The sequence below is a fragment of the Ammospiza caudacuta genome, chromosome 2, assembly GCF_027887145.1.
Source record: "Ammospiza caudacuta isolate bAmmCau1 chromosome 2, bAmmCau1.pri, whole genome shotgun sequence".
NCBI classification, from domain to species: Eukaryota; Metazoa; Chordata; class Aves; order Passeriformes; family Passerellidae; genus Ammospiza; species Ammospiza caudacuta.
The window spans coordinates 47454517-47742874 of record NC_080594.1 but is presented as its reverse complement, the minus strand read 5'-3'; the positions used below and the strand labels follow the sequence as shown (position 1 = coordinate 47742874).

Below are 288358 nucleotides of genomic sequence, written 5' to 3'. Positions count from 1 at the left end.
TGATACGCTTACAAAAGAGAAAAAATTGCATGTTTGCCTGGAGTAGGAGAGAACTCAACTAGAGGATCAAGATGTACTTTCCTCTATTATTGTTCTATAGTAGCACTAATTTGTCAAACTGTCTTTTACATGCCAAAAACCACACTCCACACTCCAAGTCATCCAGAGTCTGAGCTCAACAGACAGAAGAAAAAATTAAATAGGAACAAATGGAGGTTTCCTTCTATTTTAGCATTTCATGATTTTAAAAATGGTATTTCGTGCGATCTAATCGCTCTTGTGCTTTTGGTATATAATCATCATCACAATATCTGTCTCACAGCACAGTCAACAACTGCAGCTCCTCACCTGACGAGGTTTCTATATCTAGCACTGTGATCTCATCTCTAAGAGGAACTGCATTAAACCACTGCCACAAAACAAGGTGAGCCCAGTGTTTCAGATGAAAGACATGAAAATCTATGTCATTTTTCCTCTTAAGGAAAATGGAAGATAGGAACAAGGAAAGGCTCTAACTTCCCTACTTCACATACTGTGTATTACCACTCTGCTACGTGCCACTGTCTGCAGGTCCTCAGTATTGTGTGTTTATTCCTACTATTATTTATGACTGTTACTGCACTGGCTTCTACACATAAGCTATCCTGTTCAATTGCAAACCCAGCATGTTCAGCACTGCAGGAACACAAAATATCACATTGTCAACTTGTGGGGTTGAGTCATTGCAAAGCACTTTGAGAGCCTGTACCTACCTCCCAGAGGTTCTTTTGAATGTTTCTGTCATTAGTGTCACTGTAAAGCATAACCCACTGTACGACATGTGGGTTGCTTGAAAGGCTTGAGTGCTACAATGTGCAGGAATTGGATGCTTTGCTAGGCATCTTATTCAAAGCTAAGCTGAGATGGTGCCTCTTACTCCAGTTTTCTGTAGCATCTGGCATTTTACAAACACTGATCAACTATGCCTAACATTTCCCCTATATAGGGATGCGTTAGTAACCCCACAATGTGTGGGACAAAACTGAAATAGGCAGTGGTTGAAAAAAATATTTTACTGCCTGGAAGTCAACATCCATGAAGCTGATGGTGAGTCCTTGAAGATCAAGCTCTGGCTTGATAACTGGTTTGAGCTGACCTAAATCTGGGCTGTTATTTAAAGGGATAGCTCTACCTTCTGCTCTCTGGCCCCAGCCACATTTTCTCACTTGTGCCAACGCAAGATCTTGTGTGGATGCACAGAAGGTTGGTGCAGGTAATTTACCTAACTGAAAATACAGAAAAGAAATGACTGGGCAGATGGTTTAGTCACACCAAATGGACCATGGAACCGAACCCTCAGGTTCAATGCCCCTGCATTCTGCTTTGGAAGAGCTGCACCTGAGGTAGCTGGAGAAGAAAAAAAATGAAAGGACTCTTAGCTGTGCTGTGCCTGTTCAAAATGGGTTGGATGAGCAAAACCCTTTCTGTGCACAGAGGGCTTGGGCTATCCCTGCCAGAGTGGCCCAGAGCTCACACACAGTCCACACTGGAGAGTTCCCTTGGACACTCTCAGCAGGAGCACAGGCTCAAACTTGGCTAACAGCAGCAGTAAAGGGGGCGCTGGTTGCGTGTTGGAGTGGGGGAGAGTGGGGGTAAGTAGACCTCCATCTTGGCTGGAATGGCAAAGAGACCCTTTTGTTTGCTCTTCCTCCTGCTCTGTGAGATGGCGAAGTGCTCTCACTTCTGCTTCAGTCCATGAGCACTGAGGTGATACTCTGTCTTCTCTCCTCAAATAATCCATACTTCCTTTCACTCCCCACCTTCCTTTCTCTGGAACAAGTAATACAGGTGTTCACCTTTGCCACAAAGGTCCCCTAAGCTTCCACCACTTCACCCCTTCTTACCAAGGCCCCCAAGCTTCTGTGCTTGGGGATGCTCAGTCTCCAGCTCCAGATGGTTTTTTTGAACTGCCAAACTCAGCTAGGGCAAATCCAGAGCACCTTCCAAATCCTTCTATCTGTGTTGACTTGAATGTGCTCAAAATGCTTGCCAACATTTTGACTCAAACTCTAAATGGCCACCCAAGAATGGAAGGGCTTCAGCCCCCCCTCTAAGTCACAAAGGAAAGATGACAACTTGAATAAAACTTCTGTGAAAAAAATTGCTTTGCCCTATTAAAGCAGATTTCAAATAATTGGAAACAATACACTGCAGGGTTTTTAAAGTAGTTTAACCAAAATGTTCCCCTTTGGCTATGTTTATCATTGAAACACAGCCATTTTATGAAATAAAAAGACAGCACTTGCCCTGGTTTGCAGCCAATGTGCTGAAGGCTTCAGGAACAGTTTTATCCTCATTTAAATCAAATGGCAATACTGAACATTTTAAGAAAACAAATGGGAACTATCTAGGACCCTTTTGGTAGATGAGTCCTCTGACCAGTTCACAAGATTTTTTATGCCCAAGTGGATCTGAACTAGTTGGTTGTTTCCTTTATTCTCATACTACTAAGGAAGGACAACAACTTGAGGGGGGAAAAAAAGATGTCATCAATCTTCAATTTGTTTTTCTTTTACTTGTATAGAATGTCAATGAATATATTTCGTTTCTACCAGTCTTTTACACTCTATTGTGATAAGCATCTATTAGTTTTTGGAAGGGGTCATCTCTCTCTTCACAGTGCAGAGATGCAAAACATCCTTCTTAGGACAGAGGCCAGATTCACCTTTCCTAAATTGTAACATTTACTTAAATTGCCTCCCATCTCAGCCTGAATCATCCTTCTGATGGTTATCTCCTTCCATTAACTACAAAGAAAACACAGGTCAAAAGCACTCAAAACAGGCATTGCACTACAGCACTTCCTTAGGTAGGAGGCACCAATGTCTGAGGGTTCCCTCTTCAGGCTTTGTGCTCTTGTTTTTGTGTGCTTGTGTTAGGTAGACTAGACCTTGGAATTTGATGGCAAAATGTTAAAGTCTGAGTTGGGGAAATAATGAGAACCTAAGGGGTCTGGGAAATTATTTTCCAGTAGAAAAATGTTTTTTAAAATTTACTTGATGTTTATTCATCTTCAGAAGCCTTGGAAGGCATTCAGCATCACCTACACACTGGGAAAGGATCTTATTCTTTTATTCTCAGTTTTAGCACTGATCATTTGTGTGACCTTGGAGAGATAACTTCCCAATTCCATGTCCTGAGCCCCTGTTCACCTTTCTGTTCACCTTTTAACTCTTCTGTCTGTTTAGATTATGAAGTTTCTGCCACAAGGACTACAGTGTTATATGATAATGAAATGTGACAAGACAAATCTGTGTCATGAAAACCAGGGTTCTTCAGAGGATATGCCCTTTGCCAAGGCGCTTCCTCTAGAGAATGTAGACAGAGGGGGTTGGTTGGGATTGTTCTCAGCAGAAACAGAGCAACAATTAAAAGGCATTCAAGAGTGAAAGCTCTCTGTGGCCTGAATGTCACTTGGAGGCAAGGCAAGATTTGGGTGAAGGTACTGCAGAGGATTAGGGGCATGTATTGCACAACATCTCATGTAGTCCCAATGGAACCTATGCTACAGCACTGGGAAGCAATGCATACCCACTGATTTGCAGAGAAAAAGTCAGAAAATAAGGACTTGTGAAGAGTGGCTCCATGAAGCCTTCAGATTCAGTTAATGCTTTTAGAGCCTACCATGGGACACATTAAGAAACCACACATGCGCTCTGTGTGTCATGCACAGACTGAGGCAATACACCTGATCAGAGAAATTACATTTACATTAAGAGTCTCTACACCTGTAGCATTACCCATTAAAGCAACACAAATCTAACTTTCATTCCAGTCCCCTGAAATCTGAATAGTCTTTGTGTCAATGGTTTTGGAGACCTAAATGTCAGTCCCCACCCCTCATAATCTACAAAAGCGAGATGATGCCACCAGCTTTCCTTCCCCTTCCCCTCCAAAGCTGTGCAAAATCTATCACTTTTCTGGTGATCCAGACTTTGGAAATTCAGAAACTGAAATGAGAATTAATATTTAAACCCTTCCAGGCTGCCAGGAGCTGTACTGACCCCAGACTACAATAGGAAAGTCTTACAGCTGTGTTGACCAGCTCTGACAAGAGCCTGTAACACTTTACTCTGAAATTGGTTTCAGTTCCCCAGGGACAATTCCGTAAAAGCTGAGTGCCGCTTGCAAACACGGACTGTTGCATTGTCCTTGAAAAAGTCACATGGAAATACACCTCAAAACTTTATGAAGCACTACAGTTTGCTCACATTAATTTTTGAAAAATTTATGCATGGCATAAGAATGACCAAATGTGATGATATGTGATTGGTGATTAATGAACTGCTCACCAGTGAAAGACAGGTTCTTCATTCTGGTACAGCAGAAGTCAGGGACACAGGCTTGATGAGTTAATGATATTTCTTCCAGATCTGTTTTCTTTTACTGTTTGGTTATAATACTGTATCACATATGGAAAACTCATGCATACAGAAAAATTCCATGAGCATTCACCCTCATAACAGTTGTCCTTTTAAAACATTTTTTAAAGTGCCTGAACCAAGTTAACTTGTTTATCACTCAGATTTTAAATTTGGCAGTTAGTGTCATAATTTTACAGCTTGTCTACATGAATAAGTTAATGTCATGATCATCCAGAACAGTAGCTGCATTAACATTGCAGCACTGAAATTCAGCAACTTGAGTTCTTGTCTTTTAGATTAGGTTTCCTGTAAAAATGATCTAAAAATCTCCTTGAATATGTTTCCTCCATTAACTGCCCACAATTCAAAAAAGACAAGACAAAGTACTTGAATTTTAAACTGTCCAGTTAATTTAATAGAAAAGCATGCTATTTCCTATTAATATTCTACATGCCTACCTTCTCTAATAAGCAATCCAAAGCACTGCAGGGGCAGTTAGGAAGAAGAGGCCTCGATACAGTGGATCCTTTGAAATGAGCAGATTATTCTGACATGCTCAAATTTTACATGATGCACTTAAAAGCTTGTTTGTAAGAAGCTTTCGGCACAGTGCTCAGTGAAGCAGAAAAATTGTCATCAAAATTAGAGTAAAACAGTAGTATTTAGCATTACATAAGAAACCATTATTATTGCATCAGCTTCTGGTTTTAATTATAACATCTTTGCTAGAAGAAGCTTGTTGGCCATTTGCTCAACCTACCTGCATTTCTTCCAATCCCCATCTCTACTGTAAGCACCTTCACCTCTCTCCCTCCCTCTTCTTTCAGGCACAGGATTTCATGGTGGCACAGCTGCCACACGGCTAAAGCTTGCCCAAGTACTACAGCATGCAGCGATATGCAAGTCAAGGAGTGAACTTGAACTTTAACCTGTGAAAAGAGCAAGGTGTTCTCTGGAACTGTAATTATATAATTTTTTCCTAACATTGCTTGAATCACTAATTGCTGTGGATGACCAAATGAAGTAGCGAGGAACAAAGGAAACAGGATCAGGGTGAAAAAAATATGGCCCTGACACACTGGGTCCCATCTCTTCAATCCCTTATAACCACACAGTAATTATCCAGGTCAAAAGCAAGTATCAAACTCCTCTCCATGGCACAGGTCCCAGAGTACTCTCTACCACATAGTGAGCCTTAAACTGCAGTTACACAGAGGATCAAGTATGTCACCAGTGACATAGAATAATTGGGGGTGGGGGGGAAGGGGAAAGATTTGCTTGTGGCTAAATAGAACTGCTAGTCAGGCTTTAACAGCTGTGCTGAGTAGAACAAGGACAAAGAACTCTGACAATGTGATGGTCTCACCTAGAAAAAAATTCCTCTCTGACCCCAATCTGGTAATCATTTTATTCACAAGTGCAGGACACGGTATGCCGAAAGAATGCCACAGGAGATCAGTTCCCCTTGGACATAAATCCTGCTTATAGCTGTGATCAATGTCAAATGCATTAGAGAGAGACAAAAAGATTTTTTTAAAGCCCAAATATTCATCAAAGGAGAAACCTGGTGGTTCTTATGGAGTGCAGATAAGCGTTAGAAGTTCTAACCTGGATTGATACAGCAGAAATGTATCACAAACACAGAGCCCACCAGCTCAGTTTCAGATCCCTCAGATGTCTCCAGAACCACTGGATCAGTAGAATATCTCCAGCAACTTCTCACAAACCTGATAATGTCCCTCATGTTTTATTTCATACCTGCCTTATGGGAACTGTGTTAATAATTAACATCTCTGACTATGGTTACCAGCAGACATTTTGTAAGGGACACTCAATTCTTCGCTTCAGCCCAGGTAAATAAAGCCCCCCACATTCTACCTACCTAGCATAACCCATTATCTCTCAGAAGAAGTTGCACTGAAAGGAGAGCAGGACTCATGCAAACAATAAAATACTCTGCTTGGATTTACATTCCAGGTCAGAAAAGATGAAATTAATGCAAGCAAGATAAGGAACTATCAGTCAAAAAAAAGCTGATAAAAAACCATCCCAGCACAGCATTAGACACAATAGTCATTTTTCTGGCTGGAGGGTTAATATTACAATAGACTGGGGAAGAATTTAAACTCAGCTGTCCAACATCTGAGGATTCTTTTCCACTGTTCAAGGCTGATGAATCTCTTCCAACATCTGAGGAGAATCCCATGCTTGTGAGTCCCAGGCACCAAAAAGTCATCAAGTCCCTGAGGATTTCTGCTTAGGCTAAATAATTGATTTTACCTAGCTTTAAACTCGTCTTATTAACTGCAACTAAACAGCTTGGGAAATCTCACCCAGCCCAACAGCTCTTACAGCACCCATTCTCTTGCCTGTCACTGTTCTGCCAGGTGACCAATGCTAAAACAAGAGGCCAAATAGAGAAGTACCAGAGCTCAAGGACTCAGTGGTGCTAGAGCTCCACAGCTGATTCAAGACCAGGGCAACAGTGGGTGTAGAGGATTTGTTGGGAGGCGAATCTCAGAGATAAATGAGAAATCTGGAAACCCAAACTGGCCTTAAGCAGAATATCTGTACTTTTTCTTCACCCACACAAATGAGTCTCCTGGTACAGTACCAGATGTGCTGGCAGCTGGTTTCCAGCTAAAATATGCAGCAGCCAAAGTGAACTGACCAGAGACTTCAGTCCCCTGAGTTGTGAATGCACATCATCTGCATTCAGTTCACACTAAAATGTGCAGGTTTTTACATTTATTAGTGATTTACAGGCCAGTGTCACCATTACTCTGTGTCTTGGAGAACAACACATCATGTGTTTCTACATCCAAGTACAGAATAGTTTTGCCACTGCAGGTACCTCTGCAGCAGACATACAGCTTGTAAGCTGTGTCACTTGTGAGTAGTGACAAAATTGAGGTCACTCTCATTATAGAAAGGAATCTTTAAAAGAGCATATCACTGTCCCATGGATGATGACATTTACAAGTGTTTTGCTGTTTCTAGTGAGCAAAAATCATCACATATACTGGTAATATTGTAGTGGAAATACACTACTGCTGGAAAAGCAAAATCCGAGACAATACAACCTCTTCCATGAGGCTAACAGCAATATGTCATCACACATGATTTTCATGCCCAATAAATCCACTGGAAATTAAACACAGCTGACAGTATTTCAACAAGTGTTCTAATTCTCTCATAATCAAGCACATTAACAACACACCATATTCATTTTCAGTGGCTTCAGCTTCTCTGCCTTGCATATTAGAACAATTCAACACATCTGGGACTGAATTAATGTCACAAACAATTTCATACACTTAGAATGATCTTCTCACTTTGCCTTACATAGAAGACAGTTCTCAGAGCCAATGGTCAGTATCACAATAGCCAGGGGCTTGGCCACTTAGACCATGGGATTCACTTGGAGAAACCTGGTCCTGGGTGGGATCCATCTGTTGGAGAAGGGGAAGAGCCTCTTCAGTCATAGACTGGCCAAGTTGGTGAAGAAGGCTTTAAATTAAGGTTAGAGTTCCCTTGTAAACTAAGTTATTCTATGAATACTCTCTCCCTTGTTTCAGTCACCCTTAAAATTGAAAAGAGTTTTTATTAATTATAGGCATATCCTCTGTGTTTATACAGCATCATTTTTGTGCCTGCTATATGTGAACATAATCACTACTCCATGGAGCTGATAGTTTAAATTGTGCAGATAGCAGACCACATCTTCATAAAATTATTATAGATATTAATAGCAAAAAGGCAGAGCAAGACAAAACCATGGGGAATAAATACATCTGTTTTGCAATGGAATCCGGGATAGGATATGAGGCTATGCAAGGCTAGAACTGCTCTTTTAATAAATGTATCAGCTGTAATACAGAATTGGGCGGGGGTGGAGTCGGTTTAACTAGATCAGATTCTGTGGAGATATATATAAAGCTACTTCCAGTAAAAGATCTGGACACTGCAACTTTTGAGCCTTGCCCCCTAGTGCATTAGTTAGGCTTCATCCGACAAAGGATTTATGTGGGTAAAGCAGGAAATGTTTCCAAAGGCAGACCCAAATTCCCACACTGAGTTGCTGCTTAACCCTGGGCAAACTGAGGAATCAAGGCGATGCCTTATGTTTCCTAAGTACCCAGAGTTTGCTGCTCCTTCTTTCTTCCCATAGCCATGAGACACTATCAGTGGCTCAGAGTTTATCTGGAAAGCAAAGCCTGGAAGAAGTTTCCCCACCATTTTTGCTTCTATTGTTCATTTCAAAACTTCCTTCCTACTTATCACTACACAAAGGCTTTGACTGCACAAAGGCTTTGACTCTCAGTAACTTCTACCTTTCCTCCAAAATGCAAGTGCTTTAGCAGTTTGAACCTGACCTGCACCCCTCAGGAGTTAGGAAGCAATTTCTGCATCCATCCATGAGGTTACCTGAGAGAGCAGATATTGCAAGAGTACTTAATGCCTTTCTTCAGACTACTGAATTTCATTCCCATGAATTTATATATATTAACAAGTCACTTTTCTAGAGCAGGTGACCATTTTCCTCCAGTATGATGCTGGTTAATATATTTTTCTCTCTGTACAGCAAGCATGTAAATGAAGAATGCAGATTCCTTGTGTTCATACTATTGTCAGGACAATTGCATTTAAACTTCAGGCTGTACATGTACACATCCTGCTGCTCTGTGGCATTTCCAAGAGCACACAGAGAGTGCCACTAGAGGACTTTTTAGAACACTACTATCCTGTTTCTACCCAGTAATTTGTTAAGTTTGGTCTCTGATCTATTGAAATATTGTTTGTGAATCTCACAATATTTTTAGCTTATCACCAACCTTAATTGTAGTTTAAAACCCGGAGTTAATCCACTGATATTCTCTTTCCCGAAATTGCCTTCTTTGCACACTTCTTAACCTTTCAGCTGATCTCTTGAAATGAAGTATGCAGGTGAGGAGACTGAAGCACTTCTTGAGGCAGCCTGTGCCATTATGCAGCTAACAGCTCTTGTCAAGTGTATTGCAAGACTTCTGTCAGTCAAATGTGTGATGCAGTAGTGAAGGTGTGCTGTGAGAAAGCAAAGAGAAACCCTCACCTCTGGGTAATGCTAGGCTTGTAACAAAAGTATGGAAATTGTTTTCTTTCAGTTGTCAGTTTCTGTGCAATATGTGTGCAAAATAAATATTTTCCTTTATAAAAAATATATATTTCATGGTGAAAAATTTATTTTGCAGATCAATAGATTGAAGCCTAAAGGAAAGTGATAAAATCATCTTGTCCAATCTCCTGTAGAAATCCATCTCAGGAATGTCATTAACCAAAAATCTTTGCATCAACCTCATAACTTCTTTAAAAGTAATGACATTTCAGAGTAACAGCTTGAATTATAAGAATCTGCCACAGCTTAATTATCTCTGCTCTCCAATTTATACAGCATCAGCTGCAGCACTGTCACATCAGGATATTCTATTCAATTCTGACCAATTAGCTCCCATGAAAAACATCTTTTCCATGAAGGATTGTGCACAAATCACCTGTCAGATTTTTCTTGGGTAAACAGAACAGATTGAGTTTTTTAGGTTCTCACTAGAAGGCATATTGTGTGCACTATCCTGTGGCTGTTTTGTAAATTATTTATCAGCTGCAAAAAATATGCCAACTTGCTTCAGTATTTTGCCTTGTTACTATCTGCATAGCCTAGGAAGCCCTCATTGATAAGCATGAGTACTATTCTCTTTCTCTTAGGACAAATCAAAATGAAAATTCCTAATTCCTTCTGACATGAGGCTTCAATTGTTTTGGTGCCACTTCCTTATACTCTTATAAATATCCACAAGTTTCAATAACTGAGAATATTTTCTTTTTACTAACACAAATGAAGCAGTTAGGAAAGAACAAATAACCCCAAACTTTTATGAAAGCCTCATTAACTTGAAAGTTAAATGTTGGGCTTCAAGAAGAGTCATCAGACCAAAATCTGTATGAGAGAATTTCCATATGGATTATAAACATACATACACATACATCTATATCTAGCTATATCTTCATATAAGCACAAAAAAAGGAGACCATATTTGCCCTCTGTCTTTGTATGCAGCTCACTGAGGAGCTCTCTGATGGAGACATTTGAGCAGAGAAATATCTGGAGGCACAGCATAAGATTTTTTTGTTGTTGTTTTTTCTTAAAGATATATCGGAGTAAGGGAGAAATGGTGAAGGGAGGGAAGGATAATACTGTAAAAATAGAGTGGGGGACTTTTTGTGAGGCAAAATTCGATAGTGACTACCAACATCTCATTTATTTCAGCTGACACCTTATGAGTAGGTACATGGCTGCATATGTAACACTTCCTCATAGTTTTCCCTCAGGACACAGTTTTGTTTGCACTCCCAGTGCTGTGAATTTATAACTGAGGCATCATTTGGGTTATTGCATGTCATAGGAACTGTATTTTCACACATGGCTCACCTTCCTTGCCAGATGTCTGTTTTTTACAGTGTCCTAATAACTACTGCATATGCTAACTTCATTCTGTATATTAGAAAATATTGCCTTTAAGGCACAAATCTTGCATTTTTCAGCTATTTTTGTAATTAATGAAAGAACTTACAAAAGCATGAACTGGATTCAGCACATGCAAGCTGGAAATCAGCTGGCACTCCTGAAAAATGAATGCTTCTGAGCTACTGGACCAGAAGCAGTAGAGGAGGCAGGCAGGAGATGTGAATTACTGGATTAAAATCCTGTTTATGACAGACTGTAGATAATTTTGCAGGTATATGCCTCCAGATCGCATTTTAGGCTTAGAAATCTATGATTCACCTTCTGAACAACTTTCACACAAACATCACAATTATCAAACAAACCCTTAATTTACTGCTTCAAAAGATTACAGTCTGGAAAACCAAAGGAAACAGACAATGCCTGGGGGGCTGAAGAAAGAGCGTGTAAACAGCACAGATGGGCTTCAGAGATATTGTTGAGCAGCATTCAAAACTCTGAGTCAGGCACCAAAAAAGTCTTGAAATTCACTTACAATTCACGAGATGTGAAAAATAACTTCTTTCACTAACGCCTGCATTATAGTGCAGGCATGCTCCCTGTCCAAGCGCTGTCAGCTGTCCTCCCCCAGCAGTTTTTGGGTCCATTGGCTAATATCAGCTGTGCTTGAGGGAGAGGCAGGGAGCTGAATGTTGGTGGCTCCTTAGAATATAGGTGGGCTGGGGATCAAGGAGAGGAAGGCAAGGATAACTGGGCTTTGTTGGCACTGGCCACCTGTGCAGCTCAGTGCATCCCACCTGCAAGCCAGGCAGGTCAGGATGGGAGCTGTAGACCTTGCATGGAACTGGACATACAGAGGAACAAGGGGATATTTGGGGAAATATGAAGGGTCTCGTTCAAAAGGCAGAGGAAGGATGCAAGCCAATGCAGTTTTATACCACAGGGTATGAAGAAAGCTGAGGGCATTGTGGCAGTGAGGTGTGCCAGAGCCCGAGAGCCAGCTGGAGCTCCACAGCCACAGAAGGCTGTCAATATTTTAATCCCAGATGTCCATGACAGGGATCAAAGCACATGGTCTCATTAGCCCTTCCTCACACAACTGCTCTGAAAGGTTTAGTGCCCCTGCACCCTTTTCAGGCTGTTGGGAGCCTCCTCCACAGCACACCCAGGGGCTGTTACTGCCTTGTGGTTCACTAGCTCTTTTGCCACACATTCCTGCAGCTGCACCAAAACTTGCTTCAGAGTAGAACAAGTTAGTGAAGGTGAAGTGATCTGGAAGAGTGGTAGAAGAGGGCAGGGGACAGGGACGCAAATGGAAACCTCCTCATGCTGAGATGTTATTGAGCCAAGGTACCATGAAATAAATCCTGGCAATATTCCTTAACAAATCTAACCAGCAAATTCTAACCCAGAAAAATCTTTGTTTCTGAAACTTGCGTTTTCCCCATGCCTTCTGTGATGGGAGGTGAGTGTTTTCTCTTCATTTTCCCAGTGACACCTCATGCCATCACAAGTTCAGGAGCTCCATCAGCCTGAGGAAATCTGAATTCCTCCTCCTGGCCCCCCACTGCAACACTGGTGCACATCAGCAGAGAAGAAACACGGCTCTCTGGTAGTGAAGTCCCCAGGCTATGAGCACATAAAGATTTGTCAGCCTGGTGTCTTTCAGCAGCACACCTTTCTCACATGGATTACAGCATCCTGTTGCTTACTTTATTTTGACATACTTTGAGTTTCTGTTTTCCAGAGCATTCGAAACATTTTTTTTAAAAGACACAAAAGAGGCCTAATTGGAACATAGCAATCTCAAGAGCTTCTCTGGAAGCTGTAAAAAAATTTCACTTATAAAAGGCATGATGTACAGATCTGATACCAAGAGTTGTGTAATGCTATTATGTTTTCTCACTTGCAAGCATAGGGGCTGAGGAATCTGCCCTTAGACCTGCAGTATGGCTACAGCGCTATGCAAACAGTCCTACTAACACCCGTCTGTCACACATCACCCACCTTTTCCACTCCTACACCAGGCTCATCCTCGTCCCTTTATCTCAGGGAGAACTGACCTCAGAGAAGCTCTGTCAGATAGGTAATGGCTCATAGTCAGCTCAGCTCCAGCAGTAGTACATAAATCTGAAATAACTCGAGCTGAGATGTTTGCTTCATTGTAGACAGGTAAAAAGTCATGGCCATCTGAGGATTTAATAGGTATCTTGCCTTTAGTTTGCATGCAATCATGGTTTACAGATTTTTGCAGTGACCCCCTATGATCATCTGGACTGTTGTCCTCCTTTATACATCATGTTTATCAGATTGAACAAGCTCTGAGAAGTGTGCTGGATGTGAAGGCTCCCCTATGCTACTGCTGAGGCCTGTTCAAAGGATGATTTAATAGAAACTCTATTTCTGTAATGAAAACAAATAGAGTTTAAAGGGTTTAACTGGAGTTCATAAACAAGTACGGGCTCACTGACAGCAGCAAAGTAAAAGGATATATCTAAAAGCATTCAAGACCACATGTAATAGGATAGATTGTGATAATCTGATTTAGAAGAAGAAAATGTGGACTGAGTGGCTAGCCATTATTAGACATTCAGTTGATCTTGTCTGTCTCACAAGTTTTACATATGTTTGTATATTAATACTCATAATCATATCCTCTCCCTTATTTTGTCTCCTTTCTACAGTAACTGATGCTTTTCCTTACAGTAGTGTTCCTGTAAATGATAGAAAGATAGAAATTACAGATATAAAAGGATGATGATTTCTCAGCAGTTCCAGCCTGTGGTATTGGGTTGGCAGCTTAATCAGGAAATGTGATGCTGTTCCAATGCCAGTAGACTATGCTGGGAATTGTGCTGGTATTTCTCAGGCTATTTTGAAGTCTAGCACTTTCTCAAAAACTTGTGTCTTGCTGCAGAGTTGTTGGGCTGTGGGCAATCCAAATGTGTGACAAGCTGGACCAAGATGACAGCAAAGTCCTACAGCATCTTTGCAGAAATCAAACCAGCTGATGACTTACAGTGAGGAACTTCCTAATGTCAGACATAGGCTAAGATTACCCATTAGGAGGAAGGCACAAGCTGGCCAACATAGCCTATCCCTAGTGGAAAGGGCAGACAGACAGTCTCTCTTGTGGAAAGTCAGAGAGCAGGAGGCAACAAAAGCAAAAGAAAAGCGATCAAAAGCGTGTCACATGTAGGTAATCCCATGTGATCCTTCACTGTATGGATGGTGAGTGAAAAAACAGGAGAAATTCATGTGACCTACAAATACTAAGTCAAGAGTCTGATGACACTGGCAAGGGACAGCCAGCCAGCAGAGACTGAGATCTGGTATTTTCTTGGGTGTAGTTGAGGCCCCACTGTATTCAAGGAGGTTGTGCCATGAATTCCATTAGTGATGGGTTCACTCCCAAGAATTATCTTTTCCTATATTCCTGTTACCTTAGTCAGCACTCTGTTTAAAACCATTCAAGGCTGCTTTCTGCAGTGAGAAGTGCCATGTGTGATGAAATGGTAAAATAAACATTAGTTTTCTTGGCTCTCCTCCATAATACATATTCCACTTCAAATTAAAAATTAAATGGAGCCTCTCGGTGTGCCTGTTGGAGCATCTTGCCCAGCCATCCGTCCCCCAGCTGCGCAGCGTGCCACTTGCATCTCGCTGCCAAGTGTGAGCACTTGAACAATCCAAGCCAGGTGATTACAGCATAAAGACTCTTCTAATTTGTATTATGCTCTGAGTATTCTTTTATGTAGATGATGCTCAATTTTTTCATTTTGGGGCTGTGTATTTGCAGGCTCCAACTCTGTTTAATAGATTAGTTACATTATTATATAAAGAGCTTGGAAGCCGAGAACCTCACAATGTGGGTGACAGAGCCAGGAACAGAATTAAGGCACTCCTTTAGAATCCCAAATTCACCCCACAGCCCTTCTTGTTTTTACTGTATTATAAAGCTAATATTTTCACCTTAGAACCTACTATACTGGCTCCTTGTTTGCAGCACTCAAAATCCCCTGGGATACCGTTTGAAAAGTTTTAACCTGTACCTGGTCACTGAACTGTATAGTAAGGAAAGGTAAAACAATAAAACCAAAGCATGTGTTTTATGGAAGTTTTTTCTAAGATTTTAGATTAAAATTTTCCTTGATTGGAGGTGGTATGAGAAAGAGAGGTCAAAGAATTACTGTGAATCAACAACAAAAAGTCAACATGATTTCATTCTGCTATACAATGTCAAAATTCTTCCTGTTTATGTTATGTATTTTGCTGTATTTGCTTTAAAGTCTTTGTCCTCTTAGAAAAGTAAGATAATGAACAGATTATATTGCTCCATTTCAAGGAAGGAAACAACAAAGAAAAGCCAACTGGAACACCGGATTATATAAATAAAGGCAATCTTTACTGACAGGGTTCTGATCCAAATATTTATTTATTTCCTAACTCATACAAAATTGATGCTTGTAGAGGTATTAGGTTAAAAGGGTTGGAAAATTAATTCTTCTAATTATCCACAGAGAACATATAGTACTGATGAAGCAATGAAAACCTCTTTGACTTGAATAAGAAATACATTACACATAATTTACAGAAATAAGATCTAGTGTCATATAGAAAATGACATTTCAGAGCAACAGGATCAGCAAGGACATCAATACTTGTCTCTGCTGTGGCTGGAACAGGTCGCCCTTCACCCAGGTCCATCCAGTGGAAGGGGAGGCTTCCCTTCCACAATCCCGCACAGGAAAGCCAACTATTTCCATTGCCAGGCATTTCACCTGTTTGCTTGCCAGTCACCTCTCTCCTCAAGGCTCGTACACCATCCAGTTCTTGTAAGATCGTAACACATTTTCTACACTAATGAGTTCGGCTGGATTCAGGCCAGAGACCTAGATGTAAAAGACTAAAACCAGAAGGAGGCTCTGTTCTACTAGAAATTTATTTTGCAATCAGATGGAAAACTTGGCTTAGGGGAAAAAATGTTGGATACCTGAAAGAGATGAGTAAGTCAATCCTGGATAAAAGTAGTACTAACTTTTATAATAAATGAAAGTGCTATGAAAGGTTTGTATATGTGTCATGCCAAATTCTACAGAGATGAGAAATGTAATGAAACAGTATCTAAGTTATTATAAATTTTGCTATTTACACGAAAGAGGAAAAAGAATATTTCCTACATAATTTGTCATGGTTCCCTTCATATCTTGCATACTTATTAAAATGTAGGGTTTCAAGTACCCATAGAAAACATATGAACGTGCAGGGAGAATAACCACAAGAAAGGAAAAAAAGCAACCAAATTCTATAACTGGATTTAAAATAATTCAGTCCTGTATAAAGAGTCAAATCCTCTTCTTTTTTCCTCCCTATATTAAAGTTGCACTCATATTCATAACAACAGAAGAAAAAAAGCACAGTTGCTTCATAACACTGGACACGGCTTTCCAGAAACAAGATAGCAATTACTCAGAAATGCTATGGAAAACATTAATCACAGAGTAACTTGCTATTTACATTAAAGATGCAGCCTCTAAAATAAATTTTAAAATTAAAAAAAAGCGCTTTTTTTGTCATAGGACAGTTTTGTCAGTAACGTGAAGTCTCTGTTCTTTGCTTTCTGTCCAGCATTTCCTTTGAGATATATATCTATAAACTTACAGATATACATCTGAGAGAGATGTATCAAAAGTTAAAACATGTCTGGATGGAGAGCCCGGCAAATATTATCTGAAGCTACATTTGCAGTAGACAAACCCCCAAAGAAAGAAATGCCGGAATGATATATTTGAATGAAATGACATTCCCTGTCCGTGATCCACGTAGGAACCGAAGCGCCTCGGTCCACAGAAGCAGAGCTAACAGGAGCAGTGCAGGTTCCCCAGTGCCACCAGGCTGAAGCACCCAGCCCTCGAGGGAGGCAGTGGTTTCCATCCTGTGGAGACTGCTCAGGAGCAGAGCAGGGTCAGCAGTGGTGATGTGGAGAGCTGCCACCCTCCGTGTGGCTACAGATGGGATCCCAGTCCCTCGGCAGTCGGCACAAGCCACTCCTGCTGATGCCAGTGGGAGCTGGATGAATCCCCAGGCAGCAGCAGGCTCTGATGACAGGAGTGCAGCACGAGGCATCGCTGATGCTCCAATGCAGTCCCATCACGTTGCTCATCAGCTCTGTTCTCACGAGGCTCTACAAAAGGAGTCCCTGCTGTCGTGCTTCTTCCAGGGAACAACGGCTGAACTGGACAGGAACTATTGAGCCCCACAGCACTTCTTATTCTAACACATGCAGGATGCTAGTGGCCAACCAGCTCCAATTCAGAACCAGGAAAATCCAGCTGCAGGATTTGCCCTCTAACAGAGCAAAGACAGTCTGTGCTTCCATCAGTCAGCACTCAGCTGCCCAGTTGTCATTGTCACTCGTCGAAACCAGTGCAAATTCACAGGAAAAAGAACGTCCGCATTGAGAGGGTAAAAATCCTTCCTCACGTTCGAGAAAGGTACAAGCATTTACCCAGCATCTCTATCAAATATCGTAGAAAAGGTTACACAAAAATATTTAAATATATGGATACAGATACATAGATATTACACTTGCATAAAATATGTATATTCAAAACCCTTTGGGCAGTTTCACATTTAGCTGAAAATGTATGCTTTAGAAATATGAACAATTTTCTACTCTTTTCTAGTTTAAGTAGGAGGGGAAAGAAGCATCAGCCTTATTAATACTGAATGCTAAGTGCAGAAGTTTAGCTGTAGCTGTAGGGTTTTGAAGCAATTGATTTGACAGAACCTCCAAGCATAAACTCTGTTTTAAAAATCCACATCTATTCCCTAGATTGCTTATTGTTTCATGAAAATGAAAACCTACGTGTCCTGCTTGTATCAGCTAGATCTCCTGAGACCGTTCAATTAAACCTCATAAGCTTGCTATACCTCAAGATAGGGCTGTGTACTGGGAATATGCATGAACCTTATTGCAGTAATTTGGTGTGATAATAGGAATTTACAACTTCTCATATCTTGTCTAATTTAACTTTAGAAATAAAAAATCTTAGATGACACCACAAGAAGCTCACAGTTCTGCAAAAATTAAAGTCAGTATGAAATTTTACTAATAGACCATATAATTTACACAGATTTACATAAATACAGAGATATTAAAATATTAAATCAAAGCTAATTAACAAAGGATAGAGTTTTACATGATAATATTTTAACTCTAGTCACACTTTCGCAACTACTTTCAGTGGCATGAGATTATATAAATAATACATACACCTGTATATCCATAATATATATATATAAAGATATATATATCTATCTCTCCATCCTTCTTTTTTTCTTCAAAAATAGGGCAATTTTATAACTGCAATGAGATGTGACAAGCAGTACACTTCTGGGGAATTATTGCATGCCTTGAGTGCATAAGGCAGAAGGAAGAGTATCTGACTTCAGACACTAAAGAAGTGGAATCATCAACCAGAAACGCACTGGAGTGACTTGGAACATCTTATTGCTTTTATAAAACTCGAAATTATACACTGTTGGTTTGGGATGGGGCGGGGGGTGGTTTAAAGGCACAAAATAAAGGGGAAAGTAATAACTCTCTGTTTAGTGGAGATAACGGTCAGGAAGCTCCATCAGAGCTCACTGAACACTCCTCATTGTCCTAAATCTATTCCCTGTGGTGCAATACTGTGCCGCAGTTGCATAAGGAGGTTAAACACAAAAGTTCACGCATCCTTTATTAGGGGGAAACAAAACAAAGCCAATTTCCTTGCCCAGCAACAACGAAGTAGCCATTATCAGCAAGAGCCAGCCGCAAACACCCCTCGCTCAGCGGCACACACGGCAGCTCTCCACACCAACCTCAGCAGGTGGAGCGGCTCCTTGGGCTCCCTGGTACAGCTCTTCCCTACAGCGATGGAGGCACGGATCCAAACTTAACAGCAATTTCCCATCACACCAGGAAAGATCAGGAAGCGAGAAAACTGGGTGACAGAAATACTGCTGTAAAATCTCTGCATTTTGGGGGTATTACAGGAGTATGGAGGACTTTTGCCATTCTCTTTCCCAGTTTTAAACTGGTTAAGGACATTCACCCACAGATTACAGCTCCAGACCTCCTGGTCTACGTGTCTGGGATTTTTTCAGTCAGACACCCTGGCAGACAGAGCATGTCAGAGGAGAAATACAAAGAATACAGAATATTAAAAACTGTGGGCTATTACTATCTCCTCAAATCACTTTTAATGATGGAACAGAAAGAAAAAAAAGAACAAATCCCTTGGAATCACATTTTCTCTGCTGCAAGTTTTAGATGTTAGTATGCACAGTAGAGGGCTGCCTCTGCTACCATATCACACTATATGTTACAAAGTTTGGATCTGGCATGCTGTTAAGGCACCTCCAAGTAATGATCATTGATTTGATCACTAAGCAAAGACGCATTTTCTGTACACCACACTGCATCCTCCAACACACACAGCACCAGCAGCCACTCACACCCGCCAGCCAGAGACAACAAAACTCTCTATGCTTGCTAGGGATAAACTACACCACTTCACAGCAGCCACTTCAAAAATAAATATATGCCAGGGTCTGGGAGTGGATGTTTTCAACTGCATTATTTGTTTCCCAAGAGAGGACATACGATAAAATTAAGTGTTGTCTGTCGCTAATTGTCTACAAGATTAGGAGGGTTTAAAATAGACATCAGCCTAAAAAACTAGAAGCAAGATCTGTACTGCTGCAGGATTCCTTGCTGGGAGACAAAGCTGTAAACACAAGCATTCAGTGCAGGGTGCCTGGTGCAGAACTGGATTGTTTCAGGACCAACAGCAGGCACAAAGACAACCTCCCCCGGGAGGGCACAGGCAAGTTACTGCACCTTACCGCTCCCTCCCACACAGAACAGTACAGGGTTTGGGTTTCACGGGTCATGGCATGGGGAAGGGGATGCTTTTCAAGATGAAGGGAGCTGATGGGAGTGGAAAGCTCAGGCACCACTCTGTGGAGACATCTGACTCCATCCTCCAGATTGTGAGTGGGTCACTCAGTGCTGCAGCTGGGGGCACAGGGCCGTGGGGTCGGAGGGTGCTTGCAGTTAAGTCCAACTAGGGGTGGCCACTACATTAAGCAATATCCAGTTCTGGAAAGGAGTGAGAGGGGTGGGACAGGGGCAGAGATCCCAACACAAAAGGAGAGACCACAGTGTACCATCAGTCTGCTCTGACAGAAGGGTCCCAAAGGCACCCACCAGACCTGCCTCTCCCCCCACACCCCAACCCACACCATGTAACAATGGCACAGGGCGCAGTGGGAATCCCAAGCGCAGTGGGAAACCCAATTATCCCTGTACTTGGGGTAATAATGTCCAGAGAAAAGGGACCCCCTACCCCTGACCCTCGTGCAGGTGGATGACTTGATACTGAGTAGCTGTGTGCAGCTCCTTCTCCAGTAAAAAGATGCATCCTTTCCTCACACAGTCAATGAGAAATGCAATGTGATCTGTCATGCGCTTGGATCATGGGCTTGTTCATTCATCTGAATTAGCAATGCTTTCTTCTTCTTCAGGGACTAGAGTAATCGCTCAGATATTTACAAACATCAATCAGAGGTTCGCGAGGTCTCCCCCAAACCATCATGACAAAATCACCGTCTGCAGGAGCCCCACGCCAGCTGTGTCCAAACAAGCCTGTGCTTGCTGAGAGCTGGGGGCTGCCGAGGGAGAGGAGCGCTGGATCTCCGAGTCCTGGGGGGCTCTTCCCAGTCGGCTGTCTCTTCCTTGGGGCGCCTCTCCCTGCACCACTGTCCCAGGGTGCTGGCTGCTGCTACTGCTGCTGCGGGCACAGTGGTCCCGTTCATACTCCTCCTGAGCCTTTTGCATTTTCCGCTTCTTCATCTTCCTCTTGTGGATGTGGAAGGTGGTGAGGGAGAGGAGGATCAGGCAGAAGATGAGGGTGACCAGGACAATTAAAACCACGGTGGATGAGAAGGACTGAAAGAGTTGACCCACTTGCGTGATGCAGGTGCTGCTGGTATTTAAGGTGGCAGATGTCCTGTTCAGAAGACAAGGCGGCAGGGACAGCCTCAACTCTTTGGAGAGCTTGGCACTCATTGAGGAGGCTACGGAAGATGAGGATCTTCCTCCCCACTCCGAAGACGTCTAAATCTCAGTCGGTGTTGGGCTGCTGGCGGGCGCTTGCTGGAAATGCCCGGGATGCTGCCGGCTCAGCCTCTCGCTCGCTCTGAAGTGCCCGAGCAGCCTGCAAGGGGAGCCGGACACATCAGCGCCCCGAGGCACCCACCCTGCGCAGCTCCCCCGCCCCAAACCCGGCTGCGGCAGCCTCCGCCCCGCGCCCCGCTCCGAGCGGCCCCGGCTCTCAGCCGGGACGGGGCACCGCGCCGCCGCTCCGACCGCGCCGATCTTCGGCACCGCGGGCAGCTCCGCCCGGCCGCTCCCCCAACTAGTTGCGGCGGGAAGGCAGCGAGGGAGCGGCGGCCGGGTGCCAGAGCCCCGCGCCGGGGCTGCTGCCGGAACCGAGCGGGTGCTGCCCCGCCGTGCCGGAGCCGCCGCCCGCCCCGGAGCCCGCCTTACCTGCGCGGCGAGGGAGCCGCGGGCGCTGGGGGCTGCGGCAGCGCGGAGTGAGCGCAGGAGCGGAGGCACCGCCGCTTCGGGGAGCGCCGCCCGCAGCCGCAGCCGCCCCGGCCGCTGACGTCAGGGCCCGGCCCGCCGGCCGCCGCCCCGCACGGCCCCTCACGGCGGCGGCACCGCCCGCGGCCCCGGCCCGCCGCACCCCGCGGCCCCGGCCCGCCGCCGCCGCCGCACCCCGCGCCCCGCACCGCCCGCAGCGCCCGCGGCCGCGCAACCCCCGCCCTCGCTGCCCACTCCGCCGCCGCGCTGAGCGCGGCCCGCAGCCCCGTCCCCACAGCAGCCGGACTTACCGGTGCCAGCGGCACCGACTGCAGCCAGCCCCGCCGCCCCGGCCCCAGGCACGCAGACGCGCCGCGGCCAGAGCGCCCGCACCGAGGCACTCCCGGCGCCTTCAGCCCGCGGTGCCGTGTGCCCGGCCGCCAGCCACGCTCGCACCGCACCGCGCCCGGTGTCGAGACCCCGCCCGTACCAACACCCCGTCCCTCCGCACCAGTCCTTGCTCGGGGAGGCTGGTGTCAATCTCTGGGAGCGAAGCTGTGCCAGGGACTCCTGGTGGGAATGTGTGTGAAAACTTGCCTTACCAAGGCTAAGTGCATCGCAGGCGCTTAAGTCAAGAACAAACAGGTATGGGCTGCCCGTTAATGCAGTTAAGCCAAAAAACAGATGATTTCTAAACATAAGAAAATCTGTTATTTGAAAAGTTCTTTCAGAAGTGCTAACAGGGCAGAAAAAATAATTACCATTAGAATGGAGCTCTTCACATTTCCAAAAGGAATAAACTGATGTGGTAGTGTCTGGCAACATGGGACAAGATCTGATGGACAGGAGCTTCCATGTTGTGTGCTCTAGACTAATCCCATGTGCTGGAAGGAGAGCTGCTGTAAAGCTCTGGTGTAAGTTACAGCACTATAAGGAGAAACAGAAAATATCCATCCTTTCTAGTGGCTAAAAAGCCTGGAGGAAAATCTGTACAGGGTAAGCTGTGACATGAGTTGGAAAAATCTTCGGTGAAGAACAAAGATACGTTAGATCTGCTGACCCTGATAGCCAAGAACCTTTCACAAGGGTGGACAGAAGCTGACTAGCTGAGCATTTAAGCACTTTGCTGCTTCAAGGCAGATTTCTTTTGTACTGTCTTTTGTCTCTGATAAGTGAATGCACCACAGCTTGTGAAATTTGGGCAGGCCCAAATTAACTCTATTAACTCAGATTGATCTGGAGAAAGATTTACACCACACAGAATTACCTACATTGAAGACATACTCAGAAGAGCTACATTGGAATTATCCCAACCACTTCCAACTTAATGCTTCCTCTAAAACCAGAGGAATAGGGGTTTCCATTACTCCTTCCCCTCCCCAGAATAGTACAGCTTGCTGCTGGAGAGGTGCTGCACGGGGAGGAAAGACATTCAGTCCAGTACTGAGAGACAAGCCCTTGCGCACTGCTTGTCTCACTCAGCTCCCTCAGGTGCACAGCTGGTGCCATTGCTGAAACTCCCCTCCATGCAGTGGGGTTGGACTCAGTGAGTGTTAAAAGTCCATTCCAGCCCAGATTATTATATGATTCTATGATTCTCAGCCCAGCATTCCTTGCACTGATGTCCAACCCCTCTCTCACACACACACACACCAATACCCTCACTGGCTTTCTGCCTGTACTTTTTTTCTTCCTCCTTGCCTTCCTGCAATGTGCACATCTGAGGTCTGCATTGATCAGTGCTCTGTACTCGCTGCCTTAGAGGAGAAAACAACCACCACAGGCTGAAACAGCACATCAATCCTCAGGCTATTCCCTCTTTCTTCCCACTATTCTTTGCAAAGCTGCAGCCGAATGGGGGACTGCGGAACAGGGTGAGGGGCATGAGGACCACTCGTCATGGTCTGTGCCACTGGGGAACACTTCTGATCCCACACAGAAGCAACCAAAGTATAGAGCAGTAGTGCTGTGCTCCCTGACCAGGCTCCACTGAATCCTTTAGCCTAAACTGAAAGTGGGAAAAGGATAGCATTTAATCTCAAAAACATGTGCAAGTTTGTTAAGGTGCAGTAGTTCATCTGAGACTGCTGATTAGGAGTTGCTAGATGATAAGAAATAATTAATTTTTTAAAACCCAAACAACAGTATAAGAATGGCCTTTTGCTCAGAAAACAGTATTAGGAGATAGCATAAATGTATGAAGATACCTTAGAATGTTAGCCCTGTTTATGGCAGAAATAACCAAATTAGGGATTGGATAAAGTTCAAAACCAAGAATTTACTAACTTGAGATGTGTTTATTGCAAAAGTGAATACCTAGGACTACTTATTTATTGCACTAGAATATATGACTATGTCTTCAGGGTTTACATGTTGGGAGAGGCAACACAAAGCTACTGCAAGTTAAATTACCTTAAATAAATTAAAAATCCTTTGTGTATTCATTTTACTTGTTGTCCATTGCCTTCAATTATTCACATTTTACCTTGCTCCTAGGATTAGAAAATAGTGAAAATATGTCTTGTGTATTAGTATCATAATTATTCCAAGGTTTTTCCTAAACTGTAGAGAGTGAAAAATGGATTCAGGGAGGGGACAGTAGTATAGACCTCAGCAAATGTTTAACTCCTTCCCTACTGTCCCAGACCCTTCTCTGTGTGTTCATGTACAATTTTGCAATATTTCTGCTTTAGATAAAATGAATGAAAAGCAGAGATTGTTCTTGCTCTTTCTGGCAACTAATTTTACAATGTTTAACAAGAGAGTCAGAAGAGAAGCATTGTAAACTAAAAGGGAAATAACACATACCTTGGTATTCTGGTTCACATTGGCTGTGAGCCAACCAAATGGAATACCCATAAGCAGAATACAGAAAGTTTCAGAAATTAGGGGGGAAAAAATCTGTGTTGTTATTGTGCATTAGTCCTTTGCTCTGATTAACTATTATAATTATATTTAAATATATAAATAAAAAATATAGATGATGCAGTCATGAAAAACTTACTTTGTCTGGCATGAAAATAAAGGGCACAATATCTTCAAGAGTGCCCTCTTTCAAGAATAAATTGCTCGTTAGTTATAGTGAATGCAAGCATACCATATAAACAGTATGACATTTATGGGGATTAGGTTTCTGGCTCAAACAGGATTGGCCACCGTGTGATAGAGGACATTATATTAAGAGGATAGATTTTGAGTTTTACAACAAGGTTTGTACTCATTAGAATCTTGATAACTCCCAGTTTTCTCTTGATTCCCATTGTTCAGAAGCAGACAGCATACATACTTCTAAATCCCACAAATGGACTTTCATACATGAAATTTTTTTAGTCTATAATTAGAAAAGTTGTTCTTGCAGATGCTAATTCCTCAATCCCTGTATTACAAGGCCCTTTTTTCAGTAAGGCAGTTGCCTAATGAGATAACCTCTGTGAGCAGAGGCTGTTCATGTAAGTAAAGGTTTGATGGTTCAGGCCCTTGCCTATTAATGGCCCTTCTTGCAAAAAAATTTATTGTCCCACCAGTGTTTAAATTTAGCACTTGACTGCATGTAAAATAATGCATGATCCCCTTTTCACCAAGATTGATGTCATCATTTGCCTGCCAGACCGAGCACTCCATGAATGCCAATAACCCTGGCAATAATCTGCTATCTCCCCATGGGATTAAGCCCATCTGTGTGGAAGTCTTCCAGGACTTTACATACTCCCACTACAACAGGTGAAACCCAGTAATTTAAATATGGTTTGAAAACATAGGACTGTAGATAGAATGGATTTTACCACTGAAATAAAATGAATTTTTGTTTTATATGCACTGGTAGGTCAGTTAAGATCCTGCAAAGATACTAGAGGTGTCCTTCAGAGATTCTGAGCTGGAATAGTTTTACTGTGGCTGACAATTCTGCTTCCCAGGCTACCCGGCTCAGAAACAGATATTCTTTTTCTTTCTTTCCCCCACACCTCTTAGAAGAAAGTAGTCTGGGTGATATGGACTCACAATTTTTTCAGTTTCAGGAGATGATTCTTTATGAAGCTTAAGGAAAATTTTACATATTCATCTTCTATTCTTACTTTTGAAAAATATTCTTTTCTTGTTCTGGTAAAGAAGAAAACCTCCCACATGTGATGGTGAGAATTTAAAAAAGGGAAAAAAAAGAATGCATGTGATGCCGACCGAGGAAGGTTACTGGGCTTTTGCAGAATTCAACAGGGCGTTAAATGGTTCTAGGAGTAGAACATAGATCCAGACTATGAAGAAATTAGTAGACCTTGAGCTTGCCTGACCAAATGCACAGGTCTAATTATAACATCAGAATTCTAGAGCTGCATATGCGTACGTCTACTAATGTAAAGTGGATCTGAGTAAATTTATTGCAAAGGGAGGAAAGAAGGACAATATTTTAACTGTAACTATGCACTAAAAATTCACTAAAATTTACTTTATTCATTAGCCAATAATTTTAGAACAGCAGGGTCAGAGTAATGACCTTCCACATTTAATATTTTTGCTTTTCTTAATAGTTCACAGAGTTTTCAGGGAATTTGGAGGAGCAGACTTTGAGTATATTTTTAAATAGAGAGCATGGCTAGTGGTTGGTGAAACATCAACTAACTGTAGCAGGTCATCCCATGGGCCAAAGGCAGAGCAGTCCTCACCAATGTTCGTGTGATCCATCTGTAAATGTAGAGAGTGTGCAACAGCAACACCAAGAAAGGGACACTGAGGGTAACAGCCTGGCAGCTGCTGTCTGCAGACAGAAGGCTGGGAGTGAAGGGATTGAATTTGGGATTTTCAGCTCCAGGCAGCATGTCTCAGCCTGAGACAGGAGATTTTTCTTGTTCATTCCATGCACATAACAACCCTCCCTCTCCCCATAATATCCTGGCTTGGTTCCAGGGAGGAAATCTAAGAAAGCTGAGCCATTTACCTCTAGCTCTACTAGAAAAAAATCCATCCTCAGTCAACTCCAGCTCACTGTGCTCTTCATCAGCAACACACATAGCTCAAATTTTGCCCAGGGCCTTATATATATATATATAAATTTTTTTTTGGTCAACTACTGTGTGATGAAGGAAGTTAGCAGCACTCATTATTATTCTGTTCTGCTGTTATCATCTCCTGGGCCCTGAACATCCAAGGGATCTTGGTTTTATCCCCAATTTTCCACTATTGCAATAGTAAAAAAATCTTGATACCAGCTGCTGGAAATGCATTTTTCTTGCATTTTCTTGCGTTGTTGCACAGCTGAAAGTCTTTGTGGATAGCCTTATTCTTTCAATTTTTCTGTCACCTTACTTGTAGCCAGGATTTTAACCACTTCTCTAACAAAATTTTGAATTAAGTTTAGAAATTTTATTTAAAAATAAAATTAATTTTTACTAGCTTTGTAGCACTTCAGCTTTTTTTCTTCTGAGGCTGTAGTTTGAGGTGGGGAGTGAGAATATTAATTTTTTAATTAGAGTATCATCCCAAAACTTCACAAGCACAAAATTTCTTCATGTCCATACCTTCTAAACTAGGACCAGAAATGTGAAAGTCCTATTATATGAGGTGCTGTGCCCTGTAGTCAAATCCAGCCCAGGATACAAGCATCTGCTCATGGGAAGGGTAAAATTAAGTGTGTCATTAAGTGCCTGTTGGATTGGATGGAGCACCTTGCAGCAGCAGCCTCTCACAGGGGCTTCTTTCCCTCCTTCCCAAAAACCCGTGTGTCAAACGGAGCTGCCCAAGCTGCAAATGCCTCTCCCATGGCAGGAGCCCCCGTCTCTGAGCTGCGTGATCACCTTGTGAAACAGAAAAGGCTCTGACACACAGATGAGCTCAAGGTTTCCCCTCCATTGTTCCTGGCATTTACCTGCGGTCATGCACAATGTGCTTGTGAATAATCCTTTTGTACAAAAATAGCATTGTTTCAGAAGTGCTTATTTTACCAGTGGTAATCAGCAAGAAAGCAGTTGTTTACTGAGATTTCATTTTAAACTTGCTTCCTTCACCACTGTGTTTATTAGACTCTGCTGGAGAACCATGTAATCTTTTATTACTGGGCTCTTCGGTTTTCTCTCTGTAGCTTTCTGCTAAGTTTTATTATACTCTTTGCCATGTCAAGTCTGAAATTAGACTGGAAACACATTGGGAAAGCAACTGAATGATCTGATTTTAATCAAGAGGTGCTCTGAGAGAACATAAAACTCTCTCCAAAATAAAATAAAGCCAACTGGAGCATCTGGAAATAAGGAGAAAATATCAATGCAATAAACACTCAACAAAGTTGGCCAGTTTTTTTTAAAGCTCTACAGGAACATGTTTGGATGTAGTAATGTCCTTGCATGATAGCAGGAGGCTGATTAGCTGTTTTGTACTCCAAGAAAGTATTGAAACCATAACTTTTCTTTGTGTGCTTAGGTAAGACTATGCCAAGGAATCCTGTTTCCTACTTCTTCTGACCTTCACACTTCAGCAGTTAAAATTATGTCTCTAAATAATTGCTATGATACAAATATTTTTCCTTGCCTTGAGGAGCCCAGGACCAAAGCTTAGCTAATCTACCTCTCACCACCTTTGAGGGTCACACTGGAGAAGCATCAGTGTACAGAGGAAAAGCTTGGAAAGCAAAGGGAAAACTGAGTTGACAGATCAGGGAAGGCTGAATTTACAGGGTGGGCGAAATCTGGCAAAAATTAACGTTTTTATAGAAAAATGCATTTTGTAGAACTAAGAAGTGCAGGTGGAACATAGGAGGCACAGCATAGAAGTGACAATCATAAATAGCTATTATTTGAGGAGTAACGTATAAGTGAGAAGAGAGATTTCAAGAAATTGAAATTGCATAACTGAAAATTATACAACATAAAAATATAATTTGTCATTTCAGTCACAGGCCTATGCAGACATAGTGCTATATGTGGTTTCAGCTGCTCTAGTTAGAGAAATATGTAATAATTCTTATAAGAATACACATTTGAAAATCCCATAAACTGTGATAGCATGAAAAAACAGAGAAATGTTAGAGTATTTCTCAGCTAGTCAGGTATCATCTGCCACTATCAATCCTATGTCTGTCATATTTACTCCACAAGTTTGAGGAAGAGGATATTTGCCACAAAGTGTGTGTTAAAGGGCATAAACTCTCAGGAACAGGGACCAGGAGAATGGGATGTCCTCCTAATGAGGGGAAATGTCGAGACACAGCAGAGATGGGATAAAAAGCTGTATTATGTGAAGTCCTTAGGAAAAGAATAAAAGGAGAAGGGAAGGGAAGGGAAGGGAAGGGAAGGGAAGGGAAGGGAAGGGAAGGGAAGGGAAGGGAAGGGAAGGGAAGGGAAGGGATAGGCTGTAACTTGTCTAATAAAGTGATTGGGAGACATGGAGATCTGGTTTATGAGCAAATGAATAGGTCATTAAAGAAGAATTAATAAAAGATCAGAGTGTAAAGTGCCGACATAGTGCAGAACAAATGCAGGGAATTGTAACCCTGTTAGTACAGAAAACTATGAAACAAATTGCACAACTAGGTTCTCTTCTCTATGATTTTCAGTTGTATACAGACTGTGTACATGACTGCTGCATCCACAACACACAGCGTTCAAATCACCTTGAAAGAGATCTTGTTTGTTGAAACCAACAGCATTTTTTGTTCCATAACTGGGACAAGTAGAAGGGAGCAAAGTGGGCTTTGTACTTTTATTTGAGGGATCTATTCCCTTGGAAGGATATACCTTTAAGGCAGTATGTATTTCTATGATAATTCACCAAAACCAAGTTTTGCACCTGTAGGCAAGCAGACCACTGACAGAGGATAAGACTTTTACAGTGTAGTTAAAGGAATGACAAAGATAGCCTGTTATTTAAAAGAAGAGGGAGGAGAAAAAGGAGAAGAATAATGAACAAGGAAGAAAAAGGGCAATACACTATTTCTAAACAATCATGTTGTAATATTGAGGGTCTTACACTTCTCTTAAGGGAGGACCATGCTTTCACTTCTCAGAGCATCATCAGTTTCTCACAGGACTGCACCTTGTGGTCTTCTGAATAACCACTCATGAAAATATTTAATTTTTTATTCTCTTTCTTAAGACATTTTATTACAGTGAAACAAAGGAGTGGGGTGCTGTTAGTCGGATGTTTTGAAGCTAAGCTATTGTTTGAGCCAATGCAATGATTAGATTGCGTTTCCAGATTAAAACAGTTCTAGAAAAGGAGAAAATAAGGTTAACTGTCTAGTTTCAACTGAACACATTTGTGTATTTTATACCAACTAAAATGTTCCGACTAAAAAAAAAAATAGACAAGTGGCGTTAACTTAATTTAGTAATTGCATATGGTATTTTCACATTAGAAGAAAAGACTAATTAATAACAACTGTCATTTTAAACCCAGCCACTTTACAAAAGTACATTTCTCCACAGATTTCCATCATGGTTTTTACTATGACTAGGTTAGGACACAACATCAATACCTAAATACTTCATTGCTCAATAGACTATAAGCTTCATTTGAGCTGTTCCAGTCTATTATTCAAATTGTATAATATTAAAATTTATTGATAGGTATTTAATTGGAAGATGACAGCATCTCTTATTAGCTACTTAAACCGAGACCAACAGCTGAAAAATATCAGCATGAAAACCATACAAACAAAAATCTTTGCTGAGATCTTACACTGAACAAAATCACTTCAACCCACAAATTACAATCATGTTAGTGAGTAATTAAAGCAAGGGACAAAGTCAGGACTACAATATTCTATTCTCAATTCAGCTACTGACTCACAGTGTGATTTGGCTCATTTGGCTCACTACCTATAAAATGGAAGATGAGATAATGATAATGACAGGGATAATAATGCCTACATAAAAGAAGTGCTAGGAGTCTTAATGTTTGAAAAGTGTTTTGAGATAGGGCTGCTATATAAACAGAGATTATAATTAACAAGGGACTGCAAGCTTGCACGATTGGTACGTTCTTTGGGATTTCAGAAGCAAAGATAGGTGAACTCTGTATATCTGAGTCCTCTATTGTAGGAGCTTATTTGGGAAATTATGTTTCACAGCTGCCATTACACTGTATTGGAGCCAGGCTTTTAAGAGGTCCTAACTATTTGCCAGTCATTAACGCAAGAAACTTTAAAGGCAGTTCAAAATAATCTCATCACCGCGACTACTGGCTCCAGCTTGTCGTATTGTATTCTATTCTTAGTAGAGATGTGTTACAATGCATTTGTATGAAAGACAGGAGAACATGAGCAGATGAACCAGGAGAAAAGGTTCAGTGCCTTAGTGAATGCTGAGTGCCTGAGGCAGAGGTGAGCTTGGAGGTTTTCTTATACTATAAATCCGTGCCACCAAAGTCTCTGAAAATCCAAACACAACCCCAACAATCATTTTCCCGATCAGTTCAGACATCTGCTCTGAGCACAACAATATTCTTCTGTTGTTGAAAGCCTTTGAAAATAATGGGTTGCATTAGAACAGAAACCTCGTAAAAATATGAAAAAGAAACTTCGGAAAGGTGAAGTCTCGCTTGCTGAAAGACAAATCAAAAAATAGCTTTGGAAAGATAATATACTCAACAAAAGTTATAATAATAATGAGAAGCAGATGTATAGATTATAGAACTTTGTAGAGCACAGCACAGTATCACTCTGTAAAACAAGTCAAAGGCATCTGCAAAGGTACATTGGTCTCTTTTTATTATATAATCAATTAGATGCTTTTAACAAACTAAATCAGCTAAGAAAAAGAACAGTCTGTAAGTAATCTTTGTGTGCAAACTAATTATTAGTGCAGAGGAGCAGCAAAAACGTCTTTTAATAGCTTGTTTTGTAGAAAAAAAATTGTACAGGACTAGATTTGTGTCAGGCTGGCAGACTGCAGGAACATGAAGAGATAATAAAAGGGTATTGTAGGTATACATTTTTCTGAAAGATATTCCAATGCATAACATTACCAATCCATTTCTATTTCACACCAAAAAATGGAAATCTCTCAGACCTTCATGAAAAATCTTCTTAAAAATCTACTTTAAAATCTTCTAAGTAAAGGCTATAAGAAAATGGTTTGGTTCTTCTCAGCTAGTTATGTTTTATTATCAATAATTGGGTTGCAATGTTAGAAGTCCCCATTGAGTCAATGTCATGATACTGAGGCATTAAAGAGGGATCATACTTTATGAGACCACAATCCTATTAAAGGTAACAACAAGGTAAAGTGATTTAGCTAAGGCCACAGAAAGGGTCAGTGGCAGAAGAAGAGCAGTCCCTGGACTGCAACATTTGCCATGTACATATGGAGCATAAAGACAATGCTTTCAGCTTAAATTGGTAGGCTACTGCAAACCTGAAGAGCTTAAAAAGCCGTAAATATCTTTCATTTAATCTAGCTGCCCTGCCATGTTAGCTTTCATTGCCCCACTTATCGCTGTTTGGCCATGTCTCTAGTGCTGCATCATCCTTATTTCATATCTCCATTTTGTTATTTACCATTTCAGAGTTGAAGAACAGTTAGCTGGTGACAGGAATAACCACAGGGAAAACCCAAGAAAAGTTATGGGGAAGAAAGAACAGGATGGGCACAAAGCATGTCACTTAGTGTTGCAAGATTTCTTATTGCTGAAATAGTTCATTTTGCGACAAAAAGTCCAAAAAATGCTCACATTTCTGTGGAAGCAGAAAAACATAGAATGCTGCAGTTTTCCTCTTAAAAAAGATTGAATAAATGATCATGTGTCACTGAGTAAGAAAGATTGGGAGGAAATTCATGAAGATTCTCTTCTGTAGCTGCCTTTTAGTCTTTTCTGAACATCTATCTGAAACACTCAGCACCATTTTCAGCAATAGCCTAGATACTGCTTGTGTGAGGGTTGTTTTTCTGTCCTTAATTGAGCAGAAAGTATGGTGCATCTCTGATTTGTTAGTCACATTACTGGGGAGCAGGATATTGGGAGAGAATTCTGAGGACAGCAAGCGGGATAAACCCAAACAGAACTGACATAAAACATGACATGTCAAACACAAACTTCTGTGGATGGAAAAGAGCCATTTGTGCTGTTGTACTAAACACAATGTTTACCAGGATTTTTGCCCATGGAACACTGAGAGGACCTCAAATCTACATTGATAAAAGCTACAATTCCCTTATTTGTACCCTTATTTACAATGAGGGTTAACATCATTTGCCCCTCAGAACCCCTTTGAAGACTTTTGAAACACTTTTGTTTCTCTACATTAAAATAACTGATGGGCATTGCTTGCAATAAGAAGGAAATTGTTTCTTCTCTTTCAGAAATGTTCCAAAACCACAAAGAAAAGCTGCAATGAAGGTTTTAGAGACTGTGGTTAGGCTGTGTCCAATGCTTGTTTCATGCTGTATTGATCCTGGCACTGCTCTTAGCTTAGAAAATGGTAGATTTCCTATTTTTCAACCTCATTTTGCCATGACCCGCCTGAGGAAAGCTGAGTAGGAGGCACAGAAGTGTGTGTCAATGGAGAGTGTTCAGTTGTGAGGGTGGCTGGGCAGCATCCAAATGAGCAATATTTTATGATATTTTATATATTTTACTTTAGATATTTTATAATATTTTAATTAAAAATAGTCAATATTTTATTTTTAAAAGCCTTACAGAAGATTCACTGCCTCTTCTTTCTCTCCAGACTGGTGCTCTCCTTTTGCCTTACCACAGCTCAGTCATTAACACCTGTCTTGCTTTAAGCTTCATTCACTTTCTTCATATTTGTTTTCTTCAAGCTTCATTCACATTCTTTCTAGCATCCTCAGCAGGCAGCTGACCTGACTGCTTCCATTCTCTTTTTCAGTGTCAGTATCTCCAGGAGTTTCCAGGCCTTCTGTGATCCCAAGTCCCTGTAATGTGGATGGGAGAGCTTCTTTGTAGGCTGGATGTGTCATGTGTCCATCACTGGATATCACACACACTTCAGTGGTAATCTCTCCATTCTGGAAATTTCGTACCTGAAGCCTAGGACACACTTCTTCAGATTTGGGCTGTAGAGAAATAAGGTCTGTGGTTTCAAGACAGTGGAGTCAGAAGGTGGGAAACACCAATCATGTAAATGGCATATATGCACTCAAGAGAATTTCTACAGCTGAACAATGCATACATGGTATTTTATAAATGGTTTGGTGTAGGTGAAAGATGTCCTAAAGTTCAAGAAGAAGCACTGAAAGCATTGGGTACACAGTTTCAGATTCCCATGGTGACTGGCTGAAATACATTCTTGGCTGCTTGTTGGGTATCAATGCCAGCTGCCCAGGGGGCTGCTGAGCCTCCAGTGCTGCTCTTGCACTTTTAATTACCATTGCCACCACGGAAAAACTGTTTGGCATACTACTGCCTAAGTGACTAAGGACTCCAAGAATGTTCACACATTTATTCTTCAAATCTAGCAACTTTCTTTATTGTGTGAAAACTAAAGCATTTCTCCTATTTTTATCTCTTTGCAAATGTGTCCTGGGGATCTATTCTGGCCTGCGTTTCTTCCCTCAGTGACCCCCTCTGGCTTCTGAGTCATTGCCCTGCAACAATATCAAGATTTCAAATGAGCAAATGAGCACAGTTCTCACCACCATATTCTGGTTTCTCCATCTTTGGTTTGCACTGCCTGCTCATCCCTCATATCCTACACATAAGGCAGATTTCTCAGCATCTTCGACTTACTTCCTTTATGGATGGCATTTCTCAGGTTGTCAGTTCCACATCGTCTCCAAATCTGCACATCTTGTTCTACATTTCCTTCTGTAGGATAACCGCTACCTCCTATAAATAGCAGAAACGGAGCAGCTCAACATATTGCCACTTGTCACTCTTATCCCACTGTCTCTCTCTACCCCTCTGTCCCATTTGCCATCTCTGGTTTCTGTTAGCAAACCAACTGAGCATTTCATCACCACCAGTGTTCCTTTGTTAACCTTACAGATTACTCTCTCAGTGGGCACTGAAAGCTATCCAGAAGTCCTTGTGAAGGATGCCCACATATTCACCCTGTTTCATTCCCATTTCTTCATTTGGGCAAGATGAGCCAACATGGCCAAGTTTGAACTTCTTTTTTTCTGCCTATGCTGAAAGTCTCTAACTAAACTGTGCCTGTCCAAATGTTTGATATTTGCCCCTCACCAGCTTTGCTGTGTCTTAGAACAAAAGCCAGAAAAAGGTTGTGCAGTTACCATTTCTTTTCTTTTGATCTTTTTTTTTTTTTTAGAAGCCAACGTAGATATCTGTTCTCCAAGTGCAATAGGCTCAATTTTCAGCTGGCATCAGATCAATAGAGCTACACAGTTTTTAGCCCAGTAGAAGTTCTCTGTGTCTTCAGCTTCTAGTACACCTATCACTGCATAATCTGAGATCTGTGAGCAGTTCATGTCACTTTAACAGGTACCACTTGTTACTGAGCACACACATGCTCACGGCTGAGCTGAAATCCAACAGGCACCAGCTTCAGTTCTGTGAAGGTGGTTTAAGTTAACACATTTTTCCTCTTACAGCCAGGAAGGGCTAAGAGCATGCACCCACACACTTGGGAAGCCTCAGCATATGAATGGTTATTTATTAAGAGGCAGGACCCAATCACTTTCAGTTAGTGCCTATATATAAGAAGTAAACTATTCTGTCTCTTCTATTTCCATTGGGAAGTTTAAGTGTACCAAAGTGCCCTCTTGGAGGTTTCTTTGACTCTGGCTGTGTTTCTAATCCTTCAGACTCTTACTACCCCAGGCTCTTTGAAGCACACATAGCAGACAGCATAAATCTTCTGTTCTGCTTTGGTTTAAATATGCTCCTCTCATAGTGCTTTCTCAGTAAAACCTTCTATTTTTGCGTACTGGAAGATACAAATGAACACCTCTCTCTGAAGTGTCAATGTCTATGCTTGACTGTGTTGCCGAGGTGACAGGAACAGGACAGGTTTGTTTCCTTTTCTGTCTGCAAATGTCAGAGATTCCACAGACAATTGTCTATAGTGGAACTGCACAACACACCCACTGTGTGTCCATAAACACATCTACTTAGATTATGTGGTTTTGCTTATTGTAGGTGAGCACTTTCTCTGTCCCAGTAAGAGAGAACAGGACAGCACAGGAGCCCTCCCTCTCTGCACCTGCTCCCCCAGCAAGTCTGGAGGAAACTGCTTGGGAACCGCTATGAGTGAACACATTTTGGATGCCCAGAGAATGTACTGGAAACAGGATCCTCTCCATAATGGAGGGGCAAGTCAGACCATACCCCACAGTAGAGTGAGGCAGGGGGACACTTTTTTTGGCCTCTCCAAATCTGACCTTGCGGGAGACAAACTTGTTTTGATGCCTCTCACTGTGAGACCTGTCCACTCAGAGCAGAGCCTGGGCACCACCTCCAGATACAGCAGAGGGACAAATGCTTGAACAAGCAACAGCTCTGCTCAGCTCTGCATTTCCAGCAAGCTTAAGCTGTGGAGCACTTCATGTACACCCTGCTACAAGGATTTTCACCTTCCTTGTTCTGGTAGTAATGTTAACTCACCTGGTTAACTCTTGTCAATGTTCTGATAGTAATTTTACTAAAAACCTTTCATCCTTGTTCTAGTCACCAGCTAGAAAAAAATTCTCTATTAGATTTCAGAGGTTTTATGGGATTTACTAGGAAATACAATCATGTCAGGAGATCACGCTACCTTTCTTTCTCTAAAGATTTTTGGGATCTTCCCCTACACATGTACACATGACATCTCAGTTATTTACATTTAAAGCAACTTCTGGAGGCTCTGTATTAACTCACAGTCCTCTAGCTGTTTTCTTAATTGTTTGAATCAGTGTAGAGCCTGAAATATTTTTACCACTTTTGTTTTCACTTCTGAATACAATTTGGAAGTTATTTCCAAATGCTTGTTTTATAAACTGCTGTTATACACTCATCTTAAAACATATCCTGTTTTATGCACTGTTGTTTATAACCTCTTTGGAAGCTGAAACTTCAATATATGTGCTGTATGTATTTCTTTGTGATGGTAAAATACATATTGTTTTATGATGCTAGGATTACTGACATCTGTTGGGCTCTAAGAAACTTAGCAAGATCAAAGGAAGAATCAGATTCTTATTTGCACAACAGGCATAGCCAGGGCTGCAGCAGTACATTAGCAGTATCTTAAATGTCATGTCTTAAAACAATCTAGCTTTCAGAGATTAGAATGATATCAAAAGTGTGGGCCACATAATCTGCCCACTGATAGCATTGATATCTGAATCACACCTTCCCAGCTTTTGTGAGGATCCATCTAGTTTTCTCTCTGGAGAAAACAATACATGCAAAAACACAGAAGTAGTGTGAGCAACTTCTGCTCTGGTTGCATTTGGCCCTCTACTTTGCAGCACAACCCACTTAGCTGCAAGTGGACAAATAGGGGCCAGAAAAAACTCCCAAGCAGACTTTCAGACTGAGGTAGGGTCTGGGTATGACTCTGTATTTCACCTGTAAGATTATTTTGCAAGGGTGTCTGTGGTTAATATGCACTATGGTAGCAAAGAGAGTTTATTTCTGATTTGGAAGGAGCCCTTAGAACTGCCAATTGATAATGCAAAGGAAATGTTATAGCCAGTTAGTTAACTTCCTCCAACCTTCGTTTCAACGCAGGGGAACATATCCGTGTTTGATCAGCCAAAAATTGCACACCCTGAGCTCAGATTCTGCTTTGATCTTCCTTTGATCATACACTTCCCAGGAAAAGAGAACTTGCTTGCATTTAGGGTTTGACTTCAGAACAAGGAAGCAGACACAATGAACAGGAGGCAGACAACACATTGTATTGATTCCAATCAGTAAGTAGTTCAGTTCAGATAAATATAAATATATATATATATATATATATATATATGTGTATATATATATGTATATATATATATACACAGATTTATGTGTAAGTGGAGATAAACATATATAAGTGAAAGACCATGGACACAAAAAGGGATATTTTCTAATATTTTTGAAATCCAGTGTTCTACTGTGCTTTGGTTTACAGTCAGTGGTATATTTAGAGAATATTGTTGCAGTGTTTTCTTTCCTTAGTTGTGTACCTCATCTTTCCCACATGAGGCTACAACTGAGCAAGATGTAAATTCACTTGTGGATGATCAACCATTATAATGTGAAGTAAAGCCATCCCCTTCTCCTTCCTAAATGAAGCCACTGTTAAATGTGGCTTCTCAGCCTGGAGTTGTCAGAGAGCTCTGTAGTGGCCAACTGCATTTTTTGCAGTTATAGTTCTTATTTTATGGAGCACTCAAAAGAAAAAATAATTTAGGAATACAACAGTGTCTTCCTGGTTGGATGGTGAGGCAAATGAGAAGCCATGCTTCAGAGAACATCAGCCACGTCTAGAACCCAAACCAAAACACAATATATTCACAGGCACAGAGCCCCAGCAAAGCCCTTGTCCTTTCCCTGCTGCAGCTTGCACAGCTGTGGACACCAATGCAAAGCTCTGCTTAGCACTGTGGAGCAAGAGCAGCAACACAATAGATCTCCAAGTTACTTATGCTGCAAGTCAGTGAATTAGTTAAAAACCTAGTGTTTCAAAGTAAACCTTGATTTTTCAGGTGAATACCCAGATGAGTCCATAACATCTCACACTAGGATTCTAGGACATGTAGCTCTGGATGAACTAGCTCTCCAGGCCTTCTAATATTTATTTCTCTTAGGAGAGGAGAAAGGTGTACTTCTTCATGCAATGAAGTTCAAACCAGTCGAGGGAGTCAACTGTGCCCCTTCGACAACTTCACCTCCCTACCTCAAGGCAACCTAACTTTACTTTCTTAAATGTCTGGCTAATATCTTACACCAGAAATGAGATTATGTTTGCAGATACTTGGTAGTGGCCAAATGCACAGGACAGCCCAGGGATGGAACAATGTGAGAATTGCTCTTGTGGAAATAAAACTCAAAGCATAATGTACCTTTCAAACTTAGACCCAGCTGCAGAATTAGTCAAGAAGAGATTATGGGGCAATCCTAGCAGTGTTTAAATCATGTATACCCTGATCATCTTCTGATACAGGCACATAGACATAAGATAGTCACACTCTGGTAGCACATCCTTTGGGGACCTTTAATACTTCCTGACAAAAATCTATTGGCCATGTGAAACAGAAACAAAAAAAATAAAACCCTAAGAAAACAAACATATGATACAACTTATTCTTCCTGGATTCTCTTAAAGCTACTATAACATTCCTCATAAATTATTTTGCAAAATCTTGAGATTTAGAAGCAGCAGTGATGGCCACATTCCACCACATCTCCTGCACCATCAAGTGGTTAGAATCACACACCACAGGTGTGTGGAGGTGCTAAGAGGAGAAGGAGGCAGCTATGCCTTTATCTGTCCTCCTTCTGCCAATGCTGAACAGGAAAGCAAATGTGGCACTGTCTCAGCATTCATAAAAGAATGAAAAAAGTTCTTACCAATTACAATGATATACGTTTAGCTTCTAGTGCTGGAAAAAGACAAAAAAACAATAGAAAAAGTCTTCTTAAGAAATAGTCACTTCATTTGCAGAGAATAATGCAATGATGAGCAATAAGACGCAGGATTTATAAAGAATAGATCTTGCCTGACAAAGACAATCCTTTTTTAAGGAATTACCAAATCAATGGATGACTGGAAGACAATAAATGTAATACTCTCAGATTTAAGCCATTTTTTTAAACAAATGGTCTGATCATCCTCTGCCTCAAAACCAGGCAGCTACACTGACATAAAACAGGAGAGCATGAGAATTGAAGATTGCCTCCAATGATTCCCAAAATCATTCTTAAAAAGCTTGAGTGAACTTGTATGTGAAAAAAAAATCTGATTTGGTCTGAAGTCTGAAATGAAGGACCCAAACAAGGCTAACAGACAAAGAAAATAGCACCAGTTTATAGGGAGGGCATGTAAATATTTAAGGATCATGGTTTGGTTTTGCCTGGTGTAATACTTCCAGTAATCACAGAATTACAGAACAATCTGAGTTGGAATGAGGTAGAAAGAAGCATAAACAACATATTAATAATATTCATAGGTGTTATGCGAAACTGAGAAAAGACAAGAAAACCAGAGAGGCCAGCACCATGGGTCAGAGAGATTAATTAGTGACACAGGCCAAAATTAACAGAACGAGAATCACCTTGGAAAAATACCATAAAGGACTGGCACTAGAGAATGGAAAATTAGCTTGGAAGACGATTTCTATTAGAGGAAGGTTCTTTGATGACAGAAACATCATAAGGGCTAAGAGGATAAAACCCAGCAAGTTACTTTCAGGCGTCAGAGAAATACAGTAGTAGGAAAGGTCAGTGTAGCTTGTGCGTGTGTATGCAAAGATGCTGCAGCTGAGAGAAGCAAGAGTCATTCTCTGCAAGACTGAGGTGGAATGTGTGGGGAATATTGCTTCATTTCTAGGGAGATTTTCACAGGCTACAGGGCTGTTTAAAGAACCACAGCACAAATAAGAGCGTTGAGAGTAGCTGGTGCCCGAGGAGTGATTAAATTAGGAATGCATAGACTGAGCAGTGACCAGATATGTGACATTAACATTGAAAAGGTGCAATTAGCAAGCAAGAACAGAATAGAAATAGAGGCAGCAACAGGAACAAAAAGACAGCAAGAACAGGTTTGCAAGAGAGACCCAGAGGACTTTTCTCTCTTTACTGATTTTACGATAGGTGTAACAGACTTAACAGCTACACAGCCTGGGCTTGGCTAGAGATCCGTGCCAGGCTCAATGTGCTGAGTCTTCTTATTTCCCTCACTCTTTTAGCTGTACCTTGGGCTCAGTTCTCAGTGTCCTGCCTCTTGCTCTGATTGCCCTGGCCGTGTTCCCAATCAGGTCTCTCTTGGCATTGAACCAGATGTGCATATCCTTTGTTTGAGATACTATCCTATAACATGGAGGGCAGACACCTCACTCCCATCAGGACATATTTCCACAGGACCTGGTTCTTTCCTAGCAACATGGTACTTAGGATGGTTTCTGCATTGGTATTATTTTGAGATCTCAAGAGATTTGTCTGAATATTTCTCATGTAGTCCTAATTGAGATTCTCTCCAAGCCTATTCCCAGCACAAAAGAAGATGCAGAATTTGCAGGTAAAATTGTGTTCCTAATGAAATAAGGAATGAGAGTTTGGAGTGAAAAGAAAAGGGTGAAAGCAGAATTGTATTAAAATCTCTGAGAAGATGGTGGGGTAAAAGAGGAATTGTCCATAAGGAGGCTGCCTATGGAGTGTTTGACACAAGTCACTAAACATAAAGGCTGACACACTAGAGAACCTGACCAAAGCATCTAGATGGAGCCAAGATAAAGCAGACATAGAGAATTTTCCAAAGGGTTAGGTCTATCATTGGTAAGTCATGTAAAGAAAGATGAAGAAAATGCTTTCTGTTCATCCTAAAACACCCAAACATTGTCTTATCTTACTGCCTCTGTCTCAAGACACAGCCTTTATGGTCACAGTACACATGAAAGGTCAAAGATTTCTGCTGCAAAACCACAAGAAGCTTCTCTTAAACGCTTTTTCACTGGAAATAGCTCCCTACATCCACAATCCTCCTTTTATAGAATGAATTTTAATAGGTATCTTTTTTCTTTTGTTCCTCCTGACTGCTTCAGTTTTATTGTGGCTTTGCCTCTGTTTTCATTTTCATGCTCTTTCCCTTCTACTGCATTATGAATTCTCATTTTACTTGCTGAAAGTTAGAGCTACTGTACATATATTTAGAATACATGGGGGTGTATGTGGATACAGATATTAATAGATACATAAGCATTACATAGCTCTCATTACTGTTCCAATATTATCAATTTTATTCACCATATGTCATGCTATGCAGTTTTCACCTTCACTAACTTTGGCTGTTTGCACATGGTCCATTAAAAACACACACAAATATCCAGTATTTCAGTATTCAGGATACATTTTGGCTCATAGGCTTCTTGGCTCAAATGTGGTACAAAGAACCTGGTAATAAAAGAATATTAGACTAATGTGGCTGACATTTGCCCTGAAGAGGGATTTTTTTGATAACTAAAGCAGCATCAGCATAAAGCTGTTTTATCACATTTAAACAATGGGCAGAGACATCAGCATAGACAATCAGAAAACAGCTTACATCCTGTTCATCAAAGAGAATTCATGTTCATTTTCATTCCACAGCATTTGTCCTCATTTTTACATCATAAGGCCAAGGAAAAAAAACAGTCTAGTGCCATCCAGTACTTTATAAATCATAGCATTTGAATATTTTGTTCTATATGAATGGCTGATGTACCTAAAACTAGCACATCTTTTTGTATTTTAAAACTTCATTTTGCGTGAAGACACTGGACAGAACATGGCATACTGCCATAATAGGCAGGAACTGATGTTTTAAGAATTCAGCTCTGCAGGTAAAAGAAGTTAAAAAGCAGGAATAAATTCCCTTTTGATATAATTCAAAATCCCACAGCCAGATGCTGTGTTTCATTTTGATCTCTATACACTGCACTTTCAGCTCCATTTTCTAAGGCATTATAATCATTCAGCCATTAATATTTCTCATCCCTTTCTAAACCTCACACCAGATAGAATCAGCCCCTGGGGAACATCTCCAGAAAGGGAGATGCTGTGGCAGCACAGAGCAAAGAGGTTTCCCTGGAGCACCATGCATGGTCCTGAAAGGAGGGAGGAACCAGCAGTTCCTAACCCACATCTTCCAGCAGCTGCATCCACGTACCTTGCTCTGCAGGATACAATCACAGCCATGTATCACCCCCATTAGGATCCAGACTGCATCTCTCTGATTGTCATGGAGACTGTTTCAAAGTCTTGCCGTGCTCCAGCAGCAGCAGCGGCAGCAGCAGAGGACAATAGCACTTGGTCTTAAATGGCTGAAAAGAAAGCAACAAAGCACAGTATAAAAGGGAAGGACCTGTGGCTGAAATGGATAAGAGTACAGCAAGACACTCTTCTCACTGCTGCAGAGGGCTAGAGGTGTAGGTTAGGGCAACCTTCCAGGGGTGTATAGCTGTGCCTTCAAGATAAGCAGAGGAAGAGCATTCTCAAGGATAGCACATTTCTCCTCCTTCTTTCTCCCCTCAAGCTAAGTTGCTGGGGTGTTTTAGATTAAATGTGTTAATTAGGAAACTATTTAGTTTATGAGGTCTTCTGCTTTTTCATTCCCGTGGGCACTGTAAACACACTGAGTTTTGGAGTAAGTGATATACAGTGTCTTGGAACGAGAGGCAGGCAGAGGCATAGGCAAGTGCAAGGAATTAATAGAGTTGGTAGTTTACAAGACCTGAGGCAAAGAAGTGATATTCAGAAGAGTGAGGCAGCAGTTTTGTGCCAAATAGCAAATTTGCTAAGAATTGTAATTCATGACCATCCATAAGCTATTTTTAAGTCAGGTCAGTTCTCAGAAGAGATGGGAGTAAAAGGTACAACTGAGCAACATAAAATGCAAGCAAACATAAAATGCAAAATTCAAATGCAAAACCAACTGGGTTTAATCCCATCTCAGAAAAAAAATTTGTAAGACCAAACTGTCACTGTAAGTGTACTTAATAAAATAGAAGTATAAACCTCTGAAAAATTGTTTGGTGACATACCTGTTAAGATTTTCATATTACCAAAAAAAAGGTCACGGAATTTCTCCAAGGACTGAGCAAAAGCATTATGGATAATTCTAACATTTTGATCTGAGTCAGTTCTTTGAAAATGGGAAGGACACTAGGATTCACAAAAGGGGAGTAAAAGGTTACACTGGAATCAGAGGAATAGTAGAGCTAAAAATGCTTCCACAAGCTTCTTCCACTGCATTTAGAGCAGACTTGATGTAAGAAGCAGATCTGCTGTGGAACAAACCAATACAGTGGAAAATCATGCTCAGAGTAAAAATGAAGTATTTTCCTTTGGAAAATGAAAAAGATGAGTCTAATCAGCATGTATGCAATCTCATGGTAACAAGCAAAGCAGGCTTCAAATCTCCTGGGAATATCCTAGGCAAAATTCTGCACCATGAAAACTTCACTGCTTGCTCTTACAAGGGTACAATTCTTTGGTGTGAGAAAATTCCTGTGACAGATCCTTTCTCAAGGAGGACATGGAGGAACAGGAGCATGAGATAAAACAATTGCTAATGTCTGCCAAAAGAAAAAACCCGCAGAAATTATGAGAGTGACAACAGAGTGACATTTCTAAGAAAAATGTTCAGATCAAGGCACCCTGCACAAACCCAACAGCTTTTCCACCTTGCTTGGAAAAGCAGTTTACTGTGAGCAAAGTGAAAGGAAAAAAGCTGGAGAACATTAATTTAGGTGTTATTTAGGAGTCTGGGAGCCACATGGGTTTAGGAGCTGTTTGGGGCGCCGGAACAGCCTGCAAAGCAATCCCTTTGCTCCCAGGGGCCATCAGAACTGGCAGGACACCACCCACACCAGCACAAGCGTTAGGTGATGATGCTGTACTGTACCCGTGGAATGCTTAATTCAGCTGAGAGAGGGAATTCCCCCTAATGAACATACAGCTCGTGACTAAGGTCCACTGCCCTGAGCAGGAACACTCCAGCTGGTATCTGCAGACTTCTGCTGGTTGCAGGACTACTGTGTTTTATTTGCACACAGAGGAAGAGTGTGAAAATGTAGGTAAGAAGCAGTTCTGGGGTGCTGAATTTTGCTCTCTGCATTTTCCTTTCACTGTGCTAGGTCAAGCAGCTGAAAGTAGGTTGTCATGTTTGAAAATTCAAAAACTCACTTATTTACCACTCTGCTGTGCAGGTTTCCATCCCTAGGAGCAATGCCTGAGAGAGGACACTGCAGATCACAGTGTGTGATGGGCAGAAAAATACGCTATGTGAAAGGGTCAGATTTTCCATGTGAGATATTTCATATAATTCTCAGGTAGATTTCACCTTGTGAGCCTCTTCCTAAGAGATCATTTTATATGTATAGGAGAATATAAATTCCCCTAGTTTCTCTTGTATGTATGAGGTGCCCTGTAAAATAAATATCAGTTACACAGCAAATTGTCTTTACTATACTGGGCACAATCTTTTTTTAATCCAGTCAATTACCTGGCTTCATGTAGAGAAAATTAGCGATAGAATAATTTCCTCTGTCTCTCATGGACAGAATTATACTGTCATTTACATGTCAGACACTGTGGGGTGCCCAGGAATGCTGTGAAGCTTTCAATGCCTGTCTGCTCCCAAGCTTTTTGACCCAAGCACAGAGCTGCAGCCATTTTGTTCAGGAATAACACACCTCCCACATGGTCACAGCCTTCATTAATGTGTAATTTATAATGTTTCAATAAAAATTATTAATTTTATTCTCTCTATTCATAAAGCGTAACTGCTCAGACAGAAGGAGATTATGTCAATAAACATTTTGGCACCTCTTCTTGGGGAAAGGGTAAGAGAATTGGGATTGTTTAGCCTGGAGAAGAGAAGGCTTTGGGGTAGCTTGATTTGCCCTTCCAGTGCCTGAAGAGAGGCTGAAGAGGCTCTTCAGTGCCTGAAGAGAAGAAAGATGGAGAGAGACAATTTCCAAGGGCACCTAGTGACAGGACAAGGAGGGTAGGTTTAGATTGGATATTAGGAAGAAATTCTTTACTGTGAGGGTGAGGGTGAGGGTGGTGGGGCACTGGAACGGGTTGTCCAGAGAAGCTGTGGATGCTGGAACAGGTTGTCCAGAGAAGCTGTGGATGCCCCGTCCCTGGAATTATTCAATGCCAAGCTGGTTGGAGCTCTGAGCAATGTCAGCTAGTGGAAGGTGTTGCTGTCCATGGCAGCAAGGTTGGAACAAGGTGATCTTTAAGGTCCCTTCCAATGCAAGCTATGCTGTAATTCTATTAAATAAGAACTCTGAAGGGCAGCACAAGAGGGCTACTAGACATCAAACAAATCCATGTGAAGCAAATGTCATCAGCAAGATACTGAAAAAAACAATATAAGCCGATCAAAATGAGATTTGCAGATAAGCAGTGTGATAATGTGATCAGATGCACAAAATACTGAGGATTTTATGGGTTTTGCCTTGAATTTTTCTGAGAAAATCAGTCAGCAAGAAAATCAGTTTTCTTATGCATTAAAACCTGTATTTTTGCTGCCACCACCAAGTTCAAAACCCACTTAACTCTGAGATTTCCTCAGATGAGGATAATATATGTCACTCAGTCAAATTTCTAAGAAAAAAATCTTAGTTTTATCCCCAAAGTGAGCAGTTTAGAGCAAGTCCTCTCCAGGAGCTTACACATAGTGGAGGTGCCTCTGCAGCCTGAGCCAGGTCTGTGCAAGGGCTGCCTGCTCCTGGAGTTCTGGTGTGCTTACGGTGGCAAACACACACATTCCAGGAGAGGGCGATGGCTGAATCAAGTGACAGGGATGCAGAAGGAGGTGCATTAATCTCCAGTCCAGAGAGATTCACAGACCATTGTCTCCAGAAATGGAAGAGCTTTTAGAAGTTTTTCAGCACTGAAGGCAATGACAATTACATTCCTACCTCCAGCATGGCTTGGAAAGGGACTGATTCTCTGCTGTACTGCCTTGGGGTAATACAACAAGAGCAAATAAACTTGAAGAATTCTGGTTTTCCTTTTTAGCATGCACCACACACACTGGCTGCACAGGACTCATAGTGGAAGGTCTGCTGGCTGACTCAGGAATCAGTGTTTTGTCTCCATAAAATATCCATGGCAAGTAAATATCACTGTCCATGTGCAGCAGATGTGCAATGTGAAGGCTGGCATAGTCCCACTGTAGTCAGCAAGGCTGGAGAAGGAAAGCAGAAACCCTCTCGAGCCAGGCCAAGCTGGGCACTGCTGCCTGGTGCTGGGGACAGATGTTCCCTCCCACTGCAGCCAGGCTGTCCCCAGCCCTTTCCTTACCTGGCCACTGCTGTGGGGGTTGCACATTTCCACCTTGGCTCTGACAGATTGATGGCTGCTTACTTTGGCTGCTTGCTTTGGGTGAGCAGGTCTGGCAGAAGCAGACCTTAAGCAAAACTGAAGAGTTTGCAAAAGAGAAAAAGCAAACAGAAAAACTGCTTTGCAAATCACACACAATGACTTTCTTTCTTTCTTTCTTTCTTTCTTTCTTTCTTTCTTTCTTTCTTTCTTTCTTTCTTTCTTTCTTTCTTTCTTTCTTTCTTTCTTTCTTTCTTTCTTTCTTTCTTTCTTTCTTTCTTTCTTTCTTTCTTTCTTTCTTTCTTTCTTTCTTTCTTTCTTTCTTTCTTTCTTTCCTTTTTTTTTTTAAGTTCTTGGCACATTTCACCCCTGTTACCTTTAGTATTTTTAAAACCCAGAGCTTTTGCAATTTCGCTGCACACGCCAACTCTTCGCTTCTTCTCACAAATAAGCAGATTTATGATGAAACACAGCAGGTGTTAAAATGTTATGCACAATTAGTAATACTGGAAGCTTGTTTTCCACCATATTTCAAATCAATTGAGATACAGGGCAGGGCAGATTTCTAGGTTGTTAATAGCCTAGCTGCAGCACAAGGGGAAAAAATGTTATGATTGCTTCAGGTAGATTTTTTTTTTTTAATTTGGTTTTGTAGTCTGATCATCAGTGAAAATAAGATGTGTGCTCTATGGTCTCTGTAACCTAATGCCATTAAATAAAGCACTGGAGCATGTTTTCATTATAAACTACTTTCAACTCTGGTCAGCTCTAGCTTGGAAATCACACAGAAAGTGAACTGAATGACAGAAAAACAACAAAAGGATTAGAGTTAAGGAAAGGTTTTAGGACTTTTTAATTTCTCTTGGGGAGAGATTAATAGTATCAGGACCTTCTGGGCAGCACTTCTGCTAGAGGCAACACATGGGAAGAGGCACTGCTGGTAGGCAGCCCACAGGCCACTTAGGATTTATTGCATAGGTCAAACCAAACTGTAAACACCAGGAGACTAATAGGGACCAGCACTGGTGTCTCGGTGTTGATTGGATTAATTCCTAAGTATTTGGGCTGCTGTTTTGAACCAATTTTTTTCCTAAGGTGGAAACCTGAAGAAAAAATTTTGAACACAGGGAAAAGGCATATGTACCAAAGCAAAAGAGGTGGTCACAAGGTATAAGCAGAGCACAGATACAGAGGCTGCAGGCTCCCTGGATACTCATTCTATATAATCAGGCAAGGGACTGTGTCCCAGAGCTGGAGCACTGCTGACAACCGGCTGGATCCTTCTCCCCACCACACAGCTGCAGACATCCCCATCACACCTCCCGGGGACACAGCAAGCTGAGCCATGGCCTGGGCTAGGGAGCTCTAATGTACACACCTTGATGGGGGGTGGTGAACAGTTTAAAGCAAGAAAACAAAGTCCCTTGGTATAGTAGACATCCACCCAAAGTATGAAGCATTTTTTGGTAGTAAATATTTTCATGATGTTTGAACTGGTGCCGAAACTAGAAGGAACTGGCATTGCGTGAGGGTGCTTAGATATGGATGACAACTAGTAGGGGTTTCTGGGGTTTCTGCTAGCCAGGAAAAATCCCTGGAATCTCCATCATCAGCAGCATTTGGAGGTAGCCACCGGGGCACCACACTGCCACAAGGCCACGCTGTTTAGGAGCATCTCTCACAGTTTCCCATTTGTGTTTAACACCACAGCAAAGAGAATTGATAGAGATGTGAAACATCTGTACAGCTCCCCAGCCCAAATGCATCACCGCTTCACTGAGCAGCTGGGCTGGCCAGTGCCCAGGGAAGGGGCCAAATTCAGACAAAGCCAGATGCAAAGCTCTGATGGAACACCCAAACCTTGTACTTGAAAATATCAAATTAAAAGTTCAATCTTCTTTCTAAGCTTTCCTCCCAGTGCCTCTCTGGAAAAGCTCTCAGTCCATTGACAACTGTCATTTAATTTACTTCAGTGATTGCATTGATATTCATTTCCAGCATTTGCAGCTTCTTGTGGCCATTGTTTGCTGCTGGCTTCACAGATTATTTTTTTTTCTCCCATTCATCTTTTTCCCTAGTTCCACTTCACAGTCGCAGTCTGGCAGGATTTGTCTTTTCCAGACTCTGCCTTCACTCCCATCTTGTTCTTTATTATTTCACACCATCACAAATCCTGCATTTGCATCTTGCAGGCAATGAGATTGTTATGGATAACTGGCTTTGCTGCTCCACAGGCAGAACTTCATTTAACTCTCTTTTCTCCTTTTGTTCTGCCATGCAGATGAGGTGGTTTTTAAGACTGTCCTTCTAGACTTTATGACTCTGAATAAGAAAACTCAAGTTTGAGTTTAGGATTACCATGGTGATGGCTTTTTTACTAACCCATTTGGATTCAGGTTATCCTGGCAATTTTTGTCACATTTTAGTAAACCTATGCTGATGTTAATTCCTGTTTTGCTGGGATATGTTTGGAAGTACAGCATCCATGGGGAAATAAGGAAAATAACGTCCTTTTGTAGCAGCAAAAAATGCACACTGGGATCTAGTTTTTAACAAATATGTTGCAGGGTAATCGAGCCATGGAGGCAGAAGTTCTGAGCTGAGTTGTGACACAAATTGTATGGACAAGATTTTTCTCTTTATATCCTAAATATTGCACTTCAAATAGAGACGGTGCTGGCAGGATTATGATCTGGACTGTTAGCATTATCACACAGAAAACACCAGTATTATCACACTTCATATCACCTGATTTTTTCTTTACTGTGCCTCTCCTATATTCTGACAGCAGCAGGCCAAACATTTTAACATCCTCCTATTCAGTCAGCTGGGTTCATTTTACAAAAAGATTGGTTGATGCACTCTACAACTTCACACCAAAGATGTGTAGAAGCTCTAGCCACATGATGCCCAGCCTGAGGCCAGAAATAATTTGTCAGCTTTTTTATGCAGCACTTTTGTGGGTGCATGGAAATTCCCAGCTGATCCTCTGCTGTCTTATCCCTTATATCATCTGTACCCGTCCCATTCCCCCTTTGTCACACCCATCTCTGGAAAGCAATGGTCCAAAGAATGACAGTATCATCATACTGTCCATCAGATTTAATGTCCCCATACAGATGACTTACATTTGCATCTCATCACATTATCTGAAACTGGTTTCAGGTGCCTGTTTCCCCCTGGCTTGTGCACCTTCTCCTCTATCCACTGCTGATAAAGTCAGCAAGCTTCCCCTCCTTACGCTGTGCCAGATGCAGTCACAGTTTACAAGCCTGCATTTACTCCAGAACAAAAAGACACTGTGGAATATTTTGAATTAGACACAAATATGCCTTTCCCTGGATGTTATTATCACCCCGAATATATTTATCTTTGCCAATTACCTTTGTGTATTTTGCCCTTTGACTTAGGATGGTGGGGAAAAAAATCCTCTGGGGTGAAATGAAAATAAGTTGAAATAGTTTACAGATTTTCCTTTAACAGAATCTTAACAAGATCTTGCTTTACAAAATTTCTAAAGAGTCTTTCCATTATTTGATAATTGCAATTATAGTATGGGGATTGATTAGTTGTAGAAAAATAATTATACACCCAATTAAAGCAAATTGAAATAGACTCAAAATGTTGGCACCTATTCCTGCTGTCGCCAGTAGTAAGAATTAATTTGACCAGGATGGTTATATTACAAAAATGCTTGACTTTAGATTAAAAAACAATGTAATTCATTTTTTGGCATGGCAACAATTAATTTTCTTGAAAGATTTAATTGTGGGGCAGTGCTGACTGGGCAAAAAGCAATATATGATATCTGATTGCAAAAATCAATAGTTAAAAATAAAACAGAATTGATAAATCCTCAGAAAGATCATTTGGCCCATTTGCATAGCTCAAAGATCTGCTGCCTAAATCTAGCAAGCAAGGCTGGACCCCAGGATGAAGCACACTTCTCTTCAGACCCCTGGAACAGGAAATATTTAATAAAAGGCATTGGCCCCCTAACAGAGCAGTAGTTTTATGCAGGTGTGGCTCAGGGCTGGCACAAGAGATGTACAGTGCATTATAATTTGAACAGGAAATGAGTGGTCTGATCAAAGTGTGCGGAATTAAAGAGAAAGGCGCCAAAGAAATGTCATTCAGACCACACCCCCCCCAATTCCAGACTGCAGGAGTACAGTGTCTTAAATAGCAGCCCCTCTGACTGTGCCAAGGACCTTCTATCAGTTATGTGCCGGACCAAAGGACAGGAAAAGCACAAAGGTAAAATCCTTGACCCTCTTCCTTCTGGTTCTTGCCTTCAGCCATTATTAAGGGTGATTCAATCTCATTGATATTCCCCATTGCAGATCACACTGGTGCTGGGGAACAGAGCACTCTGGGCACAGCTTTCCCATCCTGCTGACACCCAGAAGCAGTGACAGGTGTCTCTGAGCTGCATGAGGTAAGTGACAAATACCCATTTTAGAGCTGGTATCTTTCAAAAGAAATCAGCATAAACCCCACCACTGTAGTGCAATCCAAAACAAGCTACATTCTGACTGCAAGGCAGAAACAGCTTAAAATAAAGCAGTGGAGTAATATGCAGAGCTTGCCTGATGCAAACACCAGCATTGGGCTTCACATGGAGAACATAAACCCCTTCTCTCCTACACAGAACCGTGTGGCAGCTGAAGCAGCTTTTTCCCCTTCCACCTTGCCACTGGCTACCAAACACCACTATTTGCTCCCAAATTAAGAATAAGATCCCAGCTGCTACTTGCCTTTCACACCTCCAACCCTCCTTCCAAATAAGTATACACACACTTGAATCAAGGTTCCCTTTCTGTTAAACACCTTGGCAGAACTTAAAATACCCTGTTAGGAATATTCCTCTGGTTTGCATTCTTCTCCTTCCATTATCAGATACAGAATCATGTAGCAGCTCTGCTACATGTTCCAGCTCAATAAATTTTAAAGGACTTTGAGAGTAATGGGTGATTTGGCTCCAGTGACTTAACTAAACTACAGATGCATAAACAACAGCACTGACCAAAGTACCAACAAAACAAGTGTATAATCACTACTTTCTACACTAAAACCAAATGTTATTTCAGTTCTGGTTTATCAGCAATTAAAATAAATTATTAGAGAAATTAAAGAAGTATTCAAAGCTCCAATGTGTTGGCAGACTGATTGAAATATTTTATTAGATCATCACAAGTGTGGCAAATAACACCTGCAAATTAGAGCTACTCTGGATTGCTAGGTGCCAGCAGAAAAAAAAATTGCAGAGATACATTAACTTATTAAAGTATGCTATTAAATGTCAAGGAGAATATAAAAAATGTTTAATTTGTTGAATAACTGTATTTGCTGAAGGGCATCAACATGATAACATTAGCACTTTACACAAAATTCGTCCTGCAATACAGTAGCTTTACCTCTAAAGCCTATTATAGCTCTATTCCCTAGGGCAGAGGCTGGAGAACTGCCATTTAATTGCCAGGGTTATAAATTAAAGGAGTGCTTGAGTCAGATGTCATCCAGAACTCACAGAGCGAGCAGAGTGGGCAGGAGATGCTGACAAGAAGCTTCCCAGTAGCTCTTCCAGCACTCTGAACATAATTAATTCTGCTGATCTTTTATGTGCATCTGCATTTGCATTGTATTTAAATTAAATACAGCTGTGTGCACTGAGCTGGACAAAGCCTGGATAGCTAGGAAGCTAAAAGCATGAAAGAAAAAGCAGCAATTCTTGTTTTTTGGCTACTGTTTAGCACATTACAGGGGAAATGTAAGTCTAACAGCTTACAGAGTGCTACTATTCCCCCAGGTGATAAGAATTATGTTACAACCCAAAGCAGGGAATAATTTCTAGGAAATACATGAAGACAGGATTGCCCAGCACATGGAAGTCAAAATCCTAATTGGCAGAAGCAAAATAGATCAAATTCCCTGCTAATGACAGAACTCATCCTGGAATGTCAGCTCTGTGTCTTGTATCTACAGGCAGGGAATAGTGGCAAGCTGAAGGCATTGGTTAGAGCCCATCAAATTCACCCACAGGAAACAGTTTATTCATATTCAGCTGCCTGTTCCTATGATTTAAGCTGTTTGCTTGCATTTTTTTTCTATCAAAAAATAAAGGAAAAAAAGAGCACAGTGTTTTTTTCTATCAAAAAAAGGAAAAAAAAGAGCACAGTGTAGTCACCAGAGCCCCAGTTTTGTATTTACAGGTTGTACTCAGAGAGGCAGTGTTAATAAGCACAGTATTTCCGCTGCAGATGTCACCTCACCTTCCCCTTTTCACTTACACTCTTGTCATAACATGAGCATTTCTCCTTCTTTTTCCTGAAAGAAATAGTGTTTTAATCTAACAAAGTACTCAAATGGCAAGGTTATGGATAAGGAAGTTAAGGAAGTCAAGGTTTGTCAGTGGTGAGTGCTGAATGAGGCATCTGATTACAAGGCTGTTTGCTTCATTATGAAATCAAATGGTATAACAGCACCTAAGTCTGGAACCAAGGACATCTACCATTAATTTACTTCCATTTGTTTCCACACACTTCCACCTCTGTTGGGTGCTGGTGGTGCAGTTCACCAGAGGAGCTCTGTTCCAGCAAGGCTGAAGGTTCCCTCGGAGCTGGTTATTTTATGCTGAGTGCATCACCAGTGACAGCAATTTGCCATTTCTTTTCTAATGTGATAATTACAATCATATTTCTGAGAGTCAAATACAAGATTTAAGAGCTTCCTTCCATTCAAGTTCACCCAGGCCACTTGCAGAAAACAGCCATAAATCAACAATTTTTTTTAGAAAGCTGATGGGCAGTGACAAATTATATGGAAATATTTGAAATTCAGTATGGCTAGGGGAAAGCTGCCTCCACTTGCTACTAGGTTTGTGGGAATTGGATGCAAAATAAAAACTGAACATGCATAGATTAACACGTTCACAAACAAAAACTATAATATATTTTAAATTATCTGCATTTAAAAAAAAAAAAAAAAAACCAAAAACAAACAAGCAAACCCTCAGTAATTAACCAAACTGTCATAAGTGCTAAGGGCTATTTCCACATAAAGTCTCTGTCACTGCCATGTTTCTGTTTGCCAGATCTAAGTAGGAGGCATCTGCAGTCAGGAGGGGCAAACACAGCCCTGAGCTCTCAAGCACCAGCAGAGGAGGTGGAGGAGATTCCAAGGGACCACCACGAGTCAGCACCTGACATTCTGGATGGATAAAGCCACCAAAGGGGAGTATGGCAGAGCACAAGTTATGGTGTTTCTCTTCAGAGATGAGGCTCCCTCTTTGCACCCTGAGTGATGTGTGGGAGATCAGGTGTCACAACTACAGACCCAAACCAAACTGTGGCAGTGACATTCCCCGTGGGAAAACAGCTCAACAGCTGGGGTACTGGAGACCAGGGGCAATGTCCTCATTGGGCTGAAATTCAAACCCTCAGATCCTGTCACAGGGACAGCTCCAGACATGGTTCTGGGATAGCCCATTTTGAGTACAATGGTGTAAAAGTCCTCACAGTGCCCAGGAGCTGTTGTTCCACGTGTGATTGTACATCTCTGGTCATGGGGGAAAAAATGCAGGTTTGCCAAAATAAAAATCAAGGACTTTCTGCGTAGCCAAGATTAAAAACTAAGGCCAGCAATGCTGATGCCTGCACTTCCTGATGGCCAGGGTAAGCTAGCACATGGCCAACTCTTCATTTCACCAATCCTAGGACAAAAAAAGAACAAAACATCTCCCAATGTTCTCATAATCTTGTAAAGCTTGCCAGGGAAGGATTTGATCTTCTGTAGCAGAACATCCTAAGTGACCTTCAGTTCACTAATGGCAGGTCATTCTTGGCTCTGGTTTCTTCTTCAAAGAGTGCAATGTTATAATCAGTACAAAAATTTACTGAGAAATATAAGTTATTTCCAAATGTTGTGAACTAAATAACTCAGTAATTAAAAACAAGATACAAGCAAATACAATAATAGGCAAAGGGTAAAGGCTACAGTTTCAGTCAATAATTCAGAAACAGCAGTTTTATCTCTTTCAGAAATTAAACTAACCCAGAGAAACTAGGAAAATATGAGGGAGCCCTGTCCTCCTTCATGAAAACCTCGCAGTATCACAAAATATGCAAAGACACTGAAAGCCTCATTTTTTCCAGAACAACTAGAGGATATGAATTGTGGGAAATCAATGGTGCAGACAGTTAGAAAATTGAAGTTTCTGCACTGTGGCAGACAAAGAATCCTGGTTATATCAATCAAAGACAAAATCTAAACACGAGGAAACCAGAAGGTACTGAGGAAGCAAAGTTGCCAGAAGGATGTAACAGATGCTGAGTGGAGCAGCACCAGTTTGCGGAGTTACCAATGAGACAAGGAGATTTTGGAAAGTTTAGCCAACTAAGCACCAACTAGCACTGGTGCTTAGTTGTGGGTAAATGGAATTTGACTAGCAAGTGCTGATGAAAATTTCGCTGTCTGCTTTGTTGCAGGAGCTGGCAAGGATCACTCAAGCAAGCCCTGAGCTTGTGAACTGCCAAGATACACTGTAGGATGCACACCCTACAGTCCCCCGGCACCCAAACCAGCCTTCAGTAGTCCAGCCATAGCATTTCCCATAACTATAGGCACTGAGGTTGGAAGGGACTTTAAAGATCATCTATCTACAACTTCCCTGCTGTGACGGTGTTCACAGGGTTCTTGGATGAGGGAAGAGACGAGGATCTGACTCCATGTTTCAGAAGGCTTGATTTAGTATTTTATGATATATATTACATTAAAACTGTACTAAAAGAATAGAAGAAAGGATTTCATCAGAAGCCTAGCCAAGAATAGAATAGGAAGGAATGATAACAAAGGTTTGTGGCTCAGCTCTCTGTCCACGCCAGCTGGGCTGTGATTTGCCATTAATTAGAAACAACCACATGAGACCAATCACAGATGCACCTGTTGCATTCCACAGCAGCAGATAACCATTGCTTACATTTTGTTCCTGAGGCCTCTCAGCTTCTCAGGAGGAAAAATCCTAAGGAAAGGATTTTTCATAAAATGTGTCTGTGACACCCTACATGTACAGGGGACATCTACCTCCCTCCAATCTGGCCTTGAACGCTTCCAGGGATGGGCATCCATGCCATCTGCTGAGCCCTTGCATATGTTTTGAGCTAACTCAGGGAAATTGCTCTGAATGGCTGCGAGCCAACACGCAATTTTGGTAGGCTCTGAAGCAGCCCTGATACATTCATCGGTGGTAGGAGAGGGTCTAACATGCTCTAAAGCCTGCCAGATGCATCTCAGCTCCATCAGCCCCTCCGAGGCCAAGAGGGAGGAGGCGGGAATCTGGAGGGGGCGGATGGCGCTGCTCTGCAGCCTCTGGCTCAGAGTCAGGGCAGCTGGCACATGGATGCAAACCAGCTGCTGTAGCATGCATGTATATGGATGCCTGCATATGAAGTGTGCACACGACTGGGATTTTGCTTAGAGGATGAAAGCTGTTTTGTTTCCCATTTTGACAAAAGGTTCTTGTGCACACAAGACTCTTACTTTTCACTTGAGGTTCACCATTTATCCATTTAAAAACTTTGAGCTCTCTAGTCAGGCAATAGAAGCACTGTGGCATAACAGCTCAGTTAAACCATATGAATAATGAATTGTTGAGGTTTACCAGACATCAGCAGGTTCCTCCAGACTACCAACCACACATAAATACCAACCACACTTGCAGAAATCCCTGCTGATTCAAAACTATTTTCAAATAGGAGCTGGCACATTCGTCAGATTTTATATTCCCAGTAAATAATTTATTCAGCTTCAGCATCTGGCAAACAACAGAAGAGAGTACTAAAAGTCAGCAAAAGGAAAAAGAACTGTGAAAAACTCTTTCTTTTTTTTTTTTCTTTTTTCTCTCTTTTTTTTTTTTTTACTGGAAATAAGATGAAGCAACCAAAGAGACATTTGGTAGCCAAAAGATATTGTTGCTTGCTGAAAGGTATTTGATTAACCAGCAATGATTTGCAATTCTATAGCATTTCTCACAAAATAACTACCAGAGAGAATTTTAATGAGCTTCATCTCTGGGCTGGCCAGCAAACAAAAATGATGAACAGCTCAGTGATGTTTTATCAGTCAAAGGAAGGGATGCAGCTGGCAGAAGCAGGTTTAATTTCTGATTGAGAGAAATGACAGAGTTGAAACCTGAATTGATATTTTTACAGTGTTAGCTAGACAAGGTAACTCAGAGACTGCACTACTAAGTAAACTGTAGTCCATCCTCTATCTGTGCCCTCTTTCTCTCTCTCCCATAAAAGTACAAAAGTACAAACCTGAAAGTACAAGTAAAAGTTGCTAACTTTTGCAGTAAATCACTGGGGAATAGGTTTTGCTGCTGTCCTTATTAGTCAGTTTGAACATTACCTGTGAAGGTTTTCAGAATTTTCCTTGGAACTGGAACAAGCCACACCAGAAGGGGTTTAGAGGTCATCCAGCTCATCACCAAGCAGCACTGGCTCTGTCTCTGCCTCTTGAAAGCCTCCAGTGATGGAAAAGCCCAGGCCCCACAGCAGCCTTCTCCAGAGTGCAGTGAGTCACATGAGTAGCAAATGCAGTCTAACTTTCAGTTAGATGTCCCTTGCTGGAATTTTAGGTAATTATTTCATCTTTGTAATGGATATGGATTACATTCGACTGCCATTAGTGCAGTTCTGATTTACATATTTGAAGATTATTTGGTCTCAATTCAGTAACTTCTCTAATTCCTTTTGTCCAACACAGTTCTTTCAGCCTTCCCTCGGAATTCATAGGTTTAGATTTCAGGCATTTTCTTGCTTTCCCTTGCCTTCTTTGCAGCTGCTCCACTCTGAACTTGTAGAATGGTACTTGAAGCAGGACACATTGCTGTACCAGATATCTCAATGGAACTGAGCAAACTTTTTCTTCATATGGCCTATGGCACTCTGTTTATATGTCATTGTTTGGTGTGAGCTGTTTTCTTGTAGCTTCAACAATATGTTTTTCCACTCATTTAAGTTTAAATTAATATTGATTGATTTATTGATTGATTGATTGCAGGAATGCAGCTTATCAGCATCCGACACAGCTTGCTTTTCCACAGGATTATTCTAATCTGTTTTTTAACAGAAAACCAGATGTATACACCTAAGAATATACAGCCCAGCCTCTCTCCCTCAATGCACAAAGTGATATTATAAAACTTTCTTATCAGATACATCTCAGCTGGCATCATTAAAGGAACTCTTAAAGCACAGGCAATCAGAAGAACTGAAATATTCAGGTTAGTGAGTTGCAGAAATCTCCACGCATAAATCTCACGTACAAGAGCTACTGGAACACTGTTCACTGAAAGGGCTGGAAGTCTGCTTGAGGAATGGAAGATTCTGACTGGCCTAGAACTGGCAGCACAATACACTAGTGAGTAAAAAATGGAACAAAAAAATTACAGATAATATGACAGTGAAATCATGTAAGCTGGTGAAAGAACAGGAGCCATCCTGCTTTTATTATCTTCTCAGTCCAGCTCAAAAATAGCAGAAATTACTATATGAAAATAGCCAGTAATTATTTTAAGTGAAAAAGTATGTATAGCCAATGTCCATTCCCTAAAATGACAATTTTCAGACAAGGTAAAACAAAAAGTGAATGCACAGCGCATTTTCCAGGGTAGTAAAATTTTAGCTCAGTCAGCTTATTATAGACCTAAAAAAAAAAGCATTAGGCAATGCTCTTACGCTTCCAGCTCTGTTCTGTAATAAATGTCTTCCTAGGGAAGTATATTAGCGAATTCTGTTGTGTAATCCCAGCAAACAGCCCTGATGTGGATTTCTTGTGGAGGTGCTGGTGCAGCCCTGGCAGCGAGCTGCTGGTGCCCCTGAGGGCTGTTTGCTGTGGCACTGCCAGGGCACTGCAGGAAACACTTGCGTCTCATTGTGCAGGGTGTAGTGAGTGATGCAGAGTAATGAGACATGACACTGAATAAATTAATGGAATGAGATACAGCAGCAAGAGTGGGACTGAGCCCTACAGACGAGACCTTTGTGTTGGTTAATCTGAACCTTTAATCTAATTAGATTTACGTGCAATGACAGCAGGGCATGAGGGCACAGTCAATCTCTGAGCTGCTTTCTGGGAGACACTGCTCTCCCAAGACGAAATAAAATAATGTAAAAAGGTCTTTTATGTAGGGCATGCGGCAAGTTTCTTTATTACACTTTTTATTACTATTTTATACACTGTTCCTAATAAGTACAGGGCCTCAATCTGGGAAGCAGCAGAGGACAACCCTCTCTCTACCTTGGAAGCAAGCAAGAATATCCCCTTGATTTGTCAGAGATAGAGAAATAAAGATTTGACCCAATCATTATAGCGCCCAAAATACACACTGGCATGGGGTTCAAAAGAGTGATTGTCGCAGACATTTCTCCACAGAAATCCTTCCTTTCATATTTCTGTGTCTTCAGGAGCCAGAGGCCCCCGAAGAGAAGGTAAACAATTATTATCAGCTGCTGTGGAATGCAATAGGATTCACCTTGATTGGCTCATTTTCTATGTTTATAATTAAGAGCCAATCACCAGTTCAAGCCAGGGGACTGAGTCCTTGGCCACAACTTTGTTGTGGGTTCTTTTCTATCTCTTCTTAGCTTAGCTAGCTGCTCTGCAAACCTCTCTCTATATTCTATTTAGTATAACTATAATGTATTATATAATATATTAATAAATTCAGCCTTCTGATCAAGATACAAGATTCACCGTCTCTCTCTCACCAACTGCGACCCACACAGGTCGCAGTAATATCTGGTGACCCCTCGTGTAAGAGCAAAAATTAATCTGATAAGACCAGAGGAGCAAAATTGCTGCACTGGGTAAAAATCCTGTATGTGTAGCATTTGATGGTTGCTTTGAAGTGACCTCAGAAAGTGGATTCAAGCCAGGAGCTGAAGAACTGAAGATTTGGACAGAGTTCACAGCCAAGGCTGACCACAAAGAGAATCTTTCTTCTGGAAAACGATCAGGAAAGATGATGGAAAAGAGCAGCAGACCTGTGGAGCTGGCCAGAGCAAGCTGGACTCTTTCAAAAGGTACTGTTCACTTTTCTATCCCTGATGAACCAGCCCTTCATAGCTTGTGGCTGTTCGTATGGCAGACCCATGCCTTGCCAGAAGAGATTCAATTCTCCCCTTCAGAGGAGAAAATAATAGCCCTCTGGAAACATTGGTGCAGGGAAGACGGTTTCTTTTTGTCAAAAACAGATATCTATGAATTCTTTCGATGGGCAAAGCTTTTTGGGTTCTTTGCTGATGTCTTATATGCTTTAGATGCTTTTGTCTGGGAGTGCATGGACTCGATTATCCAGCGCGTCTTCAGTAAGGGACGCGTGTTGCCTTCTATCTACCCAGCATTTATAAAGCTTTTCCCTGTCCTGAAACGCAGAGCAGCTTGTTTTCAATGGATTTCTAACTGTTATGGCCAGGCTCCGTTTCCACCACCCTTGGCAGAAGACCCGGTGGGGGAGGACTTTGGGTTTCTTTCCCCCCCCTGCTTCGCGGCGGGGGGGGCCGAAACTTCGCGGCGCGAAGAAGTTTTTTTTCCTCTTGCTCCGGAGCATGCTCAGATGGAGTGTTCTCCTTCCCCCCCTTCTCTCTCTCCGGGGGGATGGGAGCGGCCGCTCAAGCCAGCGCTGGCCTCTCAGACTCCGCCTTCAGAAACGGGGGCGGCACCGGTCTCCGAGGTTTCCTCCACGGCCCTGCCAGAGCCGTCACTCCAGGAGATCCCATCTCCACCTCTCCAGGAGGTCCCGCCCGTGGTTTCACCGGCCTCCCTGCCCCCGCAAGAGCCTGTGTCGGAGAAGGCCGAAGAGACAGCACTTCCGCCGATTGACCTGTTGCTAAGCAACAGCGACGCTCTGCTGTCTCTCCCGGTTCCGCTGGTGCCTGCTTGCACTGCGACGGCGACTGCGACTGCGCCTCCACAGCGGACCCCGGAGTCAGCAGCAGAAAACGCCGTTGAACCTGCGGGATCCTCGAAGCAGCCCGTGGCGGATCCCACGCTTAGCGCGGTTCCCCCCCTGGTTCCGGCTCCCTCCCCGGTTCCGGCTCCGTCCCCGCTGCTTCCACCGGACGTCCCAGCAGCCACCCTGGAGGCTGGTCTCTCCTTCAGTGGGGCCGGGGCTGCCCGCCAGCTCACTCTTGCGGCAGTCCGGCTGCCGGCTTTCAAGCTCGGCGGTTTGGGGGGTGGTTTTTCGGGGATTGTCCCATGGAGGCCGCCGCCTCTCTTGTGCCCTAGCGGCGAGGGGGAGGGGGCTCCCGAAAGTTTTGCCTTTGGTCCCCAGCCCAGTGGGGGTGGTGCCGTGATGCTGTGGGAAACAAACATTCCCAGACCCGAGATGAAGATTCTCGGGGCAGCTTCTATTTCCCTGCTGCTGGCATGCCTCAGTGGTTTAGGGGAAAGGAAGCGTCTCACTACCCATGCTGCCATTGTGCTGGCAGCAAGGCTCAGGCCCGTAGGAATGCAGAGCCTTCCTCATGGGTTTGGCCTGGGATGCTGGGCTCAGGAAATTCCTGGGCCAGGCCCACTGCGAGGCCTCTTGATGTTTTTGGGGATTCTGGTTTGTCCTACCGGTCCGGGTCCCCCTGTGTGAGCCAGTTTTGGGGTTCCTGGTCCAGTATGGGCCAGGGCCCCCAGGGCCTTTCCTTCTCTGGCATTGCTCTGCTCGGTTGCTGCTCTTTTGTTTTTCGATCAAAAAAAAAAAAAAAAAAAAAAAAAAAAAATTAAAAATTAAATAAAAAAGATTGAAAATAGGCGGGCAGCAGCTCTGAAGTGCTGAAGCACTGAAGGGCCAGAAAAGGACATTCTAAAAATTGTTCAAATTGTTTCAAATTGTTTAAAATTGTGTTATGCTGTTTCAGGACCAAAAAGGACTCTCAGATGTCCAAAAGAAACAACTTCAGCTGATGGACTGTTCCTGAAACTCAGCTGCATGGACTTGAATTCTCTTTGCATTGTTTCTTGCAATTTTCTTATACTGTAGGATTGTTTTAGTGAATTATTAGTATTCTATATTTTATAGGTGAAGGAATTTCCTGTTTATTCCACATCAGCATTTTTCTTTTATTTTTATACAATTTAGAAAGGTGAGATGTCGCAGACATTTCTCCACAGAAATCCTTCCTTTCATATTTCTGTGTCTTCGGGAGCCAGAGGCCCCCGAAGAGAAGGTAAACAATTATTATCAGCTGCTGTGGAATGCAATAGGATTCACCTTGATTGGCTCATTTTCTATGTTTATAATTAAGAGCCAATCACCAGTTCAAGCCAGGGGACTGAGTCCTTGGCCACAACTTTGTTGTGGGTTCTTTTCTATCTCTTCTTAGCTTAGCTAGCTGCTCTGCAAACCTCTCTCTATATTCTATTTAGTATAACTATAATGTATTATATAATATATTAATAAATTCAGCCTTCTGATCAAGATACAAGATTCACCGTCTCTCTCTCACCAACTGCGACCCACACAGGTCGCAGTAATAAGTGATGAGCAGTTGCATCTGTGCATCAGCCAGTGCAGCCAGGCCCTGGCTGTGCCTGGGGACAGTGGGGACATTTGCTGCCCGTGCTTGGACCACAGGTGACCAGCAGCTGCTAAAGGCAGCCTTTGCTACGCAGCAGGCTGAGGCACTCCTCGCTGGTGCTGTACTTTGAGCCCACACCAGGCACTGAAAGCTCTCACACGGGGTCACACTGCCCACCACACTTGAGCACCAGGTCAGGCACTGAACATCTGGCAACTATTCCTTATGCCCACTCCTTTTTCCTCACACGAGAATAAGGTGGCTATTGTGAATTGTGAATTTAGCTACTGTTTAAAGAAAAGGTTTTAAAGATTACTCTAAATCTTTGCAGTTTTGTGCAGAGCAAACAGACATCCCCACTGCACTGGTGGGAACTTGGAACAGCTCTGAGGCTGCCCCCACCTGGTACCTTCTGGAGCTGAAATTCAGCACGTGGAGACTAAGCAGATGTGGTACCATGCCTGCAAAGCGATGGGTAAAAGTATATGCAAAAAAACAATACAAGTTTATTACCATATCTTGTTGAAGTAATGTCAGAAATATATTTCTTAATTGATTTGGAAATCCAAGTCAAAAACCACACAATGACATTCTTGTTGATACAGGGTACAAAAAGAGCTTCTCTTCTGCTAATGCTCCTTTGTGGTTCAGGTTGGACACATTGCCAGTGTGCTCACCCATATTCCTCTGAGGAGTAGGTTTGTCTCTCTACTGAGATGACCTTGGCCAGCTCTAGGGGTGGAAGAGAATGGGACTGAAGTCAGTGCACGAAAAAGAGGCTAAAACCCATTACTATTCAGTTAAAGAGATCCTGGAATTATAAGATGGGGGAAAAATCAAGAGGTCTTTGCCACCACTTGGGAGGTGTTTACATCCAGTGTGTATCTTCTTTCCTTACGGAGAAAGGGAGCATATGGTCTATATATTAATCCAAACAGATGTGGAGCATTTGGATCTGACATTTTAGTTTGGATCTCTTCTTCATTTGCTCCTTACAGTGCTCTTGAAACTACTGAGCTGAATCTGACAGGCTGGAATTTGGTCTTGCTAGTGGTGCATTTGATCCTTTCAGCTCATACCTTTCAAACCTTCACAGACAAATGCCTGCTCTCCTTCCCAAGACACCTTGCATGCAAGGCTTGTACCACAGTGTAGTGCCTCTGGAGCATTTGAGCAGAACCTGTTTGCAGAAACGTGTCAGCAGGCAAGATTCACAGCTCCCACGTTACCCTGGTACAGCTGATTTCTGAACTGTGACACAGATTTCACATGAACCAACACATAAGAACACAACAGCCTTGGCCCCAGACCTTCCCATCCCAAAGCAGGGCAGGTGAATTGCTCTTTTAATCTTTTCTGTACACTCATCCCTACAGCAATTAAATATATTTTCTCCTTATTTTCTGAATTATCTTCAATTTATACAGAGTTTCTGCTCTTGCAGATCCCTGGGCTTTGTTATTTACTACTTAGCATGCCTAATGTTTTATTTCAGTTCATTGTTCTCTGCTCAAATTTCTAGTAGGTCTGGATCCCTTTGTAGCATTTATCTCCATTTATTCTCTGGTCTCAATAACACTGCTACTTTCATTGTCATGCAGCTTCCTCTCTCTTTAAGATCATTAAGGAAAATATTCAATGAAATTGGATCAAATAAAATCCCATAGAAGCTTCTCAATAATTTAATCCATTTTGATTCATTAGAGCACACATTTTTATATTCATATTATGCCGTTATCTTCATAGCAAAGTTAATCCAAACTATTTTTTAACTACAAAAATCCAGAACATACTGCATAAAATTATTCAAATCCAAATATGTTGCAATTGTTCCTGATTCATTAACTAATTTTACAACTGCTTAAAAGTAAAAGAGATTGTAAGACTTTTGCATTGTAAACCCAGGTAACTACTTGTTCATAGGTCTATTATTGTCTAAATGTTTCATGAAAGCAATTAAGTTCCCATTTTCTGCCAGGTCTGGTTTTATCACCAAACAGAGACATCTAATTAGCATAGAGCAAGACAGATTCAATAATTTAGAAGGAATGTCATAACAAATCTTCATCACCCAGATTGCTATACCACACCCCTCACCATGTCTCTGAGCACATCAGTAAAAGGATCTGTTCATTCACGTTTAAATCACAAAATGCAAATATGTCAGGATACTCATTGATGTTAATGTGAACTTGCAGCTCTGTAAAGAAAAATCACAGAATAAGCAAGTGCAGATAAAGCCTCTGCACAAGCCAGAACACTCAAGCACATGTGCAATAGTGTCATAAAAAACCAAGTACCTGCTGCAAATGACAAAAGCAAAAAAAGGAAGGAAAAATAATTAGAAACCTAATGGCAAACAAACTTAATCAACAGCCAACGTAGTGTTGCAGAACATATGGCTGAAGTCTTCATTTCAAGCAAAACTGGAAGCATTCAGGCACCCTGATGTATTCTGCACGTGCCCCTCACTCAGAGATGTTCCCTGCTGCACTTCACCTCAGAGCCTTCTCTGTCCAACTCACTTCAGCACCAGAGGCACCCCGTTTCTTTTGCTATGTGTGGCACCTCCCCACTGCCACACCAAGGTGGCAAGAGAAGTATACACTCCAGTGGCATCTCCCCAGCCCTGCTGGGGCAAGAGAAGGGGAAACAGCAGCTGAGGCAGCACATGCTTGCGGTCTGAAAGTCTGGCTAGGGCAAAAGAGGGGAGGAGATGGAGAGAAATAACTTGTCATGGTAAGAGAAATAACTTTGGTGTCAGAGAAATAACTTTTTACATGGTAATTAATATGCTCTGTTAAAGCAGTAATACATTCTGTTTATACACCATATAAAAATAGTTTCATATTTTTGTTTTAAAACAGTTGTGAGACTTGGCCAGACCAAACATTTCTGTCATTCCCCATAGATCTCCATGCTTCCTTCTGGTCAAGACAGGAACTGTACATCAAAAGAGGATAAAAGTTCAAAAGCTAGCAGAGATCTTGGGAAGTTGGACAGGCATCCAGGATTGAGCAATTGAGGACTTCCGACAATATAAGAATAGGAGTTATCAGGAAGGGAAGGGATATGCATTCAGAGCCCTTTACCTTCCTGAAGATACTCTTCTCTGAAAATACATTTATCCTAAACAACAAATACAATGCTTTTAGGATGTTATTTAGTCACATAACTACTACTGTTGCCTATGATGAAAAAGAATTGCACATTTGAACGTAAGTTTGACCTAGTGAGGTAACCATGGGTTGATACACATATGACTGCAACTCTGGGAAAAGCTGGGGGAGAATTGCCTGGTTCTGTGGCCTGAAAGGAGAGAGCTGGAATAGGTGTGTCATGCATGACCATCAGATACAGTGTAATGTCATGCATTTGCCCTTTGCTTGACAGATATGACTGTTATGGGCCAGAGCATCCTAATAAATTAAACCAATGGGACCTTGTGATGGCCTAAAGCATCTGGAGTCACTTAACCTCAGCATTAACTTCAGCAGTCCAGCTGTACAGCAAAAATAGAGATGGCTCCATATAAGTAGATCTCCTGCAGCATTTTCACTACTGCCTGGGCTGTTCAAACACCAGCATGCCATAAAGTAGCATAAACCAGAAGAAGAGCCATGGGTACAAATCACTCTGTGGGTCCTTGCAGCTATAGGGTCCAGTACTGGGGACAGTGGGGACATTTTGCAGAAAACAAAATTAGCTAAACATTATCATCAGTAAATGAAGAGCCAAAATACCAGTGCAAGAGCCACAGCTCATTACCCCTGTAAATTGCTGCTCCAGATAAATATCACAGAGTAAGCATAAAAATAACTGATCATGGTTTTTCTGAGGGCACTCACTTGTATTGCCCCAGCATAGAGGAAAAAAGGAAAAAAGCCCATCTATTTGCAAATCCTCCAAAACACTGCACAGAATGATCTTTACAGTATCTGACTTGCTTATGAGTGGAACCTAGCACATAAATTCCAGCTTCCTAGCTGGATTTAGGTAGCAACACTATTTAGGTCCAAGTGTATCAAGCAACAGTAGGAAAATAGATAAACCTTTTTTTTTTCCATTTAGATATATAGTTTTTTACTGTGCACTCTCAAAAAGAGAATACAAAACAGAGTACTGATTTGTCTACTGGTTTTTCAGCAACACGTGTTGTTGAAAAATGTGTCTGAGTCCAGTTGAGACAGAGATAATTTGACTGGTTTTCCTCTGTATTTTAGCACATCAGATTTGACAGGACAAGAGGAAATGGCCTCAAGGTATGCCAGGGTAGGTTTAGATTAGGTATTGGAATTTTTTTTCATGGAAACAGTTGTGAAGCATTGTGACAAACTTCCCAGGGAATTGGTGGAGTCTCCATCCCTGGAGGTGTTAAAGAAATGTGTGGATACAGCGCTTGAGGCCATGGTTTAATAGTGAATATGGTGGTGGTGCTCAATTGATGACTGGACTTGATAGTCTTAAAGGTGTTTTCCAACATTAGCAATGCTATGTTTCTCAATTATGTTGGTGCCTAGATACGGAACTGAAAACCACTGAGGCAAATGTATGTTATTTTATTTTTCTATATCCAGCCTAATTTCAGAATTCTGGGCTAGTTGGATTTATTTTCTCTAAAACCACCTAATCTCTGCAAGACCTCTGGTAATTTTTGCAGGAAGATTCAGAGATCTATTTCTTATTTCTATGTTTCCTCGCTTATCTGAAAACAAGAGACTTCTTAATGATCACAAAGTGCCCTCCCAGATCTAATGTAATAAAGACATCTCTCTTTCAGGAAAGGAGACACTTTTTCCTTTTCTCTTATCTAAATAGCCTCTCTAACATTTGTCTTTCTTGAGTATTAGCTGCTCACAGTTGTGTCTCTGTTCATTTCTCTCTCTAAACTCCGGTTAGGTATGCTCTCTATAGCTTGGTTGCCATTTCAATCACAGGGCCCAGTGGGCATGTTATGTCAATACAGTGATATTTGCAGTCTTCTCTATCTGTGTGTGTTTTATTGAACAATTTGATACCAATTGCACATGTTAGGCCTCTGTGCCTTATGAATGTTTTATTCTCCCTCACCCACCAAGTGACATAACTTTGGGATTACAAAATGAGCATGTACAGACATTTTTGCCTCTCTTTTGCATTTAATTTCTAGTTGAATAAAGAGGAGGAATAGTTCACTGACTACAGCAGTAAGAAAAGTGGTCTTTTGAGGGAGTTCCATTATTGGCACTGCCAAAGCAATTCTTTGGCTTTATCTGCCCTGCCCAAAAGCATATGACGCAGAGGTCCTTGACTCACTGGTCCTTGATCAAGCTAATTCCTAAAGCAAACCTCCAGAGCTGGGCCAGAATAACAATCATCCTCTACTGCCAGACCTCTGTGGCTGCATGCTGTGCTGAGCACTGGAAGGTGTGGCTGAAGTGTCCTGACACACTTTCTCTGAGTGATTCCCATTCTCACACAGGTCCTTATTCACAAGTAGGGAAACACATTTTTATTGTGATGGTGAACAAGCACCAGCACAGGCTGTCCAGGGAGGTGGTGGAGTCTCCATCCTTGAGAACACACAAAAGCTAGATGACATGATCTTGGGCAACCAGCTTTAGGTGTCCCTGCTTGAACAGGGGGGTGTGACTAGATGACCTTTGGAGGACCATTCAAGCCCAAACATTCTGTGATTCATTGAGGAGCCAAAAGTTTTCTGCTTTAGCATGAAGATAACTCCTCTCCAGGCTCTATGAGGTTGATGAACTAGGTCTCCATCAACTGTAACAGGAGTCTAGATACCTCCTGACACTGAGTCAGCAATGAATGTATACGTTAGAATCTGGAGCTGAAAGTCAACTCGTGTACCTCAGCTGTGTGTCACTGAGATAGTGACAATACATTGTCCCTTTCTGACAGAAGTGTTATTAGAGAAAAATGTTTAGCATTGGAAGAGCTGTATCACTGCTAAAGAAGCTCATGACTTTTACCTTACAATGACTTTCTTCAAAGCTTAATATTGCTCTGTTAATTAACTCATATATGTTAACTGCTTCAGAAGTGCCAAACATTTCTGTTGTTATTCACTTCAGAGTCAGATGTGTCTAGATGCTTTTTTACCCAGAGCAATGGGCAGGGTTTGAATGTTTGGAGATGCAGCCATAACTGGCTTGAACTGAAGCTAACTGTGGTTAAATCTCCATACTGGGCTTCAAAAATTGTCCTCAAGGCAGGGCTGTATTCTGTCACATCTGTATGTATAGAAAAGACAAAGTGCTGCAGAATATGGACTGTAGCTAATTAATGCTGCCTCATTAATCTCACCCAGCTGAGAAAAGGGACTGGTTCCTATCCCATTTTCAAGTGGTCATAGAATCATAGAATGATTTAGCTTGGAAAAACCCTCTAAGATCACTGAGTCCAACCATAAGTCTGATATTGCCTGGTGCAACATGTACACATCTTTTAAATACCTCCAGGAATGTGACTTCATCACTTCCTTGGGCAGCCTGTTTCGGTTCTTGACAACGTTTTCCATGGAGAAATTTTTCCTGATGTCCAATCTAAACCTGTCCTGGCCCAACTTCAAGTAATTTCCTCTCATCTTATTGCCTGGAAGAAGAGACCAATACCCACCCCCCAGCTGCACGCTCCTGTCAGGCAGCTGCAGAGAGTGTTGAGGGCCCCCTGAGCCTCCTTTTCTCCAGGCTGAACACCCCCAGCTCCCTCAGCTGCCCCTCACAGCACTTGTGCTCCAGACCCTTCCCCAGCTCCGCTGCCCTTCCCTGGACACGCTCCAGCCCCTCAATGTCTCTCTGGCACTGAGGGGCCCAGAACTGAGCACAGGATTGGAGCTGTGGCCTCAGCAGTGCTGGGTACAGGGGGACGGTCCCTGCCCTGCTCCTGCTGGCCACACCTGGCTGAGCCAGGCTGTTGGCCTGCAGGAAAGTCATCAAAAGGGGACTAAAGACACAGAGTTTGTAAGTCTGTGACTGATGTCAGCTGAAGCCCCAGAATCAAATGCAAGTCACAGAAAAAATTAAAATCTAAAGCTTACTGAATAGATGAAAGGAAGAAAACTTTCAAGCATCACACTAACAGGGCTGCATTTTGTAAATTGCTGTCAGTTTGGTCTGAAAGGATTAGGGCTGATTCCTCGCTTCAAGTGATGACAGTACCACAGAGCTACATTTGTTGGATGATTTCTGAAAAAACCTGTCCCTCTAATCAAGCACTGCTGTAAATAGCAGTCTCTGACCTACCATTTCTACAATTTGAATACAGATCTCCACATACACATCTGAAATGCCATGTGATATTTACCTAATTTCTCACTCTATTACAAAATGTTCTGCATGAAAAAAAGAAGAGCATCTAAAAGAGCAAGCAGGCAGTAACCCGGCACAAAGTGATCTGCTACAGCTCTTCATCCCTTGACTTCTGGTTGTGCTGCTGAGGGACTAAATGTCAAATGTGATTTTTGATAGGCAACTACCCAAAGTGCCCTACAAAGTTTATAATTCCAATGCAGAGAAGCTTTCAAATCAATGCAAGTCCTGCTGTTCCCCTCACACAGGCTCCATACCTGCAGCATGTGATAAACTAAGCAGCAGTAGATAGATGCATTGGGGTTGAGACCTGCAATTAAAACCTAGTTTCTTTAAAAAGTACAGTAGTTGTAACATCATGACATGAGCTGTGCCTCTTTCCAAAAGGGGAGATAAAAGCAGGTTCTAATTAAAGTCTCCTCTTTCTTAAGTATGCTGTATTACTCTATGGTAGTTGCACTGCTCAGAGTCCAAAAGGAATACATGAATTCTGCCTAATAAAGTTGTCCCTTTGGATCTTTTTAAACTGTGTTTGGGCTTCTGAAAAACCCCACTTTGTAATTCAGGAACTGGCTGTGTGTGACTACTCTCTCCATATCTTTGCAAAACATTTGTGCACCTTCTGATGCTCTGCACAGCCTGCAATAAATACAGAGGTGCACGAGGAACATCCCCAGGCCTAAAACACTATTGAACACACTCGAATATAAAAAATTTCCATTTACTCAGGAATTCAATAATATTTTTTTGATTTTCTTTTTTTTACTAGTTGATCCAACCAAGAAGGCAAAAAAGAAAAGGAAAAATAAATCATTTCCCAAACATTTCACAACACAACAGATCACACTGAACTACATGTCAATTCCAGTAAGTAAAAAAGCTAATACTGCATCTGACTCTCCTAACCCACAAACCAGCTGCCAAATTGACTCCCAGATTCTGGTCCAGATATTGCACAAAAAAGAACCCTGACTAGTGGGGGGCCTATCAATTCCCAGTCAAGACTTTCCCTAATCCGCCATCAGTTTCAGAATATGATTGTTGTAATCCCAACTGCCAAAATGCTCTGGAAGTCCTAAAGCTGTGTCCAGAGATTTGCAAGTATTTTTTATCCTGCTGCAAAATACAGAAGATAAATGACCCTTCTGAGCTCCTCCTAATAACATTTTCCCTCTGACCTTTAATCAGCAAAAGGTGCTCAGCTTAATTCTCTTTTTTCCAATTGAAGAATCTGAGGTGGTTTTTGGGAATGTCACCCAGAAATGTATTTGAATCAGTATGGCCATATGCAAGATCCCAAGACAGTATTACATTTTTTTATGAAGCATCACATTAATGAAATCCTGAGAGACATCCTGTGTTACCTAAAACAGAGCACACTCCAGCCCTCCACAAGCCTAGGGAAGAGAAAGCTGTTTGGTGCTCAGTGTTTTTGATAACATCTGGACTAATAAAAGTCAAACTTTAACCTAAATTTTTGAGATTTGCTTCATGTTACTGTAGAAGCAAAATGTAATAGTTACTAACTAAACCCTCAAGACAAGTCAGTTCTTGCCCTTAGGCAAGAAGAAAAGTTCTCTTTTTAGAGAAACTTTGGAATTATTACCATATAACGATTGGCTGTGTGTGAAGCTTCTGGGAATCTGCTGCTGGAGGCAGAGGTCTCTGTCAGGAGCACGAGGCATTGAGTTGTGCTGGCTGCTGCTTTATTTCCCAGTAGAATTTAATCCTTAAACCTCTCTTTTGCCAAACACCTGCACATCCAAATGATCACTTTTATGTCATCTTTCCCCATTCCCTCAAAAGCCACAGCTCCCTCAGCCTTGCCCTCCTAAACCTGAATGGAGCTGATTGGGGCACAAAATCCCCAGGTAAGCTTTATGAAAGAATAACAACACCACCAACAAGAACTCCTGATGGTTGCCTGAAATAAACTGAAATGGCATCTCTCCTGACCTCTAATATTTTATATTTGTCATGTTGCTCCTGAACTTTCAATCCTAGAGTCAAATCCAGTCCTGATCACACAGCATAGGTATTGGACTTACCTGACTTAAGCTCTCAGAAAGAGCACTAACCATATGCCAGAGAGGCACATTCTGGTTCCACTTCACTGCTTTTTCAGAAATTGTTCTTCTAAATCACCTGGATCCTCCTGCTCCAGTGACTCCCCAGCCTTTCTGAACTTCCCATAGCTTATGGTGATCCAGCAATCCTTGCTGGACCCCACAGGGTGCAGCCAAACAAACTGTGAGGTATCACAGATGTATCAGCAGCCTGAAATAATCCTCTCCCACCTCTTTTGTCATCACCCAGACCAAACGCCCGAGGACCACAGATCTTGCTCTGGATCAGACTTTTCTTACTCAGGCTGACTATTTGTGCCAAAATTCTCCCCAGATGTCTCCAAGCCAATAATCGGAAATATCATCATTTTCTCACCTTATTCTTAAACTCAGAATCATTAGTTCTTCTGCAAACCTTACCCTAGTTGTTGGCAATCAGTCATCCCTGTTAAGCAGTGCCGGGAACTGTTCCCAACCACTGAATCACTTGGACTGTTAATTCATTACAGTGCTCCTTGAGACAATTTTGCTCCAGGTCATCTAGAAACTTCCCAAATATTCCCTGGTACAGGAAATAGCATGGCTAAGAAGTACAGCCAGCAACTGGCCACCCTGTGCTGGATGGGTGAGAGTTTAATGCCATGGACATGGACCACCCCCTACTGGGACATGTTTCAGGCATGTTTCATTTCCTTACACAGACATAACCCCAGGGTCTTCCACAGAAAATTAGATGAGATTCAAAAGTAAACATAATAGAAGCCATTTGTGGTAAAACAAAAGAGGGAGAAAATGTTGGTGATGAGATCCTCACCAGAAATACCATCCCTTTCCCATCTACAAAGGCAGTTACCCAAGATCCCTCAGCATCATACTGTGAGAAGCAAGTTCACCACTAAGATGCAAACTATCTTAAATTGAAAATCAACACCTTGAACATCATCCAGAACCAAAGTGAAAGCCAGGAAGATTCAAAAGCATAAATGCTACCAAGTCCTCTGAGGAAAGCACAGCCAAGTTGTGAAGCAGCTGCTTCATTCTCCAGGCAGAGTACACTGCAAGGATTGAAACTCAAAGGGCACAGCCTGGATCACTGCAGCATTGCCTGCATCTAAAAAAAAAATGTGACAGCTCTGTAGATAAGAACAGGTAGAAGAATGGATGGGGACTCTTCAGGTCTACATCAAGAAGAACCAAGGACTCATCTTGCCTTCCATTTAGTGATTTTGGCTTTAATAGAGGATCTGACTCTCGGTTGTTGCCTCACTTACATAATTTGTTTTATATTTTTGTCCACAAGAAATTTTAATTTCATCTAATTTAGGCAAAGTATCAATATGATCACTCTTTCCCCATAGGGAAACCTGGCTTGTGGCTCTATCCCTTCCTCAAGGAAGAGGGGGGCATGCCTCTTCCCAGCTTCAGGGTCAGAGCTCATGATGGATGAGTTGCTACAGTGATGGACAGTGGTCATTGGAGAGGTGTGAAAGGAGAGGGTGTCGGGCTGGGTCCCCAAATGCAGGGCTAGTAGGCCGTCAGGTTTGTGCTGCCATGGTTGGGGGCTTAGCTGGCAAGCAGCAATTCTGCATCAACCCAGCAAACTCTGCAGCCATGGTCTCCTCATCATCCTGAACTGTAAACTATGTAAACTATAAACTATAACCCACATTGCCTCACTACCCAAAGAAACAAAATCAAACCTTCTTTCTGCAGTATTCATGATGTCACTGTGGAAACTCACCGGCACAGAACACTCTGAAGGCTGAAGGGTTGAGCAAGTTTGAGAATTCCAGGATGATCAGTCATTTGTGGCCATTAAACTCAGCAGTATGCATGGCACCTTGCCACACCATATGGACAGCACCATATCCAGAAAGTCCAAAACCAGAGTGCTGGGATCAGGGTGCTACTGGAGAGCAGTGATCATTCTTGCCTGCTTCTTCCAAGCATGCACTGCTGGCTCTTGGTGGAGACAGTGTCCTGGGCAAGATGGTCCTGAGGCAGCAAGGCCTTGCTTTGGTAACACCTGGGATGGGCCACTGTGTGCACAGAGAGGGCCTGGTACAAAGGAGGACTGACAAAACCCACAGGAAGCACTAAGAATTACAGAGTGTCATCCAAACATTTTTCCATGATTTGTTTGAGAAAGAGAGCAACCCTTTCTCTCCTTGACCATTTGAAAGGCATCCAGATGTCAGGTCCTTTGCTAAGTAGTAGCAAAACCAGTCAGTAGGTACAGCCAAGAAGCAGTTCAGAGATGGTTTTCCTCTTATTGGAGCTGGGTGAATGTGCACTCACAAGATGCCATTTGCTGTGTGTTGCAACACTGCAACAAACTCAGTCCACTTTCCTGCTCCAAAGAGTAACTGGTGAGGGCTATGGAATGGCCCAGGACTGTATAGGGCTTGAGTTTTCCCAGTGACATAAACAGCTGGAAGGTGCTTCACAAATGAAATGCCCTTTGATTCCAGCCTCCTGACTGATAATCCTCTGCAAGTGCATCTGCTCAAGAGCCTGCTCTGCTGACTTGCTTGTGTGTTCCCCATGGGACACTCCAGAGACCTGCATGTGCCAGAGGGTCCTTCTGCACCCAGCTTACCCCAGCAACAGGAAAAGGGGCACATGGACACAGGGTGCCAGTGAGCACATAGGCCTCACTTCAACTTTAGTTAAATTCATATGGCTGATTATGACAGGACCAAAATTTGAGAAATGAAGAAGCATGCCTTGTCACAGGAGTAAGCTTGACACAGACCAGTGCTCACTAACAGTTAAAGATGATTACCCATCTAATTCCAGGGAACATCATATTTTATGACACCTAATTTTGACAATTACAGCAAGAAATGTAAAGAAAAGTCTGAAAGAAGGGGACCAGAATATTGCAGATAAAATGAAAAATTAATCCCTTTTACCAAATGGGCCCAGTTACTGCATGTTAACACTTCAGGCCCTGGTTTGATTTGCTGAAATTACATGCACTTAACCTCTTGTGATGCTGAAAGTATTTCATTAACTTCTTACTAACAAAGCATGACAAATTCATTTAAGTAGGGAAATTAAAAGAGGAAAGATCATGTCTGCATCTAAGCCGGACAGTCAGCAGCTTTCACCTAATCTCCTATTGCCGGGCCGTTTTCTAGTTCCCTTTTAACCCAAAGGGTGTAAAATAAAATATTTCTCAAAATAAAATATTCTGCCAAGAAAAATACTTTCTAGTTACCTAAGCTTGCTTAAGCTGCCAGAGGACTGTGAGACACCTAGATCCAGTACCCACTGCTGTCAGTTTATGACCTTTCCTTGACTTCAGGCAGGCTTCAGGCAGAAGGTAATGTTATTACTCAAAAAATATGAATCCTCTGGGGGGTAGAAAGGCTACAGAAAATGTCTTGAAAAGAGAACTGAAAGAGAACTGTGCAGGGCTCTATGAGCTCTGAGCTCTGGAGTATTTTCTCTTACATGTAAATAGTTTTTGAAGTGCATTTATCAGAATAAAAAAGCAGAATATCTGAAGGCTTTTGGAATCCTAAAGTCAAACAGTTACAAACAAACAAAAGAAAGGAAAATAAAAAAACAGTCGCCATTGTTTCAGCATTACCCTGTAAGAAGCAGAAACTTCCTTTTCACCCATGGTACCATCAGAATACATAACATCCCACCATTAAAACAAGACTGATGATACCTTGCTAGGTTAATAACCAGAGCAGGAATGATGAAAATAGTCTCAGAAAAAAGCTAAAGATGGCAGACAGGCCTGCATTGAAGTTTGAGGAAACAGAAAATGATAGGGGACAAAAGTGTGTTTCCTGGGCATGGAAAAGGTCACTTTCATTAGAGCTGGCCATTAGCCACAAGTCCATCCAAATGTAAAATGCGGAGAATCCTTGAGGTCTGAGGGATAATCAAATTATTTTTAAAAGTACAGTAAGATAGGAAAAAAAATTCTCCTTATTAAGGTCTGCAGTTGGATCCCTAACTGAAGGAAAACAGGGACAGCTGGAGGGTAATAGCAGTCCTGTAAAAGACAAGAGATAAGGAACATTTGCTCTCAGGGACCTGAGTGAAAAAAGACCTGTCTGTGAATGGACATAAAATATTAATATTCCCATATCTAAGTTCCTCTAGACACTGGAAGAAATAAAGAGCAAACCTTGAACAAACAAGAGTTTTGCAACAGATGTTCTGTGAAATTTAAAACCCGTATTTCACAGCATGTCATGATTCGCAGGATGCCTCTTCACTATTGCACTTCCCAAGAGGAAGCACAGCACAGAGCCCTGGAGAATGTGACACCACCAGTCCCTGAGTAGAAGGGACTAGATTTCTGTGCACTGATTGTCTGCTGGTTGCCTGCTAGCTTGTTTTGGTTTCCCTGTGTCATTTAAATTCTGCCTGTAATCTGCATACATATTACAGTGAAGTGGCCAGATCAGCAGGGACCTCAGCAAGCCCCTGAACACACTTCCAAAAAGGCTAATGCACCCCCTGACACTTTGCTGATGCACACTTTGCATGTGTGCCATGTTTTCTCATGGTGGCTATCTTCCCTTGGAGAGGAAAATAACTGGAACTTACAGCAATTTTAGCAACCAGATATATAAAGGAATAGAATAGATAGATATCTATAGATGTCTGCCACTGGCACCATACTGTATGAAACTGTTCCATAGCCACAACAAGCTTCATTTTGGAAGCAACAGCTGTGTATTGTTTGGAAGGCTCTTCCTTGTCTGCTGCAATGATGAGGAGACACCTTTCCTACTTTAGCTTGAGTTTGCTCCTGGCCCACTGATATATCTTCTGTTCTCACGTGATTTTGTCTGTTTTCAGAGTATCCTTGTTCTTCCCACCAGCATTTTCATAGACAGCAGCTGCATCACCTCTAGCCTCCATTTAGCTAAGCTAAACAAGGAAGCTCCTTTATATTTTTTCTGATATGACAAGCTCTTCCTTATCTTGTTACACACAGTAATTCTTCTCCTGACCTTTTCCAGTCCAAGGACAAAGACAGAGCTGCACAAGTGGTCCCAGACACACTCAGGAGAAGACCTTGCAATGAATCTTATCATCTCTCCACTGGAAATATGGGAATGTTCCCTTTTACATACCTGCAGTACTGCTTGCATCACACTTGGATCAGTCAATACACCAAGAAGTTTCCCCTGGAAAACAAGCCCAATCCTCAGCTCACAGAACAGCTGGCTCAGGTGGCTCCTCCTTCCTGCAGTGCTGCCTGTTGACTCAAGCAGGACACACAGAGCAAAACCATTGTGTATGAGGAATTAAGATGCAGCCTTAAAGCTAAACTTGATGGCTGAACATCAGGCCTGTGTTATCTACCTGCAGCAAAGTCCACACTGCCAAATTTTTCTGGTTCCTTTCTATTCAACCTGAGGTTTGATGTGCACTCAAATCTGCTGATGTTTCTCTCCCAGCATGAGCTACTGAGCTTTTTTGGAAATACTGACTAAATTTGGATCCACACCGGTGAAGATTTACATGCTAAGTGTGCTGGAAGATTTGCAGTGCATTTGTTCTGACAGTAGAGAACAAAACCATGATAAAGTATTGATGTCTGGGTGAGCCTGTAAATATACCTAAAAGACCCCAACATCCCAGCTGATGTGAGTCACTGCACATCCACAGACACTCCTCAGCACTTGCCTACAAGTTGGTGAAAGTTTTATAACAGTGCATGTGTCCTTCCTTTTGCAGTGTGATGGAGAACCTAACAGAACTTGTTGGCAGAAGTTTGAGTCATCAAAGGTATGGGGAAGACTGGAGCTTGGCTGCGGTGGGAATCAAGTGTTCCCTGTGCAGGAACACCACATTTTCTGGTAGGAACAACAGGGCAGATGAACTGGAAGGGAGATGAGGCTCAGTGTCAGACATCCCATCAAACTCCCCATGCTGCCTGCAAAAACGTGATGCAGTAAAGAGCTGCAGATCTTGCAGATGTGCAAAGCTCTTCCCAGACTATTTGAGAGGGGGCAAAAGCCACTGATTTTGGCCAAGGGATGAATCTGAATGCATCAAAAGAACAAGGAAGAAAGGCCTGGTGTGTCTCAAGCACACTAAGCTGATGAATCCATCATCAAGAGCAAGGCTGGAGAATGCCTGGGACTGATCTGTGCCTGCATGAGGGTGAGTGAGGAGAGCAGCTCCCAAAAGGAACAGTGAGCCAGTCTCAGCAGCTCTCCAGCAGCTTTTCTTCACAGGGTTTGCAGCAACACCAAGCCAGCCTCAGGGGGCAGAGAATATTTCATGGGCAGGTACACAAAATGCTGTACAATAGACATCCCTGACACGTAAGACATTTTCTTGTTCTGAAAAGAGAAGTGCATAAGTGGCAATAAGGAAGCCAAAGCCAAATGATCAGCCAGGAGCAATTGTACTCATCAAACTTGTACTCATCATGAGAACTGGGAAGCAAGGGCTATAAGCAACCATTGCCATGAAGAGGAAGCCTCAGATGCTGCATGCTCCCTGGGCATTGATCAATACTCAAGCACCTGGGCCTGAAGCTATTTATCATGGAAAAATTTATTTTACATCTTCAAAAACCTGTAAAATAAATTTATTTTACAGCCTCACAAAATTGTTCTAAAGTGCTTCTCTTTGCCTTCTATTTTCCCACAGATGATTCCATATAAATTATAGTAATTATGTGTGGTGAAGAGAGTAATTTGCTTTAACAATTGTGTGAAGTTTAATTGTTATCAGTTCTGTGAGGTTTCTGTCCTGTCCAATTGTCCACATAGTTTGAATGATCTCTACATCATGGAAGTGTGGATGTAGAGATTTTGCTCAAAGGATAAATTTTTCATATTCATTCAATTCAATTTGACTTGGACCTTTGGAACCAAACTGAATTTTCTGAGGGAATTAGAAAGAAGAGGTGCTAGAAAATTCTTTCTAGAGGCAGGCAACAATAGAGAGAAAAAACCTGTAGCTTATCCTCATAACATTCTCACATAACAGATAATCAACAAAGGTCAAAAATTCCACAGCCAATTTCTATCTTTAACAAAAATGACAGGAAAAGAAGAATTTTAGCTGAAATTTTCTTTCTAAGGTGTGCAAGACCACTTTCCAATACAACTTTCTGAAGCTGGAGTTAGAGATTTTCAGCAAGGCATTTGGAAAAAAACCTAAACCATTCATCTCCCATTGTAATGCATTAAATGGGACTCTAAAGAAAGATAAGAAAGGCTCAGTTTAAAGCTAAATTAAACATGTTTTGTATTTCTAAAACACCATCTTCAGGGCTCTCACCCCATTGAGTCACACCAGAACAGCAATGTTCCAATACATATGACTGATTTTGCTCAAGTTTCTACTGTGGCTAAGCCAGTTAAAATAGAGAAGATCTGTATGTTCTTATGCATTTGGGTTCCTCATTTCCTCTATATCCTTACAATCCCTTTTTTGTAATGTCATACAGATGTGAGTTCAGAGATCAATACTTCTCAGCATTCACTTGTTCCAAGGAAACAGAGACTGGAGGAAGCCAAATAGGATCTCTGTATTCGAATGCTCCTCACTGAGGCCTGAAGGACCCCCACTTCGTGAAGATATTGCATTATAGCATTTATTTTTCAATGACTTCTAGCAGCTGTTTAAAAAAGGTTAGATTTCGCTGCCTTTTTTTTTTCCCCTGCTGCTTGGAAAGTTGATAGCAAATATGATTGTTGTGATGTGCACATAATACCTTTTTACTTCAACTTTTCAGTTATTATGACAAGCATAAACCCAGCTATTATTGTGTGACCATGGCCTTTTGCAATAAATATTTCTTCTTTCTCTGTGGTGCTTAAATCTCCCCTTCATACACTGCATGCATTTTTTGATGGAACTTTCAGCCTCCCATGCAGGATTGGCACTCTAGGACCCCTCTCATCCCTGTGACCCCTCTCTGCACTCTGAATCACTCTAGCACAGATCAGCTGAGCTGGGAAAGAGGTCAGCTAGTCCAATCCCCTGCTCAAAGCAGGGTCACCTTGACTGGGTTACTGAGAACCATGCCTGGGCTGTTTGTGAATATCTCCAAGGCTGGAGACTCCACAACCTCTCTGGGAAACCTGTCTCAGTGCTCAGTCACTACCAAAGTAAAAAATGTTTCTTTTCACCTTTAGATGGAATTTCATGTGTCAGTTTGTGCCCATTGCCTCTTGTCCCATCACTAGGACACCACTGAGAAAAGCCTGGGTCCATCTTCTTCACTCCTCTCATCATATATACATTGAATAATCCCCTTGAGCTTTCTCATCCTCCAGCTGAACAGTCCCAGTTCTCTCTGCCTGTCCCCATGTATCAGACACTCTGAGCATTTAACCATTTTCATGGCCCTTCAATAGACTTGCTCCAGCATGTCCAGTGTGTCTCTCTTGTACTGGGGAGCCCAGAACTGGACACAGCACTCCAGGTATGCTCAGTTAAGGCTGAGCAGGAGGGAGGGATCAACACTTTGCTTAAAGCAGCCTGGGATGCTGGAGCTGGGATGAGTGGAATACCTCATGGAATGACACTGATGCTCTCCTACCAGCACTCCTGACAGCTGTAGCCTGGTTGAACAGCCTTTTCCCAGACACATAATTATGGGTACTTACAGCAACTCTGACCTGCCAATTCCTTCAGAAGCTTTTCCTCCTCTGTCATTTACAGCTGGTAAGATCCCAGTTTGTAATAAAGGTTTTGTTATTAGATAGCAAGTACCTGACCTTTCATTTTGTACTGTTAAATTTCAGTCCCTTTCAATTATTGCAGTCCTCAAGGTCACCCAGTTCTTTCTGAAGATGGTTTGAATATCTCACATTTGTCCAACACATAACCTTTCTCTTTGTAAGTTCTGATTACCTTTTAAAAGTCTCTGTAATTGAAAAGCCTCTGAAGTATTACATTCTTTATTCATTTTCCTGCCCTTTTAAAAACTTTTAGTATTTCTCCTTTATCATTCATCTTACCTGCAGTTATGCACCCTGGCAAAGCCCTCCATCATCCTCTGATATCAAGAGGACAGCTTGGAACCACCCGTTAATTATCTGTTCACTAAGAACAAGATGTATGCACCTTGCAGCAGGAATAACCTAGGTAGGTACTGGAGGTACTTCCAAAATTACCAACCTAGATCAAACCAAGCTTTCAGTCTGGGCTGTTAAATCCACTTAAGAATCATTCTTGTGCTTATGGTGTAGTATAAGTTCAGAACTAAGGCAGGCAGCTGCTACTTACGTCTGAAATACTAGCATGGTTCTATCAGTGTAAGATGCAGCATTTAAGCTACATGCTGTGCTAGCCAGAGATATTCACTGTGCTACAAATGATGGCTGAGTGACTTCCTAAGGTCTTGCAAATAAATCAGAGTCCAAAGCCTCTATATACAGAATGGACAATGTTGTCTGCCGTGGATATATTATTACTAATGGAATTGCAGTTGTGATTTCTTTACTTCCTTTGAGAACCTCTTCAATTGATTTAGACATCAGTATGTAGGACATGTACAGGCCAAAATTTAAAAAAATTGAACATTCTTTAAAAAGTGCCGCTTAGATTATTTACCAAACTAAAAGAAAATTCAAAAACTTTCAAAATCTTAATTATTTACAATTTAATTCTTAGCCTTGGGTAATAACATGACTAGATATTGGACAATATAAACACTATATATGCTCTTTGGGAGTGGGGCCAAATGCAGGTACAATTGTTAAAAGCTATACATTAGAAATTGAGAGGAATGTGGCATAGCCTTGGTCTACATAGTTTGCATGTGAGTCTTAAAATACTGCAGTATAGTTTTGTCTCCTTAAAGATATTTGTAGCTCTGTGGTCAATATGGGAAAGTAATCTTTTGTGAAGCAGTTGATAGATATTTTTTTTTCTCCAATTTTCCATCTTTAGGCTTATTTTTGAATAACTGAAAAGCCTTGAACTCAAAAACAGATTGAAGTAACAATGTATGAAAACACATTCAAGTTTTGAACAGTTATCAGTAGCCAGAAAGTAAATCAAGGCTTCTAAATTAAAATGGAAAGGTATTACCCTTGAGAGCCTTTTTAGGGAAAAACAAAACAAAACAAACAAACAAAAAAACCAAAACAAAAAAACCCAACATCAAAACAGCATGAAGGTCAACATTTGCTTAGTTCTATAAAATCTGAATTTTAAGCACTTGGGAAACTTACAGTCTGTCCACACTGAAAACAGCTCTGTTTCCCCTGCATGAAAACCCATCACACTTTTCCTTTTAGGTTACATTTCTGATTTTACGAGTACTCAAAGAATAAAAGCAGAAGAAAGACGTGGCCCTGTTAATTGTTTTAGGAGGAAACCTACTCAATCAAGCAGCCTGTGAGCATTAAACACTATCAGCCATTAGCAGGTGGCCAGGGGGCAGATTAAGGGCTGGCTGGCAATTGTCAGTGCTCCACAGGGGCTGCCCACCAGAGACCCTCCATTAACTTCTGCACCAGGAGAAGTGATTAAACATGCAAGACGTGGTGGAATGAGGAGCAGGTGAAGCTGCTCTGGTGGCACAGCCAGGCAGCAGCGTGCAGCTTGCCTGAGGTGGGAGCAGAGAAAACACCCAGCCCGTCAGTGCTGGTGGAAGGAGGGTGCCACCAGAGAGCAAACTAGAGGCGGAGAGACTCAAGAGAGCATAGGAAACTAACTGAGGGAAAGCAAGGGAGGAAGGGTGCTCAGAGACTGTCCAGATCTGAGGGAAGATCTCCCTGGAAAGTCTGTAGAAAGGCCACTTTTGGGGGAAAAACAGCTAAACAAACAAAACCAAGCCAAAGGAGAAAGGAATAAATGAACTTGAAATTATCTGGTCACCTCTGTCAATACCTACACCTGCACTACACCAGCACCAGGAACATTGCAGATTGTCCCATTCTCAGCAAATAGGAGGTATGGGAGGTTGGTTGCCAGAAAAGGGAAAAACAGGGTCTGACATTTACCTTGATATGTCATGAGATGAGAATGCACTTATGGTGTGCAGCTACCATCCACCGGCTGACACACACACACATGGTCACAAGTAATTTGTGGTGATCATGTTTTTCAGAATTTTTTTCTTGGTACAGAATCATAGAATGGGTGAGGCAGGAGGAGGTAACAGTGGGGTTATCTGGTTCAATCCTCCCTGTTCAAGCAAGATCATCCTAAAGTACATTGCACAGATAGCATCCAAACATCTCTTGAATATCTCCAGTGAGGGAGACTCCACAACATCTCTGGGCAATCTGTTCCAGTGCACGGTCACCTGCCCAATAGGGAATTTCCTCCTCATGTTCAGCTGGATCTTCTGTGCATCAGTTTCTACCGATTCCCCCATGTCCTATTGCTTGGCACCACTGAGAAGAGCCTGGCTCCATCCCTTGGCACCCACCCTGTAAATACTTCCAGATATCGACAAGGTCCCCTCTCAGCCATCTCTTCTCAAGGCTGAGCAGGCCCAGCTCCCTCAGGTTTTCCTTATAAGAAAGATGCTCCAGTCCCTTCATCATCTTTGTAGCCCTCTGCTGGACCACCTGCAGGAGCTCCATGTCTCTCTTGTCCTGAGGAGCCCAGAACTGGACGCAGCACTCCAGACAAGCTGACAAGAGGTAAGGTCACCTGGTGATGTTCTAGCAGCTAGCAGCACAAAAAAGAAGCACAATAAAGCCTGGAAGCACTCATCCCAAACTGCAGACAGTGTGAGCTTGGAGCAGACTGCAACAGAGAGCAGTTCAATATGTAGAGAGCAGTCTTGGCCATCTTGTAGGAAATGAAGGAATCAGGACAGGTCCAACTCATGTGAAAGTGACAAAAATATCAACTCCCTGGAAGAGCTGAAAAAGGACACCAATGGGATAGCAATGTCAATGTGGAAGAGGCAGTCACCCTCACAGCAAATCTACTTTATCACAAAAACAGCGCTTCAGTGACTGGTTCACAAAGAGCTGCTGAAGCAAAATTGTTCCAGTGGGGAACAAATCTAAACAAAACAAAGCAAATCATTCTTGGACCAAAGAGGAACAATTTTCATTTGACCCTGGAAGCCAGAGGTTTGATCAACATGTGCAAAACAACACAGTAATAATGACTGCAACAGGTATCAAATCTCCTGGGAATATCCTTTGGTGAAGTCTGGCTCCTTTACCAGCAAGATTTCCATACATCATCTCATAGTTACCAAACACCATTAAAAAGGAAAAAGAAAAAGTGTCTGCTAACAGATTCTTTCTCACATAATGCTAAAGAGGAGGGAGAATTGAGAACAGAAACACATGATATTATAACAGTCAGCAAAATTCATGAGAGAAAGACAAAATTATGATACAAGTGAAACTTCTAAGAGAATGTCATCAGACCAGTCTGCACAAGAACAACAAGCTGCCTGCCACGTTTATTAATTTGGGGATAGAAAAGCAGTTCTGTGTGAATAATGAGCATAGCTAAAATTCATTAATTGACTTCAGGAAAATTTAATTTTTAAGGAAACAATGTACAGAAAAGATTATAAGGGGATTTTTATGCAAAAAACCTCAATCCAACAACAACAAAAGCCAACAATCAAAGAAAAAAAAAAAAACAAGAAAACACATACTTTTCTGGCCCTACATGAATTCAGGAAAGAGGGCACATGTTTAGAATGTGCTGCATTTGTTTCAAAGTGCAAGGAGCTGCTGATAATTTGTGGTACTCCTCATGGAGTCTGGCAGAAATTGGCAACTGATTTGTTTGAGCACAGCAAAGCTCTGTGCAATGATAGCTGATTATTACTGTAATTTTTACCAAGTAATTCAGCTAAGCTTCACATTTTCCAGCACAGTAGTGAATGACATAATACAATATTTGCCAAACTTCTGATGAGCTTGTTTTGAACACACCACAAGACACTTCCAAGGCTGCAGAGTATCATGCTTCATACAGAGTTGTAATCTACATCAAATGTATGCATGCCTAAACAAAATCAGATGTAAAAAGCCAAGAACAAGAGTCTCAAAAGTGCCAGTCACAGGCTTCAAAATCTTCACATGTGCATGTTGAAGAGAATTTTGAACTGTGTTCATCTTCAATGGAACCAGCTGAGCACAAGGCTGCAGTGGCTACAGCTCCTTTCAGTTTTCCAAGGACCAGTACTGTCCATCAGAAACAATTAAATGTTGACTACAGCTCCAAATTCCACTTCCACAGTCTTTCTGGCCGATTTGAGCTTGGAGATCACCCAGCCAAACTCATATGCTGAAAATGTCATGCCTTCCCTCTGACCAGACACGTGTTAATCACAGAAAGCACCCTCTACCATCTCCCATTAACTGAACAAGTCAGTGAGAACAACTGCAATATTGATTGCACAAATTGAAAAAATCATATATCATAGAATGTCTTGGGTTGGAAGGAAACTTAAAGGTCATCTAATTCCAACCCCCCCTGCCGTGGACAGCAACACCTTCCACTAGACCACGGCATTCAGAGCCACATCCAGCCTGGCCTTGGATATTTCCAGAGACAGGGCATCCCCAGCTTCTCTGGGCAACTGTTCCAGTGCCTCACCACCCTCGCAGTAAAGAATTTCTTCCCAATACCTAATCTAAGCCTACCTTTTATTCAGTTTAAAGCCATTCCCCCTTGTCCTGTCACTACATGATCTTGTAAATAGCCTCTCACCATCTTTCTTGTAGCCTCCCCTCAGGTACTGGGAGGCCACAGTCTCCCTGAAGCCTTCTCTTCTGCAAATGAAGCTGCGAAGTTAAAACCAGTTTGAAGGATAGTATTTTAGCTACTATGTTATATGGTCTCATGGACTATGCTGTATCTCCTAAATTAATTTTGTATGAAGCTGATGTGTGTTGCAAGATGGTGTTTGCTCTTGAAATTTGGGTATATCAAGGCCAAAGTGAAGGCATAACAGTGAACAGGCTTAACAGCCAGCAGAGAGAAAACCCTCATTACCAGATGAGCATCCATGCAAGGACTGATCACCCCTTGATCAGGCCTTTCCCACAGCTCAGCATATCAGCATATTAATGCCAGGTAAGTATTACTGAGAAATGCTTAGCACAAGGAAAGTGCTGGCATTTGTCAGTGTTTCATTTATTTTCTTTAACAGAAGAAGCATCAGAAGTGAGTAATTTTCTGCCCTACTCTGTACAAGGTGTGGTGTGAAAGCAGAGTGAGCAGCTTTCTTTATTTTGGTTACATAGCTATGAAAAGAGATTAGCTCAGTTGGTTAGAGCACCGTATGATTGATGCAAAAGTTGTGGTTTGATCTCTATTTGGGGGATTCACTAAAGTGTTGGACTCAATGATCACTGTAGGTCCCTTTCAACTCAATATTCTATCACTCTGTGTTTCTTGTAACAAGCCCCCAGTTCTTCCAGGACCATCAGGATCAAAATTGCTGTTGTTCTAAATATGTGAATAGAGACCAGAAAAGACAAAGAAAATTATAATTAAATATGGGCATAAGGCAATCTCTCAAAGCTCCCTGAAAGGGTATACTATCCCTACGTACATTTTGGCTACAAACCCAAGTGCAAACTCCACTGAGTTTGTACATCGTGGATATATCATAGAATCATGGCCTGGTTTGAGTTGTATGGGACCTTTAAAGGTCCTCTAGTCCAGTCCCCCTGCAATGTGCAGGGACACCTTCCGCTAGAAGGTTTCTCAGAGCCCTGTCCGACCTGACCTTGAATGTTTCCACCTCTCTGGGCAGTCTGTTCTAGTATTCCACCGCTCTCATTGTAAAAAAGTTTCTTCATAATATCTAGTCTGAATCTACCCTCCTTCAGTTTGAAACCCCTTGTCCTACCACTACAGGCCCAGCCAAAAAGCCTGTCCCCATCTTTCTGTTAAGCCCCTTTAGGAACTGGAGGGCTGCTATGGGGCCTTCTCAGAGCTGTCTCTCCTCCAGCCTGAGCAGCCCCCACTCTCAGCCTGTCCTCACTGGAAAGATGCTCCAGCTCTTTGATCATTCCAGCTTCCTCTGGACTCACTCCAAGGGATCCACATCTTTCCTCTGCTGGTGCCCCAGAGCTGATGCAGCCCTGCAGTGGGCTCTGAGCAGAGCAGAGGGGCAGAATCCCCTCCCTGGCCCTGCTGCCCACCACTGGATGCAGCCCAGGACACGTTTGGCTCTCTGGGCTGTGGGAGCACACTGACAGCTCATGGCCAGCTTTATCAAGTCATCATTGCAGTACAGATTATCAGAGCCAAACCAGCTATTACAAGGATAATGGCACTATTTATTACTCAATGAAAAATTTAAAACACAAAAAAAGAAGAAAAAAGAAACAATTTTTTTTAAATACCTTCAAGTCACTCCAGAGCAGAGGTAAGCTCTCACACACGCCTTAAAAAATGACCTCACACAGTGCTCAGTTTCAAAAGCTAGGCCTTCTTTTAGCCCATAAACACAACAGCAAAAGCAGTAGGAGAAGGAGAACTGTACCAAGTGGCCCAAAGATGCTTAAGCCAAACCTCTGCAGAATTGCCAGCAGGGAGACTGTCTCAAAAAGAATCTCCTTGCTGAAGATGAATAGTGATAACTACATGTATTTATCAGGCTAATCTTCTTTCAATAACTGAGCAGTGGGTGGGCATATATTTCATTAAAATGGCAAAGGCTTTCGCCTACCATAAACCAAAAATATAAACATGAATATGAAAGGCCATGAATTATGCACTCTGCTTTCTTTGATCATCAGGTAGGGAGAAGAGCTTTAAAAATTACATTCAGGAATCAGCTCCAGTTACCAGAACACCTCAACATCACAAGCATCATGTAGGAGTTGATCTCATACCTGATCAAAAGCTGATTTGTTGCCTGTCTTTACAGAAAATACTTGCAACATATCAAGCTATCTGTAAGATGTGCACATTTCTCAGTAATCAGCTACAAAGAATAGTTTATCCATACCTATAGAAAAACCCCTCCAAATTAACAAGTAAGTTTTGGGTTAATAAAAGAAAAATTATTTTGCATTTACTGATTAAGAAATAAAGAGACAAAAAGACTACTGCCTGGTGGTAGTGATCTCAGTGCAGGAATCCTTCTGCCATACCTGAAGTACCCACACAAAGCCATGCTGACCCTTGCTTGGATCCTCTTTTGTAAAGCAAAGAGTCATCTCTTGGGCCAACCATTGCTCCAGCACCATGCTATCAGGTTGGGTTTTTTTGTGCAGTCAACTCAGCCAGCACCAGGAGGCTTCTTCACTTCCCAGTGGAAACATGCCATTACACAGAGGGAGCTGTTGGTAAATGTGGAGGGAGGAGAAAACCAAGCGTCATAGAGCCTCTCACTTTAGTCTTGTACCTGAAGACCCGTGATTCCCCTCATCACTCACCTGAGGTGTTCCCTGCATGCAGCCACAGGGTCCCAGGGGAATCCACTGTGTTGACACTGGTCACACAGCCACTGCCCACCTCTCTTCTCTCTCAGCACTGCAAACTGTGGTGAGGGAGGCAGCCTGTGAGCTTCCAAGCACTAAAGCATCCTGCCAAATCTCCTGACTTCACCGGCAGCCACGGTCATTTACTCCATAATTCACTAAATGCATCAGGTGGGCAACAGGGCCATACATCAGCTCCAGCTGTCAGCTTCCTGCACTGATTGTCCCCAGCGAGCTGCCAGGCTCCTGTGCTCCTCCACACTGTGTCTGCAGGCTCCTGCACAGGGTCAGTCTCAGAGCTACACACGGGGGAACCATCAGTCACCTGGAAAGCAGCAGGGCTCTGACTTTCACACAGAGACAGGCAATTCCAGTGAGCCAGCAACACAGACACGGCAGCCTGTGCCCACATTATTTAGAGTTGAGAAGGGCCTGCCTGCCAGTCCTGGTGCTGGGCAGCAGCTGCCAGCTCCTCACTCACACATGGGGCTCTTTAGATGCAATATTTAGGTGTAGATGCAATGATGTAGATGTAGACCCAATGTTTTTCACCTTTATGAGCAGGCAAATCACTTTATATTTAAAGGTGAGAAATGTCTTTTATTTTATACCTCTGAGCTTTCCAGTGTTTTTCTTCTCTAGGACAGGAACCAGTGAGGGTTGAGGAGAACCAGAAGCTTGCCAGAGAGGCACTGCCCCACACAGCATTGCACCCCATGGAGGGGAAAGGCATCAGGCCTCACTGCCCAGCTCAGCTGCAGGACAGACATGGTGCAGGAGAAGCCAAAGAATGGGAATTGCAGGGAGAGCAGGCAGCAGCTGCAACAGGGCAAATCACACTGCTTCTTGCATGCTCTGTGCAGATGCCAGACACCACAGCTCTGCAGCTGACTGGCTTCTGCCTGCAATGAACAAAAAAAACAAGTTTCCATGGGACTCTGCCAGGTCTTTTCCCAAATGATGCTCTGCCCTCTTCCCTCTCCAGACGTGGATGCAGGCAGCCCTGAGCAGTGTGCTGGGTTTCAGATAGGAGAGGAAAGGAGGAATAACTGGGATGGCGCATTTCAGGGACCTGGCTGACTACAGCTGTTGGAAAAGGAGGATTCATTCAGTTCATTCTTCTCCTTGTGGGAGTGCTGAGTCAGAGGGTGGCGTGTGGGCTGAGGGGATTTATGAGGGCTGTGCTTGCAGAGCTGGGAAGAGAGCAGCCAGAAATACAATGTGTGTACATGGAAACTGTGCACGGTGGAAGACATGACAATGACATTTGAAGTTACTAGTTGAAACAACCAAGAAGACAAAGGGTAAAAAATATCTTTGGTTAGTTATACTGTGAATAAACCACTCCCACTTCTCACACCCCAACAGCAGAGCCCCCAGGCCTTCCCTACAGCCCTCTGCCCCCTTCTGACAGGCTCTGCTCCCCAGCCCAGCCCTGCCTTTGCCCTGCCCTGTGAGAGCCCTGCAGCCCAAGCAATGCCTCAGGGGTCCCTGACCATGCTTCTACAAGAAAACATTTTCCAGAAGAAAGTTCTGTCATACATGTGTGTGGCAGGAAGGGAGGGAGGAAGAGGAAGATCTTCTTTGAAGCTGTGCTTGATGAAAGCACATGGAAGAGATGAAGGAGAAAACACCTTCTTTAACTTCTCCTTCTTGCTATGCACGAACATGCCATCTGTCTCCACAGTCTAAAGAATGAGAGTAAGAAAACTGAGGGACAAAAAAGACAAATACAGAAGATTCCAGAGCCTAAGAGCAGCACATTCAAGTGGATCAAGTGGGAATAATGGATTTTTAACATCTGGAAATTTTTTAGATCACAGAAAGGACACCATAAAATGTCAACAGGTTAGAGAAAATAGAAAACAGGATGAGAGGAGTCACCCTATTTTTTACAATGAGAAAACTGTTCATATGGTCCAGTTTGAGCACTTTCTTCACCAGCAAACCGTAGAACCCAAAAATATAGATACATTGAAAACTGGCTGAATAAGTGTGGAAGAAAAATGTACGCAGGGGTTTTAATAAAAAATGTGCTATCTTTGGCTCTTTCTGTTTTTCAGCTACAGACTGCTGGATCTGGGGACTCAGGGAGATTAGGGAGAGTATCACTACATGTTTGACCTCTTCTGCTCTTGTCAGTGATCAATGTCAGATACAGGTCTTGGTCTGAACAGAGCTTTGCCTGATCTGGCCCAGGATCAGACAAGATCTTGGAAAATCCCCAGAAGATCAGACAAGATCTTGGAAAATCCAGTATGTTCCTCTTTCTCCTTGTTTTTCTCTAACCAAGGTAACTTTCCACCAGAATATATTTGGAAGTGATAGATCAGTATGATGTCAATTTGGACAAAATGGCTGATTGATGTGCTTGTCAAATGCCAGGGGATTAACTCATTTGTGATAAATGTTAGGGAAACAACACAGGGTCTCAGATGAGAAAACCAGGTCATGGTTCCAGACACAGAGTACAGCAGCTCTGTGACCATTCCACATCCAAAAGCAGCTCAAAAGCAGAGCACCATAGAGGAAAGTACAGATGTGAAATGACAAAGAAACCCCACCAACATTTTTGCAAAAACTTCTGTTCAGAAGTGTGATGAGAATGGGATGTAAAAGAGCCTCCACTTTCATAATGCTAACAAGCCAGTTCTCCAATGCACCTGCACTGGACTAAATACAGGGACTCTCTCTTTGAAATAATAAATTAGCTAATTAAAAAAAGGTTGTCTTCATCTGCTGTGATCTTTGCCCTGCTGCTCTGAAGGAGAAGCCAGCCTCATAAGGAAGCAGGCAGGGAACCTGCCACATTCCCTCCAGGACACAGACAGTGTCTGCATTGGCATTACTGCCCTGATCCCACAGCCTCACGAGGGCTGCAGGGCCACAGGCAAGGTTTCACTGGGACAGAAAGCTGATCTGCCACTAATGATGTGAAACACAGCAACAAAGTTCAGTCCGCGACAGAGAAAAATTTCAATACATACTCCTCATCAGGAGCAAAGAACACTATTAACTAAAAAGGAAGATATAACCCTTCTGCCCTTGACTGACAAAACTGCTGGATGTACCCCTAGGCAACCACTTGGATATTGTCTTTGGAGTTGTTAATTTCCACAGGAAAAATTAATTCTGTTTACTCCTTAAAAATGTCATTATAAGTGTTAATTTGTACATCTCCTGGGCTGTATTTTCATCTGCACATTGCACTGAAAAGTCTCTACAATAATGGCACAAGCCTAATGACAGGAGACTTTTAAATGAGGCAGCCCGCCATGGAATATAAACTTCCTTAGACTATTATTTCAATCCCACCAAGAAAATTGGTCTCTTAGGGGGAAATATGCTTTTGCTGAAAAGAAGGTCCTGCAAGACCTGTGCTCCAAGGCCCAGAGCTGCTCCACAGGCACACAGCTGGTGGAAGGTATTCTCTGTGCCTTTCCCAGTGGCCATGGCTTGCAGACAGCAGCTCTCTCCCTGCAGCACTCCATTGGCCTACCAGGAATTCCTCTGAGCCCCTTGCAAACAGTCACCAAACTCTGACACACTTGTGAAGGAGTGAGCTGCAAAATCACTGCAAACTCAGATTCATTTAATTTAGTTCCACAGAAAAATTCAGCAAGGCTTTCTGTAATCATCCCAGGCTGAGACAACACATCTTAAGGTTCCTAAATAATGTATTAAAGGCAGAAGAGTTAGGTTCCCTTTAGTTTCTGTGGTTCTTTTGTCAGCATTTAACATTACTGATCACAGCCCGTCTCTTTTCAGCCATGGAAGGTGCGTTGTAGGATTTTCCCACAGAAAGGATTGTGTCAAGTTGTTCCAGGACAGACAGCCAGGTGTTCTGCTAGGTGCTCTGGTGAGACCCTGCAGCAGAGACATCATCCCCTGGTGTGGTGCCAGTTTGGGCCTCTGGGACATGAGGAGCTTTCAGCATGACTGGAATGTTCTCCATGCCCTGCCTTTGTGCTCAAGGTGGGTTTCTGACAAACACTCACCAAGAAGCAGCAACTTCCTTGGGACTGGCCATCAGAAATAACTCAGGCAGCATTATGTGTTTTGACTCACCGGCCTGTACCCAGGTGTGGGTAGGAATATCTTTTTTTCCCCCTGGTCCCAGTCATGTCTTGTTACACCAAAGCTGAGATCACTTACCTTAGTTCCAGTGCCAGCCACTGTGGCCTTATGTTTTCTGGTTTGCCTTCTCATTGGTCCTTTCACTTCAGCTCAACGTGAGCAGCATAATTCCATTAGCTTTTTCCATAAGATGATGAATTTTCACACCACTGTAGCAACATCTAAGGAGTGTCCTTAACCAATCCTTACCCTCAAGAGAAATGGTTATCTTCTTGGACAGCTATGACCGTTCTTAATTTCTTCATGGGAAGCACAACCAACCCAAACTTGTGCAGACATGACTGTCCTTCGTGGTTGTCACAACTAGAGTTTTGCACCTTGGTAATGTCCTCCAGTGTACTGGCACTTTGGTTCTGAGAAGATTAACAGGGGTCATCACCAGGCAGTGGCAACACAGAGGACAATAGCCAGCACAGAATCCAGAGACGGGTCTGTGGAGGTTGGGTCCACCCCACAACGTCAGTAAATCATTTTTCAGAACAGCAGTTTCTCCCTGGCCAACATCACTTCCTATTTATCATGACTTGCTCAGCTCAGAGGAACAGACAGCCACCTGGAGTCTCTTGGCTGTTGCTGGAGCTTATTACTGGATGCACATCAGAAACACTTTAATCTCCTCAAAAAACAAGACCTAGGATTAATGTGGTGTGGGTTTATTTTTAGGCTCCACTTTCCATAAAGGAGCCCTTGCCTGTAGTGACAGAAATTATGTAGAAATCCTTTTGGTTTCAGTGACCATATGTATGTGTGTAGCTGTATTTTCAAATAAAATCAGTTGAAAAACTCCTGGGGCTGATTGTTTTCTTGGAGGGTAATTTGTCCCTTCATAATTGCATCTTCTCGATGAATGGCAGCAGGTTGATGCAAGCAAGCCTTGCTGCCTCAAGGCTCTCGAGGCCCCAGCACTGTTGTCTCTGCAGGTCTATACATCCCAGGTTTTTCTGCATAGGCCTGTAGTAACACACAATTTATTGATCTGCAAATAGCTCAAATAGCTCATAAATTCAAATTACAACCATTGCAGTGGGAAAAAAAAACAAAACATGAAGATCTCCTTAACTCCTGTGCTAAAAGTCATGAACTTTAGAGAGAGGTACCTGCTGAAGCTTTCCTTCTTTTGTATTTGTTGACTATGACTTTCCATGCCATATTTCACCATGAGCAATGATGGCTGATTTATGAAAACTGCAGAGAAGTTTGAATATTTCCTTGCATTCCGGACAGGTTCTGACACAGGCAGAATTTCTTGTTTTACCAAGGAGGTAATGCCACAAATAACCAAACAGAACAGGGGGGGACTGGCCTTGTATTTGAGGGGTTGAGTAACCACAAAAATAATCAGCAACAAAAAACAAACAAAACAAAACAGACAATCAAAAAATTCCCAAAAAATAAAAATAAAAACCCAGAGAATATCTGTGATAGATTTTCTTCTTTTCCTTCCTTATTGGTGAGTTGCAAGAATATGCCATGTTGCTGAGCTGCCCAAATGCTTGTCAGTCACTGGCACAACACGATGGGCAAGTCAATAAATGAGTGATACTCAGGTGCCCAGCCAGTTGCCTGTAGAGCATCTGCTCTGGGCTGTGCTGGTCCCCAGAGGTCCGTCCAGGACAGAGTCCCTGCTGTGGCCCTCAACCAGAAAAATGAATCCCTGGCCAGGAGATGGGGCATTGGCCAGGCAGACCTGAGGCTGTGGATGAGCTCCCATGGGCCATTACAAACCATATCACTTTGCAAAATGTGGCACAACACACTCCCTTGTTTTTGCCTTTTCTAGCATACAGCAAGACATATAATAACAAAAACCAATTTCTCCTCCATTGCACAAATCCCCAATTTCTACACTGCACACTGATTGAGAGACCGAGCAAGCTTCATCCCCCAGATATTAATGAGGCCTCATCATGTGCTGCTGCCATATTTCCAGGTGTTCCAGGAGGCCAGTGAAATACCAGAGCCTACAGAGAACAGAGTGTAAAAGGCACCATGACCCTGGTTTTCATCACTAGTATCACTTCACCATAAACTCAGCATTCCCCTTCAGAGAGCCAGTGTTTTAACATTGATTTGCAATATTGACTTGTATTTATCCCGAAGGTCACAAAACAAATAAATCCAGGAAGATGGGTTGATACAGAGAGACAGTTAAGTTACCCTATTTGGAACCAGAGCAGAAACAGAAAAATCATTTTACTTTTATGTTGAAATAATATTTCTGTCACAGCCTGGTTAATACCACCCTTCTCCTTCCTGCTGCCAGGGCTCCCCTGGATGAAGAGTGGGGACCATTACTCCACCCTGCTCTTCAAGAAGCAAGCTGTAGATGTCCCAGTGGGGATCTGCCAACCTTCCCTTCACAGGAAAATCCTACTTGATTGACAGGGAGTATGGGTCCATGAATAAGGGCATAAATGTGGGAAAGGATCTGGGATTATTCTTGTCTCTGAGGTGGCAACATGCACCCTGCTTGTTAGAGGTTGTTAGAGCCTCTGACTCCCCTCTCATACTTTGCTCTGTGTCCCACACAGATCCTACTTATGCATCAAAGACAGCAAAAATAGTGGTCATGACATACATCTCCCGTGCTCATGCTTTTTCTTCCTGTTCAATTCCTGTTTCCTTCCCTCCTGAGCAGCTGCCTCTAATCTTGTTCTCTGCTGCTCCCTGCATGTCCTGAGGCTCAGCTTCACTCTTACAACTGCATCTCTCCATTGTCTTCCAAAGCCTTTTCTTCTAGATCAGTTGTTAATCTAAATTGTCCATTCCAAAATGGTGGACTTGAAATCAGGGAGAGAGAGGGAAAGAAAATGGGACTAAGAAAAAGAAAAGAAAGAAGGGGGTATGCACAAGACCTGAGGCTCATCACAGCTCCTTTCTGCCTATCTCTGTGTGCATGTTGCTTCCAGAGGCATTTGTTCTTTGCAAATGATGGCTTCATTTTTTTTGCATAAAGTGCTGTGCAGTATTATGGAATTATGGAATTAATAATGAATAATGCAATCTCTCACCTTCCCACTGGAATAAAATCATCATTTGATTTGTGAATAATTTACTTGAACTCCCACTAAAAGACTTCTGTCAGAGATGGAACATTTTTTTTTTTAATTATTAGTGGTTCTTGACATTAAAATAAATAAAACAGTAAGTTGAATTTCTAAATGACCTAGTGTTATTCAGAGACAAGTGCAGAGCAAGTTTTTTGATGAGGCTGGTAATCACAAATAAATTAATCAAATTTTCTTCTTATAAATTATAAACATTTTCTAGACAACACACCAAAAATATCTTAAATAAGAGCTTTAAGATCATAGAACAGCAGAGATTTCTTTTCCTTCTTTCTGACATTTCTTATATTGAAAAAGGCTGCTTACCAAAGGATCCAGATTCATTCCATGATAAGGTAAATGGAAGTTTCTATTTCATCTCAGTCAGTGTTGAATGAGATGCAGAGTCCTCATTCAGGCCACAGCAGCTGCAGCTGGACACCTCCGTGCCTTCCCTCTTCCTCCAGGCAAATTGCCAGGAATTTGCTGTTTGAACATGTGATTTCTTTTTTCTCCTCTTTATCTTCTCTCAATAATAAAAATTTAAGTTGCAAATCTTACATGATAAAATTCTCAATACATTAAGCAAATCAGTTCAATCAGGTGACTTCCAGCTGGAAACAACAAAGGGGTGATAGAAAAGCCGCAAGTAACCAGAGATGTTTAGCAGAACAGTGACAATATGCTCTAATTTTGGTAAACTGAACAAGCAGTCTTGAAATTAATAATTAATAATAGTCTGAAATTAATAATGTTCATCAGGACAAATATATAAATTTATTCACATCAGAAAACTTTTTCCCAGATGCAGAAAGACTAATACTATTAAGAGATCTCCAGAAATTTACTGCCAAGCCCTATTAGTAGTGTTCTCATGAGGATGATGTTGAGATAGCAGGAAACAGCTACATAATCTAATCAGAGTTTTCATAAATTACCTGTTAAAAAAATACCTTTAAGTCTTCCCTGAACAGCAGAGGAAGGGCCACTTGCCTCGCTAGTTTTCATTCTCCTTTATCTTGTCCCAGAATGCTATAAAATCCACAGTAATTAAGTTTAAGTACCTACAATCAAGGATCTTGAAGGAGGATATATGAGAGAGGATAAGCAGCCATAACTCTGGTGCCACCACTGCGGCAGTCACAGGCAAAGAGGAGCCAGGAAAGAGGGCACAGAGCTGTGGCAGAAGGAGGATGAATCTCCATCACTCCTCTGCACCCCTGCAAAGTGACCCCCAACACTGTGTCAGGCTCCAGGGGACTGATGCCAAGAGAGCAGGTTGTCAGCTTGAAGCTTGAGTCAGAGAGATGGCTTCTCCTGGAAAAGGCCAAAACAGCAGTTTGTCCAGAGTGTGATTCTCCAAAAACCTTGCATGATCTCCAAATCCCTTGGACACCTGTCAAACAACAAACACATGCAGCAAAACATGTCTGACCCCTCTCCAGTTGTACAGAGCCTATTACAAATAGAGCAAAGGGCTTTTCCTCCAAATACATGACAGCTCCTGGCTGAGCTGGAGTGGTAAGCCAAAACAAATCACTCAGGGATAAGAAGTGCAGTAAATACACCAACACTTGGCTCGCCTCACCCAGCACTCACAGGGAGAGGGGAAAGGTGAGGAGTGTGGTCCTCCTGTACACTGAATTCTTCTGGTTGCCCCTCTGCATACATTTATGCAATTTTCATGTTCAAGGTCTTTCTTTTAACCCTCCAAAATGAATTGTGAAAATATGTACATGCTGTCCTCCTTCATTTTGTAGTCTCATTGCAGCCAAAAAAACATTTCAATTCAAAACCTACATGCAGCCAGGCAAGGCTCCTAAAGGTTGGTTTGTTTTATTCTTCATTGGTCAAGTTCAGCCAGGAGACCTACAGATGTGGCTCAGGCAGGAGTCTGTGGTCCCTGCCAGGGGCTGATTTGACACCACCCACAACAGAGAGCTCTGATTCCCCTCATCTCCTGCGTTAGACCTGTCCCAGTCCAGTGCCCTTTGCTTTGGTCCACAAGGTTTTCCCCCCAAGCACAGCAGCCACATCTCTCCTCCTATACAGATCCCATGTGCCATCCACCACTCCATGGGATGCTGGCAGCTGCCCCTGGCCTACACCTCACCTGGGTTTCCCTGGATAAGGAATCCTCCTTCCCTGGCTAAGGAATTCTCTCTGCAGAGCTCCTCGGGGGCCCCTGAGCTGCCTCTTCCTCTTCTGAGTTTGTTCTAAGAGCAACCAAGAGGTTAAAAACTTTTCACCGATACATGAAGAAGCAAACATCAGGGTGGGAGGGATAGCTGCAGAAATTTTTTCCCCCAGAGGGGAAAGCTTGTTTGGAAGGGTTTAAGCGTTTCCTAAAATACCCAAGAGACTTCAAATATGACTTTCAAATCTTTATTAATCATATACTTTTCAAAGGTTTTCCAGAAATATGTAAAAGTACTTTTTCTCAGTGGTGATTTCTTCTCTGCAAAATCATAACAACATCACAAACCATTTCAACAGTCTGTTAGATTATTTTTTTAAGTAAAAAGTAAAGTTTTTCTTATGCTTATAACTTCAAAAGCAACAGTTTATACATCCAGAGAGACACAGCTTAAACTAACAACCAGGTACTAATGTGTACTCAAGGCCCTGTAAAACCAGAGTATCATAGAAATTCAAGTGACAATATTACTGCATCAATCAAATATTAGTGCTAGTGACCCTCTTTTTCCCAGAGGGCTTGACACTTCAGATCTGAAAAAGTTGATGAAAAGATCACAGGGATGAATCTGGAAATATATTTAAACTGTGGGAGAACAGCAATTTAAATTATGATAGTATGACCTATTAAAGAAAGAAATTAAAATTTCCCAATTGATTATGTCAAAAGAAGCTCAATTCCACAAGGATTTGAAACACCCGTTATGTCTCAGTTTTTAAGAGGTGGAGAGAATATGGACTTTTTTTTAACCCTGACTATTCTCTGGCTATTTACAGAAGTGATCCTGTGGCTGTCAACATTCTCCCATTTTCAGACCTCTAAAAATTTACAGCAGAGTATCCCATGAAAGAAAACACAAACCTGCTCACAAGAGGCTTGCTTTACCTGTTTGCTTTCACAGATCTGTCAGAAACAGTTTGTGGGAATTGAGGCTTTAAGGAGCAGTGTCCAGCCCTGCTGAGGACAGACACTGCTTCGATGCTGAGGCCGCTTGCTGTCAGCTCCTGCCATGCCCAAAGTGTCACCTGTATTGGGATTTGCAGCCACATTCAGGCACAGGTCCTGGTGGGCCCCTGGGTGGGAGGAGAAGTTTGTCACTAGCAGATGTAATTAGCAGAATGCTTCACCCATATGAACAGTTAATGGCAGGATAAGGCAGCATGGGCTGCAAGGAAACTCTTGCTATCTAAGGAAAGGACAAATGCAGCAAAAGGGAATGGACCTGCCTATGCTATAGCAGAGCTGAAGGTCCATCCATACTGCCAGATTTTCTCCAGACACTCATTCAAGTTCCCATAGACCAGTGTATCTCTGGAGGGGGATGTCCAGCTGCCCTGTGCTTCGTGCTCTGCTCCTGACAGCTTGGCCCATCCTTGGCACCTCCTCTTTCCCTTCTCCCTCTGCTGATGGATGGAGCAAGGACAGCAGAGCCAACAGCCTCAGGGAGCCTCTTCATCTCACCTGAGGAATTTGTTCTACTTCATACATGCAGATAAATATTTCATTCTCTCCCTGGCACAAGGTAGCAGAGGCAAGGGGAAGGCAAGGGCCTGCCATGAGGGAATGGTGGGGCTCAAGCCTTTCTTTCACCCGCTAATTCCACTCTCAGACACTGTGTCAGCTTGGCCCTTCTCCTCCCAAACTGCTAGTTGTTTTACATGCTGTCTTCATGAGTTTTTATACAAAGTCTAAGTTTTTATTTACTTGTGAAATTCTAAAACTTCCATAATAGTCACAAACCAGAATTTTTAAAATCTGGCCAGCAAAGTCAAATCTTCTGCTGCAGGGACCAGGACAAGCAAAGTGATTTCATCACCATTGTTCTTATCCCTGATATTCGCCTTCCCTTTTTAGGATCACCTTATGCATTTATAGCAGCACAGCACCACTGAGGATAGTGCATGTCATATTCTTCACATCATGCCAATTATTCTTCACCTCTCTTTACAAAGAACAGGGAGAAAGCAGAAGGCATTACAATTCTTCTATCTTCACTTTCACAGCTTAATTAAATGGTTTGCGTATTATAATTTTAAATGTCGCATGATTATCTAAGCACTAGAAAACCAGAACTAGAACATTCCATAGACATTAACAAGTAACAAATACATTAATGATTCAGACTAGGGAAAGTTGTTCAAAACTTGTCCTTTAACTGAATAAACACATGTAGAAGGCATGGCCCTGCTGGAAAGAGTGTCTATTTCCATAGCACTGGATATCAGCTGTGTCCTGTGTGCCCCCAAATTAAAGAAATATATCCATTGGCATATGACTAGAAATTACAAGAGTAGGCCTGCGCTGCAGAAAAGAAAAGGGTTATGTAAAGAATTAGATCAGTATGACTCACCCTGAACATTGGGTTTGAAGAATGTTAATAGTAGTATTGAGTATAAAGCTGGCTGTTACAGTTAAGATTGCACTTGGAATTTCCATTATAAATCCTATTTTCAAGGGTTTATAACTTGGCTGTAGTATAAATTCAATCACAGCTGAAACTCAACATACAGAGTCTCATCACTGGAAGAAAAAGGTTTTTTAGAGAAAAATCCTTCTGGTTGTTTGAGGTCAAGGGAAATAAAAAAAACAGTGGAATCATTAAGGGAGAGTTGACGCTTTTTCTGCCCTCCAGTAAATTACAAATGACCTCTGTATTTAAACTCAGGATTTCACAGGTCATTAATTCAGAATGGAAAATGCTATCTCTGTGTGTATGGAAATACAATTAATTAAAAACACTTGATCTGTTACCTTGAAATATCTACTAGGAGGCACATTCACCAACTTTCTCAAAGTTTCAGTAGAAGTTTTGACATTCAGAGTACCAAATTTCAACATTGGCATTAACTGAAGAGCTTCCATCAATTTCTGAGCTACTAATGATACCACATATCAAGCATGGAGCTGCCTCCAAGTACATTTGGCAAAGTCATCCTGTTGGCACCAGGATAGATCCCAGAGAGGCAGGCAAACAATCACAAGTTAGCTCAGGTACATTCATGTGCCAAACTCTGGCTGCACCAGAAGCTTCTTGTGACCCACATCCTTTCTATGTAAGTTGATGTTGGGGTGTAACCTCAGCCAGGAACCAAGCCCCACTTGCTCCCCTACCAGCAGGATCAGGGAGAAGATCAAGAGAGTAAAAGCAAGAAAACTCACGGGTTGAAATAATGACAGTTTAAAAGGGAAGGCAGAAGCCATGCATGCAAAGCAAAACAAAACAAGGGATTAATTCACCATTCCCTGTGGGCAGGCAGGTGTTCAGCCATCCTTAGGAGAGCAGGGAGCCATCACATCCAATGGTTACCTGAGAAGACAAACACCATAACTCCAATTGTTTCCCCCTTCCTCCTCCTTTCCCCCACTTCAAGCACAGAACATGATGTCAGATGGGCTGGAATGTCCTTTGGTCACTTGGGGTCACCTGTCCTGGCTGTGTCCCCTCCCAGCTTCCCAAGCACCCCCAGCCCCTCCCCAGCATGGCAGTGCAAAAGCAGAAAAGGCCCTGGCTCTGTGTGGGCCCTGCTCAGCAACAACAAAAACATCTCTGTGTTATCAGCCCCCTGCTCAGCACAAATCTAAAACACTCTCCCACACCAGCCACTGTGAAGGAAACTAACTCTACCCCAGCCAAAACCAGCAGGTTTGACAAGACCTGCCTGGGTGGATAAGCTGTAATTTAAACATGGTCATAGATGTTTCACATAGATGTGAAACAGCAGAATACATCCCAAGGGGTCTCTTGCTCAAGCCACCACTTACCTGGCCTCCTACTCCCTTCCCCTCCCTTCATTTAATGAAGGCCTTTAATAGTAAGCATTTAAGCCATTTGTCAACAGTGCATTTTCAGTTCCCTAAGCACACATTTTACCTTAATTAAGAAAAGATCACCACTTCCACCAACTTCTGTAAGATAAACCTTTGAACTAGTCTTTCACTGGTCTGTTTCTGTCCACATTATATGCAAGGAAAAGTGCAGGAACCCATTAAAAACCAAAAAAGGTACCAGCTCAGGCCAACAGTGAGGAAAAACCCTGCCCAAAGAGGTGATATTAAATCAGAGAAGTCACTTGTGTGGAAGCGAGATCATGGAAGTATTTGGTCTTCCAAGCATTTCTAAAAAGTTGGGGGGCTTGGGAATGACAGTGCTGGCAAGGGCAGAGGGGTGGCACTGTGCTGCAGGATGCGGCACTGTGCAAGGAAGCCCAGGGCAGGTCCAGAGCAGGCTTTCCACCAGCCAGTGATTGCTGGGGCTCCCAGACAGCTCAGCAGCCCTGCCCTGTGGATGGGCTCACCACAAGCTGGTCCTGCCTGCAATGCAAAGCACTTCCATGTGCCACTGTACAAATTATCTATTTTGGAAAGAAAATAAAAAAGGAAAGTGTTCACATCAGCACCAGGCTTGCCTTAGGTGAGCTGCTCTCATTTCAGATCAAGCTGTTCAATCATTCCTTCTCAGGTCTTTAGTGTCAGTAGCAGTGGTTTGGAGGTTTTATAGCACTTTAATGGTGTTCTGTGCAGCCTAATTGGAAGCTTCTAATTGAGTGTTTCTAAATGGAAGGAGTTAATTGTATCTATGAAAATTTGATAGGGCTCCTGTCAGGTGTCCATCTAGGTTGAAAGTATTCTCCCAAAGCTGCTGAGTTAATAAGTTCCTTAATTTCATTGAGTGAAGATTTCGTTTCATTACCTTTCCTCACTCACATCTTTCTAGACTTGTCAAAACAATTCCACCTGAACATCAGAGCACCTCGATGCTTCTCACACACAACTCCTACAAGGACCCTGATCACAGGCCCTTGAGGCAGAATCTACAAACCTCCCCAACCGTGGCTCTGATCTTCAAATTCACAAGGTGCTCTCTTCCTGGATTTTCCCCTTCAGGTGAAATATGACTTGGCTGGTGAGCAATGCCTACCATTGTCCACAGGAACCACAGGGTTCAGGTGGTGGAAGCGGCTGCTTGGCCCCTGCAGGGACAGCCCCAGGATCTGGAATGTTTGGCATTTGGTGGGCTGCACCACAGCTCTGATTTTTCTCCCTGTTTGGAATGATTTCAAACCACTCAAAATATATTTGGTTGGGTTTTTCTTCCCCCTGCATTAAAACAGTGTTAAGGAGTGTTCAGTGGGTTTTACAACATATGACAGCATGGCAGAGCCAGTGCTTCACTTCACCTCCTATTTGGTAAGCAGTATTTCTGCCCATACATCATGAAGCAGTGCAATAAAGCAGAAGGGTCCCATCCTGCAACATCAGAGGAGTCTATCTGAGAGAAACTTAATGATCCCTTTAAAAAACTGGTGATGGGGAAGAAATATGAGGGGTAGTTTATGAGAAAATTGAGGAGCTCACTGCAAAACTTGTATTGCTGGCAATATAGTGAAGGACTGCAGTACTCTCTCCTTGCATTTGAGACAATAAATATAGACAAGCAGAAAATATTTTTCCTCAGAAAATAAAAATATTTTTCTCAGAAAATATTTTTACCTTGTGCCAGTAAAAGGTACTGGTTTAACTGCCCCCTCAAAACACAGGAGTTGGGAGCTTTGCAGCTTTTCTAAAATTTAAGAATGGTATGTTAAGGTCAAATGTACAGTGCAACATTGACTTCAGAGCAAGGCAAAGAGGAGAGGGGAAAGCACAGATGCCAAGGACAAGTAAGAGCTTAAGAGCAGCAGGGACCAGGTTCAGAAAATAATCCAGAGACCTGATTACATTGGTTGGACCAAATTGTGGTTTCAACATTCAAGAGACAACACTGACAGCTGCCCTGGGGCTGGGGAGGTGGAAGAGTCTCCAGGATGAATGGAGAACAGGTGAAAAAATGGTTTTAGCCCAAAATCCAAGCACTCTGCAGTGGGAAAAAATGCATGTGAAATACATTGTTTAGGAATATAAACCCAATACCCTGACTCTTTACCAGGGACCATCACCAGCAGCAACACTAGCACTGCCGAATGGAAGAAGAAAGGATTACGTTTGGGTCCTTACTTCTCTAGAAATACCTTCCTAAAGCCAAAGGAAAGGGACAAAGGAGGGGTTGGGTGTCATTTTACTCTGAAGGGAAATACAGGTAATAGTAAACAATTAATAAAATGTACAAGTAAGGCTTTGCCAAGTGACAGCAAAGAGAAGTCACCGGTCATCAGTAAGTAAGATAGATTCATGATCAAAACTGGGGTGAACTATTTCTGCTAATTTAGGATCACAGTCCATTATTCCTATAAGGTGGAATCAAGGCCTGGCAAATGCCTCATACACAACTGTTTTGACTCATGTAATAGCCCTCAAATAATACACAAGATATTATAAACAGAGAAGATCATTTGCTGAACAATCATGTCCCCACATCACAGAGATTCAAGTGACAGAGAAGAGAAGGACATCAGAGACACAGTCAAATGGACAGAAATGTCTTTATGGATGTTTAGGAACAAAACTGCCTTATTTGCTTCAAACTCAAACTGGCACAAGCCCACTGCTGGGACTGGACTTCCTCCATCTTAAAATACAAGGGGAAATCTACAGGAAGCAAATGCATGCACTGAGCCACAAGGAGAGATGAGCATTGGGAATCTCCTAATGATTTTCCAGACCAGGAAAGATGCAGCTCAGCAAAAATGTAAGCATCAAAAGTAGCTCCAGCTTGGCACAGAGCCAAGAGGTACCATTGCCTGCAGTGGATGAAGCTGGGGAGCCACATGGAGGAGTGACAGCCAGTGCAAGAGCTGGTTTGCAACCTGTTGGGCCAGGGACATCCAGAGGTGCTGAGCTGGCAGACAGAAAACAGAGAAATGTCTGTGCTTGGGTAGAGGAACACTTCTACACCAAAGCATTCAAAAGGGAGGCCTTGCATATCCTCCTCAGAACCTTTGGCTTGGTACCATGTTTGGTCACTTCCTTGCTGCTCCTCCTCTGGTCATGGAGCTGCTTGGTGACAAAGCAGGTTCCCAGTCCTCAGTGGGGTGAAAGAGTGTCATCTTCTGAACTGAGCCACACACATCATCCTTTTCAGATTAATTACGATGGCAACACGCGTGGAGTACAGTGCTGATCAACATAAACAACACTGCCAAAATAAAATAAAGAACAATTCACTCAGTCAGTTCTTATTTTTTAAAGAAATCAGGAAACTGCTTCTTTTTAAGCTTGAATACTTTAATTGTATTGCAATTGTACAATAATTGATGCATTGTACAATTTTGTAAGCAGAGACATTTATTTTTTAAAACTAACCAAAAAGATAGTTTCAAAGGACTTAAAAAACACATTGTTTTAAGGGTGAGTAAACAAAAATAACAATGTTGAAACTGTTTTACCTAAAACTTTGTGGAAGAAGTCAGCCATCTATTTAGGTAGTTGAAAAACAAAATATATTGCAATATTATGTTCCATGATTAATCTATCTGTGATAGAAGAGAAATGAAAAAGCATGTTACACCAGAAAAATAAAATTATTTCAATCAATGGCTGCTATAGCACATAAATTGCCACTTCTGGTGGGCTGCCCCCACCATCTTTGCTTCTCTGTACAAATGCATGTGCCTTAATGATATACTGGATAAATGCCTTAATACAGAAAGAGGAAATTTCCCCCATAATATTTAATTGCATAAGGATATTTTAAACGGAAAACATCACTATCCTTTTTCTATCTGTGAAAAATGTGAAGCTATTCCAAACAAGGGGAAGTAAAATTTAATTAAGCCTAATTCAGATGTGTTCCCCATCTCCCAGTGGAAAAGCCTTATCTACAAGTGCCCAGCTGCCAGGCTTGCTGAGAGGGGCATATTCAGGGCGGTTCATGTCAAGCAGACATTGCATTAATGTATAAAGCATTCACAAAGCCAAAACAGGAACCCAAATCTTTCAAGTGACAACACAAGTATCACTGGCATTCACTTGTGTGCTCTCTCATCCCATGAGTTTTTCATGCACAGGACAAAAATCCCTCATTGATGATGAAGATAAATAGACTGAATTTCATCAGACAAGGATAAGTTTGGCCTTGGTCCTCTGCAGAACAGAAAGAGCATCTCATCCCACATAGTGGGTTGTAAAATAAAGTAAAAAATTGATCTCTTCTCCTTTTATTTTTGCAGTAGTAGCCTTCAGGAAAAGCTATCAACTGTAAATCCAGACTGATAAATGTGCTTCCCTTAGCTCTGAGAAAAGATCTAAGCCCCAGAGAAGGCGACAATTTAAAACATGTCCCCATCTGAAGGGACCTTTGTTAAGTGGCAAAGCTACTGCCTGTTCAGCATGCTGCCTCCTGCTCCTGCCCATCCATTCTTCCATCTCCCCCTGCACCTTGCAGAGAGGCAGGACCTGACCTGGGACTCTGGAATGAGCTGCCAAGGCACAGAGAGTAAAACCACAAAACACACAAAAACATCATGGCACACAAGTCCTTTTTTGGACAGCGATTCCTGCCTCAAGGATCACACACACAGCACCTGAGAGCATCAGCCCCATGAGACCTGGGTGGAGCAGTCCAAGGGCACAGGACACCTCTGACCAGCCAGCCTGCAGGGCACAGCTGGGCTCCTACACCCTGTGCTTCATCCCCTGGGCTTCAGCTTCTACACAGTGTGGCACTGATTCTTCAGTCAACAAACAGATCAGCATATCTGTCACAACACCAGGAAGGAACATTGGAAAAACTGAAAGAGAAAAATTCTTAATAATCTCTCCTTAGTCACATGCCTTCTCAAAACTCACTGCCTTCTGCATCACCTCAAGATCTTAAGCCTATAAAAGTGTATGTATGTAACAGAACCACAGAGCCTTACCTACTTCTCACTATAAAACTTGTCTTGTTTTTTTGTATTCTTTCTATGATGTGTAGTGCTCTCATCCCTCTTCACATGTCTAGAGTATAAGGTCTCTAGTACAGGCAATAGCTATTGTTTGTTTGTTTGCACTCTGAAGGGACTAGCACATTTTTGTTTCTTTATAAATAAATAACAGACAATGAACTTCACCTTACATATCCTAGCTTTGATAAAATTCCAGCTAACTTTACAAAGGCACTCTACAGAGTAGGCATTACAGTGTCTGGACCCAAACAGTAGTGAAAGCACCAGTTTGACTAATGAATTTAAGCTGATTTTGTTCAAATTTATTAATTCAATTTCTGGTAACAAATCCTTAATTATTATTGTCTGTAGATTACTCTAGCATCCTCTTTCTTTCTATCCTTGGACATAGCACAATAATCAAGAGCATTAAAAACATGCCAACTGGTTATTTTTAAGGCAGTACAAAAAATTGCTCTCACTGAAAAGCTAGCTTTATACAGAAATCATGAACATTGGCATTTATAGAAACAAAGCTTTGATCAATATTCAATACAAAAACTGAATAAATTTTGTACCTTGTGGGAATTCCTGAAGGTCTGAAGGGGAAAAATCAGCTGATAGCCTCCTATGGGAGGCTTGTAGATTAAAGAGATAACTTCACTGGGCACAATACACATTAGACAGACTTTAAATTCATTTCACATAGCATCATTCCAACATTTAAGTGTTTATTTAGGATCAAACTGGGACAAAAGGCACTCTTACGTTGATTGTGAATCTCCCAGCTCCTTTAAGTTTATTTTGCTGTCTGTCCACTGAGGAGCTCTGTCTCTGACAGGTTCCATCATGTGTTTGTTCACTTGCATTCAGGGGTGATCTCTGCTTTCTCTTCATCCTGCCTGATCTGCTCTATTCAATTCAGCTGCAGCTGAGTGTCTCCAGCTGAGCCTGCTGCAGACCTCGCTCAAGAGCTGCAGATGTTCTCTAGATCTTCCTGGGATGCATTGACAGGAAATTCAGAAAAGTAGGACTCAAACTGGACCGTAGGATTGACCCTGCCCTGGCACAGCAGCCTCTGTCAATCCTGTACAAAGCTCTGCCCTGGAGCAGCACTGACTCAACCTCATCCAAAGAGCACAATAATATAACCCAACACAGTAATATAACCAGCCAAGTACAAACAATACAATGGAGCTAGTTGAAAATTTTGTTTGGTATTTTATGGCATTTTTTACCCATTTTATTTGTTCACCCTGCCAGAAGCTATAGGCGGCCTAAAGCCGTTGGAACAAGATGTTCAGGACACGATGTGTAAGGCAGGAGAACAAGAGCGATCTATTGCATATCTAAACCAGGACAAATAATTCAGTGTAACATAGAGGAACAAGGGGAGACACATTTATTAGCAACCTGGGGATCTCCTTTGCAAAGCCCTTTCTGCATTTACTTTGCCTGCTAGCAGCATGTCACCCTTCCTGAGGGGCAGCCGTGCCTGTTCTGCCCCCTGAGTGCTCCGAGTGTGGAGCAGCATCATCCAGAGAGAGCTGGGGACCATCTCCCTTTGCATTCCCACCTCACATACAGGCAGTGTCCCTGCAGCACCAGAGGCACAGGGGACACTGGAGCAGAGAGCAGGGATGCCTGTGGGAGTCAGGAGAAGGCTGGCCTGTGTCCTCCTGGGAAGGCTGAGGGATCTGATGAAGGCAATCACAACAGAACATCTGGTTGCACCAAAAGGGTGTAGTAGGAAAAACTGGAGTTGAGTTTATCTTGCATCCCCTACCCAGCAATTCAGGATAAGACCTTGAGCTTCACTTTGCTACTCTGTCTGAGCAGCACTTCTGACTTATCCAGAGGATATGCCAACCCACAAAACGCATTGCACCTCACAGGAGAAACACAGCGGGACCTGGAAAACACAAAGATGGGGTATAAAAACCAACTGCTCAGGGGACTAGTCTGCCACTCCTAATTCCTCAACCATTTTAAAGTCTTGGTGTGACACTTGAATGCAACCAAAGCTGCTCAGGTTACAACTGCCTTCATCCTCTTTCACAGCATTTCAATTAAATGCAGGTGTATTAAAGAAAAAGGGAGTGTGACATGGTTTTCAAAGGGCCCCTAATCTCACAGGAGTTATTGAAATTGAAAGGATATTTTGAGTCACCTCTTCTTGTTTGATTGCCTAATCAGATAGATGCTTTCATTGTCTCATTTGTGCCAACACTGAGATTGAACCTAAGAGTCACATCTCATAACTCCTAATTTTATCACATTAGGGCTCAAACAAGTTACAGCAGCCCAGACCCTTTCCAAATCATAGCCCCAGGACTCCTTTATCAGTTGGGTTAAAAAAGACCTTTGATACTTTCCTAATAGATGGCCTTCATTATTTACAGATTCCAGAATGACAAAAAAGATTCACCGCAGAGCTAAAGCAAGCTGACAGGCTACATTTGAGGTGCATTAATAGATGAGGAGACATTGCAGTACAATAGACTTTAAATACTTCTGCAGCTCTACTCTTCAGTACATTTTTTAGCACATGAAGAATTTACCCTCCTCCTCTGCTGGAATTTTGGTCATAAGATGGGTATCTTCTGGTGCAGTTCCTTTTCCCATGTGCTCCAGACTTGGTCTAGTGTTGAGGTTTTTTAAAATAATAGAGATGGGGAAAACAAATTTAGTGAAATTGTCTTTTCTTCTGATAGCTAACAAGGCAAGAACAGCAGGGGCCTTGCAGGACTATTTTCTATTGAAACCCAGAGTGTCACATCCAGTCACAACCCACTGCTCTTTTGATATCACACAACATGCTGTCCAATGGACTGACAGCAAATACTGGTGTCCACAGGCCAGAGGACATTTTTCCTAATTTTTTTTTTTCCATCAGGAGAAAAATAAGCAAGGAAGCCACAGGCTGATTCCATGCTACCAAGGGTTACCCGTCTCTCTGGTCATTGGCTATAATTAGCTATAATTAACTGTGCAGTTATGCACTTCGCTGTTTTATGCCTCCTGGCAGACTAACATCGTTTTATCTGGAGCAGAGGGTGCAAAGTGGGGAATTTAACTGCAGGGCCTTTGTCAAATAGTTGTCATCTCTTCCACATGCACAGTCTTTGGGATGTAGTAAATCCAGTTAAATGAACAGGCAACAGGTTTTCTCTCCATGTAAACCAGAGGATAAATGTAACCAATGCCATCTCTTCTGGTGCTTATGCACCAAACTTAGAGTTGGTAACCAAAAGCTGAAGAGGTTTGCTAATGAATCTTTACTTCATTAGCACCAGGAAACCTCAGCCAAAGTGCATGTGCCCCGTGTGAGCGAGGCACACCAAACAAACAAACAAACAAACAAACCTCAGTCTTCCAGCATGCACAGCTTAGACAGCCTGGACAGGGAACAGAAGGTAGACTGGGACCAGAAGGTGGATGGCAAATACTTTCTATTTCATTACACCTCCATCAGATTCTCTGATTGCTCCTGTTGTGTTGATTTCTTGCTCATTAAACATGAAGGATACAATTTTCAAACATGTCCCTTTATCTGAGGTTCCCAAGTCCCATTTATAAACGGGATTTTTTAAATACTTGTGGCAGACAGCTGTTTGCCCAGGTCACTGAGACACTTTGAACATTTTTACCCAACACTTACTTAACCCAAGAGGTGCCACACTGACATTGCAGCCTCCCTCTGCTTCACCCTACCACTGGCCCTCAGGTTTTGATCAGAGAGGAGCAGGCTCAGCTGCACAGCACCACAAGTACCACCAGAGAAATCCAGCTCAGAGCTGCTAACCACAGAGGAGAGCATTCAAACCCTGCCTGGGGCCACAAGGGTGGGTGGTAACCTGGGTCTGGAGGGCTGCAGCAAAACCAGAAATGGTGCTCAGACAGCTCAGGCTCTTGCTGACCTTCCCTTGGCTTACTGGAGCAGGGCTCCTCTCACCTGGGGAGAACCCTTCTCAGAAAATACCTCCTCTGAAATAGTCTTTGGCACTATTTTTCCTGGACACCTGGTTACTCCTGTTTACCCACCAGCACAGTAAGGAACTGTGTTAAGCCCCATTGCCTAACACATTTTTTGGTACAATACACTTATGGCCTTGCACCCTTGTCCTCTTTTAATGCCCAAAAAATATCAGGGCAGAGCACCAACAGAAAACACAAAGATCCTAGCAGGGCAAACAGAAGCTGGCAAGACACAAGCTGAATATCCCTAAAGTCCTTTTCCCTGCTTCTCTAGGAGAAACCAAGCAAACTCTTCCTCATCCATCCCCTTTGTGCCATTGCCCAGGCAGCCTGGCTCTCCAGAACAGGTCACATTTACACCTGTGCAGTCATGCTCTAAAAACTTGGACACCACTGTGTCCAAAAAGTGGGGAAAGAAGCCCGTTAGGTCCTTGTGCATAAGGTCAGCTGTAGGAAGAAATGGTTAAGTGAACTACAGCCACCCTGTGGAGCACCTTTGATAATCAGGAGGGGATCTGCTCCTGGCAGCTCGGAGCTTGCACAGTGGTCCTCACTGTCACAGGCATATGAGAGAGAACAAGGGGATAAAAGTACACATAACCTCCATTTCCCATTGCTCCCCATGCTTCAGGAATCCTCAGAGAGCTGCCCTGCAGTGTGCTTTGCAGGAATCAAAAGAGCTATCTCATTCTTAACCTACGTGCCACAGCCTGGATCTTGCATACATCATGGTGTTATCTGTCTCCTTGTGAAAGGACAGAGATAACATCCTCCTCTAGCTCATCAGCACCAGTGTGTCCCCAGATAAATTAACCACAGCAGCCACTTTTGGTTTTCTCAAACAAATTAAGATTTTGTTCTTAAACTAGGCTAAAGGAAGAACATGTACAACATAGGGACAGAGAGATTATGGGCTTCATTCTCAGGCTGCTTATTGCTGCTCTGCTCCAATGTCATTTCAAAGGATTTTCTCTCAATTTCCAACAACATGACAGTGATCAGAATCTCAATGTGTCCCAGTTCTCCTCCTGGAGAAGGTCAATGAGTTTCTGTCTTAACCTCTGCTACACAAGAAAGAAGATGATGCTTCACTCCTGTGATGATGAATTGTTCCTTTAGAGTCATTCAGGGTTTGATCCTTAGAGTCAGAGCTGGCATTAATTTCCTCACATACAGAGCATGACCCTCACCCTTAGCTGTACAAACATGAGACCTCTATTTAGTAGAGACGATGCAGTGGTTAAATATTTGAAATTCCCTTCTAAATAAGGCTGCCTAAAGCAGCCATGCTTTCCTGTTAGTTCAATAGCATAAGGAAATGCTCCTGGGTTAAATGGACTGCTTTGTGTCACTAGGAACTAGATAAGTGAAATATTTATGGTGACTGCTGTCCTGGAGAGCTGAGGTCACTGCTCACTGCACTGTCCTGCTGTTGTGAGGTGTTTTTCACCTCTCTATGTGTATCCTTTTGCCTGCTGCCTTTCCTTGAACAGTGAGGCTGGGCAATCTCCATCCTTGGAGATGTCTGAAACTCAACTGGGCTGAACAACCTAACCTAACTGGAACCACTTCAAGAAGGGGATAGGACTTGCTGTTCTCCAGACACCCCTTTTAAATAATTTTGTGATTTGTTCACAAGCATGTGGAACAAGAGTTGCCAGTTCTTTAATTTGTCAATGCTCAGCTAACTGGCCATTTATTGACCCCAAAGTCAGGTAGTTTTCTTCCCCTGACTCAATGTCATGGGTGTAAGAACAAAAAGGCAAATGAAAGAGTTTTTTCAGGGAAGATACGCTGCACAGTACATGAAGCAAACAATGCATACAAGTATTACTGACATTAGAAACAATAAGGCTCATAGAAGAAAGAAAATTATGGACTATGAAAATGGATTCCATCTGCCAAACCCAATAATGTTGTTGGACACATTACCTGCAGTACTAGACACTGTTCCCAGTTTTGCCAAAAGGCAAATTCTCACCTGAGCCAGAGCACTAGGTCAGCACTGTGGAAAGTACCATGGGTCGATCAGTAAAGGGCAATCTTCCTCCAGGTGAGTGCTGAGCTACAAATGATGGAATGCTATGAGTCCTGCATTGTTGTTTCCATCTTTGCAGAGCTGTCCTGTGTGTCCTTGTACTCAGATTGATTCACCTCAGCTAACTTCAGATATCTAAATTTAGTCCCCACTTTGTCCTGGCTCTACCTGTCCCAAATGGAGAGTGAAACACCTTCAAACTCCCTCAGTTTGGCTGAAGTTTCCCATTGATGGTGCCCACCTCTCACCCTTCACCCTCCTTATTTCTGCACTGGGTATGGAAGGTGTGTGCTCACCCTGCCCATTGTGCTGCAGCCCCCTGTTCTGGTCACTTCTTGGCCAGTTTCAGTCTGGCCCACAGAGGAGCCTTTGTCCTTGGCAGGACACAGCAGGCACACAGCCCTGCCATGACCACGAGCAGTGACCAGCCCCACAGCACTGTCAGCTCTGGCAGCAGCAGCACAAACCCCCAGGAGAGGCACCAGGACACCCAGCAAGGGGAAGAGGCACACACCCAGCATCCCACAGCTCCTGGGCCTGCACCCTTGTGCTGTAGAAGTGAGAGCTAGCTAAAGCTTTACTGGCAAAAGAACTGGTCTGATTCTATTTTATGTTCAATTACTTTGCTCTTAAAAAAAAAAAAAATTAAAAAATGTTGGAGTAGAACACATTTTGGTGTCCAGCCTGCTATGGTGCTTTGTCATAAATTCCCTGCACAGTACCAGAAATGTGGGATCTGCACTTTGAATAAATATTTAACACCTAAAATGGAGACTCCAACTTTGATCAGGGACCACACTTGGGAATAAATTGTCATTGCTTTTAAATTGCTGCAGTTTAGCTATAGCAGGTTATATACAGCAGTTATATAAAGCTATATACAAGGAACAGTTTCTATGCCACCACACCAGGAGCAGAGTATGAGTTATACAACACTTAAACTAAGACACTCTGTCCAAGAGAAACCATATTGCTCACTCTGGGATCTCATACTGGACATTTATATCCTGGGTAAGAAAATGGAAATGCATATTTTCATGGAAATACATATTTGTATTCTTATACCCTTATTCAAACAGAACATAAAAATGTACAAAGTATTTTTAAAGCCAAATTAGAATTGAATTGCCTTAACTGTTCTGTTTCTCTGAAAAACCCAAACATATCCATGATATTGAGGGGTTGCAGATATTCCAAATAATCTACTTCTTTTAATTGCGGATATGCCAAAGTAGCCATAGTGTCTGTTATTTAAAGAGCACTGGCAGCTGGTAATGAATACCAACATCATGGTCACTGACTCTGGTTCCTTTCATGACAGTAACTCCCCCAAAAAAGCTCCTTTCAAACTCTCTTACACATGTGTGAAAATAACCAGTGGGAGGGAGAAAACGAAACAATTGTGATGTTGCATCACAGCAACAGAGTCGTGCATCACAGAACTCCTACCTGTGTTGGCAGTCCTGCCTCCCAACCTGCCCCAGCACCATTTCTCCTGGAAAACTTCAAGGAGGAGAGAAAGAAATGAGTAAATGTACTTCCCTTTCTCTCCTAACAGAAAACAGGCACTAACGGAGGGCACAGTGCTGGTTGGTCCTAGCAGCTCTGCAGTGACAGAAATCCCCCAAGACATTTCCAGCGAGGAGATGGAGGCATGATTCAGTCACACCTGCCCCATTGCAGGGACAGAGCACCACAGCACCCAAGGCCACCTCACTGGGACTGGCTGGGGCACCCTGCTCACCCCCAGGCTCTCCTCTGGCAGAGGCTTCCTTGAGCCCCACCAGCCAAGGAGGATGGAGCTGTTTGGGAGGGCCACTGGTGCCATATTCCAGCTCAGGAGCTACAAGCATTAAAAGGAGCCCCAGGTCCCAGAGGACTTTGGAAGGGCACTGAGAGCTCAGGCTGAGAAGCTGAAAAGCTTTTCATCCTCAGGCTGAAAAGGAGGAAACCCCCCAGGTTACCCACACCAGGAACTTGTCAAAGCTGGATGGCGGTAAGTCTGTGCTCATGGTAACATGGGAAGCCACTGGGAAAGGAATTATAGTATTGGCTTCGTGAAGATTTACCAAAAGAGAGCATTGCCAGGATAAAACATAAATTCAGTTTCACAAACAAATTCCTTGCCCAGACAAACAAAACCAAAATCTTTTCTTAATGGCTTTTTGCTGTTGGGCAGAAACAGAAAATCTTTCTGTAAATACTGAGGAGATTCTTTCTCCTCTTGCAGCTGCTCAATTGTCAGAGTGATGAGATTACATGTGAGAGGGAGAAGAGGTTAAGTTTTAGCAGCAACTAAGGAGCAATGTCTCAGGAGGATGCTGCAGCTACCTGTCAGAGTATGGGATTGATGCCACTCATTGGTGATGTCCTGTGCAAGACAGTTCTGCTCTTTCAGACTCCCTCTCCAACAGTAACTCCTGGAGGCACAACTGGAATTTACCAAAATCAAGAGGGCTACAGCAGAAGCAACCCTGAAAGGAAGACAAGCTCAGCTCCTAGGAAGGTAACCAAGCTTGCAGGAGCCAGTGAGCACTTCCTTTGCTAAGAGATGCAGAAGATCACCCTGGGGGGAGCCAGAATTACCTGCTGCAGGTGAGCTGGCTGCAAACTGAGACACTCCTCCAGTGTCAGAGGCACCTGCAGGCTCTCCAGTCTGCTCCAGGGGCTGCTTGTCCCCAGCACAGGACCAAGGCAGGATGGTACAAAACGGAATGAAGGAATCCCAGCACAGCTGGTGTGGTGCACAGCACCAGGGTGTCCCAGGGAGCAGAGGAAGCACAGTCTGTGGCCAGGATGCTGCTGGCAGCTGGGCAGAGGCAGCTGCTGCACAGGCAGAGCTCCAGCCACTGCAGACACTGACAGAGCTCTGCAGAGCACAGAGCTCATCCGAAGGCAGGTGGGGAGAAATAAGAACAGGAATCAATTACAGAAAAACAGACAGAGCTCATACCTGCCATAAATGAAAGAAAATTGGAAAACAGTCACAGCCTTCAGTAGTAATAAAAAGAAAATGGTTTGGTCTCTGGATGAGAGGATGAGAGCAGACCTTGCAGAAGCACACAAGGATGAGGCAGGGCTGCTTGACTTTGCTCTTTGCAGGAGAATGGACCTGCTGTGGGTAAAGGTCACCTGCAATTTTCAATGGAATCCTTTAACCTTGTCATGAAGAACACCTCCCCTCTAGAGAAATCAAATAAAAGCTCCAACATAATAAACTGAAAACACAGGGAATTCTTTGCGAGAGTCATCCAAAGCACTGGAGAAAATTTGGAAAGATAATTCTTCATATAGCAAATTGGGAGGCAGAGATATAAAAGATCAGACAGCACAAAATTAGTGTTTGGATCCATCTGATGAGATGCAGATGTCTACACCTGAGCTAATCATCCCAGGTGCTGTGTGTGCTCACTGGTGAGTTTTCATGGCAACAGGTTCCTCCTGTCATTCCCTCTTTCCCTCCCTGTGAGCAGTGCAAAGCATATGCAGAGAGGAGATTACGCATAGGAGTTATGGGGAAAAAATGGATGTTTTATTTTATAAGGTGAGAAACAAGATCATATCACTGTAAGATACCATGAGTGGAAGAGTTTAGGTTTCCTGATTTACTTGTACTTCTTTGTGGCACTTTAATAAACCCTTCTGCAGGGTTTCCAGACGAGGCTGCACATGGCACATGCACACACACGTGTCTGTGCTGGTTAGATGGTGACTGACACTGAATAATTAAAGTGCTGCAGCCTCCCTCCAGACACTTCACTGGCTGATTGATAGGCAGAGGTGTGTGTATGTGACAGAGCACAAAGGGATTACACACATCTAGGCCTTCACTCTTTCTGGTCTCGGCTCCTTGGCAGTCTCCTCAAGTAGTCTGTGTCTGTAGCCAAGTTTTAATCACTGTTAAATCACACCATATGACTTGTGCATTGGAGCACTTTGTCAACATCAAAAATAAATATTATTCCCCCAAGGAATCCAGCTGGCCTCTAATTAGCTTTCAGAATATATCAATTAAAGTATAATGTGCTGTCCAGTGATGAAAGCCTCTGTCTCACCAGCTTCTGGAAGATCAATACAACTGTATTATATGAAATATCCACCAATTTATTTTCATGGCAAATGAATCAATATGGCAATTTTAATGAGACCAGTAATCAAATAAATATTATCAGTCCTGAAGAAGTCCCAAAACCGAACAACATCACTTGTATACATTCAAGCAATATTTTTCTTTCTGGTACTTATTATTGAAGAAAAATAACACTTGTCCTAGCAGCAGCAAAAGCACTAATGTTGATAATCACTGTCCTGAGCTGCAATCTATGCAATACATGGCAAAGCTATTTTTCTGAGAAACTCTCTCCCAGTGCTACTTTGGTGCCAAAAAGATCTGTTTGTAATATTGGGGAAAAAAGGAAAATGACAAAAGTCTGCATCTGCCCAAAATCCCTTTGCATCTGCCCCACTTCCCTCCAGGAGTAACCATACTTCTGATAAGAGACTGACTATTAAAGTTCACTTCTTTAGAATTCCATGTACTTCATGGCCATCTGAACAGCATCCGAAACTCCTCGAAGCCAGGTTTGCAGCATTTGCACTTTGTTTTGAGGCTCACCTGGGTCTGTTCCAGATATCTGTTCCTGTCAGAGCAGGCAGGAGCTCAGCACAGAAGAGCCTTGCTCTCAGAGTGACACTGTCCAGGATGTGCAATTAGGGATCAGCCAGGAGGTTGTTTCCCCATAAAAATATCTCACAGAAATGTTTCTACCACTAAAGGAAAATCCTGGAAAAATCTCTCATCAGCCCCAAAAATGGATCACGAGTCAGCTCAGCTAAACTGAGTCAAAACACTGCAGCAGCAAGTTGGCTGTGTCAGGGCCTGTTATCACCTGCTATGAAGTACTTGTCAAACCAAAAGAAAAGCTGAGACAACAGCAGATTTCTCATTTTTCTGGTAAGAACACATTTGCATTACTGCTAGCAATGAAGGATCATTAGTGTGAAGTGTTTGGATACATGCTGAGAAACAGCAGCAAGTGCACAGGCAGGGCAGTAACATCACAGATCACAGGAATCAGAGGGCTCCAGAGTGTGCAAATCCCAGCATCCGCTACAGGGCATCCCCTTCCCCATCTCTCCTTGCTCCCTGGTCATCTGTTCTCCTGCCAATCTGTTTTGATTTCAGTCCCTTCATCTCCTGCATGGAAGGCTCCAGGTTTTTCCTAATGTTTCACATTAACATATTGAGCAGGAAAACCCATGTCTGGTCTAAACTGACACAGCTCCATTTGGGGTGATGATGGTAGACACCAGCTCCACTTCTGGATGGAGAAGAAACAACACAGAAGTCTCCTGGCCCAGGCAAATGGGGTTTATTCCTTTGTCAATCTTTTCAAATGCCTTTCTTTGCAGCCTGTTTCTCAGAGGTTGGAAATACCCCCCATCAGTGCCACCTGCCCTGCAACTTTCATCTAGGTGGAGAATGAGCACAGAAACAGCCTGACTGGATTCATGTTTCCTGTTTGGCAGAGCTCTCTTATGTTTAATAGATAAAAATTAAGACCAGCAGCAGAATGGGGATAAGGATGAGTTTTTCACTTCTGAGCTCAGTTTTTTCAAAGGCAAAATCAATCCCTTGTCTCATTCCAAGAGTTTCTGCATCCTTGTCTTGCCAGGCACCACCTTCAATGATAAACCTCCTGTTTGCTCCAGGAGAGAAAGAAAAATTAACTTGGAGTGAGCTCAGGGTCTACAATCAACTCTAATGTAGGCTGCTGCTCCCTACAGTAGCTTCAGAGCAAGGTCCTGCTATGAATACTTTCAGACCATGAGCTAATCTGCTTCAAAAACAAAGAAACTTTCTGTTTTCTCTCCTGAATATAAGGCACCTTTGAATAGCTTCTCATTTTTAACATTACAATGAGTTATAACCCCTTTGTGACTCCCTGTAATTACTTTTGCACTTGAATTGCCTATGTATCAAGTGTAAGTTCCTGGAAGAGTAACAAATACAGAAACTGCTCCTAAACAAAGGGTACAGGCAGGTAAATTTAACCAGTCAACTTCACAATTGCATTTCCAAGGTACAGTCAACATATGCCAGAAAACAGCCAAGTACCTTTGCCTCATTTAAAAACCATTTTTGCACCAAATTCAGAAAATTACTTTGATGGGTCACCAGTAAGTGATGAGAAAGGAATCAATGGTGTCCCTAATGGTTTACAGGTTATTTTGGTCACTAGCCACATAGTGCTGAATTCTTGCAAGGCATTGAGACACTTCAAAGCATTTCAGCACACAGCTTGACCTGAGCACACCCACCTCCTAATTTGTTTTACACACCAAATGGTTTCCTTCCCAACAGCCTTCAAACAGCCTATCACAACCTGCCTGCTGCTGCTGCTCAGATCAATATATTAAACTGAGAAGTGTTATTCAAGCAGAATTTGGTTTATAAAAATAAAATTCTTGTAATGAAAGCTGAAATCCTGCTCCCTCCTCCATCTGGGCCTTCCCACCATTGCTGATACAACTGAACCCCTGCCAAGAAAACAAAATCAGTTCCCCAAAGCTGCCCCCTAGATAGCCTCACTGGCTGGTTTTTCACTAACATTTCACTAAAATGTTTTGGCTAAATATAGATCCTTGAAGGCAGCTCAAACCAGTAAGTGCTGCTCCTCGTGAGCACAGGTGACAGGTCACAAGCTGGGAGATCATTTCTATGGAGCTGGGGTCAAAAGTGAGGTCTTTTTGTCAGCAACATGAGCCCTGAGGCCACCTCTGCTCTTAACAAATCAGCAGGAATTTTATCACTGACCTTGAGGCACAGAAAGTACAGAGCATTTCAGAGGTGACCCAGTCCCTTTCAGATGCTCCAAGCTGTAGTTGAAGCACTATTTAAATACACAGAAAGTTCCCCCTTCATCCTGCAGGTTCAAACAAGGCCAGTAGGCTGATGCCAGCACTTCTCCAGGCATGATGTGCCCAAGAGGGAATTAACAACAGACAAGGCAACACACCTGATGTCTTCTTTTGGAACAAAAGCCAAAGGCACCTGCAGGTTGTGCACCTAAAAGACCACAGCATAAAGACCCATGTTCTCTTCCCAGCTCTGTTGCTAGCTTAGCATTCACTTGGGGACAACAGCCCTGCCCATACCATCCTTAAAACCCTCAGCAGAGACACAGAGTGCACTGTCCTCAGCCACAGCTGAATCCCAGATTGGCAAACAGCAGCTGAAACACCTATTTTTAATTGAAATGATTTGGCAATTCAAACACATTTCGTTAAGTGAAAACTTTCTCTTCTTTCTCCAAGTGAGTGGCTGCTCATTTCCACTCTCTGTAACCTTTCTAACACTGTGCATAACATCAGCCTCTTAAGGATGCAGGCCATTTTCTTGAGGCTTGTCCAGGAGTCTCAGCATCCCTGTAGGACACCACCTGTCCAAGAGCACCTGTTGCACCAGGGGTACGCTGTGGGGTTGCAAAATAAAACCAGCATGTTCTCTTAACAGTTCTCACAGCAGACCAACGTCGCAGACATCTTTCCACTAAAAATCCTTTCTTAGGATTTTTTCCCTTCTGAGAAGCTGAGGCCTCGGAAACAAAGTGTAAGCAATGGTTATCTGCTGCTGTGAGATGCAACAGGTGCATCTGTGATTGGTCTCCTGTAGATGTTTGGATTTGGTGACCAGTCATGGCAGAGCTGGCTCTCTGTCCGAGCCAGCTGCCTTTGTTATTATTCTTTTTTATTCTATTCTTAGCTTAGCTAGCCTTCTGAGGAAACCTTTCCTTCTATTCTTTTTAGTTAGTTGTTATGTAATATATATATCGTAAAATAATAAATCAAGCCTTCTGAACATGGAGTCAACATTCTCGTCTCTTCCCTCATCCAAGAACCCCTGTGAACACCGTCACAGACCAGAGATCACCCAAGGACAGTGGTGCTGCTGGAGGGGACACTGTGTGTTAGGGAGCACATCTGCTCTTCTGCTCATTAGCTGCTGCTTCACTGAGTCTTACACACTTTTCAGATGACATATGATGGGCAAGAGTGAGAGCTGGCAGTGGAGAGGTGACACGTTTCTCACTTCAAGTGCACATGAACCATGATGAGCCTGCAAAGTTTTATGTTGTTATAAATTGAACACACAGATAACCAAGGCCACTCTCCACAGACAGCAAATTAACCCTTTGCAGACAAACCATGAGCTGTCTGGAGACTGATCGTGTCCTGAAGCATGCAAGGACTAAGGTGGGGGAAGATGTGCCTCTGGTGAAAGGAGAATTCACAGCCCTGGCCTGGGAGGCAGCAACCCCACATTTCAGAACAGGCCATCCTTGCACAGGCACACATACAGGAGCACTGCAGAGGTTTGCAGCATCATCCTCTGCCCTGCACAGCTCCAGTCATCCTCAGAGTGAGCCCTCAGCCTGGCTTGGATGGTTGCACTAGGATGGGGACCCAGCACTTCCTCAGGGAACAAATCCAGACAGCGAGAGCAGCCAGGGCAGTGGCAAACATGCTGGGGAGGGTGGACAGGCAGCACCAGCCCCTCACTGGGGAGGACTACAGGCAAGGTTTTGGGCTGTCACTGAGCGGATATTTCCTGCACATTTCCAAATGTGCAGTAATGCTCAATAACACATATAAGATTAGAAAGTGGGGGGATAGGGGGCTGAGAAGAGGGGAGGATGTATTTTAGAAGACTTAGCATAGAGGATCAAACTCTGAGCTTTGCATTTCCCTAATAAAACACTCAGCATGTGATTTTGTGGCGCTGCTTGTTCCAGCAGAATCTGTGCCTGCTGCAGCCACATACATTAACTGAACACAGAATGAATGCTAACATCTCTGCAGAGCTAAATAGACAAGCTCATATTTTCACTTAGTGGAGAAAAACTGCCCCTCTTAATGCTTTATGACTTGAGTGACAGAAAGGAAATTTCAGTGTCTGTGCAGGCAGACAGGAATAGATGGGGAAAATAATGAATATTTACAATACAGAGGAGAGTATTTAGGTGAGCTATTGAATATTATCCAACAGAAATGTGAGTGGAATTGTTGTTAAATGTACAAAATCTTACATTACCACAGAAGGAGTTGGATTTTGAAAATTCAAAATAATTTTGAATAGCTAATTCAATGAAAGAGCTTTTGCAAATGGCATAGCTGGCCAATCAGAGTCATCAGAAAACCAGAGAGGATTTGACTGAGTTCTGGAAAAGACTAAGTGACCATATTGGCACTGGTCACCATGGCAGCCCTGTGGGTAATTGCACAGCCTGTCCCCATGGCTGCACCCACAGCTGCAGCCCCCCAGAGCAGGCAATCCCTGACAGCCACGAGAGGAATGTCCCCATGGCCAAACCTATTCAAGCCATCTCTTAGGGGCCCAGTCATGTTCCTGCCGGTAGGAGACAGAGGCCACCTCCCACCCCAACCTCTCCCTGCTTCACCTTCCTCTCCTTGGTGTTTCCACTCTTTGTTCCCACAGGGGTTGTGCCAGCCCTTGAGATTTCCCTGTGCTGTTTGTCTGTGTGCAGACCCCACAGTGCTGCCAACACCACTGGGGGCATGTGCCTGGTGCCATCCCTTGGCACAGCAGCGCTGCTGCCAAGGTCCCACCACACTGGGATTGTGGAGCTGCTCAGAGCGGGTTGGCAGCAGGCTGAAGGTGCTGATCTGCACTCCTTTGCTTCCACATCAGAGATGTGGAAACTACAACCTCAGATGCTTGGCAGGAAAAAAAGATAGCTGAATGCAGAATTTCACCCTCCCCTGATTGTATTTAGCAAGTTTATGGAGGAGAGCTGTTCTTTTAGCCAAGAGAATTCTGCATCACTAACAGATTGGCATTGTTTATGCTGAAATTGGGTGCTGAAGAAGCAAATCAGTTTGCAAAAAATGTATCAGCATCTACAAGAAACAACGGAAAGAGTAAATAGGCTTAATTAGTCATTAGACAAGGAACTGGATTAGCGTGTTCTCACATATATTTAAGAAATACAAGCTCTTTATCCTACCCAGTGCACTTTATTCCTTGTGCTGGATAACTCATCTTTTTAAAGAGGACTCTTTGAACAGCTGTGTGGGTCAAGGACCATCTCTGCCAGCAGCCACGGGCACTGAGCAGATGCTGGACACGAGCTTAGCCTGAGGGAAGGCAGCAGTGGAACTGTCCCTGCACACCAAGCTTCCCCTGCATGCTGCTCCTTTGCAATCCACCTCACTGCCTCTCTGCCAGGCACTGCAACAAGAAAACAAATGATAGGTTTTTTTAAAAAGCTGTCAGTGAGAGGCTTGGAAAAAAGGCTCCTGGGCCAGCCCCTGACAGCTGACATCCTCATGTCACCTCATCACTGCCTTACACTGCAGCACACAGGTTTGCCAAGGGACATCAGCCAGAGCACTCTGCTTCTGCCTGGGACTGCTTCTCCCCTGTGACAGGTGAGGAAAGGTTTTGGCAAGAGAATGCCAAAGCCAAGCCTGATAGCTCCCCACAATGTTCTTTTCAATGTTATTTCCCTGATGGAGGATGGAGAGATTTACAACGGAAAAGTAAAAAAATAGATAAAGAGAAGTATCATCCTTTATCTCTCAGAGGACAAGAAGGGCTCATGTGCACTGCCCTGTGCATTCCAGACAGCGTTAGAGTGAAACAGGATGATGGCTGCTCACTGTAACCTCACTGCTAATTCAATATTCTGACTCTCAACCATGTCCCAGGTCTTCACAAACCAACAATCTCCACAGTCAGGACTACCGAGGACAAGCTTAGCAGCATTCATGCAGAAATTGTGCCATTTACCATGACCTGGGATTTGAGAGCAGGACATCCGGTTTCCCTTTGGAAACAGGGCCCATCTGCAAGATGACCTGCCATCATTTGAGTGTGTGATATTGAGTGGTGACACCAAATCATTTACTTAATTCCAAGCATCTCTTTGCTTTCTCTGCACACACTAATGAGCATTTCAGTCAAATAAATCAGGTTAGGCTTGCACAGACACTCTGGGTGTTTGATTAAAGAAAAAAAAAACCTAAATTTTTGGGGAATAGGTGCAGGGTAACACTCACATGGCAAATCACATCTCCCAACTGGATGATTATTTGCTTTCTAGTGACAAGTGTCTCCATTGCAAAGGTCCTTGTGGCAGCCTCTTCCCACCCATGAGGAGCTTCTATTGGCAAGCAGGGCACCAATTTGAGGCACTGGCACCTTTGTGAGTGCAACTGAGAGTGTACTGGAGTAGACTCTCCTCATTGCTAGGGAAAAGATTCACATTAGTATCTACTTTAAGAGGAAAAAGTCCTCTCAAAACCAAATTCCACAAAGGACTGGTAGCCTCTTCAAATAGATAAGAACTGTACTCAGGGAAATGGCATAAAAAGCCCGTGACCTGCTGAAGTGTGATTTGTTGAGACATTTGTGATGACTAATAAGCTCAAATTAGTTCCTAAGCCATACTCATTAGCTTTCACTGAGCTCATGGGATAAAAACAAGCTGCATTTCAGTACAATCAAATGCATTTGGTGGGAGGGATCACATGAGTATGGCCATTAACCATCCAGACTAGAGGAACTGTTTCACTTCCTCAGGAAGTGCAGCACAATGTATAAATGATGGACTTGCAAAAACTGAGCTATATTCAATATCACCTTAAATGTGATAAGCTCAAGCACATCAACATGCTTAACAGCAAGTTCAATTTATAGCAATTTCAATTTACAGCTTGTACTTACACATTGCTTTTTTTTTGTAGAAGCTTGGGTTTAGCATCAGAGGGATAAGCGGTGCATGAGAGAGGACTCCTGTAGTCCCAGAGAGGCCACAGCCAGGAATATTATCTTCCTCCAGGATCCCATATGTGATTAGGAGAACAATGCTCATTGGTTTCTTCTTAACAGTTCTCAGTTTTTCTGAAATCTCAGCACAGCTACATCTCAGCACAAAAGGATTTCAAAAACTGCTCAACAAAACTAATTTAGTTTAATTAAACTTATCTACATTTTAGAGACAAAGCACATCTCAGACAATGTGCAAAACTTACAGATAGCATTGACCCAAGAGATTCCACTCCTGGGTAAAGCTGCTAGCTGATAGCCCAGTGTAATTTAAGCAATCATTTTTACATGACTGAATCTGATGAATAGTTTTCTTTGTGAAAAATGGCTTCTGGCCAGACACGGACAAAAATAGACAACGAACAAGGCATTCTTGGAACAGATCAACTTCTCTATCTGATTTAATCGTAGCAATACCTCCTAACAGACCTGAAAAGAATGTTCTTCTGCATTAGGCTTTCTAATTCCTTGATGGTTTTGACTGACTGATTTGCCTTTGAAGTTGAGGGAGCATTTCATTATAAAAGTATGCACTACTTGGTAATGAAATGTCCACATGGTATAAACTAATGCCTTGCTAGCATTTTTTATGACTTACAAAAATGATGGCAATGCATTTTTCTGGCATCTACTTCCACCTTTAAAGATAAAATTTGCAGATCCTTCTGAGAATAAACCATGAATTTGCAAGAACACTAAATTCAGAGGAGCTACAAACACCAGAGAAGAGAGCAGTATAACAAACAAATCTAATGAAATGTGGTCCAAAAGTGAAGGTAACAGTCTTTTCTCACTAGGACTGTTTATGGCAAATTGCATGTCTCTTGGAGTTACCTTAACTGTGTTCTGGATCTTGTAGCGTGAAGCAGGCTGGGTGCAAGGTTTGGTTCCACTCTGCACAGGGTCTCTATCAAATAGGCAACAGAAGTGGCTGGTGCACAAGTGTTGCTGTCCTTCAGCTGCCTGTCACAAGCCTTCTGCCCAATTCCCAAAATGAGCAGTGTAAGGAGTCATCTCTTCCAGGACAGAACCAGCCAGCTTATTTTGGACCTCAGGTCATTTGCCACAGGAAGGTTACAGCTGGGGCAGTGACCTGCAGCACAAAAGCAGCAGCACCCTGAACCACAGTGGCCATTTCTGCAGCAGCTGCAGCCTAGCACAGCTCAGCATGCCTGCTCCAAGGCATACTCCATCTCTCACAGGATATAAGCATCAATCAGGTCAAACTAGAGAGCAGCACGATAAAGAAAAATACCCATTAGCAGCCTTTACTAAGAGACATTTTCTTCTTGTATTTAGTAGCAGTTTAGTCATATATATCCAGGATTACAGGAACCCACAGGGTCACTTCAGTATCTTCAGATCTTGTACTATGTTTTATAGCCTGAAATGAATGTTCTCTACCACAGCTCTCTGGTTTTTAATGTATTGCTTCAGGCATTTCTCTCTCTTTATGAGTATGGCCAGACGGCAGGACATACCAATCAATGCTCCAGCTGAACTCAGTCAGCAGCAGAAGGAATTATTTTTTATTTCTATTCATATAATATTTAAAGAAAAATACCCATGTAAAATGTTTAATATTAATTTGCAATCCCTTATGATACAGCCTAAATTTCTTATACTCTTCACACAATTTAATGTGCAGCATCAATAAGGTTAAGGTCATTACAAAGTGAACGCTGAACAGAAACTTCTATGATGCTGAGGTTAACACTGCCTCTGCTATGACACACTTTATGTGCCTCATGAAAATAGTGCAAGTGGGGGGTCTTCAGTAGCTAGCACATCTAGTGTCAGTCTATTTAACCCATCTAAAAAAACCAAACTCTTCAATGCTCTCCTGACTTTTACCTGACTACCAGTTTTCATCCAAAGAGGCTTCAAACAAATTGCAATAAATTATCTGGCAAACAAAGTCTTCATTATTTTTTACACAACAAAGAGAAAAACTGATTCTGAATAAAAGCTGACCAAACTATGCCATTACATAAATGCCTAATGTATCTCTTGAGAATTAGCTACATGTAATATATCTTAATACTATACCCAGCTATAAATCAACACACTAGAACCATTCTAGCAGCAGAAGGAAATCAACCACTATTCATATAATACAAAAATGCACACTGATCTGAAAATGCATTAATTAAAACAAGACTTCCTGCTTGGCAGTTTAAGAATGTCTCCTGGCCACTGGCTTTGGAAAATACTCAGCACCTTACTCAGACTCTGCAACCCCTCCTGAAGAAGTCTCCAAAGGGGATTTTCCATAGGCTGCAATTAATTACAGGGGTGAAGAAGCCTGAAACCCACCCCAGCAAACATGCAACGCCTGAAGGTTACAATTCTGCACAGCATCAGCTCAGATGCCAAGTGGGAGGCTGCTCTTGGTAATCCACAAGTGATTTAGGAGGTGTAGATCAACTACATCAAGGATGCCTTTGGCTGTGATTTCCCCACTCCCACTTCTCCTGTGTAAGCTGGGACTATAATGAAGTACAATCTTGCAAAAGCCTGGGATTGTTTGTGATGCTACAGTGGCATGCCTGGGACCACGAGAAAAGGAGATAGATGATGGGTGGCATGCCCAGCCAGCCCTGCTCCACCTGCCCATTAGCTCTGGACACACATGCCAGGTTTTTTGGCATCAGATGGAGAGGTCCCCGGGTGTGAATTAAAACAAGCTCCTTGGAAAATGTCCTTCAGCCTAGTCAGTCCTGAGACTGGCAGTTGTTTTGTCTATTTGTGCTTCTTTTCTTGGACCAGAAAAACACTGGTAAAAGCAGGGCTGGTGAGGGGCCCCTTAAAGCAGATCTATAGCTCACAGGAATGGTAACCCAGAACCACAGCTGCTTCCCAAAAATGCTGAATGTTGGATTTTTTGTCTTACCACTTCTATCATAGGCAACAGTTACCTGTTCTTACATACACTCGTGGCATGGAGCATCTGCCTTAAGCCCCTTCCCTCTTCTTTTTCACGTGGCTTCATTCTTTATATGTACACCATACCCTCAAGGATGGACACATTTGAAGTAGATGGGCAAATTCATAAGGATTCAAGAAACACTGGCTCTATATCAAACAACACAAATACATTAGAAACTTCATTATACAGAAATATAAATTAAAAGCACTTGAAAAATTATTTTTACGCAGACAATTAAAAAATCATCACAAGATAAAAAGTGCACCACAATACTTCCAAGGTATCTAATTTAAATTTTAGTCTTATTGTTTAGTAGGTAGGAACATCTCTGCCCCATTTCAGCATACAAATAAGAACATTCTAGTCAGAAACAGTAAGTATTTTGGTTTTTTACTTGCTTGCCTCAACAACAACTCATGCTCCTTGGAGCAAAGCTTTGATCTGAGAGACATCAGGTGATGTGCAAGACAACTGACCACCACCAAGTACACTATGGGTCCCTGAACATCTCCAGGAAGAACACACCACTGTATGTATTGTTGTCTCTACCTAAATCATCTTTGAGCAGCTTTTTGCTGGTGGAGCTCTCTGCACTGCAGTTTTCTGTCTTCCTCCACAGCTACAGGAGCAGGAGCTCTGCTATCCAAGCACAGACAGATATTTTGCTGAGGCTGCTCATTACATTCACTGCAGCCATTCACAGGATGGCACACAGGACACGTGCACCAGTCACAGCAGCACCACAGCAGATCCTTCTTCATTAACAGATTCATCAGTGATGCTGGTCCCACATCACAGCATTTTCCAGGCCCACTGTGGCACTGTAGACTAAACAAACACTGTGCATCAGCTGCCAAGCAGGTCCCATCTTTCATGTTTAGCTGTTTGTGAAACTCAGTCATTTCTTCTCATTCCACATTGTCAGGAAGGAGCAGATGGCAGATGTGCTCTGCCTATAATATTGTTTTTATGATACCCTGCCTGCTGGCAGAACAGTGGAAGAAACATTTGGAGGCAAGAATTTGCAGTATATTTTCAGTTTTGGGTAACTGAGCTAAAAGATAACAGAGTATAGGGAGAGGAGGAAAGGGTTGTACTGAACAGGTGATGATAGATTCCTATGATCAAAAAAGTGATATTGACAAAAAAGGAGTATTTAATATGCTCATATGGACATATGGAAAGACCAAACAGATACTACTATGTGACAATGTGTTCTCACTCACATGGGATTCAAAGACAAGACTCAGTTTTAGCTTCTAAATGTTGTTTTCTGAATTGCCTAACACCAGTGACAGAATCATAACAGAAGTGATACCTGAAGGATAAATATAAGCTTTCATAACAAAGCTGAAAGAGACAGTTAAGTTTACATCAAGGCTCTAGAAATTTTTATTAAAATATTCTTAAAATATGTGCCTTATACACAGAAGAAAGTACATACTTCATTTTTAAGTAATATGATCTGAGCTGCCAACAGCATTTCCTCCTTAAAATTTTAGTACACATATATCTTCCAAAATAACAAACCTGGCATGGTCAAGAAAGGAACGTCCTGCTTTCATTTAAAGCAAGATAAAAATAAGAGAAGGTAATTGTTTCAAAACTTGGAGATTTAAAATTATGAACAGGCTACTGCAAAATGACACCTGGGGATTTAGGTTGAAAAATTCATTTAGAAAACCTTATAAACCAAACTAAATGTTGTCTATAACCTGTGAGCTAATCTAAGGCAATCCCATTGCACATGGAACTCATTTATCTACATTCACAGGGATCCAGCTGCCCAGATGCCAAATTCATTTTGCGTAAACTACTGACAAAATTGTGGAAATGTCCCAGAGAAGAAAACCTGCAGAAAAAATAATTAGTTGTGACTGTTGAGCAGATGCAGTACAAGCTCTTCATCCTCTGCCAGAGAAAGCCCAGTATCTAATGGCAAACAGGGGTCCTCCTCTTGGCTGAAATGCATCTTTTTTCTTTTCAGTGGCATTTCTTCTGCTGTGGCACTGTTGCTATAGCTTCTCTTCTTTCTTCCAGTGTTCTCCTCAAGTTCACTGCAGAAAAAAATCAATTAGTCTTTTTAACAACTGTGGTAATCAATATCATCATGTAATCTAACAATTCCTTTTAAACAAGGCAAGTTTGTGTCAAGATAAGAGCAAACAAAATTACAATTCAAAAGGGTGAAGCAATGGAAGCTGATGAACTCTGAATGTCTAAATTAGAGCTGCTCTCAGACTGAGGTGGTGGTGGATGTTCTGCTGTCTTAATTGATTACAGTGTATCAGGATATTGCTATAAGTCTTATCTAATATTTGCTGCCTAATACAGCAACAGACAACTTGACAAAACTGATTTCATGATGTGTCAGTGGACCTTGACATGCATTCAAGATATTGCCTACAATAAATATGCACCAAAAATAAAAATATAAGAACTATCCTTTCACTGGCAAATCCTACACTTAATTTGATCACTCACTCTTTCCCCTTCTTTCAGACATTTCCCTTGGAAGCTACTAAACACCTCTTTGCCATGAGAGGAAGAGGAAAACCCAGTAATTTTCCCAGGTGAATTCCTATTTCTTCTGCTGTTTTTTAAAGACTTGAATGAACTGCCTTTTGCAGCCTTCAATCTGGATGAAACAGCTGCCAATCTGTTTTATCACCCTGGCTTCTACCACATGGCTATGTGACAACAATGGGAGGAAAGACAGAGCTTTCATGTATCTTCATGTGTTTTTTGTCCAAAACATAAAAAAAATGCTATAAATCTTTTTATCTAAGTTTAAAACAATCAAATAAAATCTATTCTAAGATATATCTGGGAACCAGATTATGGAGTGCTGGTTGTTGTATGCTGTAGAGTAGAATTCATACCCCAAAACTAGTGAAATGCAAACCTCCACACCCCAAATCATTCCATCCAAATAAACTAACTGGAACAAAACAGCATTCTTAGCTTTTTGTATTTGTATTTTTAAAAATATAACAAAAATTGAAATGGAACTTCAGAAACAGAGCTACGACTTTTCTAAAAAAGTTGGTTAAATTCAGATTTTCAATTAAAATTTGTCAAATTTCTACTCAGAAAATTCAGCTTAATTAAAAAAACCATTTCAACAGGAATTTTTTCATGTCCATAGTTTTTACAATGGCGTAAATGTAATGCTTGTGAACAGTTCCATTCAGAAATGCTGTTTAGACATTTAACAATTAGAAACAGCAGTTACAATAAATAGCTCTAATTGGGGAATACTGTCCTTAGAATCAATGCAGCGAAGGAACCCAAAGCCCAATTCAACCCACCTTCAGCTGCCCACCTTATTTTTTCCCATTAATAGGGCTAGTTAACAGTCTGTGAAATGCTGGTTTCACCACTCACTAGAAACCAGCCTAATTCAAACATTAACCCCAACCATGGCAGTTCTCAGCAAGTTCCCAAACGCTCTCTGAGAGGGATCAGCAGCACAATGCAGCTTGTATACGCTGTGCTTTCTGGCTGCCCCTCCACAGAGATGAAGGAATTGTTCCGGGAGATCGGATGGCCTTGTGCTGGTGGGCTGCACAGGTATGACCTGCCTCCCTCTCTCGTCCATCCCACTTTTCATGGAGAACTGTGCCACTTCCTGCCCACTCAGAGCCCAGAGGAAGGAGGGAAATCCTATAAGGAACACCCTGCATTTCCACAATTTAGGCAAATGAAATACCCTACCTTTATATTGTTCTTCCTTGCCTACCCAAGAGAAAAGAAGAAAAGAGTGTAAAGAAGCATGGTCTAGTGAAAGGCGTCCTTGCCCACGGCAGGGACTGCTGGACCTGGATGATCCAGAAGGTCCCTTCCAACAGAAAACACTCAGTGATGATTCATGAATAGATGATGACTGCTCCAAATACTCACTCTTCCTGTAATTCACAGGATATAGCAACTTTGCTGGCTTTGAGCTGTCATTTGCATGGGGGTGGCTTTTCAGGGCTTGCTACCAACATTTTATTTCTTTTCTGAGGAAAGGAATATTTCTCTCATATTTCTCTCTGTAGTGCATAAGATGTTCCATAAATGCTGAAGCTATACTGACAGGATATGAAAATATACTGAAGCAGAAAGAATTCTCACTTTTCCAAGTGGACAGTGTGGGTCTGGGCTGGAGTTCCATGGTGTTCACTTTGATCAGGACAGACTGTAGGGGTTCACTTTAAAAGCTCAAGAAAGGCCTCATTAAGTTAAAGCAGTTTAGCTTGTTTGCAAAAGAGCCAATTATTTCCAGTCTTTGAATGGACTCTGAAGCCCAGTTTGCATTCATAAATGACTAATGCTTCATCTAGGACATTAGTTAAAAACATCTTAGCAATTAAAACCCTGCAGAAACATCACAAGCTACGCATTTGTACCTACAAGCTATAAAACAGCAGACTTTAAACGCCAAAAATTATAATCACTTCTGGAGTTTCAGAGACCTTAGGCATAGATACCTATAAGGTAAAACATTTAAATATAAAACACGTTCGGAAGGAACTGAACTGTGAGATTCCTCAGCTTTTACCACAAACAAAAGCACATCAACACAATTATGAATAATTTTCATCATAAGTTTTGTGGGATGATTCTGCTGAGTCAAGCTGCTCCTTACTATTACTGAGGGATTGTGCAGCTTGATTAGCAGTGTAAACAGAAGATGCATCTACACACAGGCATGTGTATTTTCAAAATAATTTGACCCCAGCTGGGCTGTGAACTGGAGAAGTGAATAAAGAGGAATGTACAACACAGGAAGCAGCAAAAGCAACAAGCATTGATGAGAGCAAAATAGTTGTGTTTTCATGATGCACAAAATGTAGACGCAAAACAGTATTTGTTAACAACAGCTTCGGCCGGTAAACAGAGAATCATGTGAAATGCATGAATAAGATGTTCCTAATTCTGAGATGTAGAAGAAAGACAGACTGACTGTCCACAGAATTATTTGGGTTGAAAGGGACCTTAGAAGAACAGCAAGTCCAACCCCCCTCCCTGTTCCTCCAGGATGGATTTTTACCAGCACTGGTTTGGGTGGTGTGAAAAGGGGCTCTGAAGTCAGAGTTGCAGCTTTTACAAGAGGTGATAGTGGCAATTTTAAAAGGGAGATGAAAAATGTGTGGCATCATGATGCTCAGAGATATCCTGTCCTCATTCAGGGTGTTTTTCCCTAGCTGTATGGACACAAAGCTCTTTGGAGGAGTTGTAACAGGCAAAACTCTCAGCTTCACATGTGAAAGGACTCAGTGTGCAAAAGCAGCTATAAGGGAATAACTTCTGCACTTACTGTCAAATGAATTCCTCCTCAGTCTCCATTAACTGTAGGCCTGTCACCTGGTAGAGCCAGTCCTTTTATTGTTTCCATGGACATAAATGGCCCCTCATTCCTCACAAACACACAAACTGATAAACTACCAGCTAATGTTCACAAATTGCCAACAAAAGTTTTGCTAAGGTAAATTATTTTCTAGCAGAACAACTCAGAAAGCAATCCCAAATTCAGATCCAAACCAAGGTCAGTGCATCCTTTTGTCTTCTACTAATAACATTTCAAAAATGGCATGTGCATCTGCCTTACAATTTCTTCCTTTTACCATCTGGTGAAATTAAGCTTTTCAGCTGCCTGAACAATCCATGCATTCTGAGGCTGCCTGATGAAAGGATTTACTTTGTGTTTACACAGGTGAGGAGCTATCAATAGCCAACTTATCAACAGGCACAGTAATTTCTGTGGCCACCATTTGCTCAGCTGTAACACCTAAGTAAGATGCTATCATTTGGTGGAAAATATTTATTACTCAAACATTAAAGTACAGTTTATGAATCCTGTCCCTAAAACAAACACCAGTGTATCTGAATGGCATCTGGGAAACGGGATCTAACTATGACCCTGACAGCTATACACCAAGAAACTCAAATTTTAAATTACCACAAAATAAACTCACAAGTATGTTTTCAGGTAATACCAGGGAAAAATAGAAAGCTTTAATTGTTAGCATTTAACTCGCTTCTGGGCTTTAAACAATGTCTTAACAAGCTGTAACATTTAGATTTTAAATGCTTGAGAATCAGCCATTTGAAATGTGCAGTCACACAGCCAAGTAGCTGTTGTTTAAACAACGTGATCCTGGCAAGATCTCTAGACAGGCTCTGCTTCACTTAACATTTATCAGAGGATGCTTTGGAGCATAGGATTACCAGCATTCCTCTGGAAACAAACCACCCTCGCCACTGAACTACAGGCCATGAGTCAAGTTTCCAGGCTGCAACAAAGCACACAATCTCTTTCCCAAAGAAATGTACGGGAATAATGAATGAATCTGCTAGTAAAATACAGTTCAGAAAAGTTAGGAATAATTTATCCCATAAATATTGGCATTTTGCTAATCAAACATGCTGTGCCCAAAACTTTTTCCATGTAATAAATTTTAATTCACAAGGCCATGGCAGCAATCCTAATGAAGATTAATTACTGCAGTCCTTCCATAAAGCCCAGTGCAGCTTCTTCCTTACTTGCTGTCAGAATGCTACAGCACATAAAAATGGTAATTAAAATATATTGTGCTGTGTTACTTTCTAGATCTGGACAGGCTGGATGAATGGGCAGAGACCACCTCTAGGAGTGGCCAGTGGCTTCTGCACTGGGGTCACAACAACCCCAGGCAGTGCTGCAGGCTGGGGGCAGTGCCTGGGAAGCTGCCTGGTGGAAAAGGACCTGGGGGTGCCGGCAAACAGCAGCTGAACATGATCCAGGGTGTGCCCAGGTGGCCCAGAGGGCCGATGGCATCCTGGCCTGGATCAGCCAGGTGTGGCCAGCAGGAGCAGGGCAGGGACCGTCCCCCTGTACCCAGCACTGCTGAGGCCACAGCTCCAATCCTGCGCTCAGTTCTGGGCCCCTCAGTGCCAGAGAGACATTGAGGGGCTGGAGCGTGTCCAGGGAAGGGCAGCGGAGCTGGGGAAGGGTCTGGAGCACAAGTGCTGTGAGGGGCAGCTGAGGGAGCTGGGGGTGTTCAGCCTGGAGAAAAGGAGGCTCAGGGGGACCTCAGCACTCTCTGCAGCTGCCTGACAGGAGCGTGCAGCCAGGTGGAGATCAGTCTGTTCTCCTAGGTAACAAGTGACAGGGACATGAGGAAACAGCCTCAAATTACACCAGAAGAGGTTTAGATTGGATAACAGGAAATATTTCTTCACCAAAAGGCTTGCTGTCAAGTCCTGGAATGTTGTAGTGTGTTCTGTTAGTTTGTTTAACTGCTCCCCCATTTTCTGTATTGTTCCCCCCATTTTCTGTAATGGCTCTGCCCTCACCAGTTTTTCCCGCCATTGTATTGTCTATCATTTGGTTACCTTGGTTACTCCCGCCTCAGTTTATGTCAATCCTCTCTGTTATATAATTTCCCCTCCCCTGGGTTTCCTTATATGTGAATTTGTTCTCCTCCCTGGGCCCAGTCAATCACTCCCCACTCCTCCTAGTTTGCCAGAATCTTCTGTGCTTAGGGAGACTTGATTGGCTGTGGCTCTGGGGCCCCTCCTTTACATTGTTTCTACTGGGTTTTCTCTCATGCCCATTATCCTAAGTCCACTCCCTCACCTTCCCCTATTGGTTCCTTTGTAAACCCCTCCCTGAGATCACTCCTCCCTTTTTAACCCTGATGCACCCTTTGTTCTTGGTCGCTCGCTGGCAGACGCGTTAGATTCAACACCTGGGTGTCTGTCACTCCCTAGTTGACAATAAATCTGACAAGTCCCCAGTGAGTGTCCGGACTCTTTACTCTCGTCGGCCAGCAGCAATTCCGTCCACTGTGAGCACAGCCCGAAGCCTTCTGACGCCAAGGGGTGCTCCCACATTTGCAGCTGGGTGTTGGCCGCCCTCCTGCCCGCCGGACACCTGACTTAAAGGCCATGACTCGCTGCACTGGAACAGGTTGCCCAGGGAGGTGGTGAAGTCACCATTCCTGAAGGTTTTTAAAAAGACTTGTAGATGTGGCACTGAGGGACATGGTTTAGTGGGACTTGGCAGTGCTGGGTTAACAGTTTGATCTTAAAGGTCTTTTTCATCCTAAATGATTCTATGATTCCCTTACTGTCCATTTCACTGATATAAATCAAAACACCTCTAAAATTGAATATATAAGCCTCTATCAAGAGCAATTCAATATCTCAATGTCCAATTCTGCAGCTAATCAGAATGACCAAGGCTTTTAAATTGAGACCTTTTATAATGTCTCTCCTATGGTACTTTTCTGGCCATCACAACATTAAGTTCTGGCCTTCACAAAGTCACAGATATGACCTGAATAATCCATTTTAGAAGGAGCACCATGATTTGCTGATAAATCATCTCAAAAGACAATGTAATGTCAACCTCATCAAGAATGACCCAAAACTTAGCAGGTCAACATCAGCATCCTGCTGAAAGAAGAAGCTGTAAGAACTTGCAATTTGCCCATAAACTTCATAAATATAGGAAGGCACACAGCAAAGTAGCATGGACTACTAACTTGCACAGTTGTCACCTGGTGACTGTCCATAAAGTCACAAGCAAAACAGTACCAGAACTAAGATGTTTCCCTCATGTCCAAGATCTTCTCCATGCTGATCTAGGAGTTAATGTGATCAGTTGCACCCATTAAAGATTCAAAGAAGATAATTATGAGGTCAATCGGAACTTTGCTCTTCCTCAATACTTTTATTTAAAGAAGCTGAAGAATTAGAAATACCAAAACCTCAATCTGACTGCAAAATGAATATTTAAGAAATCCAGCTGCTTTTCTTTCGCCCTGTTCTATATTCTTAGATTTTTCACCTCATTAACAATTTACATTTGATAGCCTTAAACCAAATATGATGAGTGTTGCTAGATATACAAAAATTAATCTCATATTACATGCTTGAAGTCATTAATTACTCTGCTTATAGAGGTATGGCTGGAAGGGAATTTTTATGCAAAGGCAAATTTAATTCATGATTTGTACAGCTTCCCCAGTTTAAAAAAATTCTGTGGGAGGACAGAGAGAAGATTTTGACTTTTGAAACCATGGACAGATAGTCTCTAAAGACTCTTGAAGGAAGACACTCTAGGTCTCATACTTACTATGAATTATCCCTTTTAGAAGCTTCCCCCCCCCCCCCCCCCTTAAAGCAAGGAGCAGCTAGTGTAGCCCAACATATTTCTATTTTAATCCAACTCTTTGAGCAAAATCTCTGGATTTTGGAAATATAAAACAGCACAGAGTTGCACTTTCTTATCTCAAAGCCCAATTTGACTGTCTGCTACTCTCAGCTGATTTGTTTTTGTTAAAATCGTTAGGTCAGTATTTCCCAGCCCCAAAAGCAACTCATCATACAACTCAATAGCAATTCTAAGAGAGCTGCATGAGGCGTGACTGTTGATTTAACACCCTCAAATTAATTTCCTTCACTGTATCTTGCTCTTTCTCAAAAGTCTTCTACAGGGTGCTCAGAGCACCTCACCATGTGGATATGTCTATCCACACTGAGCATGAAAGCTGACTTTGGAGCAGCTCTCAAACAGCTTTTCCATTTGTATGGGTGCCTCAGTGGGGTGTGTTGGAAGGCAGCACCATTGATGACTCTGGTGACCGTGCAGCATGTGATGGATAATCCTGTGCTGGTCATGGCCTGCCCAGGGCGTATCAGTCATGTTGTTACAGGCTAAATGGATTTGGCCATGGTGCAGGCACAAGTACTGGCATGAGATTGTCCACAACTGCTGCAGCTTCACATGGTGCCAACTAAAGCTCTTCTGGGCAATGTCTCCGTATTTTGGTGCAGTAAGACAGGCGAAGGGCTGTTTCCAGTAAGCAGTGTTGATGAAACCACATTTCTTCAACGTGTGTAGTGGTCTGTTCTCCAGCTCCAAAGGCAGCTTTGATGCTCAGTGTAGGTATGTCTAGAGATACACTAAAGGAAACCTCCCTGGTTTCCTTCAGTGTATGTTCTTTCTTTCCTAATCTACTCCACAGGAAGGGAAGATTATCAAGGACCTTGACTTTCTTTGAGTCCTTGCTCTCCTTAAGAGTGCATGAACTGACTCTAGGTGGGCCAGATCAGCCACTGATCCAACAAAAGTCTGCACTTACTACCACGGCCAAAAATCTGTCCATTTCTGTCAACTTTTATTCTTAAAGTGCAGCTAATTTTGAGTCTAGCTGACATTCTGAGGAAAGGATCAATACAAAACATGATGTATGAATACATACTCCCCTCACACAAAGAAGGAGAGATTTACTGCTGCTCAGAAAAAGCAATGCTTTTCCCCATCCTTGTCAGTTCTACTGGCATTCACTGGTGAACAGGCTCCAAGGGACACGGCCACCAGCCTGTTAACTGAGAACTATCTAGTACTTAAATCTGTGTCCCCCACCCAGTCCTGCATACTGACTCCACAACACACAGTGACACACATGGAAGGACAATCTAGCCCCAGGATTCACCCGATTCAGATGTGAAAAGCAAGAGCTTTATGAACTTAGACATCTATGCTCCCATTTAGGTGTCAAGATCATTCTTCTCAATCTGTTACATGATACATTGTTTGTCAGAAAAACACAAGTGGCCTTCTTGTTGCAGTGAACCACACAGGATTTCATGTTGTATCCCTTCATCTTCCCACAGTATGCTGGTATCAAGTACAGATCCTCATTCTCACCCTGTGGTTTTTTTGCTACATGAAACAAATTCTTCTGCTTCATTCAATTATAAACACTGAATTGAATTAATTTAATTTATTATTATGCATTTACTTCTACTCAGAGTCCAGTTCACTTGACTCTTAAAGAGTCTGAACAATACTGAATTATAGAACTTATCAAGTTTTACCCTGTACAAATTTATTTAATACAGCACAGGTGCAAAGAGATCATGAAATCCTTAAATTACTTCAACATTTTTCCTTCCACCCAAAAAGAACCTGCAATGTGACAGAAGAGAAATGCATTTCTGAAACAGGACAGATGCACCACTGGCCAAGGCTGAGCCCATCAGTGATAGTGGAAGCGCCTCTGGGATAGCATAGTTAAGGAAAATAAACAGTGCAAAAGCAGCCAGGGAGAGCAGTGAGAACACGTGAGAGGAACAGCCCTGCAGACCCCCAGGTCAGTGCAGAAGGAGGGGCAGGAGGTGCCCCAGGTGCCAGAGCTGAGATTGCCCCACAGCCCATGGCACAGCCCATGGTGAGGCAGCTGTGCCCCTGCAGCCCCAGAAGGCTGTGATCCCTTGGGAAACCCATACTGGAGCAGGCTCCTGGCAGGACCTGTGGCCCCATGGAGAGAGGAGCCCAGGCTGGAGCACGTTCACATTTGCTGGCAGGACTTGAGTCCACACTGGAGGAACCTGTTCCTGAAGGACTGTATGCCATGGAAGGGATCCACACTGGAATAGTTCACAAAGAATTGCAGCCTACAGGAAAGAGTTGAAGATGATTGTGGAAGAAGTCCCCTGTGGGAGAGACCCCCACATGGGAGCAGGAAAAGGATCCTCTCCTGAGGAGAAAGGAGTGGCAGAAAAAACGTGTGATGAACTGACTGCAACCTCCATTCCCCATCCTTCTGTGCTGCTGAGGATGAGGATGTAGAAGAAATTGTAAGTTAATCCCGGGAAGAAGAGAGATGTGGAGAAAAGGTGTTTTAAGATTTGGGTTTATTTCTCATTACCCAACTGTTATGTGATTGGCAATAAATAAATTGATTTCTTCACAAGTCAAGTCTACTTCACCCATGACAGTAGCTGGTGAGGAATCTGTCCTGGTGTTATCTCAACCCCTGAGCTGTTCACTACATTTCCTCTTCCCTGTCCAGCTGAGGAGGTCAGTGATAGAGTGGCTTTGGTGGGCACTGGGCATCCAGAGAGGGTAAACCCACCACAGAAACACATGAAACTTCCAGGGTATTAGTCAAGTTTTTTGCGTGTGAAACAGCCTCACCAAGATCCCTTCAATATGGACTCAAAAATCATTCTTATACAACTTCACAAAAGAAAATAATAGCCTTTAGCTCAGCTCTGTTCAGCACCTAACACACAAACTTTTATAAGACAAATACTAAATCCCATGAGAAAGAGGACTGTAAGACGAATTCCTAACATGTAAACAAAACAGTTCATAAAAAATATCATTTTAAAATTAACATGGAAGATGGTGCATACCTATAGCTGTCTTCACTTTCTGAATCCTGCTCTGCATCAGAATCTTTGAATTTATCAGGATCTGGGAGAGTGCTTGGATCAAACTCTTCTTCACTTCCACTGTGATCAAGAAAGGCCACTGTTTCTTCTTCAGCCTGTGAGGTGACAAATGGAGAGTTACTAGACAAGCAAACAAGTCCACGTTACTTGTCATAACCCCTTTAATATGGAGGCTGCAACAAAAACCACTGCCCCCAAATGCAGTCAAACACCACCAGGATCATACCCAGGAAAGGAGAATCATTTCTGTCATCATCAGTGCTCTCCTCCAAGGCTGTTTGTTAAAGGTTGAAGAAACATTAAAAAAGGAAGCACAAGGATTTATGTTCAAATTCTACTTTCCAATATTGTAATCTTAAATCTACAAAATCTAGGAGAGATCTGGGCAGCAAGTAATCAACAGCCATCTGAGAGCAAGTGTCTAAGGAATATGCAGCTTTACTGTCCCTCAGAAACACACTGGAAAAGAGACACTCACAGGTGGGCACATAAATCACTGCTGTTAGGTGGATTTAATGAAATACTCTGATTTAAAACTCATCTGGGTGTCCTTGCAGCTAAAAACCAAAAAGCTGCTTAAGCTGAATTAACTGCTCTATGGGAGTTTCACCCATCCTCTGCAAGAGATCCATGTTCTACAGGCGTCTTCCCAGATCCCCTCATCCCTCCTCTCCAGGACTCAGCTTCCCTCTATCCCCCAGCACATCTCAGATGGGTTGATGGCATTGGCAAGTTTCCCCAGGGTGCAGCAGTGCCTCACTAATTCCTTAACAAAGAGAGCACAGAAGATGCTGCTCCACAGAAGTCCTGGGTAATATAAAAAAAGCTGGCTAATTTTGCAGATACAGGTTCTGCTCCACTTAATCCTGAACTGATGGTACCACTTCTGTAAATTTTTGCTAGTAGGCACAAAGAACCAGATACACTGGAGGGCACATGCAATTGTATATGCACACAGAAATGCAGACAGCAAGCTTACAGGCATTTCTAAGCAACGTGAACCCGAGGTCCATGCATATTTATGCTGGAAAGCAAAAATGAATTCCAAGAAATTATAATTAAAGACATTGCTACCTTTTGTTTATATATCTAATCAACATGCACACAGCTGAGTTTCTAAAACAGTACTCATTTAAATGATCTTTCATTCTATGAATAACTTCACATCATTATATATTTACAGTTAATTTTTGTTTTGCTTTTTCACCATTTCTATCATCGAGTTTTTAAAGAACAGTCTTTATGTGGATGTACCTTCTTGCAATGAAAGTAAACTTAAAAGTCAAACAGAAACCATACCAATGGTCTCTTTTATATCTGCATATACAGTGAGTGAAAGGCAATGAGCTGGTGAAGGGTAAGATTAGTCACCACTGCAAGAGTCCATTCTTGCTTGACTAGTGACACTTCTGCAGTGTACTGAAAGCAAGTAGAAGAAAGGGACAAAAGCCAGATTTGCAATCTGGCAGAGGAAGGCAGAAGAAAAACATAGTGAACACACACTTTGTTCTTCACTATTTTAAATATCAGTAAAAGTATATATATAGCTGGGTGTATAAAATTACTAAAAGCATTGTCAGATTCCAGCACTGTAAGCTTCCTAAGGTAACAAACACCAACAGAAAAGCATGTTGAGTCTTGGGAACTTCAGGTACCACTTCACAAGAAAGTTGGTTTTAGTTTTGCAGGGGTTTTGCTTACAAAAAAAGTCTTCAAGCTCATCTCTTTGTACAATCTTACAGAGCATTACTAACTCCACAAAAAACTATTTTGAAGGTCACCTTTTTGCTAATGAATTTTCTCATTTGAAAATCGTTCTGCATTAAATTATAGCTTATTTTAATTTCTTACAACATTAAATATTTGCTCTTTACTTGTCCTTCCAATTGCACCTATTCTTTTGATATAGCTGGTGCATACCAATCTTATATTGAAAAGAAAAGAGAAAGAGAAGTAGCATTCAGAGCTCTTGTATGAAATAATGGATTTTTAATATGTATGCGTGACACCATGCAACAGAGTTCTGTACTACTAACATTTATTGGCAGTCATCTTTTAAAACTTGGGGCTGTTCATTAATATTCTCCATTATGGCACACAGACCAAACCCTCGCTTTAATTACACATTCATAATAATTTTGTCCAGCAGAAAAGATGCAGAGAAGTGTTAAACATAATGCTTGCTACAGCAAAAGAAATAATTGGCAAAGATGCCTCTTTCACTCATCAGGAATCATGAGGCTGTATTTCTTGTAAGTATCACTGCTTGCATATTCTTTGAAATATTTCTAAGACCCTGAAAATGTTAAGAACCTGAGCACGAACATTTATCATCCACAGCTGAACAACGGAAACTCATTATTTTTCCTCTCTCACTTCAAATTTCTATCATCCAGTCAAAAAAAAAAATCTTGTGACTTCACATTATTCACCACAAGAGCTGGAGAAAAGAAGTAAAATCATAGTTCAAAATGACACGTGTAAAAGTTCTTCGGACACAACTAGGATGCAATTTACAGACTCAGGACTAGACTTGTCCTAAGGCAATCACCATCAAAAGAGTTTAGAAGAAGAGATTTTGATGGCCTGTACTTCATATCTAAGGCTGGCTGCAATGTAACACCCACTTTGGAGTGTGTACTTATTGTGAAGCTCAGCTGTGGAAGGAAACTTGCCATGCTTGACATCAAAGACATCAAATCAGGCTGGCCAGGAGAACTGAATTCAGTGGCAATCATCTTTTGACTCAGCTCAGGGATGACAAGCTCTCTCTCTTTGTACCACACCAGGCCATGTATTTTGTAATTCTAGTTCCACAGAAACCTGCACAAAGACTTTCAGTTTAAACATGACACTGAGATGCAATCATTTTTGCATTCACACAGTCTCTCTCTGAAGAAGAGATTCTTCTTCTGCAAACTCAACATTTCAGAAAAATTCAGCAAAATTTCTGTGCTGGAAGTTTTGGAAACCTTGTTGCTGTCAACATTCCACATTGCACCAAGCCAACAATCACATTTGACCTTACTGCAGTCATTTTGAAAACATACACCCTGTGACACAGACAGAACAGGCTCCTCTAGAGCTTTTGCCATGTTTATCAACAGAATACCTCCAATTCATCTTCTGTCTTTGTTACAAGATGTAATGACAACTTCCCCACCTCCTAAGGGGGCCCGAATGGCTGATGGAGCTCAGGTAAATGAGTTAGGCAGGCTAAGAGAAACTTAGCACCCAAGACACCCAAGGGACTTGAATGTTCAAAAAAACCAGAATGATGTCTCATTTCTACCAGGCAATAGGCACTCAGGTGGCAATTATCTGACTATCATCAGAAGAAAAGAAAAAAAAAAAAAAAGGAAGAAAAAAGGAGAACTGAAAAACACATCATGAAGACCTGTAGATAGAAAAATACTGTCTTTAGATTTCATTTCTAAAATACATATTTATTATGGTATTAAATTTATATGTAATTTAAGAAGGTTTTTTTTCTAGTTTAGAAAGTTTTTCTCCCTCGAATTAAATTGTCTAGATTTGCACTTTTGATGTTCAACACTTTAGGCAATTTATCAGTTTCTAGCTACCAGGTTGAGAGGGGAGAAATAATTGCTTAAGCACTATCAGTTCTGTAGATAGTACTTTACAAAGCACAGTGGGAGAATATTTCCAATTAGCTGGAAACAAAACTCTTAAGGTTTGTTTAGAATTTGATCACACTTGAGACCATCATACTTAATACTCTGTCCTTTTAGAGCTATGCTACCCTTTAGTTTTTGCTACTATGCCTCTCCCAATAAGTGATGCCTGTGATTGTAATGCCAAGAATAGCTAAGTTCTGAACACTGCTAGGAGGTTACCCAACACAGGTACACAACTTTCAGAAGTTTAGCATATTATGGCTCAAAAAACAGGATATTTAAAAATAAAGTATCTTGTAAGATCTGACAGCGTTCCAAATGTTCTCAATTTTCTTCTTTTTGACAATTATCTTTTAGATTAAAACAGAAGTTGCTTTTGCATCATGTTTATGATGGAACCCATTAATACATACAGAGAGGTTTTATAGCACTTCCTTTAAAATGTATTACTGTGGATTCACCTGATCACCTCACAGGTTTGGGGTTTTTTCATAGCCTGTACCCCAGCCCATCACACTGTTCCCAGCTAATGAATGATTGCTCTGATACTTCATTATCTACATTGCCCCAGAGGAATACAGCTTTTCTGGCAGTTCAAAAATGAAATACAGCCTTTGATGTTGCTAGGGTGTTTGATCCAACAGTTGTTTTGAAGATCAAGACAAAAGCCTTAGCATAAACTGAAAACTGACTGGGAGCCAGAGGAGCAAACTACACATAGTCTGACAAACACAGAGCTGTCCAAGCTGTGCCAAAACTCACAGCTCCCCTCTTTACCATCTATGTGCATCCATGTTCCATGGCTCTGGCCAGATAGGCTGGTAGCCAAAAACTGGGGAAACCAAGGTTCCAGGTTAGTCAGCCAGACACAATCCTTGCACTAAGACAATCTCACTGATCTTTGGTCTCTGGAATGAGTCAGTCATATTTCCTGGTTTTTACAACACTTCAGAGAAATTGATTCTTGGTTTTCACTAGAAGAGACAGATAACTCTTAGCTTCATCTTCAATCATTCACCATTCTTGATCACTAGCAGTCACATCAAGGTTCAATTTCATGCAGTCATTTTTTATTTCTTTTAAGCCATCAGAGATCTCAAACAATACAATATGCCTTGTTTAGCCAGCAGAATCTTACTTTTACCAGTGCTCTCACATAATGCACATTGAGAATACTTAATTTTCTTTCTTGTCTTTCCTAAATGCCCCACATTTTATGGTCAGTGAATGGGTAAGCCTGTGTTCCAAACAAGCAGACATTGATGCATATATTCTGACATTCAAATTCCTGTGTAACTATAGCAAAGCAATTTGTGCTGGAAATGGCTCCTGCCACAAGCACAGTTCAGAAGCACTGAAAACACAAAACTCATAGAAATTGGTGAGAAGTTCTAAATCTACTCAGAGACCTTTTGTTTTAATGTATTTGGATTTCAATTATAATGGACATGTCTCAAAACTAGACCTTACGCTTCTCCTTTTCTAATTTGTTCTTCTATGAGACATGTAGAATACTTATGGTAAAGACAAGTTTTTTCAAGTTGTTATTAGCCACAATTATCAACGTGATTTTAGCAATAGGGAAGACTAGTATCAGGATAAAACAACTAAACTGTTACCTTATATGTAATTAATGTTAAAGACATGAAAATACAATGGAAAAGAAACTAAGTTGCTAGGTAGGTAGCACTAGAAGCAAAATACACACTGAAATACATTACATTCTGGAAAGTAGCAGTGTTAAAAGAAATTACTGAAGTCTGAGAGAATTAGACATGCCAGAATACTAGTTCAAAAGTCTATGCCATGTCAAAAAAACCCCAAGAAAACAAAAAAAACCCAACCAAACAAACAATGTTTTTGAACTTATATTCACAGCACATAGCCCTTGGACTGTCTTTACAGTCCTCCTTTCTGTCCACTTTCAGGTTCACAGCAGTCATGGCTGTCAGCTCAAATACACAAAGTAAGTCTCCGAAGTAGTGTCTGTGCTCAAACATTTCAACACATCCGCCTTCTCCAGGGAATCTCAGCATATGTCCAGAGATGGCACCTACATGAGAGAATCTTCTCTGTATCACTTTCCAGCACTTCTGCACAAGCCTGGGGGAGCAGCAGCCCTGCTGTGACACAGCAGTGTCCCACCACCAGCACTGCTCACAGCAGAGACTGCAGGCAGGACCCACTCTTTGCTTAGTGATGGGTATTTTTTAAAAAGGAACAGATCAACAGCAGCACTGACATGAAATAATTAGAAAGGAAGCCTTTTAAGTCACGTAATTCTGTAAACTGGTTAGTTCTGCTCTTTTCTTGAAACAACTGATTTGTATTCAGTACACAACAAAGAGCCACACTGCCATTAAGTGTCTGTCCAACGACACCACTTTAATGCTTTCACTGTACTGCTGAAGTCACGTACTCTAAATGCTTGTACAAAATATGCATATAAAATAGCACACTTACAGGGAGAAAAATAGAAATCAAATTAATTCCAGGCAGTGAAAGTTATTTTAACTCCTTCTGGTGGTTTGACATGAACTGAGGAAAAGAAACCCAGAAGAGGCATCGCAGCTCATGGCACTGACTCAATTGCTTGCTGTGATAACAAGACCTGGTGTGCCTTTGTTCCAGACCTATGTGGCAGCTGCAACAGCTTCATATTTGTTCCAATTTCAAAACAACTAACAAGTAAATCAGAAAGCACCGGCTGATGCTGCAGAATTGCAGGGTCATTTATTATTAATCACTTTTGTTGTTGAATTCACCTTCTTAAGCCATGAATCTCTGTCTACAAAATTTTGCAAAAGAAAACTGCTGGCACCAAAAGTGTAAGCTCTACGTAGAAGCCACAAGAGAACAGATGAATCCAGACTGATGAATGACAAGGAAGCAAGCCTGGGGAAGATTTGAGCAATGGGCGTGACACAGAGAGAGACTTGCCCTCTGGTATTTCTACAAGCATTTCTGCACAGGGGAACCTCAATGAAGAAATTGAAAAAGATTCTGAGGTAGACTGGCAGCCATCCATTAGCAGACAGAAAATTATAATATCTACTGATAACAATTTTATCTACATGAAAAAGTATGACAGGTCTGTCTTAAAAATGACAAGTATGAAGAACATGAAAGATTTATATGAAGATTTATATTTATACCTTTTAGACCAACTAATTAAAAGAAACAAATTTTCAGGTCTAAAATAATGTAAAGCAACTTCAAAGCAAAAACTTCAACCCAAATAAGAATAATTGCTGAGTTAGTGTTACTCTAGGAATTGAGTAAAATGTCATAATATATATGCAGCAGGCTTGGGGAACGCTAGTACAGGGAGAACCTACAGGAGAACTTTCAGGAAGGAGAGAACACATTTGTCATCTGTGGTAAATGAAAGGACAAATGGAGAATTAGGAAGGATTTAGATAAGCACCAGAAAGTGACCATGGCAATGCTAAGGTATAGGCTGAAGTGAGATAAAGTGGTCGTACACAGAGTGACTGTGAAAGAAGGTAGCAAAGAAGCTTGAACTTTTCTTTAGCATTGCCTAATCCATGAAATCCATCAGCTAAGATTTTAATTTAGGCAGAAAGGTACAGCTGGAGTAGAAAAACTGAATTAAGACTCCTGAGTACAGACACGAATTTGTATTTTTCTCCATAAGTAAGAGAAGGGAAAAAAAGCAAAAGGCTGTGCAAAACATCATCACAGAAAGAGAGAAGGAGACTGAATATTTTAAGATTTCCAGAAATTATAAAGGAGGAGCTACTAGAGAAGAGAGACACCAGAACAGAGTCTGGTCACATTTGCAAACCTTCTAAAACTGGAGTGGGTATGGAAAGGCCAAGTGAATGACCAACAAGTGACAGGAAGGCTGATTAATGTTTGTTGAGTAGAACTGAAACATGTGTACGTTGCAAATTAACAGAAGGGCATGAAGAAATGTGGCAGCTCAAAAAGTACAAAAGACCAGTGTGGAAATAGGAATCAAAGACAAACAGGGAAAAATTGTAAGGCAACAGTGAGAAGGCCTAAGAGAGGAAGACTACAAAGAGAAGATCTGATGGAGATGACAGTGATGACAAATGGAGACAAAAGGGAGAGAAGAGCTGGCTAAATCTATTTTTAAAATGGAAGAGAGTAGGAAATGGGGAGACTAAGAAGGCATGAGAATGGCACAAGAGCTGATTGCATCTCTGCAAAGAATGTAGAAAAACAGCCAAGAGGAAGAAGTTCCAGGTATAGAGAAATTAAATCAACAGAACTAGAGAATGCATGGTGGAATACACAAAGGCACCTCTTCTCTTTACCAAAGCCATGAATGTTTCACTGAAGTATTCAGGAGTTTACATGGGCTCAAAAAATATGTAGGTAACAGTAATGAAATATATCAAGGCATGGTAAGGAACAGCAGCGCTTTGCCAATAACCCAGGAACTCTCTCAGCTTCAGAACTCTTCAGCCATAGAGGGGTAATGATCACAATTTGAAAATCACTCTACAGGTATGACTACAAATTTCCCTTAAAACCAACCAAAATATCTGACAGAGAGAAGGGAAGCAGGTCACCCTCATTTCATGGAAGCCATTATTTTTTCCACTTTTTCCACTGTTCTGTTTTCTATCAGTCTTTTAGGGCTTCTCATACAAATACAACAGCTTATTAAATGAATCTGATGAAGATGACTATCTTGTTCTCAGCAAAACCAAAATGTTTGGAACAATGCAGTGAGGGAAAAATTGAAAGCTGAGACAATTTTCCATCAAAAATCTGTGCCTAATTATATCCTATGCAATGGCTTGCTGAAGAACCTAAACTGTGCTCTCTCTCAAACAGTCCTTGGGTTTTGTACTGCTGCCAAAACGTTTTACCCTATTTCCAGTGACTGAGTAACAACTCTTGGATTCAGTAAGACATACAAGTGGTATACAAATACTCATCTACAGATGTAATTGAAATACTACAGACTTCTAACAGAATTTTTGCTGCTCCCCAGAAGTCTCTAACTTGCTGCAAGCATTAAAGGCATCTATACAAATTTTAACCTATGAAATTGCAATTTGCAGCTCGTGTAACTTATTACAACCTAGAGTTGTCATGTGCTAGCCTGTTCATTTCAACAACATCTAAAAAATCTTTATACTGCATAAATAAGGTACTATATCCATAACAACAGGATGCAGTACACTGTATGATTGATTACCTTGGCATTTAGCTCCTGTGGGGACAGCTTTTGTGAAACATGGCTCTCTCTAACTCCCTGAAAATTACCTTTTGGTAAAACTGTCTGAATGATCAAACTTAGGTACGGTTAGACATAATGTCATTAACATTGCACAGGCAGGTACAAACTTTCCCTCTTCACACTGTACTAAAGCAAGGCTATTTTACATCCGTTTCTCAAGGAATCAGAGACAGCAACACCAGGGGAATCAATTTAAACTAGTGATTTGAATCACTAATTATAAACCCCATTAAAATCAGTAATTTTTAAATTCTCACAGTTCGTTTCACAAGTAATCACTGCCACTTTTTTTTTAATGCCATTATTCTGGGGCACAGTTGTTTTACACTGGACTTAACACAAAATGTTTACCACTATTTTATGCTAATAATTTAAATTCCTAGTTTTTCCTTTTGCATTAACAAATGACAGAAGAGCCATCACTTTTTCGCCAATTGATTATTACTCATTTTTTAATCACCGTTAGTGTCAAGCTGATTCCTATTCCATCTGAAATTGAAACTGATTCCAACCAGAATTTTAATTATTTTCTAAAATATGTATATTGTATGCATATTATTTAAAAGTTAATAATTAAATAGGACCACCTTAAATACAACACATACATGTAGGCAAAATTAAGTTGATCCAAGCAGATGCTGTATTGTAAGTTTAACATTTATGTTGACATTCTCTGCTGCTAGCAAAATTTACTACTTCTAAGCATCATATCTTATGAGATTTTGATACAGCTAAAAGACAAATCCAATTTACATTCACCGGCTCAAAGAGGATGGTTAGAATAAACAAAGATGACCAGTTCCTCAAATCCTAATATGTTTTTCAACTTTTAATGACACCTTGAATTTAACTTACCAAATAAATAAAGTATTTCAGAATGAGAAAAGGATACAAGTTGAGATGAAACAGCAGTTAGTTTTCTCTGTTACTGACTGTTCTCTAAATCACATCTCTATCTGAAACTTAATCAGCAACTTGATTTCTTGAATAATTTTTTAGATTTTTCTAGCAAATTTTTTCATAGGTCATTCCTTAATATTTTCATTTTAGTCACCATTGTAAAGCTCTCAAAAATAAAAAATGTACCTAACAATTTAAAATATGTATTTTAATAACTCTTTTATTATTGAATCAGTGATTTTTATCTATCATGTTATTAATAAATCTGTTTCTTTCTCCTACTCCCCCAAATATTTGCAACATATATAGAATATGTGAAGGAAATTAAAATAAGAAGGATAAATATTAATCTCTCTGATTTGAAAGTAGATCATAACATGCTTAGAAAGCTGTCAGGAAAAGTCATTTTAGCCTAACTCTACCGCCCATTCTGAACTCCAGTGCAAACAGCTCAACTGCTCTTCCAACCTTCTGGTGTTACACAATCTGTTTGCAATTACCATTTTCCAACCATCAGGAAGTACAGGGAACAGCAGCCACTGGCTGGAGTGTAGATACACTGCCACATATTGCTTTGCTGACAAAAATCAGTGCTTAAACTTATTGTGCTTAGTATTTCCTGAACTGCCGACTGGTCAGGCAGGGCTTCCCGTGGCCACGTTAATTCCTCCCTGAGACCCACCCTCAAGGATCAATTAGAGTCATTGCTCCTTAGTATTTCAGTATAGATGAAAATCTGAAGAGAGAAACCATAACACACTCCAAAAAGAGAATTATATTCAAATGTTACTTTCTCCACTACTTCTGGTGGGTGATTTAGATTTGCGTAATCCTTCAATTCTTGACCTAATACAAAAGCCAATACTTCTTTCCTTTGAAACATTTTGCATCTGTTATATTAGATAAAGACAATCAAACAAAAGAACTGTGACTTTTAAACTGATTTCAGAGACACTGCAGAATTTCTCCACTGAGAAATGGTGGGCCATAAGTGCCTGGTTCTCTTTGCACAGTCACACGTCTTTGCAAGGAGAACATTTTATTTTCAAAGGAGGATTTTTTTCTTTCTTCAGGACTACAAGTCTTTGCCACAGAGAAGTGTAGGATTTCAGCGTTATGGAGTCGCTAAAATTATTTCTGCCTCAGAAGAGCAACCTGATTATAAAATCCAATTATGATTTGATTGCACCTACAAACCTATCTCCTCACACATGTATCTTAAATGGCTTACGCTTCCTTTTTAAGTTCTTGCAAATTCACAAAATTTTGAGGATAAAATTTAATGATCTATTGAAAATAAATAAATAATTTGTTATATCACATTGTACTTGGCATACAACATTAGCACAGAGAACATTTGCTAGAGGTACTGTTAACTGAATATCCTTGTTACATTATGCATGACTTCCCAAAGCACTGAGTACATAATATCCATCATGAAATTCAGAATATATAACTAAATTTAGAAAGAAGTATATTCAGACCTATGATCAGCATTTCTGACATCTCCAGTTATGAGTTTTAATTAAACTTGCTTTTGTATTAAGTCTATTTTTATTAAATAAGTACAGAATCCTGCTTTATACATTATGTATAAGTAAAAAAATTATTAAAAAGTAATTTGTAGATGCCTTTTCTTAAAGGCATAATTCAAATCACTCCTCTTCACAGTTGTGATGAAGAGGCACCACTGCTGAAGGTGATCAGTTTCTTTGAGAGCTTCAGCACCTTGCTAGCAATCCATTTTAGCAGCCCAAATACTGCTTCCAGTGACAACCAGCTGATAAATGAGTTCAATGGGTAACAGAGGGCACAGATTATTTGTAAATTTTGAAATATCTGAGACAGGCTGTGCTTCCAACCATTCTTTCTTTGAAAGCACCTTGGACAGAGGAGACCTGTGCTCTTCTGTTGTTTAAATGTTTCTAGCTGCACACTAATTAAAATCAAATTTAAATTAAATCACCCCTATTAAATGGTCTGTGATTTAAGACTCAAAAAAATATGTTTACAATACAAGGATATTTTACTTTATCTTAGGAAATCTTAAGCCTTAGTCAGATACCACATGACCTAGTCAGGGGTGTCAGGGGTGTCAGGTTCAAGCTTCTCTGCTAGGAAGTCCACTGTGTCTCACTGAAGAGGCAGCTACAAGAATCAGCTGAAATATTATTTAATTTATAACCTTACAACACTCCAAGAAATATACTACAGAGCAGGTTTTTTATGATCATGTCATATAAGTAAAATAAATTAAAAACTGTTATAAGCATACAATTATTTTAGTGCAGTTATAATTAACAAAGCTGCCATAAGGACACATGCAAAAAACAGTTTAATTTGTTAAAAATTTATTCAGGACATCATTTGGATGACTGGAGGCCAGAGCAACACCTTCAACTAAATGCATTTACATCAAGCCACTTGCTTAACAATTATGTTTTCTCTTTATTTCTATAAAGTGCTACCCTGAAGACTGATGGTTGTGCATTCTTTTCAGCTGGAGTGGAATTTAAATAGGCAAGGTGACAACTACAGAGGAAATAAACTATTTCAAAGTGGTAGGTCTTTTAACATCAACATGAAATCACCTACCCGTATACAAAAATAATATCAGGATTAACCATTTCAGCTTTTTTCTTGTCTGATTTTATATATACAATTGGAAAAGTGAGAAATTAGAACACCTACTCCAATCATGATTTCAGGTACTTGAGATTAAAGTACAGAATATATGATGCAACTGATTGTATTTTTTAGTTAAACTCTGATACCACTGAAACACTGAGTATCACATCCAGAGCAAGAATATTTACAAGCAGTACCATGTCAGAAGTGCCACTGCATCAACATCATCTTTATCTTTTATTTTGTAGAAATAACTCAATTGCTTGAAACAAAATCTAGATAGTATCAAAATTCAACTGATGCAGGAATGGAAGGCACAGATGGACACTCCATAACAACCTTGCTGCCACATGCTGGCACACTTAGCAAAACTTTACAAGGCAAACCCTCAAGATCCTGCACAAGTACCAGAAAACACAACTATGAAACACCTCAGAAAGATTTTTCCTAGTTCTCATGAAAGCTAAGAATTTTTAGAGGGATATTTTCAGAGGATGCTGTTCCTCAAATTACAGAGCAAAACAAAAAGAAACTCTCAATCCTCATGATTCACATGGAAAGAAACAGATATATAAAATATCTGGTGACAGGCTGAATCCTGAACCCAAGAGCAAAATGTACCCCTGAGGTATGTCTAAAAGACTTCTAAGTTCTCCTCAGCAATACATTCCAAGTTCAGTTCCAGAGGAAGCAGAAAGTCTCAAGCAAAATTCAACACTGGAATGTATCACTACTCTATTAATGTGAAGGATAAACAAATAACTTGCTTTTAACTTTAGTCGTAACTTAATGACCTGATCACGGAAGTCAAACCAATGTATCTCATCCTGATTCTTTTAAATGCACTTTACTGATACAGGTTTTGACACCCTCTCTAATCACATGGAAATACATGCCATTGGTATGAATAATTTTAATTACTTTTTAAGACCATTTTCAGCTAATAAATCAATACTGTTGTTTAGAGACAACTGTTACTACTATTAAGCTACCTGAAAATATTTTTTGTACAAGAACATATAATACAAGAAGATTTTGATTTGGAAAAACCCCAGCCTGTTACTGTCCAAATTAATACTTTCTACTTCTTTTGGTAAAAAAAAAGTTTATCATCATATATTAAAAAAAAAATGTAAAACTACATTCAAGCTCTCCTTTCAAAAATGCATTTAAAAAGAGCTTCCGTAAAGTCAAGGCCTTACCTTTAATAGTGTGTTAGGACAAAATTTTTCATTTTAAATAGCTTTCAAAGCTACAAGACAGGACAGATGAATAAACTCATAAAATAGATACACAATGGCCAAAAATTACAAAAAATTCCAGTTGTTCCTCAAACTACTAGATACTGCCTGATGACTATAAAGAATACTCCTGTGTAATCTATCCCACTGCCTTTTAAAAACCATTCCCAGAAAAGATGACTTATAAGGATGCCTCACAAACAATAAGAATGCATCAAAATTTCAAGTGGTCTGACTTCCCTGAAGAGTTCCAAAGAATCCTCATCCAAAGGAAGAGTTCAGAACATTTCAGGCAAAACAGTAAAATATAACTTACAGCCTCTATCCTCTCCTTCATATGTACTACAGAAGATGCCCTTCTGTATCCACATGTATCCAGGGCCTTGAGATTTTTTCAAGCATTGCACCAGCATTTTCTACACCTTTGCAATTTGATTCTCCAAATGAGAGTAAAATCTATTACTGACCTTGAGTACCATGTTTTTTCTATTTTGCTGAAATAGAATCACAGTGTGATAAGCAAACTTTACTGTCATAATTCAGGGACTAGTGCCATAAAACCACTGGCAGTCAATTAAGGAAAAGCTAAGATGGCTACACAGTATTCTAACTGGAAAGGTTAACACATTTACAAAAACACTTCTTGCTTTTAAGAAGCCACCATAATCCATAGCTACACTTTTAATTGTAATCCATACACATCTGACAGTTTGTCTGGTTCATTGCCAAATAAGTGACAAAGCTGTTGAAATTCTGATGCCCTCAGTGTAATAATATGGCCTGAAAAACACCTTTGGAAATACCTCTCAACACGAAGGTGATGTTTCCAGCAAGAGATACAGAGAGCTGTAGACCCTGACTTATCTGCAGTTACTGGAATAAAAGTGTGTACCATCTTCACATCATGTATACACTGAATTTTTTTTTTAACTTTCTACTGTTTCTATTTTTAAAAGCCCTTCAGATAAGAGAGAGGAAGGACTGTCAAGCAGGCAAGCAACTAGCATGACAAAAGTGGGAAAATCTGCTCAAATCTCTGCTCCAGCCCCAAGTAAAAAAAAAAAGTCTAAGGAGTTCACTCAATATGTGCCACTGCTCTTGCCTGCACATGTGAATGGAAGTAAATCCTGATTACTGACTGCTGTGAGGAAAAACACACTGAAAGATGACAAGGCACTTCGTACTAGTCACAAGGTCAGCAAAATTTAAACAGTCTAACTAACATACTGGACAAAAATTTATTAACTTGTCAAGGTAGCATGCAAGGAAAAGCTTTCCAGAATTCAAAGCTAAATGCCAATTTAAAAATTCAGTCCACCAAGACTTAACACTATTTTAAATGACACTTGCATTCACCAGCAATGAGTGTTCTAGAAATACCTTCAGTTAGACTTATGGAAGACTCATTTGGTTTAGAAGCTCCTTACAGTAAGAAAGCTTTTCTAAGGCCAGCCTGGAAAATATGACTAGAATTACAGAGGACATTTCCCGCTCCTTCACTAAGTTAGATGGTTGTTGGTATTGCAATAGAAGTAGTTTATCACCAGCTTTTGACACAATTTTCCAGCAGGCAACTTTTTATCTTTGCTTACAAATACCATACTTAAAGTACATGTATTTTAACTACAGTAAAGTCACATCTGTAGTGGTTGATGGACAAAGACTTCTGTGCTGGTATTTTCAGCATTTTACAGCAGCCTAAAAGCAAAAGCAGATGGAAAATTTTCCATTGAATGGTGAGGGTAACAAATGAATAGCTCTAGCAGCTATAGATCTTACTGATGTTTCAAGCTACCAATTAAGAGCCAGGAAGAGAGCAAAAGGTTCTGCAAAAAAGTTACGTCGCTTTCTTTTATGGTGAAACACGTCAGGGCAAAAATATCAGGGCAAGTAGATCATTCTTTTTAATACTGTTTATGACACTATTTCATTCTAGTATTGAGCTTGTGACTCAAGTATCTGAAAAATGCCTGAGCTAAAAGTCTCTTTCTGAGGGCAGTACTATACTAAGACAACTTCAAACACGCTAAGCATCTTACTGCCAAAGATAATTTCAGACATCAGTATGCAGAGGGACAAAGCAGAAGTCCTACTCAACACCACCACAAAGCAGAAAAAACAAGCAAACAAAAAAGCCAAACTTGAAAATTGCAATTTCTCGCTGTATGTTTGAAACTATTCTCTTGTGCATATTCTGGAGACACTATTGCAAATAGCTGCAGTTTGCTTTGAGGTCTACACAATATACACTAAGAAAAATTACAGAACTGACAAACAATTTATGTACAACACAGATTTTTCACTATGGCCAAATCATCTTTGTCTAACAGCACACATAATTAAAAAATACTCTTCTTTTTGGAATACTTCCAGACTTACTAGAAGATGTTTCTAGAAAAGCTGTTGATTCCCTATGGCTGGAAGTGTTCAAGGAAAGGGTGGATGGAGCTCTGAGCAACCTGGTCTAGTGGAAGGTGCCTCTGCCCGTGGCAGTAGTGTTAGAAGCAAATGATCTTTGAAGTCACTTCCGACCCAAACCATTCTTTCATTCCAGGAGACAGGGAAAGCCTAACTGCAACCAGGGAAAGCCTAACTGCCACTACCTACTGAAGAAATAGCTTGCTCTTCCTCCTGGGACCCTGCTGCTCAGGCTGTAGCCAGAAGACACCCAGAATGCATGAAACCAGAAGTCTATGGCAGCATTTCTCACACACAATGAAAGTACAGTGTTTATGAGAATTGGTATTTTATCAGTACTATGATTAGTATTTTAACTTCAGGCTTAAAATGAGACAGGAAACAACAGAATGATCAGTAGGAGTCACTGTACCAGATTAGAGAAGGAACTAAAACTCACTATACAACAACTCAAGCTGGCTAGAAAGCTTACACGGTACTTTGCCTTTCTCTGGAAGTTACTAAAAGAGAACATCAACAAGGATTAAGTGAATCACTCTCCTAGTTTCTACTTGTCAATTAGAAATGCTTCAGCAGATCCATTCAGACCAAAGCTGCTTATCTTCTACCCCAGCCAGGGGCACTCCCAGTGCACCTGTAAAGTCCCTTTGATCTACCTCATTTCTCCAGAGGGACTTAGAGACCTGCTCCAAAACTGGCATACCATTCACAGTCTGGAAAAGGCTTCACTAGATATTATCCATAAGTGAGCAATGAGTTACTGAGTCAGCCATTATCTTTGTTCTGGCTATCAAGAAACAGAACTGAACAAGATTTTTCTGATTCCTCTTGCTAACATAAAAAGCTAAAAATTGGAAGCAGAAAGAGAATTCTTTAACACAGAAATTCATCCTTATATTCATAGATTTTAAGATGGAAAGCCTCTAGAATAATACAGGTCTCAGATGGCCACAAAATGATCCTTGCATGAAGTCAATACCTGCTTATTGAGACAGATCGGAGCCTTGGATTATAGAGTAATTTATCTATCCAATATTCTTTTAACCATTTTTTAACAGGTGCAGATATTTATACATCTTTTAGGCAGTTTTACAAAGGGATATCTTTCCAGAATTCTAGAATATTTTGATGCTACTGTGAATGCTCTTAGTGACAGAAAAAAATCCCCAAGCATTTCTATATATGGAGGCTGCATTAATCTTTTTAATGTTCTTTATGTTCCTACCAAGAAGTCTTCTAGGAGTTTAATTCACTCAGTGTCTGACACTCAAATGCAGTTAGCAATTTGTAAAATTACAGAATCTGTAAAAATCTGAAAACTATTTCAACTGAAGACTGGATTTGAAATGTAATGCCTAATGAATTACACAGGGAATTGTCTTTCAAATGCCTTTCAGAACAAACAATACAGGATATTTTCTTTAGCACCTGAAAAACTAATCTCATCAATCTGTAGTAATGAATTAAGTACATCAACTCATTTTAAGCAGAGCAAATTAACAGAATTCATATTTTAGTTGGTGAGTCAGGTATCTGCACTAATCTCTTGCTCTCTGTCTACATTTAGGTGTGTCCTGAATGTTTTCAGTATCATTGGCATTATTATGAGAACAGAGACATTAAAAAACAGTTCAGGATGAACTACAACAGGAAGTCACAGTGATCCCTCACTGACTACCCAGAAAGTGCTTTCAAACCAGGCAGTCAGAGCAGCCCAGTCTCAGAAGAGCTTTTAATGAATAGACATGCATACAGTGAAGCCAGCATCCTGCAAAGTACAGCTCCAAGCTTACTCCTCACCTGTATCCACGCGGCAACTCTGAAAAAGGGAAAACAAATACAGGACCTGTCTTTCTGCCATGGGACAGACAAACTCTGCATTCACTGGCAACAGAGGGAACTGGATGGAATTCCCTCATAAATACATTCACTAGAAAATTCCTTTCTGTGATGCAATACTATGACATCAAAAGTCCTTTCACCAACTGCATCATATAGATGAATATTTCTGATAAACATCTAAGTAAACTACCTTCAAAGTTAATAAGTAATTTGTCTTCCTGTCTTGAGGCTGAAACAGTGATCTGGTCCTTCTGATCTGGTCATGGGATAAATCCGAACAGCCTGGCCATATCAACCAATTTTTAAGACATGCCAATTTTTTATACACTTCAAAACAAATTTTAAATCAATGTTTTTCAGCATGACACCTTTTGCTTTTCTGTGAACTTTGTCTGAGCCACAGTCTGACCTAACAAATACAGCAAACCTAACTGACAGAATTAAGCATAAATGTGTTGCTTGTAAGATCAATCAGACAGCTTCCCATCCTCTATTTTTACCTCTTCTAATTTTAGGTCTTTCTTTGCTTTACATCTGTCAGCTGGGTCCCTGTCTTGGGTTTGCACAGCAGGTTTTGGTAGCAGGGGGGAGCTACAGTGGTGGCTTCTGAGAGAAGCCAGCAGAAGCTCCCCCACTGTTCGACAGAGCCCATGCCAGCCAACTCCAAGAAAGATCTCCTACTGAACAAAATCAAGCCCATCAGCAATGTTGGCAGTGCCTCTGAGATAAAGTTAAAGGAAGGAAGAAAAACTGCAGAGCTGCAGGTGAAGAGGAGTGAGCAAATGTGAGAAAAACAGCCCTGCAGACATGGATTCTCTAGTAAACTTTATCTGTAGGTCCCCCTCTTACCCATGACAACAGGACCTGTGGCCCCATGGAGAGAGGAGCCCACCCTGGAGCAGATTTGCTGGCAGGACTTGGGGCTCCATGGGGGATTCACACTGCAGTATCCTTTTCCTGAAGGACTACAGAAGGGACCCACACTGGAGCACTTTGTGAGGAACTGTAGCTTGGGGAAGGACTCATGCTGGAGAAGTCCATGGAGGACTGTCTCCCCTGGGAGGAAACCCATGCTGGAGCAGGGCAAGAGGGTGAGGAGTCATTCTGCTAAGGAGGAAGGAGCAGCAGAGTCAATGTGTGATGAACTGACCACAACCACATTAACAGCTCATTCATCCTGCTTGGGGTAGAGAACTCAGGATTGAAGTTAAGCCCAGGAAGTTGGGAGGGGTGGGGAGAAGGTGTTTAAAGATGTTTTAATTTTCTCATTATCCTACTCTGATTTGGTTGGCTATGACTTGAATTAATTCATAAACAGAAAGCTTTAGTTTTATTCATAGAGTTATGCTGTACAGGCACCCAGGAAGGATGAATTTCATAAATTCTATGCATTTCTTAAGTTAGTAAATACCTTGAATAGTTATAATGACCCTTAGCACTACTTTTGTAGATATGTAGTCTGCTAGAATATTAGGTGATGGGAAATTAAAAATGCTAAAAACTTTTGGCATTTTTAACAGCAGGTGAATTAGCAAAGAAAATGGACTGAGATTGCCATTTATTATGAAACTTAATGATCTTTATGAGCTTTCACCTTAAACAGCCACTCATGTAAATGTACGCTTACTGTGACTGCAATTAATCACCTTCCCCTGTCCACCCAGAATTTTTCTTGCTGAAAATTTCAAAGCCTTGGCAGATTGTCCAAAAAGAATGAAGAGAGGAGAGTAATATACTTGTATAAACCAGGTCTAATCCTATTACATGCTGCTGACTGCCTTACTGACATATGCTCAACTTACCTTATTATCAGTCATAACAGTTTGCTTTGCAAAGCTGCTTATTAGAAAATTCTACTTATTTGTAAGTATTTTCCTTAAAGTAAGAGGAAGGATCAGTTGTCAATCTGCCAAAATTCCCACCATGGCAAATTGTGAGAAAGGAAGCAATTCCTTATACACATGCAGCTCCATCTGTAGGAACGCATCGACACTCTGTGCAAACCTGGGACCTGGGCACTGCAGAAGTGGTGACTCCGTAAGAACACTCCAGGACCCCTACCACAGAGAAGACCAGAAGAAAAAGGGCCAGCAGGATGCTGCAGGACCCATATGGTGGTGGACTTTATTTCTACTTATCTCACATTTACTGTTAAATAAAATCTGTACTCTTGACTTTGGCACATGGTCTCATTTGCACCTTCATTTGGACAAGGCATCTTTTAAAACGTGAATCCTATCAACAGCCCAGCAAAAGATTACCACTATATATTCATTTGAAAGAACATCAGAAAAATATGAAACCTTACAGTATGAAGAAAACAAAGCTAACAAAAAAGCCCCTCAAAACTTTTCTCTAAAAATACTGAACACATTTCCTAAGGCTTTGCTACTAGATGATGCTATTATCTTTCTTCCTGTTCTTCCCGTTTGCTACTGCTCTTTCCCCACAGCAGAAATAACCAAATAGAAGCAATAGCAGCTTGAAGTTAGCTCCTTCAAAAGAAACAGAAAGCAGGATAAGGAAACAGCAAGAGATAAGAAACCTGTAAGGCCACAACAAATTTCATGGAAGAACAGAGGAAAAAAAAAACCAAAATAATACAAAAAGGAAGCATTAGGCCTTAAAGAAGAGGAACATTGAGGGAACCAACACAGAAAGACCCAGGTCCTAATGGACCTATATCTAAGATGAGCTTCATTTGGGGGAAGTATGGGCTTACCAGATTTCCCATGAGGTACTAAATAACCACGTGTTAGTTACTAGCTTGGCATTTCTTATTAATAAACTGCTTGGTTTATCAATGCAGCTGATAGTGTGAAAGAACAGAAAACTTATTAAAATCTCTGCACACTGCGGTAAAACAAGGGATATTGCACTACTCCTGATCTAATATATTTGGCACAGGAGGACTGACAAAACACTAAATCTTTAAAAACTCTGGGAAAAAATATATTTGAGAGAACAACCAAGAACTTTTTCTTTCTCTTTCAATGCTCATTTAAGATTCAGCATAAAGCAACTGGAATCCTGGTGACTGCAGGACCCCAGAGCATTCTGAAAAAACAACCACCAGAAGAATTTTAAGATGTTGGTAACTGCAGCATTATCAGTCTGAATGCAGATAATGGTTTTCTGATTGCCCAAATCAATTTTCATCACTAGTAGCAATTACAACTGCTATAGCAGACTATGTACAATACTGCAAGTAACACATTCCAAGAATATAAACAGGGGGGATGCTGAGAAAACAGAAGTGCTTAATTTAAAACTAAATAGCACTGTGTGCTGCATGAAGATGTCATCAAAACACATCTGAAAGATTACCCCTGCTCATCAGCCAATTAACTCATTCTGAAGTTCACATCTGAGATATGGAACAAAGTAGAACTCCTGCATCTGAAGTCTACAATCTAAGAAAGTTTCAAACACATAAGGAAAGATGCAAAGCAGCTCAGAGTACTACCAGAACAAACCAAGGTGCAAAATAAATAAATTAGAACTAACTGATACAGTTTACTTGTGAAATGCAATCACCTGCACAATGTTTTTTACGGATAGAATTGAGGAGTGTGAATACACCTGGCTTTTCACAATGGAACAGGAAAAGACCTCTCAATCCAGAGAAAATACCTACTTCCCAAATAAAAGCTTTGTGTGAAGGCTGCTGAAAGCCTAAGATCATTATGTCTGCCTTGGCTGGAGTTTCTCACTTCTTCAGGATTATGAGCAGAGGTGGAAAACAGGGTGAAGATCTCCAGAAGTCCAGTTCCAGGCAGTTCTTCTGTACTGTGTTGAATATGGCATTAAAGGACTGCGGTGAGCCAAAGGCAAGAAGAACTCCACACTGATATACAACATTTTGCTGCTCCACACATGTATGGAACACAGCAAATGAGCTTGGAGTAACAGCTTTAAATTTTGTGCTTTAGAGGGAAAGAAATTTCAAATACTGGTTACTAAACACTATTAAGGAGCAACATAGAGCAAATAAACAAATGAAGTATCATTACAATTAATTTCATGTAGTGGTCTATTTACTAAGAAGAAAACGCTCAAAGAAAGGTTTATAACATTTGAGAACAGCTTTTTTTTTTTTTCTTCTTTTCATACTGGTGGATCTGCTGCTCCAGCACTGGCTATTGCCTCTTATTCCATGGCCAGAGTCATGGAGGGCCAAAACAATCTTCCATGTGCTGCTCAGAGAGAGACTATCGAGGAGAGTGTTAAATCAGTGAAAAAACTGAACAAGAAATTTTGGAAGCCAGGAAGAAATTGTGCCACTGTGCAAGGCTAGCAGAGCTCTTGAATTGCTCTCTCTGTGCTATACCACACTGCCATATGCAGACAAACACCTGATGGCGGAATCCTGCTCCTAACAGCCACAGAGACAGACAAAGAGTAAAAATGCAGCAGAGTGATATTCACCTGCTTTGCTCTGAAGAGAGGTGGATGTGAAGCAGCAAATCAAGTAAAGACTCACTTCTTTGCTGAGCCTCTTCCAAGAGCTTTGGTAGAACGGTGCCAAAGCATTCCTCAATTCTACAACTACCAAGAGTTATTTGTAACTATATGATACAAATAAATTATTACAAACCCATGTAAGTCATGAGGAAGAGCGAAAGGCATAATCACTCAGTTTGCAATTTTCATAGCCTAAACTTTCAATAAGAAAACATAAGTGTTTCTTTTCCCCGTCAAAGTGCCAATTTATTGTTGATTCTGAAATCAATAAATTTGTGTAGTCTTTAACACATTGAAAGCTCTGAAGCTCAGCAGCTGTATCCAAAACCTCTGTTCCAATCAAATTTACACAGACATTCTAAAAACAAAAGGTTTTCCTGAAGAACAATGAATTTAACAGTGTAATATTGCTGGAGTCTACTGGAGAAATTTCATCAGTATTGCCCTAGAAATTTTCAACAATCATTTACAATCAAGTAAGACAATAACCTTTGTGCTCCCTAACATGCCAGAAATTCTGTTACTCTGCTCTTAAATATCCACATTACATATTTCATCAAAAGCTCCCCTGCAAGCCACCAATATTGGAAAAAAAAATCCAAAAGTTTGAAGAAAAAAGAAGCTTCCTCTCTTCACCATAAATGTGCAAGTGAACACAAAACAAGAAATAAGGTATAGTTATAACAGAAATGGTAATGAAAGATGCACTTGTGTTGATCCACTGTGCATCAACCTCATTCCAGCAGACCTTCAGGGAATAAGAGAGTATTTGCAAGGTCCACAGTTCCACTACTATGCTTCTGTGCCAGGTCTATGAAGAAATCACCTCAGTGACTGGTAAAACATCAGCTTTTGGCATGTAGAGCAGCAAATTCTCATCACATACCACACACGATTAAAAATAACAGTTGTGAACATTATACTCACAAAATTCAATTGCTATAGCCATGGTCAATTAGCTTAAATTGTCAATCTGATAAATATGTTTGAAATCCTCAGTGTGCTGTTGGATGCAATGAAAAGGTTTACAGAAGCATGGGTAATTGGCAAATCAATCCAACAGAATTCTTACTTGTAACTTGTTCAGAGTCACAACATTGAAATATTGGTTTAATCATATAAATTCTTAATTGCAGAAAAGACAGGACTTATTACAGCTTTACTTAAAGCAATTCAATCATTATATTAAATGGAATCAATGTTATTTTCAAAAAGCAAAACACAGGTAACATTTCCATACAGGCAGATAATACCCATTTTCAAATATTAACTTAAAATATTGTAGAATATCTTGAATTTAAAAAATGTTTCAGCATACAAGTAGTTCAGAATCAGGAATTTATTTTTCATTTCCATGACTTGACTTTGAAATGAATTCCTAAATTAGTATGTTAAGATGTTGATATCCCAAATTACTCTGTTTATTCACAGAGCTTCTCAAAGAAATTCAAAACACTCAAACCTTGCACTGAATAAATAAAGTTACTTACAGCTTTTGGATTTGCATGCAGAACATTAGAGTTAACAGACCAGAACTACTTCTAAACTAAGGTTAATGAGATTGTTTTAAGAGAGAAGTTTGACTTATTAAAAGGGATGAAATTGACACAGTAATTTCAGTTGTAAGCTCCTCACATTAAACATACTGCAAGTTTTTGTAGATGAACGTGACCTAATTTTTTGCCATTCTTTGTGGTTTTCAGAATAAAAAATAATTATTGATGAAGAATAATGTCAAGACCTTCACAGTGATTATCAAACAGCCGTGACAAGACATAGCCTGTCCTGAGGCTACCCCAGGACAACACAACTCTCTCCTCCTCAAGAACAACAAACTCCACAACCTCAACACTCTCCAGACCATCAGAATGATCTGGCCCTGAAACCCTGCTCCAGCTCCAGAAATCACAGGGAGCTAAAGCAATGCCTCCTCAACACCATCCATGAGAGGGTCATGAGAAGCGACCAGAACAATTCATCATCACTACTCACCACAAGTTATCCCATGATACTTTCACAAGAAGACTCGGTGGCCCCAGTGATCAAGGGGATTTGGGAACCTGGATTCACAGGAGAGACAGACCAAATCCCTCCTTCACTCCTCTAAACCTCCTTTCCACACTGAAATTACTGTTCACATTCACACTGAATCCAGTGTCTCCAGCCTGAGCACAAGCTATAGGCTAGATCTCAAGAAAAGGGAAATTCAAGGCAGAAGCAGAGGTGCTATAAACCCAGTAACTACAGGAATTATCCACAATGGATGAAGAATTTTCACAATATTCTGAAGTATATATTTCTATGAGTAGATTATCAGTCACACCTACTCAAGGAATTTGACTTCTCCCTTCCTGTTTAAATTTTCCCACATGGTGCAAAGATTTCTTGAGCTATATTTGGCAAGTGTATCTCAAATTCCATGGGAGGTGCTAGAGATTAAAACAAAATGGTGGGTTTAAGCATTTTTCTGGTTAAAATCTCAATAGAGTATGGGACAAGGCACAGAAAACAGAATGCTATATTGAGCATTCTGAGAGCAGCTAAACAGGTCTGTGCTTCAGGGGTGCAGCATTATAGCTTGCAGAGATGTGATATAGGCAGGTATCAATGCCTGAATCTGCCATATCTTTTGAGTATATGGCTCTTGCTCACCCACGTGTATTTTGTAGATGTGCTCATAGCAGAAAGATTGTGACTCTGAAAAATCTTCAATTATATATACAGCATGTATTTTGTAAAATCTCATATGCAAGCACTAGTTCCTGTGGGAATAGCAAAATATACTGGGGAAAGAACAGGAGAGAAAGAGAGAAGTTAAAGCATATTTATTATCCTGCTGTTGCTGTCGATCTTTTAATGTTCTGTAATTATTCAGCAACCATTCATTCCCGAGAAAAAGCACCCTTGACAACTGAGCTCTTGGATTTCTTCCACAAATCAGTTATCCAGCTGGGCAAGAATCCCCATCCTCAATTTTGTCCAGTGAAAATAGGAAAAAACATCTCAGTAAGGAAAATGTGTTCAAGCTTTATTTCTCTAGGTTTTCAGCAGGCTAATCCATTTTTCTTATGGAGCTTGGATAAACAGCTTTTGCTCTGCTAGTCAGAGCTTTTTCAGGTTTCGTTTTGCTTTGGACACCAGCATGGCGTAACTGCTACAGGACTGCCAAAACCCGAATCAATGCACTGAACTGCCATGACTGAGCAAGTTTTACCTCCTGACACTGCTTACAGATGACATCCAAATTATTTCTAGCAGACAGCAATCAATGCCTTCTTTCAGGGACCAGGTATCACTTCCTGCATGATGCTGGGAGCTGATAGCTGAGGATCACCTAGCACATCAGTGCTGGGCAGGGAACAGCACCTTCTCCTGACTCCTAATCTGCTCTCCACCCTAAAGCACAGACCTGTTTAGCTGCTCCCAGAAAATTCCTTTCCTACAAAAACATTATTTTTTTTTAAGAAATCAAAATCTTTCTCATTTCACATAATGTTCAACACATCAGTAGTGCTCTAAGGCATCAGGGTAGCAAAAGACTAAAATCCCTAAAGGAGAAATGCAGTCCTGTTCAGCTTCATTGCAGCCAACAGTTGCTAGCAGGGCAAGGACCTTTAAATACTGGTTGAAACCTGAAAGTACTTTAAACAGATTAAGAAATCAGTATGTGTAAATTCTAGGAAAAAAAAGTGGAAAGCCACAAGCACAGGGATGTCCTGCTTGAGCCAGGGGCTGGCTTCACCCAGCTCCTGTCCTGGGGCAGCTGTCACTGCCTGCTGCTCAGTGCTTTACTTCTTGCTCAAAAGACTACTTCTTACCTAATTTTCTCCAGACTCTCTTCAAATAAACAGTATTGAAATCTCACTTCAAGTAAACAGTATTGAAATTTGTTGGAGGGTTTGAGAACTATAATCTAATCAGTACTGAGTGAGGACAAAGTATCTGCTTCTTTTTATCTTAAAACATTTCATTTGTACATATCACATCAAATTCTCATAAAATGGGAGACAATTAAACATCTTAAGATCAAAAAAAAAAAAAATCCAAAACCTTAAATTTCCAGTTTTTCTTCACTAAGAATATATCAGAAGACTTGTTTTATCTGTTTTCACAGTCTTTTGCATGAGAATTTAATTAATGGTCATAAACACCTAGAAATACTTTCTCCAAAGCATCCTTTAAGAGTCTTCACTTCTTACTTAGTTTATTTATTGCATGGAGATTTATCCAAGGTGGAGTCAATAACACTGCAGCTACCTACTCATCTAATCTGCTCAGGCACACTCAGCAGAGCGTGCCAAAATCTGGTTAGTCAATTCCAGTTGCAGCAAGCCTGGCCTGTCCCAGCATGACAAAGGCTGAGCAAAATCTTCCCTGCAATTGCTCCTGCAGCACCAGAGGAAAAGAGAGAACATCCTTCTCTCCTCTAATTTTTCCTCTCTTTTTTTTCCCCCCCTAAATTCACAAAGAATTATTATTTAATACTAAGAATGGGAAAGTAAATTTCTGGTTTGGTCATGTCAGACCTGGCGGGCTGTGTATTAGTGAAAGATAGCAAAATAATACTTTGTAACCCAAGGAGTTTGTAACCCAAGGGAGACAATTAATAAAACAAACAAGAGGATAAAGCAGAAGGATGTGGAAAACAAATTATGGCCACAGCTGCTCTTAAGTGACTGGCTACTCATAATTGTTGATCTAGTCCTTTTCTCCAGCTGCTAAGCTGCATTAACATGGCTAAAAATACCTTTTCTACTTTTTTTGGCTCTCCTTATTGCTTTCTCTTTCAAGAAAACATTACTAATTACCACAGTAATAGTGTATAGCAGAGTAAGTGGGTCACAAGACATATTATGAAAGCTCTAGTGAAAATGTTAACATTTTCTCAACTCCTGACTTAGGGAGCATATATTTTCTAAACTGGTTTATGTTCCAATAGTTTCTGTGTTTTACCGTTTCTTCCTTCTTTATTCCCCTAGGTATCTTGTACAAGCTGCTTGAGTCATATCCCACACAGACTATGGAGAACTTTAACTACCATGGCCTCATGTCTAAGATCCTGAGAAACAGGCAGTGTTCTTAATTAATTCCTCAGACACCCAGCAGACAGAAACTGGCACCTTTATCTACTGTCTGCTGCTCCCTTCCACTTCCAGGCATGAACAGTCCAGGTCCAAGCTGGCAGCCTTTCCCAGTGGAAGCATTTTCCCTGAAATGAGCCACACTGAAAATGACTGGACTTGGCTGCACAGAGTTCTGGCAAGAATAGCCTCTAAACAACAGAAAAATCCCAACAGTTTTCATCAAGGAGACACATCAGCTCCTGAGGCTTGCACCTTATTGCAGAGAGTGAGCTAAGTGCTTCCAGAATAAAATGAAGTCAAAGCAATAGCAGCTTTACACAGCTGGTACCCTCAAGGAGAGCAGGTGCCAATCTCAGACCAGACCAGCACTAGTAAATCAGCTTTCCAAATGCAAGTGCTGCACAGAAGAGAGGCAAGAGTGCATAAAATTGTGGGCTTGGGGCTAAGGCTCCACATTTAACCCAAACCATGCCCACCGGCACATAACCTCCCCACCACAAAAATCATTCCTCAACAGGGATCAACTTCATTCACTTTCCAATAGCACTGACAGATTCATTCGCTTGGCCAAGAACAAGATAGGAGATGTACATCAGCAAGCAGATAATTTTGAAAGAAATGGATTTCTTTCCAGAGCTGCTGAATAATTTTTTATTCCCTAAAAAGAGGCAAAATTAACAAGCAGTATTCATGAATGTGATACAGCCTGATTTGATCAATGTTTTCTCCCTTTATTAAGATGTTTGTTAATTATTCATTCCATAATTTTCCTAAGATGCTTGGTAAATGCATTAAAAAGTATGCATCTTTATACATTCAATTACAGGCAGAAAATTTCTATTGCTTGATTGGGGAGTCATGATGCCAACAGCTCTCATAGCTTGCCATCTTTGAAGGCAGAATCATACTTAAAACTGAGCATAACTAGGCTTTTCATCTGAAACTGTAATTACTTTCCACTTCAGAGTTACACAATGGAGCATCTTCCTACACTTAAGCCTCCCAGAGCACAGCCAGCTTGCAAAAATCAGACAAAGAACATTATCGATTTTCTCAAGGGAGTAAGATATTTGCCGACTGTCAAGAAGAAACTGTAACTATTCATGTGTAGCAAAAGTCTCCATGTCCATATTCCAGAAATCACTGCAGCTGAATGAAACCTCGGTTTATTGTAATACAAGGAACATGAAAAACTAGAACAGCCTCTAGGAAATTAGTAACATATACATGAAGAAAAGGATAACACAGGTTTTGTCTGGGGTAATGAGGGGAAGGAATGAACTTCCATGAAAATACTTGCTGTTTAAAAAGAAGTTTGGCAGAAAAAGGTTGGAGCGAGATTTGGTACACAAAAAAAATAATCTGCCTACAAATCATAAATAGGACCCAAGTCAGAGAAAAAAATGGCATCAGTACTTCAGCTGAAATTGCTACTCACCTGATATACACAATGAAGAGGATGAAATTCCAAAGGGCTTCCACACATGTTATGTATTTATACACACACAAACATATATATTCATGCTTTATCGGAATCCTTCTATACCAAGTTATTACAACCACATCAGAGGAAGGGAGTAAGAAAAGAGAAGCAAAGAGAAAATGCCTTTAAAGAGCAGTTAATCACAACACTGTTTATTAAAGAAAGCAATGAAATAATTTAAAAAGCATTTCAAACCTCAACCAGTAGCTTGATCAAAACAACAAAACCCCTTACCTGTGCATTCTTATTCCTGGCTTCTCTCCTTGCTGCTTTTTCCTTTAGCCTCTTCTCCTGAAATAAACAAGATGTACAGTTTTAAAGCAAACTTCTGCACTGTTTTTATTTTTCTTTAATACTTTAAGATTAATGTTGAGTCATCTAGGTATTTTTAATGTACAGGTTAGACTGGTGGTATTCACCCTACATGTTATTGAAAACAATACGTGAAAGATCTGAATGAGACACTATTTATTCTTCTTGCTCTTAAAGGTAATCATAAAACTACAAGAAGGATCGAAGCTCATATTCTACAAAGACTTACTACTCTTAAAGGAATAATGCAGCTGAGTAATTCAACAGAGCTAGTATTTGCCTGTAAAATAAGGTAGTTAAAATTATACTAAGAGATCCAATTTTTCTTATTTCTCAGCGACTTAAAATGAAATAAAATCCACTTAAACTAAAATGAAAATTTTCCTAACTTCAGAATTGCTTAAGTAACTGGGAAGTGAAAGCTAAAACATCTTCTGCCTTTCATATGTCCACTAGCAACAAACACTTTACAACAGCATTTGCTTAGTAATTGCATTGATTCAGAAACCATTACAAAGATCTCTTAACCAAAAAGATTCTGCTACAGGAAAATTATCTAAATGCAGAAAAAACTCATCCAAAGCCGCCTGCTAGATCTGTCAGCATGCAGAAGTGCCCAAGATATTTAAATCAAATTACATTTATTGCTGCTTGTTTTGTTTATTATTACACCAACTAAGGTACTATCTCTATATTTATACTGTCAGGTCCTTGTAATTGAACATCCCTTAAATTCTTTATTTCATGAGGAAAAGACAGAAATGCAACTGAGGGCACATCCTCTAGAAAAGCACACAGCTCCCTCTTCTTATCTTAGTGATCCTGATGACATTGGTATTGAAACTCTTTTATGCTAGCTTAAAAATATTTCTGAAATACAACTCAGTTTCTCTGAGCAATACAGGCCACCCTGGCATCAGCACATTTAGAATCAAGTTCACATAAAAGGAGACATTAACATCAGTCCAGGGTCAGCACTTCAGCACAGAGAAGGCTGAATTGCAGTTCCATATCAGCTCACTCATGGGAGTAAGGAAAAAGCTACAGTTTCAGTAGTCCTGGTGCCATTTCACCACAATGATGCTGCCAAAACATATTGGTAGGTATCACACAAAGTTGTTCAGAAAAGCAGTGTTTGACTGCAGGCATGGGAAAAAGAAAACACAGCCACCAAAGATTTTCAAAGCTGGTGTCTAAATTCAGGGCCTTTTGAGACATTTGCCAGGTATGTGCCATTTTCAAGTCTCCCAATTGCCCACACTATACAAGTGTTAGCTTATTTTCAAAATCCCTTTCTGTGTAAGTCAACCTCTTCTCTCCAAATCAAAATGAAACAATTCCCCAATGCTTTGTGCAAAGCTGTCTGACTCAAACAACTCAATACACTCAGGGTTACATACCAGGGCCTTTAATGCATGCTGTGAAACTAAAAAAAAAACAAACAAACAAACAAAAAAAAAACCCAAAACAAAAAAAAAAAAACCCAAAAAACAAACAAAAAAAAACCCAAAACAAAAAAAAACCCAATAAAACAAAAAAAAAAAAATCCAAAAAACCCAAACAAACTACTGCAGACACATACAACATAGCTGTCTTATTATTTAGGTGTGTTAAAGTATAAAAAAATTATAATTAAAAAAAAGAAAAAAAAAGAGAGAGAGAGAGAGAGAAAAAAAAAATTACATTTAAGGCCACAATATGGGACAACAAAAGCCACCAGGACTAAGTAATGTCTGGTCTACATGCAGTTCCTCCAATGAAGTAGTCCTATGCATCATGGTAATAACATGATCATCCATATTATGATTCCTTCTCTCCCAAGTTAATTTATATAAGTTTCTGATCCTTTTTACTTATGCTTTTCTAATTATTCACTTAAGTCTTCCACTTCCTCCACTCCACATAGTTTAGCTACACATTCTCCATTTGGAGTAACCATTGGGGTTCTCTCATTTTTCTGCTAAAATTGTGGTAATATTCAAACTTAACCCCTAAAAAACAGAGAGAACATAGGTAGAAAGTAATACACCATATGTTACAAAGCAGCTTTTGACTAGGACAGTTTAGAAAATTTTGGATAGAAAAATTCTGATGGAAAAATTCTATGGTGTATAAAATGTCAGTGTTTTAACTACAGCTACAGGGTTGAACAAATATAGCAGCAAAGTTCCTGCTCAAGGGATTTCTGACAGAGCCCTGAAAAGACAGCTATGAAAGCAGAAGACTGACATAAGGACACAGGAGAGGAGTACACAGGCAGCATTATAAACTCTAGTCTCTAAAGGACAGTGAAGACACAAAAAGATTCTAAAGTTAATAGGTCCAGAGACTAAAATAAGGAGCACAGGAGAAAAACAAGACAGAGAAGCAATCACCAGGAGATGCTGTCAAGACGTGCTTTTCTTTTTCCCAAGCAGGGGGCAGAAAGGGGTTGGATCTCTGCCAGTGAAAAACAAAAGTGGATTTCACAGAGGGTGCATGCATGCTGGCCCCGAGCTGGAGCTAGGAGTGCATTTCAGAAGCCAATGCCCTAATCAGGCTGCTTCTGCTGCTTGACACTAACACACTCTGAACAACACTGGCCATTCACAGGGTCACAGCATCATTCCAACTGGAAAGAACATCAGGAGGTCAACTGGTTCAACAGAGACATCTCTGAGGTAAGGTCATGCTGCACAGGGCTTCGTCCAGCCATGCCAAAATCCCAAGGCTGGAGACTGCACATCATCTCTGATCAGCCTATGCCACAGCCTGACTGCTCTCACACAGAAAAATTCCCCATAAATCCATGCTGAATCTCTTGTTTTACTTATGGCCATTGCCAGAGGTTTTGGTCCATTTAATTTGTGACATGTTAATTTACTAATCAGAACACTCACAATAAAAGCCATGTAGAAATTTCAGTGTATTCCACAGATGTATTTACAAACAAGGTTCTGCTCTGCCAAAAACATATAACTCACTATACATCTAATTTCTACAAACCCACACTGGCTAGTATTGTATTCTTTTAATTTAGTTTTTCATTAATAGTATTATACAGCTCAGAGATCTTCTTGGTCAGCTTTTTTAATTTACTGCAAGTTGTCTTTTTTTCTTCACTCTTACAAAGCTACGTTAAAAGGATGGTTATAACCTCAGTAATCAAAGCGATGAAAATTTTTAGTCATCAACATGTAATATGGCTACATCACTTGGCTTTAAAGAAGAGTTGCAAACCTTCAAACTTTTTTGTACTAGAACTGACAACAGAAACAGCTCTGCCTAAAAGGAGCCCAAACCATGGATAAAGCTGTATCTAATATGTGGCAGAAATGCTCACTGCTCTTAATCATGAAGCGAAGAAGTCTGACACTGGCTTCTTTTCACATTTAATCTCCCCTTCCTTCTACTGTTGGGTTTGGAAACAAAAACTCATTTCATTCTTAAAACTCCAAGACACTTAAATAAATATTCTAACATTTACATTCCACGTTCTCAACTTGAGACAAAAACATAACTAACTGTAGCACAGCAGCTCTCTCCAGCTGGTGATGTTAAGAATATGTGAAAGACATTAATAGAGAGCTTAAATCCCAAGTTTTTAGTTATAAAAAAAATTAAGTCCAACAATTTTCAGAGTTCTTTCCTCCCAGAGGAAATCCCCTCCTCCTTGGACTCTCTCTTCTTTCTACATTTAGGAGTTCATTTTACATTGTGCAAAGGGTTTACTGCAATATTAAAAAAAACAGTGTTTATTTCTGTTATTTCTATTATGAACAGCTTTGTTTCATACAGTAATTTTTCTTTTAGCTTTTTTGAGGCGTAGAAAATTTGTACAATAAAAGTCGCCTTTCTTTCTTTTAAAGAACTTATGCATAGGTCAGATTTACATTCAATAAATTCTTTTAGCTGGTGACAAGCTGCTGTTTTTCCACCCTAAAATTTCACTGACCTCTTACATTTCCTTACCTGAAGGGAAATAAAAGTTTCACTCAACAAAACTAATGCATATTATGGCATATTTAGCTCTGAGAGCATTAAAAAAGCCTGTGGCAAATCTATTTCCTGGAAAAATTTCACGCTCATCTGAGTCCTCTGAAGTCTTTTTATTTAAATACTCAAGAACTCCCTCAAGTTTTGATCCATCATTTTAACACTAGATTTTTAGTAACTATTCCTTTACATACTGATGCCATAATTTGGAGCTACCAACCCATTCTATTTAACAGCCGAGGTAATGGTCTACCAAGTTCTGGAATAAATCACTCCATTGCCTGGAAAAGTCTGGCTGTGGTTTGCAAATCCATGTTGGTCAATGGTGGAACCTTGTCTTGGTATCCAACTATCTTTTGTTATTTTAGTGGGACACAGCTAAATTCAGTCAGTTGTGCTGCAGAAAACCCAGAGTTGTTCAAAAGTTCAGAGCAGTTCTCATACAGTGGCATTGCAATAGTCAAGAGCTGGTTTCCACCAAAACTTTGAAGCACAAATGTGCTTGAAAACTGACTTAATAAATGTGTTTCCCACAGTTTTCTTCTCCAAGATTTCACACCAAGCTTGAATTGTTTCCATGCTCATGGCTCACTGCTACATTTATATTGCTATGTAGCTTAATATTTCACCTTACAGAAACTAGAAAACATCTACATGCAAGTAAGTACTTCTCCAACTAACATTCCTAACAAACATTCCAAAACAAACTAACATTGCTAACTCAAACATTGAACTGAATAAACTTATTAGTATTTCTTTGAATACTATTTTAAAAAAAACCAAACTGGAAATAACTACAATTTTGGTAACTATTAAATAAATCTTAATACCTTCAGGAAAAAAAGCAAAACCATTGTCATTGTTTTGTGTTTGTTTTGTTGTGAGTTTTTTTTTTTTTTTAATCTCAATGTTTGGTTTTAGAAACCTATTAAATAATCTCTTTAAGCAACAAGCTATATAAACATAATGATGTAAGCCTCATCTGTAAAGCTGATGTTTATTTAAAGGCAGGAAAACTGAAACACCTGGTAATCACCAATTTAAGGCAACACAGAGCTATCAAATGCATGTGAAAAACAGCACATGGACAATCTTGATCATTAAACAAGCACTGGAAAAAGTCTTGGAGGCAGTGGGGAAAAGGTATTCTCATTAAAAAGAAGAAAACAGAAGCTGGCAGAAACTAACCCTTAAAAGGACATTCTTGGAACAAAACCAACACAAGAAACCAGTGGACAAAGATCAAAATGATTCCTTTCCCAGTGAGTAGGTTTTAATGATAGGGAAGTTTTTCTAAAGCTTTTAAGTGAGTTGGTTTAAACATGTACATGGATGAGAGGCTGGCCATGAGCTGTCAGTGTGCTCCCACAGCCCAGAGAGCCAAACGTGTCCTGGGCTGCATCCAGTGGTGGGCAGCAGGGCCAGGGAGGGGATTCTGCCCCTCTGCTCTGCTCAGAGCCCACTGCAGGGCTGCATCAGCTCTGGGGCCCCAGCACAGGGAGGACAGGGACCTGCTGGAGTTGGTACAGAGGAGGTCAATGAAGGTGATCTGAGAGCTGGAAGACATTTCATATGAAGACTGGCTGAGAGAGTTCAGAGTATTCAGCCTGGAGAAGACTCTGGTTAGACCTAAATGTGGCCTTCCAGTCAGTCAGCTGGAAAGCAACTTTTTACAATGGCATGTACTGGGCAGGACAAGGGGTAAAGGCTTTGAATTTAAAGAGATTTAGATTAGTTTAGATTGAAGATTACAAAGAAATTGTTTACTGTGAGAGTGGTGGGGCTGAACCTACACATACACAAACACATACAGTGCAAGATAAAGGTAGAACTAATTCAAAATACAGCTACAACTGAATTACATGATGAATGAAGGTAGATAACTAACTAGTTAGGTAATGATTAAAAGTAATGTTTAAAGCTGTGAACTAAAATTTTAACAAGAAATCAATGGAAGTCACACTGCAAACCATGCTAGTATATTCCAGAGAAAAATAGAGGAAAATTGGCACTGATGCCCTTAATCTCATTTTGTGGCTGCTTTAGCCTTTGAAGGGATGATGCCAGTGGAAAATTCATTATCAATAGAGGTCACAGGTTCCTGAGTTGTCTTAATGCAGCCACCTATAAGGAAACACCCAGCTCAAACACCAGGAAAACCACAAAGCCCAGGGCTCCAGGCACACTGCAGCTGGAAAAGTCATGCCAAGGGGAACACAGAACTGCCACAACATGGCTGCCTCCACAGCTCTCTCCTTTGAGCCAGCCTTAGCCCAAGGCTGCTTTCACTGCTCTGCCAGGGTTAGGGTTCCTAACCACAAAGCCCAGGGCTTCTGAGAGAAGGCAGAGAAGCCCCTCAGGTATCTGTGCCAGCTCATGCAGACACCCAGCAGTACTGGGATCCTCAGCAAGCAAAGGGTGCCTCACAGAGCCTTACACACAGAGGTCAGCATTTTGGGCTGTTGTTCCAGTACATCCTTCAGCAGGACAAGCAGCCTGGCATGGAAGCTCCCCTAGAGCACTAGGGCTGGTAAAGGCCCACTTTAAGGTTGTGCCTGAACTACTTCAGCCTCCCCACAGCTGTGTCCTCCTGGCATTCATCTGACTAGCATGTACGCAAACCAGCTGGTTGGAGCCTGGTGCTAGGAATATCAAGGTTGTGGGATTAATTGCCATATGGGCCATTCACTTCAGAGCTGGATTCAATAGTCCTTGTGGACTCAGAATATTCTATCACCTGTGATCTCGTTTTCTTATTTTTCACATCAATAAGATGAGGTCAAGAACTCTGATTTTGCTGCAAGACTCTTAAAAACATCCATGGACACTTCAAGCTCTAAGTGTAGCCCATTCAGCTGTTGAAGTGAAAGATAAACAAGCAAGCCCTTGCCTCCACTGGCACCACAGGGAGACCAGATGGATGCTGCAGCTAAGGCTGAAACAGGATGCTTGTCAACCCATTTCTCAGTGTCCATCCCCCTTATCTTAATAGCTGTGCATCTGGAGCATAACAGCAGCACTGCCTGCACACAAAAGCTATGGAAGAGCTCAGACAGGCTTTCTAACAAAGTAATACTCCCTGATTTATTTTACACATCTCTCCATCTATACTCTTCCTTGCTGTTCAGCTGAGCACTCCTCTCAGCAGTAACCTCCTTCCCTTTATATTTTGCTCCTACACTGGCATATTCTTTACGTGAGAGAATTTTATCATTCTCACCCAGCACCACATTAAACCAACTGTACACATGGACAAATTCCACCTCAAAGTGCAGGACTATTCAGGTGCTTTATTTAATAAAGAGCATAACCCTGCATGTCAATTTTTTTTACTCCTTCAGATTACTTCCCTGGAAATATGATGCAACTTTCTTTTAGAATTATTCTAATGACTGATTTCAAACTAAAAATGCTGTTTTTCATGGGATCATTTATCTTCAACCATATTGAACAGCTTGTGTTATATAACATCTATTCTATAAAATAAAGAAAAAGCCCTGCGGAATCTTTTCCATTTCTTGAGCATGATATACGTTATTCAATGATTTATTACAACACACTACAACTTTTAGAATTATTTTATAAAACTATAAACCAAACATGTTTCAATCAAAACTACTCTGCCATCAACAGAAATCACTTGCAAAAGCAGAGAGGCAGAGCCTAGAGCTCCATTTGGAATGGGGCTGCCAAAGGAAGGAGTAAGTCCTAGGGACACATTGATGGTAGGAATACGCTGAATGTAAAAGTGCAGTTTGCAATGACAGCCTGTTACAACTAAGACAAAGACAAGAAGGAGAAAAAGTACTAAAGTGAATATGAAATACTCTAACCCTAATGAGCAGTAAGGCAGACAGTAGCAAAAGATGTGAACTCATAAGTCACTGGCAGATGAGCACTTAAGGAACTGCACAAACACAATCTTGGGAAGATTCACACAAAAGTTTGTAACCAGTAAGACAAAGAGAAAACAGGTTATCTACATTTATCAGCCTCATGGGAAGGAGTAAATTTCAATTGAGTATTTGAAAGGTACTATGTGACTGAGCAGAAAGACTAGCGTGACGAAAAACCCAAGGTCAGTGACTACACAAGGGCCCTATGATGTAGGTATGAAATGAGACATATTTAGGATCCACTTTACTATTTAATGTGTTGGTGAGTGTGCTTATCAATCAAAGGAGTGATGAGATCTTCTTAGTCCTGCTGGTGGACACCACCCCTTATCAGTCAACAAGAAGAAATAAGCTTGTGCTGCCTGTGCTGTGCATGTTTATGTGAGTGCAGCCTCTCTTGTCTCTGTGGATATCCAGAGTGTGTCTTGTGTGTGTGTCCCTCTGTGTAATACACGTGCAGGGGGCTCGCTCTGCAGCCTGGAACAGCAGCAGGCTTCAGCAAAAACACCTGCAGATGAAACTGCCTGAGTTCAAACCCAAGGGATTTGGGTCCTTTACCAGTCTGTAATCTCCCATTTTCAAAAATGAATTTTAATCAGAATTCAATATACTCCTTGTGAAAATGAAAGCTATTTATTTTATTATAGTCCCTACCTAAGTCTAGTGCAAAGAATTCTCTCTTTTAGCCTTGGAAACAGTTAATAGAGTAATAGTATTTGGGAGAGCAAACACACAAAGGGTGAAACATTGCAGTGTTTGCTCCTTATTAAAATTATGCACTATGGCACTAACAAATGCATTTAGGGCACAGGAGACAAACCGAAGAGAGGTATTCTGTTACAGTTTCTAAAATAATTCTCTATTTCCTACTGAACTAAGAACAGCATAAGCAAAACTTTGAGAACATACAGCCCTAAACATCAAGTGGTACAAATCAAGATCATTTCAGTGGCACAAGGGCCACAAAATATCTCCAGATTTCATAGAGCAACATCAGTATCCCAGGAAGATTGTGCAAGGAATCTCAAAAATACAAAGGATATATTATATTTAAAATACAGACTTATGGGACAATGCAGTACCTTCTGAAAGATCCCCCGTCACCCGCAGTCTAACTGAGTCATCTCTCTATAAATGTATTTGTTTAAGGTCTTCCAGGGAGGTACAGAACTACTGCATCTAGCAGTATCAGACCCCTGAAGTCTCAGCTTGATTTCTACTAATACTGCCCAAATAAAGTTATATTTTAAAAAATATTCTAGCCTTCTTCTCACAGTGATCACTCAAAATTCACAGCCTATCTTACTGGTGGGAAAGAGAGGTAAGAAATAAGGCTCCTATTCATTTCTCCTTCATCGCCAACAGGCATTTTTCTGAGCTTGAGTTAGTACAGGGAAAAAGAGGTTATTAAGAAGTGAGATGAATCCCTCTCTGCCACTATTTTCCTCCTAACAACACTGCATTTTCAGTTGAAAACTTGAAAAATGGAGTGCCAAAACATGTTCTGAATAGTTTATTCACTTTTCCCCTTTATTGTTGTTTATAACATTATACACATTTCAAATGGCTTCCATTAAATAGCCATTAATGCAGAACTCTTTTCACATCATCTTGATCAGTGTTACTGTCCTTCCCTTGTGCTCAACCACTAACTTACTTTGCTTCCAATACTTCAGTAAGCATTAATTACATTACAATTATACCTCAGATTTTTATTTACTTCTATCCATCTAATTTTCAGTTCTTCCATATTTGCAGAGCAAGGAGAGGATAATAAAATGTGAGACTCATGAAGGAAACCTAATTATAGTGTAGATGCTTTGCAAGTTGCCACAAGCCTTCAGGCGCTGCAACACACAACTCTTCTAATCCGAGCATCTCATGAATGCATCAAAACATCTTTCTGATCATACAGGAAACTGTGCTCATTTAAATTACATTCACAAATGGATTTAAAAGCAATGGCCTGTGGATACTTCTGAATAGTTTTGTTCTTCATCAGAAACAGTTTTGCAAGGAAAGTTCATAATAAGCTTATGTATCATGTTCCCTTAGAAAAAAAAAGCTATTTTAGAGATGTTTTGATTTTAAGAAGTAAACTTTTTTCCCAGAGACCTCTAATCTTCAAGATTATACTGCAGAAACCTTAAGAAAGGATTCTCAATTGAAGATGACCTATAAAAGTACAAGCTTAATGAAAACGCTTTTTCTACATCTACTCTTTATCTAAATCAAAACCTGAACCCACCTGTAGATAAAAAAAAACCCAGATCAAATAACTTCTGCATTTATAGCCTTCTGTAAATTCTTTTGTTATTATAAGTCACCATTTCAAAGCCAATGTAGAGACCTATTAACACACATTCAGCTTGAGGAGACTTTATGATTATATGTAAATAACCAAGTATCGGACTGCTACATTTGATTAATTAGAAAGAAAATGCATTTGTCTCCAGTGGCCTGCTAATCTTAATAACTTTAATAGATTTAGCATGTTTCAAAACTTGATTTAAAGGGGAAAAAACAAAACAACTGCCACACACACAACACACACACGCACCAAGAAACTACTGCAGGTATCAGCTGCAGTAGGGAAGAAAAGGAATTAAGAAGAAGAAATATGAATAAAGATATATTTGAAACTTGATGTAAGTGAAGGAACAGAACAAAGTTAAGTTGATGAAAATGTTAACCAAAAGCAGAAAGGAAAGATTCAGCCATAGCTTTTTCAAAAAGCTAGGAAAAAGAGAGTTGTAGGAGAATTCAGCAGCCAAGTCAGAAAACCAAGAAACAAAGTTGTCATATCTGATATTGGAACATGTCAAATGGACAAAGATCTTCAGCAGTCTGCTTGCAGGAAGGAAATTTAAACAAAGATAGGAATTAAATAATTAGCATTACTGCAGAAAGGACAGGTCAGATAACAAAGTTCATGTTATGACATGATGTATTTTGGCTCAGAGTGAAGCACAGAGGATTTAAAAAGAAGCAATGACAGTCACAAGTGATGGATTTAGGACTTTGTATAAAGGGTTCTGCTGAATGCCAGCAAAGGGATATATAAGATGGGATTAAAGTATGTGACTTTAAAAAGCTCCTCTTTCAATGACACAAGAAAGGACACTAAGACATACGCACTTACACAAAATCCAAAGTCATGAAAAAAAAGTCTCCTAGTCTTTTTACTGCTCTCACATCCTTTACTGGTAACACAGTTGAATATTCATCTTTTAGGTTTCACCCTCTCGCTCCAAATGAGGGCAAGAAATAACTTAGACCACTTGCCTGTCAGGCTTACATAAACAACCAAACTTTTAAACAGAAATTCAGACTCAACTAGTATCTGCTGCTGAGCAATTATTTTTTGGGAAGGGAAACCTTATGAGGTGGGAGAATTTTTAAATACCATTGGGAAGTCACTGTGCAAATGGCCATGTAGCTCGCTTTTATCGTGAGGCTCTTCAAATCTTCCCCTGGCATGGTTTCTTAATGAAGGATAAATGACTTGCCCATTAACAACACAATAAATTCCAAAAACATCAGTGAAAAAACAATGACTGAAATAGCTAAAATAATGTTTATCTATGACAGTTACCTATGATTTCTGAATTATGCCACAGAACCTTCCCCTACAGTGTGAATTTTAAAAATTGCACATTTTGTGGCAATGAAAAAATTGAGTAGTATCTTCTCTACCTAGTCAATATGTAGCTTCTTCATGAATCACTGCAAGAAGGAATCTTCTGGTCACAGGACCAGTTAAAGTTGGTCCAAAAAGAAGGAGGTATGCCTGTCTCTCCTTGGATGAGACAAAAGAGCAGGGCTTAGCATATTTTCCCTATAATTACTACTACAGCTGCTTCCTAAGCAGCAACAGTTGACTGTCAAGAATCCCAAACATAAATGGATGACTCAGTAATAAGAAAGAGCAAGAGAATCAATCTGTATGTCAGCCTTACCTTATATAAACTATATTAATTAATAGATGAAATGAATTGGTATCCTGAATGCCTTTTGTAGTGGGGAGAGAGATTCATCTTTACCCACAAAGGTTAGTGAGACAATGGGACAGCAAATGAGGTTCTACCAGAGAAACACCCATCACCTTCCTGCCCTTTCTTTGCAAGTTTCATCTTATTTAAAGTTGGATGTTATAATTCTAAACTGTTATAAGACTATTCCAAAAATTAAATGACAATCAGGTAACTGAATACTTAATTATGTACAGAGAATTTACATATGATGTATTTTTCACCTCAAACTGTAAAGTTTCAAATAAAAAAATCGGAACAATGTCAGATGTGTGTCAGTCATGCAGTGACTGACTGGCAGCCCTTAATACTAGACAATCATTTCACAGGATATCAAACAGAAGTCTTCTTTTTTTTTCTTTTAATCTATTTCATCTATTTCCTTCTTTTATATACTATCATTTATTTTATTTCATTTCATAAAGGATGGAGCATGAAAAATACCCATGCACTAATCTGCAAGAAGCTTCATGTATGACACTTTCTATAATTAAAAAAAAACCAATGACATTGATGTGGCCAGTCTGGTAATTTTGTCTGTCTCAGTTTTGAAAAGAGGCATTCTCTTTTCACAGTATCTCCACAGTTTAAGTATTTTTCTTCAATGCAGGGAAATATGCGGTTTGTTCCCCTCAGCGCTATAACAATGAAGCTGTGCTAACAGACCAAGAGATTAAGTATTTTTTATCATTGAAGTCTGATGCCAAACCTACACTCAAACTCTATGAATCTGCTAGTGAATAAGAGATTGACTGCAAAGTCACCGAATCGGTCTCTCCTTCCCTGTTCATTAAGTGCATCCTTGAAATCTGATTGCATTGTTTTCTGTAAACGACTATTATTTCACTTAGAGCACAACAAACATGGTTTCTTTTCACCTCCTATCAACTGGAACCCTTTGCTAAAAATGATGTGAGTTTTTTTGTATTTGTCAAATGACTGCAACAGGACTAGAGGAGCAGACTCAAATTAAATGTGTGAAGTACACTTTGACATTAGCTAGGATACTTCATAGCCAAAACATGACTTGAAACTTTCACAAATTCCTTCCAAATTATTTTGTTCCAATTCAAACACTCACAAACACTGGAAGATCTTGCACTAACTACTTACAATCAGTGGAAAGTCAAACTAAATTAGGTCAGCATTTACAGAATAGGACAATAAAACAACACTTTCTAACACTTTGGAAATGTGAAGCTTTGAGTATAAATCAGGCCTTTAACAACACATAGTTGTGGAATCTTACAAGTATCCATTTTCTGGAGAATGCCATACCCATCTCACAATCACTAACAGAATGACCCCTGAGCTCAAAGACACAGCTGTGTTCTGTATGACAGGTACACAGTAAGGTCAGACAACCCTGCTTTGGTCCATAACAAATAATAGAGAAGTAGGTGGAAAACTTGTGGTCTGCAACTTTTAAAGGTTTTTAAACACCAGAGAGAAGCCAGACTGCAGATACCAATTTTTTCAAGTCACAGCCAAAATCATATCATGTAGTTTGAGTAATTCATTCAGTAAATTCTGATAGCCCTAAGCACACTAATACAAAAAGTTAACACTTTGGCCTAGCTGAAATGTGACACTAAATGTTGAGCAAATGGTAGTCTGAAGACATTTCAGAGATACTCTTTCACTGCCAGCAGGTTTTAGAGCATATATGCCTAATAATACTTTCTTTTGGTGAAACAAACCCTTCCAGTGAACACTGCTTAAAAAACAAGATACTCCTACTAAATTTACCAAACTTTAAAGCTGTAAATAAAATTCCACTGTTACCAACACTTAATGCTGAATAAGGCTTTGTGCTATCCAGCTATTAAAAGTTTTCCTGTGAGCAGTGTAGTCCTGAAGAAAACTGAAGAACTTAAATGAACTTGTACTACATTTATTTCACAACGTATTTAAGTATTTTTCCTCATTGAGCAATCCACAGCGCAGTACTTCTGTACTTCAATAATTGAGGTGGAAATCAACTTACCCTATGTTTTTCCTTTACTTTCTTCCTATATTCTTCTTTGTCAAATTTGTCTTCTTCACGCAGGATTTCCTTGGCTTTATCTAAGTTGATACCACTGGCATCATCTTCCTCATCTGCTTGTGCCAAATTGGATTTCTGCACAGGTGGCCACTGCTGCACTAACTGAATTAGAGATGCCAGCAAGAAAAATAATGGTTAGAATAATTTTTTCCACATCACACTTTTGGTGTCTTAAATATTCCAATACATTATTTTTTCACACCAAATAAAGAAAGTCATCTGCAAAGGAATCAAATTAATAGACCTTATTTAACACCACATTCAGTTTAAAATTATTATTTTAAAGTAAGTGTATTCATTAGCTCACATTATTGTTTAGTGAACTCACTTCAATCTCTTCCCTTATTTTGTCCTCTTTCCTGATTAGAACAAGTAATTTCTAATCCTGCTACTCATTTGGGGAAGAAAAAACTACTTGCTCTCAAGAAAAAATGAGAGCAGAAAAAAATGTCAGTAAATCTAAACAGTACCTTTAATCTAAACAATCAACATTCCAACATATTAACCAAGACAAAAATTAGACAAACCTTTATTCCAGAATACACAAAAAGAAAAAAAAATCCATGACTGCAGGTTCATGTTTTGAGGGGAGCAAGGAGAACAGACATGGAAGGGTTTTTTGATTATTGTACTAAGAGTGTATTGGAAATGTTTGATGACTCATGCTGATGAAATGTTTGATGGATGACACACTGAACACATCCAGCTTCCCCTAAATATCTGAAACTGAATTCAAGACAAAGACCATATATTCACCAAAAAATATCCCCATCTATCTTATGACCTAGTAGCTTATACCTCAGGGTATGAGCACACACCTTCAAGGGAAAGTCTTTGCAAAATCATTCTTGCTCATGGATTGGTAGAGTACTAACTCTTGAAAGGAAAGTACATGGCAGAAAATATAGAATGCTTTTCAGTACAAATGCAAAACCAAACACATTTAGGACTCCCTAATGCACACAGGCTGTTTATTTAATAGGTACAGATAAATCCAACCCATTGTTTCACATCCTTTTGTAAAATTGAGTTTGTGCACTTGTATTTTCTAGAAAGATACATTTTTAGAGGACTATCAAAAAGAAGCATGCAGAATAGAACAGTAAAATTTCAATGCACAATTTTACACAGCTCAAGGAGAAAAAAAGCAAGAACAACATCCACAGATGCAAATTTTGTGTTTCCTTAAATGTCACCCCTTTTCTATTCTATTGCTTTTCAAACTACAGTCTTTGTGATTGATTTATCTCAATTCTTCCTCCTTTTTGCTTCATTGCATAGATACCTAAAACATTTGCATATGAATTTGAAGCTGACACAACAGCTTCTGAATATCTAAAAATATCTGACATTGTTTTCAGTCAATGGGGCAACCTCTAAAACCTTTTACATTCTGCCTAATGTTAGTAATTACGCATGTAGCTACACTCCCTTCACCTGCAATATAAAATGCTGTATTTTGTCAGAAAAAAAGCAAATTATATACTTGCAAATGTGACCTCTCTTTATGCCTTACTGAAATTATTATAAAGAGGGGAAAAAACCCACCCTACTTTTATCTTACTGCTGGAAATTGAAAAAAACAACATGCACAGCATCTGAAGCTGTGAAATCAAATTATAGAAAAGTTCATGGAATGCGGACATTTGCTAGTGAGGTTATTTCCACAGGGAAACCCTAGAGTGACCAGCATCCACAATAGTTCCTTTCAGTATAAAGTCAATAAATTTTTCTATTGCTCTAGTAAAAGAACAAATCAAATAACTGGCAAATTTCCAAGCACTGCTACACCAGCACCAGTAGGCCAAAATTTGGTACTTCCTTAGCTTTTGTAACAAAACTTTTATTCTAGAAATAGTGAATACTGGGAAGAAAATCAGGGTCTTCTTTCAATTCCAGTACATTAACTCAAGACTTGGGGGAGATTTAGCAAACAGCTACAGGAAAATTGTTTTACATTTCTGTGAGAAAAAAAATCCAAGCTCTTGATTCCACCTGAAATTGAAGATAATAGGCAGAAAAGAGATACAATTCTGTACATCCACTTACAGCTCTCATACAAGTATCTTATACATACAAAGATGAAAAGAGGTCAGTGCTCAACATTTCTCTTTTTCTCACTGGAACTGAATTCTAAATGGAAGCTGAACTCTTTTGCAAAAGGTAAGCCAATTACAAACGCCACACATTTTTTAGCAGTGTGTCTTTTTATATAGTTATAAAGCACATTTTTGACTTTATAGAAACTACAAATAGAATAAAGAAATATAGAAACTTCAATTCCAAAAAAAATACAACAACTTTTAAGTGATCTTACCTCTCCATCTTCAGTAAAAACTATTTTTGTATTAACTTTAAATTTCTTCTTCAAGATTTTTTTGGCTTCTTGGGTCTTAGTTGCTTTTTTCTTCATCTTTAATTTTGACGTGGTCTGCATAAAAGACAGTAAGGTTTCTTATGAGTTTTTTACTAGTCATAGAGTATATACTTCAAACTTTCTTAAAAGTAATCAGATGTATGAAAATTAAATTCCTAAAATATGAGTAAGAATCATTTCCAGTAAAAATCAGCCCGTAAACCTTTTCATAAAAGCACTTTAAGCAGGATGCATCATCAGAAATTCATTTACTCTAATAAAAATGTAGCATAAATTAAATCCTGCCAGCACCAGGACACCTGGCTCATTCAAATCTCACCAACCTTTTAAGGACAAGGACACCAGATTCACCAACTTATGCTGTTAGCAAGCCTCATCAGACAAGAAATACAGTATAACTGACTTGAAGCCAGTAACTACAACTGATCAGAGACCAATTTCTTCTCAGTTGTCATCACATTGTCCCAGGCACCATAGCAAACCAGTCTGAGCTATCTGTGTGTCAATGAATGCCACAAGTGCAAGAATACTGCTACTTCATAACTTTTGGCTCTTGCAGAACATCCAGGAGGTGTTTAGAATTAAATACCATTTAAATATCACAAAAGTTACTAGCATCAGAAAAGAAAGTAGGGAGAAAATTGATGAAGACTCCAGAGCAACTAATGAATGAATCCACAGAAACAGTGAAATCCACAGATGGCCTATCTATGTTTCCCCAAGGCACTCACCAAGTGGCAACATCAAGGAACTAAAGAATGTGGAGATTCACCACCCCCAACTCTTCTACCCAGAAATCTCCTTTCAAGAAAAAATACTGACTGTGTTCTAACATCTACCAGGGCACAATACACTGAGGACGTTTTAAGCAGAAACTGACATTATAAAATTATTTTATAGCAAAAATATTCTGAAGGAATATGTGGAGACTCCATAGGAGAAGGCCCACAACTCATTCATCATCCCATTAAGACTGCAATCTCTCCACTACTCAGAAGAAAAGTACCTGAAAAACAGTCACTAAACTGCCTCAACTTCTAATAAATAACAGAAAGCAGTCAAAGCAACAAGAAAGAAAAAGAAAAAACTGAACTTTTTCTCACTTTCATTTTTTATTTTGGTCATTTTAATCAGTTTCCATGTTCTATACAAAATCTACTATAAAAAGAAGCAAAAAAAACATTAACTCAGAAAGTCACTGCCATTATGGTCAGCACACTAATGCAGTGAAATTTGAACTATAAAAGAGAAAAATTATAGTCCTTCTAACATGAAAAATGGCTTGTGACAGCTACTGCCTATGATATCAAGTAATGACCATATCTATTATAAAAAATAGTAACAGTAGCAGCACTTTTGTCCTCAGTATTGTCAAATGATTTTTGCTGCACTGTGCAGCTAGCAAAGGTTAGGTACATCTGTAACAGCTCAGAAAGCTGTGCTCATTACTGCTGCTTACCCTACAAACAAATTGTTTCAGAAGCTTCATTAGCACAAAACCCTTGCCTCAAAATACAAACAACAGGAGCTGTCCAGAGGAAGAATTTAAAGAGAAATGTAATTCAAGGTGGTGGGACAATACTATTCGCTACCACAGCATTTTCTTTCAGCAGCTGCTTTTGGCTTTTGTTTTTTAATAAACAGTCCTTTACTTCTGCACTGCCAGTATTATTGGTACCAGCATAAAATGCTACTATAAAAAAAATTACTGTAAGATTGAAATTGGTACACCAGTATTTTGCAAAATTGTATTTAACTGTGAACTTCAGCTGTTTACATTTCTTAAAAAGGGTTTTCCCAGCTAAGGAGCACAAATATCCAATGAGTTGTCTTTACATGCACAACTAGGCAATGTTTCCAGTTGTACCTTGTTCCCCCCTCCTTCCTCTGAGTTTGATTCAGTCAAGTTGCATGGGAAAAACGGGATAATACAAAGTTTCCAAAGAAATAGAAGGAACAAGAGGAGAAGAAGAAAAAAATGGGAAGCTAAATCCCCTCACTAAAGACTCAAAAAGCATAGTGTAGGATCAGTGGGTGAACCTGACAGATTTATAATATTCCTTGTGTAGCATTACACAAAGGAATCAAAATTTTTTAAAACTTACAGAAAAAAAGCATGAGTATAAAACACTACACAATCTTTAGATAATTAAACTGTGGTTTTTATTAGGACACTGGATTGGTTTGCATGGCCAGCTTTTGGTACCAGGGAGGCTGCAAGGGTGGCTTCTGTGAGAAGCTGCCAGAAGCTTTCCCCATGTCCAGCAGGGTCAATGACAGCTGGCTCCAAGACGAACATGCTGCCAGCCAAGGGCCCACCAGAAGTGATGGCAAAGCCTCTGTGATAACATATTCAAGTAGAGGAAAAAGAAAGTTACTGCACGGCTGTAACTGCAGCCAGAGGAGAGGGCAGTGAGAACTCGTGAGAGGAGCAGCCCTGCAGACACCAAGGGCAGGGCAGAAGGAGGGGCTGGAGGGGCTCCAGGCATTGAGCTGAGATTCCCCTGCATGGCACAGACCACGGGGAGGCAGCTGTGCCCTGCAGCCCACAGAGCACCCACGGGATGCAGAAAGCCTCCTGGAGCCCATGGAGGAGATCCACACCAGAGCAGGGGGATGCCCGACAGAGGACTGTGACCCCACAGGAGGCCTGTGCTGGAACAGGCTCCTGGCAGGGACCTGCAGACCCGTGGAGAGAGGAGCCCGCACTGGAGCAGGTTTCCTGGTAGGACTGTGACCCATGCTGGAGCAGCCTGCCCTTGAAGCACTGACCCACACTGCAGCAGTTCGCAGAGAACTGTTGCCCATGGGATGGATTCACTTTGGAAAACTGTCCCCCATGAGAGGGACCCCACACAGGAGCAAGGAAATGACTCCTTACCCTAAGCAGTGGCAGGAACACCATGTGATGAACTGACCACAGTCCCCATTCCCTGTCTCTCTGTGCCACTGGGGAGGAGGAGGTAGAGCTGAGAAGGAGGGGTAAAGGGAAGTTGTTTTAAAGGTCTGATATTACTACTCATTATCCTGCTCTGATTTTGTTAACAATAACTCTAATTAATATCTCTAATTTAAGTCTGTCTTGCCTGTGATGGCATTTGTTGGGTGATCTCTCCTGGTTCTTAACTCACGAACCGTTCGTTATATCTTCTCGTCCCTGTCCAGCTCTAAAAGGGCATGACAGAGAGGTTCTGGTGGGTGCAGGCATCCAGTCAGGGTCCACCACTATACTGGTAGTTCAGCTTTCTGAGTACACTACAAAGTTGATGGCTATCAAGGCTCCTTCAGCCTCAGAGACACTCCCCTGACTGATTCATAGTTTAAGACCAGATGGGTTCAGATATCAAAACATTTTATCACAGATGTAGGCACAATTTTCCAAACTACGTGACTTCAGTATTCAGCAGTAGAAGAAGGGACCTTTGGTGTATTAGGGCAGTGGTTTCTGACACAGCTTCCCTGTTCCAAGGGGGAGAATGCATAATCCAGGGTAAGAGTCGGGCTGATCAGCCACGGAGTGTATACAGTCCTGGGGCTACTGTGGGATCCCATACATGCTGCTTTGATTCCCTTCTGGGGATCTCTTTCACATTCTTCTGGAGTCCCTACATAATCCTAAAGTGTCCCTCTTCTGTCACTTAATCTTCTCTCTCCATGTGTCTCCAGTAGCATCTTTCAGAGGATCTATTCCCCACACTCTAAGAGCCTCTTGCCCTACTTCCTGCTACTTTATATTGAACATACCTATGGCCAGATGTTTTTCCAAGTGGCTTAAGTCTTGATGCAGGATGGGTTGTTTAAATACATCTGAGCTCATGGCCTCCTCAATGATCCATGACACCCTGTGACCCTCTCACCCAAATTTCTAATGCCACTGCCTGTCTTTGCTTTGACCTCACATTTGAAATTTGAAATATGAGCAGGAGTCTGATTAATCTACTTTAAACGTGCAACTGGATATGAGACCTCAGGCTTTCCTAATCTTCAGTGCTAACCCTTGGTTCCCTGTGTTTTCACGCCACTCTGCTTACTCATTTCCCATTTTCATCTTTTGGACTAGGAGATAGTTGAGCACGGACAAGCAGCACTGACATTCTCTAGGGCTTCATCTCTTTTCTTCACTAAGAGTTCACCACCAACTGCTGCAGGTTGCCAGAAGATCCCTGACAGCTGTTAACCTGAAGTTCTGCAGAGAATACAAAGGCAGCAGGAGTCCTGACTCCTCTCTGCCCATTGAACACTGGAACTGGGGTCACAGGCCGTGCAGGCAGAAGCATGATCACATCAGCAGATATAAGTGAACAGAGGGTTTCTGCTGACAACTAGACCCTGCTTCTAGTGCCAGAGCAAGCCATGGGCCTGGGCATATTAAAGTGAGCTGGGAGGGCACAGCTGTTGTCTACACTGATCAGCTCATTGCAGATCCTGCCACAGTACATCCCTTTCTAAAGCTGAATTATTCCATCAGATAAGCCATTGATCCAAACAAAACAGCATGGGTGACCTGGGCTCAGGGTTTCGTGATGCTGTTAAGATCCCAAAGGAATTCTGCATCTGAACTCCAGTTGCAAGCAGCAGTTCAAGCACCAGCTGGTGCACACACCCCTCTCTGTCAATGAGAAGAGGCTACCTGCTGCTCACCAGCAGGGACATTTTGCCCTATGCCCAATACAACAGGCCCTCAATCTCATCTTTTCTTCTATAAAGATGTGGCAACAGTTAAACTTATCAAACAAAACCAGGGCAATAATTAGCCTCTTTAAAATGATATATAATACTTAAACATTATTAATTAAGAGTCACTCAAGTTTGGAAAAAAATCCGTAAAATGTAGGATCAGCTGCAAAATTGGGGGATTTTCTACTGTTACTAATCTAAAGCCGGAATTTCTTTTTTCCTTTTGTACATGCCAGATGGTTTGCTGGGTTATTTAATGAGTAACAATAAAACCTAGCTCTTACAGGCACAGAAAATGCAAACATTTTGATATAGAATCAGGAATAATACAGCTAAAATGGAAGTTCTTTTCTCTTTTTTTCCAAAAAGGAGGGAGCTTTTGATTTCTGGCTTAAAACATCTGGTATTCTTAAGCTGAATCAACAACAAAAGGTTTTCTAAATGAAGATACTGACAAGTTTAAGAAATAAGATTCACTATTTTTCCAATTACAGTATTTTCCTGAAGAGACAGGGCACAGAAACACAGTCATCAGTAAATTTTGCTACTGTAATATTTTTTCTTAGTAATACAATTTTTAAGTGAATAGATAGATTTGAGCATGTAATCCTCAGTAACTCAGGATCTAACAAGAGTATCTTACCACAAGACAAAACACATGTACTTTGACCTTTGGAGTGTTTCTCATCATCAACCTAAAGTTACTTTGTTTCTAACTACCATTTTCTTTTTCATTTCACCTCAACACACCTTTGAAAGCAAGTACAGAACACTCACTAGAAAAGCTGCCTAAAGACCGGACTACATTATTGTGGCAGGCTAAAATATCAGTAGGAAAGAAAAAAGAATCAATTCTCCAGTCCCACAAGCTAAAGCAAGCATTACTGCATTTCTAGAGGGTTTGTGGGCTTTTCTTCTCCCTCCTGCTTGTATCATACAATTCCTAGGAAGAATAGTGCCATACCTGGAAGTATTTTCCAGTCTCTCCCAACATTACTTTACCAAGAATTTAACAGCAACTGCCTCTGAGAAATAAAAATCAATGTGGGACTCAGTTTCACAGACTTGTTTTGTATTTCTTGAAGAAACAAGAAACAAGAGGACCAAGTACTATCACATCTGCCGTATCACCAAGTATGTCAGTCCCTCTGTCGAGCTACTGCATTCAGACTTGGATGTCCATTGTATTTGCAGGGAATGCCCCAATGAAGGCAGGAATGATGCATCCGACTCCATCTTTTCAGAAGGCTAATTTATCACTTTATAATACTACATTTTATTAAAGAATACTAGAGTATACTAAAGAATACAGAAAGAATACTTACTGAATGCTAAAAAGATAATAATGAAAACTTGTGACTCTTTCCAGAGTCCCAGCACAGCTTGGCCATAATTGGCCAATGAGTCAAAACAACTCACACCAGAATATAATGAAACAATCACCTGTGGGTAAACAATCCCTAAACACAATCCACATGAGCAAAATACACGAGAAGCAAATGAGATAAGAATAGTTTTCCTTTTCTCTGAGGCTTCTCAGCTTTCCAGGAGAAAAATCCTGGGTGAAGGAATCTTTTCAGAGAATGTGAATGCCACAGATGTCATTCCCCACAGAAGGCTTGCAGACTGAAGCTACCAAACCTTAGACAAAGAAAAGCACTGGGCTTGTCTTTGTGCCATGGAAAGCAGAGATGGTTTTCATTCAGTAGGCACCACAGAACTTTGAAAATACTAACTATCCTCCAGTCACTAATCTAAAGCAGCCTCACCATAAAGCCTTACCTCCCAAACCCATAAACTTCCCAAATTCTAACTACAAGACTTTGATTACCTACAATGGAGGAGAGAGGAGTTTAGAGGGGAGAGAAGTTTTCACTTCTCCTGAAAAATATCTAAAATATCACAGAAGCAGCAGTGAGTTACAAACTTTACTCCTCACACATAATTGCTATGGATAAGACAGAAAACATCAAGAGAAGCAAAACAGTCAGACTCTGAAGTCCTGTCCATTTTACTTCAAGCACCTACAAAATGCTAAACAACAAAAGCTTCCTATTGATAATACAATTTGATTCCTATTGAGTATAGAGGCTAAAATCCTAGGATGGGGTAGGATGGGGCATGACCACAAGGGGATGCAAGGATGCTGCTTCATGATCTGTGGTAGCTATAGCTAGGTAGTCTTCATTTTGATTTCCAGTCCACTTCTCTAAACAACAGCTATTTCTGTCCTTCCTAACTTCTGCTGATTGCTCATAAATCTTGGTCCACTTTGCACTGTTGTGAACATCAGAACAAGCCAAAGCCACTGAGAAGCAGCAGGGCAAAGCTGCTTCCACAAAAGAACTACCTCAATCTTCCCTAGGAAAACAAGCTTCTTTTGTTAGCCTGTGTTGTTGTTCTACTTTTTATGTAATACAGGTGTGACTACTTGTATTGTACAAGTGTGGCTTTGGTGAAGTATTCCAAGTTTTTACTTTTTAATTAAACGTTAAAAACTAGGAAGCTTAAGTTCGCAGACACTATCCAAACAACTTCCACAGCATTGGTAGAAGTCAATGAGGACAGCTTTTATCACAGCAGTTGTGAAAATCTGGAAATAGGTAGACATACTCAAAAGAAAAAACAACACTCCTTACATGTTTTCTATTTGCTTCTCTATGAATTCTTATAGCATAGTAATCAAGCATGAAGATCAACATGATCTTCAATTTTTCAAGGGGTGGCTTAAATTAAAAGGCTGGACTGATGTGAGTCTTGTTGGTTTGGGGTGTTTTTTCTTCAGGGTGTTAGTATGTGTGTGTGTCTTACTTTGGCTTTTTTCAGCTAGTATCATGCGAGATTTCAAGCAAGATGCTAAAAAAGCAAGAAGCTGAAGTTATTGGTTGGTAATTCTTTACATAATACCACAGTTTGATCAGGGAAATTCTAGACAGCTAAATTACCTAGTACATCTATTAATTATTTCCTTTCTAAATCTAGTGACATAATGTTGATTTTATAAAGAGACCATTAATTTAGGAGAGAAAAACTTACATCAACAACTGCATATGGCTTTTACAGTAACAGTTACAAAGGAAAGACCCAGGTCGGTATTCAAAAGAAAAACAGCACTCTTAGCACAAAGAATAGCCTAGACATGAAGTATTTCAAAATCACAGCAACAGGAGAAACAAAAGTCATGTAGATAACAAAACATTCTAATAACCACTATTCAGTATAGCTTACTGCATGTCATGACTTAACCTCAGCCAGCAACAAACCACAACGCAGCCACTCACTAACTCCCCCTACATCAGCATGGGGGAGAAAATCAAGATGTATAGAAATGAAAAAGCTCCTGGGTTGAGATAAAGACAACTTAATAGCTAAAGCAAAGTCTAAGCAGGCAAGCGAAGCAAACAAAAGAATTCCTTCACTAACTCCCATGGGCAGGCAGGTGTTCAGCCATCTCCAGGTGAGCAGGGCTCCACAATGCCTAATGGTGACTTGGGAAGATGAACACCATCACTCTGAACGTCCCAACCCCTTCCTTCTTCTTCCCCCAGCTTTATATGCTGTGCATGATGCCAGAAGGTCTGGAATGTCCCTTGGATCAGCTGGGGCCAGCTGCCTGAGCTGTGCCCCCTCCAACTCCTCCTGCACCCTCAGTGTCCTTACTGGTGGGGTGGGGTAAGGAGCAGAAAAGCCTTGGCTTGGTGAAAGCCCTGCTTAGCAGCAATGAAAACATCCCTGTGTTATTGACAATTTCCAGCTCAAATCCAAACCACAGCCCCATACTCAGTATTATGAAGAAAATAAACTCTATCCCAGCCAAAACCTGCACATCACATTACAGACAAAGACCACCAGCAGCTCATCACACTACTGTGTCCCAGTTAAAACTGCCTTTCAGATCAAAGAAAGAGACACAGATGAAATAAGGCACAGCAAAGACAGACCTGTACTATGGGAACCACACTCTTACACGATGGCTTTGATTACTGTTAGCACAAGAGACTACATCTGAATCTGAGTTTCACTACAGTTCTGAGTTTAGGTGCAAGGGTTGGGCGACAATTGATTTCTTATTACATAATATACTACTATTCTCCAAAACAGATTAAATTAAGCCAGGAAAGTTGAAAATAACTAAATTTAAGATTAAAATTTCAGCGTTCAACATAAAATGCAGGAGGTAGGATCAGAAAACTTTGCCACTTCCTAGAACAACTGGAATATTCTGCAATATATTTACATTATGACCTTTGCACTGTTTTTAGACAGGAATTTGCTATAATTCCTTCTATTTTAAAAAGGTGTTTATTTAGGAGATTGTTTTTACTTGTATGTAGACTATGACAGCAGAAACGAAGGAGAAACAGGCACCAGTAAATGGGTCCCTGTCCAGTATTTATCTCTAACCACAGACAAGAGCCAAGCTTAAGTAGAGAAATCTTTATTAAATAGTTCTCCAGTGATTAATCTTACTCCCATTTCTGATACCACATAGCAGCATTTCTCTAGAATACTTCTAAAACACAGAAAACAACTAAAATAATCTCCCACTGAATTGTTACACTTTTCCTAGGGATGAATGCATACTCCATGTGATACAGGACTCTTCATCTCAGCAGCTGGTATCAAGACTTAAAAATGGGAGTTTTGGCAAAGGATAAACAGAGATGGAGGATAAAGTTTCTTTAACAAGTAGGTAAAAAGAGAAAATATTCAGAAAAATATGTTAATATTGCAACACTTATCGTAACTGACTGAACTTATTTTGTCAATTATGACTTAAAATCATAACTACGTATACAATAGTAAAGACAAAACATTTTCAACAAAAAACTATTTTTTTTAGGATATTGGGGATTCCATCAGTAGGTCTGTATTTCCAACTATGAATTTAGATGAGAGAAAGGATTTTTTTTTCCATGCCCTCCCATATCTCTGCATTCATTTTAAGAACTTTAATTCTCCTTTAACCATTTCCTCTCATTTCTTTACAGGTACTTTAGAAATGCCTGGTTACTGTTCTTAATCCTGGAATACAATTCCTGCATCCTCACAGCAGCATTTAACAGCAGCAAAATTTAAACCAAATAATGAAAATGTATTTTTAAGTGAATTTTCATCCTTAAATTCATGAGAAAACTTTCACGCTTTCATGTTCTATACTGAATAACAGAATGTTAATGTTTTACCCTGATATAAAATCCCAGAATACCAGAAGGAACCATGAATGAGCAGCATTGCACAATCAATTTTTCATGCTTTTTTTCCCCTCTATCTTACCCTCTCCCTCTGCTTTTTTCTTTTTATTTTTATATTACATATTTCCAACTCCTCCACAGAACTGGAAATGCCTTGGTGAAGAACCAAGCCCCCCCCAGCCCACAAAACAAACATTTGATTTACAGATTATAAATTATGTAATTGTAAACACAACTCTATCTGTATATCCCAACAAACAGTTTTTGTCATTTATCTGCAAAACCACTGCGGCTCATTTTCCTAATCTTTAAGTATAAGACTATTATACAAGAAATATAGGCAAGAAAAAACCCTCTACATTTTTTGTTATATGATCTAACACGAAAAAATCCACTTCTTGAGAAATTTGTGAGTTATAAAATAATTAGGTAATATCTCACTGTGAAAGATATCTCTAATGCACTGGAACACAGAACTTTTCAGTATAGTTATTGTGTTAGGCTGAAAATCTCTATTATCTGGGAGCATAGGCAGCAACAACATCCCCTTCTGAAGCATTAGCCCTTTAGCAACACATGGCCATCACTTCTCATGCAGCTTATTTAAGTGAGCTTTAATAGAGAACACAGAACCATTTACATATTTCTAGGCAAAAACTAAATTAAGTTATAATCACGTATGCATGACTAAATGAAGATAAAGACATTCCAGAATACTGTAATTCAAAATCAAACACATTAACACAGCTTTGTTAATATTCAGCATCTGGGTTGGTAGAAAAATGTATCTCCAAAGAAACTTGTATAAGTCAAAATATTCTAATAACTCAGACTGCCTCGGACTGTAGAAATCAAAGAAGTATACAATAATGATGAATCCCATTAGTAACTGCAGTGCCAGATCAAGGCACAAAATGCATTCATTCCACTCCTCTCTGCCATTATAAGCTATGCACCCTTACAACAAAATCTTCTTTTGACAAAATCCAAACTGAGCACACCAATTCTCCAGGACCTCTACAGCCAAGAGAAGTAGACACAACATCAGAGAACAAGCAAATCCCATTATTTTGTTCACTGCTATTTACCCTCCAGAGCTTCCATTTTTGCAAGCAAGGAAAAGCTATCATGAAGATGCTATTTCCATTACAACTTGGCAAACTAGGAGAGCATGACCATGTATTTGATATTGGACAAAATTACAAATTACTTCAAACCTAGGCATCTCCTGTCTGTCATTTCAAAAAAAAACCTTCAATCAAACAAAACCACACTCAATCCAAACCCCATACCATGCTAAGGTGGAGTTGAGGAGCTAAGAAAATTGCACTTTCTTTGCAATTTTGTCCTATTATAGATCTCCAACAACGATGATGTTGAGATATTTTTGAAGTTTTCAGCAGGTGAAAGATTCTGCTTATTCATCCCCCATCAATCTTCCACATGAAAGGCCCACACTCAAAATGGGAGTGAGGGAAGACAAGTAGGAAGGGAAAGGGAAGGCTGCCCTTCCCTTAAAGATGAAAGGAATCCTTAAGTCCTGAGGTGTGCTGAGTACATACATATGTTCTGGACATTATAAATTTTGAGAGAAGGAGCAATTTTCAGCAAAACTAAAAGTCCACACTTAATATCTAACTGCAAGACAGTTAAATTGAAATATTCTGAGAAACGTAATCACGGGATGATAGAGCCAGAAGGCAATGCTAAGCTGACATTTAATGAACTGATTAATTTGGGGTTTTTTTAGTTAAATAAAGATCGTTGCGTTTAATGTGACTATTTTCTAGGAGTTAGGACACAGTTATTCTTAGGAAAAATAGGAAAAAAATACTTTTCTGCATAATCATTAAGGCAGCCAAGGCTTAAATAAATGTCAAAACATAGTTAAAATTATGGCTTAAAAATACTCTGCAGAAGAAAGTTAGATCAAAAGGTGGGATGAGAAGACCAAACTTTCCTGCTGTTTTGCTCTAAGGCTGAATATATTTTATTGTGTGTGATAAGCATGACCTTTCTCTCTCCCCAGAAAGCCACTGGCCTGGCCTCAGGAACACAGCAGCAGTCAAGGCTGAAGCTTCTCAAAACATTTTGTTTGCTACATTCTCCTGATCTGTCATCAGAAAGTAACAAAAACTTTACTTTGCAGAGAAATATATTATCTCAACTCCCTCTCTCCCTCCTTTTGAACAAGCTAAAACCACAACCTATGTCCATTTAATTGCCACCACAAAAATATTCTCCACAGGCTCTGACCACAAACAGCAAAGACTGCAGATGTTTTGATAAAAAACCCTGAGTTTTGTTCATTTGACCAGTGTGTACTTTTCAGCAGTAATTAGTGTGATAACCACCACTGTCCTTAAGAGCGCTTTATTTCCTCTTCTGATTGACCCACATGACACATCCTCCTTCCCTTCCCCTTCCCAGGTGTCGGAAGGTGATGCTCCTCTCAGTGCACAGGGGCAGACACAAGTGAAGCCCTTCCCCTGCCTTCACCCAGACACAGCAATACTACAGAGAGCAAGAAGATGCTTGGTGGTCTGAGAGGGTTTATCTTTGACACAAGGCTTGGTTGAATTTTGCTCCCAAACGAGGAGAGCAGAGCCCAAGTGCACCAGGGCCTCCTCAGTAACCCCTCAGAAACACACCAGAGAACTGGAGGAAAGAACAAGAGATCAGCTGAGGGAGCTGCTCACGGCTGCCAAGAGACCTGAGAAGAAGAGAGCTGGCTTCTCTCGACCAAATGTCAATCAAGGATAATCTGAACAGACAGAAGCTCTTCATAAATAAAGGCAGATGCAGATACCACAATAATAACCAGGAAAAATATTTCACATCTATTATTTCTCTTCTTTAAAAAAGGTTGAGTATTTTGACTTCTTTTTCCATGTATTCAATACAGACTTAAAATGCTGCCACAAGTGGTCCTGCAGTTCTTTTACACAACTCCACAGCTGCCCTTTGCTGGTCATTGCCCAAAGAGAAAAGCTGGTGCTCCAAGGATGTAGAACTGGCAGAAAGCTGGCAATTCAACTAGAAGGGCAAAGACAACTGAGCTTCCAGCAAAGATGATATGAAAACTGTCCATATATTTGGAAGGGAAAAAAAATAAATAATTTTCCCCCCAATTCAGGCATTAAATGATTAGGTAATCCCCATTAACAGCGTATCTTCTAGCAGTTGTGGTTTTTTTGTTTTGTTTTCTTTTAATGAATCTTTCTTACTGGATGTAACAGTTGATTTAGAAGTGGAAATAGCAAAACTTAGAAGAAACTGTGAAGGGCAAGGAAATCGGGCTATGACAGGCCCTCAGACTGAACTCAAAAGGATGCAAAGCAGAAAAGCAATTTTTAGAGGAATGATGGATTACAAAAATGAAATGGAAATTGGAATAAGAAATAACCTACAGCACAAGAATGCCAAAGGCACATTTTCAAAAATAATGTTTCTTGACTCTTTAGACAAAGGCAATATAACAGGAGTAACCAATTTAACTTTCTGTGGAACATTTAAAAGAATTCAGGCTATAAAGTAGGAACTAAAGTTTAAAAAATGGTCAAAGAGAGTTAAGAGAGGTGAAGGATTAGAACTGCTACAGTGACTACAATGATCTGTGACAAATTTTTGAGGTGCTACTGATTCTCCTAAGCCATGTCCATGGTTCCTGCTCTGTGTGCACCCTTAGTTTCTCAGGCCAAGTCAAGATCAACTAGTTTATGACAGTTGTTCTGAAAGTGGAACAAACATCTGTCATTAATAATACACAATGTCTTAAAGCTTATGGCGGTCAATTAATTGCACTCTAACACTGAATCTTTCCTCCTGAGCTGCATGTACAACTTTGCTACAAGCTTTTAGGAAAACTTATGTTCTGGTTATCCTATCTGAGCCATAATACTCATATTTTAAAGATCCTTGGAAGAAAGTCAAGCTGAAATCAAATTAGCAGTTATTTCTAGAGAAACACACTGAGCCTTAGAGATGTTCAGAAATTAACATAATCTACTTGTTATAGTTATTTCATCATCGTAAATTAACTTTGTATGACATTACATACTCTTCTTCTCCCTTAAATTTAACTGCACTGGTTTTGAATAAATGTGGATTTTATATTCTGCATAGACAGAAAAACAAGTCTGCAGGGATAACACGTGAAAAAATGCCTTGTTAGCTATTCACCAAAATAGTTTAGGCCTAGACATTTCTTGTGCTTACTGAAAATCCATAAAAATTTTACAATGAAGTTTCACAAACCAAAGTCAATGGAAATGCATCACTGATTTTAGCAAAAAATTCTCTGAACCCATCAAAGGGAAGACACGTGGCAGTGATCAGTCATCCCTGCCTCTTCCTCGTTCTAACACCAAGGCCAGCACTGCAGGAAAGCTGCATTAAAGCACAAGCAAAGAGAATTGGAATGTCATTAGGACTGGAGCTCCAAGCACCAGAACATTCACAAGAAAAGGTTCAACAGCTGGAGATGGAAGATATTTCTGCCATCCAAAGAGATGTCTTGATTCCTCCCACTGAGAGCACAGCAAATTGTTGTGAAGCCTGTTGCAGGACACGCCGTGCTCCAAGGTCAAGAGCTGGACCAATCCAATTCAAGTAATAGGAACTGAACAACACATTCCCATTCCTGAAGCGTTTTCATGAGCACTGACAAATAAGCTACATTTTGTTCATTTTCAGGCTTAATTCCCATCCTTGCAATTCACACAACATGGTCTCCTGAAAAATTTCCCTAAATTAAGAAATCCCTGTTGAAAGATTATCTCTTGGCTGGACTTCACTTCTGTACCACCAAAGACTTATCCCATTTGAGCATTAGCTAAACTCCTGGGCACACACACAGATTGCTACATTGCCTGAAGTGAAGAAGTAAGCTGGAGCCACCAGGCACACCAAAGAAAACAGCCTGAAGGCAGCAATGTAGGGGGGACACAGCAGCTTATGTTAGCACAACTGGGCCACTGCAATGAAGTCATGAGCCCCACCCCAGTCTGCCCTACGCTCATTCTCACTCCAGCAAGGTGGAAAAGCTCACCTTGCTCACCTGGAACAACTTCACACACACACACTACTCCACCAAACTGGTGTTGCAAAAATACATGAGGTTTTTTTTAGTAGTGACGACAGTGATCTGTCGTCACTACTAAAAAAAATACAGGGTAGCTGCTGACAGGTCTCCATTAAAAATAATTTTAGATAGCTAGCTTAAGAAATAAGAGAAACATTCATCTCTTTCAAAAAACAGTGTCTGAAGCAGTTTCAGAGAATGCATGGGTCATGTGTGGCAGATGACATTTGTTCAGTTAAGAATAAACTGCCTGAAAGTCGACATTTCTAGGATGGTGAGAAATATTTCCCATTTTAACTGCAAGTGTTTTCACTTTGTGCCAAGAGCCACCCAGTGACCACAGCTGGAAGAAACCCAAATGCTGCTTCACTGCCAGAATGTCAAGGCAGCTGGAGACAGTTTCAACAGCAAAAGTTAGGAAGAGCAAGAAAACCAAGAATAGTAGATTGACTGCCAATGTGGAAACTGGATTTCAAACATGTGCATTCACACTGACACATCTTATTCTAGATTAAACAAAAACATCCTCTTAAAACCTTTCAGCAGAAAAAAGATTCTACATAAGAAACACTACTGAGTGGGAAGATAACCATGTACTTCACATTGCTAGTGATCTTTTTCTATCCAAAACAGTAATCCAATATGGAACCAAATGACAGAGCAATTTCAATCCCTTTTCTCCAGAGCAAGTATTTTCTCAAACTCTGTAACAGTGATAATGTAATAGAATATGGTTGTTGCAGACAAACCAGTTTGTAAGAACACACAAATTTACCACTCAATTTAAAACTACAAAGTACAATACTTTGAGATTATGCCTTTTTTCCTATGCATTTCTTGCACAGATTGATTTCCAAGATGATGGAAGTTCATATATAGATATATATGTAAGTAATTTTTCCTACTAAATAGACAGAAACAGATGTCATCCCTTTGTATTGCTGCATTTGATTGCTTTGATTTTTCTCAAAAGAGAGAAGATACTGAGATGACTTACTCATAACTATGGTAGGGGGAAAATGTCTGAAATGCTTTCACAAGCACTTTTTACAACGCTTCCATGCTTGAACAATACAGCTTTTTTATGCTGCAGTAACTTTTTATCATGCATTCAATAGGTTTTATTCCTGTAGCCATTTACAGAAATGTGGGTAAGATTCTTTTTATCTACCATTTTCAACTGCTCTGAGGAAAAAACATAAAAAAGCATATCCAAGTTTAGGCTAACACAGACAGGCAGAATATGAGAGACCATATGGATAAAATGTCTTCTGCTTCACTCTAGTGTGGAACTCTCTTATGCTTTGTCTAACATGGAGCTTTTTTTACAGTAAGGGTTATTTGACTGATTTACTTACAAGTGAAAAAAAGCAGCTAAGGGTATTTAGTGGTCAATAACCAGAAGAAGACAAGAAGCCTGATAAGAAGTTCACACTACATTGAAACAGCCAGCTTCTTCCAAGGACATAACCATAATACATTTTCTATCAGTTTAGCAGCTTGCAGAAGAGAACTGCCATAATTTATTACCTTATTTATCTACTTTGTTGTTTAGAACATCAGTAGGTTTCAGTATTTAGTAGTGCTATGGGAAAAATAATGAGTCAGCTATGGGCCATCAGTGCAAAGAGATCAATATCTTAGCTAGGATAAAACTGGAATGTTTAACCTACTACACAGAGACAGTCCAGCAGCAAATATTTCTTCTTAATAAATTTTATACTGACATTTAATACATGCAAAGCAAAGTATTAATATTCAAAGCCATCTGCTTATTTATTTACACTGCTCTAATAAAATCCACTCTCGCTGCTTAAAATAGAATATATGCAACAAAAAGTCATACTTTTTTTTTTTAATCACCCAGTAGGCTGCTTTTTAAAAATAGAAGGAAATATTTCTTATCCTCCTGGGGAAAAAAATAATAACGAAAATGGGAGGAGATATTTCCCATTAAAAGCACCTTGACTTTGAATATTCCAATTGAAAATGGGAGCACACTTCCCAGAGCACAAATAAACTCCTTTTCAAGGAACATTTGCTTGGCCAAGCTTTACTTCATATTTTCATGGACTGCTCACTTTCAAGGACTGTGGTCCAGACAGATTCCATTTTTTAATCTTCTTGAAATTCAGGGCTCTAAGTTCTTCACTTGCAAAACTGTAGCACTCAGTTATTGAAAGGAGCCTCCATGAGTTTTTTTTCTGGTATGTGATTTACAAAAATCATCACAAGGAGGTTCAAGTTCTGTAAGTATAGTATGATTTTCAACTGTTTGGGTGGTTTGAGAAATAAACTCAATTTTAATGGGAAACAGACATGAGACTTTCAAACCTTTTGAAAATCTTATCTGGAAAACAACTACATTTCTAAAAAGACAGGAAATAGAAGGAAATAAAATTATTATTTTTCTTCCAAAGGTGAACTTGCAAAACAAAATCCTACTTAGAATTTTAAGATCTGCAATACAGAACTATTTTCATTATTACAACGTTCCAGCTTCAGGTCCCACTGCTCCTCCAGCTATAAACAATTCTTACTGACATAAGCCAAGACAAAACCACCACTCACTCCACATAACCCAGCAGTCACTGTTCCATGTTAGTTTTCAGCTGCAAAGGAGCTGTTTTCACTATGAAGATACTGCTACAATGCAGTACAAATATCAACAGGGCAAACATATTACAAAGATCTTCCTCCAAACAGTCTATGGAGCAAGGAGCAGGAATTCTGCAGAGAGCAGAGCTCTACTTTACAGACTTGAGTTCTTTTCTTAACTAAGTGCAGAAGTTAAGAAAAGAGACTATCAAACAAAGCCAACAGGAAGAGCAGAGAAGCATGCAAGGAAACAAAGGAAAACTATTTTTTCCTTACTACTTCTGCAAACCAAGGGGGTGATTTTAAGCAGGAGGTAAAACATCAGGGACTTTGAATCAACTCCTGAAATCACTGAATCCTAGAATCACAAAATAGTTTGAGTTGGAAGGACCTTAAAGGTTATCTAGTCCAATCTGCCTGAAATTAGCAGGAGCCTTCCACTACATCAGGTTGCTCAGAGCCCCATCCAAGCCTGACCTTCAAAGCTTACAGGAATAAGGCATCTATCAAGTCTCCAGGCAACCTATTTGAGAGTTTTACCACATTCACTGTAAAGATGTTCTTCTTTGTGTTTAATCTAAAGCATTATCTTCATTCTGCACTACAGGAGTAACCTTGGATGACTGGCCTACACAAGCAAAAACTGTAATTACCCCTATGGTCAGTCTTACCCACCCTTCAAGATGTGCTCTATCAGCTTTCATCTGGATTTCCTCAATATGCACCAGCTCCTTGTTAAACACTCTCTTCCCTAGAAACCTTCACACTCTTTCCATGCCCTCTCCTAGTGTATCCTCACCACAAAAATGTGGTGTGATGCTGGACTGCAACACCAGCTGTATTTCAAACAGCAGAACTTACCAGCATCAGTCTTTCCACACAACTACCTTGATTCCTTACTATTTTTGTACCTTTCAGATTCAAAATCAAGCATTCCTTAGGTGAATTTAGTCAAGTTAGCCTACCAGGGCTTAAAGGATGATTTAGGCAAGAAAAACTAAACACTGGATAGATTTAAAACAAATTCAAATAAATACTGCAATTTGGACAAAACTTGGGAACACTACATATAAGAGAAAAGTGCTCTTGTTTATGTCCCTCCATTACAAGAATGGAAAAAATATTACTTCATTATTACTAGCGATCAACACTCACTGATACCCCCTTATCAACTGTAATTCCAGGAAGATCCCAAGCATCCACAAATCAGGGTGTGGAACATATATGAAAGCTAAGGAACAATTCTCTGTCATAATAATAATAATAATAATAATAATAATAATAATAATAATAATAATAATAATAATAATGTTTACCAACCAACACTGAACCAAATAACACAGTCCTATATATATGGACATGCACTGCTACATCTTTAAGGCAAAATGAAAAAATAGTGCACTACAACAAAAAATGGTATAACAAAATTTCTCTCTGTAGCTGGGCAGATGGTAAATGGCAACTGCAGCTTATTACAACCCCCATAACTGTCTTCATCACCTTGTGTTTCCCCATCTGTCTTTTGTGCCCACCTGTTTTCTCACCTTAAACCAGCAGCTCAGCTACAGTACATATGCAGTAAGTTAAATGCCTAGTGCAACAAAGTCCCAGCTTTTAATTAGAGATTTTATAATCTATGCTAAACAAAATATAGATCACATTTAATCAGGATGTGCATAGACCATTTAAAATGTACATTATTAACATCCACAAATCATGTTTTATATATTCTTCTAAATTTAGTTAGTAACAGAAATAGGTATTTAGTGCTCCCTTGCCTTCAAATGGAAGTCTTTTACATTAAATTGTAGAAGAGGAACTACAAGATAGACTATTGCTTTCATTATTTTGCCTCTTCACTTTCTTCAACACCACTTAGTGTTCAGTTTGCCTCATTCCATAAACATCAGGGATTAGTGCTCGTTCACAGAACTCAGGAACCAGTAACTTGAATGTATTTTGGACCTGAAATGTTTCACTACATTCTACTGGACTCAGCCCAAAGTATGTATGGACAGAAGATTCCCTTAACTCATAAGATACAAAAATCTCCAATGCTACAGTAATGGAAGGCCCAGTGAAGCATGAGGGGTTTATTTTTATCCTGTTGCTTTCCTCCTTGTCAGTGCTGCAATTAGAGTAAGTGCTCATCGCCCACAGTTTCTCCACCGTTATTTGGCAGTAGCTGCGGTCGGTCTGCAGAGAAAATTCTCATTTACTGTGCCACTGGGTGAGCACCTCTGTAAAGCAGCACATCTCCTTTGTGTCCCAACCTCCTTTACTGTTTACAAGCCCTCACTAGCTGCGTCCTGGATGCTGTGCTATACGAGAAAACACAACATCAAATACTGAACCTTTACCTCCAGATCAGACATTGCCTTATTGCTGAGCCATTACCAAATCACTCTGCTAAAATATCACTCTAAATTAGTGAAATACATGGCTAAGACAGAGGAAAGCAAGCAATAAATCTCATAGAAAGCATTTGATCAGTTGTTTTAATAAGCAGTTAAAAAAGAAACTGCAAGCTTTAAGCCTTTATATCAGTCTTTTTTTTCAAATGCAAACTGCTCAACTCTCACTGAGGCAGTCAATGTTGAAAAATCCATTACTGTCTTTGCCTGTACATCATTTAATGAAATTTGAGATAGTGGGACTATTTATTTTAATACCTTAGATTTCCTTCAAATTATATCTGTAAAGCCATTTTCATTCCGACTGCAAATTTAATATCCTATTATTCCCCTTCTCTGTAAATTTCTGTTAGAGCAATCAATACTTTAGAAATACCAAAGCTTAACAATTCTAGGGTATTGTTTCTTCTGGAGCCTCCAGCGATGTATTTCCTAAATAAATAGATATTTTAATGAAGTTTTTCACTGACCCAAAATGTTTCTGAAAAATAATATATTCATGAAGGCAGAAATGCAAATTTCAGCAAATGGAGATTACGTAACACAGTAAATAAAAAGCATAGCAGACAAATAGCAACTGCTGAGAATAAAAGCCATCTGAAACAAAAACCTAAAAAGCATTAATCTAAACAAGCATATTCTGAAATTTCTTTTCGTTCTCTAAAAATCAATTTACCCCAAAACATGCATTTGCTTGTTTGCTACATCTATATATACTACTTGTGGTGTTATTATTTCTCAGATTCATGACTTTTACATTTCTTTTAAGCAGGAGTTTACCCCACTGAAACAGGGAAAAGATACAAAGTGATAGGAGAGATGAAAAATAAAAAAAAAAAATAAAAAAAACCCAAAATCCATTTAATAGAGTCCAATCAGAAAGGGAACAAAATTAAGATGTAGCACCACAGAGCAGTACAGCAGCTCAGAAGATACCAAACCAACTTCCATAGACAGGATATGTGGCAAGAAGAGAAAAAAGAACAGGAAAAAAATCCTCTTTTTTCAAAGGCAACACAGCAGTACAGAGCTAAACTGTAACACAACCTTTACTGAAAGACTTTCCAGTTTTACATACAGGAAGGTTATTTAAAAAAACAAAGCTAGGCTGGAGGTAAACAAATGGGCAAACAAACATGAGAAGCACCTAAAAGGTTAAAGGCACATCAATCAAGACAGAAATAGAGAGTATAAGGAGACACACCAGAGGAGATAAACAGAAAGTTAAATATTTCTTCATTCATTTCCAACACAGAGATTCATGATCTGTTAAAAGCAGATTTGAATGTCTGTGTGTACCACCAATGATGAAGATGCTTGCTTGTTTATAGCCACTACAATGGTTGTTTCTCATGGTTTTATTTGCATAGCCTGACAAAACAGAAAACAGGTCTATGAGAGCAAATAAACTTTTTCATGAGTAAATAATAAACAAAACCAGCCCAAAATTCCCAGAAAATTTGGGATAAAGTATATTATGCTATTTCACAGCCATGTGAAATAAAGATTGATTCATTTATCACAAGAACTAAGATATTATCATTTTCCTACTGAATGTTCTTTTCTTGTTACTTGGGGTTTTTTCTTTGCTATCCTTGGCCATTAATGATCAATAATGCCTGATATTACACAGACCTGAAAAAAATCTCATTTTCTGCTCCCCAGGTGCTACAGAAAGCTCAAAGGAAAAGCAAGGCATACTCCTGTTGAAATATGCTAAAGAAATAAGACCTAAATAAAAACTGAATCAAAACCTATAAGTTTGCACTATAGGAAAGCAGATTATTGGGAATTGCAAATACTAGCCACAGAGTTAAATAAGGCCTGAAGTCCCTGGACGTGGCATTCCATCCTCTCCATTCTCTCTGGACCTATGTACACTTCCCAAATGTGGATTATTAGTGTCACAAACTCCAGCACCTCCTGCCTGGGATACTCTGAGCATGAAAAATTCAAGCCCCAAAAGGACTGGCTGAGAAATTAAGTAAGCGGAGACCAGCTGGAGGACAGGTTGGTTTCATTAGAGAAGATGGTTTAACAGCAAGTGTGAAATTCTCAAAAATATAAATCTAAGCAAAACCAAGCCTGTAGAACTATAGAGATTCCTGAATAAATAACCATTACAAGACAACTTACCAGGAACCCTGCAAGTAGCCAAAACAGGGATTCAAGTGAGAAAATTACAACACACAAGTCAGCTAATAGGACTGAAATCACACTGATTCCTATAACTGCACATAACAGTGTGCAGTAAAAACAATAACAGTGGAGTTGTTATGCAGGTAGAATATAGGATTACAGAATATCGGAATGTGCTTTCAAAACATTACAGTATAGTCACATACAGAGCCAGGAAAAATAAGAGCAACCATCACCAGCTGACTCAGTGGGATGAAAGGATCTGAAACAACATTTGGTGGAAACAAACAAAAACATAAAAAGACAAAACAGGACAAGATTCAGCATGGGTAGACCAAAGATGCCAGGCCAAACCCATACTCTTTAGCTATCAAAGAAATTGTTTGAAGAACAGAAATGCATAAAATACTTTTGTTCAATAAAGCTTTTGATATCACGCCACACAGAAAATCCCTATTTAAACTGAAGAGACACTGGTGCAATTTAGCCACGAGTCATCTAGCTGTACTGAAGATAGCACAGATGTGTTACTGCAAGCTTAAGAGCAGGACTATAGAGGAGGTTACACAACCCTTAACCACAGCCTTAAAAGGCTTGTAGGTGGCACAAGCAAATGACAGCATAAGCAGCCTATGACTGAACCTCCTGAATCAAGACCAGCAGTTCCACTGCATGATTTGAGACTCCCTAAATATAATGTAAGAGAAAAAAAAAAAAAAAAAAAGCCAAAATTCATCTGTGGAAAGGTATGGAAACCTGGAGGGATGAATGAACTGCTGACAAAATGAAGTCCTACCAGCTTGTTTGTAGTAGAAAAGCACAAAAAAAGTGGGAAATTGTACAAGGTGAGGAGCTGAACCTGCCTGGCAGGATGATGCCCATCTTCAGGCTTTCACCTGGGGATTATCTCCCTCCAGGTAGGATTACTTGCCTCCAGTAATGCTCAGTGAATTCCTGTCAAGAGGCTCTGCCCAGCCCGGTTTTTCCTGGCACAGCCCAGCACCCTCTTGCAGCTGCTTCCCTAAGAGGAGTCAGCATCTGCATCCCATTGCCCACCACCCACATCCATCACTTTGGCAACTGAAATATTAGTTGTGGCACTACTCTTCAAAATTCTTCAAATTACTTGCTTTTGCACAAAGACTGTGTTATAATTTGATGAGGATCAAGATCAGAGAGGCAGCAGCAGCTGCAAAGACCAGGAAAAACCATTATAGGTTGAGAAACTGCAGTATAAGAGGGCAGACTCCCTTAAACACTGATAAAGCGTTAATTTATATAAAGAGTGAAAGACACTTTTCACAAAGTGGGTTGTTAACATGAACTGCCAAAAATTTCAGTTAAGATTTGTAATGCTCCACACATTCCCAAGAAATTTTGAAGCAGGGGGGAATAACTGGGTTAGAAAAATCTGTCAACAACAAAGTTACTGAGAGGAGTCACAGTGATACTGAACTCGAAAACAGAATGATGTACTGAATAACAGAAAACATAAATTAATGTGGAAAAAATGGCTATGTGGCACTATTCACACACTAATGAACTTTACCTACATCACTCCTTAAAGATCTCAAATTACTATGCATAAATTTTCAAACGTGAGCTAACCATTTACATGCAATCAAAAAGGAAAATAAATCAAGAACAAAACAGAAAACTAACCAATATTCTTATTCATTATACACTGCATTCTGATAGCTACATCTGCTCCAATCATCTTGCCTCAGAGACATGGACACTTTGCAAGAGATACAGAATAAAGCAACACAGATAATCAGCTGTATGGAGCAACCTAAGTACAGAGCAACCATAAACAAATCCTATATATTAAACAGACCACAGGGATCAGGGTAAGATTATACATCCTCTAAAAACTCTCACTCACACAATTTAGAATCAAACAATATGCCTCTAAAATTTAAAAAGTAAATAAGAAATTTCTGTTATTTCGATTTAAAAATAAAGCCTGCACAGGAACAGGTAGATATAATTTACACATAAAATAAAAAACAATTATGTTGTAAAGCAGAAAAAAAGAGATTATGTTGATTCTATATGGAAACATAGAAACCTGAATCCTGAAAGCTGAGTTCATTCCAAGACTGTATTCCTAAAAAATTTCCAAGATGATAAAACAATTTTAGATTGGGCAACAGCCCTTAACAAATACACTGCAAATCCATGAACTTCAACCAAAACACAGGAAGGAGTTGAAAGAAGTGACATGAAGGAAAAAAGTTCGAAGGACTGTTTAGTGATAAGATGACAGAATTCGGTGTGACCTTCCAGAGCAGAAATAACAGCTATATTCAGGAAGAGAGATAAGGATGTGAAGACTTGACAGACCCAGTATTGTTTCAACACAGATCTGATACTAGAATCTTCTTGCCTCCTAGCTGAACTCTAGAAATAAACTCTTTTTGTACAGTAAATTTAATTTGTAGACCTATTAAATTCAAACTAGGTTATTTCCAAAACTGCATCAGATAGCTATTAATATTTGGAATGTTGTGTTGCTGTCCAGAACTAGAGATTTGATTTCTCCCTTCCCTTCGGTGGTGTACCTATATTTCAAGAAGGAGAGAAGTGACATCCTGGAAAACCTGTGGCAGAATTCAGTGCTAAAGAAGACCTTAAAGAGCTCTCCAGATTCTTATTACTGCAATTGTTGTACTGTCTGGAACTACTGGCTGCTTTTTTTTCTGAAACTCTTCCTGCTTTTTTCCCAATCACCAGCAATGACAAATAGTCCTGCATAAAAGATTAACCCAACTGGATAGTTTTATTTGAGCCTAACAAATCCTCAAGATACTGAAAACCAACTGTTTAGCTCTCAGAATCCCATTACTGGCCAAGCCTGCAGATCATTGCCATTTGGCTGATACCACCAGACAGTGTCAGCTACACTCTTGCAAAGTCACACACACAGCTGGAGAAGTATAATCATTTCATATTGCTGTGGATGCTTAAATTCCATTAAATACACTGGTGTGGACTGTTCAAACTTCACTGTATATTGTAAGCCCCACTTCTTGATGCACTGATTGCTGCTGGGCATGCTGTGAAATAATTTTTCTTTTGTGATCCCAGTCTTTTGTTTTAAGAGCCTTGAAGAACAGAATCTCATCTGAATATTTAATAGGAGCTTTGGGTATTCAAATTATATATTTGAAGACTCATAAGCAAATTAGAGCAAACAATTATAAAATCCTTGTCTCCTTTAAAGCAGAAGTCACTTTTCAGTAGCATCTCAAGATCAAAAAAGAGAACTGTATTACTAACTGCATGAACGTGCAGTGAAAAGACAGTGACCTTGTAAGAGAGAACAGTATGCTCAGAAGACACTATATCCCACTGCCTGAAGTCATCTCATAAGGCAAGGAGTAATGAAGAAATTCCCCCAAAGCCTGTCTAAGCACAGTGCACTCCTTTGTTTGAAGGGAAAGGAAGACAACCTGGTCCCAGGGAATACAGTTACAACTTAGAGCTGAGCAGGACAACATTCAGAGTTGGTTTCAGTGCAAGAAAGACATTTTCAAGCCTACACTGCCCATCAGTGATATTGGGACATCCCTCCATCCTGAATGCCTTCCTTAATCACTGCCAGGACTCTACTGGTTACAGACTGTAAGTGAATGGGACTATTGACACACAAACTGTTCACTGTAAGTATGTGCACGCATGTTTGTGGGCATCCATCCATATACACATACTCCTCTAATTGATACTCTGCTAAGAATGAAGGAAATTGGTGTGGTACATCATGGCACTTTGCACTGAATAAACATCAGTGATAAAAAGTAAAAAAAAGAGAGGACAAAACCAAAAAAATATGTACTAAAAAAGTAGGACCTAAAGTAAACCAAAAACTAGACCATCAGCATTACAGAGTGTGTCTGATCATTCCTACCTATTATGTTTTGGTGGGCACACTACAGCAGTCTCACAGCACATGAAATGGGTTCAATTTGAATGAAACAAGACTTTCAGATGCCTTCAGGAGTACACCTTACATGCTCCGACTGCCTATGGGCAGGACTAGACTGGATCAGCCCCAGCATCAAACCCCACAGGAGTGCGCTGTAAACATGGGGCTCACTCTGCAGATCCACCCTTACTGCATTACACTGCTTCCTCTGCACCCACAGACACAGATTTTTCTGTTCTTCCACTCTACCAGCAAGATCTAAGACAACAGATTTCACAGATTTTTAATGTCTTGCCAGTTCATACGTCCCCACTTGTCCCCTCACAGTGCCAGCTTGGTATACAGTCTTCGGCAGAACGCAGCCCGCCTACGCGCTGTCACATATGGGAGAAAGTGTTAACATAGTGATCTATATTTTAGTGGAAACAATCATTTAAGGGCTGGAGACCACTGAAAGCATCACACAGTATTTGCTAGCCAAATTCATGCACACATCAAAAAAAGCCTTGCAACCTGCCGACAAAGTTTATTCTTCCAACTGCAACGCTAGTTCCCACGAAACTAATCCATAATAACTTAGCTCATCACAAAATCCACCCCACACACATGAATTAGTACTCCTGAAGTATCTGATATTGGATACCAAATAAAATAGGATCAGAGGATTTTGCAGAACCAAAGACAATATACTAGAGATGGAACTTATTCATACATCAATAGGCTGCCCAGGCTGTCATGCAGTGTCCCTCTCTGGACACATGAGACATTCCAAACCCACCTGGATGTGTTCCTGTGTAACCTGCTCTAGATGACCCTTCCTTGCCAGAGGGATTGAACTAGATGATCTCCAGAGTCTCTTCCAACCCTGACAATTCCATGATAAAACACATGGGTGTTACTGGGGTGCCCTACAAGAAAGTTTGGTTAATTCTAGTTGTATAACTATAAACCTATGTTAAAGACACAACCTTATTAGATCTCAATTAAGCAGGTTCCTGACACACTAGATAATTTCCAAGAAAACAAAGCAATCCTGGAATAGGTACAGAGCAAGCATGAATGCTCCAAAATGGTCTTAAGGACTGGATGTTTAAAGATGACATTTTTCCTAATACAAAGTGAGATGAGCAGTTCAGATTATTAAAATTCCTCGTGTGTTTTTCATAGGCACAGTGTGCTTTGTCAGACTCCTACTCTTCCATTTATATTTTGCCTATATAAAGCATGTCATATAGTCAGAAAAAATAATTCAAATTAAATATTCTGAAGCTTAATCGGATTACACATGAGCATCCTGTAATGGAGAACAGCCAGGCAAGCACTGGCCTGCAGAATCTGTTTATACAATCAATATCTCAGAAAGATCCCTTAGCTTTCATAATGTGTGTGTGTATATATACATATGTATGTATATATGTATGTATATGTGTATGTATATGAAATACACGCATGTATGGCTTTCAGTACTAATCATCTCCTCTTGACAAACAGCAAGAAGATAAAGAACCCATTTTTCTTTTAAATTCATTAAAAGCTCCAGACTGAAGAGGGAAAACCAAGAATGTACATCAGAAGGCCCACAGTTTTACCTTCAGCTTATAGTCTTTTTAAATATCACTAATTTCCATTCAAAACAATTTCCTTATAAAGAAAGCACATTTTCATCTAATGAAGAAAATATAATGACTAGCTTTAAGTTTCATTTTGTACAGTTAAACTTCCAAACATTTAATTTAATTTCAGCTAGGTTTTCAATATTTATGAGTGGAAAAGGTCCCAAATTAAACACATTATACTGCTCAGGCAGCAACTTGCTTACAGTGACACAGGTTCAGAGGATGCAAGCTAGTATTTGTTTTCATTTATGCAAAAGATTTTCCTGCTATTTCTTAAATAGATACAGCTAAAGGCAATTTAAATAAACTGTTCCATTCATGTCTCTAGGTTCATTACTGGGGAGAGGAGAAGGTTTTAAAATGAGAATGGCATTTTAAGACAGTAGTTCTTGGTCTGCCATTAACTTAAGGGTCTGGGAATTTCTCTAAGGACCCACCCTGGCTCGACCATTTACATTCTATTAAAATAGGGACCATTTACAGGAACAGAAATTTCACTAGGTGCTCTGAAAACACAATCAAACCTGTGCGATTCTACCATAGCTCTAAGTATCTCTCTGCAACACTGAAGTACCACTTGAAAAACTCCTCAGAACAAATGCAGCAGCACTTAAAAAGCACAATTTGCCTTCGAAGTTAAGTACAGCATAAGGCTCTTGACTTGGTTTGTTGACTCAACGCAGAGACAGGTAAGTGTCCTCCAGAATCAACACAGCACTGACCCAGCAAAATGCTTTGTTCTAATTGTTCTGTGGAGTAAAGGAAATCGAAGCAGACTAAGTTACACTGTTTACCATCAACAAAGGGAAGACTCATCATAAGCACAATGAAAAATGTCTTCAGCCCCATGTTTTAATGGTATACCATTCCTTCAAGTAAATCAGTAGGCAAAATTAACCTCACAGATTTATCATTAGTACTTCAGGTTTTCCCAACCACCCTTCTACTGTCATGTGTGTCACTTTACAGAATAAGCAAATCATTCCAGCTTGGTCCTGAAATCCATGCAATCTCAGGAAATCCTAAGAAAATCTCATTTTTTAAAAAAGTACATTTGCACAAAAATATTTCAAAGCACTGTATTAACAAAGAATAAAGTATGTACAGGTATGAAGACTCTTAGAAAGTGTCAACATTTACCTTACAGATCCTTTTAATTAACCATCTTCAAAACAACTTTGAAATTTAACTACTCCTATCCTTCCTGAACCTCTTTGAAAGAGCAGAAGTAATTTATTTTGGTGTTTCCATTGAAAAATACAACATTCTCTACTCTATTTTAGGGGCAGTCCAATAATTCTGAAGGCTTTAGTGAGATTTGTTTTTTTAATATACTCACCACTTCCCCCCCATGTCCTGAAAACAGCACAGTGGGGAAATGACAACCTAAATAATCAAAACTCTGATTCCTAACTTTTAAGCCTACAATCTCAACTCCAGCATTTGCACCTACATCTAAACCAGTATGCCCAGTTGTCTGCACCAGTTTGAACTTCTACTAGAAACTGGACACTAAGTCAAGAAAAAAAGAGCAGCTCTGCAATCCTAAAACCCAGCCCAGAGCCCTTTTGAAAACAGCACCAATATTTGCTTTTTGCTTGCATCCCTGCAATAGAGGAGATGAAGGAGTAAACAACTCCAGAGCAAGGAGTGTGTGAGGCTTGCTCAGTTTTTCTTGTCATACCCTAATGACAGGGGACAGCGGTGTCTCAGCTCAGGACAGTCTGAGGTTGGCTGTGCTGCCTGCCATGTTCATGCCACAATTATGTATACAGCCCTTCCATCATCAGCTCCAGAGTTTTTGCCAAGTGTAACCATATGGTTTTTGGGCTTATCAAAGTGTCCTGCTTCATCCTGAAGTGCCAGACCAGAAATCAGAAGCTGACTGTCAAGCATGTGAGGCATCCAGCACTGATGGCTGTGCTGCAGCCTGGAGTCATTCCACTGAACAGAAGATGCCGGGGTGCATTCATAACATTTTTGGATACTCCTGAAGCTCCTCAGTGTACATGCCTGTCCATAAGGAGTATTACCAATCTGCCATATAACCTCAACAAAAAAGGAAGGACTTCAAAAGATAATCTGGTCCAACCTCTTCTCATGGGAAAAGAAGCCAAGATGAGATTATCTAGCACACTGTTCAAACACCTCTTGAAAATATCCAGCTGTGGCGGACATTGTTCCAGGGATTGCTTGACCACCAAATTGACTGCTCTCAAAATACTTTTAAAAAGATTTTACCTTGATACTGTACAGCCCTGAAAACTCCAGCAGAGATCATGCAAATGCCTAAAAGAATGACAGCCTTTGTCCCAACAATGCTTCCATTTAAGACAGCAGGCAAACCTTTGCTAGGCTGGCACACTGGCAGAATCGAGAGCTCCTCCTGCTGCAAGAATTTCCATGCTGAAACCAAAGCAGTCTCAAATGACAAACTACAATCCTATTGACTGCACTGCAACATCTAATCAAAGCTGCCAGCTTCACTGGCACGGAACTGAAAACCTGCTGCAACAATAACCTGATCTGCTAATCTAGGCATAAAAGCACCACGTTTTTAAACCAGAAAGTACTCAACAAATATACATTGTACTTGCTAAAGATTTCTGTGACCCTTATGCAAATATTTCACAATGCGTGAAAAGACCAAAGAGAATTGTAGTTTGAGCCATTATCACAAAGTCAATACCTACTACTACTGTTCCATAATACAAAAGAGCTTTCACTAACTTAAGTTTCAAGAAATAGTCAAAAGTCTAAAAAGTTATGCACATTTGCAGGCTGATAAGCACATAAAATATATAATGGAATACATCAATAAAACTACCCCAAATGCTGAGTTCTAATTTTCCATTTGCCATTTGAATTACATAGCATTAATAAAATAATAGTCTCAAACCCTAGGAACACAATCCAGTGTTGACTTTGAATAACACTGTCTATTCTGCAAATTAAAATCTGCTTTTTAAGCTATGACAAGTATTTTTCAGAATAATGAAGAGGCTCAACACAGTACAAATCTTCTCTCCTTTCTTCTCTAGACCTCACTTTTCTGCACCAGTCAACATTTTTAAAAACTACTTGTACCAAAAATGCTTTTACACATTTGTGTAAAGAGAGAACAAAAATTGAACATTTGTTCCTGAAACGTCGTAGACAACACTAGAGCTGTATTTGGAGCACATATTGCCATTTCCATTATCTGGGATACACTCATTTTACATCTCAGAACAAAGAGGGAGGATTTTGATATACTTATTCTGTACCTGTGGTTATCAACAAGTAATTTTTACTTCTGGGAGACAGAATCACACAAATTTTGGCCAACCATACCATAATGTCACCCTCTTGAACGGTACAGTAACACAATGTGAGGACTTGTATAGGGAAAACCTAAATGTTATTAAAATTTAAAGAAAAGTTAACTTTTATCTTTTCATACACTTTTACCAAATCAAGTTACTCTGCAAGTTCCTTTTTAAATAGACAGCATACAGAACCTTTCTATTTTACAAGGATGATGTAGTGAACTTCTTCAATTTGCCACTTCAAGAAGCATCACAGACCACAAAAACATTTTTTCCTCTTCACAAATTCGAGTGGCTCCAATAAATGTTTGTTGTGAAACAGATTTAAACAAGCCAGTGCAAATAACATATGTTCAATTTCACTGTGATTCATTTTGTCTCATTTCATGCAGAAAAACAAGCATCTGTATACTTTTAGCTTAAAACAGACAGTCACACGGAATTTATACTGAGCTCATTAATCTCTTTCTGCCTGCATTTAAATCTCTGAAATTACCTTATTCTTCAAACAACTGTACTGGTCTAGCTTGATTTTCACATTCACTCCATACAACATATAAGACTGGGCACTCACTGCTCACAGAAGGACTCACATTTTTCTGTACCTTCCTGACCCTGCTGTGGCACAGCCACAAACCATTCCACCTTCTCCTTTCACTGGAATCCTTCTTAGTATCTAATTTTTAAATGGATCAACTGTCAGCACTGAAAACAGCATTAGAAATTATTGTTATTCCCCTTGAGAATACCACTTAATAGGCTTATGCAAATTATGTAACTTTTATTTACTGCCCTAGACAAACCTAAAGGGAACAGGTTGTCAGTAGCAGCTTTGTTCCCCAGTCACATGTTCAGCCCACTCATCAGGGATGGCTGAGTGCTGCACTTAGATTGTCATTCAAGAAATAATAAAGGATCTCTTGGGACACATTGCCAAGGCAAGTATACTCATGGAGTCTTCATAAACTACAAAATTACAAACTCCATTATTTCCTAAAATCTGAACAAGCAAAGTGCTTTAAAACCTTGGTTTATTTGAAGTACATCTTCAAGTGAATGCAAGGAAATGCACCCATAGCTGCTTCAAGCTGGCTGCTACCACAGCCATTGAGGAGCACTTCTGAAGTGAGAATAATCACACTTTTGGTATTGCTGTATTTAGATATCACCTTTAAACTTTCCTGTTTCAGATACAAGTACCAATTATATTTCAAAATCATGAGACACAGGTCAAATGAGCTGAACAAGGCTAAAATGCAAGTTCATGCACCAAGAATAAACACCTCCTGAGTAAGTCCTGAGTCCTTTTTGGGCAGTTGACACTGTTTAGAGAGAGAGAGAAAGAGAGGAGCTTTCAGATTTCAAGCTACTCACATACGAGCATACTTTGAGTGCTAAACATTCTAGCAAAAGTCAGTGCACATGCAGCACTTTAATGTTGGCCTCAACATTAAAGCATGTAAGCTCAGACTGGTTTTCCAATTTCTGAGCATTCCAGTCACCAAGACCAAGGTATTATTTTTATTTGCTATATAAGTTGCAGTACTGCAGCCTTTGTCACAGAGCTGATTTATGAACCTGATTTATAGAACCACAGAATCATTTATGTTGGAAAAGATCTTGAACATCGAGTACAACCATTAACCCAGTGCTGGCAGGTCCACCACTAAGCTATGTCCCCAGGTGCCACATTGAGATGTCTTCTAAATAACCTCCAGGGACAGCAACTCCACCATTTCCTGGAGCAGCCTGTTCCAATGCTTAGAAATCCTTTCCAGGAAGAATTTTTTCCTAATATCTAAACTTAACCTCCACTGGTGCCATTTGAGGCCACTGTCTCTTGTCCATGGGCAGGACATCTTTCACTAGACCAGGTTGCTCAGAGCCCCCCTCAGCACAGCCTTGAACACATCCAGGGATGGGGCAGCCACAACTTCTCTGGAAAACCTCTTCTATTGTCCCACCACCTTGATGGTGCAGATTTTTTCTCCTAATATCTAATTTAAACCTACCCTCTTTTCAATTTGAATCTATTCTCCCTTGTCCTGTCACTACATACTCTTTTAAATAGTCTCTCTCCAGCTTTCCTGTAGGCCCCCTTTAGTTACTAGAAGTCCACAGATAGGGCACCCCATGCCTTCTTTTCTCCAAGCTGAGCAAACCCAGTTCTCTCAGCCTTTCCTCACAGGAAAGGTGCTTCATCCCTCTAATCATCTGTGAATGCACGCAGAGAAATAACCATCCAAGCATAAGCACATACATTAAATACTTTGCAAAAGGGCCAGAAGGATTTGCTGACCTGCTCTAGGTCATGCAGAAAGGCCTCTAACACTGCTTAAAGGAAATTTTCTCTCCTTCTCAAGCAGTTATCTTTTTTCACCTCTGTGTCTACCCAAAATATTGCATCCATCTTAACCTGTGTATCACAATGCCTTTAAAAATACTGAAAAAAAGTAATAACCCCTTTTGTAGCTTCAAGAACTGAACAGTTCATCTCCCAAAAAAACACACTTACTCAATGCAGCTCCTGGATGCACTCAGTTTGCCAACACCTCTGTGGAGAGTAAGGGATGCTGCTGTTGTCTCAGTGTTTCCTCATTCTGTGCTGAATAACAATTTTAAAAAAATATTTTATGCACTTTCCCCCCCACCCCAGACATTATCAAAAATTGTCTCTACAGCTGTCTACAACTTGTCACTCTGCCTACAGCAGTCATCTGTCACATGCAGGTCTGGGACAGCTGGCACATTACTCTGACTACACAGCTGGGATTAGCAACACTTCTTGATTTGAAGCTCAAGAGGGAGTTCTTGGATAGGGTTTTGTTGCTGTTTGTTTGAAGATTCTTTCAACTAAAGTTTTAAGTGCTTTCATCAACAACCCATCTATTAGAACAACCTAATTAGTCTAGACCCAGTATTTAGAAGTGATGCCTGCTGTGTATGCAGCTAGCCACCAAAGCTTTCCAATACAAGCACAACCCATTCAGATCTTAGAATTCGTATATTCATTAACAATTTGGGGGGTTGCCAACTCAATATTAAAAGTGACAGATGTTCATAAAGTAATGTCTAACAACTGCAACAGCTTTCTGATAAAGCAGAAAGTAGGTTTTCACTGCCTTAACTGCCATTAGCATACAGTAAAAAGGTGAAGTATTAACAATTCACACATTTTAAATTAGCTCATGTGCCCAAAGTACTAAAGAATTCTAACTGCCACTGGTAAGCTCCCATTATGTTTGACTATCAGTGTGGTTCTATCTTCTCTCTTCAAGTCTATTATCCCTACATACATTTTCTTATATTATTACTGTATATGCCTTTTGGTTATCAGTACCTTCTCTGAAATTGGCCTTGAACAAAACAAAACTAAAAAACTCTAATCCCTTCCCTCCCTGTGAGTAATTAGAGCTAATGCTTAGCAACAAGTAGGTGACTTCTGCTGCTCCTGGCACACAGTGGGGATCTGCAGAAGTTCCAGCTACTAACCATAACCACATACACTGAAGGAAATCATGTTGGTTGAATGGCCCAAAAGGGATGAGTTGGATTTCTTTCAGTCTGGCTACTCACTACTAAATACAGCCATATCCTCCATGTCTCAATGTACACCTGAAAGTAAGGTGGACTGCTTGTGTTACAGTAATTTCTGCAGAGTGATTCAGGAGCTCCTACCACTGTTCCGAACAAATAGGAAACCTTTGCATTCAGCCTTGCTTATGTGTAAAAATGAGCTCAATATGGTATCAACTCTCTCTCTTTCCTGAACAGCTGACAACAAACATTCAGACTAAATACAAGACTGGCAAAATCCACAGATTTATCTTCCTGCACAAAGAAGACTGGTAAGAAATTCTCTCTCCCATGTCAGCTAATTTCTGCATTTGTGAAAGAGTCAGCAACATAAAGGCAGTATGAGAGAAGGGAACACAAAGTGAGGCACAGCTCGTGCACAAAAATAGGTTTATTCTACAACCACCAACAAGAGCAGTTTAGGGCTGTCTATTAGCCTCTGTCTGAACATAGGAAAACAGCAGAAGTTTGTCCAAGGACAGTGAATCTCAGTCATAAGTCACTGATTCAGGCAAGAGAGAAAGATTCCAGAGAACTCCAGAGGTAAAGCATAAAGCTTTTCCTTCTTATATACAAAAATAGTAAATAAAAAAGGTAAGTTTAAAAAGCCTGAATGCACTGTTCAAACTCCCATTTTAGATTACCATGAGACCTAAGCTTTCACCTCCAACAGTTTTGTCATTTTGCAAATGCAAAAACCCAGCCCACAAATACCAGACATTAAAGTACACAGAACTGCTCAATGAATTTTAAGTAACCTATGTGTAAACAAAAAAAAAAAAAAATTACACAGCATAGAAATTAAGCTCATAGAATTTTCTCAGAGTAAACAAACCAAATAGAGGAAAACAAACAAGTTACAGCTTTTTAGTTAGAAATAACCTGGTTTCTCCCATCACCTTAAATGTCCTTTACCACTATATAAACTCTCATGACTGAAGAACTTGAGTCACCATACATTAGTATCATCGTGCTCTAAACAAGTCAACCCTACCTTAACAACTGGTTTGTTCTTATGCTGAGCCACCTCATTAAACATTCTCAAGATAAACCCTGGCCAGTGACATCTCTAAAGGCAGTATTGAGATCTCAGAGCTTCGCAACTCTTTCCAAATGTATATACAGCTTTCAGCAACATATGGCACTTTTTGTGTGAATCACAAATGCCTGCCCACCACATGTCAAAGAGGATGGAATTCTAAGGAAATTGATGAAAAGGGTAAGAGAATTAAGAATATGAAGTTTGGGTTCACTCCTGAAACAGATTTAGTAGTTGTGGCTTTCAGAAATTAAATACTCACTATTTCACTGATTTTGTGGCAACATTTTTAGCCTAGTGTGCTGCTTTTGACTGGAGGAGAATTATTTTTTTCCACAGTAGGTAGTATGGGGTTATTTTTTGGATTTGTACTGGAAAGTGTTGGCAACACAGGCATGTTTTAGTTACTGCTGAGCACAGTTTGCAGAGAGGAAGGCCTTTCCTGCCTCTCACCCCACCCCACCAGTGAGTAGGTTGGGAGTGCACAAGGAGCTGGGAGGGGAAACAGCCAGGACAGCTGACCCCAAGTGACCAAAGACATATCCCAAACCAGACAGCATCATGTTCAGTACATAAAGCTGAGGGACCAAGAAGGAAGCATGTGCAGCAATGGCCTTTGTCTTCCTAAGTCACTGGTGTGCATTATGGAGCCCTGCTCTCCTGGAGATGGCTGAACACCTGCCTGCCCCTGGGGAGTGGTAAATTAATTCCTTGGTTTGCTTTACTTGCAAGCACAGCTTTTGTTTTGCCTGTTAAACTATCTTCCATCTCAACACAGGTGGTTTTTTCACTTTAACTCTTCTGATTCTCTCCCCAATTCTACTGAAGAGGAGTGGGCAAATGGCTATGAGGTGTTTAATTGCCAGCTGGGGTTAAACCATAAAATCAATAACTCAGTTTTAAAAGTTAGTGGTTAATACAAGCATTAACCTCCCAAATATGTACTGAACATCCACATGAATTTATATTTAATCTTGCTAATAATACTTTAATGTAGATTTGAGCCTTCCTGCTGAAAAAATGTGAACAAATTTAGTTGGGAATATGTCTTTTAGAAGCACTGCATTGCTTGGATGATTAACTGAAAACAAGAGCTAATGATTCTTTAGCTGTAAAATCTTTAGACACAGTTATATATGCAGAAAAACTGGATTTGCTAATTCTTTTTAATTTCACCTAGCTGCCTTATTATCTTCAGACTTGAGAGAGAGGAAGCAGCAGTACAAGCACTATTCCTCCACTTTAAATGCTTAACTCCTTGCCATTAATGCCCCTTTATCTCACTGAGTGTGTACCTTCAGTTACCATACAATCCATCCGGAATTAGGTAACAAAGTCACCCCTTCAGGAGAGAAGGAATGCTGCAGCATTTTGCTCCTGCAAAAAGCTAAAGCAGCAGACAGAGATGAGACACGGGGAAGCAGAGATGTCTCCTGTCAGGGTAGCTGGAGCCCTGCAGTGCCAGAGGGCAAGCTCCAGTTCCAGCCCTTAGAGCCTGAGCCCCTGGCAAAGCCCCAGCGCTGCCCACTGAGCCTCTCACTGCAGCAGGAGCCTGCAGCCAGCACAGCACAGCCCTGCAGCCCAGCTCCCTCCTCTCCCACCACCTCTGCATCAGCTTGGGAGCCAGCCTCTCACACCAGCAGGAAACATGCCCTTTTCTAGATCCCCTCCTGAGCTCCAGACAGGCAGAAAATCATAACATAAAATAAAATCTCTTCCAATGTACTTCCCATCCTTTCTTCAAGAAAATATCTGAGGAACTGCCTGGCTCTAGATATGACAGTTCAGAAGTTCTAACGCTAGAGAATATAATGCGAGGCGAAGGAAATCAGAGATGCCTGAACCCATCCACAGACAAGGAATTCATCAAGCTGAAGACCCATGGGAGCAGGACAAGTGCCATCAGTTTTCAACTACATCCATTACCTCCCATCCCAACAGCAGCCCAGTGTGGATACCATGACCACAGCCCTATCCATTTCAGAGACCACAGCACTCATGCTGCACTAAGTTGAGCATGTAACAACAGAACGATCTGAAATACCTTTTAACTATTATTTCACTAAGAAAAGAAAAAAATGAAAATAACATGCCAGCATTTACATTTCAATGAGATGCTCGTGCTTGAAAAAAGACAAAAGGCTAAAACTACATTCCAATTCTCTGATGTCTTTTCACTAAAAGAATTTAATGTTTCTCATACCACTATTTACCAGTTAGTCTCTTTTGGATTTACCCAGTAAATATTCCATTATAACCATCTTGGTTTTAATCACTAGCAGCTATTCTACATTACATCATTAAATGTTTTAAAAGAGCATTGTTGGTCGTAAGTGCTTCAAAAGTGTTCACAGGAAAAATAAAATATGAATGTTATTTTTCCATGAGAAAAAGAAGATTAGCAGTAACAAAGAAATTTCAAGATTTATTATCTTCAATGATCCACTGAAAAATTAATCTGCACTAAAAAGAGTAAAATACTTCTTGAAAATTTAGAGAAGTCAAAGTAATTTATGTTTTAAATTTCCTATGTTAAAAAGGGATTGTGAAAGTAGAGCCACAAGAACAAAACTGGTTAATGAAAACATAACATTTCCTTCGCTTACAGCACATGCTGATCTTACAACCAAAGAGAGAAAAATTACCTGCAGATGTGATACATGAAATTCTTCTCCATCTTTTAAGGCTTTCCTTGGTAAGATAATTATAATACTTGAACCAGCAAGGAGCAGAAATGTGACTCAAGTTCACTCAGTCAAAACATAGATCTTCAACTCCCACACCGCCCTTTCCACACCTAAGGAACTATGGGAGGCCATCCAAATTACTTTTGCTAACATTCAGCAACAAATTGTCCATAAACTAAAAGCTGCCTTAATTTGCATTTGCACACTGCATTTTCAATTTATATCATGTCATTCACCTCCTCCATAACATTATCACATTTTCTTCTCACATTCTTCTCTGTGCTAAAATAAAGTCTCTCTTGTAAGGCCAAAGGAGTATTTGCTAGAATATTCTCCACTGCTGTCCTCTTATTATGTCCCCTGTTGTCTTTTTTCTTCAATCCCATACCCACCTCTTCAGTACAACACGAACATATGAGTTAAACCACTGAGAAGTTACTAGTTGTGGCAGATTTTACATCTCTTCAGAACTAAAAACTATGCCTTTTGAAAGGTACACTTATGCAAAATTCAAGTTTTGCATTCAATACAGGAGTGATTGAGCAACACAACATGGTTATAATATCCAGGGAAGTCAGACCAGATGACCACTTCCCTTTACATCTATAAAATGCAACTACTGCAGCACTAAAAAGCTGTAGAAAAATAAACCACATATCAGTAGAATAGTCAATATTCAAAACTGTGGTCGTGAGCAACACACAAACACATATGCAAATATTACTGCAAAAGGGGTGGTATAAGTTTTTATGAAACATGAAGTTAAGAGAGACAAACCTGCAGACAGTATCCTGTGGGCTCCCCAAGGGTCAGGTTCTAAAGATGCTTCATGGCTTTGTCATGCCCATACACAACTACTGCCTTTCAGCTCAGGTTTCTCACCTTATTCTCCTTTCTCCCTTCAATCCCCTCTTGACCCAATAGCTTCTGTGACAGATACTTACAAAGCCTTCCCTCACAATGTGCCTCTATCTTCAAACACTGTTTCTAAACTGATGTAAAACCTACATGTGCTAGAAACTCCCACGCAGAATGTGTTCCAAAGCTAGGGATGAGTATTTCTTGTCAATCCACTGATCAAACCACACACAAAATTTTAACTTTAGTTTGCAATTATGCTTCCCATCTATGTGTCAAGTGTGTCTCAAATTTGAACCTGAATTGGAAACCTCAAGAAACAGGACATGACAAAACACAGTGAAGACTTGTCTTGCAAATACAGTACTCATCTGTGAGCCAGGACACGTAAACTTTCATGAAACTCCTTGGAAGTTGCTTTCTTCACACAAAGCAGGCATCACAGGAAATGACAGCAACAGTTCACACCGAGTTCTTTAGCAGAAATGATGTGATTCTATGTCAGCAGGCTATTCTCAAAATACACAATGATGAACTACTGATTTCTGCAAGCCCACAGTGAGTTCTTGTGGTTGGAATATAACAGAATCCAGGAAAACATGTGCTTATTGCTTTACAAGCATGTAAATAGCTATGGTTGAAGTACATTTTGGTATTCAGTGCATCTCAATGCAAACAAGCCTCAGATGCAGCTGTCAATACACATTTTAGTACAGCTTGTTCTTCTCTTCCCTTCCATTAAAAAACAAACAAAAAAAACAAGCAAAAAAAAAACGCACAAAAAACACTTGGGAATAACACTGGGATTTTGGGATTTGTGCCCTCACCAGAAGGACCCCTGCTTTGCATTAGTGCAATCTGAAGTATCCAAATGCAAGAATATCACCCACAAGTACAGACACCAAAAATCAGACTAGAATTTTATGTATTTACAGCAGAGGAACAGTGACTGCAAAAACAGTATTTTTCCCAGAAATAAGAGGTATATGCACCTACATGTATATGCATACAGACCTGTGGAGAAACAAACACATACTGTCATTTTATGCTCTGCAAGATGTGGTTTTTGTTGCAAAGCTGCTGGAAAGCTGCTACCACACAGCTGGTGTTTCGTAATTCTCCCACTCTTACTCAGGTAAGAGTCAACAAAAATAAAACATCAACTAATACTAATTTTGCTCAATGTGGAGATTATGGAAACAAGAAAGGCACCTTCAGCAACTCCAGTTTAAAATGAATGGTGTCATTATTAGCTACTCTATTAAATGGGTATAGTCTTGTGTTCACCTCCCTAAGAACTCACAGCAAGATCTGCATTGCACAAGTACCTCAAACACACTCCTCTTCTACTCTGCTAGCAGGTAAAACCAATTTCAAAAACCACAATACTAGTGGTTTCATGGCTTGACATTGGCTTTTTTCTCCAGTGGCCCACATGCACAGCCTCTCTGCAAGAAGCATAGACAATATAACCACAGAAAATTACCATAAAAAACAGTTTTAAAAAATGCTTTGTGGTCTTGGTCACACAGGGGACCCATCTGAGGGAAATCATACTGCCATTTAGCTCCTCAAAAAGCTTCATGTGTCATTTTGTTTTCCCACTCAAGGTCACCCATCTATGCTTTTTTGAGGGATTTACTAATGCACCTCATGTTCTTGAGGCCTGTTTGCCAGCCATCTCTCTTTGCAAGCACAACCCTGTTACTTCACTGAGGTCCATACAGAACATATGGGCCATAAGGAGCAGGCAAAGCAGTTTATCTTGATACACTGAGCATCAGCTAGATGAAGATTTCTAGCAAGAGGAACAAGCACACACGTAGCTCAGGCAAAGGAGAGAAACCACCCTGCACTGAAATACATGGAAAACTACCAGAGGAACAGTGTGGTAATGAAGAATGAGAAGACCTCTAAGACTTCCTCACCAGGCTAGCCCAAAGAGATTTATACTTAATTTGTTTTTTACTGAAATAAAGCTAGAGGGTGCAGTCTTAATTGGTTTAATTTCCTTTCACTCATTCAAAGTAATGCTCCTTTGAGAGAATTTTATCCCCAGAGGATGCAGGTACTGCTTTATCCAAGATGGAGAGCAGAGAGACCAGGCTGTAAAAAGTGAGAGACTCCATCCCAATTGGGATGCCAACAGTACAGTTCCTCACAGCTGGGACAAACCACAGCCTCATGGAAACATGGAATATCTGCTCCATGCAACTAAGCAGAATTCCTAGCTCCTGGTCAGTCAGTCAGCAGGTGCTATTCCAAAAGAGCATACACATTTTTCCTTTTTGAAATAGCCATTAAATTACAATCTTCAAAATGTCAGTGTTAGTGTAATGAATTACCCCAGGACTCACTTTGGTTAATAGCTGATGAATCATCACCTACAAATTTTATTTTCAAATTATCAAACGATTCCATCTGAAAACTACACAGCTCAGACACAAATTCAGAAATGTGCCTCAAAGTATTGTTTAAAATGTGCATGGGTAGTTTGTTAAGCAATGCTTACAGTAGCAGATGTCTGTATCAGAGAAGCCAGTCTACAATAAAGAATAATTCTCAAAATTCTAACTTTGCTGACTAATATAGTTAGAAGACTCCAGATACATACTGGATAGCTGGTCTGCATTATTACAATTTCAGGAAGCATCATTCCTTTAAAAATTAGTGTTGTATAATTTTTAGTAGTATTTAATAATTTTAGCATTCAACTTCCAGAAAACTTATCCAAAATTATGTCATAGTTATAAACATTTCCAATAGCATTGCTCAACATCCATTCAGGGACTAATGATTTCAAAGGAAACTGTGACATTTTAATAGTTTACAAATCCTACATATTTAGAGAATACTGGTCAAAACTAGGCAGATTTAATGCAGAGTATTTTGCTCATTCACCCTTATTTATGAAACTGCTGCAATATATTAAACAAGGCTACAAATCAGTGATAAAGAACAAATAAAACTGAAGATATTAGTGCAGGCTTGAGTAACCTACTAGAAGTATTAAATTAGTAATTAGTAAGATTTCAGTGAAATATTTCAAGTCATACGCTAATATTTCTTGATATAAAAGACCATGCAACTCTCTCATTCATTTCAGGTCTATTCAACTGAGAGATAAAGCACACACCTCATTTCAGCCTGAATTTGCACCAGATGCTGAAACCTGAGCACGCAAATAATAGCCCAGCCTGCTCAGAGCACTCTGCACTGCATGAATCATCAATAACCTGAAAAGATGACAGAATAACATAAATTCCTGAGTTGGAAGGGACACCCTCAAGGATCAGAATCCAACTCCTGGCCCTGCACAGGACCATACCCAAGAGTCACACCATGCACCTGAGAGTGCTGTCCAAACGCTTCTGGGACTCTGCCAGGCTGGTGCTGTGACCACTCCCTGGGGAGCCTGTTCCAGTGCCCAAACACTCTCTGGGTGAGAAACCTTCCCCCAATAACCAAAGTAAACCTCCCCTGAGACAGATTCAGGCCATTCACTGCTCACCACAGAGAACAGATCAGTGCCTGCCCCTCCTCAATCCCCCACAAGGAAGCTGCAGATGCAACGGGGTCTCCTCTCAGTCTCCATGGGCTGAACACACCAAGTGATTTCAACTGCTCCTCAAGTGACTTCTCCTCAAGGCCCTTCACCTTTGTTGCCCTCCTTTGGACACTCTCCCACAGTTTAATGTCTTTTTTATGTTGTGGCACCCAGAACTGCCCCCAGCCCTGGAGGTGAGGCTGCCCCAGAGCAGAGCAGAGCAGGACAATCCCCTCCCTTGCCCAGCTGGCCGTGCTGTGCCTGATGCCCCCAGGACAGGGTTGGCCCTCCTGGCTGCCAGGGCACTGCTGGCTCATGTCCAACTTGGCACAGACCAGGACCCCCAGGTCCCTTTGTGTGGCACTGCTCTGCAGCATCTCATTCCCCAGTCTGCCCATACACCCAGGGCTGCTCCATTCCAGGTGCAGAATCCAGAGCTTTCCCTTGTGGAACATTATTGCCCAGCCCTCTCATTTGCTGAGGTCTCTCTACATGGCCTCTCTGCCTTGGAGGGAGTCAGCAGCTCCTTCCAGTTTTGTACCATCTGGGAACTTGCTTAGTATACCTTCCATCCAGGTTCAAAATTCAGATTGTCACACACAAATTTCAAAGCACGTCTGTGAAGTCAGCCACAGAAACACGCTGCCAAACAGCCTCCTCTCCTTAGGACAGTAAGTGATGTGGTGCTTCAGCAGGTCCCACAGAGGCAAGGCAGCTTGTGAGGCTACTTCAGGTGGCACATGGAATGAAGGGGTTTAACTCACGGTTTCAGTAGCTGAAACAAAGAGGTGGCACTGCCTGGTTCAGAACTGTGCTACAGTGGCTACTAACCTGTCAACGTCCCTTGCTCTAGATGACAAGCAGTACATTTCAGCCAGCTGGAAAAGCCACTGACTTCTGAACAAGTCCCACCAGACCTGGGAAAGCCTATCCTGCCTCAAATCAGACTCCTCAAAGCAGGTTTCCTACTCATCTACCATCTTTCTAGTCCTGATTCCTACTTACAAGAGTAACAAATGCCAAGAGGGCAGATTGTGGGCATCAAAAGTACCATTATTCACACTGGTTCAAAAGCACCCCAACACGTTAAATTCTCCACAGAAGCAAAGCCCAGCACATCAGAATTATGTACTCCATAACCTATGATACAGGAAGCTAGTATCTGTGACAGGGGCAGATATATCAAATACAATTTATAAATATTCATAAAAGCCCCATATTCTTATCCAGGTTTTCAACATGATTCAAGTATTTAGGATGACAGTCTTGAACATATATCCTTAAAGGTTTATATAGCATCCATTTATTTCAAATACACCATTGACCAGTAATTCCAAGACTTCTAATTGTAGATTTTTTAAATTAACCTAAACATCACAGGGATTAGCACAAATTAGTACCTGGAGTGATGTCTTATAGGTATGAGAAATCTAAAAACTTACAGGGATTTTTTTATAAACTACAGAAGTCCTTAGTAAGCTGGTAAAAATGCAATTGAAATAGAAATCTTTAGAGGGAAATTTGAAGATGCATGTGGAGCCAACAGAAGAGTGCTAAAGCAGCTAACCTGAGAAAGCAATGAAAAAAGTCTAAACCAATGACTGATCTACAGAGCTGGAGCTCATGTAGGTAATGGGTGTTTACAAGGCACTGCCTGAAAAGCCTCTGCTGCACAGTTTAATCTAGCAAGCAAGTCACGAGTGTTCTACACAAAAATAGTAGTGCCAGGAGAATGAATTATTCTGCAAATCCAAAAAGTAGAAGCTGTCCAAGAAGACAAGTAAATGGGTTTGCTCTGTCCTTTTTGTAGCTCACAGAAGGAGTCCTGACTAACTGGACTTTTAAAAACTACATAGAACGTAAAACTCCATATCATAAACGTACTTAAAAAAACAAGTCTTAGTTGTATTGAAGTTACTGAAATTGCTTTAAAAGAAAATGTGATTTCTTTAAAATTTTCTATGCAGTTCATAGAATGTATTCTGTGATGACTGCTCTGCATAAAGAGGCTTGAAGTATCATCAGTAGATTTTATCTCCAGTCATGGGTGATAACTTTGGAATCTTGAGGCACTCTGGCTAATATCTAAATGTAGGCCTAGCTCACTTGTATGCAAATATTTTGTTCTTCATATAAATTATTTTACTTGCTGTAATTCAACTAGAAATATATTAGCACTCTGTTACTGGGCTGAGACCCTAAAGCACTTACATTCTTCAGGAAGGAGACTTTATGGTATGTAATGCATCACACTATTGACTTCTATTTAACTTACAAATAAGTAACTTCTCTATTTTCTCTGCCAGACTGCTCACTTTGCAACATGTCTCCAAGGAATTATGCTCTCTTCAGAGCCAGCAGGCTGCCTGGAGCAGCTTTCTTCTCTTGGACACAACACCGCTACAGCAGGAGCAAAGCAGGCTACCCCTAAGGGAAATGCCACTGCCAGAGCCAGCCAGCTTGTTTCCTTGCTTCTTCCACCCTTTGGGTATTCTTTACCTTGCTGTCCCCTGAAAAGCTTCAAGGAGACAAAGTCAACTGCTTAAAATATATTAATATGAAAGCATAAGAATGATAGCTAGTAAGGGTGGTGAGAAGAATGAGATGTTTCATGTCAAAAAAAGGCAGTATATAAACATAAGAGTGGTGAAAAGCTCTCTCGTAACAGGTAACAGGAGGAAAGAAATCCCATTCGAGAGAAAAGACAGTGTAAGAGAAGCAATCTAGACAAATCACATCTCCCAAAATTAATTTCAATTTTGGTGGAGTGTAACAGGCTTCCTTCTCAACATCACAGAAGAAAATTCCAGGGGACTATGTCCTCATTTTGGTGCATATTACATGATGTTTCCCTGATTATGTTGTATGCAAAGTCCACAATACAAGGAGCTACCACTCTCTGTTTCTTGGTACAGACTCACCCATCATTGTAGTTAGGGAGATTTACCTTTGTCTCATTCTTTCCTGCTGTTATCAATATGTAAATATCCAGGTCATGATATGGCAGTTTATAGTGGCTGCTTCATGTCTTTGAGAGGTTAAGAAAATTTCACTGAATGTAATAATAATGGATTGCAAGGCAAGCCAGATAGCTTAGACAGAATCACAGCACATAAAATAATTTCCTTCCATAGCCACAGCATTCAAACAGCATGCTCTTCAAGAGCCAGACTAACTCCAAGGAAACTGCAAGTACTATTCAAGACAGCCCCCTGTATGCTTTTGCTTGTTACAGTGTTCCAAGCAGCAATTGTTGAATACACCTGAGAAGTTTTAGCAGTCCATAAAACAAGGGATGGGGAAGCAGGGAGGAAGCCAGAGCAATTCTAAGAATTCAGTAATGTTTCCTCACTAAAACAGAAAATTCAAGAGCAGAAGAGAAGTCTGACAGTATGTAATATGTTTGACAAGTTGACTAAAATTAAAGTATAAACAAAACCAATAAAAATATTATAGGTTTAATCTTAGTTCTCAAAATAAATAACGATAGAAGTTGAACAAGTAGAGCCTTTGAATTGCCAAATGCAAAAAGCAATTTCATAAAATTAGCATTAGAAACAAAGTTTGTAACCAGGGAGTACTTATGGTCTTTGCAACATCAATACTGCTAATACTGTTAAATGCACTTTAAAAAAATCATTTCCATAATGTTAACACAACAGCTAAATACTGCCTATCTGCTAATGGCTCTATGCATATAGCTGACCTTCTTTTTATGCATAAGAACACTGTACTTGTCTAAATAAGTCCCATGAGTTAGACCACCAGCTAAAAATCTTGACATATCAAAGTAAAATTCATAAATAGAGCAGTCAGTGACTATCTCTTTAAAAAATGAGCTAGGAAGCTCACAACAAAATTGCAATATCTGCCAAGGTCTTTCAACTTATCCAAGGTTTCTCCTTTTATACAGCAATGCAGAAAACAGATTTTTCTTTTATATGTGTTATCACAAAATGACAGAGACAAAGTACACATGCAGCCAAGGGACACACACCAAGAAAGGGAAAAAGTGAAATTGAGCCACAAGTCACACTGTTAGAAGGATTAACACTGGATGTGTCACACTTCACACCATAACCTCTTCTACAGTTAGGCTGGGTATCGTGTACATTCATCAAAAAAAACCTGTTCTACGAAAATCCCATAAATCCCCTTCAAATCCATCATCAGTTTAAATAACCCCTGCTCTTTTTGACCAGTTCATTTCCCTTGGTACAAAGACGGATGAGCCAACCCCACTTGCAAACAAAGGTCAGGGCTCTACATCAGAGCCAGCCTAACACTTCCCCTTGCTCCTTCTGCCATTGGAGGGACTAGGGTAGAGACAAGGATGAGGAAGCAATGGTGTCTCTAACAACAGCAATTCAAAAACTGAAACTAAACCTAATGTTTCCATTTGCAAAAAAAGTCCTGGTGCTCAATAATCACAGCAGGACTGCTTTGGAACTGCTTTTAGGATGAGATGCCCAAAGCAGGAATAGTGAAATTGCACAATCAATTATAGACATTAAAAGCATAAATGCAAACTGAATTCAGTCTTTGTGGGCATATTCACAAACCCCAAATTAGATAACCACATGCCAGGGTTTGCAAAGGACTCCTATCTTATTTAGCACACAGAACAGATTTTCCAAAAAATCCTCCTAACTAATGCAGCTGACTATACACTCTATGTTCATAGTCCTAGACACTCTGCAGCCTTTCATAGTACTAATTAATGCAGCAAACTGGTTCCTGAGTCCTTCCTAGAAGGACACTGCAACACACAGCACCAGGAAAACTGCATTCACACTGCTGAGTGCATCTCACACCCCAGAATGCTAATGCTTTAAATATTAACTGATCTGTCTTAATGCAATAATAACCACTTCAGAACTTCTATCCAAGAAATAAAGAAATGGAAAATGGAAAAAAAATAAAAGCTGTTGCACATTATCAATTTCATCTTAACATTGAGAAAATGAGGTCCTGAGTTATGTCAAATAAAAAATGCACAATGCCCAAGAATTTAATGTAATTTCTACTATTTTGCATTTCTATAACAAAACCTTAAAAGTTAATATGGTTAGTGACAGAAACCTTTATTCTCTTTTTCTTACTAAAAATAGAATCCTTACATTTAAAGCATTCCACAATTTATCAATAATTTTCACAGTATCATATGGTAATAAACCCCACACTACTGCATGCCTTGATCAAGTTAAGCAGAGTATGCTCTGCATTTTGACTTTCTAAAAGCCACATATTTCACTACTACAGGCATTTCTGCAGGAGTTTATTTAAATATAATTTAAGTTTTGAATGACACATATCTTGAAACTTTCAGTTTGTTTTTTTATTCTCAGCTGCTTAGAAGAGAAACTTAGTATTTTCTTATTATGCCCCCATGTACCAGAGGTGTTAGGTGGTACAAAGTCTTCTGCACTTGCACACCAATCATGAACTACTAACCCTTACAGAAGTTAATCCACACTTATCACAGAAAATAATGTCTGAGTTACCTGAACATAAACTAACCTATGAATGTTTAATGCTGGAAAACTCTTAAAAGGTTAGCCAGTGTGGTTACAAATTACTTTCTAAATCACTTACACTTTTCATAACATTTCTTCTGTTCATTCTTCTACCTCAAACTTTCACCTTTTACCATTTCCTCAACAAAACCTTGCAACATATTAAAAACAGCATGAAATTGCTTGTGTATTTCAGCATGCAAAATTGTAGAAGCGATAAGAAAGCCGTGAGATGATCATTCTTTAAATAAGGCACAGATGTTTTACTCCTCATTGCTTTTAAAACACAAAGCTCTTTTCCACATAAAACTGAAGTTGATTAATAAATATAAGCTACTGCCAGGCAGTGGCCATGCCTGGGCAGAACCACTCAGGCTGAGAATACCAGGAACAGAAAGTTAACTCTGTTTCCACAGTTCTCAGATGCGACTGCAACCTGTGCCAGCCTCCTCACCGTGGAGAGGAGAGTGCAAGCAGCAGTCAGATCACCGTGCAACTGCTCATCTGTGACAATGACAGCTGATAAAACTAGTTCATATTTCACTACATACCAAAGCAAAGATGCTGCTTATTAATGCAGCTAGTAGGATGACTAGCTTCAAGGTCATGGTAAGTGCCCTGTGTTAAGTAATAGTCCAGAAAAAGAAAGATTTAAAATACCAGTTCGAAAAAAAAAAGCACTTTGCTTAACAGGAGGTTGCCCTTGAATGCATCTAAGTGCAGAAGAAAACCATGCCAAACCAGATGGTTATTTTGCTCGTATCTTTTTACTACAGAAATATAGTTGCTAGCAAAGGATACATAAAAAAAAAAAAAAGAAATTCCAATATGCACATACCAAATCTGCTCTACAGAAATTACAAAAAAAATTTTTAAAAGCCCCAAAACTCCCCTTCCTGTAACACTGTATTTAAAGACTAAAAGAAAGAAATATTTCTCAGAATACCAAGGACAAAGGAAATCGAAATTATAAAGCTATGCACCAAGGAAATTAAAGATTTACATGAATACTTTCCATAAACCTTTATAGCCATGCCTCACAAGAAACATGGGCTCTTCCCCTCTCTCTTTGATACTGGCTCAATTCTAATAGGAATGGTCCTGTTGAAAGTAAAAGTCATTGTTTGAAGGTTACATTCTTATAAAGATCTTTCTGCTATGATTTCTGCTGGGAAGTGGCTCATTGTGTTTTGCAATTTAGTTCCCAGTGCTATAAACCGTGGTTCAGCATCAAAATTATGACTCAAAGTGGCAGCTATTTAGAGAGGTACAAGCAAATTAGGAAAGGATAAGAATTACAACTGTCACAATTTCCCAGGTTTTCGAGTCACATTATTCATAAATTTAAGTGAGTACAAGGATATTTGTTATGCAGGTAAAACTGTGCTAACAGCATAAAATGATAACAGCTCAGTCACACCACTGATCCTCTGGGAGTATTTATGACCTCTGATACATATGCACACCACGTCTGACTTCAAACAAGTATTCTGCTAAGAGCAGAATTTCCTCTTTTCCTCTCCTCCTTCCTTGGAGCAAGTCCAATAAAAATGATTAAGATTCACAAGCCTTACTGTAAAGCACACTTACCGGTGCTGGATTCTCTTTAGCTTCCACACCAAAAACATCCCGTTGTTTCACTGTCAGCAAATCAACACCTTCAGTATCGTCCTCGTCATCATCATCATCATCTTCAAAGAACTGCATGGACTCTGAGTTTGGTCCCCTATTAGGTACATCTTCTTTTTCCTCCTCCTCAGACACTTCTTTCGACTCATCCTCGGACTCACCACTCTCCTCAGCACTTCCACTGGAAACAGAACATTCCTCAGCTTCTTTTCTTCTCTGCTTCTCCTTTGTTTTGTTAACTGGTGTTTTTCCACTGAAATTAGTTGCACATTTCTCCACTGTTTCCTCATTTAGCAAGGTGAGGGCATTCTCATTTTGCACTGTCTCCTCCAATGGGTCTGTCCCATTGGCTGCCTCGTTTGCACACAGCTGCTTCTGAACTCTTTGAAGGAATCTCACACGAGGTGCCATTGCAAGACCAAGTGACCTAAAACATGGAATGAACCAAATAAATTTAAAAGGCAGAAACACAAAATTTACTAAATTAGAAGCTCTCATTGATCGCTCAAGTGATTCAATTTCAATTATGATTCATATTGATACATTTGATCAGCACATTTAGAAAAGTCTAAAATACAAGTGAACATTGGAAGAGGAGGCAAGATGAAATAACTGAGACCTCTCAATAACAATTACAAGCCTCCCAGGAAGGAAAGCAAACAAAGAACCTGGTAAGTTGCAGATAAGAGCCAATTAACTATCTATGATTCACAGTAAAACATGGTGGAAGAAACACCAGTGTAATTTGGTATTGAAAATACATGGATTACATGTCAAGGACTGAGATAACACTGATCTGTCAAGTGTCCTTCACTACTCGAAGTACACCCAGAACATTATCCCCCTGACCTCACAGTGACTGAGAGCAGCAGAACAAACATGGTATGGATGAATGACTAACTGCAGAAAAAGCCAGGGGAGAGACATTTCTCTCTTAAAGGCAATTTCATCTGCTTCCACCTCTCTACAGGAAGGCTTTACCTGCATGGCATACATAACTAACAGTACCAGCAAAGCTATTATTTTACCCAGTTATGCATGACAATTCAAAGTTATACTAATAAGCATTACACGAAGGGGCAAAAATTGCAGAAAAAGCAAAAATCCTGTCTAGCAAAAAAAGTGGAGAGCACTGCATGGGAACGGATACCTTGACTCCAACAGCCCACATGACTTCACTGTTATTATACCTGACCCTGTCAATTCCAAATGTAAAAAAAACAAAAACAAAAACAAAAACAAACAAACAAAAAACCAAACAACTCTGCTTTCAGAGTTCATGAGCCATCTCATTAGGTGAATAAAAAATGTGAGGAGACACTGGTACTCGTGCAAGGAACACAGAGAGAACCCATGACACAGAACTGAAAGTAGTACCTGGTGCTTGTACATACACTTAACAAAGGAATAAAGGATTTAACCAAATACAGTGACTACAGGCACCCACACCTGAAAAAGACCAGCCTCTTTCAACTCAAAACATGCACAGCTATACACCAGCTTTCCTCTCAATGCTGTTCAAGTAGATAGCATAATTTATTATTTTCACTACATAGCCTCTGAAAGGAACCCAAGTTATAGCACAGGAGAAATATCTAATCCATACTATCCAGCAGAAAAGTCATAATAAACAGTTGATTAAGCACCCAAAGATACTGCAGAGCAGCAAGAGTGCACTGTAGGCTCTGGACAGCCTTGCACTTTTAATGATTAGCCAATGGGAAAGGCTAATCAAAAGGAGTGCCCTGCTTAAACAAAAAAACCGAATTGTAATCACACCTGTGTTAAGCAGGGCACTTTTGGTACCAGCCACAGGTTAAAAATAGACACAAACCCGAACAGCAATCCATAATGTTAGGATAAAGAACAAATATTCCAACAAATAAAGTTTATGTTTAATGTTAAAATTTTGGTTTAATGTTTCTGATAATTCAGTACTGTTCCACATGCAATTAACAGCAATAACAAAGCAAATAGAATTTTATTTTAAAATATCAAAGGAAGTTTTTATCCAATGTATTTTGCACGTTTACTGAAAGTGCAGAGGGTAACTCAACACCGTTGGGAACTGAAATTGGAGCAATTAGAGATCTTAAACTTGTTTTACTGTTTGACAGCAAACACTAATTACCTTTGCAATGAAATGATGTGTTAAAGTTTGGCCTATTGACTAACTGTAATGGAAATAACCAAACAGCAGATGTAATGCTTCACTGCAGCAGCTGGAAGCCATTCAAACCTGGAATTGGGCCTTAACACCAGGCACAGTAAAACACACATCAAGAGATTGCTGCATTCAATCTCTTCAGCAAGGAGATCGAAGTTGCAAAAATCAAATCATTTAAAAGACAAATGCTTTTTTGCTTTTCCAGATTTCACATTATTCTACATAAAGTATTGCTGTCAAGTGTTGACATAGCAATGCAAGCAGCAATACCGTATGGCAACTACACAATCAGTCCTCACTTCTCTTTCTCAAGCAGACAGGCACAAGGTACACAGGGTTGAAAACTCTGATTTTATCAGAGCTTTCTTCTACACCTCCAGAGCTAGCATCAAAGATTAGGAATACACATGCATAGAAAAGTCTGACAAGGTGAAAAACTACTCTCTGTTCAGCAAAAGTTACAAAACAGAAAGAGCAGCCCACAATGGGGACAAGACTTCACATCACAGCTCTTTTTTTCATTCAAGTATGAAATTTCACTTGCCAGACTGCTGTACTGCACTGATGTCTTACTTTAATAATTGAATAAAATTAATTGTCAGTTAGTCTTGGCAATTTTTTCTTCACTGCTTATCAAGCCTACCAAAAAAAGACTAGTGCTATCAGAATTCAAATTACTTCCAAAAGAATACAGACCTCAGGCAGAGAGAGAAAAGGTCACATTTATTTGGTAAGACAGTAATAGTAGATAAGCTTAGAAAAAGTGTATTAAATAATCCCCCAATACTTTTAATTACATAACTTCTCAAAGAAATATCAGTGTTTTGGTCCATTACTGCCTCTTTTTCATAGTATATTCCAAATGGAGAAAAATCTGGGACAAACAGTCTGGACATTTTACTACTGCTAAAAGCTTCCCCATATTTTAAGATTTGACAGTTTCTTTTGAAATGATTTCTTAATTATTCACCAAATCTATAGTTCAGTCATACTGAAACAACTCAATGTATGAACCAGCCTTTCTTTTCATAAACTACAAAGGGCATTATTAGTTCTCAATAATTCATTAGATGCCACTCAGATCATAATCCTACTATGACTGAAGTTGCAAATATTTTTTTACTTTAGTGCAACCATTTCAAACACTTATCTGGAATAAGATATGTGCAGGATTTTCTAATGAAGACAGACAAAAAGCAGCTAAGTTATTTAGTGAGATTTCATAAATCCTAACAGACAACACTAAACACACACTAACACCACAGTGTAGTCTTCAGACTATGATAGCCTTTAAATGGCAACAACAATTCAGCTGACAAAACAAACGATCCTGTTTTGTATTTTGGTGTGAAATGCAATGACAAAAGTAAGCTCTTCTAGAAAGACATTTGAAATCAGTTTCTAAAGACAATACTGAAACCAAGGGAGTATTTCACTGCTATAAATCAAAGTACAGCTGGCAGTTCTATGGGTTCAGTTCCTCAGCTGAAACCAAGGTGGCTAGACATCAGCATTCCCTAACACTGATTAGGGAATGCATAGAAGTAACTACACAAATTACCTATATTGCTCAAGTACCTTTGTTAATTTAGTAGCAAGTTTACAAGGACTTTCAGGAAATAAATTAAAAGAGTAAAACTGCAAAGAAGTAACACTGTATGACTTTAAGGAGAATACCACTTTTGTTTCCAGTGAATACTTAAGATCAAGTGTCCATTAAATTTTCTGGATGAATTTAAATGAATGGTGTAACGGACATAAAATACTGCCTCTTCTAAGGCTTGTGAACTGCGCTTATACAAAGACTTGGAGTGTGTTTATATTAAATGCTAACTTTGCCTCTACTGGGATGAGACAAAAACTTGACATCTCTCAACCTTTTAGAAAGACCAAATCTTAGACACTCGAAGCAATATCTATCTTTGCAAAAAACAAATGTAAGACCAGTAAAATTTTTAAATTTTAAGTTTGAAAAATGCTCCTAATTTGCTCCTAGAAGATTACTAGTCCTTTTTACAAAATGAGCCAGCTGTAAACTGCTTCAGAACAATTTTACACAAGTTACTGATTTAGCCTGATATTAACTTAGCACATTTACTAAATATAGACATATTCCATTAGTGAACTACTTCAGAATGATGTGAACACATAAAAACACAGCACAGAGAGTACTTTTACTGTGGTACAGGTTCAGACAAAGAACTAAAATAGGTTGGAAAAGGTTAAATACTCCCAGAAGCTATTTCAAGAGAAGAAATATGTATTACTTGCCTAGCAATACATGCTACATCCACATTTAACATTTAAAATGTTATCAGAAGAGAGGATGAGCAATCATTTGAAAACAGGAGAAACCACATCAACTGAAAAGACACAAATCTGAACTAACAGGCTATCCAGATGGTCTGATTAACAACCAAAATGAACAGAGAAATTCTGTTTGCTGTGCTATTTACTTTACCAGCCAGCTTTATTCCTCTCCATCAAGGAGTTCAAATGCCTGGCACTCTATTAATAATAAGGAGGATCAAACTATTCAAGACCTCATGGGTCAGGACCAAAGAGAAGGAAATCAAATAGGATGTCATGGTTGCAGCCTAATAATTCAGAAGACCAAGATGTAGTTCTTCCTTACCAAAGGAAAAGGAACCTCCACATTGCAGTTCCAAACCCTGGTGGTGCTCCTTGGTACCTGAGCCACCCTGACACCTGCTCAGAGGGCAACACAGCAGAGCACAAGCAACAAGGTTTTCTAGAGTCCCTTTCTCCAAGTTAGCTAGCTTAGCCAACTCTGACAGGCACTCTACTGGAACTGCTACTCATGCATATGCAAGCACATTCGCTTCCAAGGTGAGTGAAGGTCAATAGCCAGCTTGGCTGCAGAATGAGGAAAGATAGCTCAAGATCCTAGAAGAAATGAGGATGATGACTAAGAGAATAATGACCCTGGACTTTGAAAGAGAAGACTGCAGCTTCTTCAGAAAGCTGTAGGCAAAAGTTTACAGAAGCAGTTAAAGAAGCTCAGGAAGGGACAGCTGGATCTCAGGTGTTTGAGGGGGAGCTCAATGAGGAACACCAAAACTCTGCAAATGACTGGAGGGAATGCTGGGGTCTGTATGAGCAATAGCATACAAGGCTGACATTAACCAGGTAACAGCATGAGAAATACTGAGTCTGGTTACAGGTGCATGAAGACTGGAAACAAAAGGCGAAAAGTAATCAGGAGCTTTCTTTTTAGTTAGAAGATTAACATGTAGAAAAGTAAGTATGAGGAGAGCCAGAAGTAGGGCCAAGAACCAACAAAGAGATGACAAGACATGCAAAGACCGCTATGGGCACTGTCTGAGGATGAGACAGACAGCTGTGAGCAAGGTAACAAATAAAACCTTCTGCCCTGACCATGCAGTAAGGGTCAGGCCAGGGGTGGTGATTAGAGTGCAGTGGGTGTTTTCCCTGGTTAGTGAAAGGACAGACAGATGTGGACAGATGGATCGTGTATTCTGCTATCACCCATTTCAGTCCTGCAGCTACCTACTGCTTTTTAATACTGATCTGCAAGCAATACTTGCAAGAACTATCTGGATACTAAGGAGTGTGTATTTGACATTTTCCCAATAATCTGGCTTCAACTTGTTTTATTTATTCTCTATGTACCAATACATGGAGAAACAGGAAAATTTGCTGCATTTCTCCTGAAAGACATAACTACAGTCACAAAGGAAATTACCTTCCCTGGCAGCCCCTTAGAACTGTGACTAACCTGTCCATCCAGCACACTCACTTGATAAGATCTGCCCCGGTGAACAATGTACAGATATATGTATGTCTTAGCACCTAGCAACATAAAGTGCCTGAGAAAGAAAATATTTCAAAACACTGCCTCCTCTCCAGGAGACCAGACTATGTAATTATTCCTTTTCACCCTGTTGTTTGTTTACATTTTCTTATGCTTTCAAAGCTGTCCTTTGCAATCAAAAGACAAATTTCTCTTTTTAATGCAAGCATTGAGCTTCTCCTTCATCAGACTTAAAGGTTGCCTATGTTAACACAAGGCCTACACAAGTCTTCCTCCAGCAAATTATTCTTGATAGCAATTTATAATGAGAACATTGGACAGAATAGTAATGCACCTTAGCTTAAAGGTGATCAATGGCTAGAATAGATGTGTGTGCATGTGTGTGCATACATTTTTTATATATTTTGTTTTATATATCTTATATATATATATGATCTTATATAACATATAAAAATGAAAAATACTTGCTTTTCTGCAGACTCAATCAACAGAGCTTAAGAGAATCTCAGTGCACAGACATGCAAAGCAGGAGAGCAATGGGGAATGTGGGCAACAGCCTGCAATGCAAACCTGACAGGGGCATTAAGCAGCCTATTTTCTCTGCAGGATTTTTAGTGGAGCAACATCTATCAAGCTCGCAGTAAATCTCCACAGAAAGGCTTAAGTACTTTCAGAAAATGCACACAAGGTAAAGGGAAGAAAGGATTTTCATTTCAGGTTTTGCCGTAAGTTTGTGTGCAGAATGGAAACCAAGGTCGGTTCTGGATGCAAAATTCAAACATACCAGACTTTGAGGGACTTTCATATAAATGAAGATGGCTGATCCATGTATCAGTCGCTGTGCACTGAAGTGCAGGGTGTATTTTAGTTAGACTAGCAGTCTGGAGAGTGGGGAAGAATAGTGCCAACAAACTAGAAGAGAATCTCCAAATTATCTCCCAGATTTATTACCTTCTGACTTTTTGATTATACTGCCACATATCTCACAGCCTTGACTAAACCTCTCCTACTCTCTCCAAACAACTGACTGGTTTCTTGCATTTTATTACAGGAATGACATTAGTAGCTTTCCAAAGCTGAGACTCAGAATTATTTTGAGGAAGGTCCAAATCTGGGCACACAGACCTGAGAAGAATAGAACTGCAGACTACTCCGTCTACAGATACTAGATGGCAAACCATGCTGAAATCCAGAAAGAGGCACTAGGATTCTGAAAATTCAACATTATCACCATCTGCTAGTCTGTTTCTAACACTGGCTGAGTTTGCGTGGTTATCCCTCTTAGCCCTCATTTTCTGCAACTATTCCTTACATTCATAGCACAGTAAGACCTACAACAGATTTTAAAGATGCTGACAAACCACACAAGAGAATGGTCAGGCATTGCATGTAGCAAAGAATTTTGAGCTTATGCTAGTTCTCGTTTTTCAAAAGTCTCAGTCCATGAAGTTAAAAAGCATCTTTTCTAATAGGCTTATGTATCTTAAAAAGCATAATCATGTTAATGACAGCACAGCACAGAAAGACCAGGTGTTCCAGAGTCTAGTAATTTGTCACATTTTAGTTCATTATACCATGTGCTGGCAAATTAGCCTTCTCTGTATGAAATCCCACACACATCAAATTAATTTACTGTGAACCTTTGAACACCTTGCTGCTCCCTTACGACTACCCTGTGGGACACATGAGATTTCAAAAAATTCACATCTTAAAACAATTTCAAGGGGCTGTCATCTGTACAGTCAACCTGTCAAAATTAATTTCCCTCCCATACAAAATATGGAATGATTCACATACGTGTACAAAAATAGACATAGCAAAATAGATGCTATTCAGTCTAGTGCAGATGCTTCATCTTTACCAAACACACTGAATCTTCTGAAAAGTAATTGATGGCCAAAGAGAAATGTCCGAATTATACTCAAAATGAGATTCCAATACATAGTCTTTAGATAGCTCCAATTTCTTTTTAAATAATACACTTTACAGGCTGGTATTTAGCTATGAGGCTGAAGGGCAAATCTGGGGAGGGAAAAAACACCAAAACATTATTCTCTATCCTTTTACTTCAGAAATTATGTCTTCTAGTATATATAGCAAATGTACCTTCTGCCCTAAGTTATTTCTCTGTACAGCATATATTGCCTTTACACATAATTTCAATTTAGAATGCTCTTGAAAATATGCAAAAACTCAGCATGAATATGAAACTAAATACACTAGAAGACTAGAAGTCCAATTCTCTGTGTTAACACAATCAAAACAGCTATTTAAAGACTGCAAAACATCTCACTATATAGCTTTCATATTTTAAGTTGACCATACTTACAGAGCATATTCTGCTAGAGGCAATTTGAAAACATCAAATACTTCCTTGTTCTTCATTAAGTACACTGAACGCAAGTAGGATACAAAACACTGAAAGAAAAATGGAAGTATTCAACAAAAAAAGACATCATTCAATTACCAACACAAGAAACAAACATTATATTGTTGCTCTAAAAACAAAAAAGAATTTCACTATTAGGTAGTCTAACATAGATTTCAGACAGAAATTTTAAAGTACTCATCAGACAAAAATTTATCATTATTACAGAAGTGATGCAACTTCAAGTGCTCATATATTTCATTACATTCGCATTGGCTGAATTGACTGAATTTCCCAAGAGTATGTCATGTTGTATTTTCCTAGAAAGAAAATATGACAGATTAGTCAGAAGGAAACATCACTGATTCAATTTGATTTTTTTTCTCCTAGCTTTTCTGAATGTTGTTATGCTATTCCAATATCTAAATTATGTGGAACTTCAAACAGACTTTGTTGCTATCAATCTGAGCTGTCCTGACTTAATCTTAGCCATGAGCAGGAAGTTATTTAACTCAATATAGCTGCCCTTCACTGTGGTCTAAGATGATTCATATTACCTTGCATTTACCATCAGCTCATCACATGCACACAGTCAATGAATGCAACTCAGCTGACCAAGACAAATTCACTATACAACACCTACTAAGACCAATCCAAGGTTGAAGTCTCAATTAATCATAGACTTTCTCCAAAAAAACTGGAAGCACTACACAGGAGAATAACTTAATCTTACATTGCATCTTCCCAAAAGGAAAGATTCTTCTTCTTCTCATGCTTCTTTTACACAGTCTAGTTCTACCTAGCAGCAGCAGCATAAATACTGGAATAATTCAAGTATCAGAAGAGATCCTTGGATTTCTGTTGTTCATAACCTTATTTTTGACACATGTCAAAACTCCTACCATGAGGTTTAAACCATCAAACACTAATAACAACAGCAAGTTAAGCTCACAGAATTACATTCAAGCATCCTATAATCACACCCTTGTTCTGTTATGTACCTATTGGAGGCACCTATTGGAGAAAACTACTGTATTAATAATTCATGTGGAATTTTTAAAAAAAATCCATTTCTTGTTAACCTCAGATAGAGGAACAAACACCCAAAAGTCAGGAGCATTGATGTCTTATGGGGATTCTTTAAATGCTTGCAAGAGAAAAAACACTTTAAAAGGTAAAATGAAACATAAGACAGTAAATTAAGCAATGTTATAAACTCATTCTTTTCTCCTGAGTAAACAGAAATAAAAACTATTGATTAAGGTATGTAGACCTAAATAAAATATGATTAAGGTGTGTAGAGCTAAGAGATATACTTTGCAAGCTCCCCATTAATTCACTATGAAAGTAAATTTTCATTTGCTTGTTTTTCCTAATGCTGAGAGCTTTTTGGGTAAAGCTTCCTTCCTGATTATGTCTTTCAATTAATTTTAGCTGTGGAAAGTGTGAGCTCAATTCATTCAGCTGCTACCAAGATTGAGATGTGGAATACTTACATCAAACACTTCTTTGCTCACATTGAATTATTAATCATTTTACAAAGGTAATTAGAATGTTTAGGAAAAGGCTTCAAATTTGACAGATCTCATTAATCTACTGCTGTCTAGCAAGTGACAAAAATCAATGAAAGCCTCTTTTTTCTCTGCAGTGACAGATGAAAAAAAAGATTAAAAAAGAAGCATCCTTCCTGTGAATCTAAGATTTGCAGATCTGAATATCTACATGAGTCACTACTTGCTACAGGGTTGAAATCTCATTATGTGTTGGATAACTGATAAAACCATCCACTTACCTTACCAGCATGTGTTTCGTACACATGGTCTAGAAATTAACAAACCATAAAGGGCAGAAAGAACACACCTTTTGCATGCTTTTCAAGCCCCACAATAACTAAGAATGAAAGACCAAACAAATGCATAGAAGAGCTGTTCTACTTTACAAGAAGAGAACTCTAGCCATTTGCTTTATTTAATTTGATTTCAGTGTGTTGACTTCAACCTCTGTCTAAAACTCAGTCATCTCAGTTGGATTTTATTCAGTTGTCCTGAGACTTCCTCAGCCTGCACACACACACTGGAGCTGAGGGAGAACAAGTTTACGCAGTCTGAACTTTTTCCCTGCTATTTTACAATTGCTGTTGTCCCCTGCCACATCTGCTGTTCGATATCACTTTCAAGGCTTTTTTTTAAATAACTGAACACTGCAAAAATACTATATGCAGTAATTTCTATGGAAAATGTTATGGTTGGGGCATCATTAACATACTACAGCAGTAGCTACATGTCTCCAAAAGCAGCAGAAATTATTGTACAAGTACTGGAAATACAGAAGAAAAATGTACCATGCTCTAGGAATTTACTACCTCTAAATTTTGATTTATTGATCTATTTCCTGGATAACTGTTGTAAGCATTAAAATGCACACAATTCAACTGATGTGCTGTTTGGACAGTAATTCAAAAGTAACAGGGTGTGGCTGGAATCTCAGGCTGTAACATCCTCCACATCGCTCTGGGTGTCATGAAGAATTTAATGGACAGACATCACTTCAGTGCCACAATAACATTCGACTAGTAAGAAAAAAAGATTCTTTTTTTAAACTGTTTTCCAGAACTGGCTGAACTGACATATTAAATATTACAATTACAAGCAATGCCAACAGGCAGCATCAGTCCATGAGAAGAACTGCAAAGGTTTCAAAGCCCCGATCTGATTTAAACCATCTTTCCAAGCAATAGCAGGGGAGCCATGTCCTACTAAATGAACCATGAAGTTTGTTGAAGCAATTAGTAATCAAGAACTTTCTATTTTCAAAAAAAATGAAGGTACCTTGAAGCAAATCAACAAGCTTAGAGGACACAATAAGTTAGGCTTCATGCCCTCATCACATGATGGTAGACTACAATCCTATCTGAACTTCTGTGCACAGACGTGCCGTTTCACTGCTATCTCATCCACTCAGGTTGGGAATTTATTTCGTACACTACAAATGTCAAGAACTTGGCAGCTTGCAACAGACAGGCTAGACAAAGTAACACACCCATGCCTCTGAGAAATCTAGCATTTCAGATCAGGATCCAAGGTCAGGATTTCATTTGCATGCATTTCATTGTTTTATTCACATTAACATGTAAGACTACTTGGGCACATTTGCATAGTATGTCTGAACATTCATAGTTAAACCCGATTAAGGAGGGACACTTCTGTGATAAATCACTTGTCCATACTTCAAGCTTTTCAAAAATTGAATGTATTTACAGCTTGCCTGCAAGAATAACACTTCTCTGCTATCCATAAATTTAAAACTGCAACAAAAATAGCCTCAAATGGTAATTAGATGGCAATTAAAATTTTTCCAAACGAATTTAAGTTTGTATCTGCAATACTGACAGACAGCCCATGTTTCATTTTATTCTTGAGCTATTTTGAAATTTTATCACTCCTCTGCTCAATTCAGAATGATCCTTCTCTGCCTTTTAAGCGATCTTAAAAAGCCAAAGGCAGAAACAGAGGTTTGTTGGTGTTTTCATTCCAAGTAAAATGATGCTGGATTACTCCTACTCTCATCCTCCCCCAGCCAGCTGCTCTGTCACTTCTGACATAAACTGGTGTAGCTGCAACTTCCCGTGGCAGCTGGAGATAAATGTGACACCAGTGCCTCTGGTTTGTGCAGCAAGGGTGAAGCTTACACTGACATTCCCCACTGCTTCAAGTAATGCTTTATGCACTTCAAAAACCTGGAATACCTAAACGCCAAAAATAGTTTTTAAAAGCATTCCCTTGGAACATTGCCTTAGACATTTTATTCACAAAGCTCACACTGAGCTCCTCAGGCACTGTGATTTAAATCTCCTTGTTTAGAGAAGTAAGAATGGCATTCCTCTGACTCACTAGGTGTCCCTACTGCAGGCCTCCAAGATAGGTCACATCACACATCCTACCTCTGCAGCACAAATAAAAAAAACATTCATCCATCCATCCCAAAGGGGTTTTAAGGTATCTGTGCCAGGAGGCACAATAAGTGCTTATTCCACCCTATCAGCTATAAAAGAAAGTTCAGGCAGACTAACTCACAGAGGACATCTAAAGCTAGGTGAGATGAATCTCAAGAGTTGTAAATATTTCAACTTGACTCATTTTACATCCCAGTTCAACAGAAAGCTTGAAATTCTTGGTTTCTCTAAGCTTTCACAATCCTCTTCTCATTTTACCCTACCACTCAGGTTTACCAGTATAGCTTCAAGTGTCATTAGTATCCACACTAGCTCATAAAAATAAAAAGTTATTAACACTAATCCAGAATCTCTGCAATCATGTATTTCTCAGGCTTTGGCATTTCTGGGTTTCTCACCATGTGGCCTTTGGTGGTACTCTTTCAATTCGACCTATATATATAAGAAAAAATGGCATGAAAGATTTGCCTATTATCCTTCCAACTGTGTTTTCCTGCACCTCAAACTGAGCTTTTAATTTTGTATAGTTTTGAAGAGACTTGATACAACTACAGAATTCACAGGCTAATGATACACACAATTCAAAAACAAAACAAAACCCCAACAAACCAACGTGTTGCAGTGTTTCAATAAAAAAGTAGCAAGCTCTATTACAAAGAGTTCATGGCCTAAAAATATTACAAAACCAAGGAAGGGTCAGCAAACATGTTTAGTGATGGCAAGAGGCAGTGCAATTTCCAGAAATGTTTCACAGGCTACCCTTCACAGAAAGTATCTTTTACAACCAAGCTCATTCTCATCCAGGCACCTACTTAGTTATTTGAAGGGTCCCTACCGTCCCCAAACCTGATAAATACGTGGTGAAATGCACATATTGTCAGTCCATGAAGTCTCCCAGCATTAACCAGCACAGTAAAGAAATCCCATTCACATAATTCTCCATCTTACCCAAAAGAGCTATTCTAATCTATTTTGCTGATCATTTAAATCTAAACAAAAGTTAAAGTGCTTTATTCAATGCATTCAATTTTACCCTGAGAAAGGACAAATTGTCACATATATTCAGGATATATGACAAATAAAAATTGATCAAGGTGGGCATGTTGAGGCCTACATGGTTTCATATCTCCAGCTTTTCAAGTCAAGTAATGCAATCTGCTATTTTCAAGACACCTTTTTTATTAGTAGCATTATTTTGACATTTTTTGTACCATCTTTCCAAGAAACTCGAAGTAGCTGAAGTTGAGAAGAAACTTCAGAGACCATCTAGTGCAAGCACCTGCTCAAACCAAGGTCAGCTAGGCAGGCTGCTCAGGAAGGAACCCAGTTTTTAATAACCAGCATTTGAAGATTGCACACCCTTGCTGTTCTAGTGTTCAGCCATTCTCACAAGAAAGACTTTTTATGGGTTTAAATTGAGCTTTTTGTACAGAAATTTGTGCCTGTTGCCTCCTCTTCTGTCACTGGACATCACTCAGAAGACTCTGGTTCTCTCTAAATTATGTTTCTCTCCTAATACAAGTGCTCAATTATCTCTGGTGGCTCTTCAGTTCCAATCACTGCTCCTAGGGCATGTCTGAGCTGCTCAGTTATTCCAACTGCAGTTCCACTCAACCAACACGCCCCAAGAATTACAGTGCAGCAGATGACTTACCCTTTGAGCTTTCTCTTTCAACTCCTGATCTTGAGCTAAGAATGCTTGCAGCCTCTTTTGAATATCTGTAAGTTTTTCAGGATTAATTCTAATTTAAAGAAAAACAAAAACAAAAAAAGAAAAAAAACAAGCTTTAATTATTAGAAGATTTCAGAATAAGCACCTGTTAGGTTCTCAGGAGCATCTTCACACCTTTTGCATTGTTTTAATATGCACAGAGTTATTACCACTGAAATAACAGAGAATGGAACCATATTATGAAGATTACAGTCCTCAAACAAATAATGCAGAAAAGACAAATGGCAGCTGTTTTATTCAGACAGCTTTCAGGGAAGGTAGTGAAACTACAAAGCAAAGCAGAAATCAGCAGAAAAGAACTTCTTGATTTTATAAAAATACTGCAAAAATACAGAAACAGCATAATGAATTATAGTACTACCTTATACTGAAATAAAAGTCTTCATAAGGAAAATGTCAGCATTTTTAAAAGCTTAAATAAGATTCATTGTGCCAGGAATACTGAATTTTAAGTACTTCATAGAAGAAATAGCCAGGTGAGCAATAATAAAGGACATTGAGATTAAACAGATTTAAGAGCTTCTCAAGTAAATAAAGAATACTGACTGCACTATAGAAATTGCCATTAAACCTACTAAAAAGATATCTGGCCCTCTCCCAGATTCTGAATTTTTAAACTTATTCCAGTGATACCTACATTATTGCAGATTTATTTGCCCAGATCTCATCTACTTTTGAGCTGCTACTGCCACCCCAGTGTATCATAAAACCTAGCAAACATGGTGGGAGGTTATTCTTACTAAATATGAAAACAGATATCAAGCTTCATTCCCTTACAATTTCAATTTCTTCACTCTGTTCAGATACAGCCAGGGGAAAACTACAGTGTACAGAAGCACTATTAGTTACAGTTTTAGTGAAAGACCAAACAACACGAGTTCCAGTTTCCAGATAACACATAATTTGCTCTAAAAATGTAAAAGCATAAGACAGAAGAAAAGAAGCATGAAAAATTGAGTGGGGGACAAACTGACCAACAAATCTTTGAAATATAATGATACAAAAAGTAAAGAAGGGATAGCATGAGTTATAAAAAAATTAATATGAACACTAGTAGTAAGACAGTCCAGAAAAGTGTTGGATTGCTGCTAAGTTATGGGAAAGCTATTAAGAGATGACCTCAAAGTCCTAAAATTAGCCACTGCCTTTTTTCCTTGTCTTCACTCCAAGTGGCAGCTGCAATCAGTCAGCTAACAACAGCTACAGCACAGTGCAAGCTCACACCAGAATCACAAATCATGGGAGACCAAGTGCTCTGATAAATCAGCTGGGTCAGAAGAAATTTGCTCCATAGCAACTAGAGAAAGTAAAAGCACTTGGAGTCACAGTTGTATCTAATCTTAACAACTCATCAAGATGAAGGAAAAAAAATCCTATCCAAAAGGCCATGTAAATACAGTGCTCATACTCAAAGGGGGCAAAAAGGAAGTTAAACAATTAACTTTTTCTTGATACCAAAAAAAACTGATTTGTAAGGACCTAAAGAAAATAAGCAAATACACTAACAGCTAACACAGCTTAGTCAGAAGCAAAATATGATTCATCAGTTTGATTATCTTCCATAGCAGCATTAGCAGGTTTTAAGAATGGGAAAGAAACAGTAGATGTCATGTTTGCTTTCAGGAAAGCATCTGGCAGTGGTACATTCTTATAAAATAGGGAAATATGGTCTATGTGAAATCTTCAAGTAATAAAAAAATAGCCTTGGAGCACTTCTCAAAGAGTAGCTGAGACTGCAAACTACTTCCTGCTGCCACTGTCAGACTCAAAATGCTTATGAAGTTTCAATTTTCACCTGGACATGCTATTACTCATTATTTTCTATGACTTGACTATTGTAGGAATATGATTCATTATTCATAAGAGGCTATGTGTCATTGAGGCTCCAAGCATAATAGACAACAATTCAAGACAAAATACAGCCACATTTTGTAGACTGAATCTAAATTCTGAGTAATTTGATTGAAATATGCAAGAAAAGGATTTGAAAAAGCCAAAAACTGCAAAAACAAGAACAAGACATTCCACATTTAAAAGAATGGCCAGATAATGTGGTATAAATCTAAGCAATGTCAACTAAGAACATGGTACCCCAGGCACATTTTGATCTTATGTGTTTGTTAATGAATGAGCAAATTTGCAGCACTGACTACCAAAAAAACAGGAGCAGTACTGAAGTCTGTCTTCTGCAACACTGTATCATGACAGTCATCCACTGTCATCTTCCTCTCATGCTGATATTCAAAAACTGAGAAAGCTGGCCACTGTTAAATTAGATTTTAGCTATAATGAGTTTGTATGTTACTTCCTTCTGAACAAATAAAACTCTTTACAATAAAGTCTATACATGTGACTATTAGAAGAAGCAAACCTAAAAGCTAAACACTGAAATTAGTTGTCATAATTTATAAGCTTGCCTAAATGGCAAGAACCAATGAGCTAAAACCAACTATGCAAAGGCTAGAAGGGGGTTTTGTAACATGGTCTGCCATTTTAAGTAGGCTGGTTATTTCTTACTCTGTGATCACATATCTTACCTTTAAGGAGTAGTACAACTTTCTGAAGCTAGTTTTGCCTACCAGTTGCATAAATGGCCACGCTTGACTATGCCATGATGTAAACATGAACCCAGCTTTCCTGGCCTTCTGTATTGATCAGACAGCAAATTTTCTGGTTGATACACATTTTGATTTCCTCTAATTTTCTCTGGTTTATATACTAGGATACAAGCACTGTTTTAACTAGGCATTGTCCTTCCCCCACTCTACTCCAAAATAGAATTTAAGCAAAAAAGATGAACCACCTAAAAGACCCTGCTGCCCTGCTGCAGCAGAACAGTTTCCAGATTTCCACCCAGCTTCCAGGCAGCAGCAGCAGGTTTTGCTCTGTGCTCTCAGTGTGAATGTGGCTCCCTGTGGTTCCAACTAGACATCCTGAAGGCTGGAGGGAGGGGGAAGGGCTGGCACCTAGGGAAGGCTCACTCAGCAGATCACACACCGGTGTAGAACCACACTCAATAGTGACACCACTCTTACAGTAACTATGGCAACTGGGAGGCAGCCAGTTTTAACAGATCCCCTATATTGATACTACCAACGTGTGGGATACACATCCAAATATTATCCACTGTGAGAAAGAAAAAAGAAAGGAAAAAAGGTGTTTTGTTGTTGTTTTTGCTTTTTTCCTCAAAAAATATCTTTTTTGCCATAAAATTAAAGAAAGCAATACTACATCATGGGTATCTATATACTTGCACTTCCTTTGGTAAAATTTTCTAGACACAAAATCTGTTATGGCAACCCCTGAGGAAGCAGCTCTTATCTTTTTACCCAAGAAAGTTAGATGCAACAAAGTAACCTCAAATACTACCAAAAATAATTTAAATTTACAGCTTGCATGGTAAACTTGGAGATTACAGACTCCTTTAAAAAATGTACAAACTAATACTTTCAGAGTACCTTTTTGCCATATTTAAATGCTCTAAGCTATTGTATTTATTATTGCATATTTTGCATTTTCTCTTGCTCTTTTTGAATAATGAAGAAATTATGTACTGTTAAAAGCACTATCTGTAAATTGGCAGCTTGTGCTAATTACAAGGCACTAGTTTACTGAAAGCCTCTACTGGCAGCTTAGACCTAACATTGAAAATTAGGGAAAGAGCTTAAACCCCAGTCCTTTGAACAGGTATCAAGGAAAGTTCTTCCTTTCTCTACTTTCAAATTATGGAACTGTTTTAAAAGGTCTGTCTAGATGAAACAAAACAACATCAAAAATAGTTTGCAAATCAAAAAATACAAAATAAAAAAAAAACCAGCATTCTTACGACCACTGTACCAGAACACAGGTCAATAAGAACAGCCAAACAAACACTTGAATATACAACGTTTGTACAACGTTTTAGAAACAAGCTTTTGAAAAAAAGCTTTCAGAATGAATTTCAGAAACTTGAACAGTTAAACTCTGTTGGCAATGAGCAGTGCTCATTATCTTCTAATTCCCAAGTTAGAATTCTTAAGAATCTATAATTAGGTGAATAAGCACAAACAACAGGAGAAGACTTCACCACAAGACCTGGAACATGATCCACAGGTTCATGCAACTTCTTAAACAATTTATAAACTGACAAAACACACTGGCCTTATATTAATTGGGAAACTGGCTGGAAGCAAATGGCATGAGAAAATCTGTAGTTAAAAACGTCTAGAATTTAACTGGTTTGCAATCCACAAGTAATTACAAGAATAACTTTTTAAGGATTTTAGTTAGCCTTTTACAAGGACAATGCTACAAATTTTAAATCATAATACATTAGGCAGACAATTCTAAGTGAAAGCATTCCCCTTCATTTTAATGTTATAAATTCTATTAAAGTTTATTTTGCAGATTGAAAATCTGGATATTGGGGCAGGATGTTAAAATATGTTATCAATCAAAACCCTTGACTTTTCTAATAATGATTCCAATTAAGAATATTTCTTGAACGCATTTATAATACATATGTCCTAGTGGCTTGGTACAAGAAGGAGTTTCTGGGGTATTATTAAAAAAAAAAATAAAGCAGCAGAGTTTTCCATCAAAGTAACACCAGATTAACAACAATATGTTAAGAGATGCAACCATTAATGTCTCTCTAGAGACTCACCTAGCTTGGATTATAAATATAATGTGCATTTATTGGGGGTGACATATTTGCCCTATTAAAATTGGATTATTATCCCTGTACAAAAACATGGATTTCTATTTACATGGATAAACACAGCCTAAAGAGGTTATTTTACCACTTCCTTTGATAAGCTGTTCAAACAATTAGCACCATTACTTACGAAGTTAAAAGCTTAGCTGACAAAGAAACGGGAAAGGAGAAATATTTATAATGTGTATGAGATCAGACATCTATTTACTGAATATAAAAGAAAGATAAATTACTTCAATAACCACCATTTTAAGATGGAAAAACATGAAGTTTGGAAAGAGAAAATTTACTGCAGTGGTTATACAACAGATCCTTTTAAAGCACTATGATGCTTAATGGAAAAGAAAATGCCAGACTTCAGTTGCTTTACCTATATTATCCACATTCAGTTGGTGAGGTTTTGTTTGGGTTGTCACTGAGTAGTTGTTGGACTGCATTATAGTCCTTATTTCACTGTTTTAGGAAAAATTGTTTATGTTTGAAGTTGGTCCACATCCTGCATGGATTTGATAAGTGTTTAACGAGAAAAGGTGGATTTATTTCACCAGCTGCTGGGTACTCAGTTTGTTACACAGAAATAGCAGTCACAGGTACAGTTCAGAAGAGCCTTTGAAATGGCATATTCTATACAACAAAAATACTTTTAAAAGTAAAATTAAACTTTAAATCCAGAAAGTACTCTGTGCGTTGTTTCTGTTCTCTGGAGAAATGTTCACCTGTAAATTTTGAGCAAACCTGAACATTAAGCAATGAGGTGTAAATAACCACCTAAGGTTTCATCCTAATTTGATTTCTTCTCAAAAACAATTGTTCTACATAGAAATTCAGTATAGGTAATTCCCTTCTTTGCTTAGATATCTGTATCTTCACATGCAAACCACAGCTTTTCAAAGTAAAACAAGCCTAGCTTTGCTCATATCCACTCATACAGAAACTGACATTTTCTACCTTGTCATCCTTCTCTGATTTATTTTATCTCTGCTGTACAATTTTTGGCATGGTGTGACCTGAACTTTTTAAGTGTTAAAAATGGAGTCAGGCTGATATCACATTTTCTGGCTTGTTTTCAATTCTTCCATATTTCCTTCACATTCTCTTTTCTCTCTTAATTCAACATCAGACCGACAGGCTCAGAAAACAGTAAACCCGTTCCTACCTATAGCTGCTAAATAAGAAAGTACCATCAATTTTTTAGTGGTGGTCTTTTCTTCTAATATTTTTACAGTTAGGATTTTTGTGTTTCCCACATATCCATTACTCTGCATTTAACAGAAAATGGAAACATGCTTTTTTATTTTCACCTGGTATTGTTATATGCTTCTGCAACTGCTTCAAAGGCAGTTCTATTTGTACAGATAGCATAGCTCCTTACAGGCTTCCCTTGGAACCCTCTTTTTAGTATGTAAAATTACCATCTTTCACTTCCTGTCCTTCAACTAACTGATTCAGAAAGGTCATGACAAGTTGAAGAAAAAGTCCAGAACTAAAGAAATAACAGATAAGAGAAACAAAAATGATAACAGCAATAAAAACATACAGGGACAGATTAAAGAAATTGTAATTGTTTAATCTGCAAAAGAGAAAGTGAGCATTATCATGTTCAATTACATAAAAAGAAGCTGCAGAGAGTAAGAGAATACATCACTTTCCATATATTCTTGGCACAAGGCAAAAGAAATATTTCATTTAAATTACTTACAAGTCTTATCAGACACTTGAAGAAAAAATGTTAATGGTAGTAACTGTTGAGTACAGATGAGGTCTCTTTGGGAAACTGTGAATATATTAATTGGCATCTGATAAGAATGATTTGTGCAGCTCATCATGCCTTTGGGAACAGCAATAAAATAGGTAACCTCTCAAGGTCTTTTCCTTCTACAACACCACCAAAACTAATTCATTTCCCTGATTTGTCCAGCTTCAGGCAAGTAAAGCACTTTATCAAGATTGTCATAGACTCATCACAGATTACTCTTGCAGAAAGAAGGTTGAATAACAGGCAGGGCATTAGCCACTTACTTGATTTCACTGATAGGTACTTTCCTCTGTGCCAGCTGTTCCACCATCCCTTTTTCTTCGGAAGGAAGCAATACCAACAAAGCTTCACCACCTTCTTTGTACCTGATCAAAAGGGAAAAAAAAAGAAACCTCAAGCAAACATGAAAAAATTAGTTTTTGCTGATGTTTTCAAGAGCCAATGAGAATTTACATTTGATTCCTTATAAACAGTCCAAAGAATGAACAAAACTTCTCACTTAACAAAGGGAAAAGAAGAGGCAAACCAGTTAAGTGACTTGCCAATAACCCCTACTTGAGCTGATTTTAAAACTATACCTGGAGTTCTGAACATCTGGGGCTAAGACATGGGTTCAGACCAGTGACTCTTTTCCTCCTTTGGCTTGAACTATTAGTGGCAAACAAACAGCACTTGATCAAAGCGTCCTTTAACTACAGGACTACAAAATCCAGCTACTTGCATTCAGCATTTGCCAGGTAAGGTTTCAATAGGTAATCAAATAGGTAAGGTTTGATTTTGAGAAGAAATCAAATAGGTAAGGTTTAACACTTGGTAAAAACTGATTCTCTTTGCATATCCTGCAAGCCAAAGACAGGGAAAGGTTACAAAAGGATAAATGCCTTGGTCTCAAATAACAACCTCTTCTTACATGTTCAGTAAAGGCTAAGAGGTCACAGTGACATCAAGGAAAGAAAAGTATAAAAACAGGAGCTCTTTCATTTATAGAAGCAGTTTCCAGATGTAATAGAAAAGATACAATCAGACTGATCCCATAAGAATGTATCTAGCATTCACTCTTCAGTGCACTTAACAGCTGTACCAAATGTAGATGAGCTGGTAATTACTCAAGATACATGGTTAGCAACGACATTAAAAAATCAGCTACTTTATGATTAAAGCATCTTCTTGAGCACTTTCTCTTTGGGCAAGAAAATAACAGTTCCTGCTTTTGGCACATTTATTGACTTCAGGACATTGATGTAGAAAAAAGTACCCTATAGCATTAGCAAGCAAACAGCACAGTGGGTTTAGGATCTCCTGAAGAAGTGGGTAGTGATGAGCTTGCAGGCACCAAGTCGCTATCCACTGTAGCATTGTATACACTGTTTCCTTGTTTATATTTACAAATACTTCTTAAGAGTACAGATTGATAAGAAAATACTGCACAGTCCCTCACTACAAAAACAAAATTCCAACTGAATTTCAGAAATATGCCAGAATTGGACAGAATTCAACTCATCACCAACTGATGAGAGCAATGTGCAGGACAAAGCAAAACAAAACTGGTAAGTTGCTCTGTGGAGCAGCTTTAAAATCCCTTCTTTAGGGAGGCCAGGGAGCACAGAAGGATATTCTCAGGCACATCAAACATGAATCATACCATTAAAACTGATAAAAATCATTTCTAGTGGAATACAGGGAGCCCACATTTCTCCAAGGATAAACAGTTATCACTTGGCAAAAACAGTACTGCAGAATTGTTTGAAAACTATAAACACTATCTGTCACAGCACAGTAAGCAATGCAAGTAGAAACAAAATCTGCAGTTAAAACAGTCTGACAGCTTTTATTACAGCTTTCTGCTTCCATTTGATGAATTTGAAAAATCACAACAAAATACTCTTGGATGCCTGGGATTTTTTTTCGTCAATGTATGTATGATAGGTTTGGATACCAACTTCTCAAGATCATCTACAAGTGTCTAGTAAATGTTTACATCATGAAATTTTAAACTTTCCATTCTAGATTTTAAAATTTTACATGGAAATAAAATTGATATGAGAGAAGAATCTCAGTTACATGCCAACATCATGTAAATTTACTGACTATAAATTGATTGATAAGAGTACTTTGGTACTGTACAAAAACTATAATGATTTAAATCCATTTCATTAGTAGACCTACAATGTTCTCAATACAAAAAATATCAGCTTGTACAATCTATCAAAAAAAGAGTTCTAAAGCAATACATGTGTTTGTCTTAATTTATTATCTTTACCAAGCATGTTGTCCCAACTGACCAAACATCCCATGGAATGTCTGCACTGTTATACAATAACTAAGGTGGGGAAGAACTTGCTTACATGGACCAAGTGCACCTTTTACAGAAGTTCTATATATTTCAACCTAACCAAATTACAAATTACATACCTACAAGGTGGGTACCTGTTGGACAATGCCACTATCTGAACAAGCAGTGAAATGCTGGAAAGCCACTGAACCTTAGAGGATTTGGTATTTTATTGTAAAACCTGATGATCATACTACCAAGACTCCCAATCATACTCATCAAAAGAACCTGAGCTCTCAGAGCACTGTTGGAAAGAAGGATGAAAATATTCTCTTGTATCTATCAGACAGGAAGACAAAGATAATATTGCTGCCAATACCAGTCTCACCAATTTAGAGTACAGAATAATGCAGATCTACTTTTCTCTCCAAAGCAGATGGTATGAAAGGACAGGACTCCAACAAGAGCTACGTGAATGATCTGGTATCTGCAAAAAATGTCTCTTAAATCTCTTAACAGTCTTTGTCATTTGTCAAGAAAAGTCTTGATTACACTGTATAAACATAGAAATGATGTTTTCAGATTCCTTAAAGTTAGCCAAAGCCATGGATTTGTGTAGTTTTGTTGCTCGTGGTATTTCTTATCCCAGAGTGCCTGACTTGGCATTATTAAATTGTTTTTTAATCATATCTATTTTATTCAGTGTGCAAAACACTGTGAAAGGCCAGTGTCATAGAAATTAAGAAGAAATACTCAAAGGGCAGAGAGTGCAGATATCCTCTCTACAAGCCATAAAACCAAAATCTGCAATGATACAGTACAGGAAAAACCATTCTATGCTTGTTTTGTTTTTATAGCTTTCCAGCAGTATCCAAGAGGCCTCCCTGAAACAGGATTCAGGATCAGATAAACCTTCACTCTGACCCTTAAAAATTGATTTTGTGTTATTAGTGCTAAACTCTTGGTATGCTGAGTCAGTAGTTGCTTCATAAAGTACAAATCCTAAAGGCACATTCCATAGGTAATTTGCCAAAAAAGCCAAGCACCACATCTGGTATTTATGGACACCAACTATTTCAATGTTTACATTAAGTCTTGCAAAGCCTTTATGTAGACAAAGTAGTAGCACAGATAAGTAAACAAACAACCACATGAAAATATAGATCTGGAAAAGAGAGGTTTTCAAGCACCTCTACTTTATCATATTTTTCCACCTACTAAGGAGGGGGAAAAAAAGCAACACAGAAATATTTCTCAGAGCTAAATCTTCAGAAATTCTAAAGGACTGAAAGACATCTAGTAACTACTGATGCAGTGCAATCCTTTCCCATACATGTTTTGGAAACATTCTCTTTTAAATGCTAATAGTTTAAAAATATTTGAAGTTAAGGAGGAACAGTCTTTGCCCTTTATACCATAATCGTGACTTAATTAAAACAAACAGTTTAATAACAACACTGTTCTTCAGAGCTAAACACACAAAAATGAAAACATCACAGAATTGATAAAGCTAAAAACCAAAGGATCTTAAATACCATCTGGGAAGGTTTTTATCTGCTTAGTGGACATTCAGTTAAAGAAAGCAAAATGCAGCTTATAAAAAAGGAGGTTTAGTTGGGCAAAGTATTCTCTTATTTCTCAAAAAACCCCAACCTCATAATGCGCTAATCAGAAATATATTGTGTTAAAGATCATCTCAACAATAGAGGCCTCAGTGGAAAACTGAACTTCTCCAAAGTGTTCCCTCTGCATATTTCATACTAAAAGCCTCCATACTGGCAGACTTAGGAAAGGACAAGCTACTAAAAAGTGGCATAAACAGTAACAAGAACAGTTAGACCTGCTTAAAATTTGTTTCCATTACAATGCCTAGAACAGGAAAAGAACACCTCTTATTATCCTACAGGAATAAAGTTCTCCACTAAAGCAAACAAAGGAAAATCTCTGTAATTATTTTCAGCACACAAACAAAATGCTTAAACCTTTACAGATGATAAAGCAATGAAGAAAAAACCTTGGTTACTGTAAGTTCTTCAGCAGGACTACTTCTGCAGATGAGAGAATATTAGAATTTCTCTCTATTCTTGCCAACTGCAGCCTTCAAGTTGTCCATCATCATCAAAACCAAACATCTGTCCTAAAATGCTAATTTACTCTGGTGATTTATTATCCAATAAGTATGCACTTTGACTCTGCTGAAGAAAAGTAAATTAAAAACCTGAAAGTAATCAAACTTTCTTGGACTATGTAATAATTGATGACATCCTGTCATCTCTTCAAGGTGATCAAGAAACCAGAGAAGGGACTCATCTTTGCACTGTGATCTTAACAGTCTCTAAGGGTATATGATTTATTCCAAGTCCATGGAAAATTGCATCTTATTTGCAGAAAGTCTTTGGAGGAAAAAAAAAATCACTTCTAGTTCATATCTGCTTTGTTTTCTAGAGTTTACTGACTTCAATGTTTGAAAAAGGCAAACAACTTCTCTGCAACTCAATTACGACTTGCAAGCAGGAAGCTGTGAACATCATCATTAGTGCTATAAAGCAAAGGGTTATATTTACAGTGACTGCAGATGAGAAAAAGAAAGATGCCTACAATCAAGAGCAAGTGCCAAAGGCAGACAAAAAGGAAGTGGGATAAATTACTTCAACAATGTGGTAGTGGCTAATTACCAGTAGAGAAAAATGGTTTTAAAATGTTCACAACACCATTTCCTTAGCAAAGAAACACAAAGTGTTGCCAAATAGCTTCACTTGATTAAAAAAAAAAAAAAAAAAACACTAAAATTAAGAGGATAGTTTATGCACCATGACAGAATCTATCTTAAACTTCTAAAATCACCCTGAGCCAACAGCTGGTATCAAACATGAAGAAACAGAATGGCAATAGTCCAGTGAAGACAGGATAAATAGACACTCAATTCTTGCCTTATTTTAACCTATCTTAACCCATCCTTGATCAGATCCAGTCCACAGCTGCATATACCCCTGGGCAATACCATTAAAGCAAACATTACCATTATCACAAAGGCAGTAAATGATAGCAATACTGATTGTTAATCAATTCCACCTGGCCAAGCAGCTAGACTTGAACTTGTTGAAACCACATTCAGAGTACTTCTACATCCTTGCCATGACCATTGTAACATGCAGTTCAGTCAAATGCACCACATATTAATTGTCAGTGACATATGAGCTGTGGTTGTAACAGAATAAAACAGGAATGGGAACCATCTCATGATGCTCATCAGGCACCAGTGTTCTGCTGGAAAAGCAAATATCCAGTAGGAAAAAAGTTATGGAAAGGGAACTGTAAAGATAAGGTGCATAGATATGCAGACATTATAGAAAATGTTACACAGGTTGTCTCCAACAGATGTATTACAACATGTTTCCCTAACGTTTGTATTTCAGAAGACGTAAGTTGATGCCAAATTTCCAGGGTTAAAGGCAGTATTTCTGCTTTGCTTGGCAAGAAAAAATCATCTATTTTAAAAACTGGCAAAGGAGGAAAGAGAGGATGAGATAATCATAAAATTTGGGGGAGGAGGGTTACAGATATAAAGATACTTGCATAACAGTTTTTTTATTTGGAGTATTTCCCATTACAGAAAATGGAATATACAGGAAATGATTACATTTTGAGATATTTGCCACACCTGAACATGCAGGAAAAATAAGTGTAATTTCTTTATACTTTGGACATCACACATTTACCCCCCTACTCAAAAACAAGTATTTTTTTGGATTTTTTATTTAATCTGTAACTTGAATAGGACTTTACCAGGTTGACTAGGTTAAAGATCTAATTTTAGCCTAACTGGGACAGCATGGATAGCATCAACATATGCTGTCATTTTATCTGTCAAAAGATATAAAAGGAAGTAAGGTATCATTGCAAAGCTTGTGAGCTTAAATCAAAGCCCATTTCCAAAAGTATCACATTCCAAGCCAACAATCCACCTTCGGATACCTTTTGCATTGCAGAAACTCTCCACAGTAAACCTTTTCAGAGAAAGGAAATTGGGCACTAGGGATGCCAGATAACTGCTCAACTGTCTCATTCTCACCCAGATCAAATCTGCTAGAGATTTACCAGAAGCGGGTAAGAGACTGCTCTCCTCAAAACACTAAAGTCAGTAAGTTAAGCATTTAGAATAGCATCGAAACCAACCCCAATAAATGTGCCTGATTTTGCATGTGCATGATGATACACTCTAATTATATATTTTCACACTTCTTCTAATGGACCCTTTGTTTATCATACATACTTGCAAAACTATAAATAAAAAACTATTGAATAATTATTTACACTGTGAAGCCAAGTTACTCTCACTATATAAGGCAATCATTTATTCACTACACACCATTCATACCCCTCTCAGAACAGAAATAATCTGGACAACTTGATTTTGCAAAAATAATGCTCTTTAAATCTTTGCATATCATTTTAGTTTCAATAAAGAATCAAGAACAAGACGATTTCATCATGCAGAAACACTGGTGAGCAAAATACAAAAAGCAGCACAGACTCCTGTTTCTCTAGCAAAGATTTGCCTCTGCAAAGACTGAAAGAAACAGCAGTGAATTATTAGCGAATAACCTAATAATCATGCTTAATATGAGATAGATTAGGAAAAAAGTTAAAGTGAGTAAAGTTATACTATTTCTATACTATTTCTATGTAATTTATATTTAATTTTGAAACTGTTTTCAATTTTTTTTAAAACAACTACAGAAGTGAAGGAAAAAGCATTCAATTGAAGCAGGCATTTGTTTGTGTTGCACTTTTTGTATAATGGAACAATGTAAGACATCTATAAAAACATATCCAAAAAATATCAGAATGGATAGTTTTATTCTGAAGCAGATCTGTTTCAATCTGATACACATAACAAATAAATATGTTCACCCACATACTATCCTTTAACAAAGAGAAACTAAAATCCAAATCTACCCCCAAGGGCTTCTACAGAAACACAGTAATTCATATTTTGTTTTAAAACTCAACCATTAAATCTGACTACAGAAGCTACTATATCTAAACAAATATTTCTTAAACAAAGTAACAGTTTTAGGTCTCCAAAACCAGGCTCAATTCAGGAAAAACTTTATTTCCAATCATAATACCTTTTGGGCCTTGTGACATAATGAGGACTGGGGAAATCTAAGCTTCAAATCAAGAAAACAGTATTTTTCCAGGCAGGAATAGGAACAGGCCATTTATTGTAACTTCTACACTGCCAGGTTTCTTTCATAATACAGATTTGCTGTTTTTTTAAATGACAAATGAGCACAGAAAATAAATGCATACTGGAATTTCTATCTCATCTACATGATCAATGGCCTCTTCCTGTAATATGCATTTCTGCTTAAAACAACAAATCTTAAATAAGAGATCTGTGCACACTGCAATCTGAAACTGTGCTGTACCATCTACAGCAAGTCCTACCAAAGCAGCCCAAAAAAAGTTACAGGAGACCAGAAAGTGTCCTGACTATCCACAGTTCACCCAATGCAGCACACAGCCAGTGTTCACTGCTAAGTTCACAATTCACCCAGGAAAAGAAGCTTCTTCCCATGGGTTGTGAACAATCTGACATTCCACAGACCACTTAAACAACAAAATGTGAAGTGGCTGTCCTTTATTCTTTTGCTTTAGATCACTTCTATTCGCCATTGAATACACTGTAGTTCAGTATCCCCCAAAAATTATCAGTAAATTTGGCTATGAAGTCAGAGATTAACTGATTCAGTTGATATTTTCTTTTCCACTGACCATTTAATGCCCTTTTTCTGTCTGGAAAGTAGCCAAGTTCAGAGAACCATCTAGGTTCTACTCTCACCACAGAACCACAGCCCCCTCCATTCAGTCATACTGGGTGAGTGACTCTGCTTGCCAGTCTTGGTCACAAGAAATAATGGACAAGAATCATCATTGGTTCTTGTGGCTCACCAATCTTATCAAGTTTGTCTTAGAATAAACTGATTTCAAAAGGCCTTGAGAGGTTGTTGACTGCTGCAGCCTACACTGGAAGCAATCCATTACCCACAGCAGCTGTGTCTACTCTGCTGAGTTAAAATACATGTGCTTGTTTATTTTGTTATTCCAGCAAACAGCACAGCTTCCTGTCAGCAGGTAATAACCTTGGCCACTTAATCGTTCAGTGCACAGGAACATTCCTACCATTCCGTTAGGAAGCGAATTCTAGCAGATAACACAGTGCCAGTCAGTACAACTGCAGCATCAGAGGCCACTGTCAAGAATGTAGCTAGGATACAGTGTTTAATTTTAGAGAAGTTAATAAAGTGAATTCCAAGTTAAATGTGGTGTCAACAATATCTTGTGACCTCCACTGGCAGCTATTTTTACTTGACTTGAGTTAGAATGACTTGACTGCAATGTGAGAGGGTCTTAATACAGTATATATCCTTAAACAACATTCAAAGTGCTTCAGTGGGTCTTAGAAAAATAATCTAAACAAGGAGTTGTCATCTTGGCTGTCCAGATTATTCAGGACCCAAGACACATATCCCTGAAATTTTTCCCAATTAAAAAGAAAAATAAAAATCAAGCTTCCACCATTGAAAAAGATACTATTAAGTCACTTGCATTTTTAAATGCCTTATTGTCACATTACTCTTAAGGCTTATTAGTCTCACTCTCACACATATAATGTGTGAAATTAATTACTTAAGGAAAGTCCCAATGAGCATTAATGAGCTTCAAAGCTTATAACTGCATGACAGAGTAAGATCATCCTATCACCTGCCCCTTTCACCTGTCCTTAATTTGACAGGTGTGTGTGCTCTCCAGTACTCACAAAGCATCAAAATACACATTCTTCTTAAGAGGCTTTAGTCATACCTCTTTCAGTCTAATCATCATACCAGCCACCACAAAAATGGCAGGTAACAGAGTATGCTGCTTTGGGAAGATGGAATTTAATTACTCCATTTGTTTTCAGAAATATAATTTACTAGAAGAAAAGAAGCATGCCTGTATGCACACTGTTTGTTGACAACAACAGAATTACAATTACTTTCCTAAATCAGTATAAGCACCTAAGAAAGCTAACCAACTAGGCTGGATTAAATACCATCAGAAGTCTGAACCAGTGAGACCTAAATCCTATATAGCTCCAGACATATCACAGATAAAAACTGCAAAACAAAAATACTTATTCTGTTTAACATTCCAGTGCCAATGCCTTTAAAAAGACTCATGACATGAAAATCACTTAATTCAAGCAGCAGTAGTAGCTTCTGAAGAAAAAAAAAAAATAAAAAAAAAAAAATTAAACATTAAGTGGAAGGATGAATGCAATGCCAGGAAAGAAAGAAATTAATTACTGAGACTTGCCAGGATATAGGTACATCCAAACTTGAAGGCAGTTATGCATGAACAAAAAGACAAAATAAACTTTTTGCTGTCTTGTCTCACAAATGCAATCATGACGGGAAGACAAATATCCCTAGAGACTTTTTTCATGCCATACAACTTAGACATTACGTTTGGAAAAACAGCTGGGGGAAGAAATGAGCATCAGGGTGCTTCAAAAATTATTATTATCTTCTGCTGTCCCCTAGTGGCATTGTAACTTCTTTCACAAAATTCATCAAAGAATACTTTCAACTGTAGGCTTCACAGGTTACAGAATACAAGGCATCAATAGAAATTAAAGCCAGAAGAAATTAGTTTTGCAGGCAGCTTTTATTTAGAGTTTCTGAAACTAAATCCCAGAGGAAACACTGTAAGCTAGTGTTTTAAACCACTGACTTTTCTAAGACACCGTGCAGCAAAAATAACACCAAAAGTATTTACTGGACTGCCCATGACATTGTCAGTATTTTAGAAAGTCAGTGAACTATTTAAGACTTTGAAAGCAACTGGAAGAAACAGCTTCTAGTCAGTCTAATTGTAGCATACCTTTCAAGTTTATTTAAAAAAAACCCCACCCAATATATGTAAATTCTACTATAAAGCAAAAGCATTACTGGATTACACCCAGATTTTCTTGATCTTACTTAACCATAAATCAAAAATGCAGGAGTTGCAACTTATGTTCTTCAGTTGGGTAAAATGCAAATGAAGTGTTTCTTAGGAAACACACTGGCCTTATCCACTTTAAAACAAACTGCTACCTCCTGTCTTAGATCAAGCTTTGCCAAATTGTAAGATGTATGTGGGAACACATCCATAATTGTTAGTCAAAGGTTTTCCAGCCCCTTCCCCAACATATTTTCTCTCCCTTCATATTTACTTTCATATCACAAAATAATTTGACTTCAAAAGTAAACACTATTTGGCATCCCAGTTTTAATTACAGTTTAACACAGCCCCTTAATTAGATGAGATTTTTAATTTAGCTTTCATTCTATGCAATTATATTCTCATAACCCATGAAAATTTGTAATTATCTCTAACCCCATTAATGAGGACTACTAAATTGCAGTTCAGTTCATTTTTATCAAGTTTCTAGAAGAAACACAAGCTTCTCATATGAACTGTAGCTATTGAAAACAAATGAAGCTTCCTACTCAACACTCAGATTTCAATGAGAAGTACATTCTCAATTACCCACATCAAAAACTGCATTAGCATATTTACTTATTGCACAGCACTTACTTAAGATTATTAGACATGTCCCTTGTTTTATTTTCAAATATTTATTTCATGCTATAAAGTTTCCTAAACAAATTTCCTTCAAGGACTGTTTTACCTTAAGGATGGAGACAGCCTGTATGTTTCTTCAAAATGAATGCCCAGTATAGGCAGAACCTGCTGATCCTTGTTTGAGATTAGGAAACAGAAAATACCCATGAACATGAAGCTTTTCCTACAGAAAAGCTTTTTTTTTTTTTTATTTTCAGTCAACACCCTCCAGCTCACACAACTTACCAGGTGTACCCTCAATTTCTCAGTAAGGTCTCCCTACTGAAAGATTGGCATAGAAGGAAATGTAATCTACAGCCCAGTAAGGCATCCAGCAGAGTCCACAGTCCCTGAGACAGACACCCTGCCCCAGTTTTCTGTCTAAATCTGTCCCTGGAGCAATCACAGAAGGCTGCACTTAAGAGGCCACTGAAGACAGACCCTTAAGGTTGCCAGGCTAAAGTCCTCTCAGAGGACATTTGAATAAAAGCATTATAACAAAGAGGAGTTGTTTGGCTTTGCACCTCTTTAGAGCTTCTTCCCCATGCTAAACTTGGTTAAAATTGCTCTTCTCAGCTCCTAACGAGAATAGGGAAAAGGCCTGAGGATTCCAACTCCAGGAAGGTGCTTTAACTGAGTGACATGGTGCAGAAAGAGCTCAACCAGTATCCTAAACCCTGCCAATTAAACAGTCCCAAATACATTGTTTTCCTTCCATGATGACAGCATGCCATAAAGACAAAATTACAAGCCTTCTGTGGAAGCCACACAGGATTAAAAAAAATTTAACACAACTCTAACCAAGCCCATATGCTTTTTCCTCAATTGGTATGCATTAGATTACATCTAAATTTTAAATTAGCAAAATAGCTACGTGTTTTATCTAACTATATACAACACTCGCTGACTTTAAATTACTTTGAAAAAAAACTGTCAATGAACAAAAATTTATCATTCCCTTCTACCACAGCACAGAAGATCAGAAAACTGAGCAGAGAGACAGAATGGGGCAGAAATGCTGCCAATTACAATGAAAACATGGCTAAAACATCTACACTTTGGAGTGCTGAAAGTGCATTGGCATGGTACAGTCACCAAAACTTACAGCCTTCTAATCTAGGAATACAGATCTCAAATTCTTACAGTGCTGAAATCCTACTCTAAGCAACTACTCTGTCATTAGGTTTGACAACTGCCTATATTGCAAGCTCTACTACAAACAAATTAAATTAGAGACAAGGCCTTGCATTTCATCCTTCAGATAATTGCATGAGGTTTTTGATCTCCTGAATTATATGCAGTAACAGCTTCTGTTTCACTTAAAAATCTACTTCAGAGATGAAGGACCTGGTTTACAACAGTGTATCTGGGTAACTCCCATCATAAAAGCTTAGCCAGAAATATTTTAACTAAAGCTATGCTTAAGTATATAATTCCACAAAAGACTTAGAAAATTAAAAATTTAACCTGTAATTAACATTTGATTCCTTCCTCTCAAGTTAAAATAAGGAAGAAATAGTTACATTCTTTTGAAGAGTCTTCACAAAGAAATTAGATCCACAGTGTAAAACACTATTTATCTGTAAATGTCAGTAGCAAAACAAGCTTTTCCACTCACACACACAAACACTAAACTCATCCTTTGAGGCAATCCTGCCAAGGGAAAAAGGTTTTCTATTTCCTTCAATAATTGTTCCTAATCAGATGGAACAATCAGGGATATCTTTGTCTGCTGTAAGAAGTCTCAGAAGCTCACTAAGAAATTATTAAGTTAAATCATTACTCCTAACTAATCAAAAGGGTCTCTTAGTGATAACTTTTCTTTCTAATTTATATCTTAATTTTGTTCAAGTAAATCTTTAGCCAGTGATTCTGTCCCTACAGAGATCTTGTTGTAAACATTAAAATACTCATGAAAAGTGAAAACAAACCTGGCTGTTCTTCCCACTCTGTGGATATATGTGTTTGCATCTTCTGGACAATCAAACTGAATGACCCAATTCACTGCTGGAAAATCTGTGTAAAGAAAAAAATACAAGTAATTTCACTGGACTCAAACCCTCCTATGCAAGAGCATTAATTCCTGTAAGAACCACCACCTGGACCCATTTACAGACATTAGTGCAACCTCTGAAATGTTGCATGCATTAGCATGCATAAACAATCATTCTCTTCATCAAAGAAAGTTAAATTAATTGTGTGTTCATTTCCCAAATTATGACAGTGCAATGAATGGAACATAATTTCACACTTGACAAGAATAGACATGTTTTGTATCACACAGATGATAAAACACCCTATGGTTAACAATTATATAACAATATCTGACCCACTTTTAATCCTCACTGTTAATATGCTACACCACTGGGGTCTGAAGTTAGCTGTGGTGAGACTGCATCACTTCAGCTGTCACACACAGAAATACAACAGCCCCTCTTAAAGCTGAGAGGAGGTGACCAAGCCTGACAAAAGTCAGCCTTGACTGTGAATGGTATTAATAATAAGCATTTTCCAACCACTGCACTTCACTCAGCAGCATGCTCTGCACTGAAACCAAATCTGCAGCTACACAGTATTCCAGAATTATACCCACACTAAACCAAACTAACCACACCCAAATTAGATAGGCATTGGTGAGATTTCAGCAGTATGGAAGGTATGAGTACCAGTTTCATTCCTGACTTCAGTTTTCAGAACACCTTCTTTCTTTTTGTAACACAGTGACTAAACCTCACATTTTGGACAACAGAGTTTGCTATCTCAAAGAATGACTGGACTCTTGAAAAGTCTTGTGTTATACTTAAATGCCTTCAAGAACTAAAAGAAAAAGATTTATTTTACCCTCATTTATTTTTCTGTCTCCTTATCAATACAGTCCTACAATGCCACTCATCTATCAGACATTAAAATTTCAGGTTTCCATTTCCACATATCAGTAGGTTAGCAATTTTTCATATACTTTGAAATAACCCACAGGATACAAGCATATCAGAAATACTTAAAACTGCTGGAATCTTGCCTTACAAGTAAAAAATACATCATTGATACACCACTGTTTACCTACCACATGTTTCTCTTGGATAAACAGAAAATACAAGAACAGACAAAAAGGGCCACTTCAGTAAAGAAACAGCAGAACTCTAAGAAGCATCTCTATTTTGAGCTCCTAAGCAAACTACAGCTTCATTTTTCAAAAACTGGGTCAGTCTTCAGAGTATAAAGTCTGATAAAGCCTCAACAGGTTTAGCTGCTGCTCCTGTGGGTACCTACCCAGGCCACGAGCTGCGATATCTGTAGCGAAAAGCACTGCTGCCTTTTTCCGAACAAAACAAGTGTAGACTTCCATTCTCTTCATCTGCTGCTGCTTGCCATGGAGTGCCAGGACAGGAAGACCAGGCTGAAGCTTACAGAACACTCTGAACAGATACTGAACCTACCCAGCAAATCAAGGGGGCAAAGGATTACCACGCACTGTTAAACAAGTTAAGATCATATACAGTGTATATAGCAACTGAAACTGTACATCAAATTAAATAAACTTTTCTCCACATCAGAGAAAAAAGATGTTGAGATCTTGTTACACAACCAGGTACTAAAAGATGAAAGCAATTGTGGCAAAAGACTGCCAGGCCTTTTGATGGCATTTCCTAAAGGAAACCAGAGTAGGTAACAGCAAGAACAACTTGGGACGTGAGTACTTAGGCTGTATGCAAAGGAACAAAGTCCATCTGAAAAGTCCATGAGAAGCACTTCTTTTAGACAGTACTGGAGGGGTGCTGTGTTTTATACTGCAACTTAAATATCAGTCTACAGTCTCATTTTACTATTTCAAGTTTCAACATGTTCATAATAAAATCAGCCTGTTTACTCTTACCTACAGTACCCATGATGCAGCACTGTTTTACAGTAGGCAGCTACCTAACATCTTTTTAAGAAAGTAGTTAAATAAATTGTGTATACTGCAGAACAGCTGCAGCTCCAAAAATTTCTGTACAACTAAGCCAACCACTTCAGTGCCACCAGTCAACTGCAGAACAACAAAAATATCACCACCTCTTGCACAGGTGAAAGAACTGCAATGAATATTTACTAGGCCATTGGAAAATGGTCCATTATTGTAAAATACTAGCCTTGTATTACATTAGTAAGCAATACCTGCATTGTAAAATACTTGATACATGCAGTAGTTATAGGTACAAATACCTGTGCCAAACAAACACATGCAAATAGCTTCAACAGAATGGTCCCAGGACACTTATAAAGCAGGTATTTGAAGGATTACTTGCTACGTAAGAAAAACCTTTGCCAGTGCTATTTCACAATCACACCTTCTCAAACAGGCCCATTTAAAAGCTTGTAAGGAAAGCAAGTAAAATTACTGAAATACTTTGTAATCTAACTGTGAAGCATGTCAAAAGACAGAACTGAAATAGCTGGGCCTTACTGACATTAACTTTTAGCATTCATTTTGAACAGCAGACCACAAAAGTGGCTGAGAACACTCAGGTCTCCAGAACCTTCCTGCACTGAGCCTGGGTCACTGAATTGCCTTGGAGCCAGGTCCTGAATGACACACAGCAGTAGGTGATGTTTTGCTCCTCCAATTTCCTGTAGCAAATTAGCCCACAATCTCACCTCTCTAATGCATTGATACCTATATGAATATGTTCATTTTATCATTTTTTAAATTCTGGGATAGAAGGAGGAAGAGAAAAAACATACCTCTTTACAGCTTGCAAAAAACACAATGCTCTTCTTTTTCAAATGAGTTCTCAGGAAAGAGTATAACATGTTTACTTTTTGCTGAAGCTCACAGACAACATAGTTCTGATCCAAAGTTGCTGGGGTACTAAAGAAGGAGAAAAAAAAAAAAAAAAAACATATCAAAAAAGTTCATTTAGATAAATCACAGAAATGTCTCACCTTTCATTTAAGCCAAGAGTGTCTTATACATACTCAGAAAAAGAAGAAGAGAAAAGGAATCAGGCTGGAAAGCTCTCCCCCTTTGAGAAACAAGTCTTATCAGCTTCATTTGAAAGCTACATCAATTCCCTTATTAAAAGCCAGTGGGGAAGGAAATATGACTTTTGACGTTACTTCTAAATTCATTTACTTCCAGCAAGGCAAACTTTCCATGTCTAAGCAGCGACATTCAAATTGCCTTGACTTAAAATACAGTTTTATCTATTAGTCCTATTAAAGCATCATTTCTGCTCAAGGCAATGTCAAAGCAGAGTCTAATCACGCACAAAAAGAGAGCATTGATGTACTTTTACTGATTACACTGAGATGCAAAGTGACTTTCTAAAGCTCTGAATTGTCATCTGAACTCACATTTCTGTTCTTAAAAGCAGAAATAAAAAAAAAAGAAAAATTATTTGGGATATTTGCCCTTAAAACACATCTAAATGCTGATCTCCCTTGACTTCACCCTAAACAGACTGTGGGTATTCAAAATTACCTTTCTAAGGTGGTCACTTGGGAGGATGAAATTAGAAGTTTTTATTCTGCTATTTAATTTGAATTACACCACAGCACTTTTTGCTTTCTACGTCTTTCAGAGGAAATTGCTTTTATAAGGCAATAACCTAAGGCAGTAAACTCTAAAACAAATTAATACTTACCTTTCTTTTAATTTGGTTTGTTATCTAATTGCATTCTCCCAAATATTTAAAAAAATTAAATGTACTTTAAAATAGACTTCACTGAACATGGGAGATCTGTGAAATAGATAGTCTCCAAAATGAAGACTGCATACAAGGCTTGTACATTCTCTTCTGATAAGAAGGTATTACCAATCTTGTTTTTCTGGCAATCATGTTTATTTAAGATGCCTTTGATAGTATTACTGATTTTAAAAAAGGTATTTGAAATACAATACAAAGATAATCAAATCAAATAGTAAAAACTTCTTCAAGATTCAATTGCATGGTTCTGCCATGCATTTTCCTGATGGTTTCTTGTTTGCTCCCAGGAAAACCATTTTTATCTCTGTGCTTCACCTTTCTCCTGCATCTTACATATGGAAATACGTGCATATTTCAGAGAAAAGCAGAAAAAGAATCATCCATGCTCATAAGTAATTTGACACTCGATCGAGCCCACAGAAATGCAAAATAACATTCTTCATTTGGATTTCAAAAGAAAATTGTGCCAAAAAGCAACATTCATTCAGTGATACATTACATTTTTTGAGCATGGCACACCATATACTTCCCTTCCAGCAAGGACCTCCCATCCAACTCCTAACTGTAAGGCAGAACAAATCTATTTTGTGCACACAGGGCCAGAGCCCTGAACATGCATAGAAAACACAGCACATCAGGAAGCCACAGGAGTTACCACACATCAACTAACAGCAAATGCTTTCTTTTGGGCACCTAATACTGAATACACAAGCAAGACTGCCATTCTGCACTTTCCCAAGAGGAAAGCATATCCTTGGAAAGCCAGATTTACAAATGACACACAGACAAACTATCTGTGGTGGTTTTGCACAGTAAGCACCCACATGTGGGAGGCAAGGATGCTGAACAGCAGAAAAGGAGTTACTCAGAACTGAGTGCGGCTAGACGCAGCACACTGGCTATAATCCACTCTGCAGTTTCCTCCTGAGGAAAAGAATTTCCAGACTGAGAAGTTGCCTGAGGAGTCAAGACAAGCACAGGTTCAGCCTCCCTGCAATGATTCAGTCAGAACTAGTCCCCCCTGGATATATCTTGCTTTCAGGAAGGCACACAGCAGGATCAGACACCGATCCAGTGACGGACGCACAATGCTACCTCTGATTCAGAGAACTGTCAGAGCAGCAGTTAAATAGGATCACTATCTAACCCTCCCCAGGGTGAAAAAAAAATCCCAACATACCTGAATTTGGCTTTCTCATGAACCCAAACATATTCTGGATCTTTCAGACTCAGCCGTGCAAGATCCTTCACAGATTTTGTTTGTGTTGCAGAAAAAAGCAAGGTCTGGCGTTTCTTAGGTAGATTTTCTATGATTGCATTCATTGTATCAGCAAACCCCATGTCTAGAATTCTGTCAGCTTCATCAAGAACTGGATTGAAAGATAAATTTGACAAAAAACTGGGTTTAGATTTATTTATTTTTAAAAAATCTACATTAAATCCATGTAGCACAAAATTCTCTCTGTACTTAAAATGCAGAGATTAAATTAACTACTGTACATGACAGGAATTTCTTTAGATATCCCTGTACTTCATAAAACATGTTTTTAAAAATACCTGCAACAGAAATCATAGCATTTCCCATAATCTATGCACTACAGCCCTCAGTTTCACATGGAGAAGGAAAAAGATCAGCATCTCAAGTGAAGAGTTTGGCAATTTGCAAACAGACTCCCTGGCCTTTTACTGAAATAAAAGCACAGAACGTAAAACAATGTTGTAGTATTTGTGACAGAGCAAAACACTCTCCTGTACCTAAGCTGAATTTACCATTGAAATATAGGGTATAGCACAGAGACAAAGCTTTAAAAGAGCTTACATTTAATGCAATTCTTGTCTGTCATGAATTGTACTAAGTGTAGCAAGCATAATTTCACATTTTATCAGCTTCATTAGCTTCTAAATTGCTTTTAAGCTCCTCAAGCTATGCTGATTATGCAGTTCTTAGAAGCTGGCAAACCTTTTCATTACACTGAAAATTTTTGTTCAGGCTGGAAAGATGAAAACAAATAATGGTAACAATGCAAACAAAAGAATAAAAGGAGCGGAAATCTGTCTTAAAACACAAAGAAAATGTTTTCTAGAACTGGTCCAAAATACACACACTGCAATGGATATCCTATATAGCTAGTCAATTATCATGTCAGGAAAGACACAAGAGCCACACCCAGAAAGGTAAGTTTAGCATTAGTTAAGACAAATGTAAAAGATTATATGGGGCACTACATTGGGGTTTGGGTTCCTTACTAAATCCCCTGCTTCTTTTCATCCTAGGGATGGCATGCTCATCAACTGCTTCAGATAGAGTACACACAAGAAAGGGATTTTGCTGTTTTCTAATTCAATCTGAACACGTGCAAGTTTAAATGCCATTTCATCTACATAACATGACAAGAATAAACTTTTTATGCAAAGAAGTGCTGCATACAATTATGAGCTGTTACAATATATTCCTGAGTACTTTCAAGTACATAAAAAAACTTACTCAACATTTGCAAATCAGATGCATAGAAATATGATGTTTCATCCATGTGCTGTAAAAGCCGTCCTGGAGTGCAAATCAGCATATTTATGTGGTGGATTCTTTCAGACTCCTCTTTCAGATCCTGAAATAGAGTTAATCCATCTTAGCTCTAGTTGCTCAGACTAGAAGTCCAGTACCAGAAACAGTTCGGCCAGTTTAACCTATTAACAGCTCTTAGAAAGAATAGCCAAGGAGCAGCTTTCCCCTTCCCACAGATATGCCACCATCTCTTCAGCATGTTCATATCTGTGGCTTGAGGAAAAGGTATTTCAGAGTAATCTAAATTAAGAGGATAGTCCTGGAAGACTTAGCAGGAAGGTCCATCCAGCCATGGACACTGCAAAGACTTTAAATATGCCTCAAAAGGCTTCAGAAAAGACACAGAATACACACAAGAAAATAGTGGGTCACTGATGGGTTCCCATTAACCACTCTCCTCCTTGACTTTCCAAGCCCAGGGTTTCCTTCCTTAACTAGCACTTAATGCAGCACTCAACTATGCTTCCACACAGCAAACCCCAAGAGAGGGACACACACCTTTCCTCCAATGATAAGGCCAGCTGAGAACTCATGATTCTTCCCCACTTTGCGCAGAACCTTGAAGGTTTGATAGGCCAGCTCCCGGGTAGGCGAGATGATCAGCACCCCCAGGCCATCAGCTGAAGTCCACTGCTGCCGATAGAGGAGCTCCAAAGCCTGAAAGAAGTGACCATGTTATCACCACAAAAATCTCACAAGGAAAATGTGCAATAAGTTGGTAGCAAAGTGTAATTTAAAAAAAATAGACAAAGCCACATTAATTAAAATAATGATATGAAGAAACATCAGTGCACACTTTACATGGTTGATGATATATAAATTCTAACTAATGGTAATGACACTTGCTGTTAAGCAAAATTTTCCAGTACCAACCTAAGACAGACAGCAATGAGTGGAAAATCATAAACACTTCACTGCACAATTAATCCTACTCTGCTAAATTACCCCATTTATATGATAATAGGAATCAGTACAGAAAAACATGAGAAATTCCTCTGCTCATAAGGTTTTGTGGGAACCAGGGGTACAGTGAGCACCTGGAAGAACACTAATTATTGAAGCTTTAATTCTGGCTTATAGACTTGAAGCAGTCTATCCACACATTACATACAGAACGTTTAAGGTATGAATATCTGAAGCCTTCTGAAATACAGAGAGCTGGTAAGCATACTTGCACAATGAATTTTTTCCGCTCTTCAGCTCCTCTCTTAGCCCTCTTCTCTAAAACTGTTTTAAAATAAGGTTTGTAAAACTAAGTACATCTACTCTTATATTAAATAGTAATCTCACTTGTTTTTTAAATTCACAAGACTGGTGAAGCCACCTGCATTTTTTTTATTCTCTACTAATAAGATTTTTTTTTTAAAGCAGCATAAATCTTCTTTACTAGAGAGGGTATTCAAAGCACCTACTACTGTTCTCACAGTAATAGGCTCCAAAGAAATTTAAGCATACAAAAATGCAAGTAATGTTCAACAGAGTAACTCCATAAAAAAAAATTCTCCCCTTTGGGGTTTGTATCTGCTTATATGTGCACTTTAAGTACACGTCTCAACTGAAGAAATGAAATGCAGATCATGATGTTTTGAGTAAAACTGTCAGACATGAACATCCATTACAGGGATTTTCATCCCACTTTTCTGCTTGCCCCTAGAAGTGATTTCCAAGGAGTTGACAGGAAGTCCACAATCACTAAGGTTAACTTTGTTATGTAAGGTCCAAATTGTAACATTTTAAAGGAGTGAAAACCAGTCATTAAAAAAACTAAGGAACTGAAAATCCACCATTCTGTTACATACAGCTAGTTTTAAAATGCCAGAAAAATTGGACAAGTAGAATTGCACCAGGAAAGCATTGCTGAGAGAACAACCAAGCACTTTCTAGATCACACAGGGTCTACTAATGTAAGGATCAAAATGAAACTTGTAAGTCGCAGAATATTCCTGGCACAAAAAATACACTTCTTTCAGAAGCTCAAGCAGCTTTATTCAATTCCTAAGTATCTTGGCTTTCCTGAAACAGATCAGTTGGATTTTAACTTTTCTCCTTTTCTCTCAGGATCTACTAATGTAAACTGACTGACATCAGTATTTCAGAGATAACGTGGTTTGGATAGAAATAGAAGGATGTAAATCACTTACTGGAACAATAAAAGCCAACGTTTTGCCCGATCCAGTCTTCGCAGCTCCAAGTACATCCTTCCCTTGTAAAGCCAAACCTATGGTCTGCCTCTGAATCTCTGTTACCACACGATACTGAGATTCCTGCAGTCCTGGTATTTGCAGGGTGGGAAGAGAGAGGGTGGGAGGGGAAGAGGAACAAAAAAAGAAGAAAGAAAAAAAGCTATTCAATTTTGTCTGGTCCACAACTGCATTGCTCTGCTTAGAAAATGCTGTGCATGGCAATACTTACCTAAAACTTAGTTTAATGAAAAAAAAAATGTTCAGATGCAGATAAACTGTCTTTTACTTATATTATTTTTCTAAAGAAAAGTTCTGTACTCACCTTTTAGGGTTTTCTTTGACAATGGAAAATCTGAAAATCTTTGGATTTCACTTGCATTTATCTGAAACAAAATAATTTTAATCAATGCTTACAATCCAACCATAAGAGAGGAACCGAACAGCATTCTACAAGTTGGTGTTAACATTTTGTTCAGTATGACCTGATTCAAGTTAGCTAGTCAGGCAATCTATACTAGTTTGACCTAATCTAAACCACAGATTTACCATGAACTATTCAGTAAGTAATTATATACTTGAATAATGCAGGTTAATGGCACAATTTAAAGCTCAGACATCATGAAATCATTGAGAAATTTAGACTGAAGAGGACCTCAGGAGGTCCTTGGTCTACACCTTACTAGAGCCCAGATGTCCTTTTCAGATCCTAGCAGGGATTTGCTTGGGATTATATCTCATCCTCACTGCAGCATGTATTTGGGTACTCAGAGCTGCAGCAATATTACATCTACCTGACTGACAAGAGTTCACTTATGTCCTGAAGCTCACCAGATTCACCAGCCTCTAGCACTCTGTGTACTTAATTTTTTAGACCTGTCCTACAGGGTTAAAAAAATACTAAAAAAGTAGTTGATTGTCCTGGCACCTACTAACTTAATTCTCTGTATGCACCCATATGTGAGAGCTGTTAATTATACACACACACACAGCCCCCAGTAAAAAGTGTTTGAGTCCATGAGTTTGCTCAATGATTTACAAAGATGAGGTGTCAAGTAGAGCTGTTGGAAAAAATGCAGTATTTTCAAGGCTGTTCTAGCAGATGTGAACCGCTCTCACTGGCAAATTTCACAACTAATAGTAGCAGGACAAAAAAAAAACACAAAACTCAAGAAAAAATAGAGACTACTGAATTAATAAAGCCTGAAAAAGAAGCCAGACTACACAGCTTTGAATGCATACTGACTAAAATCCATGAACTGAGATTTCTAAATGTCAAACTTGGAGCTTACAACTCGTGCATTTCTAATAGGTATTGTTTATCTCTAACAAAGTGCTGAACCGAAGTCTCCCAAGCCAGGGACCAAGCAAAATAGTCTTCTGACCCTCCTGACATCTTGTGTTAACAATTCCAGAAAAGGTTTCAGATAAAGAGCTACTGAGCTGTCAGATCAGCCTTGTATCTCCTTGAAGCAGCAAGCATTTTACAGGCTCTGCCTGTTATGGAAAACTGAGAGGTTGTAGCTGTTTAAAGTATCTAAATCACAACAGCACTCTTTTCAGCCTAGGTCTCTCCAGTAAAATCAAGACAAGTAACTTAACACATGAATTTAATCTCTATAAATGAAAGATAAAAACGGGTAAAAAGTTATAATGCTCTTATAAAAACCTGGTTTTGACACATTTCAAGGCAAAGCACTAGCAAGATAGATTTCAAGCTTTCACTGTGTCCTAACAGAGCAACTAAACTTTTGCCAAACATCATTTTGGAGGAGGGAAAAAATCCTACCAGAATCACCATAAAAAAGTTCTTTTTTCGACTTTCATAAATTGGAATTCTTGACAAATACTTTCAAATTCAGTTGATAATTCCCAGTCTTACTATTCTGCATGCTAAATATTTACAACTCAGTGATGTATACAGTTTCTGGTTCATTTCAGCCAAGAGACTCTGCATAAAAGAACAGTAGGCCTACAGGAGGGAAAAGCATTTTGCTAACATCAAAAAAGAATTCACGCAATCGATTATGTGCAGCTAAAGGGATAGATTTTAACAGGTTTGTGATACATCAAATAGGCTATTGGAGCAATCTGAAATTGTTCTAAATAATTGAAGTATGTCAGTAATCAATTTCTTTTTAACTTCAGATGACTCAGTAAGAACAGATGTATTAACCAAAAAAGAAGACAAAAATATTGTTCCACTCTTCTACCCTCAACTTCTGCAAATCAATTTAAAAATCATTACAAGCATAAATCTAGCTCCTTCAAGGATGTCCAAGGGAAAAAAAGTGAGATCAGTATTGAAAATGCAAGGAATGTTGGGAAAGGCCACGTCACAAAGCTTCTTGTATTATTTCCCTGCCCTGCATATTTCCAGAAGCTGAATAATGTTACGTTGTAGCACCCTTGAACACTGAAGGTACTGATTTATTTTGAAGTCATCTCCAAATAGAAGGCATAAGGACTGATGTCTTCTGATAATCCTATTCCACATCTACATGCACCAGTGGAAAACACCACCAACTTCTACTTTTTTAGTTTGTTTCCTTGTCCAAAGTTACTACCTCTGCTCATCTGCTGGGAAGCTGTAACCATGAGCTCCCTCCAATCCCCTCCATATGAGAGCAGCCAGCTCATTTCAAATATTTCAAATATTTCAAATATTCAGCTATTCTGATCTAACTTGACTAATTTGACACCAAGCAGACTAGAAAGCATTTTTCACAAACAGCTCCCCAGCACATCAGTTAGGCCGTTAATGCTTTTCATGACCACAACTGTTTGGAATAGACCAGGTCCATCAATAGCCTGACAGTCAGGCAACAAAGTTACTGAACCAACAGAAAGCAACTCATCTATGAACATATAACACAGAAAATGGTCCCATGATATGGACACACTGAAACTAAATTTCACATTTTCCATCTATGCTTGCCATGCTTGCCATCACATGTCAACAAATGGAAAAAAAATCCAGTAACAAAGTATAATGGCTGAGTCTTCATTATTAATTTTGTCTTGTTTATGCACTGCAGTCATTCTCACACATGAAATCATGGACAGGAGGTCAAGCTGGATCATCTTGCATCCACCAACCATTCTACCACTATTCCATGCACATATAAATCTAACCCATGCACAGCCTGTGTGCCAGAGACCCCAGCCACTGTTCTTCACAGAGGAGCTCACCCAAAAGCATCCTGCTTCACTTGTCCCTAAGGGATCTGGATCATGCAGAACTCTCTGCAGACCGCTGATGATCCAAGCACATGGCATTTCTTCACAATTCTCACGCCTACTTTAACCAGATCCAGGGTAATGTGGAAGAAACACTGGAGACCCAGTGGAAAACCTTATCAGGGACCAGAAAAGACTATCTGAAGGACTGAAGACAGAAAGTTAGAAGTTCACAGGCAAGAGAATTCTGGAGCAAAAGGACAGCAAAGCCCCAGCAGAGGCGAGACCAAGAGCCCCCAGAACTATCCTAACACAAGCACACATTTACTCTTCTTAATTCTGATGAAAACATGCCTGAACATTGCCAGCCTCTTTTCTTCAACACCCCAAAAATACACACAAACACGACCTTCCACTATCCAACCCCAACCTATGCTGCCCCAAGCTGCACAATGAAGCAGAACTATCACCCATGCCCAGAAACAGATGCACATGCAGCAGTCACTTTAGTGACACAGAAACATCCATAGACATTCACATAGCCAAGCCTAGGAGTAGAGGAACACGTCATTTGTTTTCAAATAGCAAAGCAAATGATCCAGTGAAGCTCAAGAATACTAACTTGCTGAATTTTAACTAACGGAGTTAACATGACCTCTTTATGGTAACAGATGTGTTTCTTCTACATCTCTTGTCATTACTTTCTGCTCAATCAAGTTACAACCACCAAAAGTCATTACCACCCCCTGTGCCGAGTGCTGCATAACCAAGCACAACTGCCCTGCAAACTCAGCAAAAGCTGGCAGGAGGCAGAGCAGCGCCACAGGCAGCACACATCTAACCCGTTATTCACAATTACAGCGCTTTCCACCCATCAGTGTGATCGGTGACTATCCAAAGCTGACTATTCCAAAGCTGACTATCTCCCGCAGGAATTCAAGGGACTCTGAGAAACAAAACCAACACCACTCACTTCAGGTCTCGCATTCAAACACCTATTTCCTGGCTTGAGGCTAAACATCACATTCATTCATACTGATGGTTTGCCCGCCGTGCGTTTTCTACGGAGACAAACGTGCGCTATCTCCAACACGGAGATATCCACGTTGCATGGTGATAAGGGCCAAGCGCCGCTGGTTACAACCTGCCCCAGCCTCCTCCTCCTCGCTGCCCTTTTAACCACTAACTCCCCCGCCCGAGGGTCCCACTGCCCCCAGCTCCACAGCCCGTACAGTCAGCTCCACCAAAACCCCTGAACTGCGGCTGCCGGTCCCTGCTCCTCTGCCTGGGGATAAGAACAGGGCTCCATCCCGACCTCGTGACAGTGAGAGCCCGCTGCCCACCGCAGAGCAGTGCCACCTAGCACACCTCCTACCTACGGGCACCTCCAACACCCCTGCGACCATGGACCTACAGACACCATCCCTCCTCCTCCTCCCGGTTCTGTCCACACACACGCCACACGAGGAAGGAGCCGCTGTTTCACAGACCGCCCCGCACAGCCCCTGGCTCCCGGCCCGGCCGTACCTCGGGGTAGCGCTGCACCAGGCGGCCGATGTTCTCCCGCTCCACCTGCCACTCGGGCCGCTTCCTCTCCTTGCGCTGCAGCCGCAGCCTCTTCGTCCGCCGGGTGTATTTCTTCTTCCAGCGCTCGAAGCTGCGCACGGGGTCCATGGCGGCCGCCGCGGCCCCGCCGCCGCCGGGCCGGCCCATGCCGCCCCTCCGCCCCGCGTGGGTCGCGCACGCCGGGCCGGGCGCAGCCGGAGCGCGTCACTCCCGGGGCGGCGCCGCCGACAGGCACCGCCCCGGCCCGGCCTCCGCCAGGGTGGGAAGTGTGGAACCCAAAGAAGGACTTCGTGCCGGAGCGAGGAAATTACTGCAAATTACTGAAAGAGAAAAAGAAAATAAAGCCTTAATAGAAAAGGGGTATGTGTTGAGTGCTGGCATAAATTTTGTCCGCAGCAATGTGATGGTGTGGAGGAATCACAAAATCATAGAATGGATTTGCTTGAAAAGGACCTTAAAGATTATCCAGTTGCAGCCTCTCTGCTGTGGGCAGGGGCACCGTTCGCTACACCAGGTGGTTCAAAGCCCCATCCACCCTGGCCTCGGACACTTCCAGGGACTGGGCATCCACCGCTTCTCTGGGCAGCCTGTTCCCGTGCCTCACCGTGCTGACAGTGAAAAATTCCTTCCAAATGTCTAATTTAAATCTGCCCTCTTTTAGTTTGAATACATTCTCCTTGATGTATCTCTACCTGCTCTTGAGAAAAGTCCCTCTCCAGCTTTCTTGTAGGCCCCCACCAGGTACTGAAAGGCTACAGCTAGGTCACCCCAAAGCTTTCTCTTTTCCAGACTGAACTATCCCAATTCTCTCAGCCTTTCTTCAGAGGAGAAGTTCTCCATCCCTCTGATCATCCCAGTGTCCTTCTGTACTCCAGCAGGTCCCTGTCCTCCCTGTGCTGGTGCCCCAGAGCTGATGCAGCCCTGCAGTGGGCTCTGAGCAGAGCAGAGGGGCAGAATCCCCTCCCTGGCCCTGCTGCCCACCACTGGATGCAGCCCAGGACACGTTTGGCTCTCTGGGCTCTGGGAGCACACTGACAGCTCATGGCCAGCCTCTCATCCTCCAGCACCCCCAGATCCTTCTCAGCAGGGCTGCTCTCCCTCTGTTCACCCCCAGCCTGTGTTCATACCAGAAGTTGCCCATGCCTATGTGGAGCACTTTGCACTTGGTGCATTTAAACCTGGTGAAAGTCCCACAGGCCCAGTTCTCAAGCTTGTCCGGCTCCCTCTGGATGGCATCCCATCCCTGAAGTGTGTCAGCCACATCACCCAGCTTGGTGTCATAAGCCCCTTTTTAGATACTGGAAAGCTATTATAAGGTCTCCCTGGAGTCTTCTCTTTCCAGCCTAAACAGCTCTCTCAGCCTGTCTTCATAGGAGAGGTGCTCTGTCACTCTGGTCATCTTTCATGGCCTCCTCTGGACTTATTCCAACAGCTCCATGTATTTCTTGTCCTGAGGACCCCAGAGCTGGAATGAGTACTCTGGAGCTGGAATCAGGAGGAAGAACTCTGTGGCAAGGCTGTTAATGCTTTGTTTGCTTATTCGGTACAAGGGAAAACTGAGAAATTTGGAAAAATCAAAACTCAGTTGAAAGGCATAGAGTGGAGCTCATGTTTAAAGTGCTGGGTTTAAGCTCTGACATCGCTTTGACCCTTCATAATACAGCTGTAGTCAGCCTTAATGGCCTTGGCTCAGAGCCTTGAACTATGCAAAGGGTTGGCAGAAAGTCACAGGGAAAACCACAAACAGACAAAGTTGTCCTACACTGCATGGTGTAAGGCTGGTGTCTGTAAGAGGCACATATCTCTCAACAAACTGGATTTAAGCACCCTGCAGATTTATATTACACTATCTTTACGTTCACCAATTTTTAACCCCTCCCAACGGGAAGGTCTGCATTGCTCTGCAGTTGTTCAGCGGTCAGAAACAATTTGCTGAGTGAGCTTTAGCCCTTCATCAGCACACGGAATTCAAAACAAAAACAGGCTGTGGAATTATTGTGCCACATCAGGAAAAGAAAATTGCAAACATATTTATGCAATGGCATAAGACGGAAGTAAACACCTTGATGAGGGGAACAGTGAAAGACTCCCAAAATAATTGCTGTCTCTGATGAGGGTTTGGAATTCCAGAAAGCCAAGGGAAAAGGGAGTGTCTCTTAATTAGCTCCACTTTTGCCATACATATGTTGAGTGTATCGCTGAACGATGTTTTCCCTCTTCCCTGAGATCAGGGAAACCTATGATCATAGAAATGTTTGGTTTCCCTTTAAAATCCATGAAGTTACTAATTTCAGCAGGGAATGGAAATATCTCCTTTAAGTATGCCCCAGGGAGATCTCTTCACCCAGGTACAGCTTTGAATGCAATGTTTTTTTCTAGGGGTTTATTGCTGTGCAAATGAATAAGTATTCATAAATAAACCTGAAGGTTTTATTCTTGAAACAAAAATAGTTTTGTCCAAAACTACCTGATAAAAAGCTGTTTGCAGGAGGTGCTGATCCACCCTGAAGGATGTGCTTTGGGTGATGGCTCATGTTTCCCACAGTTACAACACATTACCGTGATATATCAAACAAAGTCCCAATCTAGCACAGTCAGACTGTCACAGGGCTCAGCTGCCAGTTTAGGCATTTTATGTCTGCCTGTAATAGAAAAACATCCAAGCAAAAAGCCTCCTGTCCCTCCTGTCCCAGCACTGGAGTAAGTTTACTCTTTTCCTGAGTAAATGTACAGTAGAAGTGTTGTGTTTGAACATGCTGGCTTTGCTCACCTGGTCTGTGTTTTGCCTGCAGGGCTCATCTCTTTCATAACAGAACAGCAGCAGTGGTCTGTGAGTCATGACAGACATAAATCCTCAATGAAAAAGAAAAAGTAAAATCATATCTTGCTGTCCTGTTTCTAAAACAACTTTTTATGCTACTGTCATGAACGCTTTGAAGAGGTTCTGAAAAGCATGAAAGCATGCTGAGGCTTTTTTAATAATTAATTTGCTCATTCACAGTATGAGGTAAAATGCTGGATGGAGCTCCAGGCTGGAGGTCTGGGAGCCTGCAAGGGCTCTGGAACTGCCCTTCTAATTTCTCTGGTCCTCTCACTGTGAGGGGCCTGCTTGAGAAACAGTCAGGGGTTTGTGAAAGTTTCTCTTTTATACAGGAACAAACTCTACCTTGTAAAATTTCTAATAAGACATTTAAAATTTCAGTTGCCTTGTAATAGTACTATCCCTAAAACTGTGGCAAAACCAGAGGTCCTTCTGAGAGAGATTGAGGGAGATTCAAATAAATTATTCAAGCACAGTTGTTTTCTTGTAATTTGAAGAAATGGAGTACAGCTATAACAATAAAAGTAGCAAAGCCCTATACACAACCACAGAGAGGAAGGCAGCAATTTTTCACTTTAAACAAGACCTATTTTAGGAACAGTCATTCTCCGTAGAGTTCACTTTCATGCATACTCAATCTTTCCTACTCATGAGTACAAACGCGTGTGTTTTGAAAGTTCTTTATGGTGAGGAGGACAAGGGGCACCAAGTATCAAGGTCAGGGCCCTGAGGGCACTCATAGACCTTAATGGCCCTGACCAGCCTCACCTCAGTCCTCCTCCTGCACCCTGGCACAGCTCCACCCTGCAGCTTCAGGGCCTGTCTGAGTTATGTCACACGTCATGTTGGTCCCCATCCCCAGCTCAGCCATGGCCGTGCCTGTCCTTGGCGATAGATCCCACTGGCGGGGACCCAGAGCTGCAGAATGACTTCCTGGCTTGACCTCCATCCTGCTTTGTCACTGTGGACATGCCCAGTCATCAGTGACTGTATCTGACCCTCATTATGGCCACCAGAGCTCATCCTGATCCTCATCCTTATCCTGTCCCTGACCAGGAACTGATTTTTCCAGCTTGACCTTGGACCTGCTTCAGATGTGTTTGATGAGTTGGACTCTTGGTTGACCACAGCTGCCAGCTGTGAGCACACACTGCTCCCTCACTCAGGGGCTGTGTTACCAGGCTGAGATCCTGGCTCTTAGGGAGCAGCCAGTCCTGGCTGTGCCCTGACAATCAAGCCCTTGTCACTTTGTCTGGGTTCATCCTGAATGGTGACAATGGTTCACAGTCTCTGGTATCCTTAATATTCTTTCTTGAGAAAACCTCAGGGCCAAGCTGAGTTGTACCACACAGCTATGGAACTGTGTTTCATGGGGCTTTCTTCATGCCAAGGATTTAGAACAGTTGGTCCAACACCCAGATGTTGCCAAATTTCCATTCTTACCTATATTCCTTCTTGCATTTTTTGGTTGGTCATAATCTGTTGCAGGTGCATCACTCCCTGCACTCCTGCTCTACCATTTCTCCTGGTGCCTCATGCAGCCACATAGACTCTCATTCACATACCACATACCCCAGTTAAATATTTCCTCTGCAAATCTCTACAGGAATTTAAGGTAAGTAAAGGTTGATTTTATTTGATAATAATATTTTAAAATTATCACTGTGTTTAAGTTAGACTTTGGCATTCACATTAAATCCTTGATTGTTTTATACTAACATGCTTACTTTCCATTTTCTACACCATTTTGTTTATATACCTAAAGAAGTAGTCAGTGAACCAGAGGATGTGACTCTTGAAGGACCATTTGTCAGTGAGATACAACTAAAGCCCTTCTCAATAAAACAATCACATGCTAGGAGAATTTCCTCAATGGCTCTCAGCACCCTTATCTTCCAAGGCTCACTTGCTGTGCTTCAGGAGATTTGAGAGAAAGCACGTGAGAATATTCTGCCTGAGTGTCTCTGAATGAGACACCCACAGTGAAAGGGTGGATCTTCAATGTAATATTTGCACTACTACATGTAGATTCAGAGCAGTTTGGAAAAAGTATGGAAATGGCAGTCAGATTTGTAAGTTATTTTTAACAGAGGTAATGTTCCTATCAGACATTATTACGAAATTTTATCTGTCCAAAGGATGGACAATATGACATAGAAAAATTATAATCTCACTTGGAAAAAGAAAAATCACTTTAAAATGAGCATTATTAGGTGTGATGGACAGACTTGTTCAGAGAATAAATGGGTGTTAGAGTAGATGTCAGGGCCCTGAGGGCACTATTGGGCCTTATTGTCCCTGCTAAGCTTCCCCCAGGGTCTCTCCCAACTCCTGCCCATGGTCTCAGAACTCCATTTCAGCTTAGCCAAGAGGTATTAGTCTGAGTACTGCAGGCTGAGAAGAAAATCAATGCTCTCAATTTAAAACAGAAATTTCAATACTCTCATGCAGACCCAGGATAAGCAAAAAAGGAGTCACAGTTGGTGTTTGGGATGGAGAGCAATCAATAAAAGAGACAAGGTAGAGGAAAAAAAAATAATAAAACCCTGAGAATTGTTTTTTCCTGTATTGGGTAGCCCTATAATAAAAGGCTACCAAGAAATTATAGTTTTGAAGTTGAAAGTTACACTGGATTTTCAAAACCACAGTAGAAACACTGTTTCAATAATTCCTGGTCTGAGCAAATGGGTTAGTTGTGATGGATAAATAGTCAGTTATTACCAAGAATATTGTGTGGTGTACTTGAGATCTTGTATTTTCCTCTTAGTAAAGAACAGCTGTTGCCCAACAATGAAACAAATATGAATTTGCAAATGCATTTCTTCTTGGGGAACTAATAAAACAAGTATGCTTTTACCAAGCATGTAAATTACAGGAATTTGGATTTAGGTAGACAATCCAGAAGCTAAGGATGCCATGACTAGAATGGCATAAACACATTTCTCCTGGAATGCCAGAGGACTTTTTGTTTTCTAGAGGACTGATAATATTCATGATTTAGTTTGCAGGGCCCATAGAATGAACTTTTTGCCAATGAAAGCCCAACTGAACATTGGGAAAGCTGTGATGTAAATTCTGGCCAACAAGAACAATTCCATGGATAAGAAGAAAAGCTTTCACTCAGATTGTTTGACAAGATAACCTATAAAACAGAAAGCAATTCTAAAAATTAATTACTTAGTGTGTCATACTTTCAGTGTTTAAATTAAATCATCTGCCTCTTCAAAATGTTATGATACATAGATTCTTTTAATAAAAACACAAGATGAATATTAAAACAAATACAAAATCAAAACATTTTTCCTTTCAATCGACAAAATATTTTTATTGAAAATTATAAGCATGACCAATCTTGCAAGAAATGTAAGATGGGATTTGCTGGAACTTGTTTTGGCTCACAGAGCTGTTGAACACGCCCAGGCTTCCCAGGCCCCATCACTTCACCCGTGCCCACAGTTTGCCCTGCAGCACTTCACCCTTCTCCGGGCTGCTGGTGCCGGGCCCACGCTGGTGTCTGGGTGTCTCTGAGCCACTAGGGGCCGTGACAGACCTGGGGAAATAAAAATGAGTAATAAACTGGGATCACAACAAGCACACCACCCTGAGAAGGACCATTAACTCATCGAGCCTGCCCTTTCGTGACGGCTGGGATCTCTGTACAGTCCCAGGGCACAGGCAATGCAGGGAAATCCATTGCATTGGAGTTCTAATGCAGGGAACTCCATTAATATGCAATTCATCTTGAGCACACTTGACAGTTCTTTCACAACTGAGCTGATTTCCTGACTGAGATGCAGACTTGACAAATGAAATTACAAAAGATGAGTTAACCTTTCAGATGATCGCACATTTTGGAAGAATGCCATTTTCCAAACAGAATAGTACACACTGTGGTGCTACTGAAGCTTAATATTAAAATTACATGCTTGAATGTTGTCCTTTAATTATCAAGGCACTCTGTAGAAAAAAAGCATTTTTATTTAGCACAGTTCTTGGCCTTTCTGTATTTCAGAATAATTTCAGGAGGCAATTAATGTATTGTTTCTCCCAGATCATTAGCGTAGTATAATATATTTGGTTTGTCGGATATGTAAAAAAAGGCACAGTACCTTTATGCAACAAGCACTTATGCCTTATTATCCTTGTTTTTATGTGCTTGATTATTTTTGCATTTGCAGAAAGAGTCATAGTTTATTATTTTGATCCTGTAGTTTATTCACCAGGTGTATTGCTCAACTCTGAAGTGTACATTTCCTTCCTAGTTATGATGATTTAATAACACCTCTTTTTGTGGCTGGGAAGTGTAAGCCACCCAGCCTGCCTTATCTATCTGCACGTTTCTGACTGTAGAAGTTAAATTTGTTTCAAAAGTTTAGACTCATTAGACTGATATTTTATAGTAATGGGTCATGAGACAAATTTGAGATGAGAAATAGGCTGGAAGTCAGTGACAGAGAGGCAATGTGGGAAGGCAAAGGAAACTGAAGATAAACTACCCTGGTAGTGCCTATTTATGCTGCCAGAGGTGAGACTGGAGCCATGCCTGTGTCCCTACCATTCAGCCATTCCTGCTGACAGTCCCTGGACTTGTAGGAGTCCTGTGTGGACCTG

The 288358-nt window shown here is 40.2% G+C and overlaps 2 protein-coding genes across 2 annotated transcripts; both read right to left on the bottom strand.

The window, feature by feature from the left end:
• Window positions 1-15370: 15370 nt before the first annotated feature.
• Window positions 15371-21067, bottom strand: C2H11orf87 (chromosome 2 C11orf87 homolog). Its single transcript, XM_058799924.1, has one exon. It carries the CDS (start codon window positions 21020-21022, stop codon window positions 20546-20548), a length of 477 nt encoding a protein of 158 aa, XP_058655907.1. The 5' UTR covers window positions 21023-21067; the 3' UTR covers window positions 15371-20545.
• Window positions 21068-128117: 107050 nt separating this feature from the next.
• DDX10 (DEAD-box helicase 10) lies at window positions 128118-281083 on the bottom strand. Its single transcript, XM_058825224.1, has 18 exons — window positions 280888-281083; window positions 276506-276566; window positions 276142-276272; window positions 274499-274657; window positions 273923-274043; window positions 272618-272807; window positions 270473-270599; window positions 269021-269183; window positions 267682-267766; window positions 255084-255185; window positions 248291-248378; window positions 242646-242734; window positions 234315-234780; window positions 184484-184597; window positions 182107-182268; window positions 168140-168196; window positions 138930-139063; window positions 128118-128806 (listed from the first exon to the last, which is right to left on the bottom strand). The coding sequence occupies exons 1-18, from the start codon at window positions 281071-281073 to the stop codon at window positions 128617-128619; spliced, it is 2625 nt and encodes an 874-aa protein (XP_058681207.1). The 5' UTR covers window positions 281074-281083; the 3' UTR covers window positions 128118-128616.
• Window positions 281084-288358: the final 7275 nt, after the last annotated feature.

Coding starts and splice junctions, on each gene's coding strand:
- C2H11orf87 (XM_058799924.1), bottom strand. CDS start 21,022: ATGAGTGCCAAGCTCTCCAAAGAGTTGAGGCTGTCCCTGCCGCCTTGT.
- DDX10 (XM_058825224.1), bottom strand. CDS start 281,073: ATGGGCCGGCCCGGCGGCGGCGGGGCCGCGGCGGCCGCCATGGACCCC. Junction 276,567..280,887: donor TGGTGCAGCGCTACCCCGAG/GTACGGCCGGGC, acceptor ATTTTGTTTCAG/ATAAATGCAAGTGAAATCCA. Junction 274,658..276,141: donor CGTTGGCTTTTATTGTTCCA/GTAAGTGATTTA, acceptor CACTTCTTTCAG/GCTTTGGAGCTCCTCTATCG.